The following is a 288,358-nucleotide window of genomic DNA, read 5'->3' on the forward strand; positions in this document are numbered from 1 at the left end:
CAATGCTTCATTTTTGCCAGCTGTTTCCTATTTTATCTTGTTCACTAAATGGAGGACAGAATCAGGTCAGGGACTTCTGGCTGCTCCCACAAACACTCCCACAAACACACCTGGGAGTAGGCACACTGGAAGTACAGTCTTGTACTATTTGCTGCTGCTTGAGCAGAGGTTAGAGGTGACATTACATGCTTTGCACAAGGGCACCTTGCAGTACGTTTTTATAAGATAGAGGTGAAAGGTCTCATTCCCCTCCATCCAACCACCTTCAGCACTGATTTTTTGCTGCTCCTCTCATGGATTAGACCCCACCACCCCAAGGTCACTGAGTGGAAACTATGTTCACCCGTTTCCTTCTACTGCAATGAATCATATGAGATTGCTATATCACTGTCAGCAGCCGCTCACAGGCTTGGCATCTCTGTCGGTCCTGGTTGGACCTTGGGCACCTGCGTCAGTGCTCAAACCGCGGCACGCGCTGAATAAGTGGGCCCACTAACTGCTGTGTCCGACCGGGAGGCTGTTGTGCAATAACGCACGAGGAGAGGAGAGAGAGAAAGAAAGAAAGAAAAAAAACAGGAGTCCCTTCCAGCTGTCGGGAGCATCGGTGACAAGCTGCTCGGTTAACAGTGCAAACGTCCAGCGCGTCCATGTGCGCATTGATCCGCGTGACAGATCACCGCCTGTAAAGCAGCCCTCGGGTTCAGGGTTTGCCCCTCCTGGTCGGCACCAATCTGAGATGGGTAAGAGGAGGGGGCGGGAAGGTTAGTTTGAAGAGGGCAGAGCTGTGCGCGAGGACGCTGATTATTTCCCCCTATTATTTCACCGCTGGAGAGAAGAGGAAGAAAAAAACCCAGACCCAGTGGACAGTAACAGCTGAGGGAGAAACCACACGGACCACACGTCTGAACCTCATTAACTCCAAGGAAAGCAAGTCGGGAGAGAGAAGAAAGAGCAAGAACGCAACCCTCAGTGCTGCTGCTGGTGAGACTATTATTTTTTAAGGCTTGTCATTACCTATGCATTGTGCTTTTCATATGACGTGAAGTGTGGGGTTACGCACATGTCACTGCCAGAATGATAGCAGGAGATAGTTGGAAATGTAGTATATGGCAATGTTTCATTCACATGCAACAACTACCGCAGTATAATTGACGGTTTAACAGGTCTCCCTTTGCAAGTGGGAACGATGCTGTTGTGAGGATGCGGCGCTGCCTGTCTGCCTCCCTGCCACAGCTGCCCGTTATCAGAGAGCTCGTGTCGGTGCGTTCAAAGTGTTGTTTTGGCGGTCAAAGCAACAAATGTGCTTTAAATGTATTTTATTTATTTTATCTGACGGAATTCAGCTCAAACATGGCGGTGTTAAATGCTTTTTCCTTAGCTTGACTTCTCAGGACAGTCAAATGCAATGCGACATAACGGCGCGAGCGATAATTGTTACTTTCCGTTAATGGGCAATTAAAAGGAAGGCGCGCATGACGCTTTAGGTCATAAATTCGCACCTGCACTGGAACTCTGGGCTCATGCTCTGACCCAGCGTGGCAGTGGGAATCCTGTCAGGACCAAGCCACCGCAACCTGTGACAAGACTGTTGAGTACAGGCTAACTTAACCTTGAATTAAAGCCCCGGTATACAGCGCAGGCTGTGGCGGCTCACTGCCCACTCAATGTCAACAACAGGGTCTGTAAAATAAATGTTATCGGCGACGTGTGTGTGTTTCATGTATCCTAATCGATACATTTCACAGATGCAAGAAAGAGACTAACTAATGAGGACTGATAAAAACACAGTTCAAACAGTCATGTGTTTTCTCCCTCACAGTTTTGTTTCCTTTGAATATTTAAACTTATCTAAACTGGGTTTTGCTGTAACAAGGAGACGCGAGCCTGCCTCATTAAAAAACACCATCTCCTTTTCCTTCTCTCTCCCCCCCTCTCTCCTTGTCCCCTCACCCCTCCTCTGTCTGTGAGCACGCATGGCATGTTGTGTCAATAGCCACATATGCTGCTGAGCAACGTTCAACTGCAGTGATGTCTCAACAGCATCAGACTCCATCCATAGCTTCAGTTATTTAAGATCTCAGGAAAAAAATCTCACCCCTTGCAGATGTACACGTAACCCCCCCTCCCCTTAAAGGAGAATGTTAAAATGGGTCAACAAAGAATAGGACACAAACAGGACACCCACTCAGGATGACTCTGGCATTGTTGTTTTGCTGTTTGTCTGCTCCCCGAGATGAAGGAGGGTCATGAAAACCCAGTAGCTCCCACCATTCAAGGTCCCCAACTGAGCACCCATATGCAAGTGTGCACAATGGGGTGTTTGGGAATTCATCAGGCAAGATAAATCATTTGCAAAGGGCTCAGACTTGCAGTCATATTTAATCCAGTGCTTCTTATTTCATGATTTGTCTTTGTGCTGTTGTTCTGTCTGTATTATTGTTGAACCCTGTGATTTCAATATTGGTGAGTTTGTTCTTTTTTTAAACTGTCTCTAGGGTATTTGTTGTTGACATTTTTATGTATTTGAAAGGTTCATCTGCAGACGAGCATCGCAAATAAGCTTAGGCTATGAATTCTGTAGTGTGTGGTATCGATTTGCATGCTATATACTCGTCCTTACGCGTATAAGCATGACATACATAAATAATACAAATAAATACAAGAAAAACCGAACAGTTTTGCTGCTTTGGACTAGAGATGCAAATAATGTGCTCAGGAGATAAAGGAGGTTTAACACGTAGATACTTCACACACAGAGCTATGATGAGCCTCATCTTTTCATGTTTCCATCCAGCTCGTGTCAGAGGTCGCGCCCTGCTCTTAATTAGTGGACATCCTCCAGATCAAGGTTACTACGATGTCTTTCAGTCTAAGGATAATTTCCCCACTCTCTCCTCTCTCTCTCTGTCTGTCCTCTTGCCTGCCACATTTTAAGTCCTTCTCCCTCCCCTGCACATCACATATTTATGTTTTCACCACACCTCTCATTTGATGTACTGCACAGTCATCTGTAGCTCCTCACAGCCCCCCCCCCCCCCCCCAACCCCCTCGCCATTTCTCAGCCTGTACGCTACAGGGCTCATAATGCGATGACTCCCTGGACTCATGAGTGTGACCACAAGCAAATGACTTCTTCTCAGCCAGTTTCTTCATCTGCTGAGACATACAGAGCTGATTTTCACAGTGAATGGCTGCATGGTGGAGAGGAAGCAAACTCAGATTTATTGTCCAGCAGGGAACGTGTCAGGCAGAGCAGATTTTGTTGACGGAGAAGGTGTTATCTTTTTTTCTGAGAGCTACAGATGGATATGTTGTGCTTGTGTGACTTCGTCAACCTGCTCCATCTGAAGAGGCGCGATTAGGGGATCTGTTTGTAATTGCTATTCTTCGGATTCTGCAAACAGATGCAGTCAAATAAAACGTGTAGCAGAGATGGAGGCAGATAGTTGCAGGGATTAGCATTTCCATATTGTTCCTGGAGGCACAGTAAGGCATGATGCAGTAAAATGCAAAGTACCTCGAGTGATTACAAAATAAATGAGGGTAATGTCTCCCAAAGTGATGGGGGAGAGCACTGATTTAGTTTTTTTAGCATTATGCAAATATTTTTTCCCCATAAATTAGTGTTAATGTTCACAACATGTTTTGGAAAATGGCTCGTAATGGTACATAACAGGGTTACGCTCCACTCAGCAACAGCAAGTAGCAAGGACTCGGCAACAAAGCAAGCTCAATCTAGGACTGCAGTAACATTTACATTGATAACCTTGCACATGTTTATGGAAACATCAGGTCAGGTGATGAAGCAGCCAATCACTCAACAGAATAAGCTACAAAAGCTGACTAGTCCAGTTTAGTCTACTTGAGTTTTTGGCTTGCATGTTTAGTACACGCACTACTGCAACGCATTATTTGAGCAACAAGTCAAGAAAGAGGATTTCTACTTCAAGAGAGAGAGGATATTGGAAGCGGGGAATGCAACAGCTCAGCTAGCAGCCCCTTCATCAGACATTCAGTTTCTGCTAAGGGGCAAAAAGGAGAGACACTTATTCTTGTCTGACCAACCAGTCTTTTTCAAAGATACAGACCTTTACAGATAATTCCTGTAAATTCTTGTAAATGCTAACTACTGGAGAAATACTTACAGTAGGTTAACAAGCTTAGCTAAGGAAAACAAAAAAACACCGGTCAAATGTTAGCTACAGCGCAGCTTGCAGCTCCACCTCCACCTCACGTCTTGTGTTGGCAGAAGAGCATTAAAGGAACACCAAATTGAAACCTGAAACTGCTCATTTATTGTTTCAGCTTGTTGTTATTACTTGATCTGTCTGTTTGGAAGTGGAGTCGGCCTTTGCAGATATTTTGGCTCCTGTTAAGTTCTTGTTATGTCGGAACATTGAGAGAATCTGTGATCTTCTCTTCTTAAACAGGTCAAGATAATGTTAGCAGCAACTCAGCTCGCAGCCCCTCCCAACATGTTATGTCTGTTAAAAAGCTACATACAGGTGGCGCTGGTGGCCTAGCGGTCTGGGCGCCCCACATGCAGAGGCTGCAGTCCTCGTCGCGGGGGTCGCCGGCTCGATTCCCGGTCGTCGACCATTTCCTGCATGTCTTCCCCTGCCCTCTACTCCCATCATTTCTTGTCTCTCTTCAGCTGTCCTCTCAAATAAAAGGCAAAAAGGCCAAAAATATAACTTAAAAAAAAAAAAAAAAACACATACAGACACACAGCCCTCAACTCTTTGATTTAGTCTCTCCTCTGTACTTTTGAGGGATGTGCGTGTATCGTCGGCTGTAGGTCAGCCATCTGCCACTAGCCAGAGTTATTGCTATAGTGGTCGACCAGGATGTAACCAAACACAGATGACAGAGGACATCTCGTTGCTTGGTGAGTTTAGTTTTGATCTAGAAAATGGAGATAAAGTTGTATGAAGGCTGTGTCTGGTGAAACTTGCGTATAATGTTAAGCTGGGCAGCCTTGACTACACAAACTGCAACACTGAGGAGTCGGTGGAAGAAGGGGATCAAGTGTTATGACAAAGTCCTATGAGATGCTGGATGAAGTCTTGGAGAAGGATCTCTCCTTCATCTAAATCATAGACATGGGTCAGCGGTACTTACGCAACAGGGTGTTGGACCACATCAGGAGCCAGATCGTTTACTAACTCACAAACGTTCACGTCGCACTGCACTCCGCAAGGGTGAGATCAAGCTTAACGTTCAGAGATGACTTGGAGGAGGCGTGGATTGTTCAGATGAAGAGAACCAGCTATGCGGAAGTGTAATAAACTGCAATTCATTGAGAATCCGCTTGAGGCTGGCTGCAGAAACACCGGCAACCACATTGACACCAATTCAAAAAAGACGATCTTTGCAGCATTAATAAACATGTTTACAGCCTGGTTGAAAAAATGGCTTGGCTCTACGTAGCTAATTTCTCTACCGGCACACACTGTACAGGGGGGGAATTTTTTTCTAACGCGACGGTTCAGAAGAAATTAAGATTACAAGTTTTTTCCCAAATAAGGACATGACTGACTTAATTCCCGGTCGGGAACACATAGCTGTTGGCTAAGAGGCTCAAACTCCTCCCCTTTACGTCACACTTTGCCTGGTTGAGTTCCGCCGTCAATTGGCTTCAAAACAGCGCTCAGGAACAGATGGGTGACGTCACGGATACTACGTCCATTATTTATACAGTCTATGGTCCTGACTCCTGAACGAGATTGATGAGCAACCAGCACGGGCATGTGGTTATTCACCAGCATGGAGGACCAAAGGCTGGTGCCACACCCGAGGAACCATTTGATATTGTTTACCTGCAGACTCTATGATCCAGTGTTAAGCTGTGTTACATAATTTGTGCTCAATTTGGACTGTTTGGGGTGTTTTCTTACCTTTAGACTAACCTGCTGGGTGGACTGTTATATTTCAGAAAAAACTGAAATTAGTCACTTCGAAACACCCCAAGTAATTTTTTCACTTTATAACCGTTTATGGAGATGACTCATGGAGTTCTTGTCTTACAAAACGAATGATAAGAAACAATGTGGGGTAAGGTTAGCCACAGCTCAGCTCACAGCTCCCCTGACATGCTTGTCTTTGCAGAGGACTGTGGGAGATACACTGATTGTTAAGACGAAACTATGCAACTTCTGTGGCTGTAATAGCTTTTTTATTACCTTAACTAAAATAAGGGAACGGCCTTTTAAAATGTGAGCACATAAGCTTGTAATAATGAAATGTGTTCTCAAGTTTTACTGTTGGAACATTAATTTCTTCAGGATTATCAGGACACTCCTTAAACTGGCATTATCAAAATATACATCATGGCAAATATCAATACTGATCAACATAGATAACACTATTGTGACAAAAGTCTGCCCTGAGACACCCAAACATATACACACAGCCCTATAGAAGCATGTTCTTCATATGTAAATATGTACTTAGGCTCAGGCATAGAGCTACATTGTGATTATGATGATGATAACAGCTGACAGGGAGTCATCACCACTGCTATTGAAGCTTCGACCATGATCGTGTCAGTCATGACCAAGAGGCTTTAGGGGAACTTTACAGCTTGGCTCCACGGGGCCAAATATGATGAGAAGTGGAACAAAGCAGGACAATAAGGAGGCCGTGCCGGGTTAATACGGAGAGGGAGAAATGGAGACACACTGACTTCACTCATCTAGCACCACCAAACATAATTTGTAAGACCGAGTGAGGAAATTGAATATTTTAGGGTTGTGGAGTGCTTCTGCATTACTCTGAATTTCTCAACATATCCACTGCTTCTGGGAATTTTACTAACCTCATTCATCCTCCAGCTTCTATCATTTCCCCATTTATGTGCAGGAAAATTAATCACTGCTACTCTGTTCACATAGGAATAATGTTACCTCCAGATGCCCACTGATAGATGATCATTTCTGTGATTGTCGCTGATCTTAATCTTGCACAATTTTTTCCACCACATCTCTAATTTGTAGGGTAGATTATCCACAAACAGATTATTGTACTGCTGTATTTTGGCAGAGAGAGGGACTCCTGGAAGAAGAGATCTCATGTGAAATGTACCGCAGAGTAATTTAGGGGACTTTCAATGCTTGCCAAAACTGCATTAAATAATTTCAACATTATTTGCGGTGCAAATCATCACCTATTGTCTGATGAAAGAATGCTGGAGCCTGTGCCAAAGCCGCACAGTTATCAAACTGATCTGAGGATATTAAGATTACATCAGTTATTTGATCTGAAAGAACAATATGCATTTAGTGGTGAACTGCTTTTCAGATTCAGTTTTCTGTGGCTGTAGAAAAAGATAAAACACAAAGGCATTTTTAAATTTGAAGATCATTTAGCGCATTTAGTTTCCTCTTCATTTATCAGGAACATTCATCCTCCTGTGCTCAGGATGTTACAGCAGATGTTCATCTTTTGTCTCGTATGTATATTTGTTCACTAAACAAAAGAAATCACAGCTCAATCAGGCTTTTTAATTTGTGATTTTCAAATTGAAGCCAAGACAAAACCCTCTCCTGTAGGTTTTGTTAGAATAAAACTGTCTTCTACTTAATTTCTTTTTATGAATCCTGGTGTAACTGGGGGTTGTAGAAAAACAAAGCAGTATTGCCCTCACTTATTTTTACCCACTCTCTTTAATGTGTCTTCAGGGTTTGCTGTGACCTTAAAGGCTGACAATCTCTGAAATGTCAGACTCTTCCGGAAGCCCAAAGCTTTCATATCAGTGCTGACTGTTTTGGAGAGAATCAGCAACATCTTTTAAAACACTGAAGTTTTGCTCCACCTATGAATCAATTTCATCACCTGGAACAAAAAGAGTCAATAAAGCTTAAAACAGATTTTTGATGGAAGCTGGCAGAGGATTACGCTGGCAGACGTATTTTAGACTTTCATGGGGAAGATAATGAGCGGTCAGATTTTGTTCCTAATCCAGGTTTGTTAAGAAACAGAGCTTCAAGGTTATCTACAAAGACAGCAGGTGTACAGTTCTTGAATCAAGGTGCTTGGCACAGATTGCTGTCACACAGTTGTGTGTTCAGAAGGAGTGGTGGCACACTTCTGGTGTGTTTAAAGCTGCAGGCACACAGGAACAGACAATTAATGTCTCACATGGTTGCATAACTTCCTGCATGAAATGAAAAAAAGTCCTTATTCTTCCTCCACACAGATTCTTGTTTCCTGTTGTATCCATTTGAAATTTAACTAACACAGTGAGATACACAACCGGTCATACATCATACTGGACACTTTAGTTAAATGTGATTAGAAGTGTGCTGCTACTTTTGGGGAAAGACAATGCACACAGCTGTTTCCTCGGTAACCCGGTGTCTCTCCTGATGATATATAGAGGGGGATTACTGTGAACCGGAGGCCCTGAGGGTCCTGGGGGTCCTTAGTGATGTCAAGAGGAGAGAGGAGATTTAATTCTTTCAACATTTTTTTAATCAACCTGAGGAAATGGTGTGAGTCATAAGTGTCCTCCAGGGTGTCACCGTCTTCAGTCCTGAACACAACAACCACGCTGGATTTTGTGATATCGCCTAAACAGTGAGAGGCGGGAAGATTCAGCGTTTCATTAAATGAAACAGTGAATCTGGTGTGTGAGATTCTGTTTTGGCAGAGCACACTGAATCTTAATCAAAATGCAATTCAAAGTATGACACTCCTGCACAGTCCAAACAAGACATCCAAGTGAGAGTGAAGGCAAAATCTCTCAATGTCCCCTGCTGTAGATAGCGCCTCCTCTTTTCTTTTAACTGATGTGGCAAGCTTCATGTAATCCATCAGAATGTGTCTAAGTGTAATCTTTTTATTGAACTTGTGTTCACTTTAAAGGATGGCAATGGCCTTTGAATAATCTTGTTTTGTGAAAAACACAGACTGAATCTAAGATGGACGACCCATCTCCCTTGCACTGCACAGTGAAGCCAAAATACCCCCCTTGGTAGGGAGCTGTCATGTTGTGCTGGTGACCTTTTTTAGGCTAGAGTCTACGCAGTAGGCATCTGGCTGGTTGAGTCATGGTATTGAAGTCCTGTCCCTTCAGCTAACCAAAACACAAATTTAATCAACCGATAAAACAGCAAGGATCCCTCAGGTCAACACAGTCCAAAAAGAGCAACTTTAGCCCCGTTTCCACCAAGCGGTTCAGTTTGGTACGTCTCGGTACAGCACGCATTTTGTGGCGTTTCCATTGACTAAAACCGGGACAGGTCCCCGAATTACCGAGCCATACCTTCCCACTTTTTGATACCTTTCTGTTGGGGTGCCAGACATACCGATCCGACCCCAGAAGTTGGAGCTAGAAACCCTGCAGTCCGTTGATTGGTCGAAAAAATCGTCACTTCCCGTGCGACAGCATTAATAAAGAACAACACATAACCCCGCCATGTTTAAATCTCCACAGGACTTCGGGAAGATACATTTTTTTGTTTGGAAAATGGCATAAAGAAACAGCGTTCCATGGTCGACCGCGGAGGTGCAGACTTTCCTTTTCTTCTCGGTTGCATTTATTAGCGAGGTACACTGTGTCGTGCTACCATGACATCACGCTATTACGTAGCTGACGCGGCTATCGGCATCCAGCTTACACGCCGCCCACCAAGGAGGGCACGGTTAGCTGTGGAACAGGATCAGGTGTTACCGATCCGACCCGTACCAAACTGTACTGATCCATACCAGACTGCTTGGTGGAAACGAGCCATTTGTGTCACTTTGAAGCTGATGCTTATAGTTACAGTTCAATGTGTCAGTATTTAAGTTTCTACCGACTCCAAAATGGTACACACTGCGATGCATGATCCAAATCTGTCAACAGAGCTGACAATCCTGGTCTTATAACCCTTTATAAAGCATCAAATAAATAAAAAATACACTTCCAAAGTTGGGATGAAGATGGGACATAAATCAGTATGATAATCACTCGCTGAAATGATGGGCTGAATTTATATTTTCTAGTTTGACCCATGTCCAATCTGGCGACATGGAGGGGGCATCATTATGGACAACTCTGTAACCATTCAGTAGAGGAAGCTGGATAAAAGATTAATTGTTTTAGTCCATATTGATGCAAACATGTAAAAAAAAGTTGATAAAGAGCTGATGGGTTTTTGACTGCAAGTCAGGCAATTTATAGATGCTACTTTGGCCTTTCTTTTGTGATCTTACAAGCTAAAAGATATATTGATGTAGTGAAAATATTCAGCAGGTTTATCCTTATCAGATGATAGTACTAGGGATGTTCTGAAGCGACTAATTTAAATTGTGGCTAGCTGACTCGTCTAAAGGTAAGAAAACATTCAGAAAACAGAGTTGAGCACAATCTATTTAACATGGTTACTCATGTGAAAAATAGTAAAATTTGCCCATTGGTTTGCCCATTGTGGCTAGAGTTAGCCAAGCTAGCACCACCAACCCCTAGTTACAAATTTCTCAGGACAAGTGGTTACACGCCAGTTTAACCATCATACAACTTTATCTCCATTTACTAGATCAAAATTCTGCCTGTGCTAAGAGATTCCATCTGTCATCTGTGTTTGTTTATATATGGGTAGTAGAGCAAAAGACACATTATGAAGGTAGTAGGCATTAAACAAAGCTAAAGCCCCAGACAGAGCTGAATGGCTTAGACACAACTTACAGAGTGACCCTAAAGAAAAACAAATATCTGTTTCTAACTAGTAATTATAGTGTTAACTAGAAAGGATGCCCAAGTTTAATCATTTAGTCGACCAAAGACGCACATCTTAGCTACTTTTTTTTCCTGGCTAAAATGCTGTAAATCTCAAGGTCTAAGCTTTTTACTCAAAAATATATATATATTTTTTGCTTGTTTTTACATCTAATTAGATTGATTTAATATTTTTAGGTTTTCAAGCTTGTGGGTCCAATAAGATAATAAGTTTGAGAATGTCATTTTAGCAATTTTCCAGTTTGATTGGTATTTCTGGAAGAAAACTTTTTATAAATAACAAAAAATACCAATCATAAGTTGTAGTCTTACTGGCCATTAAGTGAGAATCCACGGTTGCAGTGGGAGGTTTGATAGTTCCAGCTTCGTTGCATCATATTGTCATACAGAAAGTTGAAAAGCTGATTGTACACTGTTGCATGGAATAACCTCTGCAGAGGAGTGAAATGTTCTTAATGTATCTCAGGGTACAAAAAGCCACAGAAATCAGCCGCTCAATACTGACACCATAGTATTATGATTTCTTTCTTAATCACAGGCTGCCAGAAGGATTGTGGGCATTCTAATGTTGCGTTTGGCCTCCTTCATGCTGCCTCATCCTACTCTTTATTGCAGCAGGTATAGCACAGAGATATTTCCTTCACAGAGATTATTTTACATCACTGTTGGGTCTCCATGCTCAAACACGATGTAGGTGTGATGATAGCTGCTGGAATATATCTTTAAAATGCACAGGGGAATTTTACAGTTTAAATTAGAGCATATATTATTTCTGTCAGGAATAATAAGTATCAGATTTTCTGCATTTGCCATGGGGAATCTGTTAGTCAAGGTTATAATGACTGACTAATGTAAATGCCTGGATAAACAGAGGGAGTCCTGGGGATAACAAATGCAAAATAGTAAGATCAGGAAAGGCGGCAGGGATGTAAGAAGGATAAACATCAGAGGTTATAAAAAGAACAATTGCAATGTCATAATGTTGGAACCTTGAAAGCCATGGAGCCCTGACAGCAGCAGCAGCATGCTCACCTTTAGTCTTTAACCTTGACACAGACCTGTCAGGAGGCTCCTGTCTGAGGATCTCAGACTGGAAATAAGCAATCTTAAGTTCCCAGGTAGGTTCAGATCAGGTCATCCAAAGACTCCAAAACATTAGCTATTATAAAAATCAATAAGACAGGCTTTAAGTGACATGATGGCGAAAACAGAGCAGAAAATATGTAGTCTATTAGCTCAGTTAAAAGCCTTGGTGCAGCAGCTTAATGGTTAAAATATAAAGCAGACATTGCAACATTTAAGTAGTCATTGAAAGTTCAATTAAAACGCCATTTAAAGTTCATTTAATGTATATTTTTACTCATAAACCTGACATTTTCACAACTAACGGACAATAAAACTTCAATTTATAACAGTTGATGGACCATAAAAGGGACTGTATAGATATAATACCTCAACAAAATATCATTTAAGCCATGTAGCTGCTTGGTACCAGCATGCCAGAAGAGCTTTTATTAACAATATACCGCATCCTGCCTGTAAATGAACACTACTTTACAGACGTGAACTGCAGCTTCGAGTGCACTAAAATCACCTGTGTAAGACCTTTACAGACGCTGAGGGGCATACCTATGAATACTGATTGAGTCCTCAGGTAATCCTAAAACTGGAGCCGCGCAAAGACTCTCTCATCTCCTCAAATGAAAATAAATGTATTCTGCCAACAAATGTCACTGCTGTCAGCACACAGCCAGTTTGTCAGTCTACCAGAACAGAGCGTGTGTGGAAGAGGAGGAAAGAAGTGATTTTTTTTTAATTATGTAATCTGTGTAGCTTTATCTTCAGGAATCATGTATGCAAATGTAATATGAAACCACACTAAAGCCAAAAAAACAATCAGCCAAAAATTAAACGGCAGGCGAAGGATGAGAGAAGGAAGCAATGCTACCGCTACTGTGCTGTCTGTGAGCTGGACATTCAGGCCTTGGTTTTTGCCTCGATGCATATCCATGAACATCACGAATAAGCGAGGAGACAAGTTTGTCGGACTCTGACACCCACCTTGAATGAGTTTGTCTTCCTGCCAGGATAGTGAACAGAGTTATCTGTGAGGACAGGATGACTTGCAGCAATGAGACTGTCCTTCCAGGAACCCACTCACAGGTTACGTCTGAGAGCTTGGCAGCCTTATGAAAACAGTTGCAGATTAATTCAGTTTTAACAGACTGAAATTTGTTTAGCTTTACATAACTGCAGCATTAACACCGGCTGTGGGTACTCCACATAAGTTAGTATATGATGAGGTATTCTAATGAGAAATATGAGGATGGTTTTACGATGCTTTGGGACGTTTTTATTGCTCAATGAAAGCTCTGGCTGGGGCTTTTATGTTTCAGGTTGTCAGACCAGTCTTCTTATTCTTGTCAGGGTGATTTCTTGGCAAACTCCAGGAGGGAGTCTCTTTAAATTTTGCACAAACTCCCACTTGGATCAAGGAGGAAGTGATTAGATATATAGGGGGTCAAATGTTAAAAGTTGAGGTCATTGCAACTACACTTCTGTCCAATTCTTGGGGGTGCAACATTTCAGGAATGCCTGAGAGCATCACATCAGGTTTATTTAATATTGTAGCCAATGCCATTAGGTATTGACTCATGGATGTCATTTCCTGCTCTACTCATTCACTATCTGTTTGTTCCGTGGCTGAAAGATCGGTCTACAGATAGTAGGGCTTGTATTGGCAAGGACCTCACGGTACCATCAGTCAATCAATCAATCTTTATTTGTATAGGGCCAAATCACAACGAACGTTATCTCAAGACATTTTTACAACTATAGGAGGTCTAGACCACTCTATGTCTATGTATGAACAGAGACCCAACTTCAAGACAGAGTAAGACTCAGTCTTACCCCACCTTAATCCATCAAGAGCATTGCACATTGCAATATTTAGCTAGTTACAGTGGCGAAGAAAAACTTCCTTTTAACAGGCAGAAACCTCAGGCAGAACAAGACTCATGTTAGACAGCCATCTGCCTCGACCGAGTTGGGTCTGGATAGATGGAGAGGAGAATAAGAGATAGCATGGGTATCACAGTACATGAGCCATGATTTGAAACATATGAAAAGACTTTGCAATACTCCCTATAATTGACTGAAAATGTAAAAGTGGAGCTGAGGAAACAACTTGCCGTGCAATTGATTTAAAACAGTTTAATCCAAATGTCTATTTCAATATCGTCCCATTACCACAATTCTAAACTTAAATATGATTCTAACAACAATATCAATACCTGTTTGATAGGAGGGTAACAAAAATATTGCTTTGGAACCCAGAATAACCTAATAACAGAAGACATAGAAAGGAAGAGTTTCCATAAATAAGGTATATACCCATTCAAATATGTAGTCTCAGTTATCATTAATAGTCCAGTGGTAGTGTGGGGATGTTTGGATCTGCACAGGTCCTGTCCTCTGTCTTTTTTTCAGATTTCCTCATCATGTTGTCTGTGTGTCAGTCATTATGCTGAGCTCACAGACAGTCCTCAAACCGGGACTCAAAGAAAACATAGTAATCAGGTGTCATCACGGTCTCCACTGTGCTCTTTGCCTGTCTGCAACTGACACAAATGTTACCAGTGAATCTTAACAAGATCCCAAAAGGACTTTGTCAAAAAGGTATTTGCCAACCTGTTATTTTAGTCTGTTTGTGACGTTGCTGTGTGAGATCGAACAGTATAAACAAAATGTAGCTCCTTCTTGCATAATGCTGTATCAATATTTTTTCACATGCTCTGCTTTGACAGAGAGACTGAGATTATCTGGAGATTGTGATGTGATCTCCTGTGTGATGAAGGCCTACTCGGCTGTTGCTACCATTATTTTGTCTTTAAAGGTCATGTGTTCTTTCAGACATTTTCAATACACCAATATATTCTTTCTTACCAAGCCAGTCTTTTAAACAAATACCAAAAAGGATTTGTTGGAAACCCTGGTGGGTGTCAGCTGCAGCTGGGCTGGTTTGCAAAAGCCACCCCAAAAATCCCATCACTGTCATTGATTCCTTAACCTCCTTGTGTCTTTGTATCAGCATAAAGTGTTTTTCCTGATCACTGCTTGACCAGTTCAAGCCTTTCTAGGATTTACCCATCATCGCTCATGCACTGCAAATCACTTTCCGGTTGGTGCCATTTCAGGTCATCCAGTCAATCATTCATGGCATTTGATTAGTTTCTCCACATTGCTGGTCAATATGTGTCCCTCTCTATGCTTTATTAAATATCAATATATTGTTAATTTGTTGGTTGATTTACCGTACAGTTTTGGACAATTAACATTTATATTATGATGTGTTTATCAACCTCCCATATTTCAAGTTCCCAAGTTGTTAGAATGAAATTAATGGTTTCTTTACTCAGATCCACCTCAGGATTTCCAACAGCTTCCAATGCCCTCAGATTAAGGAAATAATGCTTTATTATTTTCTCAAAAAGGTGAATTCAAATGTGCAGGTATTTTTTATCTTATTTTTCCCTGTTGATGTTGGCTGCTTCAATGCACCAGAGTCGAATATTACCTAACAGCAGCATACTTCACTTGAAAGACTCAGTTCTCTGTGTTCAGTGTTGTGTGTGGAGTACGGTCAGAGTTTTCAAGAGGAAACTTTGCCATGTTTTCAATAATGGATGAGGAATAGAAAGAAGAAAGCAGAACAGCCTGAGAAAATAAATACTCTAAAAGGTAGATGTTTTGTTGGATTTTTACTGGCCTTGAAGTCTTATCAAACAAATTGCAAGAAAACAAACTTTCCTGGAGCATCACGATTTAAAATCCAAAAGTTAAAGCCTTAATGGCTTGTGACTAACTCCAAAAATAATCAATTAATATTAAATCTACTTCGCTTATTACAATTCATTCTTACTGTGGTGCTCCCATCAGACTTTGGGGTTTCTGTTAACAGTTCATGACAGTTTTGTGAAAGGTGAAGAGTGTTTTTTGTGTATTTCTTGGAATCTTAAGTCTCTTTTTGAGAAATGTATTGCAGAGCTTTGCCTTTACATTAAAGAAACATGTCATGGCTGTTACTTGTTTGTTGTTGATATTGTTTTGCAACCTGGCACTATTGTAGTACAAAAGTGCAATGTACTATATTGCAAACAGCAGTCCAAGATTTGTCTTAGGTTCAATTCTCATACATCCACACTTTTAGGTTTTCCCGAACAAATATATTTGATATCCAATACTAAGGGTAATCTGATTTCCTGGTAGCTGAAACTGAAGTATAGATTCCGACCAGTCGACATGGCTAAAGATGAGAGGGCACTGAGAAAACAGTAAAAATTACCACAATTTACTAAAGGCTGATCTGTCAAATTGTTTTTTTTAGATTGGCTAAAGTTAGCTGAGTTAGCACCACCAGCATTTGGTCCTCCTTGCAGGTCAACTTCCACATGACTGTGCTGGGTACGCACTGCTCCAGTTGAACCAGACACAGCCAAACAATTAGCCCTTTTCCACTACACAGTTCCAGCCCTACTCGACTCGACTCTGGGTACCTTTTCCACCAGCCCTAGTACTGACTCACGGTGGGCGGGGTCATCATAACAAAGCTGCGCGAAACTGCGTTCACGTCATTTTGAATGCTACACAAACACAACAATCACAAACAATGGAGGACATGGAGGCAATGGTGTACTAGACCCAAAAAAGTATGGACCTCGTGAATGGACCACAGAGAATCTTTGCGTGCTGACATTGTACAGTACTAAGGTCGTTTTTCAAAATTGGCAGGTGATGATGAAAGAATCAATTATCAATGTAACAGAGCCGAGCAAAGGTGGCAACTAAACATGCCCATCTCTACCCAACACAATAAGGTAAATGTAGTTTACAAAAAATGAAATGACTACCTTCAGACATCATATGTGAGCCAAAACACTTTTTTGGCCCGTCAGACCAACCACCAGTAAAAGGTTTTGTTGCATCATCAAGCTGCCACAGGAGCCCAGAAGTGCAATGGTGAATGTGAAATGGTAAATGGACTATGTTTATATAGCGCTTTCTGTATTCTTCTGACCACTCAGAGCACTTTTATATCACATGTCACACTGACCCATTCACACCACATTCATACACTGTTGGCAGAGGCTGCTATGTTAAGCACACATCGGTATGAACTGATCCCATTCACACACCAATGGGGAGGTGGAAATGAATGATATAAAGAAGTTATGTTTTCCACAGTATGTCTACCCCTGTAAAATATATTATAGTAACAAAAAAAGGAGGTAATTTGTAATGCATGTTTTTTTCTGTTTGGCCTTTTCTTGATCATTCTCTATTTTTTCTGTACCCCATGAACATTCACCTTAAACTTCTCACCTGTGCCATTATCTCCGTTCAGAGAAAACAAAAGTAAGACCAGAAAGTTTTTTCCAACAGGGTTTTCTGCCTGAAAGCTATGCAGTATTTCTCCCAGGAGATGGAGCCTGCTCAACCTAAGTTATACAGTGAAAGAACAGGTGTTTTGGGCACGCAAAGGGAATGAAGGAGGCACCAGTCTCCCTGTTTTATGCCACTGTCAGTCAGCATCAATATGGTTTTGAAGCCGTTTTTCGAAGGTAACACAGTTACATAATGTTGCTCTTACAGTAGAGTCTGCAGTAAGTTTCATTATTCAAGCTGTTGGGACATGAGTGGCTCAGCAATCAACTGTAGAAGCGACTGAAGGAAAACCAAGGTCCAAAATATTAGAACCTTAAATTACCTGGAAACAATACTCCAACATGCGTGTCAATTCAGTGACTGTTAAGTTCCCACAGTGGCTTTGTTTATACTACCACTATTTTATTCCATTATATATTAATTACAGTTATTTTTTACCATGTGGATCCCAGCAGTACTGCACGGTGCTCTGTTCTCTGAGTCACATAACTTTTGAACATTCACGTCTTTGATCTCAGAGGAGAGAATGATAAGAACATGACATTCACTGTGAGCCACGCCTCAGGAACTGAAGGTACTCGCCACTTTGTCGAGAGCGTCAGCTGCCGTTTATTTTGAGACCACATTGTGATCTTGCTATTTTATGTATATCAGTGGTACCAAAATAAATGGAAGCTTCTCAGGAGGAGAAGAAACGAAACACTCAGAGCACACTGTGATGATTTGAAGACTTTACTAAGAGATGTTTAAAAGAAGTGCAGTAGTCACTTTGAATTTGCTCACTTTTTAAATTAATTTAGGGCAAGTTTAGTGACCATTAATCCTAACAAACTTCTTTTTGACAGTCTGTTAACAGTATTTGCACATACATTTTCCTGACAAATGATAGTGGTTCTTTTTTTAACAGTCTTAATGATCGACTTAAGGAAGACCAGGTGCTTTGTTTTAAGTTTTGAACAAGCTGTAATACACTCAGCATACATGCTCATATTATTTCAATTGTCTTCACAAACATGAAAGCTGGTTCTACAGAGATTTACATTGTCATTAATCATTAAAAAATAATCTAAATAGCTCAACTTTACAGGAAGATCTATCAAGCTTTCAAAACCTTTGCAGGCCAGCAGCAGCAGGCTTTAACTGTTACAAAGGGTTGACAAGCAAGTTGTCTTAAAGTTGTAAGTGAAAGAAATCGATTCAAATAGATGTCTGATTTGTCTTTTTGAACAAGTCAGTCACTTGTCCTACAAATCTACAAATCTATTTTTAAGACTAGAGGGGAGGTTGAAGATAGCTAGGAGACATGATGTCAGATAGCTGTGCCAGTGATGAGTGTAGAGGCTCTAATTAGTGCTGAGCCAGCTATGATGTAATATTAAGATGTGACACTCATAAATCTATTTGAATCAGGTCAGACATGCCTTCTCCTTTTGAAATCCACCGAGCCCCAACTTTAGATTAATAGCATTTTACACATGCTTTCATTTTAATTTACTGGTGATAGTATAATCAAAACCTAGTATAACCATCTGTCATTCACTTCTAAGTCCCACAAAGCTCCTTTCAAACATGAACTCGCAAGTTTTAAACAATCAGGGACTAGGGACTGACGTTTTCAGGACTTGCCCTTTCACTAAAGTCCAAAACAGTGAGAGACAATGCGTGTCAAACGTGTTCTCACTACTAAGAGTGCAGGAGGAGAAGTGTTTCTTATTTGCGACTTTTGGTTGGTCTGTAATCTCTTCCAATCAGACTGCTTGTGATCTGCAGATTGATGAAGAATTTATCATCATGGTGTACAGTAACAAGCGGCAACATGCTTGTCCTTCTTTCCTGAAGCATTTCAAACTAAAAGGGGCATAGGTGATAATTGTCTGTGTCTGTGTGTCAGAACCGCCCCCACATGCTCTGAGTGTGTCAGTAAGGGGGAGAGGAGGCCCAGGCTTAAGTGTCCATTGCTATTGTTATAAGAGGGGTGGTCGTTATTAGGGGCTCCTTAAGATACCACCTATAAACACTGGTGACAGCAATGTGACAGTAATAATAATAATAATAATTTTTATTTGTAGAGCACCTTTCAAAACCAGGTTACAAAGTGCTTTACATGGGTAGCAAATAAAACAGGCAGATCATAAAAACACACAAGTCAAGATAAAGAAATAAAACATATTTTAAAAGACATAAAATTCCCTTAAAAGAACTCTAAAGGAATAAAATTCTTTCAAAATATATTTCTTAAAGACGGTTAAAATAAAATAAAATTCAGATAAAATCCGGGAAGGCTCTGCGATAAAAGTATGTTTTAAGAAGGGATTTAAAAGAGCTCACTGACTCAGCAGACCTGATCTCCTCGGGCAGAAGGTTCCAGAGCGTCGGACCCCTTACTGCAAACGCTCTGTCCCCTTTTGTTTTCATTTTAGTGTTTGGAATGCACAGTAAACCTCTGCCCGAGGATCTCAATGTACGTGTCGGCTCATAGGGTGTTAAAAGGTCTGCTATATAGCTCGGAGCAAGCCCATGCAGGGCTTTAAAAGTAATCAGTAAAATCTTAAAATCAATTCTAAAACATACAGGGAGCCAGTGCAAGGAAGCTAAAACCGGAGAGATGTGGTCGAATTTTCTGGTTCTGGTTAAAACCCTGGCAGCTGAGTTCTGTACAGTCTGGAGACGATCAAGTGATTTGTTGTGCAGGCTGCTAAAAAGACTGTTACAATAGTCCAGGCGTGATGAGATAAAAGCATGTAAAATCGTCTCAGTGTCTTTAAAAGTTAAAACGGACCGAATTTTAGAAATGTTTCTGAGGTGGTAAAAACACGACTGTACAAGTTTTGTGATATGATGCTCAAATGTTAAATTGCTGTCAAACCAGACGCCAAGATTCTTTGCAACAGGTTTTATGTGGTTCGCCATTTGACCAGCAGATGGCAGTAACTGCTTGGTCATGTGTGGTGGTCCGATTAAAATGATCTCTGTCTTGTTTGAGTTTAATTGTAAAAAGTTTCTTGACATCCAGCTCTTTATTTCTGACAAGCAATTATTCAGTGAACTCAGCATGCCAGGGTCTGTGTGTCTGATGGGCAGGTATAACTGTGAATCATCTGCATAAAAATGAAATAAAACACCATGCTTGCTTATGATGTGCCCCAGGGGGAGCATATACAAGGAAAATAAAATCGGACCCAAAACCGACCCCTGAGGCACACCATACTTCACCTCAGTAAAACCAGAAACATAATTATTTACAGACACACAGAACCTTCTATTATTAAAATAAGATTTGAACCATTCTAAAACCGTACCAGAAACCCCTACCCAATGCTCTAATCTGTCCAATAAAATGTTGTGGTCTATAGTGTCAAAGGCTGCGCTCAGATCCAGGAGCACAAGGACTGAGCACATGCCTTGATCTGCAGCCATTAAAAGGTCATTAGTGACTTTAAGTAGTGCTGTCTCCGTGCTGTGATGCTTGCGAAAGCCAGACTGGAATTTTTCAAAAGTCTTGTTATTTTCCAGCACAGAGAGGAGTTGTTTGGACACTAATCTTTCTAAAATCTTTGAAATAAAAGGTAACTTAGAAATGGGCCTGTAATTCTGGGGAAGGGAAGGATCCAGTCCAGGTTTTTTTAACAAAGGATGGACACAGGCATTTTTAAAATAATCAGGGACACAACCATTGGACAGGGAGCTATTAAAAATGGAAAGCAGCCAAGGCCCCACAGAATCCATTACTTTCAGTAAAAACCTTGTAGGCATCACATCAAGAGGGCTGGAGGACACTCTCATATGTGATACCATTTCTAAAAGTTCAACCAAAGCAACTGGATAAAACTGATAAAAGGGATTAAAACCGTCGTATTTAGTAGGGACGTCAGAGTAATTAAAATCAGGAGTGATCGAGGCTCTGATAAAATCCACTTTCTCAGTAAAATATGATAAAAACTTCTCACAGTCAGTGTTACTAAAAACTGGGGCAGGAGGGGGTTCTGGATTTACAAGTTGATCGACCGTTTTAAATAAAAACCGAGGGTTGTGTTGATGAGTTAAAATCAATTCAGAGAAATACTGTGCTCTCGCATTCTTAACCAAGGTGTTGTATTGAGATAAAAGGTCTTTCATGATGTTGTAGTGTACTTGTAAGCCAGTTTTCTTCCATTTGCGCTCTGCCCTTCTGCAGTTCCTTTTATTGTTACGGATATTTTCATCAATCCAGGGCTGCTTCCTTTTGGCTGACTTAGACCTTACTTTAAAAGGTGCAATGGTATTTAAAAAGGATAGACACGTAGAGTTAAAAAGGTCAGTTAAGTCATTGGTAGGTGAATTTACGGGTGGGTGAGGGCATTGGCTTTCAAATACTTGGCAGAATTTTGCGGCACTATGTTCGTTGAAGATGCGAGAGCACAGTGAGTGGGGTGGAACAGTGTCTACAGCTGGTGAATCACAGTTAAAAACGATACATTTGTGGTCAGATATAGTCAAATCAAGTAATGATATGGAAGATATTGTCATGCCCAGGGTAAAAACAAGGTCGAGAGTATGACCACGATTATGTGTTTGTCCGTTCACGTGCTGTTCAAAGTTAAAAGACATAGTGATGTTTAAAAAATCTGCTGCATAATGATTATTCGGGTCATCAACATGAATATTAAAATCCCCACATAAAACAACTCTGTCATAATTTAAAACAAGAGTGGATAAAAATTCTGGGAGTTCTGCTAAAAAGCTGCCAATAGGTTTTGGAGGACGGTAAATTAAAACAAAAACAACCGGATGGGGACCACACAGTTTAAAAGTGAGTGCTTCAAAGGAAGACAATTCATCAAGGGTGATTTGATGACATTTAAAACTTTTTCTAAAAACGCACACTATACCACCACCACGACCAGTGGCCCTGGGCTGGTTAAAACAACTATAGTGAGGCGGACACAGTTCGACGAGGTGGCTAAAATCATTGGTCTGCAACCAGGATTCAGTTAAAAACATAAAATCCAAGCTGTTAGAAGAAATAAAATCATTCAAAATAAAACTTTTGTTTGACAGGGATCTCACATTAAAAAGTGCCATTTTTAGTGAGCCTGTGTTGGGAGTTGGAGGTGATGGATTTTCGATGGTCTGTAATAAATTATACGGGTTTCTGCGTGATGTGACTGTGTTTCTGCTGGTAGTGGGTCTGTTCGTTATGATCACCGGGATTTGAGAGACGGCACTGGTGGGGGGCGGGGCTTTACCTCCGTAGCGCAAAGTGCTGGATGAAAGTGGCAGTGAAGGGGTCCGTTCTGTAAAAGGTGCAGTGTCCAGGTGTGCGGTATGAGTGATTAGTCAGGTGTGTTTGAGAGTCGAGGTGGCATGGAAAATGTTTGCTGCAAGGGCACGGGAGCCAAGTGGACTGGGGTGAATACCATCTCTGTTAAAAAATGATGAACGCTCCCAGAACAAGTTAAAATTGTCAATCAGCGCTACTTTGTGCAAAGTGCACACCGACTGAAGCCAGGAGTTGAGACTGAGCAGCCGGCTGAAACGCTCTACGCCTCGATGGAAGGAGGGGAGAGGTCCGGAGATAAAAACGGATTTTTTGCAGTCCTCAAGTAATTTAAAAAGACTGTTAAAATCACGCTTAAGAGCTTCGGACTGATGGCTGGAGATATCGTTGGTGCCGACGTGGATGACTACATTTCTGGCGCCGGGATGTTTGCGCAGGAGAGCCGGAACCTGCCGGACCAGGTCCAGAACTCTCGCGCCGGGGAAGCAATACGTGGAAGCCGTTTTGGATCGTATGTGTTTGACTATGGAGTCACCGATGATAAGTGAAGATGGGTGAGGGGGCTCGGGGGTCCGAACCGGGGCGTGTGCTGCCTGAGAGGTTTGTGTGGTGCCAGGCTGTGGAGAGGGAGCGCGAGCGTGCCCCCGAGTGCGTGCACCCCTGGACTCAGGGCCCCGTACTGGGCCGCTGGGTGCAGGGCGAGGAGTGAACTGCACACAGCCCGGCCGTGAAGACAGGGTCCGTGTGTGAAGTTTAGCAGTGGCGGCGAACGACTTGGACACCCCCTTGGATAATGGCTGCGAGGACACGGACTCATCCGACTCCGGGGAGGATCGCGCCATGCGGCTGTCAGCAAGTGGGGGGAAGTCCTGCTCGTCCAGGATGGAAAACCTGTTGGTTACCTGGAGAGCTGGCGGTTGGGGGGCGGGGGGGTGCCCACCATATTTGCCTTTGTGGATAGTTGTCCATGGTACCTTCTGGCTAGGAGTGGAGCTAACAGGGGCTTTAGGCTTAGCTCCTAGCTGGGACCAGTAGCCTGCCGGATGGGCAGCGAAGTCCGCACACGGGACTGTCGAATCCAGTTCTTCAGCAGGTGAGCTGCTGGCAGCGCGTCCTAGGGTGACCATGGAGTCGAGGAACCGTTCTTCATCCTTGATCTGGTACAGGATGGATATTCTCCCTTCCAGCTCCGACACTTTCTGGGTCAGGCGGAGACAGCTATCGCATCCGGATGGTGAGGTGAGTGGAGGCATACTTCTTGGGTCCGGTGTGTGAAGCTGCGGGGGAAACACAAGCTATCGCCAGTAAAAGTGGTCGGTAGAAGGGTAGAGTGCTAGGATTCTGATCCGTAACAGGCAGTATCACAGAGTGAGACTTACCCGCGAGGGCTCCACAACGGGAGCCCACAGCGGAAAGTTGTTTGGAAGACAGGTAGAGGTCCTGCTGGAAGCGGCACTTACCGGCACAGGCCCAGTGTCTGGGCCTGTTGCGGGGGTTAGGTATCCGGCAAGTAAGGTTGTCCTTGTAACAGGTGTAGAGCTAAAATCAGTCCCGGTTATGGTCGCCACTGAGGCAGGAAGCAGTGGCAGCCCGGTGTGTAGTGGCCAGAGGGCTTAAAAGTGAAGATCTGTGAGTCGATCGTTACAGTCTTCGGCTGTGTTAAAACATTGTGTTAAAAACATTCAGTGCCTGAGAGAACTGTATTAAAAGCTACCCTAAAAACGATTAAAAACGTGCTTAATTCCTGACACGGCCTCAGAGCTTCTGACTGGCGTGTAGGATATAGTATACAGTCAAAAGTCAAAAGTTTCCCAATACCCCATGCTCACTTTTATGGATGAAGTAATAATGCAGACAGCTTTACTACGGATATAAAATACATTCTGTTTGTCCTTTCCTCTTTTGAGCTACTGGATCAAGACAAAGTATCACTCCAGTCACACAAATATTGCTGTGAGAGGGGAGACGATAATTACGCATGGCAAAAGTCCCAAAACTCGAGAAGAGCGGGAAAATGAAGACACTTATTTCACGTAACAGAAATGCGAGTTCAGGAACATTTCACATGACCTGTAGGGCATACAGGTAGAGCAATTACTAGGGGTGGGAACTGATAAGATTTTATCAATGTCAATGCCATTGTCGATTCTGCTCATCAATCCAATTCCTTACCAATTCTCCTAACGATTCCGGAGTATTTTTTTGAGGGGGAAAAAAAGTAGTTCTACACAGTCTTCTGCACCAAAAGGAACCATTTTATTTTTGCCAAAATTATGTCTGCACAAGACTGAACATGAACATATTCAACTTGAACATACTGAACAATAGGTTGACCTCATTCTCGGCGGCGTGAGTCCAGACGTGGCCCCTCGAGCCTGGATGAAAAGACTTTGAATTTGGAGAGGAAAAACGCTTTTCCTCCGGGGGTCATCACAGAGGTATTTTACCCGCTCTTGGTGCCTCATTTTCGGGCGTGTGTGTCCGGACGTAGACCCTCGAGCCAGAGGGAAAGCGTCCCGACACCCCGTCTCGAACATGTTCAAATGGAACCCTTCTCCACTTTGGCCCGACACGAACCCAAAGCTTCGAGGCAGAGTCAGCAAATGCTTCAGCATATTTGAGGTATTTGCACCTAGGAGTTCTGCGTCGCAGAGTGTGTGACGTAATGCAACGTACCGCGATGTGACGTGGCGTTGTGCTGGGAAATAAATCGTTAAGAAGAATCGATAACATTTGAGGTGCACAATTCCAATGGAATTGATCAATTGGAACCGGTTTTAAGTTGGATCGGGTTTTCAATTCCCACTCCTAGCAATGACACACAAACAATTATAGAGGATGACAAAGTTGAGCAACCTATTCTTAGTACCTGTTTTGGTAAGCTCATAAACAATCAAATGTAACAGCTCTATTGAAATAGTCCCTATAGACCTTAATAGCTTTATGTTAGTTGAATAAGGCTTTTTGAGGGTTCTGTTGAGTAATGTTAGTGGAAAGCTCTGTTATTGAGATGCTTGGAGATGCACTGTGATTCGTTGTGCCTTGAAATGCAAAGTTAGAGACATGGCTAAGCGATGAGGAGCAAAGGAATTCAGGAGTATTTATCGTCACATGCAGTCCACCCAGGTAATGTGCAGAACATTTCAGGGGTCCAGCACAATGTGAATGAGCTTTAGTGACCTTTGACTGATTGCAGAACAAAACTAGCGTGTCCTTGGCCACATTAGTAACTGGAAACATTGTAACCAGGAGCACGCTCACCAGTGTGTGTCCAGACTGCAGGAGTAGCGGAGCTTATCAGCCTCACACACTGTGCAGCTTGAAACAAACAGAGAAGTACTAACACAGCTTAACTGCTCTCTCCAGCTGCAGTCAGTCTCACTTGTTGTCGTCGTTGTTGTTCATCACGGCCTCTGCCCGACCAACAAACTCCACCAGAGTGATAACTTGCTGCACCAGCAGTCAGAGCTGCTTTGATCACCAGAATCACTCTCACCACACTGTCAGTCTGTGTGCAGCAGCAGCAGCAGCAGCAGCAGCAGCCCACACAGAGCAGCCAGCTCTGTACTCGTCACAGACACTCAGACACTCAGTCACACTCGATGCAGCCACAGTGCAAGTGGCCAGCTGCACCGAGCCGCTACTCGCCATCATCTGCCTTAGTTTCCAGCCAGAGTGGCTCTCACCCTCGCCTCGTTCAGCATCGCGCTCGCCAGAGACGTGCTTTCCTCAGCCACAATCAGTCATGCTCAGTGGAGTGCTACATAGGATGAGCAGCTGGCTCCATACGCTACATGAGAGCAGGCAGCCATAGTTGGGAGTCACACTTGCCAAAGGCTCCTTCACAGCTGCCATCATTCATTCTAAGTAGGATCCTACTGGCCACACAAAGAGGCCCAGTAAACATCTTCTCCATAGAGACTCACATCAGGACCGTGAGCTGATCACATGCCTGCTTAGAGTCACACCCACCTCATTTCACCAGAGAGGGAGCTGATTATTATCTCATGGATGGTAACCACAATGGTAGGAGATACCGAAAAAGCTATGAATGTATTTATGCACAGGTGTTTGTGTGTGTGCCTACATTCATGGACCATATTTAAACATGTCCTCCATCCATCTGTGTGCTGTAATAAGCGGGTAATGAAACATTGATGTGTGTGCCCAGATATGTGGGGTTCACACTTGCAGCGTAAGGTCTTTTTTGATGCACAGTTTCTGCTCTTCAGATAAGATTAAATGTGTCCCACAGCTTAATGTATTTCAGGAAGGAACACCATCAGTAATATCCCTCCATGTCACACTGGGAAAAATGGGTGGCCAACTCTCACTGGGGGCACACACGCCTACATATCAGGCTGAACCACGATAAGTTAAAATATGAATTGCCTATTTAAGATTCAGTCAAGTGACTATATTTCTTCAATGTATATGGCCAGTTTTAATAACACATGTGGCACTGAATCCTATATTCAAAGAGTTAAGTTATTACATTATGCTGATTCTGCATGTTTCAGAACAAATGTATGAAAATCATTCAGAGTTGAAAATAGATTACATATCTCATATGCACAGCACATTTTTCAGATAAAATGGATAAATGAAAAACTTTGTACAGTATTATACTGTCATATTTTCTCTTTGGCCTGTTAGCAGCACCTGTTTCATCATGAACTGAGTCTGTAGTTTTAAAATAAAACTAATATATATAATTTATCTATCTGGAAATGTAACAAGCTTGATGATTTTATTTTTATTTTTTAACATTTTTATTAGGCTCAGCCAACATCACAAAACAACAATGCAGCCATCAGACTCAGAGACAAAACAGATATAAACAAGATTTTTGAAAACACCTAGTCCATAGTCAGAAAGTAAAGATATGAATAAATAGATAGTACACAATTGAAAATGAGTGAATTCAAACATACAAAATAAAAATAATATTAAGATTGCAATAATTTACAAGCTTGATGATTTTAAAAGTAACCTCTCTCATATTAAATCATTAAAGTCCACAGCCTCCTTTTACCCACTGAACTGCAAACAAATTTTGTTCAAATCATGCAAAGTTTGTGATTACAGCTCAAGTTTTTCTTCAACACCTTTAGTTTGCTGTTATTCAATCAGGATCCTTGTTCTGTGGTTTTCCTCAAAAACATCTCCAAGTCAACAGGTAGGACCCTTAAATCATTACAATTCTTTTACACATAGAGACGAATTCTAGAAAGGATAGCCTTTAAACTAAAGCCTGATTTATACTTCTGTGTTGAATAGATGGCGTAGCCTATGCCGGGGGTCCATGTAGCTCCCATACCTACGCAGAGGCCTACGCACGTAGCTGACGTGCACCTCCTCTAAAATGTAACTAGGGGAGAACGGAGTTGGTTGTCACACTTTTTACTGTTTTGATGATTGCTCATCATCAAAACATCTTTCAATAGTCAGTCCTACATTAAATTGGAGCCTAAGGTGTTGAAATGTGTATCCCTCTCATTTTCCAACTCATTGTAACAAAGAGGAAATAAACTATCAAAGACACTCTGACACATTGTGACAACCAACCCCATCACGGTGATGGTTGTCACACACTATGGGGTTGGTCGTCACAATGGTATTTCAATGGGAAAAATCATTTAAAAAGGCAAGAAGGCAGAACTAAATTTGAATGTTTATCTGCACTGACAAGTGATAGGCCTACATAACTTAATGCATTTTAACATAAAATTAGCAAGGAACATGAACAGGAAACACAACTTTAGGCCAGCCTATATAACAACATAAAGAACAAAACAAATAGGCCTAACAATAATGGCCTACTCAACTAGGCGTTACATGTGACAACCAACCCCAACTGGAATTTTTTGCTAGCATCAAGGCTAACAGCCATCTAACAACTGGTTAGCTAGCTAATAGAAATCTAAACTATAGTTTTCCCCTCACACTTTGTAAGGGTAACACTTGTTTTGTTATAAACCCATTGTTTAAAAGCCTAGAAGAAAAGTACTGAGGAGCTGATAATTTACAATTTGACAAAAGAAACACAAAAAGTCCTCTCACCTCAAGTTCAGCTGTCTTACTCCAGAGAAGACTATGTAGGTGAGCTTTGATCCTAATTCTGGAAATGTCCATACCCCAATTTCAGAGAGAGCACCCTCTGGTGGCAAGATATAACGAGTGTGCCAACCAACCCGTTCTCCCCTACACGTAGAATCGACGCGGACCGCAAGCCCTGTGATTGGTCCGCTTGGCGGCATTGTATTTTCCGCATTTACAGTACTTCCAGGATCCCGGACATCGGCCGTGTATTTCGTCTCCTCCTCTCTATTCTTCATGTAAGTTCATGTCTGTATGATAAACAGCAACATGTATCAGCTGTAGATTAACATAACGCTCTAAATCGCTGTGGAAAAGTAAACAGAGATCGTAGCGGGGCCGAAAGGAGGCGACTGGCTATCAAAGAGACCACACTGTTGCTGTGCGACACAGACACATCGACGCACAAGTATGTGGGGCTCATGTTCGCGTCAGCCCCTGCTGCGTGGGGGAGATGCAGAAGTATAAATCAGCCTTAATGAGACAAAATGATGCGGTCTAATTCACAAAGCACACACAAAGGGTTAATTGCCCCTTCCCCATTCAGCTCATAATTTCGATGTGTGCAGGTTTGAGCTCCATCAAGATAAGAGCACAAAGTGCAACTCTGTGTAACAGAGAGTAGAGATCCTGACAGCTCATGTCCTCAATTAGATAAAAAACAAGAGCAGCATATAAATATACACTTAACCTAACCAATGCTTCCAAAATAAGCCAGCTGTGTACCCACAGCTGGACCTGAGTCTAGTTTGTTTCCCCTGAAAATGACTTTGATGAAATGTGAAGCCACATATCCTAATAGTCTCTAGAACATTTTTTGTCTCCATCCCTGTTGGTCTTTTTCACAACATATTAGATCTATTTTTTAGTCAAAGATTGGTAAAGCTGCAACTCAAAGCTTGAGTTGTTTTATTGTATATTCTTTAACCTTCACAGTAAATCCTTATTTGGATAGAGTAAGAAACCAAAAACACCTATTCAACACCATTTCCAGCTACTGTAAGTGGAAAAGACAAGCCTATAGAGCCTCAAGGTGAAGCACGGTGTGGATGTTTGATTTATGGTCTAAATTATTCCGTAGGGCCAGTCTGGTGCATGTGCTGGACTCTGCTGCTCTTTGTATAGCTATTACCACAGAGTGAAACCTTGCATTCCAATTACAGTTGGGCTATATAGCTGTCATTCACGGCAGTAATGACTATAGCTCCGACTTACTGAATCCTGCAGCCTGCACATGAATATTTTGTCTATTAGTGTGATCGATAGCCACTGATCAAGCCACTTCAAAGACGCACTCTTAAGTTGAACAGGTTCAATGATGGTGTTCAAAAGCTACATAACTCTTCCAAAAAGAAACAGGAGCTTTTATTATGAAAATATTATTGTTTTCATGTTCTACAGAGGTTTACTTGGGTCATACTGATGCTGGTCACAATAGTCAACCTTTACCTCGAGGAATAAGCCAATAAGTGACTGACCCATGATGACCTAAAGTGATATTGGATATATACTTTTAGATAATTCAATTGTGGTATACTGGAAGTGGTCAGCTTGAGTGTGCAGCAGCTTTACTCGAGGTTTAGTCTCAACTGGATTGGATTTGCAGATTCTGAATTATGCAATGAGATCTTTTGCAGAAGTGTCATTACCTAAATGATCATGGCTTCAGTGATCTTTGGTTTAATTTTATGGCACCATTTTGAACAATGTCATCCTTTTTACAGCCTTTACATTATCTCTCATTTAAACTCAATATTTATGGTTTACAATGGAAGGATGCCCACTGCAATTATTAGTTTTTACACTGAGAAGTTAAATCCATGCTAATAATATGGAACAGATGATAGCTCTGTAGAAAAAGTATGACTAAAAGAATGACTAAATTCATGACAATTCATCTTGTGGATGCATGAATGACTGCACCATATTTCATGGCAATACATTCAAATATGTGCAGTTCAAAACCACAAATATCCGCCATGTGGTAACTATATGACTTTGTTTGGGATCAGCAGTCATTGGGATTTAATTTTCAAGAGATGTTTCATGAATGTAAAAAATGTATCACCAGTAAATATCCATCCAATGAGGGTAATGGTCTTAGAGGCTAGTTGAAAGTCTTCTCCATACAGTGTGATTTTCATTTTGTGACTTATTGACCCATTTAGAGTGAAACCCGATTATAGAGAAGGCATGCTCTAGAGCAGGGGTTCCCAAAGTGGGGTTCGGGACCCCTGGGGGGCTGCGAGAAACAAATGGTGGGTCATGAGATGTCTTCAAGAAATTTTTTTTTTAAGTTAACAAAAGATGGTACATTTTACCCATCATAGTAAAAAATATCGACAAAAATAGTAGCTAAACTTGAAATAGAACCTTGAAAATAGAGTTTTCTGCCTTTCTTTTTGCCAGATGACTCCTAAGTTTAGGGTTAGTGAACAGTTAATCATCAGTAGCAGCAGGTTAATTCATAACAGCACAGGAAATATAGCCATAGGCTCATATAGGTAGGCTGATTTTCTGCAGACTGGCTAAATGAAGCCACATTAAATCACTTCGAGGGACAGTGGGGGTCGCAAATCTTTGGCACCTATATTTTGTGGGTCGCGGGCTGAAAAGTTTGGGAACCCCTGCTTTAGAGCAACTGTGATTGACTAGTTGCTAGCATAGCAAACTGTAAACCAAGATATAGACGTTACAATGCGTGGCATCCCAATTGTCCCGATAATGCCACTTCAAGTTCCCAAAAACAAAAAGACAATTGCCAAAATGCCAACACAAACAGGTGATGTCACTGTGGCTACTTCCATAAAACAGCAGAGATGATTTACTAGATAAGAAAAAATGTTAGCTCACTTGCGGCACTAGAGAAAAATCAAAGGGTCATCAAAGTCAGGAGTCTCCATCCCGTGGAGACCATGAATGTTGGTATAAAAGCACAAGGCAGTTCATCCATTAGATGTAAAGATAGTTCAGATCACTACATTGCTACCCCAATTCCCTGACCATGGCTCCAAAGATGACCAGCAAAGAAGGAACTGTGAATAATAATTGTGAGGGACACCTGACATGTTCATGCACCGAGCATCTTTTTCACATTACTGATGTGAAGTGATGTGCAGAACATTTGATTGATGGCAGTGACATGGAGGTCCCATCAGAGAACAAACAGCCCGTAACATGTTCTTGCACTGGTTGGTCTAAAATGTTATGAAACCACTGGACTCAGAGGACATGATGAAGCCAGACAGACGATTACCCTGTGCCCTTTTGTCCTCCTTCACCCTGTTTGTCTGATGAGTGTGTAGCACTATCTGCTGGTCTTCTGAATAGACTGTTCTGTTGAAATATTTATGCTGGTACATTTGCAGACTCACTTTACGGCCGAGATATTTGTGAAGTCAGGGTCAGACGGGTAAATAGACCAACAAATAAATGATGCTGGTGACGTACAATTCATCTCAAGCTGGTATGAGCTTGTGAATTCCTTTCTTATGTCTCTGTCTACAATCTTTCTTTTTTTTTTTACTTTATATGCCCAACTAGGCTACTGGTGCCCGTTTTGACACCAATTAGTGCCACCAATTACCCCACCTATCTTCTCTACAAAGCAAAGCAATCTTTGATCTTAAACACTTTCGAGATGCCCTACACTCGACTTCAAATTAATGCTTCATTTATGTAAGATGCATATGTCAGGGTAGTTTTTAGGAGTAGTCGGAGAAGCCTAAAAACTCCCAATTTGACCTGAAGGGTTCAGCTCATTAACAAAACTAGATGGCGTGAAAGTTTAAATAGCAGATCCGCTGCTGCTCTTGGGCTCGTCCTGAAATGTCTCGTTAGTAATATACTTTATTGGATACTGAACATAAAAAATGAATAAGAATGTAACCTATCTGTTAAAAGTGATTCCTTGTTCATAATTTATGGCCTCTTGGCTCGGAGCCAGTGTTCCACTGGGAGATAAATTTGATGCAGTGGTGACTCAGCGTCTCCCAAAGTGGACAACAGTTTGTCTGCAGTCGATTGATGGATAGGTTTTCTCTCCTTAAATGACTTTACACATAATTAGTTCAGGCACATAATGTCTCTATTACTTTTAATTGATTTATTATGATAATTTTGATAATGCTTATTAGCAGTCTTTTCTTAGTTTGGATAATTATATCGTAGAATTCATCTGTTTCACTGAATTACTCTTTGGTGTGTTTTTCAGTCTGAAGTTTCCATTTGAGGAAGCTCATCACTGCAGGTGTTGCGTGTTGAATCTCCTGTGAAATCCAGCTTTTTCTGACTTCAGGTCCTTGAGAGTTCTCACGACCTATTTAAAGCAAAGTTTTTACTTGTTTTGAAATAGCGTTCCCCTTGAATTTTACGCCAGGAGACTCAAACTTTTGTTATCAGACTCCAGCTCAACAATAAGGAGCTTTTTGGGGCAAGTCGACCCTTTTGGCCTCAATCAGCCCGCCAAGCACGTCAAAATCTGAATTTTGCCAAAAATCAGATAGCAGCAAGATGGATTGAAACCATCCTGAAGATGAAGCAAGTGTGCAATCAGCAGGTTAATTGTATAACAATTACTGGCATGCAAACAAGTGGCACATGCTGTTATTCATTAATAATGCAGGCAGCCCCAGGGTTAATTAGCTGGGGTGCATTGCATTTCAAATGGGATTTCTCAGGTGATAACTTAGACACTAGAGACCTGGTTTTGACAAAAGCTGGAGGGATAATACTGCTCCGCACAGGGTCCAGTGAGGCCTGGATCCATGAGGGGCTTATTGTTCACTTTTATCTGCTGTTCAACTTCCTTAGAGTAATGCACTATTTCATATGCTTTATCATTTTTCAGTGTATCCGGAGCACACTATAGACCACAGCTATTCTATGATCTTTCTTTCTCTCCACTGGCAGAGTGCTGCAGCTGTATCCGGTGCATGCAGACTTCATTTGTATTCCCATAGCATCCTCACAGCGGTAGGTTCCTGTGCTGACCGGCAATATCATTTCCAGCACACAACTGAGCCGTGTCAACGTCACTGTGAACTGATTGGCTAAACCTGTGTGTCCATGCGTGCAGCTGGGAGGAAGTCTCACCATGTTTCAGTCTTGTGATGTGGCTGCTGTTTAACTTGCAAGACAAAGTCATACGAATTTAACTCCATTATCCTTTTTTATGAATATATGTAAAGAAGAGAAATCTCCCCATTTTTCTCTTGTTTTCTATCTTTAGCTGCAGTGAGAAATAACTGACCTTTAATGCAAACTCTTAACTTGCTAATGTGAGAATGATTTTACTGAAAGAGCAGCCACTGAATTAATGAGTTTCTGCATTTTGTGAGTGAATAAGTTTAACACTTTAAAAAAGGGTTGCAAAGGGGTGGAAAATTCCCAGTAAATTTCCATGGGAAGTTAAGCTGGAGAATTTGGGAAATATTCCAAATTAGAAACTTTCTATGGGAACTAATGGGAATTTATGGGACTTAACTGGGAATTGAGGGTAATTTAATGGAAATACATTTGTATGAATACATTTATATGTGATATTTGTAAGTTAAACATTAGTACCATACATCAAATTTGTGAAATATATTACCACATAATATCATCAAAACTTACTTCACTTTGTTTTGTCCACAGGCTCAAATGTGTGGCTTCAATAGTCCTGTGCTCTGGGCTCAAAGTTGTGGTCCAGGATTCTAGAAATCATCTGTGCATGTGATGGAGGAATGCACAGTGCATGTTGGGGGGCGTTGTCTCTATAGCCCTGCAGCAAGCAGTGTGATATGTGCATGTGATTGAGGAATAGCATAGATATTCAGCTGTACCTGCATGAAATCTGGTTGTTTTAGTCAGGATTATGCTGAAATATATTTTCCCAAGTATATTTAAGTTCCCTATTAAGAGCCAACCTTCAATTTAGTACATTCCTGGTTTATTCCCGTTTATTCCCATAAATTCCCGTTAATTCCCATGGAAAGTTTCCAACTTTGAAAATTCCCAGAAGTTTGCAACCCTACTTTGAAAGGAGTAAGGAGAAGAGAAAGATGCAACATATGTGAACTAGTCACATGTTACAGCTCTTTATTTATGTGCGCAAAGCTCAAAGCGCGAGTAAAAAGTGGATTTTTGCTGTTGATTTATTATTGGTTCCATGGGTTGATGACTCATCTCTTCTTGATCCTTTATGTTACATGGATAGCATCAGTTCTTCCATGTATACTAGTGCCCTCTTCTAGTGTTGTTCACAGTGTCTGTAGGGGAGTACTGACAACAAATCAATACTTGCAAACATATGGTTTCCATTCAGTGCTTGCTGAGTGCAACACCACAACTCAATATAACACTTTGATTAAAAAAATAATAAAAGCCTGAAATGTCTATAAAATAATAAATCCAGATGACTCTACCCCCCCAGTCTCACATCCCCAGACAGTATACATTACATGAAGTGTCTCCAACATGTACTGTACGTGTCACTTCACCATCCTTTCCTCATGGTGCCCACTTCTTCTTCTCCTCATAAGCCCCTCTGGTTCCCCCTTCTAATGAGAAAAGACTTTGTTCCAGCTGTAATCATAATCCGTTGAGGAGATGCAGAAAGTGTCGCAGTCTGAACTGAGATATTAATTTCCCCTCCATGTGGGGCCCGCTCTGCTGGCCATGTAACGCTATCAGCTTTGAAGGAATCTTGTCTGCTTAAGCCTTTCACAAACGCTCTGCTTGACATCTATTTTCTTGCTCAGAATTCATTTGGCGCAAAAAATAATAAAGAGCTTTTCAGAATAAAAGGATTGCAGTGACGCATTTTGACGAGTCTATTAATTAATTGTTTAATACTGTCTATTTTCTTAACTTTTATGTTCTTATATGAAAAAAGCTTATCAGAAAAGGGGTTATCATGTGCTGACTAATAATTGTAATGTTTGTGTTTACAATTTGCATGGAGGTAAAGATTAGATATTAAATGAGCCAAATATTTTTGACACTTTGTGCTGATTTTTCTGAGAATACTGAATGAAAACAACATTATTATTGTGTGTAAAACAATTCAATCTTAAACCCAGAGGACTTGAATGTTCCTTTTTTGTCAGTCTGATCCACTAGGCTAGCAACATTTAATGTATTCTGATTTATTTTTCATTATTTTGTCTTCTTATGCTTTTGTCTTTTGCAAACAGTGACTTCTTATTCTTGCTCTTGGCCCTAAAGCTTAAATTGTATCCCAGCCAAGGAACTGCTGCTAATGATGTTATTGTTCTTTCTCCCTGTTTGTTTTTTTTAAGGATGATGTTGAAACTGCATTAGCAGAGAATTACTGAGCCTGACACAGTTTCCCTCCTGTCCCCACATATGGCATCTGTACCCAGCATTAAAGAAGAGTCTCAGCTCTGATTTATGCTTTATATATACATATATACATATATATACACATATATATATATATGTGTATATATATATATGTATATATAAATAGTGCCGGAAATGTAAATATCAAACAGTATACCTGTGTCCATAAACAGGTAAACAGAAGTATTAACAGTGACAGTCTGCAGCCTGAATCGTGCAGACATTGAGCTGCAAACAGAGTAACAAGGCCTGAGGTGATGCATGTGCACAGGTGGTGAGAGCCAGAGAAGGTATTGCTCTTCACCAGGAATCCCTGATGAACTCTGACAGATTTCAGCTACGAGGCAGACACCCTGTCTCAGGCTTAACAGCTGCTTTCCAGTGTTTTTTACATCACCGCTGCAGTGACTTGTATGCAGATCAGCGGCAGTTGGCTTTCTATGTCTCTAATTGGAAAAGTCACACTGATTTACATGATAATTCTATTTATCTGATCAGATCTTTTCCTCCCTGCATAATGAATGTTACTTTGACGATAATTGCCTTATTACAATGAGTTAAGAATATTAATATGTTTTACTATCTAAGACAAATTCCCAGTCCTACTTTTCTGGTTGGTGTTTTTTAAGAAATATTGTTACCAGTTAGTTATTATAAGAAACATTCTGATAAAATATTTAATATATGTTTTAAACCTCAGGGTTATTATGTCCCAGCTGCGTATTAAGCTCTATAAGTCTCAGTGCCCATAAACAATCCCCAGTCACTTCTTTATTGTATACTGTACAGATTTGATAAATTGATATTAAATATTGTGGATTCAGCAGTATCTATAGAGAATAACCCCGCTGTGCTATGTGTGCAAACATGCTCGTCTGGGTAAGCATTATAGATCTCACACATTAGTAACTTGGCAGGGGTTGATGGCTTGTAGAAATATTGAGCCAAGGTGTTAGCCAAATCAGCTTTATCCAGACACAGAGGGGAATATCAAACAATAACACATCACTTTTACACATGGAGAAACGGGTTGAAATTGATGATGCAGGCTGGGGTGAAGGGCTGCACAATAAACTGTATTTTCATTCGCATCGCAACATGTGCTTCATTGCAGTGCCGGAATCACAATAAATTGGAAATACATTTTATGCATCCAAGCGATGTATGAACAATCAGCGTGCCAAAACTTGCCCTGTGAGATATGTATGGGCCATGCATTCACGCCTTTTGACAATCAGATAAAGCCCAGGCTAGCTGTCAGCTAACCTCAGATTAATTGGTTTTACTTTGGTGCCTTCCTTAAGGTTTCTACACACTGACTGTGGAAGGGGAGAAGAAAGAAGAAAACACTGTTGATGAATATATATACTTGTAAGAAGCACAGCTTATCCACTGTTTGGAATAATTTGGAGACAGGGGACACCATGTGCCACAAGCACAGGTGCTGTTTAGAAACAGCTTAACTGTATATAGAGACACAGGTACTGTAAGTTATGTCAAATATGAAAGATATTCCTGTACCAGCTCTTCAGGCCTGAATTAAGCACAGTACCTTGAGACAATCCTGATTACAATTGACGTACCAGGGAGGTTGAAAAATAACATTGATGATATTTAGCTTTGACTGGCATTACTGCTTATTTCTTTTCATACATTTTGTAACAAAGAAACAAAGAAACAGAATATTTAGGCTGGCACAGCTTTTGGTGTTGGGATTGTTCTGGTTTCAGTGTGCACTTAAACATGTATCATCAACTGGCATTCCAGTATGCTATGACTGTGTGCAGGAAAACAGTCCTTGTGCAAGTTGCTAGTCAACAGTTAACAATGACATCACTAGTCCTTCATTGCTAACCATTGGCTACACCAGAAGCCCCCGAAAATTGACTAGTGCTCCGAGAGGCAACGTATTGTAATAGAATGATAGTTGATGGTATCAGAGATTGCATTCTGCACAAGTGATGCACTGCTGTTTATTATTATGTCTAACCCAGCATTTAAATACTTGATTCTGATTGGTCAAAACCGATAACAGTGATTGATTCTCAATAGCAAAAGTGGCTCCAGGGACACCCTGATCACAATCTGATCATACATCTTATATCAAATCAATCCATAGGAGGGAGTCCACCACATTTCAAATCTGCCTGTGACACAAAAGTTTCAGTAAAAATGAAATTGGTTAAGTATTGTGGCAAAAGCATTAAGTTACGTTAACAATCTAAATTGGTTGGCTATAAAAATGGAGGATATTTTAATATAGGATCCTTTCCTGCAATTTAGGCAAATGAAACAGAGCTGTTGAGTACAACTTTAAGTTACAGATTGCTACAAATTAACTTGAACCCTAAGCGATAGTGATAATGGAATGATGTTTATAGTTGTGATATTGCCCTCATTTAGAATACAGTAGAATGCCTTTATTGTCATTGCAACAAGTACAATGAAATTGAAAGGTGTAGTCCTTATTAAGTGCCATTTAAAAGACAAAATCAATCAAGAAAGTAATAAATACAGGAATTAAAAAAAACACTGTCATACACACACAACATTGAAATCAATCAATCAAATCAATTTAATTTTAAAGGTGTGTCAACCGCAAAGCTCTAAGAAGGAGCTCAATTAGGACAGGGATGTTGACATAAATATTCCTGAAGAAGTCCTTTTCACCTGTGTAATGTTATCTTTGGTGTTCTGATACTGGTATAATCACTAATACTTGTTCATTGCTCATCATATGGCCATCATAATATTGGACTACTCTATCTCACATCACTGATTTTCCTCATACCAAGCAGGCGTAGCAGTGTGCAGTTTTGTCTGAGACCATTCCCGTAGCAGGACGCCATTATGATCTTCTGAAAGCCGTGGTGGCATGTCAGTGGGTTTAAACATTACAGTCCTCACAGGTTCTTACATGAATCTGCACTTCTCTGCTGTTTCTCTTATTGTTTTATCTCTGGTCTGTGGTCTGCTGTTTCCCAGCCTTGAAGAAGGGCTAAGCTCCTGAAAGCCTCTCCTTGTCAAGTATCAAGTCGTATCCACTGTCACATGTGCTGTATTGTCACCACCAAGACCACATTCTGGTGCTCGCGGTTTAAGTTTTATTTTCAAAGAGGGTTTTGAGCTCCTTGAACATCAAATCACAAATGTTTAAGGGCTGTGACAGTGTTTTGCTTTTACCCACTCTGGCCTCATTTCAGGGAACCAGATTTCAGTTTTTTCTCTTTCTACTGTCATGTAAATTTACGCACACAGCATGAAAAGTCCAAATCTATCTTTGTAAAAATAACTCCATCTGTTCTATTTTTTAATAATTTCTTTATGCTAATAAGGAATTCAAGTGCATTTCAGAATGTGGTTTAGTTCTCCACTCCTGTAAACGTGCAGTCAAAGGAGAGTAGATCTTGAAAAGACCAATAAGTGTGAGACCTCTGTCCTTAGACGTCTGCCAAGTTTAGCAGTAAAGAAAACATTTATCAAGTCACTTCACATTAAATTCAGAGGAAACCAAATACGCTTGGCTGTGATTTAACTGGACCAGCCAGACCACTCTGACTGGTTTATGCTACAGTTTTACAGTCCCTTTCAGTTCCTGTGCACAGTGTACTTCATCCCAACATTATTCAGCCAAACCTTGGCACTGCAGGATGAAAATGACACCATGAAATTTATCTTTCTTCTGCCCTAAGAAACAGCAGCAGAGGCTCTTTGTAGTGTGCTGCTGTGTTCATTATAGATCGACTCCACTCTCATTACATGTCTGTGAGGAACAAATCTAAATCTTGACAAATTATCACTGGTGTAACATTATAGTGATGAGCCCCACTGGAAACAGTGTAGCCTGGCAGCCAAATACATTGATCATTTGGCAGCGATGAGGCCTAATGATCATAATAACGCTCATGCCCACAGTCCCGAAACAGAGAGAAAAATTGTCCTCGCTCATTAGATCCACCTGTTTTCCATCTGCAGGAAATTATGTACAGCAGGGACTCCCAACCTTTGTGTTTAACATCACCCCCCCTTAATTCAAGTACCACTTCAAGCAGAACACTACTAATGTTCAAAACACTCTTTAGAGGTAAATGTAAACAGGCTGTTATTTTAATTCTATAACTTACACCACAGAGGGTATTTTTTTTATTTAAACTTTAGATCTAGATGGTCAGTATTTTGACAAATCTCTTTAGAGTCAAAGACATCTCAACCATTTAGCCATTGGTTTATTTTAAGCTAACTCCAACTTGATCCATATAACGTAACTATCCTTTAAAGCAGGGGTTCCCAAACTTTTCAGCCTATGACCCCCAAAATATAGGTGCCAAAGACTTGCGACCCCACTGTCCCTCAAAGTGTTTTAATGTGGCTTCATTTAGCTGGTCTGCAGAAAATGACCCTACCTATATGAGCATGTGGCTGTTTCCTGTGCTGTTATGAATTAACCAACTGCTACTGATGCTTTTGATAAGTAACTGTTCACTAACCCTAAACTTAAGAGTCAAACTCATTACATTTTCTATTTTCAAGGTTTTATTTCAAGTTAAGCTACTATTTTTGTCGATATTTTTACCATAATGGGTAAAATGTACTATTTTTAGATAACTTCAACTTTTTTTTTTGCATTTTCAGTATTTCTTTGTTCACCACAAGTTAACAAATTATACATAAGTAAAACAAAACAAACAAAGAGAAGAAAAATAAATAAATACAAAAAATACAAACATAATAATGGTAATAAAGGAATAATCATAGTTAAAAGTACAAACAAAAAGGAAGATAAACATAATAAAACAAGGTAAATAAAAAAATAATACAATAATACATATTTTTAGATAACTTAAAAAAATAAAAAATACTGGAAGACATCGCATGACCCCCCATTTGTATCTCGTGACCCCCCAGGGGGTCCCGAACCACACTTTGGGAACCCCTGCTTTAAAGCAATGCAAATGCTTTTAGCCAACAACTTTAGATACTTTTTCCATTACTTTTTGCTAGTTTAGCAGTTATTTATTTGATTTAGCTTACAGTTGTACTTTTGGCTAACTTTTGAAGTTGCCCATTACTCTAGCTATTTCTGATTCAGCTGTTGGTCATCACTTTTGGCCAACCAACCTAACCTTTATATTCGTTACTTTTAGCTAACTATTGGTTATTCATTACATTGACTGGCTGTGCTATTTAGGCAGCTAATTATCAAGCTACTTTTAGCTAATAGGTTCAACTATTTCTTTTTACTTTTAGCCAATGATGGTATGTTTTTCTAAAAATGTATGCTAACTGTGTCTCTTTGATCTGTGTTCACACACTTTTAGCGGTCTATTTTAAGGGTTAATTGATCAGTCTTTCTTTTGGCTAACCTTTTTCAATTGGTATTCATAATGCAGGCTAACTATTTGAACAAGTTTTCAATTGTTTTTACCAAATTATCCAACAACAAAAACAGCAATCCGTTAAAGATTTCAGTGGTATAGCTATCACATTTGGCAGTCTGTTTATCTGTATCAATAACCACTGTCCCCCTGGATACAAAGTACAAATCAACTGATAAGCAAACCGAACTCTAGTATCATGAGATTTATATTTTGATTCAAAAGGGTGTGCTGGAAATGTAATTATCTTCAGCTCTTTAGTTAAAGAACTTTGCTTCAAGTCTTTGCTTTTGAAAAAAAGACAAGGTGCTAGCTGGCTTGTGATAATCAGTGTGTCTTCATATTCTGATTCAGAAAACTTAGCTTCATTAGTGCAGAAGTTAACATCATACGTATATAATCAATGCAATTGTTTTGCCAAGTCTTTCCCCTAGATTTATAGATAAAGCAAATGCACTTCTTCAGATGTTTTTGCAAATGATGACTTGTAAATTGTAAACTAAGATCCATGGTAGATGCATAGGGCTGTTCTGTCACATTAAACCAGACATTACAGGATTAAGGTCTATTTTTAGCTAACAGCCAGTTGGATTATATGCCTGTAGAGCTGTGTCCTAAATTCAACAATTACTGCAGTCAACAGTGTTTGATGTCTGATGAAATCCCCCATTTCCTTGTGCTTTATTTTATTGATGTGAGCTGTTTCTTTACACTCCCTGCTGCGGCACCAGGAGAAGTTCTTTGCATCAAAAATATACCATGTTCTTTTTTTATTCAACAGTCTAAATTTTGCTTTACTGTAGTTTATGAATAAGAGACAAACTTTAAATATAGATTAACAAAAAGTCCCAGACTTCCATCACTGTTTTAAGGCACTGACATTCTATTTTCTTTATTTTCAAACAATTCACTGTTCATTGTTGTGGAGTCAGATTATTCCTTTAATATGCATCAAAGGCATTTATGGCCTTTTAATTCTGTCAAATGTGATTACATTACTCATTCTCTTTTAACTGAGAAAAAATAAAGTGACAGAAAAATTAAAAACAAATGTTAGAAGAGTGGGAAATAGCTCTGCTGTCACCTTAGGCAAGCTATTTTTAATTGGCAACAAAAGCACCGTGTCTTTTTTTCCCCCTCTTCTTTTGTGTTCTGTTTCAAACTCAATCTGAGCCCCAGGGACCGCTGAGCCCTTCATTTGCATGACAGGTATTGGTAAATCGGGTGCGGCATTGTAGACGTTGGCCGACAGCCGGTCTTTTAATGCTTGTTTTTCTTCTTCTTATGGAGAGAATTTGTTGACACTTGTAAGAGTTCTGTCTCGTAAGCTTTCTGGATGATTTTTTCGCTGCAGCTCTAATTGGTGCTTTACTTGAACAGACGTGAACTAAACAAACAGAGCAAACACAGATCCTATATAAAATGTGATGGATGGACTTTATGGACTAAATAATGAGATGAATTAACTTTTAACTGCCCTTATTTTTACCGTGTTTTGTTTACTAAGCACATTATTCATGTCTTCCAGCTCCTTTTCTGTCTTTTTAATAAGAACTGATCCTCCACTCCTATTTCAACAAACCATAATGATTACCAGCGGTGAATCTACACTGGATAATGACTGAACCTTGAGGCGTGCAGGAATCAATGGTTTTATGTTTTTTAAGATTTATTCATTGAGGACATTTAGAGCCTTTCAGATGACACATTCTCATGGATGGTCCCCATGTGAGAGGAAATGACTTGAATAGGTTACAATATATGTCAGGAAATTAGTATTGCAATTTGCAGAAAGACATTAAAAAGATAAGAAAATGGTACCTTTGACCCCTGAGGGCATCCTGTAGTTTTTCATGAGGGAACATAAAATCTTTAATGGATAACGATCCAGAATTCATTTTGATATAAACCCTAAGCAAAATGTACTGAGAGAAAAGAAAATAAAATAAATAGAGAGAGGAATATAATATGTGCCAGAAAATGAACTCAGCTGGCTGCAGTTTTTTGTTTACCAGCGTTTGTGAAGCAACACAGGACCGGTTTAATTTGACACACTCTGGGACTTGGCCTGCCCTTGAGCTTGACATCTGTTGAAAGGGAGATGAGGGCGGAAATTATTTTTAAAAAATAACGTTTCAACTAATTTGCATGAGCCTCACTGGCTGTAATTGGCTGCATTTACAATTTTGTTTCATAAAATGGATTTTCAAGAGACTCCGTTCAGGTTAAATAACCAGGATACTGAAATATAACAGTCATAATCAGGGTAACCTGGCCTACATAAAAACCTGCCTCAGGGTCAGAGACTTCACTTACTCACTGGGACCTTCATGATATCAGTCATATTTTACAGCCAAAGCAAGACAGTCAATTGCATAGAAAATAGATGAATGGAGGCTTATTTATGGCATCCAGGACACTGAGTCCCATGTTAACGAGGATGCCTGTAAATATCTTTACATCAATAACACCTCATGGCTACCAGATTAATGAAACCGGAATATAATCAAATCTTGCCGAATCCCCTTCAAGAGCGTTGATTTAAATTGTCAACATGTTTTAAACATTAATTAAAACAAGCTAATAGAATACATTATTCCTTAATTACATTTCAAGTATGGTGGTGGGAGGTGATTTTGATTGATGGAACACATTTAGGAGTGTAGTTATGACTGCATATGCTGCCAGGGGACCATCTCTCCATAAGGAATAAGGGAAACATTACTTTTGTTACTCTTGAAAACAGAATAGTTTCATTTCATTTAGACTTGAGGCTCTCTGAGCATGATAGCTGTCCCGTGTCTCCATTGTTTTATGCAGCTTTATAGAGCACAGGGCGTTCAGAGGCTGTTTAGTTGGGCGCACAATGAGACGGAAAAGCTGGTAACTATTCTAAATGCCACAAGAAGTGACGTCCGAGTTTTTGAATCTGATGGAACAAGGATTCTACATAAAAGATTTTCTAAAATATCATCATTTGAGCACCAGATTTACCAGAAATCAGCATCTCTTATTCCTCTCACATTAAAGCCTTTTTAAAGCAATTAGTTGTTCAATCAGAGTTCTTTGGCTCACGAGCACCACTGCAAGTGTAAAGATTTATTAGATCTTGATTTAACTCAGTGCTCAGCTATAATCAATAGAAAGAAAGCTCTTTCAAAGCTGTTTCGGAGTCATAAACATAGTGCAGAAGGGGGTCTCTAACACAGGCTCCATTCATTTGTTTACTCCTCCTGTAATGATCAGTGCTCTGCAGTAACACACACAGCACTGATTCCCCATTTGATCTTCTGTCTGTGTGGTGGCAATAAAAGAAGGGGGGTGGGTCGCACAATGAGAGCCTTTTAAGTGCGACACACAGCTGCTACACGTGTGTATCCTCAGATGGCTGTGTGTGTGTGTGTGTGTGTGTGTGTGTGTGTGTGTGTGTTACTGCAGAGCCTCAGTGTTTTGCAGACATTAGGTTTCCTCTCCTTCGTCTTCGTGGTATTTTTTTAAGGCTGCATTCAGTATTCTGAGCACATGTTTTTTTAATGAGGGGTCATTTAATCTTTCTCTAAATTGCCAGACTGTAACCTCCCCGCAATAATTAACAATAATTACAGAGTAAGGAACCCAGTCGCTATGCAACATGTAGAGAGAAGAGATATAAGGAAGGAGGGAACTGTGTATGGATGGATAATGGTTTTATTCCTGGGCTCTGTTGGCGATGTATCATCCTGTCAGTGTCTGGTAAAACGTGTTTAATGCACCACTCCAAGTCTTGGAGCTTGTAAACTACGTCATCTCTCCTGATTACTGAGGGTTCTTTAAGTTTAAGCACACACTCAAGCATCCACAATGACTGTAGTAATGATGGAAACGCGTGTGTTTATGTATTCTGTTTAATTTGATTCAAGGATATTTTGGAGGGTTGTTTTTAATCTTAATGTATTCGGTTTGAGGTGGACTATTTTGGGCTCATATCCAAAATGATAGAAGCTAAGCTAAGTTTGAGAGCATCAAAGTATGACTAGAGTAGGAAGTAGGGCTGTAGCGTGTGTTTTACTTACAGAGATGACCTTTCTCTATAATCTGAGACACAAATGGCAAGAACCCACCTCCCATTATCTCTATAGATTATGCAACCCCTTTAAAAATAGGAAAGGGTATTTGTTATGGAAGCATTATATCAATCAATCAATCAACCAGAATTTATTTATAAAGTGCTTTTCATACAATGGCATTGTAACACAAAGTGCTGTACATAAAAAACAACCTAATATAGAATAAATTAAGGAAATGATCCCCCTCAGCCCTGACCCCAAACCCACCCCACAATCCTAAGGTTAAGAACACAATATATGCAACAAAAAAAAACAAAATTAGAAATAAATAAATAAAAAATAGAAAAGAAGTTGCTGAACGAACTGAGGAAACACTCTCATGATATCTTAATGAGGATACATTGGAGGTAAAATAAGATGTTAAAACTCAACACAGGAAATTAAAGTTACCAAAATAAAATACATTTCTAAGATAATAAAACACTAAAATATTGAATCATTAAAAGAAAATAAGATGCTATACTAACAATAAATAAATAAATAAATAAATAAGTACATAAATAAATCAAGTAGAATAAAAGTGACTAAAATTTGAACTAGATAATAAATAAATAAATAAATAAAAAAATAAATAAAACTGTTAAGAATAAAACTCAGTTAAAAGCATTATACTTCATATTAGTTCAAATTGTCTTTACATCCTAGGAGCAATAAGTAAATGAAAAACTGACAAAAACTGCACATTAGCAGAGTCTACCTGAGCTAAAATTAGCATGCCAGTCAGACAGGAATGATAGAAAAACATCAGTTAGAATTGGTAAGCAAAGACAACAAAGTCCAAGCTCCTTTCCCCTAATATCAGCAGTTAAGGGAGTACGGGTGCAACACTTCATCAACATAGTTGACAAAAATTGATGATCAAGTTTAGTCGCTGATGAATTAAAAGTCAAAGAGTCTTAGATCTTATGTCATTGTGCCCCAGAGTTGAATTCCTGAGGAATGAGACATCTTGCATCTCTACTATCTTTGCTGTGAGGGGCGCATGCAATACAGCAACCAATGCCACACCATTGCATTGTTGAATTTCTAAGGTCCAGGAGCCTTTGAAGATCTGTAAACTGGAACTTGCTTTTCATGGGAGCATGTCAGTAATGTACGAGCGTTTGAGGAGAAGGCACAGTGACACTCATCTTAATGCTTCAAAGTTAGCGCAGCACTGTGTGAACATTTTCAGTCCCTCACCTGGAAATCTATCCCTTATAGCACTTCATCTTTTTCTCTCCTTTTGTTCAACAGTAGAGCAAACTTTTACCACATTACACATAAAAAATAAATCATTTGTCTTACAAGAATTCAGATGTTTAATGGTATGTTTAAAGTTTCAAGCTTCAAGAGTTCTCTGTCATTTCCCCTGGTACTTGCATACATAGAGAAACGAAATACTGTTACTCATCAGATCTTGTAAGTGCATGCATTTAAAAGCCATACTAGAAACAAGCTAAAATATAACAAAAAAGTAATGTTAAATTCAAAAGCTGATCTCTAAATGAGAACCAATAACTTCATTTGCATTTTAATATTAGAGCAGTTGAATAATCGTTTCAATTATGGATGACAAGTCGGCTATCAAAATAATTGTTAGTTGCAGCCCTTTTAGTGAGTTTACGTTCATGCGCTTGGGACATAGACTATCTGATAATGTACCTAACCACTGTGACGTAAGACATTGGCTTTCAACCATGGACTGTATAAAATATGGACATAGTATCCGTGATGTCTGCAGCCATATTGGATATGCGGAACTCAACCAGGCATAGTGTGACGTAAAGGGGCGGGGTTTGAGCCTCCTAGCCAATGCCATGTGTTCCCATCTGAGAGTCAAGTCAGTCATGTCCTTATTTGGGCAAAAACTCGTAATCTTAATATCTTCTGAACTGTTGTGTTAGATGTTGTGGTGTCTATGTGGTTTCCGGTGTTTCTGCAGCCAGCCTCAAGCGGATTCTTGTCGAATTGCAGTTTATAACACTTCCACATGGGCTTCATAGTTTGAGACCGGAGGTTGTCGCTTGCTTTCAACTGCAAATATAAAGTTTCAAGTTTGACAGTTGGCAACCGCCATGGTGGTCTCCTGGAACCAGAAGTGACCATATTTGGAGTAGAGGGCCAAGGGGTTGGCCAACACCAAGTTTTTCCATGTTCAACATTCAAGACCTGTAGCTAATTTATTAGCTGGTGAAGGAGTTAGCTTCTTTTTTTTTTTTTTAGTTATATTTTTTTGCCTTTTTCGCCTTTATTTGATAGGATAGCTGAATAGAGACAGGAAATGTGGGGAGTAGAGAGCGGGGGAAGACATGCAGGAAATAGTCAACCAGCCAGGAATCGAATCATCCACCCCTGCGACGAGGACTGTAGCCTCTGTATGTGGGGCACTTAGACGGCTAGGCCACCAGCGCCCGTGAAGGAGTTAGTTGACCAACATGGTTCCCAAAGAGTAAGATCGAGTTTGTGATATCAGCGGACTTAAGAAAGCTAAAAGAACACATGAAGAGTAGTGTACTCACTGCTTTCTCACCTGAATCTCTAGTGACACAGGTGAGCGACAACCTGTATGTCTTAAATTAACTGGTCTTCTATTCACTACAGTCTGCATTAATCACTTCAAAAAACAATCCTGAAAAATAAACTGATGCATGATAAACACTGAAGTATGTAACAAGCCAGGTATGGCAAGTGCAACATACCTTCTCGCTCTAAAGGCTTCTTCCCAGACTTCCCAGTTTGTGCCAAACACAAAACAGGACGTCATTGTATTTGTCCAATGAGTATGAACGATCCTCAAAAAGGGATGTACAACCCAAACACAGCTGAGAGGTAAAGGTCATTGACTGAACTGCCTTTCTTGATTTCCAGCAGACAGCAAGCAAGATGTACTTGTCACTTAAAGTGGCCACTCTCTAAGCTTACTTAGAATTAAATGGGCGAGATGTATCAAATCCTGCCATCCTTCAGTCATCATGAATAGAGTACTGGGTTGTGGAGAACAACTAGACTGTAATCATGTTAATGTTAACTGTTAAAATGGGGATCTTTTTTAATGTTTGGAGCCAGCCTCAAGTGGACACTCAATGAACTGCAGTTTGTTGCACTTCTGCATTGGCTTCAGTTTTCAACACTGGAGGTTGCGGCTTGGTTTGGAGAGAGTGGTTTGAATTTTTCTTTGTAGGAAACTTTTCAAAATATACTTTAGGTATTATTCTAGTTTCTCCAAAGCTGCATGGCACAGCTTTAGCAAAAAGACAACCACAATAAGGAGAATAAAGAAAATCTAAAGTAAAGTAAATGTAAATAATGAACACCTTTATTTACCACTGCAAAATAAAACAAGCAATAGACAATTTTAAGGCAAACATATTTTTCAAAAAGTCCCAAAAATTCAGCTTTTTTCTTGTCTGCTGCAGACAATATGGAGTAGTGTGATTTTTTTTTGAATAACTCCAAACCTGATATTCTTCTCTAATATGCTATGAGTCTGAATATTCATCTCAAAACAATTGAAAGTTTTGTAGTTGTCTAAAAAGACAAGTTAACCAGGCGTGTTCTGATCACTAGTTAGAGACTCAGGAGTGTGGCACACAGGTGTGAAAAGCATCTCACTGGTAAACATCACCTTACTAATTATTATCTACAGCTCAGTGATGAGCGGGAGAGAGGGAGACAGCTGCGTGTGCTCTCACACGGTGCCACCAGTGAGCGATGTGTAAATTGTATGTTCTCAAGCTTCTGGCTGTTTGATGGTTAATTCACTGCGTTTCATACATCCATGAACAAAAGAAAAGGTGTGAGCAGCACACATCAGTTATTGTTAACAAAACTGTCAACCTGTGAGATTTCTGTCACATGAAAAAAAAAGTCTCAGTACATGATGTGTGACAGCGACATGCCTCGGGGTATAAACATGTCAGTGAATCAGTTTAAGACCAGGCTGACACCTTCAGCCACATAAATCAAAAATATCACCAGTCAGTGGGAGGGATGTGGGGATTGGTGGATTATAATCAGGGTTAAAGTGGATGATTAGAACTAAAGTAAGCTGTATACATGTTTACAAGTAGCTTATAAGATGTTTACTGACATTTATCTGCAGCTTCCTTGTCTTCCTTTAATTGTGTGTTCTTTGTGGCTTTATACGGGACCTGAGAAACAAAATTTTGTTCCATATCATGCGACAGCTTGTATTGGTATGACAATAAAAAACCTTGAATCTTGAATTCGACATGACATCCTCTCTTTTTCTCTCCACAGGAGTCCTCTGCACAAACTGATATGGCTGCTGCACTTTGGAAACCAAAATCTGTGGACTCAGGCTTGTGGCTCCTCCTCCTGCTCCTCAACATACTTCCTGTAGCCAGGTACGAAAACAACAAACAACAACAAAGTGTATATTAACTCGGATTTTCCCCTCTTTTCGCTTGTTATGAATTTTCCTCCTCCACATTAATTCCCTCCTGTTTCTGTTGTGTTTGCATGGTTCCTGTATTAATCAGGCTCACAGCTGCAGGAGACATTGTAATCAAAACAACACCATTAGAAAATGAGGTTCATCAATAATGTAAGCAAAGAAAAAGCAGGAACTATTTTCATTATTACACAGAGAGATGGTCTCAGCTGGGTCTGTCAGTTTGGTAAATTAAATAACCAAACCTCAGTAATGATGTTGACAAAAAAAACTGCACACTAGCTTACAAAAAAAACCTTTATAGGCACTGAAAATCCACAATAGCCTTCTAGCTACAGTATGTGTTTTAAGGGTAATATGAAGTTGAAGTTTCTGTAAACGTTCCTGATATTGGTCTTAAATTTGACCAAATTACACCCAGGCATTTATCAATAACTTGAGCAGTTCATTTTGAGACAGTAAACAAAAAGTTACCTGGCAGCTATGCAACTTTATACAATCAGCAATAGCAATGAGCTAGGAAGAAGTATTGACAGCTATTAGGCAAGTTACTAGTGCTGAGTGTCAACTGCATTTGTCTGTTTGGGCTGCAGGAGTTTAGTGCATTCCTCTGATGATTGGTAGTCTTGCGAGGGATTATGTTTTGTTTATTTAACCTGTATTCTTACAATAGAAGAAAGTCTCATTGAGAAACACAATTTATTTTACAAGGGCCAAGAGAGAATGATAAACAGTTTCACAGAAAAGGAGAACAAGAACCAATCAATAAATTAGCATCATCCAACAGTAAACATGTTTTATAAAACTAGACAAATGCTGAAGCACTACATTCATGGGTTTGAAAATGTTGGTATGTTAACTCCTAACATGATGTTGATGGAAAAGCAATACAAAACTGTGTGTGGAGGATACACTGTATTAATAATGGATGCAGTACCCGTGACGCCCCTCATCTGTTTCTGAAGCGCTGTTTTGAAGCCAATCATCGGCGGGAGCCATATTGGAAATGTTGAACTCAACATAACTGCTGTCGAACTAGTTTGAGGTAAAGAGGCAGGCTTTGAGCCTCCTAGCCAACAGCTACAGAGTTCCTCTCATAATGGAAAACTCGTAATCTTAATATCTTCGAAATTGCCGAGTTATGAAAAAATTCACTCCCCATACAGTGTGTGCCGATCAAGAATTGAGCTATCCAGACTACACTCGTTTTTTGTACTCGTTATATCAAAATCATATTTACAAAGAAAACTGTGGTAAATAAATCTTGTGGGGAACTGGTTTTATTGAAAAGACACAACAAATGAAGCAGTAGAGGAGTTTTTGGTTTTGTCATTGGGCATGCAGCATGATGAGGTGTTTTTGAGCAAGGTTTCCTAAAAGTAATGAAGGTTTATTTTCACTCAGATTTTTCGCAGATGTTCATGAAGCACTCTTTGAAATCAAAAGTGTATTTTTATCATTTCAAGATATATCTCCAGAGACTTTTGATCAAGAATAAAACACTCCTCAGTTTATTTTTACGCTCAAGGACCTCCTGGACAACACTGTTACTTTCCCATTTTATGACAGAGATTATAACAGAAACAGCCACCTTGTCCTAAATTAGGCCACAAAGAAAAGGTAAACATATAGTGAGCGTATTCTCCGATGTAGCCCACTCTCTCCTCAGCACAGGTTGGAATTTTACTGACTGGTGAATTAATTTGCATTGTGCAGCACACCAAGGCTACAATTGTCCATTCACAGCATTTTCACTCCTGCATCCTGTGCACATTTTTCACTTTGTGTGTCAAGAGTCAGCAAAAAAAAAAAAAAAAAAAATATATATATATATATATAAAGACAGGGCATCAGGATGTCTGAGAGTCATTCTAATAACACCTCTTGTAATTTCAAACGCAGAGATTGCACAGGTTGCCATGTTAGCATCGTTGATGAGGTAGGATGTCATGGCAGGAAAAGCAGCAGAGTATAAATCACTTGAAGTTTTTGCACGCCAGGAGAGGCTCACCGATCCTGGGAGAGCGCAGGCCGGGGGAAGAAATCAGAACAGTGTGACAGGGATTAGCCCAGTTTGCTTTGTCATTGTGCCACTTGGCTCTCCTTGCTTATTAGGAGCACACAGCGCTGGTAATTACATATATTTAATACAAATGTGTGGCCAGGAGACTCATGGCCAAAGCTGGCAAGAGATCTTAACAAGAGTATGTGCTCTGGCATTACTGCACCTCTCTTATTCAAGGGCGTGCTGGATGATGTACGGGACACACCTGCTGGTTCTCACCCTTGTTTGTTTTTGTGTATCATTTGTCTGGGGGCAGTTTTTATGATGTGGGTTACCATCGAGGGAAATCTTAATGCAACAGCTATAACTTGTTCTCTGTTTCATTGGGAACATTTAAAGACAAATGAAGGTCTGTAGCTCCCTCAGAATGTGGCAGTTCAATACAAAGTTTTATAAACTCACTATTTTTTATCTCCTTTATCAGCCTGTATGAGTTTCATTTTTAACATGAAACAGATATTAGAGTGTAGCATGGAGTCTGTTAGCCTGAAGTTGTTTCTAGTCTTGTCTCCTTCAGTTTTTACATTTTTTTTAACAACAGATGACGGAAGTCAGAGTTGAGGGAAGTGTAATTTTGCAGAGTAGAGTCGTGTAGGAGGTTGGCCATGGTTCAGTTTTCCAGAGTACAAAAAGTTGTCTAGGCTGAATCTAAATATCCACACTTGGACCTTGTCAGCTAAGCAAAAGAGAACATCATTTGGGGGAACAGTCATGAGGTAAGCATTAGGGGTGGGTATCGAGAAGTGGTACGTTTTGGTACCTGTATGTGATTGGTCTGCACCAAAAGTACTGTTAAGCTCATGGACAAACAGTGCTCTTATCTTTAGGTATTTCACATCAACATACTGCCCCAATGCAGAGCTATCCATACACGTCAGCCAACTGCAGACTAGTCACCACATAACATGTTTTTATTGTTGATTGTAGTAAAATAATTCTGTCAACAAGTTACAGCTGGCTTTACCCTGTACATTTTAGAAGCACTCATCCTCACTTCAAATCAATGTGAGCATGAGAAATATTCCAGTCTGTGTGTCAGCCCTGCCCCTGTCTGCGGCGGAGGACGGTCAGCTGAGAGGAGACCACTTATAAAGCACTGAATGGTTTAGACCCAAAATACATTGCTGATCTGCTGCTACTTTATGAACCATGTCCACCTCTGAGGTCATCAGGTACTGGTCTGCTTTCAGTCCCGAGAGTCAGAAGGAAACATGGTGAAGCAGCGTTTAGTCATTATGCACCACATATCTGGAACACACTCCCTGAAAGCTGTAGGTCCGCTCCAACTCTCACCTCTTTTAAATCAAAGACTAGACTTTTTTATTTGCCACTGCTTATTTTAACTCACTTTAAATGCAATTTTTTATTTTACTTTGAATATATTTTTAATTATCCTTTTCTTTTCTGTTTTATTATATTTGTCATTTTAATTATGTTCTTTTGTGCATGTCTGAATGTTTCCAATGCTTTTAATGTTTTAATGTAAAGCACATTGAGTTGCGCTATACAAATTAAGTTGCCTTGCCTTGCCTTACTGTGTCAGTAGATAGAAGAAGAAAAAAACTTGTACTTTACTATAGAGAGGTGAGTGATCGTCATTAGAGCTGCTCCAGAATACACAGGAAAAATCGTGGCAGCAACGTAAAGTTTGATAGTGAGAAAGTTTCCAAATGCGGCAGTTATGGGCTTATTTCATGAAAAAAGTACACTACCGTTCAAAAGTTTGGGGTCACTTAGAAATGTCCTTATTTTTGAAAGAAAAGCATGTTTTTTTTCAATGAAGATAACATTAAATTGATCCGAAATACACTCTATACATTGTTAATGTGGTAAATGACTATTCTAGCTGCAAACGTCTGGTTTTTAATGGAATATCTACATAGGTGTATAGAGGCTCATTTCCAGCAACCATCACTCTAATGGTACATTGTGTTTGCTAATCGCGTTAGAAAGCTAATGGATGTTTAGAAACATCTTGAAAACCCTTGTGCAGTTACGTTAGCACAGCTGAAAAAGGTTTTGCTGGTTAGAGAAGCTATAAAACTGGCCTTTCTTTGAGCTAGTTGAGTATCTGGAGCATCACATTTGTGGGTTCGATTATACTCTCAAAATGGCCAGAAAAAGAGAACTCTCATATGAAACTCCACAGTCTATTCTTGTTCTTAGAAATGAAGGCTATTCCATGCGAGAAATTTCCAAGAAACTGAACATTTCCTACAACGATGTGTACTTCTCCCTTCAGAGAACAGCACAAACAGGCTCTAACCAGAGTAGAAAGAGAAGTGGGAGGCCACGGTGCACAACAGTACAAGAAGACAAGTACAGTAGAGTCTCTAGTTTGAGAAATAGACGCCTCACAGGTCCTGAACTGGCAGCTTCATTAAATGGTACCAGCAAAACGCCAGTGTCAACGTCTACAGTGAAGAGGCAACTCCGGGATGCTGGCCTTCTAGGCAGAGTGACAAAGAAAAAGCCATATCTGAGACTGGCCAATAAAAGGAAAAGTTTAATATGGGCAAAAGAACACAGACATTGGACAGAAGAAGATTGGAAAAAAGTACGGACGTACGAATCAAAGTTTGAGGTGTTTGGATCACACAGAAGAACATTAGTGAGACGCAGAACAAGTGAAAAGATGCTGGAAGAGTGCCTGACGCCATCTGTTAAGCATGGTGGAGGTCATGTGATGGTCTGGGGCTGCTTTGGTGCAGGTAAAGCGGGAGATTTGTATAAGATAAAAGGGATTTTGAATAATGAGGCTATCACTCAATTTTGCAACGCCATGCCATACCCTGTGGACAGCGCTTGATTGGAGCCAATTTCCTCCTACAACAGGACAATGACCCAAAGCACACCTCCAAATTATGCAAGAACTATTTAGGGAAGAAGCAGGCAGCTGGTATTCTGTCTGTAATGGAGTGGACAGCGCAGTCACCAGATCTCAACCCCATTGAGCTGTTGTGGGAGCAGCTTGACCGTATGGTACGCAAGAAGTGTCCATCAAGCCAATCTAACTTGTGGGAGGTGCTTCAGAAAGCGTGGGGTGAAATTTCTTCAGATTCCCTCAACAAATTAATAACAAGAATGCCAAAGGTCTGCAATGCTGTAATTGCTGCGAAGGGAGCATTCTTTGATGAAAGCAAAGTTTGAAGGACAACATTATTATTTCAACTAAAATCATTATTTCTAACATTCTCAATGTCTTGACTATATTTTCTATTCATTTTGTAACTCATTTGATAAATAAAGTGTGAGTTTCCTTGGAAAACACAAAATTGTCTGGGTGACCCCAAACCTTTGAACGGTAGTGTAAATGTCTGCTTCAGGCCCCTTTTGGACTGAACTGTAGGTTCAGACAGCCCTCAGCACTTGCAGAGCTCCCAGGACAGAACCATTCAAAGTCCACAAGTCTATATGACTTATAGAGTCCTGGCATCAGGATGTATCCCTAATTTCTACCCCCATCTGGAATTGTAACACTGATTGCAAGCCAGGCCTTATCAGTGGCTGACCTCACTAACACTCTTGGGGGCTAAATGACAGCAAATCCCTGCTGCCAGGTTCCAACATTTCATGGGAAGCCGTCCCAGAGGAGAGGAGGCTTTTGTGGAAGCATATTAATGCAAACCGAATAAGGTATAATGCTCAGGTGTCAACATCTATTGAGATCAGAGGTTTCAAAACAGTGAGAGAGCTGGAGGTAAGAGCGCACAGGGAGACACATTGTGCTACAATTTACATCAAATTAGTCTCCCCTGTTGGAGTCTTAGCCTGAATCAGTCAGATCTAAACACACAAGCGTGATATTCTTATTCTTCAGTTTAATGTGACTTAAGCTTTCGGAGGATATGATGTCCACTAAATCTGCTTTGAAATCAGACAAAACCGTGCTACACATAGACACTAAATGACACATTTGAATTTCCAATAAGACAGCAAAGATTCCTCAGGTTGTTGTTGTCCACAGCAAGCCGATTCTTGTGTCACTTTGAAACAAACACTTAAAAAATTTCAACAACAATTGCGGATTTTGATATGTTCTCTATTGCTTTCTCCTTTGCTATTCCAGTGCACACAGCAATGTCGAAGCTGTATTAGTCAATAGAACTATCATATAATAAATGACTAATTATAATGACAGAAACCATGTTTGAGAAAAGTTTATATGTTGTGTTTTTGATTTTAAAGTTTGATAAAGCAGCAACCTCTGACAGCAAGAAATAAGCTGCTGCAGAACTGTCAAAAACTGCAGTTCCTCGAGTGTCCACTTGAGGCTGGCTTCGGAAGTACCAGAAACCACATACACACCAATTCAAAAAAAGCCAATGTTTACAGCAAAAGTAAATATGTTTACAGCCTGGCTAAAAAAGGATTATAGTCTGAATTCGCTAATTTCTCTAACGGCACACAGTGTAGGGAATACATTTTTTCATAACTCAGAAGTTAAGATATTTAGAATATGAGTTTTGCATAATGAGAGGCACAGCTGACTTGACTGACAGGCAGGAACACTGTAGCTGTTAACCAGGAGGCTCAAAGCCCGTTTCAACCATAGACTATATAAAATGGACAGCGTTGCTCCGCCTTTTCCCGTTGTACGGTTTTAAAGCCAAAAAACCCTGTTCCAATGCGCAGCCATTGTGCAGCCAGAGTCTGCGCTGTAGAGAATTTCTGTGGTTGCCACGGTAATTTCTGTGTTGCCACGGTAACGAGAGATCCTATGGAGTTTCCCTCTACGGCAGCTGTCAATCAAAGCAAACCCAGAAGTAAAACCCAGTTTTTTAACCTCTAATAACTAACAAAAAAGAAACTTTTCAGAAAAAGAGGCCTTGAACACAAAACAGTCAAATAATAACTACATATCACCACAGCATACGGATGTAACAAACATTCGAACCACGTGTCTTTATTTTTCAAAGTTTGACTGCAGCCTCATTCAAATGAATGGGGGAGACAAAGTTTTTAACCTATACTGCAGCCAGCCGCGAGGGGGAAGAGATTTTGTTAAAGCTTCAACTCCAGCTGAGCGAGCTGGACCCCTGGTTTCAACTTCGCCTCTTTCCCCCACACAAGCTCGATAGAAGTTAGGTTGAATTCAACATTCCTAATATGGGACCCGTCGATGGTAGGCTTCAAAACAGTGCTTCAGAAACAAATAAGTGACATAACGGATAGTACGTCCATTTATTATACAGTTTGTGAGTTTCGAATCATGTCCCATCTGTTAACATTGACGAGGCAAGCTTTATGACCTGTACTGCAGCCAGTCAGTAGGGGGAGCTTTAAATGTTTTGGCCTCAGTTTAGGAGAGCAGTCATGCTGTCCATCTGTTTATACAGTCATTTGTTCACTGCATTTAATGGTACAGATTTGATATGTAAAAAAAAAAAAAAAAAAAACTAATATGGGCTAGAAATCATTTTAAAAAACACTGACCTGAACAAATTGGATGTAACAACCATAAAAATGAAGCTAAATTCCACACTTAATCTAAAACCACGGGCGAGTAAAGTATGAGTTTAAGTAGTGTGTCTAATAAAACCACCATCTGGACCTTGACTTTCACCTTGTTAACTAAAACCAATATGAGTGAATAAATTATTAATAAACTCATGGCTATAAAATTGAAAAAGTACAAGGACTCTGACCTTGTATTGATTATGCAGCATGAAGCCAGAGAACAAGACTGTAGATGGGATTATTGGCACTCGCTTTCAGGATGGTAATAAAACTATGGAAAATCATTAGATGTGATGGGAGCAGTGGGTTAATAATGGAAAAGCATAAAGTGTTGACACATTCAGGGATGGAAAACTGTCATCACACTCTTTGAAGCAGAGCCAAAGCAGTCAATGCAATTGATTGTGCATGAACCTAACAGCACGTGACGAGGATTTTCGTAAATGTTAATCTTTCTGCAATTACTTGAGACATGATGTAGTGCACATATGCAAAGCCCTCGCACAGCAGTCTTTACTCAACACTTTTTCTTCAGTTTAACAGACACTAAATGAGGCTTTACCTAAGTTCATTTGAGGGCAGAGTTTTTTTTGTCGCCTCTCTGCAAAGCTAAACCTGAACTAAATATGGAAATGTGTGCAACTGAGAGTGAAAGTATGCATCAATTGTCCATCAAAGTTCAAGCTGCTGGAGTTGAGAAATAATCCTCAAAACATCCGAATATCTGCGTATCAGCAGAGCAGTTTCTCTCTGAGAGCTGCCGCCCTCTCTGATGCCCAGTGATGGTATCTGCCTGCTCCAAATCGGCTTTACTACAGTCGAGGCAGAAGACTTTTCCTAATGGATTAAGGTGTAACAGACAAATCCTCCATATAAGGGTCTGTCATTCTCCACATCACCACATTTCCTCATTTCCCGCACAGTACAAGCCGTGGCTGATTAAGCTATTATTCAAAGGAATCCATGTATTACATATAAATGAGAAGGCTGAGTTTATTTCAATTCAAAGGAGGTCTTTCAATCTATCAGCTGCTTCGCCTCTATCTCCTACTTTCCCGTCTTCCTTCTTCTTTCCTCTCGTCAACACTTAACAAGTGTGGACACTCCGGCTGTCTTGTTGTCTATTTTGTTTGTAATCTGTTGCCAAGCTGCCAGCTAACGCGGCACATAATCAATAGCTATAAGGATTAGAGTGCTATATGTACACTTTGCCTATGGATTGGCTCTGAAGTTGGCTGCCCTTTTCTGGCTTCCCCACCACGTTTCACATGAATTATTCACAGCGTGGCAGAAAAGGGCATCGCTGTGTGATGTGACCGGGTCATCTGATAACGCTCAGTTTCTGTACTGTTGTCAAGGTTAATGTGTCACAGGTCCAGACAAGGGTAATGTATACAAAGATGAGACATTTCGCCGGCTGAGTGACCATTAAGATATTTTTCGATGTCAAGGCAGCAAAAGCAGGATGTCAAATGAAATTACATAGAAGGTTCATTCAGCTTGAGTCCCTTTGGATGAAATGTATCTATCTGCCAAAGGCAAGTAACAAGATACTACGATTAGGGCATTATGGTCGAAAAATAAAATATTTTTTCACACCAATCTTGATTCTTCATTTTAATCATTTATTTTAACAAATGACAAAGAAATAACAAAATTGGGCAATTAATTCACCCTTGTGGTCATCAGTTAAGTAAGCTTGTGAAGTAAGCACTTATCAGAGCACAATCATCCCTGATAAAATGCAACATCAAGCTCAAGTAAAGCCACATGGTTCAACTGGTTAATATGTCTGTCACAGTGGAATAAAACAGCATCTGCTTCAGCTCTCTGCTGATCTTTTAACAATTGTGCAGATGAGGCAGGGCAACTTCTGCAAAATATTTGGTATTGATAGTTTTAAGCCTGTGGATAAATCATAGACTGTATAAAATATGGACGTAGTATCCGTGACGTCACCCATCTGTTCCTGAGCGCTGTTTTGAAGCCAATCGACGGCAGTAGTCATATTGGAACTCAACCAGGCATAGTGTGACGTAAAGGGGTGGAGTTTGAGCCTCCTAGCCAACAGCTATGTGTTCCCGTCCGGGAGTCAAGTCAGTCATGTCCTTATGTGGGCAAAAACTTGTAATCTTAATATCTTCTGAACCGTTATGTTAGAAAAAAAATCACCCCCTGTACAGTGTGTGCCGATAGAGAAATTAGCTACATAGAGCCAAGTTGTTTTTAGAACCAGGCTGTAAACATGTTTATTAATGCTGCAAAAATCGTCTTTTTTGAATTGGTCTCTATGTGGTTTCCAGCGTTTCTGCAGCCAGCCTCAAGCAGATTCTCGACGAATTGCAGTTTATAACACTTCCGCATGGGCTTCATAGTTTGAGACCGGAGGTTGCCGCTTGGGATAAACCCAGAATTTTCCACTCTATATATAGGCACCATATCTGTAGCCGTATGCAGCGCGACTGCATCAGTAATATCTTTTCACCTTTTCCCTTTATTGTTATATGTGATGCAACAGTAAATATTGGCTGCTTTTTAGCAGGTGGCTGTGGACTGTAGCGGTCTTGTACATCCTGTTGTGAGACACATTTATCCCACTCAGCTGCATGCCTGTGTTAAAGATGTTGAAATAAATTGGTCGTGTTGCTGCCTTTGAACAAAGTTTGCTGTGGACTGTTGTTTGTTCATGGTATGATGCTGCAAAACCAAACCAGTTCCAAACAACTGATGCCACCAAACTCTTCATTAATGCTGGCAGACATGTTGTGTCTGGGAGAATTAAGCCAAGGGATTGGTTGTAAACTTTGGGAGCCCAAGGAGAGTGTCTGAGGAAGTTGAATTGAAAAACTAGATCTTCATATTTAAAAATCGACCTAAAGCACAAATACAAATTAATCCATGAAATCGATTTACCGCCCAGCCCTAACTCCTCCTCCTTCTACTACTACTTTTTCTGTTATCAAGTAAGGTTCTCTGTACTTGAGTATTTATTATTCAGACTTTACATGTAGTCCCCAAATTTTCACTCAAATATCTGTACTTTTTGCTCCTAATATTTTAAGAACATGCAACTTACTTGAGTTTTTACAATAAAATATGCAGTTAAGGGCATCTACCTGTGATTCAATGAAGAAGAAACAGTCAAGAGTGGGTGCCTAAACAGCGGAGAAGAGAAGTCTAGTGACTGTGATGTCTGATCACTGATTAATCCTTATTTACATATTCTACATCAAAATGTAGAATATGTAGGCGGGGGCCTGGATTTTAGTATGAGAAGTGTTCTGGTTTCAGTTTGTTTTACATTTGTAGTCCAAGAAGGATTGACCAATCATGTACCAACAGGCTTTGGTGTACTAAGAAAAAACAACCCTGTATGGACAGCAAGTGCAAACGGAACACCATCTGCCATAATGATATCCCAGCTCCCACTGCCGGTAAACTGACGACAATTTACTTTACTTGATAAACAGACATCTGTATGCAAGTGCAGCTCACTTTTCTGGAAGAAAATAAATTAGCTTGAGAAGTAAATTTGCTTGAATGATCAGATCTGCTCTGTGTGTGTTGAAGAAGCTCAACAGTGTTTAAATTTCCCTGACTCCAAGAATGCATCATAAATGATTGTTCCAACATTCATTCAACAAAGCATTTTAAAAGTTGTTTTCTTCTTCTACATTTTACAAATCTGTATCATGACATTGTTGTTTCAGCAGACTTAAGACACCGGAATTCCAAGTGAACTGCAAGAAAGTTCATTTCTTTTGCGGTCCACACTGCGGAAGTCAGAGCAGAAGAGGGAGTCATGAGTGATGACTCCATGTAACCTACTACTGAGACTTACCAGAAGCAATTAAATGGGCAATAATCCAGGGTTTGGAATAAACCAAGAAATGGCAGACATATTGCTTTACTTCTGAATGAATGAGCACTTCTCAGGTTGCAAATTGGTCTGTAAAAAAATGGATATTGCACATGGGAAAGGAAACCATTGCCAGCAGTCTTTCATCACTAACTACTGCCTGCACCAGACTGTAGTGGATGGGTTCAGGGATTGGTGACTGGCTGATTGAACTTGTAATAATGTAGATGAATGTGAACTGGCTAACACTGCAGAGGATGTCAAAGAAGATAGCAGAGCAAAAACACATGCCCTTTACAACTGACATATTGGATCAAATGTTCACTGTTGTCAGTGTATTGATTGGTGTATAGGGATGTCAAAGTAAATGTGTTATTAACATGTAAATGTAAAGTCCTTTCACACCATTATTTTGTTTTAATGCGGGGTTAACACACCTGCATTCTCTTATAATGACCCTCGGCCCACCCCGTGGGAAATCAGGAAGCGGTGAAGCAGTAACCCTGTGAATAGCAAGCAGAAACTAACCTCCTTGAGTAGAAATGGATACAGAAACAGGTCCTTTAAATGGCAAGTTGAGCAAAGCTCTGCCGTATGGTTCGCTCAACAAGACTAAAGTTATTTGCATTTACTATTGATGTGAATTGAGTTACCATGGGAGCGTGTTAAGTCTCACCACTTGAAGCCAAGCACACGGCTGATGCAGGGATCCATCTCCATTACAAACTATTCAGTATTGACTTTATTTTCCCCCATGTGAGTTCACATTTAAATTATGTATGATTATTTCCTTTAAGTGAGAAGGATCCTGGGACTGATGCAAAATTGAGCGATGTTCTTGTTGTACAACGTGTGTGTTTTGTGATGCATGAGGTCCATATGTCCATCTGTTGTTGCTTATTCATTGAGCTAGCTGTACCTTTGAGGTTATTCTGGAGAATTTTCTAGGAAGTGTTTCTCATTGCTTTAAATTGTTGCAATAATAATAGACTTAGATTTGCATAGAGCAGGCATATATGTCCACTTTAACTTTGATAAGAGTATTAAAAATTGAAAAATCTCCCATTAAGTAGCATTTTGAAGAGATTAAAAATGTGCGATTAATTGCAACTTAAATATGTATAATCATGCGATTAATCACAATTCAAAAGATAAGTAAATGTGACAGCCATGGTGACGGTCCTTCCAACTCTTTATGTGGCATTGTGTGGGTGTGTTTTTTCTGTCTTGCCACTTCCTCTTTATTAGGCGGTCCAAGAAGCAGAGACGTATCCATGGGATGAGTAACACTTGAATCCATTATTGCACCTCCTGTACTCTGTACATATATAAGAGTACTGCCAGTTCTCGCCCCCTTGCTTTCCTACCAGCCAAAAGCATTTTGGTTTCATTGTGATTTGGGTTTAGCTAGATTGTTAATTCACCTTAGAAACTACAAACTTACAGTGATTACCACATCTCTAAGCACATCAGATCACTGATAATACTGGTTGTCATTAGATGTTTTAGTCTTTTGTCTGGTCTCCTTTGGTTGGACTCTTAGCTGGTTAATGACACATATTTTAAGTAAGAATGATTTGAGTTTATTTGTTAGGTAAATATCAGTAAATATTGTGATAGGTTCATTTTAATTTGCATAGAAACAGTATGTAGATTTGTCCTTTTAAGGCCACCTTTCACTTTAACACTGAGAGAACATTTCATACACTGTTTTTTTTTTCCACTTTTGCTTACATAGAGAAACTCTATAGGTACTTCTACCTTAACTTAAGATCTTATTTTACTTAAGGGTCTATACTTGCCCGGGCTTCTGCAACCTGTAGCTTTCTGCTTTAGTTCACTGACAATTAAATAACACCTTTTAATTAAGATAGTCTTTTTTTTTAACTGGAATTTATTACATTAGACGATGCATCATATTTCGTTTAACTGTGTATCATTCACTCTCTGGCCCTCATTCAGAAAGCCAGGTTAAGCAGATGCTATTCATGTGTAGTTCTGCTTGATTGTAGTCAGGCACAATAAATGCACTTACAGCAGGTTGGTGTGTCACCAAACAGAAACTCTGCAGCCTCTAATGGATGCTTCAAATGGATGATAATTAATTCAACCTTCACTTTCATTTTCACACGTTAATAAGTGGTTTAAATAAAGTGGGAAAATTGGTTTATTTCATTAATATTACTGCTTGTGTTTGCAATGTTCAAGTGTGTGAAACCCTCTCAATCTCAGCATGTGAGTCAAATCCTCTCAACTGAAGGAAACAAGGGCCAAAAGCCTTGAAATGAGACCCAGATGTATTCACTTTTGTTCATTATTTTGAAGTTTTATTGATCTGCATCGTAATTCACCTGAATAGCTAATATTTTTCTCTGCTCATAAAGCAATTGGGAGGTTGAGCAGCTGATCACAGAGGCCTGATTTCTAAGAGAATAGGCAAACAGCCATAAACAAGTGGAGGAATAATGATCAGAGACAGAAGTGTCGTGTGAAACCACTGTCCTTCCACCATGCCAAATTCTCTTGGAATTTTATTGATCCGAGCACTAATTACTTTTGAGTTTCAGTCAATTTTCCATTGATATACTGAGCATCTGGCCAATGATCTTCAGAGTGACCAATTAGTGAACAACCCCGGCAGGCATGAATCAAACTCAGGCTGGAATGGATTTCCCAGAAGCCGTCTGCAGAGCTGCACACAAACCACTCAGTCCTGAAAATACACAAACGCTGACCTAATGTCTGAGACTGCTCTGGTTGGTCCCGCAAGAAATAAGTAGTCTAGGAAATTGTGGCATTAAATTGTTGTTTTAACGTGGGCACTATCTTTCGCATTTGGTTTTTATGTTGTTCATTTACCGTTTCTTCCTCGAGGAGATACCTCTGACTCACTTTCCATGCAGCCTTGTCTATAAAACACAATTATCTCAACACACCCGTATCCCACGCCAACAGCAACATCCACCCCCGACTCCCTCTGAAGTTCAGTGTATGAGGTACAGCTATGGGTAACAAGCCCATTCAATATAGATTAAAATCCTTACACCAGCCTGTGCCTTTGAATCCTCAAAGTGCTGTGAACAAAGGGTTTGTAGTGGAGAGAGTAGGTGTACAATTAAACAAGAAACAGAAATCGACTGCAAGGTTTTTGGGGGTCTCAAATAAGAATATCAAACTTATCAAACAAAGTAACACTCATTTGAGATTGGTTTTATTTAAACTATAACTATTCCTTCTCCTACACACATCTGTCCTATCGCTGCAGATTCAAAGCAGTCATGCAGATTCTTTTAATGCTGACTGAAAGAACATTTTGTGCAGCACAGTCTGCACAGCTTCTTCCAAAACTTGCTACAAGATTCCTTCCTGTCATAGACTAACAACCAACAGCTGCCAAACTGTGAATAAAAAATGTAAAGATACAGAAGCTGTGAAGTAGTGATGGATTCAGTATCACACAAACCAGCTGTGCAGCATATTTTTAACTGCTCAAGGAAAGGCGTCAGACTTCTTTGACAGTTTATCAGATAGCTTTTTGGAGAACAAAATATTTAATAGTTCCTATTAAACAGATGGTTATTATTCTCCAGTCTGTGCTCTTTGAAGTCAAATGTTTGGCAGAGACATGGGACAGTTGTTTGTAGGAATCAAGATAACTAAAGTATCTGTGCACTTACCAACCGCAAGTTTAGCTGATTATCTTTTATCTTTAATCAGCCAGTGTGCCCTTGTAATACATTGACTGGGTCATTGCTTAAAGCTTCTATGTCTGTTCAAGAACTTAATTGATCACTGATGTTAAACTGCTAATGAATGAAAACTTAATTCCTTTGATGTGGTTAAACTTTGTCCTTTCTATCAGTCAAATGTTTTATTTTGGTGCGTGATCCACATCATTAATGTAGCTCTGCACTTGTTAGAACAGCTCTGAAAGATGGAAAAGGAGAAATCTGGATCAATACGAACATAAAATGAGCAGTAGGCCAAATGCTTTATGAAGTAGCCTTTGGATAACAGTTGACTGTGTGGTTTGGAATTAACTGGAAATACGAGTCCAAGTAGTCAGATGGCTCCTGAGACCTACATTATGCAAAACCATTCTGTCTTTGGAGAACTCTGGCTTGTTCAGAGAGTTGTGGTATTAGCAGATGGTTGGACTTAATAAAGAGTACATGTGTAAGAATTATGTTACAACTGTGGGAACGGGTGAGGACCAACACTGTTCAATCTCAGGATTTCACTGCTTTTATTGAAGACAAAAAGTAACAGCAGCGATCATTCACCTTGTTTTATTGTGGACTGAAATGAACTTGGAGCATTATTAACAGTATTTCCTCATTTAGGTGCATCTCTGCACTTAGGGCACACCTGAGCTGCTTTCTGAATATTTCTAAAAGATTTCAGGAACTTGGTTCCCCCAAATTTTCCTGAGTTTGCTGTTAGTGTATAGGTGAACATATACCGTGTGAAGTCATCCCTGTCTGAAGGCGGGGTTGATCTCAGGAGACTAGACATGATGTCGAAACGATGCTGCAAAGCTCAGTGTAGTGTTAATAACTTATACAATATTCAAAAACGTATCTTTTTTTTACCTTGATATGCAGTTTTTTTAAACATGGCGGGTTTGATTCCTGTATCGGGCGTAGCACTCATGACTCTTCTGTGAGGATATTTCTGACCAATCAGTGGCCGGCAGTCCATCGACGTCACCTTTTAGTATCGGCTCAGCTCGCTTGAAACCAGAGCAGGTATGAAAAACTGGTATCTGACACAAGGTACCGCGCCCGTGGAAACACGACACAAACCGAGTAGAGTCGAGTCAAGTCGAGTAGAGCAGGGCTAACACGGGCCGGTGGAAAAGGACCATAAATGTGCTCCTAAGGAACTCTGGGCACGTGTCGAGCCAGAATCCTGGGCGCTTTGAACCAATGGAGGCATTATTTGGTAGAAGATGTCAGTTTATCCAGAAAGATAATGGGGGTGAAAATTTTCATGTTGCATGTTTGCATTCACACATGTAACGTGGAAAAATCGTTTTTAGGATTTTTGTGCGTATGTGAAAGCACTACACCAGAGTCTTAAGGTCTACCCGCACTTAAATATTTTTAATATATTAACAGATGTTTAAATGCTGAAAATGTAAGAGACCCACACATGATGACACATAATGACAGGTCTAACAGTTTTATCTCTATAGTGTATGAGGAGTAACAATATGACCACAACAGCACACCTCACACAAACAGATTCTATTCACTAACAACCAGAGATCCGTCTTTGGTTGTTAGTGAATCTCTCAAGGTCATGTGAATTTAAAATCAACAAACACGGTGTGGGGAAGAAGTATGGCCATGATCTTTCCCTTATAAGATCAGGGAAATAAAATCCCTCGTAACAGGGTAACATGAATAAAAAATAATTGATCAATCATTATGTGCTTACACACATAATGGTTCTATTTATACTGAGTATGGATGTTAAATTTCCTGACAGAATCTCTGGATGGTTATACTGTTCTGTCTGTAAAAGTGGTGGCAGTCGCATTTTCTCATAATGAGTGGAAGAAGATTTCTTATGCTGACTTTTGGACAGTTCAACTTTGCGCTCACATTTTTGGACAAACGATGATACAGCAGATATTCAATCTGGGAGCATTTTCTTTCCTGTGTTTGGTGCGGTCCAATAATCATCTACAGATGAATTCTGACCTTTTATGGATTTATTTTAAAGTGACTTCCAACTTCATTAACTGGCAGGGAAAACAGCTTTGGAGCTACAGTATACATACACTCAGTATTCGTCATGTAGATTAGTTTGTCTTGGCCAAGTATGTACCTCTTCAGACGGTACAGTACCTGCTATATAGATCTGACATACAGTTAGCATCAGTGTTTCAGTGAGATCACACAATGATGGCACTTCCTTCACAAATTGTTGTTCCTGTTGTATTGCTTCCCTCCAGATTGTCTCAGGTGGAGGTGTAATGTGCTCCACCGGGTTGTCATGTAAGGGGAGTGAAGTGATTGCAGCACAGTGTTGCGTTACAGACAGTTGTTATCGGGTATAACTGTGTCTGAGCACAATCAGGATTACAAGGAGTGTTTTCAGCTTTTATTTATAAATCAAAGCTGAAGCAATGAGTCAATTGGCAAAAGATTAAGTTGCCACCATTATAAAAAAAACTGACTCATCGTTCTGAAGCTCTCAAATATAATATTCTGTAGTGTCATCTCCTCAAATGTGCAGATCTGTTGCGTCTCTGCTCTACGCGATATTTTTAATATCTTGAGGTTTTTGCCTGTTGGTTGATCAAATCTTCCAATCTGATGATGTTACGTTGGCTATGGTGGTTTTATTAGGTTAGATCCTTTGAGAACAACATCTGCATTCTCCGTTTTTTTCTGCTTAAAGACATAACAAGAGCAAAATAACATTCAACACCTCATGGAAGAGTATTTGTGCTTTAAAACTGTAGAACACATATCTGAAAAACAGTCCTAACAGCTTACAGGCTGCTGCTATGGTTAAACCAAGGCTATCAAAAAAGCAGTAAAGTGTTGCTCCACTGTCTGTTACCATCACTGTCTGTCATATAATCTGTTACTGTACTGTCACTTACATCAGGGGGAACCATACAAAAACAGTTAAAAATTGATTTGGAGTACTCAAGTCCAGGACTCAGACTCAAGCTCGACTTAAAGTCCGGATTTTCATGACTCTTGACTCATTTTGGACTTGAGCACTGATGACTCTGAATTGGACTGGAACTCAAACACTGACTGCATTCTGTTCTGCAAGGAACTCAAGGACTCAAACTTACTTACTGATAGACTTTTATTTATTTATTTGTCCAGTCATTTGTGTATTTATTCATGCATGACTTTTTTTTTATTGTATAGGGACCTTATATTTTATTTAGTTTTGAGGAAAGCCTTGTGTGACCTGCATGTGTGCTCCCATAAGAATGCCATAAGAGACCTGAAAAAAATATCTTCTTTTATTTTACAGTAAATGCAAGAGTACCATATATTGGATATGTAAAAGACCCATGGAGGAGTATATGAGCACAACATCAAACTTAAACAGGCACCTGTCCAGAATGCACACAGAAATGTTAGAGAGATACTGGAGTAACTTGGACTAATGTGCTACCTAACCGTATCAGAACCCTCTTTAGTATCTCAACTACAGGTCAAAGATGTTGGTTAGTTTAATTCTGATTAACAGCTGGTCAGTTGGAGGTAATTTGAAGTTTATTAGACACCTGCAGTGATCCCACCGCAGCAGTATCGATGTGTCCATGTCCCCATTAGGGGGGCGTGGTGTACATTTATCCATGACACACAGCGCTGTAACCTCATTGATAATTTAAATCTCCAGACATGCTGACAGGATCAGACAGCATGTAATGTTAACGAATGTTTTCTACACATCCAAGAGGTTCCACACAGTCAGTCCTGGTTCATACAGTGAATAGTGTGGAGTGAGACAGCAGTCGTCCTTATGATTAATAATAATATGAATAATGAGGAGCTGACTCAGACTTGAACTCAGGTGATGGCAACACGACTCAGACTCGACTCGTATTCTTCTTTTGTGACTTGAACTCACTGAGGCATCATGAGTCATTGTTTGCTTTCTCTACAACAAAAATGGTTGCAGTAAACCAGCAGGGTTTTAAAGGAAGAACTGTTGCCGTGATAATAAAATGAACAACTTATTTCCTCCTCTTTCAAATTAAATTTTAATTCCTTGTCTAAAAGGTAAGAAAATGTTGTCTAAATGCACACATCCCTAAAGAAAACACATACTTAAGGCAAAAGGTGCAGAATTACAGCTAAGATATGAGGCATACAGGGACTCTGTTAATGATTGAAAATCTTCAAGTTTTTAGTGGTTAAATAATTGTCTTTCTAATATCTCTGCACTATGTTTCCATCACATAGGTCCCTCCATCTGGATCATACTTGCATCAAACTATGACTCCATCGTGTCAAATCTGTTCTCTAACTTGGTGTGTGTCCTTTAGTTGTGTTTCTGTGTGTACAGAAGGTCATCTGAATGTCCTGGATGTCGCAGTGTGGTTGGCATGCTGAACGGCCCGCTGTGACTGACACAGGTAGCTGCTCACATGCTTTTACTGCAGAGGATATTCTCGTTCCACCTTACGACAACAACGGGTGAAAACTAGTCTTTTTTTTATATCAAAGTGACTTTTCACACTGCTTTTTATACATTAAGAAAAACACTTCCTTTGGCATGCCCTTACATACCACAACCTACCTTTTCAGTAATAGGCACCAGCTTAAAGACTAACATTTTGATCTCCTTATAGGTTGGAATATAGTGATCTTCTGCTGGCGTATGCAGCAAAGATGACAGAAATCAAGTTGATAAGAGCAAAAAGATGATAGATGAAATGAGAGAATACGTGTTAAGATGAAGAGCATAGAGAGGATACCACTGCTGTCTAGATTTGGAGTAATAACAAGGAGGGGCAACACTATTTTTACCCCCACTTTTTTTTTTTGTCTCACAGAGGACTAAACTCTCTGACATATACGCTTCCCCGGACAGATGGGGATGCATATGTTGCCCGTAAAACCTGCGAGACACTGTATGCTCCAGGTGTCCTTTACCTGAGGCTTTGAATCACTAAATCAAGGCAATATAGGAAGAAATGCATACACATAATCCAAAACAGGGAGTGTAGTAAAAGCAAGAGTTATGTGCAGGCTTATAACAATTTACTCAGAACACTCCTATTACATATATTGGTTTCTGTTTCATGTTGGTCATCTTGCTGTAAAAGTGTTGCTTTCCTAAGAAAATGTAACAAGGTTTTGAATTTAAAAGGAGAGATATTCCTCTAGATCACCATCTTCTGAGTTAGTTTTAATATAGATTTACAAAGGCCTCATGGGAAATAATTTAAAAATAGCCACACCTTTCTTAAAACAGGCAGGAAGTGAAAGCCATGAAGGGGCATCTGGAGCGATGGAGCATGCTTACAGTTATAAATGATCACGACATTGCTCCTGATGCAGGTGATTGCGCTTCTCTATTCCCTGAGGATATCACTGCTGCATGTGACACAGAGAGGCCGGGCTTTCTTCTCAAAAAGCCTGGGAAAGTAGGTTGCTGTCACAAACGTTGATATCACACATTTCAGATCATATCTCCATGTTAGATAATTTCCTGCTGCTGTAGGGAGGCTGTTGTCTTATCCAGCGCATTTTATAGGTGGTGATGCAAAGAAAAGATCTGCCTCCTCTTGCAAAACATCCTCTATCTCCAGATTTGTTGCATTACATTAAATGTTCAATGAATGCAGTGGCACCTCGCTAAGGACCTCCATATGGAGCCTCGATTGCATTCTCATATCTGATTAGGTTGAAACGGTTGGTAATATTCTTGTAATTGGATACTGAACTTAGCCGACCTAGCACTCATTATTTTGAAATAATATTTACCAACTTTTTTTTAATATCTGTGTGTTTATGTGTGTTTGTGTGTGTGTGTGTGTGTGTGTGTGTGTGTGTGTGTGTGTGTGTGTGTGTGTGTGTGTGTGTGTGTGTGTGTGTGTGTGTGTGTGTGTGTGTGTGTGTATGAGTGAGAGAGAGTCCTAAGCATTCAAACAGCAACTCGGCCTTCATCTTGCAGTCAGAACAGAAAGCAGAAAGACGTTCCCCTGGCCTCTCGCCGACCTTGGTTGTCATGGCAGTGAATTAAGCGCTAGTTAAAGATCAAGGACAACACAAGAGGCGAAAACTGTTAAAATCCAAGATCAAGTAATGCAGAGGCTTTTACAGGGATGGACTGGGGAATTGAGATTGCGTGTGGGAGGAGCATGAATGTGGATGGAATAGAAAGAAGACCACAGTGCAGGAAAGGACGGACCAGTTAAAGTGAATGATACCGATACAAATGATTCTGAAAGTTCTACTTCCCTTTAGTAGATATAAGAGTCCTATTACAACACTGTCAGTTCATATAACATCTCAGTGGACGCCTCTACACAAACTGTAAATGCACATTCATTTTACCTCACCAAACCAAACTTTGATGCAGAGCTGAGTCTGCAAAGTACAGCGAGTAATTATTGAACCAACCTCCACAAACAGTCACAGATAGCATCTTTTCTCTCGACACCATCAAGCAGAGGGCACAGAACAGCAGTGTTGGACGATTTGTTGCTAGTACCAGCTGGAAATTAACATTTTCCAATTGATTTTATTCTCTTCCTCTGGTTCCACTGTCTAAACACACAGTTCCTGTTAAACACAGTCTCCCACTCCTGGCCTCTAACGGTGATCAATGGGCCAAAGAGGCCCGGTACTGGCCTGAACCTCTCGCTTTAACTAGAAGTGTTAAACAGATGGAGGAGAGGACATTGTTGCCATGGCTGCACTATTGCTGAAGAATTATTGAAATCCTTTTCCCAGGTTGAAATAGTTTCAGCAAGGCTGTTTTTTTACAGAGCGAGAAAGCCAATGCAAATCTCTGGACACCATCTGAAATGTTTGTAACAGTCTGTTCACTCCAGTCAATACAATGGGTAAATGTAGGCAGCACGCAGAAAGGAAATGTTCCCAAAGGACACAAAACCTAACTTGGCATAAACTGCAAACACACATTGTAAAGTGTGTTCAGTGGAGGTGGTTTGGGCTTCGGCTAAAAATGTCCCTCAGGAGCTCTGCCTTGAGAAGTGCGGCAGGCAGGGCCGAAGGGAGAAGACCTGAGGCTCGACCAAGAAAATGGTAGGGAGTCCTGGATCAATGTTTGGATGTTGTAGAGCTACAGTTCTGTAATGGATATGTTGTTCAGACCCTGAAAATGAGATGTAAAACAATACTCTACACTCATGTTAGCATGCTCTGAGAGTCCGTTCAAAAACTGCAATGTCTGGTGTTGGAAGATGAAGTCATTGGGGAGGTGCAACGAATTGCAGTTCCTCAAGGGTCCACTTAAGATTGGCTGCAAAAACCAAGCAATCCCCATTAGGTGCATGTTAAAATTATTTGGAATTAAACATGTTTACAGCCTAGTACAAACAGTTTTAGGAATGTGGCTCACTTATTTATTCATGCACTATACAGAGGGGAATTTTTTTCTATATAGGATAAAAGTTACATATTAATTAGCATAATCCGGGTACAGCTGAGTTGATGGACAAGCGGGAATGTAGCTGTTTGCCAGGAGGCAAAAAGTCTGCCTGTTCTCCAACTCCTGGCCTGTTTCTAGGTTGCCCAAAATGTAGGTTGAGTCAGCATTTATAAAGGCGACCACCAATGCAGGACCTAAAACCTCTCTCCATGCAGAACGGGTGATGTCACAGAGACATCGTCCATGCTTTATACCATCTACGGCCTGTTTGTGGTTTTTTTGGTACAATAGTAATTTACGGCAATGATTTCATCGGTAACACTTTATATTAACTACACACTTTTAAGCATTATTAAGCATTAATTAAGCATTAATTAATACTTAACTCATCACCTGTAAAGCATTGTTCATACATTAATACTCATTTATATATCATGTACAAACACAGTTATAAATGTTTTATTATTCATGGATATGACTCTCTATAATGTGTTAACTAACTCTTTGTTCATACTTTCTAAATGATGGATTCACCAATTACAAATGAGCTATTATAGTCATTATAAAGCAGTTATAAACACATTTACAGGTTATGATTCTAACATTTAGTAAGGGTTAGTGAACACCTTATTACATAGCAAATTATGATTAATTAAGGTAGTCACAAAGGACTTATAAGCTCCTTGTTCATGGTTTTGTGAGCTGATCTAAAGTGAGGACTTTTTATGCTTTACAAATAATTCATTAATGAGATTTAAGACCGGCAGCACCTTAAAACACAGAAGTCACAGATATTGATTCAACCGAATAAGGAAACAGACACAACACATGTACTTAAATTTGTATTTATTAAAAAGGAAACCGCGTTTATCAAAATAACTCTTCATATGAACTTAAAATACTCTGCAACTGAAAAAGAAAATCTCTCAAACTTAAAGTGCTCACAGTGGAAAAAATCAAATAAAATATGACTTATCAAATATTTAGAAAGACACAGTAACATTTAAATGCTGGCTGTATAAAACCATTTGTAAACACAAGTTCAAATGCAGCTGAAAAACTGAACAATAACTTGGATTCTGTGTTTTAAGGTGCTGCTGGTCTTAAATCTCATTAATGAATTATTTGTAAAGCGTATAAAGTCCTCACTTTAGATCAGCTCACAAAACCTTGAACAAGCAGCTTATAAGTCCTTTGTGACTACCCTGATTAATCATAATTTGCTATGTAATAAGGTGTTCACTAACCCTTACTAAATGTTAGAATCATAACCTATAAATGTGTTTATAACTGGTTTATAATGACCATAATAGCTCATTTGTAATTGGTGAATCCATCATTTATAAAGTATGAACAAAGAGTTAGTTAACACATTATAGAGAGTCATATTCATGAATAATAAAACATTTATAACTGAGTTTGTACATGATATATAAATGAGTATTAATGTATGAACAATGCTTTACAGATGATGAGTTAAGTATTAATTAATGCTTAATTAATGCTTAATAATGCTTAAAAGTGTGTAGTTAATATAAAGTGTTACCATTTCATCAACATCCAGGCATGTTAAAAACACTAAAGCTCTGAGCTGGTGTGTTGAAAATGTTGATCATCTTAGTTTAGCATGATAATAATACACTTAAGTCAAAACCACAAAACTGGGGCGCTGGTGGCCTAGCAGTCTGAGCGCCCCACATACAGAGGCTATAGTCCTCGTCGCAGGGGTCGCCGGTTTGTTTCCCGACTGGTCGACCATTTCCTGCATGTCTTCCCCGCTCTCTACTCCCCACATTTACTGTCTCTCTTCAGTGGCCCTATAAAATAAAGGCAAAAAGGCCAAAAATATATTAAAAAAATGTAATTAAAAATTAAAAAAAAACACAAATCTAACCCAATTTATTGGTTTGCTGATGGAACAGCTAATATTAACTTATTTTTAATGCATCAGTATTGGTATACAGTATATTGTTTAGAATATGCATCCTCATATTTTTTACCAGCCAATATAATGCAAACAATGCCTGGAATTTAAGAAATGTTTTTTCTGGATTTTTAAAAATCTGGTTAAATCAAGTGAGCAAAGGTGTGCTCCGGTAATTAGCTGATTTGACCTGTCTCATGAGGTCACTTCTTTTATCCCGCAGCTACTTGATGTTAAATATCTGAGGCAGACTGGAATAATCTGATTAAATCCTCTCTGTACAAACAGCAGGGCGCACTTTCATTATTAGCTAAAGAAAAGAGCTCAGAGAGGGCACCATCAGAGGCCAGAATAAGAGTCGACCAATTAAGATCTGAGTGAGGAGCTGTGGTTAATCCTGTGAATGTACTGCTTCTCTGTCTCCTGTACAGTGTAGCTACTTACTGACATTTCCCACTGAGAGTTTTGAAGCATAAGCTAATGGGGCTTGGTAAAAATTGAGATATTATTGGTTAGAGTTTTGAATTCCGACAAGTCTCCTTGTTGACCATTTCATGCAGGCACACTCTCCTGGAGGAGCCTTACCTATTTATCAGTTGGCCAACATTGTAGGGTTTTATGAGCCCAGCAGAAAACATTATTGTTGCACACTTGTTTTCTACTATGCTTTATGCCTGCGATAGGTGGACTTCACATGCCACAGAGTGCTTCATGACAGTTACTGCCCATTTTATTGACCGTGATTAGAAATGTATTCCTAATGTCTTAAAACTGAACGTGCTGCTCAAGACTTGCAGAGATAATCATACGGAGGAGTTTTATTGATGACTAAGAAGGAATAGAAGCAGACTGAAATAGATCCAGCTGTAGCTATTAATAGGAAGGTAAAAATGAAAGGTAGAGTCGTACAGGTTGAAAAAAAAACAGGTTTGTGTTTAAAGCATAAAACATTGACAGGGTTACACAAACAAGCTGGATATGCTTGTCAAGCACTGAAATGTGTATGTATTTTTAAATGTGCCTTTTAAAAGAAATATGTATGTTTTAGATTAATTCAAAAACATGCACATTGTTTGATCTCTCTGAACTAAGGATGTACATTTTAAGTATTTACCGTGATTGATTTTTGGAAATTTTAACGATCAATTATCGATTTATCAATAAAAAAAATAATATATATATATTATTCTTATGTAAAAAACAAGGTCAAATGCGTTTTTTCCCACTAAATTATATTTTCTACAGCAACTAAATACATATAACTGATGGTATTGAATACGGGTAACATGTTTAACACAGATTATCAACGATCAGGCTCATACAAATATTCTCAGCGGACATAATCTTATAAAGTGAAGGCTCATAATACTAACAGAAACGTACTTCAGACTCACAGAGTCCAGTTTTCAGTCTACTCGTTCTTAGTGAGAAAAATAAACATGTGTATTCGGTCAGGTGTCAGCCGGGAGCGCAACCGGGTCATGATCAGTCCAGCTGCAGAAAAGCCCAGACGGCTCTGATGTTGCTGGTCTGCAAACATAGCATACTAGCAATTCCCACCAGTCTGTTGGATTTGTATCTAAAGGTGGAAATGTCCTGTTTAAAGTTCTCAACCTTTGTGTCCGTGTCGTTGTTGCCAGCAGTTCTGCATTGATCCTCTTTAAAAAGCGCACATGGAGACCTGACACTCAGCTGCAGCCCCCAGCTGAGAGTCTCCGCTGTGCGCAACACCTTTAACAGCTGATTCACATCGAAACATGCTTTAAACTTAAAACTTCTCCCTGATAGCTGAGTGTAATATGAGACCACATGATGTTTGTTCCATGTAACGGAAAATTGAAAACAAAAATATAAAAATTTTGAGTAATTTCTTAACAATCAATTAATCGATTAATTCAAACTCTGAACCCAAGGTGCAGTGAATAAATACATTAATCCTGCACTTTGCCTTCTGAGGAGCATTTCGATCAGATATAAAGATGTGTCAGATTGTCCTGGGGATTTATTACTGGGGTTATCACAGTATTGCTGCATTGCGATATTACTGTTATCATGGGCCAAATACTGCGTATCATATAATATCCTTTCATGAGTCACCTGGTGATTAGTAGTCTGCACTGGGGGGTCTGCACTATATTTACCCCATATGTTGATAATCTGCTAACTTTTCTTTCTAAAATCAGTATCAGTGTTGGTCTCAAACATCCCATATCAATCCAGCCCTGATTAATAAACGGATCACGAACATCATTAGAATTAATCTCCACGGTGGCGCTAATGTCTGTACAAGATTTAGTCCAATTCAACCAGTTGTTGCTCAGATATTTCAGTTTACTGGTTTCTGTAGTTCAAATCTATCAAAACTACTTTATCCATATTCCTAACATGGAAGAGCTTTCACATTCCATTACATAAATTCAAAACAAAGGTCACTACGCAGCTCTCCTACATGACTCCGACCATGGATAAAATGTTGTTGGAAAAAGTGTAAAAAGAAGGAACATTTTGTCCCAGATTAAAGAATACAGATGTAACAGTTATCTCTGGAGTCAGCCAAAGCTCCCGTATGTCAGATCCTCCCCTTCAGATTCTCTCCTGTATGTCTTATCTGCTCACAGCAAGCATGTGAAAGACAGAAGAGAGAAGCACACAAAGAAAAATCAGTCATATTGTAAAGGCTTTGAATGATACAAGGAATCCATTGCTGTGAGACAATGAGCTGCATAATGCACAGCTGCATAACATTATCAATATACTGTGGGTAGACGGGGAGAGAGAGTGAGTGGGAGGATCTGGAGAGAAAGATTAGTTAAGTTTTAAAGGTTAACTAATGCATGAATTCAGGCCTGGAATTTTCTATTTATTAATCAGAATGTGCTAATTAGACATCACCACCTCCTCGCCATTTCACTCTCCTCTGGGATTTAGATGACAGGAAGATGGAATTTAATACTTTTTGCTGCACGTGTAATAAATAAACCGTTGCCCCCATAAACACAGTCAAGAAAAGTCATCAGCTTCCAATATATCTTCTTCACAGAGCCCCCAGCAGCCTCACTAATCCCCTTCATTCGATTTCGGCCGCCTGTGGAGCCTAGCGGCAAGACAGTTCAGTGAGTGCGATGTCTGGGCACTTTGGTGGTGGATGGATATCAGGCTTCTTATCAGTCATCCACCGCTCACACATCCCTGCAGAGGAAGTCATGCAGACTCAAAGAGAGAGACAAGTTGGTTGGGTGATGTCGGGGCATTTCCTGAGGTACCCACTTCGAATTCAAGATGCATAAGCAGCAGCAGCCAAATGTTTGTTTGGACGGGAATAAATCAGAGACTGTTTTTACTCCATCTATCTCTCGATGTGAAATACACTTCACTTCCTGTAACTGTTAGAGGGGTTCCAGCCAGGAACCCCCAAAACATAGGTGCTGTCCCTCAAAGTGATTTAATGTGGCCTCATTTAGCTGGTCTGCAGGAAATTAGCCGACCTATATGAGCCTGTGTTTCCTGTGCTGTTATGAATTAACCTACTGCTACTGATGCTTTTGATAATTCACTGTTCACTAACCATAAACTCAGGAGTCATCTGGTAAAAAGAAAGGCAGAAAACTCATTACATTTTCTATTTTCAAGGCTTTATTTCAAGGTTAGCTACTTCTTTTTTTGATTATTTTTTTTTACTATAATGGGTAAAATGTACTATTTTTAGATAACTTAAAAAAAAAAAAAAACATTCTGGAAGACTTCTCACGACCCTCCATTTGTGTCTCACGACCCCCCAGGGGGTCCCGACCCCCACTTTGGGAACCCCTGCTCTAGAAAATACACACTTATCTTGAACACTACTAACAAAAACAGCAGATAAAAGACACCTTTTTCAGTCTGTGTATTCCATCCCGGTCATAATAAGCACCTACATTTCCCACAATGCATCTCTACTATCCACTACTGTAGCCTTGAGCTGCAAGGGGGGGGGGGGGGGGGGGGGGGGGGGGTTAGACGAAGTCCTGAGGACATGCTACATTGTAACACATGTTTGTGCCTAACTTCATACAACACCGGTGTAACCTCAGAGATGTGCTGTCTTGCTGACCATTTATCTTCATGTTTGGGTGGTGGGGGACATGAGGGGCCACATTGTGTAACTTCTCAGTTGAGCAGACATTTTAGAATGTGGGCGTAATGGGGTGGGTTTCCCCAATAAGCACTTCTCAAATTCACTAGGGCCCAAGTACTTTTTGTTTATTTTAAAAGTTGCAAGACATCAGAACACCTCGGGGCAAAACATCTACCATGCATTAAAAGAGTGGAGGGGGCTGCGTTAGTGAGGGTGTGTTGCTTTAGGTACCGGTGAAATATGAGATTGTCCTAATGTTTTATCCAGCATAAGCAACAGATCCATTATTTTTCAATGGACTGAGGCACTATATTTATAGTGTGGATGAAACTAATGGCTACATCCGAATGTCAACCTGTATTTTGTCTGCATTTTAACTATAAGAACATAGTTAGATTTGGGCACTCTTGGACTAGCGGTTGAAGCACTCATCCTGTGTGCAGAAGCTATAGTGCTCATCGCAGTGGTCGCTGGTCTGACTTCCAAATTTGATACAAAAACATGTCAATTTTTTGCTTAAACTTTTTTTCCTTTCTGCACTCACTCAATTTGTCATCATCACAACTGATTAACTTATCAATCAATCAATCAATCAATAAATCAATCAATCAATTAATTCATACAATCAATCTTTATTTGTATAGCGCCAAATCACAACAAACGTTATCTCAAGACACTTTTACAAACATAGGAGGTCTAGACCACTATGTCAAATTATGAACAGAGACCCAACTTCAAGACAGAATAAGACTCAGACTTACCCTATCTTAATCCATCATGAACATTGCACCTCACAGTATTTAGCTAGTTACAGCGGCAAGGAAAAATCTACCTCAGACAGAACCAGACTCATGTTAGACAGCCATCATGCCTCAACCGAGTTGGGTCTTGAAAGAGGGATAGAGAAGAATAAGAGAGAGGGAGCGGTGATAGTGATGAGACGAGTAGTAGAAGCTGTTGCTGCTGGAGTCCAGCACGGCCGTATCGTAACTTATATAACCTTTTAATTTGTAAAGATTCTGTGTGTATAAAGCATTCGAAAAAGCCCTACGACAATAATTCCCAATAAGGAAAAATATTGTGTTTTTAGTGAAGTTTCATTTATTTTTTAAAGTTCTGGAGGGTCAAATTTATAACAGTGCTATCTAATTAGTTTTTGTTGTGAAACTAAATCTCCCTTGTCAAACTAAGCATCCCACCAGTGTGCATGTATGCTTTGGACATCACAGCACCTCGCTGTATGATCTTTCTTTGAGTTGAATCCAAGCGGCAAACTCCGGTCTCAAACGATGAAGCCAATGCGGAAGTGATATAAACTGCAATACATCGAAAATCCGCTTGAGGCTGGCTGCAGAAACACCGGAAACCACATAGATATGAATGGGAAAAAGACGATCTTTGCAGCATTAATAAACATGTTTACAGCCTGGTTCAAAAAACGGCTTGGCCCTACAACGCTAATCTCTCTAATGGCATACACTGTACGGGGGGTGAATTTTTTTCTAACGTGACGGTTAAGAAGATATTAAGATTATGAGTTTTGCCCAAATAAGGACATGACTGACGTGACTCCCGGTCGGGAACACACAGCCATTGGCTAAGAGACTCACACTACGTCACACTCTGCCTAGTTGAGTTCCGCATTACCAATATGGCTGCCGCCGTCGATTTGCTTCAAAACAGCTCTCAGGAACAGATGGGTGACGTCACGGATACTACGTCCATATTTTTTACAGTCTATGGTTGAATCACACTTAATTAAGTGAAACTCAAGCGTCAACCTCTGGTCTAAAAATATGAGTCCAATGCGGAAGTGCAAAAACTGCAGTTCATCGAGGATCCGCTTGAAGCTGGCTCCAGAAGTACCGGAAGTCACATACACATGAATGGGAAAAGACCCTCTTTACAGCAGAAATAAACATGTTTACAGCCTGGTACAAAAGATGAGTGTAGTCTGGATAGCTCATTTCGCAGCAATTTCGAAGTTATTGAGATTACGAGTCTTCCAATGAGAGGCACAGCTGTCTGCGGGAACACTGTAGCTGTTGGCTAGGAGGCTCAAAGCCCACCTCTGTAAGTCACACTGGCTCGACAGCAGCAATATGGTTGCCGCCGAAGATTGGCCTCAAAACAGCTCTTCAGAAACAGATGGGTGATGTCACGGATCCTACATCCATATTTTATACAATCAATGGTGAAACTTCTTTTCATGAAGATAACTTGGTCTTCCACTTCAAATTCCTGGTAAAAGTCAAACCAGTACTCTTATTGACAGTTCTCCAACAGTCCAACTTTTCTGACCACTACCAAATAAAATGTTAAAGCCCATTAGCTTTAACTAAACATTGATCCCATACAGTCTTCCATGCAGCTCTAACAGCCTCCTTCTGACATATTATGCAGGTAAGAGCAGGAACAGATTCACCAGCTTAACCACAGTTCTTCACTCAGATCTTAATTGGTCGACTCTTGTTCTGGCCTCTGATGGCGCCCTTTCTGAGCTCCTTTGTTTAGCTATTAATGAAGTGTGCCCTGCTGTTTGTACAGAGAGGATTTAGTCAGATTATTCTAGACTGCTTCAGATATTTAACATCCAGTAGCTGCAGGATAAAAGAAGTGACCTCATGAAACAGGTCAAATCAGTCACTGAGCAGAGCACAACTGTAGGTTTACAATTACTCCCCCTCACTCAGGCCTTTTCGCCATCACTCAGCCGGCTCATGAAACACCTTCATCTCTCTGCTGCCCAAACAGCCCTCATTACAGCTCACTTTCCCTCCAGCATCCCTGCTCTCCCTACAGCTTCTGGCTGGCAGCAGGCACACAGAGCCCTCAGAGACCACCACTACATCTCTTCCCCCGCCAAGTCTGCCATCTTTCACCTGTCAGACCGGTTCAGTGCTCTAACCTTGGATCAAATCCAGTCCACTCACTCAGTGGCTGCCCGTTACACTAGCTGAGGCTGCTCGGCTCACACACATTTCCAACAGCATAAAAAAGCCTATTCACATTTACAGTCACAAAACATACAGAACATGACCTCTAACAAAGGGATGTATGGAAATATTTATAAACTTGAGTGTGGCATATGTTTTGACACCTGAAATTAAATGTAGAAATTGCAATCTACTGCGTTGCATTAAGCTACACGATGTATCATTTTGTAATGATTCTTATTACACAAATCTGGCATGTATCATATTGTCAGATTATACATGAATGCACAACAATACTTCATATCACCAGCAATTCATCAAGCTACAACTCCCATAATAGGGAAGGGAATCAAGAACCAGTTCCATCGAGTTTGAGCCAGAAACATAATTTGCCTTTATGCTTATCGTTTTTTATCGTGAGAGGCAGTAAGCGCAAATGACAACCAAGGAGCCGAGGAAGAAATCATGGGGGGCATGAGACCGAAGTGGTCCAAAGCGCAACTTAATTTTGTACAAAATAAGGCTGGCAGTGCAACGTGCAATGTCAATGGTGCACACCAATGACTGAAGGCATGAAAGGTAGAGACGGACGAATGCATCTTAGAAGATTTGGGAAAGTTAAAATGTAATATATTCTAGAATCATTAAATGTAATAAGTAAAATATTTCAGGCATTTTTTTTGGCATTCCACAGAAATTTAACATTTTATTTTGAGTTACTTTACCATTTTCAAGTTTTTATAGGGAAAAAAAAGCATGATATTCTTACTTTTTAGATGCACCATATCAAAAGCCTTGTATGGATGTAGTGCTTTTAAACCCTGTCAACATATTTACCCATGAATTAAATATATTATATGTTTTCCGTCTCCTATCAGAGGAGAAGTGTCAAAAATATGCTTCTGTATATGGATTGGGCAATACCAATTCAAAGAGAACTTATGCAGAACATTGCAAATTAAAAAAAATCTATTATTACAGGGAAAAGGTTCAATTGAGAAAGTCAACATTGGAGGAGAAATAGTTGAATATGAAGTTATTTTGTTGTCCAAATATTTTCTCTAATGAAGCAATAAGAACATTTGAATAAAAAGCTGTTGTGTTTAATATGCAGCCTCGTGAAACTGCTGCCATTAATGTGTACTCCTAACAAACTGGTGCCTTTAAATCCTAAATTTAATATTTGATGTTACACTAATAGTAAGACTCAAAGTTCAGTGTGTACCATTTGAAGAAGTAGTTTTGCACAATATGGCCTTCTAGTTTAGATTGTTGAACCTGCACCTTCAAAAATCTATCTTTTTTCTATCCATCAAATCTTCTTCAGGGTTACTTCGTGCACTATTCACTGCTCCATTAAGCCTAAGACACTGGTGACTTGTCATGTTGTGAAGCATGAGTTGTCTTTTTTTTGCAGTAATTCAAAGTCTGACATTTTACTGAACCAGAGTGTACATGCAGCAAAAAAGACCCACAGAAGACATAAAAGGTTTGGAGAAGTCTGTGGAGGTTTGTTAACGGTGGCAACCAGTGACCCTGAGCAACAAGCAGAGGTCACTTAAGAGGATTACTTTGATATATTTTGGTTAAGGTGATCCATGATATGTTAGGTATGATGTTCTTCAGTGAGTACATTTGGAGTCATCTAAACAGAAAGGTAATTCTGACAAAGACTAGTTTAAAAGGTAAGAAATGCTCAAAAACTGTTAAAATTGGGGGCAATCTATCAACACTGCTAAACACAGGATCATCAACTCTGTGGTAAACGATGTCAAACCGGTTTGCTGATTGTTGCTAACATTAGCAGAACTCGCACCACCAGCCATCAGTCCTCCTTGTGGGTTAACGTCCACATAATGGAGCTGGTTGCATACTGCTCTGGTCAAGTGGTCACATGCCAGTTTAACAAGACATAGCCATACATATCACCTGTCATCTGTGCTTGTTTACATCCAGATAGTAGAGCATTACAGCATTATGGCAGTAGCCATTAGTTGCAGATACAGGCCGGTTAAAGCCAATGGCAGATGGCTGTGCAACAGTTTGAACGCAAGCAGCAACCTCCGGTCTCAAATTATGAAGCCCATTGGGAAACGTTATAAACTGCGATTTGTCGAGAATCCGCTTGAGACTGGCTGCAGAAACACAGGAAACCACATAGACACCAATTCAAAAAAGACGATCTTTGAGGCATTAATAAACATGTTTACAGCCTGGTTCAAAAACGGCTTGGCTCTACGTAGCTAATATCTCTATTGGCACACACTGTACGGGGGGTGAATTTTTTTCTAACGTGATGGTTCAGAAGATATTAAGAGTACAAGTTTTTGCCCAAATAAGGACATGACTGACTTGATTCCCGGACGGGAACACAGCTGTTGGCTAGGAGGCTCAAACTCCACCTCTTTACGTCACACTCTGCCTAGTTGAGTTCAGCAATTCCAATATGGCTGCTCTCGCCGTCGTTTGGCTTCAAAACAACGCTCAGGAACAGATGGGTGACGTCATGGATACTACGTCCATATTTTATACAGTTTATGTTTGAACCCAACAAATAACCAACATTTTGGGTCCACAATAATAAAAACAAATAGTTAATCTAGTAGTTTTGTTAACAATTACCGAGGTTGACGATGTTTAATCATTTATTGACTAAACACAATAAACCCTAGTTTAAGATAGTATGAAACTCTTTAGATACAGCTTGAGTATTCCATGGGTATGAACAAGACTTCCTAATGTTTTTTTTTTTCTTTTTGCAGCTCAGATGAACACATGAATCAAACTGAAATAACAAAAGATGTTGACTAAAATCAAGTTGTATGGTGTTCACCATTAATATTGACCTATATTGAAATGCTCAGACTTTAAGCTGCTGTATTTCCACATATATTCTGTCTGGTGATAACTGCAATGCATGTAAATACAGTGTATGTGTTGGTAAGCAGAATGAAGCCACTAATGACACCAAGGCAGCACATCTTCACAGGCGTTTTAAATCTGGCTAATGAAAGCTTTGCTCTGGTCAGAGATGGGTCGAGCCACACTTCATCCACGAACAGTCCTTTTCACAGCCGACAATTTGACTTGTTATGGCAGGAAAACAAAACAGCTGTAGCATTATTGATTAACACTGCATTTACAGTAAGTGTTTCAGGAAACCATTCAGTAGCTCACAGTGAGCCAGGAACCCTGCAGGTATTGTATTATTAATGTTATAATGCCTACACCTGCTCTTGAATGTCAACAGCCAAATTTACACCTTTTTACAAGCACATGTGCAACTGTGGAGAATCTGATTTTTAAGTAAAATATCTCACAAGTTAGTGTTCCAAGGCCTCTTTGCAGCACAGTCCTGAAGCCTCACTCAGCAGCATTGATACATTTGACTGATCGCAAGATCAAACACTCACTATTCACTTTAAAGCATCAGACCTCAACTTCACAGAGCCCACAGAGAATAATGCAACAAGACAGCATGACAGATATTAAAAATTAACAATATTTATATGGTAAATCCATGACCAAAATTAATATTTTACAAGCACAGGATGTGTCACACTCAGCCTCACATTGAAATGACAGCAGGGATGAAAAGTTGTGGGTTTTGAGTGTTGAATTTTTACAGATCCTTTAACTTTTCTGCTTGTTACACAACATGTTCCCTTTTGGAAAGATTATGAAAACATAAAAAATGTTGATTGTTGACGCAGTTTGTTCTCTTTAAAGATTTTCCTGCATGTTAAGAGTTCATGGTTATGACTGTTCTGTCCTCCTTTTTTCTCATTAGGTATTTAGATGTATTTGTGTGGAGACTGTGTGAATAATGAAGGGGGACTGAGGAAGTCAAACAAGCCGCTGCATGAGTGTAAAATCTGTGTGTTTAACAGTAAAAAAAAAAAAAAAAAAGTTGAATTTAGCCGGAATGGCCCATTTCTTTTCTCATCAGGGAATTAAACAGCTGCCTGACACAGGAAGACGTTAACGTGTGTGTGAGAGAGAACGTGTGTGTGTGTGTGCTTCATTAAAAGCACGCAGATGCTCCACACCACACGAGTACTTTGTTTTTGTGAAGTGGGTATTTTAGTGCGCAGCAGACACTGTTGGAACGGTTTCTCGGGGACTAAAGGTTTCTCATTAATTTTTGAATTTGTACTGTTGCTGTGGGAGAGGCCACAGAGGCTTTTTGTTTGATATATGATTCATGTTAAGTGAGATATTACCTATCGCGGTCAAACACATCCTGGCAGTTTCTAAAGCTTTTTGTATTTGGTGTTTTTGTGCCTTCAAACATGCATGACTGTCACTTTCTGATAAGGTGCGTGAATGAAGAGCCAGAAGTGTGTATTCCTCTCAAATATTTATGAGTACACTGTTCCTCTGTCATATTTTTACATATTTTTGGCAGAGCTTAATTCAGGGTTCCCACTCTTTTCCAGAGATCATTTTCCAGGACATTTCCAGGACATTTTCATTGATGATCAAGCTGGTATGACAGTCTAAATTTAGTTCCTAATTTAGTTCCTAAATAGTCTAATATGTTCTTCTCAGTGGAAGTCTACATTGAAAGACATGTAGTCTATGGCTATCAATGAAATCATCTCTTACATACTTAAAAATGATGGGAAATTGATAATGGAATAATGCAACCACAGATGTACAGCACTTCACTTTATTAGTGCAACCAAGTAACAATGATGGGCAACTCTCATCTCAGCTTTCTCTTTTCTCAAAAAATATAAAATGAGCTAAGAAAAAAACAAAAGAGCCAGCAAAGGAATCAGGAAGCTGCCTTATTGAAATAATTAAATAATAATAATGATCAGAGGATCAATGCATTAATGACCTAAATAGATCTGAATGACAAAAATGGCCACAAATGTTTCTCAACTCAACTCAGACTCAAAATATACCTGCTTAATCATGATATTCATCCTGCTAAGTGGTCGATATAAAACAAAGCAAATGTCACTTTTTTTTTATTTGAGTTACCGTAAACTCTGAAAAAATCGCACCGGTGTAAAGACGCACTCTGTATTTGAAGATCTCTCAGAGATTTAAAAAAATGTAAACTGTCTTCCTGCATGGCGATGTCCATTATTATCAGCAATGTCTACAACGTGGAGTTTCTGTGCAGCTGTGTCGCTCTTTTTGTTCCGTTTGTTTTCGCTATCGGGAGTTTGCACTCCTGCTAGCTAGAGCAGGGGTTCTCAAACTTTTTGGAGCCGGGGACCCCTTACAGGTGAGAAAATTGTCCATGGCCCCCTCATAATTGTAACAGATTAAGCACATTAGTGATCTGTAATGATCAAAAGCTGCGGCACTGAGAGCCAATGCTTTATAGTTAATCAGAAGAGCCGGCTCGCATTGAGAGAGAGCCGGCTCCCAGTTTTTTCCCACAGTGCTCAGCCCCAGCTCTGCTCACAGCAGAACTTTGTTTTGATTGGTCAGCATGGCGGCCATGCGGCCAATCATACGTGAGGATATAGGATACAGGTGATGGAGGGGAGGCTGTCTATCCTGATTTCATCTGTTTCTTCAGAGAGAGTCTTCTTGAAGACCGGGCAAATACTCACTGAGAGGAGAAATCAGATCAGCCCATCCAAGTTGAGGTATCTGATTTTTCTCAATGCCAACCTGAGGACATTAATAATGTTTGCTTGAGTTTGGTTCTGGTTCTGTTTGCTTGAGTTTGGTTCGGGTTCTGGTTCTGTTTGCTCGAGTTTGATTCTGGTTCAGTTTTCTTGAGTTGGATCTGTTTCTGTTTACCTGAGTTGGTTCTAGTTCAGTTTGCTTGAGTTTGGTTCTGGTTCTGTTCTGGTATGGTTCTGGTTCGGTTCTGTTCTGGTTCGATTCTGGTTCAAGTCTGGTTCGGTTCTGGTTCGGTTCTGGTTCAAGTCTGGTTCGGTTCTGGTTCGGTTCTGGTTCGGTTCTGGTAAGGTTCTTGTTCGGTTCTGGTTCGGTTCCGGTTCGATTCTGGTTTGGTTCTGGTACGGTTCTGGTTCGGGTCTGGTTTTGGTTTGGTTTTGTTCTGGTTTGGTTCTGGTTCAGTTCTGGTAGGGTTCTGGTTCTGTTCTGGTTGAGTTTGATTCTGGTTCTGTTTGCATGAGTTTGGTTCTGGTTCCATATGCTTCAGTTTAGTCCTGGTTCTAAACCTAACCCTAATCCTAGCCCTAATCCTAACCCTGACCCTAACCCTAATCCTAACCCTAATCCTAATCCTAACCCTAACCCTAATCCTAACCCTAACCCTAATCATAATCATAACCCTAACCCTAATTTTGACCCTAACCCTAACCCTAATCATAACCCTAATCCTAACCCTAATCCTAATCCTAACCCTAACCCTAATCCTAACCCTAACCCTAATCATAACCCCAACCCTAACCCTAATCACAACCCTAACCCCAACCCTAACCCTAATCACAACCCTAACCCCAACTCTAACCCTAATCACAACCCTAACCCTAATCACAACCCTAACCCCAACTCTAACCCTAATCACAACCCTAACCCTAATCACAACCCTAACCCTAATCACAACCCTAACCCTAATCATAACCCTAACCCTAATCACAACCCTAACCCTAATCACAACCCTAACCCTAATCATAACCCTAACCCCAACCCTAAGCACAACCCTAACCCTAACCCCAACCCGAACCCAAACCCTAATCACAACCCTAACCCTTACTCCAACCCTAACCCTAATCCTAACCCTAACCCTAATCATAATCATAACCCTAACCCTAATTTTGACCCTAACCCTAACCCTAATCATAACCCTAATCCTAACCCTAATCCTAATCCTAACCCTAACCCTAATCCTAACCCTAACCCTAATCATAACCCCAACCCTAACCCTAATCACAACCCTAACCCCAACCCTAACCCTAATCACAACCCTAACCCCAACTCTAACCCTAATCACAACCCTAACCCTAATCACAACCCTAACCCCAACTCTAACCCTAATCACAACCCTAACCCTAATCACAACCCTAACCCTAATCACAACCCTAACCCTAATCATAACCCTAACCCTAATCACAACCCTAACCCTAATCACAACCCTAACCCTAATCATAACCCTAACCCCAACCCTAAGCACAACCCTAACCCTAACCCCAACCCGAACCCAAACCCTAATCACAACCCTAACCCTTACTCCAACCCTAACCCTAACCCCAACCCTAACCCTAACCCCAACCCTAATCACAGCCCTAAACCTAATCATAACTCTAATCACAACCCTAACCCTAACCCCAATCACAACCCTAACCCTAATCATAACCCTAATCACAACCCTAACCCTTATCACAACCCTAACCCTAATCACAACCCTAACCCTAATCACAACCCTAACCCTAATCATAACCCTAACCCTAACCCTAATCATAACCCTAACCCTAACCCTAATCACAACCCTAACCCTAATCATAACCCTAATCATAACCCTAGGATCAGGGTGATAATGTTTTTGTAACAGAATAAATGCACAAAATTGGGCAATTATAAGGCTTCTCATAAAAACACAGTACGTAAAAGGGTTTTCAACACAAACCATTAGTTTTTGCAAAATTAAGGTAAAATATACGGCTACAAAAGATCCTAAATTAATCCTTAACCCTAACCCCAACCCTAACCCTAATCAAGAACTTTGTTTTCATTGGTCAGCATGGCGGCCATTCGGCCAATCATATGTGAGGATATAGGATACAGGTGATGGAGGGGAGGCTGTGTATCCTGACTTCATCTGTTTCTTCAGAGAGAGTCTTCTTAAAGACCGGGCAAATACTCACTGAGAGGAGAAATTGGATCAGCCCATCCAAGCTGAGGTATCTGATTTTTCTCAATGCCAACCTGAGGACAATAATGTTTGCTTGAGTTTGGTTCTGGTTCTGTTTGCTTGAGTTTGGTTCTGGTTCTGTTTGCTCGAGTTTGATTCTGGTTCAGTTTTCTTGAGTTTGATCTGTTTCTGTTTACCTGAGTTGGTTCTGGTTCAGTTTGCTTGAGTTTGGTTCTGGTTCTGGTTCTGTTTTGGTATGGTTCTGGTTCGGTTCCGTTCTGGTTCGATTCTGGTTCAAGTCTGGTTCGGTTCTGGTTCGGTTCTGGTTCGGTTCTGGTTCGGTTCTGGTTCGGGTCTGGTTCGGTTCTGGTTCGGTTCTGGTACGGTTTTTGTTCGGTTCTGGTTCGGTTTGGTTCCGGTTCGATTCTGGTAGGGTTCTGGTTCTGTTCTGGTTGAGTTTGATTCTGGTTCTGTTTGCTTGAGTTTGGTTCTGGTTCTGGTTCTGTTTTGGTATGGTTCTGGTTCGGTTCAAGTCTGGTTCGGTTCTGGTTCGGTTCTGGTTCGGTTCTGGTTCGGTTCTGGTTCGGGTCTGGTTCGGTTCTGGTTCGGTTCTGGTTTGGTTTTGTTCTGGTTCGGTTCGTGTTTGGTTCTGGTTCGGTTCTGGTAGGGTTCTGGTTCTGTTCTGGTTGAGTTTGATTCTGGTTCTGTTTGCATGAGTTTGGTTCTGGTTCTATATGCTTAAGTTTAGTTCTGGTTCTAAACCTAACCCTAACCCCAACCCTAATCATAACCCTAACCCTAATTTTAACCCTAACCCTAACCCCAACCCTAACCCTAATCACAACCCTAACCTTAATCACAACCCTAACCCTAACCCCAACCCTAACCCTAATCACAACCCTAATCCTAATCACTAATCACAACCCTAACCCTAATCACAACCCTAACCCCAACACGAACCCTAACCCCAACCCTAATCACAACCCCAACCCTAACCCTAAGCACAACCCTAACCCTAATCACAACCCTAACTCTAACCCCAACCCTAATCCTAATCACAACCCTAACCCTAATCACACACCTAACCCCAACCCTAACCCTAATCACAACTCTAAACCTAACCCCAACCCAAACCCTAATCACAACCCTAACCCCAACCCTAACCACAACCCTAACCCTAATCACAACCCTAACCCTTATCACAACCCTAACCCTAACTCCAACCCTAACCCTAATCACAACCCTAACCCTAATCACAACCCTAACCCCAACCCTAATCACAGCCCTAATCATAACCCTAAACACAACCGTAACCCTAATCACAACCCCAACCCTAATCATAACCCTAATCACAACCCTAACCCTAATCACAACCCTAATCATAACCCTAATCACAACCCTAACCCTAATCACAACCCCAACCCTAATCATAACCCTAATCACAACCCTAACCCTAATCACAACCCTAACCCTAATCACAACCCTAACCCTAATAATAACCCTAATCACAACCCTAACCCTAATCACAACCCTAATCATAACCCTAATCCCAACCCTAACCCTAATCACTAACCTAACCCTAACCCTGATCACAACCCTAACCCTAACCCCAACCCTAATCACAACCCTAATCATAACCCTAATCACAACCCTAATCACAACCCTAACCCTAACCCTAACCCCAATCCTAATCACAACCCTAATCATAACCCTAATCATAACCCTAATCACAACCCTAACCCTAATCACAACCCCAACCCTTACCCTAACCCTAATCACAACCCTAACCCTAACCCTAATCATAACCCTAGTATCAGGGTGATAATGTTTTTGTAACAGAATAAATGCACACAATTGGGCAATTATAAGGCTTCTCATAAAAACACAGTACGTAAAAGGGTTTTTACACACAAACCATTAGTTTTTGCAAAATTAAGGTTAAATATACGGCTACAAAAGATCCTAAATTAAGAGCCGTTCGGGAGTCAAAAGAGCCGGCTCTTCTTTGGGGGCAGAGTCAAAAGAGCCGGCTCTCTGAAAAGAGCCCAACTTCCCATCACTAAAGCACATGCTTACTACCATTTGCACTCTTAGTTGCCCTTGGAACTATTTGTATTGTAAAACGTATCAATGTAAATACTTCAGACCTGTACCATAGTGATAAACAGATAACACTTCAATTTGAATCAAGTAAATACCACTTGTATACTTTAAAACAGAGGGTCATTTCATTCCTTGTGGACTCAACATGACAGCATTTATACTTTTCAAGTAATTGATCTTAAACGCTTTCAGAAAATTAACAGTAGCAAGACTCACATATCCCTTCGAGCCACCAAATGGTATCATAACAATGGTGTATGCGGTTTTGTAATGACACAGCACAATTTTATGATTTACTAGAAATGTATTCAAATTATTTCACGGACCCCCACACTATGGTTCGCAGACCCCCAGGGGTCCCAGGACCCCACTTTGAGAACAACTGAGCTAGAGTACGGTAATTGAGCCAAATGTACCATAAAACAGAAACAATATACCCCCCGTTTTCTGTGAATGCATGATTATGAAGTGAAGGAGAAAAGATGTGAAAAAAGTTGCGCAGTGTTGCTGTCTTTTCCAGCACAGCGTGCGCTCAACTTTCAATGAATGGGGATGTGTTTTGTTAATAGGGTCAGGTTGCACGCAGCCATGTTGGAATAATTTTCCAGGACTATATGTGATTTTCCAGGACATTTTACTTTTTCTCCCATTTTCCAGGTGTTTTCCAGTACTGGAAAACTGGTCAACTGTTTTCCAGGTTTTCCAGGTTTTCCAGGACGCGTGGGAACCCTGTTAATTATACAGTTAGGTACCCGTTTGACAAGCAGAATATATCAGACTGTGCCCTGCTCAATGAGGTGCAAATCGTGAGCTCAGTGTTAAGAAGCTCAGTCACAGCGGAGTGCACTTTGAGATACTGAGCAGAAAATATCTGACATCATCTGTCTAATCATGAGGACTCTCCTCTTTAAATTATAGAAGATTTCAGACATGGTTAAGTGGACAAATCTGCAACTGTGACACAAAGGGAGCCTTTACATTCCTACCAATCCTCCTTTAGCAGCCTCTTTGTTTGTTTCTATCCTAACATCACAAAGGAAAAGGGAATTTAAAGAATCCTAACTTTCAAAATTTTAAACTCCCTCAAAACAATGTCACAGCTAAGCTGTCCTCATTCTCACTTCTGCCCCAGACAGTGTCAGCTCACTTGTTTAAACTTTAAAATCTGCTCTTTATTGCTTTTACACAACCAACAGCTGCTGTCTTAGCCCACTAAGTTCCTTTTGTCTCCTGAGTTAACGTTGTTAATAATCCAAAGAGAACTTCTTTGGATTACTCTACAGATGTTGCCAACACCTCCAACTTATCCCCCTCACTGTTCAGTTCTGTGTTGTTTTCGCTCATCTTTTTGTAACTTTCAGCATATGTTTCAATGAGAAACAAGCAATGTGGGAAAAAGAACCATCATTTGTGAGTATATAGTAGAGGTGTGAAAATATATCGATACAGCAATATATCGCGATACTTTGACCTCAGATATAATATTGATATTTCAACTCTTAAGATTGATTTTTTGTAAAAATAAAAATTCATATTTAGCCGAGTTGGAACTAAAATATGACTTCAATATTTCAAAAACAGTTAAGTGGAAAAGTTGTTTTCAATCAAATAGTTTTGATTTAATTTGTCCTTTCAATTTTAAGTAATATTGTGTGATTTACATATACACCATCTCTATTTTTTTCTTAGTTAACTGTGTAGAATATCGCAATATAACACAAGATAGTGAAATTGCAGTACTATCGTGATACTATAGTATTGTGACCCAAGTATTGTGAATTGATAATATATCGTGAAGTTCTTGCCAATACTCACCCCTTATATATAGTAGTGTATTTAATAGTGTGTTTAAGATGTTCTAACCATATATAGTAAGTAACATAATCTGGGGTTCTTGGAGTTACTAATAATTTGTTTTCCTTAAACCAAAGAGTGAAATATTGTTTTAAACACTCATTGTTTTACCAAAAAGGCTTGAAACAGCTATGAGGAACTTCTTATGTGTAAATAGGGGAAGTACATCAGAAGCTGCTCCAATGCAAATGTAATGAAAAATATGCCCACAAGTGATGTTCGGACCGTTGCTTTTCATCAGACTGATGAAGATGAAGGGAAGAGGAGGAAAGGAGACTTTATCTTCCTCTTTTTACATTTATATCTCTGACCAGCATCCAGTTCTTTAGGGTGTTTTTGTTTCTTCTGTTTTGTGTCATAGTTGGTAGCTCCTATGGACAAAGTGGGGGCATAAAATCCAGAATACAAGTCGCAGTGTTATATAAAATCCTTTCATAAAGGTTGAAACAGTCTTCCTCCTGATATTTCCAACTTGTTCAGCAAATTCCACAGTATGTATTTATCTGTGTAGCTTGTTCTAGTACAGGGCTCCAGACTAACTTCCTGCATTGATTGCACTGGTGCACCTAACTTTTTTTTTTTATTTAGGTGCACCAGCACAAAATTTAGGTGCACCCACATTTTTTATTGTGTCGCCTTTAAAACCATAAAGTCACCTTTTTATCGCTCTCCATAACTTTCATAAAATGAGAATGATTTTTAAACAAAAAAAGGTGTCAAGAAATGCTCTTTATTTGATGCACAATGATGTATAAAAAGAAAATGTTGTATGCAACATTAAATTTGATTATCATTTCTGATTCCTCAGAGGACCTGATCATTACTGCCTGCCTGAGTATGTTTTTTAGACATGTTGTGTTTTTTTAATGTTTCGATCTGAAACCTTGTTGACCCGCTTACGAATGCACTATTACCTGCCATATTCTGACCACACTCCTGACAGTAAAGACAGTGCATTGTGTTCCTTCCTTTGTCTTACCTCAGCCTGGTAAATTCTTTCAACCAGTCCTGTCTAAAAGAATAAAATTTGGGCTTTTTAATTTGAGTCTCGGGGCCAGGCTCTAGCTCAGACTTGGTTGTCGCCTCTGGTTCCAAGTCTAATTTTATCGCCAAAGGACCGGGGCTTGGCATTTTACCAGGGACCGGGGGCTCCGTGTCTTGGCTGAATGGAATCTCAGGAGTGGGGATGGAGAGAATGACAGGAGCAGGGCTGGTTGTAACAGTAGGGTCTGTTTTCTTAATGAAAAAACGTTCAATATTTCGACCTTTCTTCATTTTCGCTAGTTTCGCCGCGTTCTTCTTCTGTTTCAGTAAGGCTGCTTGGCGCTCAGGTCTCTCGCAATTTTAAAACTTGGAGCAGTGAACGAGGCCACAGCCAATCAGAGGCCAAGACCCGCACGAGCTGTCTCTTATTGGTTTAGACCACTATATGATCCTAACATGAATGTGAGTTCAGTCACAGGAGAGCAGAGATGATGGCTTGCGAAAAAAAAAATCTATGTTTTCACCCGGGCAACGTCAGGTGCACCAGTGCGACCTAGAAAAATGTTGTCGCACTCTTAAAAATTTTGGTCGCACTCTGGAGCCCTGTAGTACCATCTGTTTTCAACATGTGGAGTCTGCAATCCTGCTCACTACCAGTATGATTGTTGAGCTCTCCCCACAGTCACTTTGACAGTTGTGAGGTAAGGCTCCACTGCCCATGACTAATTCTTCTAGAGTCATTCCACTCACCTCTTGAGTCACTTGTCTCAAATAGGTTTTTTTCAGTCAGAACAGCCCTCCACAAAGTTTATTTACTTAACAGTATAGCACTGTCTTCTTTAAATGCGTGATCATGACCTTATGAGGGAGAAAAGCTGTTAAAAAGTGGTGCTGCTACAGTATTCCGCCTCGCTTTGTGTCCAGCATGATTCATGGTGACAAGTCGAGAATGCAAGCAGGCCAGTTTAGCACCCAGATTCTTCCACTACAGAAAAGCAATGCTGTTGTAGTCAGTGCAGAATTTGGTTGAGCATCGTCTCGCTGGAATGCAGGATGGCAGCATATGTTGCTCCAAAAACTATACTGTTCAGCATTAATGCACCTTCCCAGATGAGTAAACTCCCCACACCATGGGCTCTTATGCATCCCCACACAATGGATGCTTGCTTGTGTACTGTGTGCTAATAAAAAGCCTAGTGGTCCCCCTCCCTTCTTTCGAGCAGAGGTCGCAGCATCCATAATTTCCAAAGGGGAATGTCATATATTGATTTGTCAGACCAGAGGACAGTTTTCTACGATGTCAGAGTCCCTCTTGTAGATGGTTTCCTCTTTGCATGCTACAGTCTTAACCTGCATTTGTGAATGCAGCGACAAATTGTTTCTCACAGACAATGACTTTTTGGATGTGATTTTTAGCACATGCAGTGACTTCAACTACAGAGTCATGCCTATTTTTAATGCAGTGCAGCCTGAGACATCTAGGATTGGTTTGGGCCCTTATACAGTTTTGTCAAGATCTGAATAGTATGAATTGTAGATGATCAAATCCCCAAATGATTTTATGCTCAGGAACATTATTCTGAAATTGTGAACTTTTGGCTCACACAGTTTCTCACATAGTGGTGAACCTCTTCTCATCTTTACTTATGAGACTCAGCCTCTCTGGAATGTCTTTTTAATACCCAGTCATGTTACTAACCTGTTGCAAATTAACCTGTTTAGAAACGAGATGTGCCTCCAGGTGTTTCTTTTAGCTTTATACAAAGTCATTTTTTGTTGTCCATGCCCCTTCTTTTTTTAAACATGATGCTGACATCAAATTAAAAATGAGCATTGTTTTTTATTGAACAGTACAATTTTTCCGTTTTAACATCTGATGTGTTCTCTTTGCGCTTTTTTCAAACAAATACAGGGTTTCAATGATTTGAAAACTCTCAATATCTGTATTTATCAACATTTTGCACAGCATCTCTATTTTGGAATCAAAAGTTTTCTTACCTTAAAGGGATATTTCAGTTTTTTTGAAGTGGGGTTGTATGAGTTTTAAATCACTAGTAATTGTCAGGGCCACAATGATGCAGCTCGGCTCCTTTAATGAGCAACTGCAGGGAGAATCAGCATGCAAGCTGGGTTACCTCTGCAGACGGTGTCATTTCTGCCACGTGATTTAGCACGTTTTGAAAGATTCCGACCTGAGCACTCACTTCAGTTTTGCTGTACGCTCTACTTGGATTTTTTTCTGCACTTAACTTTGCCGCCAGGAACGGCAGCCTAACTTGCGTTCTGATTCTCCTTGCAGTTTCTCATTAAAGGAGCCGAGCTGAGCAGCATCTATTGTGACCCCCACAATTACTAGTGATTTAAAGCTCATACAACCCCACTTCAAAAAAACTGAAATATCCCTTTAAGACTAGTTGGTTAGAATGTGAATTTAATTTTAAAGGACTAAGAAATGAGTTGCTTTGGAACTTAAGATTAAAATAATGCCCCCATCTTGTGGGTAAAACACTTCTTTGCATTTTAAAGTGGTATGTTATTTGCACCAGGCCTTATTCATTGAATTTCGTAGTGTGTCTCATCTCTTTGCTGATCTGTCCTTTCCATAGGTGTCTATTGTGCTTCCCTTTACCTGTCTGCCATCACTGTGACACTTTGTCAAAGAAAATGCAAACAAAGGTTCTTTTGATCTGTGTGCTGTAAATGCCACATCACAATCTGACCAGGTGCAGCATGCATTATAAATAGTGATAAAGATGTGGGCAGTCTTGTTGCTGGTGGTCTGTTTTGATGCTTTAAGTCATGCAGAGGCGTCAGTATTAAATTGTTGGCTGTTTCATAAACAGAGAACAATTCCTCACAGTGAGATCCAGACAGGAAGATTCTGTAATAGGGCCACAGATGAACAACTGGTGCATCTGTTTATGGTGCAACCAGACAGTGTTTTGTCAAAGGAAATCGGTATGAATATGATAATTCAACATGGCAGGCAAAGACAGCATTATCAGTGTGCAATTAATTCTGCAGTAAAAACGTTATCATGAAATACTGACAGCAGTTGTCTCGCTTAAAAAATCAAAACACTTTTCTTCCTATTTTTTGCTTTATAAATCTTGATGTTCTTGTTTATTGTGCCACACACAGCTGGAACATGAGGGAGCCATGATGCCTAACTGATATTTATCGCCCACACATGCCCACATAATAGCCACTAAGCTGGCTCCAGTCATTTGCCCAAACGCCTCAAAACAAGCTGCTGTTTCCTGTTGAGAGCATGTAAGCATGTCATTTTGAAATCCTCAACATTATTCAACTGACATATGATTGTAACTACCTTTGAAGTAGTGACCTTTACCTGATAGATGATGTTTCAAAAGACAAAGCTGCTGCTCCCAGGGATACAAATGTTGAGTTACTAAAAAAAAAAACATCATGCCACAACGCAAGTCCTAAAAGGAAACAATGATTTCTTGATAAAGCTGAATTCCTTCTTATCAGAATCATTAGTCTTAAGACCTTCCACACTAATGGTCTCTTTATCTGTGCATTTGATTGTCTCCAAAAACTGTGAAAGAGTCAGCAAATCACTCAAATAGTAATATGCAATGTGTCCAAGTTGGTCAGTTTGGATATACAAAATGGTGTCCCACAAGGATCCGTATTGGGTCCTATGTTATTCATAATTTATCTTAATGAATAATGTACACATTACTAACAAAAAGTTTCATTTTATGCTGACGATACCATAAAAATAAACACAGTGACCATTTATTAAGTTAGATTTATAGTGTATTCTCCAGTCTTACTAAGCTGCCATTACCAAGTGGAAACTCAGCGTCTACTATTGCCTCCTGTCTGTGAACGCAGCATAGATAGTCATTAAATGCATTAAACAGCTGTCCCAGGATATTGATGAAGGTACTGTAACTATGGCATCTTAACATTACTTATATTTTACCCAACTTGATTTCAACAAAAGCCAAATTTCATCATGGAGAAAAAGAGAAAAACACTGGACCATCTGCCTGATATTTGTGAGGAAGTGCTGTATAATATAACATGATTCATTAAATAAGTTAGCTTAATCAATTAACAGCTGTGTTTGATCGTTACAGACTAGTTGCTTTGGAAGTTCAGTTTTTAAGATGATTATTAAGCACACATTTTCTTTCTTTTTCATGCTAGTGCAGCTGGTCTGCAATGCTTACATGCAGCTCAATACTAGGTGGCCAGCAGGAGGAAATGCTGTATTAATAGCCTGGTAATTAACAACAAAATGCCACCTACAGGTGTCTTAGAGAACTCAAACCACTTCTGAAGAATACCTTATCCTCTGCAGTGGATCAAACAACAGCATCTGATTAGTTCGGAAGAGCTTTTTGTTTTTATGTGAATCTTTTATGCTGTTGTCTTGGCTAGCACTCCATTGTTTATTGGCAGTAAAATAAAGGTTAAATAAAATAAAACAAACTGATGAAAAATTCAGAGTTACTCTTTGAGTTTAATCCTTACTGAGTAGCACAATGCCAAGTGTCTGAGGGTAAGTGCATGTAGACGGGGGGGCTGGTTGTTGATGGGGTTACTTGGATATTATAGAGCAGTTCCTTGGGGGATTTAGGTTTAATTAAAGATGTACTCATTAACTCATCAGTGCACCTACAGTATAGTGGCCTTTTCATCTCACCACTATATTGCTCTGTGGGGGATTGTGGGCCATGCAAATTAATAAGCAGTGGCTGATAGCATATGATAAATCCCCTGATAAAACTGTACTGAGTATTTGCATCATGTGTGGAGATGTATAGGATTACACTCACTCCTCTCTGTAAATAAGAACGTTTATCACTCTGCTCTTAGATCTATGACCAGATATGTAAACAAAGTTGAGTCGTCCTCTCTGGCACAGAGAGGACGACTCAACTTTGCATGATAAACACTTGTATCTTTAGCTCTATAGATCTATTACTGGACATCCTATATAATAACTCTACTGAGCTGGACCACTAGACCAAACCCGCTCTTTTAAGTGTCTGATGCTCCAAATCTGGCCTTTACTTTTTGTGCTCCAACACGTTGAACTAATTACAACAAGGGCTGTCAAACAATTGGCTCATAGTTGGTGGCTTTAACTTGAACTACGTCAGTTATATTTTGATTAAATTTGACACAAAGTGCATATTGCTTCTGACTTGTCAACCAAGCCGTGGGAGTTTTTAAGGTTCAAAGTGCGGTTCAAAACCTCTGTAGTGTCGCTATTTTCCATCATGGCAGTAGCAGAAGGCAGGAAGATGCTACAGCAGCTTAACTACAGTGTGCCAAAGGGACAAAACAGCATGTGATACAAAAATAAACTTGTTTACTTGGACTTTAATCACATCAAGATGAGGTCCTGACCGTCTTAGTAACAACCAAGCGGCAACCTCCGGTCTCAAACGATGAAGCCCATGCGGAAGTGTTACAAACTGTAGTTCATCGAGAATCCGCTTGAGGCTGGCAACAGAAACACCAGAAACCACATAGACACCTATTCAAAAAAGACAATCTTTGCAGCATTAATAAACATGTTTATAGCCTGGTTCAAAAAACGGCTTGGCTCAACGTAGCTAATTTCTCTATCGACACACACTGTACGGGGGGTGAATTTTTTCATAACGCACGGTTCAGAAGATATTAAGATTACAAGTTTTTGCCCGAATAAGGACATGACTGACTTGACTCCCAGACGTGAACACATAGCTGTTGGCAAGGAGGCTTCAACTCTGCCCCTTTACGTCACACTTTGACTGGTTGAGTTCCACATTTCCAATATGGCTGCCACCGTCGATTGGCTTCATAACAGCACTCAGGAACAGATGGGCGACATCACGGATACTACGTCCATTATTTTTACAGTTTATGGCAAAAATACACTTTTTTCATTTCTGTGAGGAAATTCAAGTAAATTATAGTTTTTTTAAAGAATTACATTTTAATCCTGGTCAAGATATCTTCACAAAAAAAACACCAAAACGTGTCTCAAAGTCCTGCAGCACAACTTATCTAATACCAAGATACACAAAAAGCCTCATAGCATCCATTATGATCAAACACTTTGTAACAGTGAAAATACAAACTTTCTAACGAGGCAGAAACCTCACATACAACCAGACTGATTGATGGACAGCCCCCATCACGGCTGGATGGCCACGGATAACCTCACTGATGGGAATATAGAATCATTATTTAATAATTTATTTACTTTGAAAGCAGCTCTAATGCTCTTATGAATAAATCATAAGTATATCCATATCCATCCATATGTATGTGAAAACATTTCCACTGCACTGTGTGTATACTACTTGGAGTATATCTGTTGGAAATAAACAGCAGGCTTTTACACCTACACACTGGATTTACCTGAGTCTCAGTGACTCTATTCAACTATATATCAAGGTCTTCTTCACATTTCATAGGTTTTCCATCTTTTAACTCCACTGTTCTGTCTCCGTCTCCTCCTCCAGGGCAGTCGTTGGACACAGAGAACCATTGCCGGATGATAGTAAAGACAATATCACCATTTTCACCCGAATCCTCGATGGGCTGCTGGATGGATACGACAACAGGCTACGTCCCGGGCTGGGAGGTAAGAAAGTCTACTGCTGGAGTTCAACAAATCACAGACAGATACAGAGAGGGAAGGTTTCAGGCTGCTTGATGTGTCGCTGTTTCTGCCTCAGGCTGGATGTTAAAATGGACAGTAACTGTTCACTGACCCTGAAGCCCAAAGATTTAGAGCCCCCCCTATTGACTGGCTGCAGTATAGCCAATATTATTTTCACTTTCAAGTTTAGGATTATTGTTATATGAGTGAAATTTACATTCTTTTGGTTGTTACTGTCCAAATGAATGTTTTTTTGGGTCTCTACTAAGTTGTTCATTCCCTGTGGTCATCTCTAGACTTAATAAATCGAGAGCTACTCACTCACTCGGTCTGAACTTTACTTCTACTACTAGCAGTCATACAGTTAGGACACTGGCAACAGGATCACTAAGGTCAGGTCACTGTGTGCAGAAATCTGGCTTCCCCTGAGTTGAAGTCTTTGTTCAGTCATGCCCAAATGGCAAATCAGCACATATGTCAGTGAAAAGCCCTTTAATTGATGCCTTTTCGTCCAAATATTCACCCCCCCCAAGGACAGCAAACTGCATCACAGTGAGCACACATGCTCAAGCAGGCTCGGCCGTTCCTCAGTCAGCCAGCTGGAACGCTCCTTTCTGCTCCGCTGCTTGCTGCTGGAGCCACGAGCGAGGCTACCGGGCTGCAGACCCACCAGGCCGCAGACCCACCAGGCCGCATGACCTGGACTCCATGGAAGCAACCAGAGAGAAGAAGCAGGCACAAGACGCTAATGTCAGATTGTGCCTTTGAGCTGCAGAGCTTCACAGAGCTCCAAAGGCAAGGAGATGAGGTGGCCTGAACCGCTTGAAACGACTTCTCTTTGTAGTCCAGTGACTTGGAGTGCAGACCTGTGAGCTGCAGTGAAACAGAGCAGGCTTTTACACCAATTAGATTTGGCTGAAAAGGCTGACTGAATAGTTTAACAGAGGGCTAGAACCCAGTTAACTGTTTTTTTTTCACTTGTTTTAATGCAGTTAAAGGCACTTCATGATATAGTTCCTCACTTTTCTTAAAAAGAAATTAATATTTTGGACTTAATAGACTTTCCCAATTACAGACTGCCAGGTGGTTTTAGTTTACATGTATTCCTGTACAGACGGTGGCAACAAATCTCCTTATTAAGGACAAATAAAGCTCTATCTATCTATCTTTAATTCATTACACAGCAATATGGCCTCTTTTTAAATGATATATTCCTTCTGTATATTGTTTTTCCTCTTCAAATTAAGATTAAAGAGCAGCATTCAGAGCCTCACCAAGGCCATTAGTCTGGTCTTTTACTTCATGTGAATAGCAATGCATACCACTTATGTCTAGTTGTAAAATAAAAAATAAAAAAAATTCAGTGTACGAAACAGTCCTCCCACAGTCCAAAAACATGCTTACCAGGTTGATTGATCACTCTAAATTGCCTGTAGGTGCAAGTGTGTGCGTGAATGGTTGTCTGTTTCTCTGTGTTAGCCCTGTGATAGGTTGGCGACCTGTCCAGGGTGTACCCTGCCTTCTGCCCGAAGCCAGCTGGTAAAGGCTCCAGCCCCACTGACCCCTAACGGGATAAGTGGTCAATATAATGGATGGATGGATGGATGGATGGATGGACGAAACAGGCCTTTAATACCTGTTTTGTCTTCTAAAAGAACAAAAAAATAGGGCTGTGTCCTATACATCACTGCAACCAACACACCAGTGTAGAGTGCAGAGAGGTATTCTGTTATCTCATGGCACTTTACCCAGACGATGGCTCATGAAAGGCTGAGCTCAACTACTCTACTCGTAGCTAGCAGAATGGCAAAGACAGATGGTTGTAGAAAGAGCTTCACAGCTGCACAGAAACTGCACATTACTTAAGGCCCCCACAAAACAGATTGTCTTAATCCCAAATGCAACTTATATTCTGGATTTCACCTTATTTTATTTTGACAGCAATGTTAAGGTGGCTGCTATGTATGCTACTTGAGCCCCATAATTCAACTTGTCTCAAGGGACCTGCCAAAGGACTGCAGATGTAAATGAGCTTAAAGCTGAATCTGGTGCGATGCATCATATGGCAGCATTTATGTTTAATATGTTTTTAATTATGTTTTTCCCCTCAAAAAAATACTCCGGAATCGTTAGGAGAATTGATAGGGAATTGGATTGATAAGCAGAATCGACAATGGCATTTACATTGATAAAATCTTATCAATTCCCACCGCTAGTCCACAAGCACCTTAACAGCCAAATGTCATTATACATTTTCCAGCCATTGGTAAAATAATGTTGATTTTTGTATTTTCTCTGGAGGATCAAACGGCTAATGGTTTAGATTTTGGGCTTCAATAATAAAACCATCTAGCTGCAAACATGCTCATAAGTTGGGGTTCTTTCACAGTTGAGGACAAGGGCTTCTACAGGAACATAAACAAGTTGGCCACTCTCCATCTTATTGGTCACACCCTTATCCAGCACCCACCATCAATCGAGCAAACTAAGTCCCATGAGGCCGTCTCAGACACACAGACTGATGGAAAGTGGAGAACATTTCATTTAATTTCCAGCAGCCTCTATTAGCTCGGCCCCATGCTCCAGTGCACTGTTGTAAACAAAAACAGGGCAACTCATTCTGCTCCCTCGCCTCTGTCTGCCATGCAAACTGCTGACTGGGTGTTGTGATAATCACGTATTTGTGCGAGCTATTTGTGTCACAGGGATGATTAATGTGGAAGTGGATCTCCATTCTCATGGGGGCCTTTTGCCAAAGGATGGGAGACTTTACCTGTGGGTGGTCGCTCAGATCTGGGACACAGTTAGAGCCTGCGGTCTATTCACTTTTGGAGAAAAGCCTCATCAGTCTCAGGTTGTTGCACCGCTGGGAGCAGCTATTTGTCTCACCGATGGCCCTGAAGTCGTCTTCACACATTCAGCCCAGAGGAGCTGATTCAGCCCACAGTGAGGAGGGCGAAACTTGATCTGTCACGACTTTTAATATTCTGCCCCACTTAGAGCTACATTTAGATCCTCTGTGAAGTATCCGGAAACAATTCATCAAGAGCGGCTAATTACATTCACAATTAAAACTTCTGACAAACCAATTGTGTATTGATGCATCTGATTGTAGTAGGATGTGGTCCTTATGGATCCATCTTGATTCAGCTGCTGGATAATTGGATTGATATATTGCGACAGAACTAATGAAACAATTAAGATTTCAAGCTACCAGAACATGTAAAAATATATCAATTTTTTATTTGATAAACAAAATTTAAGCTATATATAAAAAATTAAATTGGCTCTAGGAACATGCAGAGCATAAAATCTCCACCAGAAAACCACAATAGACCTCATCCTGTCTAATGTGATTATAATGCATGCATAGAATTGTGTAATGGCAGCAAAGTGTGCACATTATCAGGATAAAATATACACACAGATGCGCACTCGTGCACATCCTTAATGCTGAGCTGCTGCATTTTATTCCTGAGCCAGTATTCCCTCAGGGACTGTTAATGTTTTTGGGGCAGGCTAACTCAAATTATTTTGGGTCAAAAGGGATGTCTTCTCTCCAAAGATACAGACTTGGGCCTGGCCCAAAGCACATTTTATGCTGTAGTGGACAAAACAAGCCAGAGCCAAATAAATGGTAGTTTTACTGAACTAAAGACTTGCAGGAGCATCTGAGAAGCTGTGCACAGCAACATTTTCAGACCTGAAAAGTTGTTGACAAGAAAAAAAAAAAAATCCTGAGCTGAATATTTCTTTGGAGAGCTGTAACAAATGCTCTCTAGCAATGCCTGAATCTACGTATTAGCATGTTTCTATCACTGTAGCATGATGTTCTTAATCGGCAATCTGTGGCACAACAAAGTTGACAAGACTTTGACAAATGATGCACATAAACAGCTAAAATCTAGGTATTAGGCCATCCAGAAGGGAACACGTTCCTCACTAAATCCACAGTTTCCCTGTTTGAAATGCTCTCTAACCCTTGATTACAGCTGAATACTTCGCAAGAATCGGCTTATTGAAGTGCCAACAGGCAGACTTCACTGTCATGTTCACAAACAATCAGCTTAACAAAGACAGAGCTGCAGCAAAGCTTCCTGTATACAGACTGCACTGTGATGTTCTCTGCATCTTTGTTTTCTCTTTTCTTCAGAGAGCGTGACAGAAGTGAGGACTAACATCTACGTGACCAGCTTTGGGCCCGTGTCGGACACTGACATGGTGAGTACACATCTCCTCTCACTTTGATAAATCAGTACGAATAATCAAGTCTGAGCTCCTCTGCTTATATTACAACGGAATTCAATATATTCATATGTTGCTAAAGCATCAATACTGTTCACTGTAGCTGTCATTGTTTCACTTTGACAAATGTACCTGTATGTAGGGATGCACTGATCCAATCCTGGTATCGGATATCGGCCAGTTCGGACTCAAAAGGCTAGATTGGATATCGGTGACAAAGGGCCGATATATAGTGCCGATACATATGGCAGATCTATTCATCTCAGTTCTATGCTTTTCTGTGTTTACAACAGCCATGTGCGTCTCCTACGTCATCAGCGCTGGCTGGTCTTTGTATTTTTGCCCGGTGGAGCATGATGGAGGATAACTACAGAGGCTCTGCAGTTTATGTGCATGCTTCTTTTGCTAGCAACTCCGCCGGAAAGTTGCAACATGTGCAGCAGTAATGTTTCGATGGATGGTAGTCGCGCTGAAAAATAAAAAAGGAGGAAGTTTATGTCAGCTGTAGCCTACTGCAAAGAAGGAAGAAACCTTCTATCATTGGATTCAAAGTGTGAAAAAACTGACAGGTTATTGGATTTAATTGTTCCGGATCCTTGAAATTAAGGGATTCCAGCCTCTCGTTTAGCACTTGGAACCCAGGTACAGTTCACCATCAAGTCAGAAAAGACTGAAGTTGCAGAAAACATGGTTCTATCCTCACATTAAGGAATAGAGATTGTTAAATCAATACCACGATCGGATCGGCTAGTATCGGTATCGGCAGACACCAAAGCCCAGGTATCGATATCGGTATCGGGACCTAAAAAGTGGGATCGGTGCATCCCTAATGTTTACATGTTGCTAAAGCATCAAGACTGTTCACTGTAGCTGTCAGTTTCACTTTGACAAATGTACCTGTGTGTTTTGTACAAGGGATTGAACACATTTTATTGTTTAATATTTAAAAAACTATGCTATATATAAGAAATGTGTTCTCCACATTTAGAGCATTCGTTCCATTTTTTTCACATCTTCTTGTCCTAGTAAAATATCTCTAACAATGTTTTCAATGAGTGCAGCGGCTATTTCTTCCTCCATTACTCAAGGTTTTCTCTTTTGAGACATTTTTAGCTTTGAAAGAGGAACATCTGAGAAATTCCAGCACAAAAGCACCTAAGTTCATTCATGTCATGTACCAAGGACAGTTAACTTGGTCTAGTTAATAATAGTAAAATGTTCTCCTAATATCTGGTGCAAGTAATTTCAAAATGATGCGCTTTGCAGAGATGAAGGTAAACAGCATGGTGACCAACCAACCAACCAACTCAATCAAACTCCTCCTGTTTCTTCTCTCACATTCTCACTCTCTCTCTGTGGCCACAATCTGACAGACGACAGCTCTGTTAAACTCACTCCTGTCGCACTCAGAGCAAGCTGCTCTCAGCAGGAGGCCTCCTACCTGTCCACATGATGTTTCTCTTCACACATGATTTTGACACATTGGGTATATGTACTTTAATTCCAAACTAATCATTTGCAGACACATTTGTCTATTTTTATACATGCAAAAACCTGATACCAAGTCTTTTTCTTACCTGTTCATGTTGCGATGGATGTCAAACATCCACTAGAGGGTGCTCGAACAGACTCCTTCACTCCTGCCTAACTGGCTTTCATTTCCCGTCCAATCTATGCCCATCTGTTCTGTAGAAGTTGTCTGGTCCTGTGCGAGAGGAAGGTGACATTATTATAAATCCAGTTTGTCACAAACTCACACAATCTTTCCTCAAAAAGTTCTGCCACTGTCCCAAATATTCTTCTTTGCTGTGTTTTGGTAGTCTGGCTTGAACTGTTGGCTTGACACTGTGCATTAATTAATAATATGCATTAGGCTGTTCATTGATATTTTTTAGTCATAAGAGTCAAACAATGTTAGTGAAAAGTAAAGTGCAGTGCAAACCTTTTCCTGAAATAAAACTCTATTGTTCCCGTACATGACTTTTTATTAAGACAGTTACAGTTTTCAGTACATTTCTGGACAAGCTGTTCTTGGTCTGAGTGTTTTTAAATAGCACTCCAGCAGATATTGCATTGCGTGCCCTGGCTGACCTCCTTTAAACAGCAGATACTGGAGATGGCTCATGCTTTGTCTTGAGACCTCATGCACCATTTGACATATTTGATCATGCAGCTCTAATTGAGCGCCTCAAGCACAAGGGTTGTTTCTCCGGCTCATCGCTGAGCTGGCTCGACAGCCCCGCGTGACGTAAGCTAAGTGAGATCCGGAGACATTTGAGCTAATTTCTGTTCCCACAAGAGGCGTCTTGATACTGTAACAAGACTTCACAGCTGGACTTTACCGGAGTCAGACTCAACATGTCAACGTGAGGTGCTAATGGATTATCGCTGGGAAATTTCAGTGCACACCTCTAAAAAAGGTGTCTCTGGTTCAGTGCAAGTCAAGAAACCTTTTTATTGCACTACTTTAAAACAAACAATATGTGAACCGTTTTCAGTGCAAATTGAAATAAGAATAAATGACAAATAATAAAAAAATAAAATTTACCCAAGAATTTAGAATTTACCAAGGGGTAACTGAATAAATATGCTATTACAGAGTGCAATCACGAAGTGCAACTCAATGGAAACAATTACAGCTTATACAGAAAAGGGAATAATGGCTTTAGATTTATGTCAAAACGGGAGAGCTCTTAAAAACATATTCAAGCGCAGATAATAATATTTCACACGCGCAGTTATGAAGTCCTTGCGAGGAAATTCAACAGCCGAGAGGTACTTAGGCGGCTAATTTAATCGTGGCAGCCAAAAAGTGATCACGATTGAAATTTGATTAATTGTGCAGCCCTATGTAATATATACAGTGCTCATGTGTGTTTTAAATACAGACTGCAGGAGTTAAATAAGCTTGAGGATACTGAGTTAAGACTAAACCAATTTTCCCAAGGCATATAGTCGTTTTGTAGTTTGACCTTTTCCCCCTCATCATTTCCACATGTTGCAAAATTGCAGTCTGCTGTTTTAGAATTTATTGTATTTTTTATGATGAATGTGTCTATGTGTGTAGGAGTCTGACTGTCTCTGATAGTGATATAGAGACATGGAGTTATGGATTGCCATTTTTAGCTCATGGATGGATTGCTGAAAGGAGAAACAAAACAACTAGGGCTGTGACAAGACACAAAATGACTTGCAAAACTAATAATAAGAGAACACGAAGTGATGACACAGATATGCAAATGAGTGGAATGTGACTCAAAATGACTACAAAGACACTCCAAACTACAAACATATGCAAAATGACCACAAGAGATGCATAAAGAGCCTTGAACACATGCAAATGAGCATTAAGCGACACAAAGTAACTGCACAGAAATACAGAACATGTGCATGTTTACTAAAGTTGTCATGATGTTCAATAATTTGATACTTTTCAAAAACACATGCTTTCAAATGAAACAATCTCCATTATTGCTTATGTTTGATAGTATCATAAAGCACCAAGGCTTATGATAAAAAAAGACTTACACTCATATTTTCAACACCTTTCTACACAAACTCTCTCTGCACAAACTTGCAATGATTCTAGATTTGGTTTGCACTCAGCTGAGGTCGCACTTCTCCCTGCCTGCTGTGTGTCTCTTTGCTCCGCCCTCTGTCACAGCCACTACACTGCTAACTTTCCTCATGCAGGTCAGCCTAACTGAGGTTCTTTAGGTCATTTTAGCTTCTAATTAAGAGACACACATTCCATATAAGTCTTCCACAGATGGACAGAGAGTAGGGGAGAGATTCAGTGATGTCTCTTGATCCCTTTATGTTTTTCATTAGTTAGTAGCTGCAGACTGGGGACAGGGAGCTTCACAGCACTGCACAATGACGGATGAACATAAAATGTTAAAATAAGTCAGAAAATAAGAAAATACAGACAGAGAACACTCTCTCTGCAGATACACATCCCTACACACCATCTCTGGGTTATGAATGGAAATGATGTGGAAATATTTGAGTTTGGGTATGAATTATTTATATATTCTAATTAGAAAAATCATATTTTCATTTAATTTATTTCAACATTATGTCACATGTTGGTCTATCTTCAGTTATTTCTGTACCAGCACAATACACAAAGAATTACAAAATTTACCATTTTGGGTGTTCTTGAGTTTATTTTTATTTCCACTGTATCAATGTTGTTTGATTTTTAAATAATTTCAAATGTAATGACAACTCTAATACATACACATAATTTGAACACAATGATACAAAACATATATATTTATTTTGTGTATTTAGCATTGATTTATATAACTGAAAATGTAATAGACAATACACAGTTAGTTGATTCATGCCTTTAGACCAGTGACATCTGCTGTCAGAGGCATTATGTATGGTTGTTCGGCCATGCATACGTACATTCTGTATGTTAATTCTATTTTTTTATGAATGTAACATCTAAGAAATGCCAGAAGGAAACATTTCTATTGCTCACATTTAATGTATAAAAAGGTTAGATTTTAGTGCTCAAAGGTTAAGTCCACTTTAATCTCTCCAAAAATGTTTTTGGCCACTATTCAAGAATCCATGCACTAATTCTGACACTATAACACAAATGTCCATAATAGGACAAAATGATGAAATTATTAATACATAAAGGTCAGAGGTCAACTTCACTGGGACATCATTATTTCTAGATAAGAAAAATGTTCTGGCCTTTATTCCAGTCACATCCTCCTGAAAGCTTTATCTCTGTGGCCCTGGGAAGAAATAACTTCAAATGTCCAAATGGACCCATGAATGAAATGAGATTTTGGGGGTCTGATGTTTCAGCCACAGAGAACTGATGTGCATCCCATTCTTCTATACCCCAAATTTCCTAGAGGGCCTATTGTTTCATTTGTTTCAGTATTATTCAGCTGATTAGTTTCTCACAATCACATCTCATGCACTGCAGAGAAACATTCTTTGGCATTATAATCTACCTATTCATGATTTCACTGCAGCAGTTGGATGAAGGCCAACTGATAGTTGTTTTAAGTATTTCTAGCTTAAGAATATATATTCCCTGGTCAGGCAACTTTACACAGTTTTTCTTTGGGAATCACAGATGAATGTAATCTGTAACTGGCCGGTTGGTAGACACATAAAACAAGACAGTTTATTACCCAGATGTCTGAAATACTTGAATCTGATTGTTCAAAACTCAGCAACTCACAACTGTGTGTTACATTTCTTGAGAGCAAAGTGGACAACCTGATCCCACATGTCACATCAAATCAATCTGCAGAAAGGACTGGTTTCACCTTGGCCTGTCAACAAAAATGTTAGTCTCTGTTAGCTGTCTAAATCAGTAAACATCATGGAGGATATTTTTTGAAATACTTTTACTTATTTGGCATAAATCTTGAGATGTTAGGTCGATGTCTGGAGGCTAAAAGACAAGGGTCTTGGTGAAAAAGATGTTTTTTTATACCTTGGTAGCAAGCAGGACAATGTATAGTGCTCAGCTGGTAATAATGGATTGTAGGCAAGACTGCTTCCTGTCCGCCTCCCCCTGTAGGGAATCCAATCCACTGTAACAACCTGCTCACTATGCATTATCCTTTACTTGAAGCCTGCCCCAGTCTGGACCGCACATTCACAAGTTTAAATCTTACCCCTACTTTTATGAGACCATCTCTGCCCTTTTGAAGAAACCCTATGCTGACCACACTGTGTTGAAGCAGCATTGTGAGATAGTGTTAACCCCCTTACTATATTACAATAGACGGTGCTTTATCTTTTTCAGCAGATATCACCTTCTTGGTCTCTCAAGGCTCAATTCTGGGCCCTATCTCTTATTGTCTTCACATGCTGCACTTGGCAACATCATGAATCAATGGAGCAGGGCACTGTAGCACTGTAGCAACCCACTTGTGGAGATGTTTTGATCCGAGTTAAAGTTAGTGGGGTCACAGCAGGTGTTTTCTGTCTGCTGTCAGAGACAAAATAGCTACTGTCCACACACACTACTACCTTTATCCTGTTATCCGTGGATGCCCAGCAGCTGCCAAGGTTCTGACTGTTCCCATATCTGGAAAGGTAACACCAATGCATTACATTTTTATGTAATTTCACATTGCTTTGTTGTGTTAGATTATGTCTGAATTTCACTGATCATTACCCTGGAAAGGCTCTTCATGGCCCGAGGCAACGCTGCGCTTTCTGGCTCTAAATTCACATGAACACTGCACCAAAGCTTCAAGCATTTCCTTTAAGATTTCCCACAGTGAAGCCTCAAGAGCAGACCAAGCTTTAGCTTCAGGAAACACACATCACACTATAGAACCTGCTGCTCAGTACTATCTTGTGTTGTAAACAGGGCTGCATGATATTCGGAAAAAAAAAAGCTGACATCGTACCATTTATCCTCTCTGCATCCTCTCCTTTCTAACAGTGCTAGACTGTATGTGCGCTACAGGTGTAGACACTAAAAGTAACAGTCCATGGTACAGTTAGCGGTCTGCATGTGTTCCCACAACGTCAACAAACGTCTGTACAAGAAGAAATACACTATCTTAACATCCATCTCACTTAATGGAACGTCTGGGATGGCAGGAACATTGCGTGGATGTTTACAGTTTGTAATAATATTAATAATGCATTTTATTTATATAGGACATTTTAAAAACATGTTTGCAAAGTGCTTTACAGAGTGCAAGACATAGCGAGTGAAAACACTAAAGCACATGACAAAGGTAAGGAGAGCTAAAATGAGTTAAGTAAAAGACAATAATAAAAAAACATGCAGAAATTAAAAAGTCAGTGATGAGTTAAGAAGTAAAAGCACATTTTAAAAAGTGTGTTTTTAAAAGAGATTTAAAAGAGGACAAGGATGTGGCTTGCCTGATCTTTTCCAGCAGGTCATTCCAGAGTGACGGGGCCCTGACTGCAAAGGCCCGGTCGCCTCTGGTTTTTAACTTCGCCCTTGGGAGTTCCAAGAGGGACCTGCCGGAGGATCTCAGGCAGCAGTTGGGGACATACATCCTGAGACACTCTCTTAGGTACTCAGAGGGCCAGTCCATTTATTGCTTTAAAAGTGAGAGTTAAAATCTTAAAATCATTTCTAAAACCCACAGGCAACCAGTGAAGAGAGGCTAAAATTGGTGTGATGTGTTCCCTTTTCTTGGTGTGTGTGAGGAGTCTGGCAGCGGCGTTTTGGACTAACTGGAGTTTTAAGAGGTTGTGTTTGCTTAGGCAGGTGTAGAGTGAGTTACAAAAAACTAATCTAATCGGGAAGTGATGAATGCATGGATGACTATTTCTAGGTTATGGTCTATAGTCATGTAACACACAGATACAGACTGCTTGCACAGTTGTCAGTTCTCTGTGTGTTCAACTGAGGGGCTGCATTCAAGTGATATAAGACAGTCTTTTATTGTAGAATAATAATGGGAAATGAGATACTGGTGGCAGCAGGAAGTGTTACAAGTCATATGATTGAAATTGCATTTCCTGGGATGTGACTCTTTTTCATGTGAACATTGCAGTTGCGATGGTCAAATCACATATCAACCCTAGCTGCAAATTTGTAAGTACATTCATTTCAGTATAAGTTTGTCTATAATTTACAATCAATTAATGGTCAGGTTTTTTAGAAAAATCTTTCTCATTAGCTTGGATTTTTGCATGTTATCAGTTCACTGTCTTTGTGGAAAATCATAATTTTGAGTGTTTTGGTTGAATTTTTCTTCTTTTATGTTGCATAACTTCCAACTTCATCCCACTGGTTGTGTAAAATGAGAATTTTGTGCAGAGCTGCATGGTTTTATGATCTCTACAGGAATAAAAGCACTGGTCACAGATCAGCACTGGAAGCTCTAGGAGAATAGCAGGACAATGTTTAGAATTTTACAGTACAGTGAGCAAATGTGGGTAGTAGGCTGTACTAAATAAGTAGGTCTTTGACTCTGGACTGTTATAACGAGACGTCTGAATCCCTGAAATCTGTTTGGTTCCAAAAATGGAGAGCTCCCACTGAGAGCGAGTGGGTTGAAGGGTGGCTCGGCTCTTTATCATGAGTTTTGAGAATAACAAGGACTGTTGCATGTAAAGAGCCAGGCGTTATACCAGGTACTCTGGGAGTGTGAACAAGGAAGGAGTTTAATCATTAATATTAAAGACATAAATTGGGCTTGAAGATGCTCTAAGTTTCAGCCCTGTGACCCAGGCTTATCTACAGGAGGTCAGGCTCGTGCAATCGTGTTTTCTGGTTCATGGGCTCCCCAGCTAGAGAGTTCAGAATGAGTCTGATGGGTTATTTGAGTGCGGAGCGGGACAGTCTCAGACTATCCAGCTCTGCAATAAACAGTCCTGGGAAACAAAAGCATGGACAGCAGTTTTCTAGGTCAGTTAAAGCAGAGGAAAAGGACTAACCCTGGAGGTATTTCAAAAGGTAGAAAGAGGCTTTTTGAGATATATCCTTGATGTGTTCACGAGGGAAAGTTCTGTAACAGAGACAACTCACCAGAGTTTAACAGATTAATTTGGGGAGCTATCCAGTCCTCAAAATAAGTGAGAAAAATGTGTTGTATGCTCCTGTGTGCTGTTTCTCAAGGACATAAGAAGTATCGTAACTTTTTCTATTTCTTGTTAACATGTTTATGCTGAGTCATTTTTTGTAACACTAAGTGTTTACCTCTACATGCCTTAAACAACCTAACTGATGAACCTTACTCACAAACTAATAAGCCACTTTTATACATACAACCAAAGCCTGATATACAATGTGAATTGAACCCAGATTCACCTCTTCCTGTCGAATTTCCTTGAACACACAATAAAAAAAAAAGACAAAAGAAACACCAGCTCCCGTGTCAGCCTGGGAATGAAAGTCAGAAGCAGTTATCTACACAGATTGTTTTAAGCATTAATTAGTCAGCTTGAAGTTGTAAAAAGACATTAAAGTTTTATTTGAGGCTTGTGTTGTGGATTAAATTGAGCAACATTGAAGTATTACAGGAAGGAGATAAGTATACTGCTGTGTGGAAGGGGCGCAAAAAGATGGCACTGGGTTGAACCTGCTACATCACTGAAGTGCTATTAAAAATCCAGTAAACGCAAATCCTGTCAAGGGCTGTCATGTTCTTAAATGATTGGAGCTCACTCATGAGCACGCAGGTGACCCTGAACTCAGCATCCGACCAAACATTTGTTAAAGCACTTATTAGCGGGGGATGGTTTTCCAGGATTAACCTGTTCCTAATGGCTGATACTGAGAAGTTTAAGAATGTTTTTTCTACATTTTTGTATTATGGAATGTGTAGTTTATAGTTTTTAAGTAGGAATGCGACTGCAAAATAGTGGTGTGTAATACATCAAATATCTATTTCAGGGATGGGCATTTCAAGCCAAAACACTATTCGATAATCATTGGCACCTATTCTTGATAGTCAAACACACAGACAGACACAGACACACACACACAGACAGACACAGACACACACACACACAGACAGACACACGCACACACACACACCGTTACAGCTCGTTTGTTTGGCAGTCGCGTTAACCAGCAGCAGGCTGAGGTGCTGCTAGTAGCGGGCACTGTCAGCGTCTGTCTCGATCTTTATGTCTGTGTTTGTGTGACGCCGAGTGGCGTGTGTGTTTACATTTTACAGCCATGCACAGTCTCTGGAAATACGTGTGTAGTAATGTGAAATTTAGAAACGGAGAAAATCACTGCAACTGTCGCTAAGATTTTTTTCTTCTTCTGCTATTTAATGCAGTTAGCATTCTTCTTCTTCTGTTTCAGCTTTAAGATGCTCTATCGCCCCCGTCTGGCAGGAATATCGTATTACAACCAGGCACCGGTAGAAACGATGAAAAATTTTACTTTTAAAATGAAAATATATTTGCATTAACTCTTCGATTTTTACAAAGTGAATAAATATTCGAAAATCATTGCCCATCCCTACTCTATATATCGCGTTTTGTTGCACGTGAGATATATAAAATTATTACTTTGCAAACACAGACTATTGTAACGTTCAAGTTTGACGTCTTCGGCATGTAACTGTCTTAAGAGTTTTCGCTTCTCTCACTGGTCCTTAACTTTATGCTTTTCAAAAGCTTTGAGTTATGATGTAGAAGCAACATGGATGCCACTTCAAACCCAACGCCATAATACACACATTACATGCAGGCACAAAATGAATACACTGAATCTAAAGAACAGTGTAGCACCATCAACCCAACTTTGACAGGTCTGCCATTTTTTGTGAATTTGATCCAATCTACCAACTCAGCAAGTCTTCAACCAAATCTTTAGCTTAAGTTCCAAGTTTTCGATCCAACATCACTGGACTTCCAAGTCATTTTTCCTGGATGATAACTATCTTTTCAGTTTACCCCTATGCCACACTGATGAAGTTTTTTTTTTTAGCAGGTTAGCATGCTAGATGCTTGGAAAAACATGTTTTAGCCAAGCGGCAACCTCCGGTCTCAAAGTATGAAGCCCATGCTGAAGTGTTATAAATCAAGAATCCACTTGAGGCTTGCTGCAGAAACACCGGAAACCACATACACAGCAATTCAAAAAAGACTATCTTTGCAGCATTAATAAATACGTATACAGCCTGGTTAAAAAAAACGGCTTGGCTCTACATAGCTAATCTCTCTATCAGCACACACTGTACGGGGGTGATTTTTTTTTCTAATGCAAAGGTTCAGAAGATATTAAGATTACAAGTGTTTACCCAAATAAGGACATGTGACTTGACTCCCGGAGGGGAACCCATAGCTGTTGGCTAGGAGGCTCAAACTCCGCCACTTTACGTCACACTCTGCCTGGTTGAGTTCTGCATTTCCAATATGGCTGCTGCTGACGATTGGCTTAAAAACAGCGCTCAGGAACAGACTGGTGACGTTACGGATACTATTTCCATTATTATATTCCATACAGTATGGTTTTAGCAGGTTTCTGCTGATGCTCTATTTCACATTTGGTGACTTTAGGGATGGGCATTTCAAGCCAAAATACTATTTGGTAATCATTGGCATCTATTTGGCGATTATTGGAACAATCACAAATGTTATTCTGTCAGTGGCACCAGGGGCAATTCAGAACCACAAAATAAACCAGGAGATCACTAAAGCTATCGGTATCATCCCCTGGATTTCATGGCAATCTTTCCATCCATTGTTAAGATACTTCACCCTTACTGTCCGTCACTGCCGTCCCTGAGGCCACGCCGCGAGCAAGGCGAAAAATGTGTAGTGCAAATGCTTTAAGATTGTTTAAAATATAGATGTTCCTAGACAGAGCACAATCTTTACCCAGGGCATCTCTTACTTTCTGTCATGTACATCCAGTGTTCCAATTACCCATCTCTGTTACATCAAGTGTCCCAGAACTGTCTGCTCCTCTCTCACCCTAAGGGCAGCTTGTTCAGTTGTCATTTGGACCCCAATACGCCACATCTGCATCCTCTGTCCAACCATCGCAACAGGAGGGAGCTAAAAGCATAGTCGCAGAGAAGCTCAGATATAAGGCCAATAACAAAGCATGTTGTTCTTCCCACGGCAGAATGCTGCAGCCTGTCACAGCAAGAGCCTGAATGAGGCTTTATGTTCTTGATGCTGATCTCTGGTAAGGAGGTGGGTGTGTTTGGACTCAAGCTTCCATTTTCTTTTTGCTGTATTTTCCTTTTTCTTCCGATGGAGCCAGTTCTCATTCACATGTATTCATTGTCATGGCACATTTACCTGTTTCATGTTGGGGTTAGACAGCTCTGCTCTGATGGATTGGGGAGGGATTGAGGCTGTCATGGGTACTGTGCTGGAGCTTGCTTTGACAAAGATGTCAGCCACAGTCTGATCCCACCAGGATTCCACAATCTCTGGGAGAAAATATTTCTGTACTTGAGATAGTAAGCACACCACTGTTTGCTTAAAATTCAAGAAAAAAAAAAAACTCAAACAGCCTGAGCAGCTCAAGGTCTTTTAAATGACACAGATGGAGGTTTGTGGTACCAAAATTTGAAGGTGAACTTAACGAGTCTTCATCAGTCAAAGTGACCTTGTTCAAATATCCTCTTTGAGAATGACTTTAAAAGCAGCTACAAAAATTGTGCTCTACCTAAAATAGGGGCTAACTTTCCTCTATGTGCTTCACATGAGGTCATGTTCCTCAGACTCTCAGGTTTATTTGCAGTGTTTGAATAACTTAGAAACCGAGGCTTGTTTGTGTATACAGTTTTTGGTAAAATTGCAGCCACAGATAACAGGTTTTCAGTACTTTGCAATCATACAAGAATAGGTGGCAGGTGGGGATTTTTGTGTTCACCTCTTGTATTAGTCCCAGTTGTAACATGTATAATTTATGACCTCTATGAAAGAAACAGCGACAGCAATCATATGCATGAGGAAAAACAAATTGGTTTCCAATGTAGATAAAGAGCAAGGAATTCATCTTTTTTTAATCATTGGTACAAATCCATAAACATTTTAAATGGAGGTCTATCCAATGTGGTCGGATTTTTGAGGTAACTCAGTTATGAATACTGCATGACACATGTTCTGGTGTCAGAAAACAAAAACCCTAATCTTTGTTTTGAGAAACATAAATATGCAAGTTACTGAATAAACCACATAATTACAGGGTGTAGCCTCAGGGTGTACTTTGAGGAAAGAGTAATGGCTGAACCAGATCTGTTGAGCCTAAAGTCAGGCTTCACAGTGGCTTTTCTGACCTGGTGTGGTTATGATGTTACATTACTCTGCAAAGACAACCTTTGGAGACCAGGTGGTGTTCACAGTTTTTGCTTAATTACACTGTAAACTTCTGTCATTTCACTAATCCTTTTCTAGACGGCATTCACTGTGAGTGATCGCTGCAGTAAAACTTGTAAAGGAAAACTTGGTGCACTGTGGCTTTGAGTTAGTAAAGCCTCAGAACAAAGTTATAAAGCTAAAGTACATCAGCCTACAAGCCGTATTGGTCTAATTATAAGACAAGCCACCCCCTGGACGGTGTTGTTGAGCTCACCATCTTTAGACATCCTCTGTAACACCATATTTCTTTACACCTTGACAGTTGCTTTATGTCTCTGCTGCAGTGATAACCATTATGCTGCCTATGTGAATGCTTCCTTTTTAAATGTCCCTCATGTGTCCCACTGAAGCACCAGAGAGAGCTTTCTGTTTTTATGCTCCAAAACTCTGGAACTAACTGCCCTCGATATTGGAACAGTAAGCCCTCTATGATGAAAAGACTTATCCTTTTAATCTAGCTTTTATTTTGAAGTATCTGGTCCACACTTTGAATGTTGTTCATACCAAAATATTATATTTATTTATTCATTTATATATTTATTTATTGGTTGTTCATTCATTTTTGGGAGGTATTTATGAAGCCTTTTGTAACTTTTCACCAATTTTAGTTAATTCATATATTTTTTTTAGGTTTTTCCTGTCTTAATTTTGTTTGAATCCTTTTGTTATCATCTTAAGACTTTAGCCTTAATATTGTTTATTGATTGCTGCCATTTTTCTGTTTATTCTATGTGGGCTGTAAGCTTGGATGCATGAAAGATGCTATACAAATAATGCTGGATTGGATTGGATTAAACTAAATTTGGCATAATTACTCTGATTTCGTTTTGGCCTTCTTTTGCGCCACTTCGTCAGACAATCACCGTCTCTCTCCATCTTCCATCCCCTTGCACTGTAGCTGGGAGCAGTGTTGCCAACTTTGCAACTTTTGCAGCTTTTTTTAGCAAGTTTTCAGACCCCTCTAGCGACTCCTTTTTCAAAAAAAAAGCGACTAGCAACAAATCTAGCGACTTTCTCTGGTGTTATTGGAAACTTTTGGAGACTCTGAAATGAAAGCATGTATCTTTCCAAATGAGCAGTAGGTGTTGCAGTGGCGCCCTCCCCCGTCCCAAAGCACTCACAGATGGCTCAGTCCTAGTCGCGCAGCAGTCCCTCGTAGCTGCAGTCAGAAAAGAGATGTTAACCCCTCTGTGTCCAGACTGCAAATGAATCGCGCATGTACGAAGACACCGCTGGCTGATCCATTTAGATTGTTAATGTAGATTGTATGCAATAACTATCTTGAAAATGATATTGTTGAAAAATGTAATGTTTTACTTTTATTTGTTGTAGGCTCCTAAGTGTAGTTAAACATATTTAGGGTGTTTAACCTCTTTTTGTCCCTCCCTCGACGTTACACGTCTCTCTGACAGCGTCTATTACAATTCAGATTATGCAAATTAGGCGATGACGTCATTTAGCGACTTCTAGCGACTTTTAGGACAGCCAATAGCTACTTTCCTCACTGAGGAGTGGGCAACACTGGCTGTGAGTGCCAGCCAGCCTTGTTTGACAGATATGTGGCACCGTCCACTGTTGGGAGCGAATACTGTCAATCAGAAGTCGAGACCCATAAAATAAGATCATCCCACGTTCTCAGCCTCACGACGAGGGAGGAAAACCCTGTCCTCACTTTGGATCAATAGGGTACACAGCATCGTGGGAACCTCTGCAGATCATGATGCAGAGCAGCCTCAGGCAGTACAGATTATGTTTTTATGGTTGTTCCAAATTTCCTGTCAGGTCCATTTCACACGGCTGGTTTAGAGGCTACAGCTCAGATTGTAAAATTGATGAGTCTAAAGATTTTTGAAGATTAAATTTAATAACTTATTCAATTTATTTTGATTTGGCTGTATACATGTTTTATTGACGAACAGTGTTTGACCTAAATGCAGTCTCAACACTGCTGCACAATCATAGTTCATGCTTAAGAGCTCTACGATATGGAGTTGTGCCTCCCAAATGAAAGGCAGGCACACTCATCATTGCCTCTTATCTTATCAGTCTTGCTCCAGCCGGCAGCAAATGTTTGGTTCGCTATGTGTGGAAGAAACATCAAATGAGCTTGAGGCAGAAAGCTTGAGTTAACAGACAGTTGATAACCAGCGTGGTGATACCCTATGTCTCTAAAGGGGCTCGAGGCTTTGTGGAGCTGGCTCACGTAAACAAAGCCTGGGTATGTTGGACTGACTCAGTAGTACAGCCCTCCGGTTTCTGATCTCTCTTTGTTGGTTCAAATCAAAGAAACTAAGATGGTGAGAAAATCACAACACAGCTGCAAACAGATGATGAAACTCTGGATACTGTCATCATAAGGAATTGAAGAGTATGAATAAATAGGCTTCTTAATATCAGTGTACAAAGCACGGGTCAAATCCAAGCATATGATTTTAACCGTGACACAAGTGAGATGTATGCTCACTATGAGTCGACAAAGTCCTCTCCTAAAGAAGCACTTTGTACCGTTTCTTTGAAGTGTATCCATTTCAATTGTTAAGCCATGTTTATCCTTTATTCCTATTTAACTGTTGTGATCATTGTGATGCATTTCAATGAATGAATACTTAACCTTCTGATTTTATTCTTTCATTCTCTTCTGCAGTGATGCAGTCTCAATACTATGGCTATCTTGAGGGTAAAAAGCAAACAAAGTATTTCCTTTTCACTCGTTACAATAAAAAGGAGCCCAATAAATGTTCATTACATATCCAGGGAAAACGGACAGTTAGCTGGTGGTTATACCAAATAAAATCCCAACAGGGTGAAACAAGCGGAGGGGTCTTGTTTTGGCTCAAATAACATTTACTGGATAAGAGTATTTTGCTGCATAGTTGACAATATTGTGTCCAATCTTAATGTTCAGCGGCTTGTTTCTCTTTTCCTTCTGTATCTATTTTGAAAAACAATTTCCTGGACAAAGCCATTTTGTCTGAATTTAACATCAATGTGTCACTATCATAGACTGTATAAAATATGGACGTATTATCCGTTACGTCACCCATCTGTTTCTGAAGAGCTGTTTTGAGGCCAATCGGAGGCGGCAGCCATATAGCTGCTGTGGAGCAATTGTGACGTAAAGAGGCGGGCTCTGAGCCTCCTAGCCAACAGCTACAGTGTTCAATCAAGTCAGCTGTGCCTCTCATTGGAAGACTTGTAATCTCAATATATTTCGAAATTGCCGCGTTAGAATAAAATTCAACCCCCCTACAGTGTGAGCTATTCAGACTACGCTCTTCTTTTGTACCAGGCTGTAAACATGTTTATTTCTGCTGTAAAGATGCTCGTTTTTTAATTGGTGTGTATGTGGTTTCCTGTACTTCCGGAGCCAGCCTCAAGCAGATCCTCGATGAACTGCAGTTTTTAGCACTTCCGCTTTGGACTCATATTTTTAGACCGGAGGTTGCCGCTTGGTCACTATCAACAAAATGAAGGAATTATTTGGTCTTTATATGGGAAATAATTGCATTTAATTGAATTTGTTTAATGTGTAAAAATACTATGTATAATATTAAACATGAATGTTCTCACATTATGTTTCCCAGTTATCTCTAAACTCATTTCTAACCCGAGTCGCTTTGCATCAGGGACGTTGTAGGCCTTGGTTTGGATTATACAGACAGCGTTTTCCCTCTGTCCCTTCGGTGTCCCCCCGCTCTCTAAGTTGTTCTTCATTGTTACATAATTTATCTTCCCTGTTTCTTTGTTTCCAGCCTCCGCTCTTTTTTGAGACTCTTTACTTCCTCCCTGTGTGTCTCCTGCATTGTGTGATGCCGTGCATTTTGAATCCCACACCTTTTCTTGTCACAATAGCATGCAGCTGCACTTTTAAGTAATAGAGCTGGGACATACTACTTCTTTTGAACGTTAGGCCTTGAACTCTGACTCTCTTTCACATTCATCTTTTGCAGACTGTCGATCAAAATCTGAATGTTTTTGAAGAAAAATGCTGCCTTGTAGATATAAAAAATTAATTCTGCTAAGCGATGTGACATCTCTCACACCGCAGAGGATTGTTGGTCAGAATATGTGATTTAGTAAGAAATCCTGGTGTTTTTGAGAAACATTTGAAATCAATGCATTAGAAGATAAATATATTTCCCTGGCATACTAAACAGTGTGGAAGTATTGGTGTAAACCCCAAGGATTAGTTGCACCTGTCTCTCATCATTCTACCCTCCCGAGATAATTTAGTGTATGCTCTTTTAGATGTCAGTTTGTCTCGGTACTTCAGTGTGCAGATTTCCAAACCTTTTATCTAGTGTTTGTGTTCCTGCTATTTCTGAACACATTTAGTCACCTTGACCTTTCTGTTATCAGATTTGTCCGCTCCTCCGCCCACCTGTGTACCGAACCTTTCCGTGCAAGAAACAACTGTACATTTTTTAATCAAGAGTGTGTCTTGATAGATGAGACAGAGCACTCTTCTCTGTGCAGCTTACTCGATGTACAGGATTAAAAGAAGCTTCCAGGACTGAGAGCTTTAGGTGAAAAAGTTCCTTTCGATATTTACGCTAACATTTGTATCACACACATAAGCAAACAGCACATGATGGAAAGAGATGGGAAATGAAAATGCAGCTGAAATAAGTTGTGTGTAATCAATCACTATGTAGATGATTACACAGTGATTATGGGACTTGATTCTGGTATCCAAAGGTGTCCTCGTAGTTACAATAGTACACTATTGTTTGAGCTGGCGTTGGCTGTAAATAAGGAAACCTGTGTAGAGATCAAAAAAAGACTAAATGTAATCCACCATGATGCAAACCTGGAACCAAACAGCAAACATAACAACAATGAAGCTTTAATTGTCAACACGATACGATACGTCAGGGTAGGGTACAGTACAATACAATACGATGCGATACAATAGGGCACGCTACGATACGATACAAATCGTTATGATACCTTAAGGCGGGTACACACTACAGGATAATCAGGCTGATTTTTGTCCTGATCTCCCCCTTATACGATCAAAGCCAACAAAGGCCTGATTGTCTGATGTTTGCAAACGACATCGTGTCTGATTTTCCTGTGGTGTGGGGTGAGTTAAGAGTGATTTTTTTCAGGTCGGAGCCGCTCGGAAGGCCTCAGAAGGAGAGATTGTAAATAATGAACATGTTTAATATTCATGACTAGAAATCCTGTAGTGTGTGGGATGCTCCGAGAGGAGCCGAGCATGCACAGTGTGTAATGTCACGTGTACCGGAGCAAAAGTCAATCAAGACGCGAGCTGACTCAGCTGACTGACGGAAGAGGAAGTAAAAACAAACAAAAACATGACGCAGGCAAAACTCACCGCTGTACTGAATACAACTCATGCTGTAATGCATACAGCCCACATTCCCGCCGTGTTCATGACTTTTTCCATGATCGTTTTTCTTTTTTGTGTGTGTTTTCGTAAAGTAAGAGGCTGAAAACTATCATCATTGCTTCTTCCTGTTCGTCCGCCATGTTTGTTTACACCAAAGTCACGTTTCGCTACACGAGATTTGGAATATTGAGCGTGAAGAGCCTGATACTCTGCTGAAGAATCAGTTGGAGTGTGGCGTGCTCCGTAGTGCACACCACACTCTATAAGATCAGAAGAGAGAGATCTTGTGCGATCTGTCTTTTGTTATCATCAAGTGTGTGGTCTCTAAATGTGTGAAGGTTTGAAGAATCTTGTAATATGTGCCAGGCATTACAATACCTTTCGATACGATCCACAATTTTGGCCCACGCTAATATGACAATACTGCGTTAACCAATATAAAGCAAAAGGATCATGTTACAATATATCACGACAGTCAGCTTCCATTCCTCCACAGCCTCCATAAAACTTCTGCCATATGAGCACCACTGTAAGTCTCGGTTGGTCTTGGTTTAATAATGGCATCTCTTAGCTCCTTTCCACTGCTGCCTTCTTATGAAATTAAGCTGCTGACAACTACTTCACCCGTCGATAAATTGCTGTTCATGTTCCCCTCGCTCATGTCATTATCAACACCAGGTGGAGTCATTGGAGAAGTAGTGACCTGGTGAGTCAAATTGGAAGCAAAATCTATTTAGGACGACAACATATTGCCGTATCGATATTTGTCCCACCTCATGGTGGAAACATAATTAAGAAGAGAGGATTACACACAATGGACCTGCTTCTTCACTCTGCTCATATTTTGTTTCTCCCTTATTGTCATCTTAAATGTGAGCCTCTCTTTTCCTGGAGAGAACACAATGACTATAATTTAATAATGTGTCTATGTAAAGGACTTCTACAAACGCTTCTTGTTCTTACAGGATAAGTCATGTTTTCTGCCGCATATCCTTCATTTGTTTACCCCTCTCTGATTCTAGTCTGATTATGTTGGGGAACAAAGTGTGAGTCTCTGAAGTGTTGCACGCTGAAGTGCTCAAAGTCGGGGGTTTTTTGCCTCAGAGCTGCAGAAGAATCTGGTTAAATCTGAAGATAATTGGAGCTGGTGTGGGATTCACAGCTCATTGCGAGTCTCACACAAGTTTTGCTGTCAGCAGGGAAAGGTGAGCGGCTCACAAGAAGCGAAGCGAGAGAGAATAATTGACACCTGGAGAGCGGGATGGATTAGTAATTAAGACATTAATCAAATCTTTTGCTAATCAGTGCAATGCCCACAGTGTGAAGTTCAGAGGAGCTGGTTCAGATGGATACACAGGCTTCAGGAAGAAGTCTGTCTCACCAGCTCACCGGCTAATCAGAGTGTTACCGATGGTCCGCTGTGTACTGCCAAAAACAAGACGCCGTAACATACATCATACATAACAACTCTGCACAATAAATTAGCTTCCTCCCACGATATAAAAACTTGTCAGGGGCACTAAATCAAACTTGTCACAGCAGTCAGCTAATAAAGATGCATTGTTTTATAAAACAACAACAGTCGATATTTTACCGGGGGAATATTTAAATTTCAGTGACTCAGTGGCTGCTCTGCGTTGGTGTGCCATTAGAAATGTTTTTGTCATACATTTTGAAAAAGGAAAAAGTGATTTAATACTTCAGATATGTTGTTTTATCTCAATAGATGATCTTAGGAAATAAAAGAGCTGCACAGTCAAGTGAACTGATGGGTCAGTCAGCAGGGTTTTCCTTTGTGATACTGAAAACTGAGCCTTAACCCTGGAGTTACCTCCATAACCAAAAATCCTGCTTTGTAGCACAGGCTTCAGGAAAGACTGCACAAAGAACTGAATAAATAACCACAGAAGTGTTTACACCTCTCTATCAATCCTTCTTTGTCCTCTATTTCTCCTTCTTTGGGTTTGTCCCCACTGTGAATGGCATTTCATTGTTTCAATAATAATGTATTTTCTTTTAGTTGTTGTCTCTTCTTCCAACCACTGACCAAAACAGCTGATCTGATACAGTTCACTGTGTAGGAATTAGGGCTGCCAAGATTAGTCGACTAGTCACGATGACATCGGAAAATGCCCAAACAGTATCATGACTAGCTGGCTAAGGAGCTCAAAAGTTTGGGAGCATTTTTCCAAAATAAAAGATAAATGCAAAATCTCGCAAGGCAGAACTTGCCTTCCATGGTAGTACGACGGCGAAGCACGAACATCTGAAAAGGAAGCATGTCATAGCTGATTCAATCTCTGACAAAGGGGGACAGTCGTCTCGGTAAGCTAATTGGCTAGTTAGCTGCTAACATTAACGTCAACAGTGAGCTATTTACTTAGTATTCATAGTGCAACTGTACATAGTGCATAGTTTTTGGTTCCATTTTACAATGCACTAAACATTTACAGCTAAAAATGTTTAAGGCAAGAGTTGTGCCTTCATTTTATTTTGCACTATCACATTTAAAAAATGTCAGAAATGCTGATACAAGCTGCAAAGTTCATTAAAAGTTGAATGAACTATCATCTTAATTGTCTTTATTTTTTGTTAGCACATACCTTAAACACTTCAAGCTGGAAACGAATGATGGTTATATAAGAGCAGCTGCATGCTAGTGCGATAAGCTGCAATTTATGTATGATCTGATTAGTCGACTAATCACAAAAATAATCGATGACTGGTCGATTATCAAAATAACCGTTTGTGGCAGCCCTAGTAGGAATACAGGGTTGTTGTATAGTTAAGAAACATAGAAAAGGTGAATGTAAGTTTAAGCAGTGACAATATTAAAAAATATTGCTTAAAAGGAATTTTTTAAGTCGCATTAGTTTCCTTTCCGCAACAGCTCATAGCTTGGCTGTAGTGTCAGTACTCCTAGAAGCTTCTCCAAATAAAGGCAGTGCTGATTGTCAACGACTGTGCATAACACTCTGACTTCTTAATATTACTTCATACAGCACAACTGATAACCTATAAACAACCTCTTTAAGCTTCATGCTTTCAGTAGTCAATGGTACAAAAAACAATGTTATTTTGAAGCTCTATGTCGTAGCTTAAGAGAAAAATATCTCCTCTTATACTACTGAGCTGCACATAAAGCATAAACAAATAGTCAGGCTGACCAAGTTTGTTCCTTAATACAGATAATGAGACCAATTTGTGTTAAAACACATTGTACAGTGGTGACTGCTTGGGGAAAGATTAATGCTTCAAACAAGCCCATTTAAAGCAACGTGCTGACTGTTATTTACTGTCCACACCTGCTATTGATAATGACCTAATTTAACCCCACTTCAAACACCCCAACTTCCCTTTCATTAGAGACAAAACGTCTCGATCTGTTAAGTAAAACCAAATTAAAGCCAAACCCTAATGACATTATTAAAGCATGACCTAATGGCTGAATGTTTAGAATTTAATGAACTCATTAATTTAAGCTAAAAGGCTGCATTAATATTCTATCAGATATTAGATATATTATCCTTCCTGCCATAATCAAAAATCCAGACACTGTCGTTTTTAACATCCAGACTCATTTAGTCCGTCTGCTGTACATCCTACCTTAACTGACACCTTATCAGCCTCTCTTATCGTTTCCCTCATTTCCTTTCATTCTCATTATTTTCTCTCCTTTAGTGCTGCAATTGGCGGCTTCTCTCCCCCGAGACGCTGAGCAAAGGAGATGTTTTGTGTGAGCATGACATGCTTCATCTCTATTTTTTTTAAGCTCTATTTTTATCCTTTTTGAGTGACTGTTTGCTTAAGAGACACTGCTGTGACAGTCCAACAGTAGTTACTCGCTGTTCTGTAATTAACCTCAACTTCAAAGCATTAGACACATTTAGTTATAGCATATTTACTATGACAGCCATTTCCACGTCATTAAACACAGAGATTGCTTCAACTAGTTCATTTCAGTATAAAAGCCTCTCGCAGTATGTGGCAGTCAGAACCAGGTAAGAATCCTAACACGAGAGCCGTGATAAAAGCTGTGCAAGAAACACTGACTGCATTTAATGTAACTTGAGTTGACTTCTCCAATAAAACTTCTCCACCTCAGTGAAACAGTAGCTGTTGAAATAAGCAGAAGCTTCGCTGTGAACTGAGGCATGCAGTATATAAAAGCATACTGGGTGTGTTTCTGCAAAGAGCATGGGAAACTGCACCTACACAAAGAAAAAGCACTGTCTCAGGTTGTTTGGTAGCAGAGCAGCTTTTGTTGCTCATCTTTGCTCTCGCACATAATCACTGTCCAACAAACAGCACTAAGTCATCCATTATAAACCACAATAATCCTAAACAATGTAATTATATCTTAAACTGCTGCAGTACAGCGACAGTTTAGCAAGACCAGCTATGAGAGACCATTAATGTTACATAACACCAATTCCATAGGAGGCTCAAGGGGCCATGTCCGGACTCACACGGACGAGAATGAGGTCAACCTATTGTTCAGTATGTTCAATTTTAACATGGTCATGTTCAGTCTTGTGCAGACATAATTTTGGAAAAAATAAAATGGTTCCTTTTGGTGCGGAGGACTGTGTAGAACTACTTTTTTCCCCTCAAAAAATACTCAGGAATCATTAGGAGAATTGATAAGGAATTGGATTGATAAGCAGAATCGACAATGGCATTGACATTGATCAAATCTTATCAATTCCCACGGCTATACAGCAGTGAGGAACTTTTAACCTCGAAGGACAGCGGGGGTCACCGGTCTCTGGCAGTGCTATTTTTGGGGTCACAGGCTGAAAAGTTTCGGAACCAGTGGAATAAAAAATTAAATATCTTGGTGTTATAAGGTGTTCTTTAATCCATCGAGCACCCTAGTAAGAGGTTGTTCCTGTTTTTCTCATCCCCCACATGTGCTGAGTCTCTGAAAATATGTGTGCAGGCATAAAAAAAAATCTATGCAGTGCTTGTGAAGAGCGTTTCTGTATTCATGAATCTATTTGTAACACTGTCATTGCGGTGTCATGAATGTGTTTTAAAGTGTCATTTAAATTACAGTTGTTTGCTACAGTAGATCTATTCATGATGCTCCCTGCTATAAAAAAGACATTTGAAAGTAATGTTGGATAGAAGCTCCGCTCTGTCTCCTCTGTCAAGGAGAAATCAATCAGTCGGTCCCTGGAGGAACACCAGCTGGCATTTGAACTGATTGTACCATTTGGCCTTGAGTGGAGATTGACTACGCCTTTTCTCATTTCTGTCTTTCAATCGGCAAATTAATACCCTGTGTTTACAGGAGATTCCTGTCCAAAAGAAACAAACAAATGTTGATTTTTTGTCCCGCCTGCCCAAGAACATTAGCTTGTGTTTTCATCGCTGGATAATGAACACCAGCTGGGATGAGACCTGGGTGTGTTTTTGTATTAAATAAATACAAAGTTGAGAATCATTTAGAGCAAAACATGACCTCATGTCAAAGTGGCATAATCCATTTTGATTATTGTACAGTTTAGAGTTTTGCATTCAAATCATCTGGGACTCTAATTATAAAGTTTTATTTATTTTTGGGGGGGCTTTCTGCCTTTGAAATGTGGGGAGTAGAGGGTGGGGGAAGACATGCAGGAAATGGTCACGGCCATGAATCGAACCAGCGACCCCTGCGACGAGGACTGCAGCCTCTGTATGCAAGGCGCCCAGACCACTAGGCCACCAGCACCCCTGGGACTCTAATTATGCCTGACAGTAGGGCAGATTGTGCCGGTCTGCTGTGGCCTCAACTCACCTCTTTTCGTGTTTCTACATTAACCAGAGGTTAGAGTCAAGTCAGCATTTCTAATACGACCAGTGAATTCTTAAAGCTTCACAACACCTCTTCATGGTTAAAACAGACTATGATTTAGAGTGGTAACAACATTTGAAACAACAAGCAAGTACTGTGGTGTTGTCATATTGGTGTAATTGTTTTGTATGAAGTAGATGTATCCATGGTGAAAGACAGGGCCAACACAGATCCTGATGTTTAAAATAACAATTTAGATGATAGTTGACTCCTTTACTGATATTTCTTGCATTACTTCTTTGAAACTAGTCATGTCTGTTTTTCAAATGAACCATGATATTTAATGTATTCAAATTGTCATTAGTACTCCCTCCTAATCACTCTTTTTAAATCTCTTTTAAAATGTCACTGGTTATCTTAGAGACGTTTAATACTCAGCTGACATTCTCTGCTACGTTTGTCCAGGAGACTTCTTCTGCCAAATAAAATGCCTCTTCTCTGACTCAGTGTTTAGGTGTACTTGTATTACACTGATGTGATAATAATGCTGTAAGAGATACAGATAAACATCAGCTACTGGTGCCCATGTGCCAATGTTTGTCAAAAAGGGCAACTATTGGGGCGCTGGTGGCCTAGCGGTCTGGGCACCCCACATATAGAGGCTACATACCTCGTTGCAGGGGTCGTCGGTTCGATTCCCGGTCGGTTGACCATTTCCTGCATGTCTTCCCCCACTCTCTACTCCCCACATTTCCTGTCTCTCTCCACCTGTCCTATAAAATAAAGGCAAACAGGCCAAAAATATAACTTAAAAAAAAAAAAAAAAGGCAACTATTGTCCAACACCAATGTTCAACCAATACATTGATGCATTGCTAGTATATAAACGCTCTATTTTTGTTCAACTCCAGGGCAAAATGAGTGAAATCCACCTCCATGTCAGAAAAGTTGAATTATGGCTCCTAAAATTTGAATCATGTTGCCTCAAAAATTATAAAAACAAAAAAAGAGCAGGAAAGTCAGACACTACTAAATATATGTTACCACCAGTATGTTACAGACAAAAAGATTGATCATCTGTGAGTGAGCTGTTATAAACAGCTGAATGCAAGAACTTCATAAACAAATAGCGCAAAGGATCAGTTTCTTTAGTGCACAGGGGGTTTCCTGGCTCAGAAGTTAGGCTGAGGTGGGACCCTCCCTGCAGTGTGCTAACACCAGCATTTATTTAGCCAAACACATTTTTAAAAGAGACATCATTTAAGAGTTTTAGTTATTGTATAATCAAAGAAAGAATTACATCAAATTATTTTTTATTTATGGTTATAAGTAAACTAATACAACAAAGAATGCTAATTTACAAAGTTGAGTACAAAATTTAAGTCAGGGGTGTCTCATTTTGAGCATCAAACACTGTGTTCCTGTGATTTTTATGCATCAATTTGGCATGAAATTATCTAAAACATACTTCGCTAGAACAAAAGATGTCTGGTACTTCCTGCATGTCTGTCAAATTTCACTTCCTACAAGATTCAACAAGTCATCATTCAAATGTTGGTGTGATGATGCTGATTAAAGACAGAGAGGTTCACTTCTTCCCCTAAACTGTCTCACTTTACAGAATTATATGTTATCAGAACAAACATTTATTTGTTTGTTGATGCACCATAGACGTTTGCCTTTTCCAATATCATGCCCTGGTCTGGAATAGTTATTGATGTCACACCAACACACTGCAACCAAGAGACGAGGGCACTCAGTATCAATTAAATTAATAATTACACACGGTGTAATACTAACAGACCAGTGCCAGAGAGACTGAGACAGAGAGAGAGAGAGGTAGATTTAAATTTGAACATAATTGTAGACGTGTGTATTGCAACTTAATTTTCAGGCACCATTATTAGTAGCTATGCCCTTACCTGTAGCAAAACAACATGTATGACGTACCCCGCAGACAAGTTTTTACTTATCTTACTTGGGGGCAGTTTCGGCCATGTGCTTTCAGATGCAGTGGGCTGATTACAAAAGAGAACTGCCTCTACATGGGCGTAATGCCACAAGTGCAAAAAAAAAGTCAAATTCCCCAAGTGCTGTCCTTGGAAAACAGTGTTCCTCATGAAGACATCCATCAACGCTGACAGGGTCCTGAGGCGGTACACAAATTAGGCTGAGGCAGCCGCCTCTCACTTTTATATGCAGGAAAAACCCTGATGTATAAAGTGTTTCAAGGTGGTACTTAATGTGTAGTGTCATTTTTAATGGAAGTAATGCAAAACAAAGGTTGTTATAGGACATTTTTGAGTACGAATGGTGCCATTATTTGGTTTAGATCCTGACCCCAAAAATGTGTATGCACGCCCCTGCTGAATGGAGACTTTTTTTATCTCCTTATAGAGTTATTTTCCTCATTGAGGTGCAATGTTGTTGACGGATATGAGTTTGTCACACTTACACTTGTATCCGTCTACGCAGCTCTCTGCGGACTTTATTAAGAGCTCTGTTGTGAGGGTAGACAAAGTGTAATTTTGTTTTTATGGCGCTGTAGGTATTCAGGCCGCCAGGAGGTCAATCACATCAATTAAGGGACGTCCATCCTGCGCTGTTTAGAGGAGCCCTGTTGATGTGTTGAGCAGAAGCTGCACAACCTCTCCTGCTGAGGATGATGACTTCCTGGTTGTTAAAGCTTCGGAGAAATGACTTTCAGGTTTTGGTTTTTTTTGTGAGCTCAGGAAGAAGCCAGTTACAGTTCACTGGTGAGTGCTACACAAGCCTTTTAACGGAACCATCAAAGGCACAAGAGAATTAAAAGGGAAACACATCCGCCATGCTGTTATCGATCACCAATGATGTGTAGTGTAGCGTGAGATACAGACAGCTTACTTTAATCTCCGTCTGTAAAGACGCTGCATCAGTGTGCACAGCAGCTGCACGCAGCTGATGAGGAAGGTTGTTGCTAGGACACCAAGTCTTATTGAATGAATAATGAGAAATAAATCACTTTTGACTGGCTCTCCTGCATTCATTTTACTTTGTTTACTATTAATGTGTTGGTGACAACAAGTTAAGACTTTTCTGTATATTAATAAAACATGAAACAGATGTAATACAAGGTTTCTTGCTGAGGCTCATTTGTGTCTCAGTCCGCTGTTAGGCTTTGAAAATAAACTACAATATAGAGAGAGTGGTTATCACATGTTGAAACATGATACATGACTCTGGAAACACTGTATATTCTGCAATTACTGGCAAACATTATGTTCTATAATACCTATCATACATCTGTATAGCTGGGTGTGTATCTATTTCAATAGAGGACATTTTATAGTGCAAATGTTGGCTGGTTTGCATTCATGTTTTTCTGCTGAAGCGGTCTGTTGCTGTAAAAACTAAAACAGAGCGAAAGCAGTCAAGAAAGTTACGATAGATAGTTACGGTTCTTCGCAGACTCTGCTGGTTCTGTAAATTCACGTCCTTTAAAACTTGTGGGTTAGCATTTTTTGTTCTCGAATCTATTCAGATATGGCATCTTTAATAAAATATGGATCCATCAATACTTATGATGTATTTTAAATGCATATTCATACGAATGTAACTTTCCATTTTCCAGTAGTCTCTGAAGGTTTTAGTTTGCATTAGCATTCAGTAGACGGTGATAAAGACCTTTTCATGGTGGACATTTTGACTTATGCCAGTTCTACACTGTACGATTTTGGCCGTCTCAGACGAAAGATTTGTGATCGTGGAAAAAATCGTCCGTAGCTGAAAATCGATGGTCGTACATCTCCCGGTGTGACAAGCGAAAAGACGAAAGATAGAGCCGTCTGCGACCAAAGATGAGCTACGATAAATATCAAGCAGTGTCAGAAAATTTGAGAAATCATCACAGTGTGTCTGTCACTCTCTGCCTCTATGATGCCCGTCAGCAAACAAACCAATAGGAACACAACAGGAAATGACGTGAATATCACTGCGTCCACTCAGACAGACACCATCATCGGCGCTAATTTAACAATGGAGGAGAAACGAAGACGTTAAAGTTATACGTGGGATTCCATCAAAGAGGAACTTTTGGTTGAATTATGGCAACAAAGGCCTTGCCACAAATGTGACCCCACTTTCCTCTTCCTTATTGTTTCTTTTCATTTCAAGGCACAAAAAATGCCACAATCGCAAATGCAGTGTGTCGGCTCATTGCCGCCATGACAACGACCCGAGGAGGACGCACACTAATGATGTAATATAGCGGCATTTGGAGCCTGAAATACGCTGCGTCGTAGTCAAGATTCAATGATAGCTCCATCGCACTGTGTGGACACGAAGTCTAGGAATTTCACATCGTGCAATGTGACTCGTGTTAATCTTATAAGACGGTAAAAATCGTACAGTGTAGAAAGTCATTAGGAAGCAGGAAGAGCACAGGTGCAAATAATGCCATTAGTAGTATCTCTATCCCGTTTAGTGTCCCTGTTAGTTAGTTAGCTGGCTTAAGAATATGGAACACAGCCATACTCTTTTATTAGTTGCACCTGTGTTTCTCCTGGTGAGTAAAAAAAGATTGTATAGTTGTAAAATGTTTCGTTGTTACGACCAAATCAAGTACCTTTAGAGGGGAAAGTGCCATATAAAAATTGTTTAAACTGTTATCCTCTCCTTTCTTTTCCCTTCAGGAATACACCATTGACGTCTTCTTCCGTCAGAGTTGGAGGGACGAGAGGCTGAAGTTTGCTGGGCCCATGCAGGTGTTACCCCTTAACAACCTCCTGGCCAGTAAAATCTGGACTCCTGACACATTCTTCCACAATGGGAAGAAGTCAGTGGCACACAACATGACGACTCCCAACAAACTGCTACGACTAGTCGACAATGGCACGCTGCTCTACACCATGAGGTGAGACAATTTATGATCTAAAGAGTATAATTTTTCGGGGCACTGGTGGCCTAACAGTGTAATGCCCCAAATACAGAGGCTATAGTCCTCATCGCGGAGGTTGCTGGTTCGATTCCTCTGGCCACGACCATTTCCTGCATGTCCTCCCCTTCTCTCTGCTCCCCACAATTCCTATCTATCTACAGCTGTCCTTTCAATGAAAGCAAAAACGCCCCCAGTAGAGGTTAGATGGGAGGTTCTATGAAGGCCTACAAGTATACAAGTGTATACAAATGTGAGTATACAAATGTGTTTTGAATAATTTCTTAAAGCTGTCAACAGACTCAGCAGACCTGATGGCTTGAGGGAGCAAATTCCAGAGGCAAGGGGCGTAGATGGAAAAGGCACGGCCACCTTTTGTTTTTATAGTAAGAGCGGGGGATGGAAAGAAGGCCGAGATTAGATGATCTGAGTGGACGAGTGATGGAATGGGGGGATGAGGAGTTCGGAGATGTAAGTGGGGGCGAGACCACGAAGGGCTTTGTATGTGGTTAGAAGGATCTTGAAATTAATTCGGAATTTAAGGGGAAGCCAGTGGAGTGATGCAAGAATAAGGATGATATGGGACTGACGGCTGGTGCGAGTTAGTAATCTGGCAGCTGAATTTTGTATTAACTGTGTCACAGAGACACCGGCGTAGAGATGGAGACGTACACTTTGATGGCCCGCTACTAGCAGCATCTTGTCCTGCCGCTGTAATGCGACTGCGTGCGTGTGTGCCTGCGTGCCTGCGTGCGTGCGTGCGGGGGGGGTTATTTCAATATTCGCTGAATAGATGCCAATGATTATCGAATAGTACTTTGGCTTGAAATACCCATCCCTACGTGTAACATTTGCTAAAAAGGGCAAAAACACAGCTGTGTGTACAAGATTTAGAGGCTGTGCATGAAGGCAGGTAGTTTGAATAAAATAGGAAGAGAAAGGCGAGAAACTGTTGGCACCAATCCCACCAAACATGAGTGTACCTCACTTACTGAATGATGCAGGATGAGGCTATGAGAGACTGGAGTCAAATTATTAGACAGACTTATTATAATCAACAAACTTTTTTTTATCTCCAAAGATATCTAATTTTCTAAAAGCACTGAGGAAATGTGCATCAACAAACATGACATGATTTTAAGATAAAATGTCTTCTCTACATTTGAACATAAAACCTTCAAAGTGAAGTTACGATGACTCACCGCAGGAGGCTTTCTAGTTGTGAAGTTAATGAAGTAATTTGTCATTTCTACCTCTTTTTTGGAATTTCATTAGGCTTGCATGAATTGATCATTTATCAAAGCATTGGACAAACTGAAACTTGATGTTTGTACTGGATGAAAAGTTTTTGGTATATCCAAAAACTTAGTTTATTTTGCCAGAGAGACACAAATGTACGCATTGATATTTAAGTAGCTGAATAATTTCCCGTAGAATAGCACATCAGCCTCACGGTGTTACAAACTATACAGTCAGGTTTCGAAATAAAGTTCTGAGGAGATGTTGCCGCAAACTACCTGGATCTTTGCAATCATTGACTATCTGATTGTTTCATTACTGACAACACACAACTCACTGAAGAATGACTGCATCAGAGATTTCTATTGTGCGTGTGTCGTTCCTAAAATATGCGATAAAAAGAAGCATCCTGACAGTCAGTGGGTGTTATCATCTACAGGACTGGAGCGAGAACAACTCACTGGTCTCAACACATTTTGTTGATCAATGAATCTGTCAATCAGCCTTACCCACACCTTTGCATCAGAGCTTTAAATGACTTGAAAAGAATTACATTTGTGATGCTCGTCAGCAAGGTCATTATTGATTTTCAGTGCTGAGGATGAAATAATGAAATCATTTTTCTGTAGTCTCACATGAGTAGATTTAATGAAGATGCAGCTCTACCAAGGCCAGGACAGACATCTGAACCCTGATGGAGTATTACAAGGTCTGACATGTTAACAATAAAAAAGAAAGTAAAAAGTAAGAGTGTGATATGAGTGACATGTTTACAAAAAAGTGAAAGTAAATGTTTGGCAAGACAGGAAATTTTGTTGATAAACATCAGTCTGATGAAAGTAAACAGCCTTTTTTCGAACACTCTTATCAGTCAATACATCTCAAGGTTGAAGCTACATTTCAATTCAAGCAGTCAGTTTGAAATAAACCAAAGATGCTTGTCCCCTAATGTGAAAGCATAAGGGCTTGGTGAGGAGTGAGCCTACCAAATGGCCCTTAATGGCCCTGCCATCTCCAACATACAGGCCTCATTTATGTTAACTTAAGGTATCGACAATGCTGACACCACCGTCCCTACCATTTGACCCCAATGGACCCACGGCCCAACCTAAGAACTACATGGACAGCGAGAGCCAACACATCATCAAGGTTAACAAGTGGGAGCTACCATTTACTGGTGTTGTGTCAGATTAGGCCACCTCAAGGAGATTTAACAGTTTGCTTTGGCAGCCACCTCCCTCCATGCTAACTCCCATCACCAATCATACTCACATGTAAAGAGAGAAGAGAAAAGAAAAGACAATCAGAGAGAAGTCTGTTGAGAGGTGCTAGAAGGAGGACAGGGCAAAAGGTGCTAGGGTGAGAAGCCTGTATGGGCTCGAGTCCGTCCCAGCTGGATTAAGCTGTATGCTCAAACTCCTCTACTTCCCAGTTTCATAAGGAGAGATTAAAAAAAGAGATAGAAGATGACCAGCTTTCTCTTCATCTTACTTAATCTTAACATCCAAATCCATAATCTGAGTCTTTTTTAAACATGCAGATCAGTCATCACAGTTCTTGTTTGAAGCTACATTTTTATTCACTTTCAAGCATCCAATCAAAACATTCCCTTATTCATAACGTTCTTGTGTTGCATACATGATAGGGTTTTGAGACTCTTTCCTTTGTTTCAGGAATTAAAAAACTAAGTTATTATTTTTAACAAATCCTTCTTTATGTGATACAAGATAAGACATCTTCAAAAGTCTAAGGCCAATATGAATTGTTTCTCAGTAAGTATTTGCAAAAGTTTTGCAGGTGTTCAAATTAAACTTGACTGAAACTGGTTGATGAGTTGAAGCAGGTCAAGATTAAAGTTTTTTTCTGTGTTGTTTGAGGCAAACGGTAGCACACAAAAAGAAAAGACTTATAGCTTAATTTTCCCTAAGAAAACCTTAAAGACATTGATCTTTAGAATACCAATCCATCTATTTTTATAACCCCTTAACAACTGCTTAAATCTCTTTAATCAGCACGTCTGCAGCTTCTGAACTGACAGACGCTGTGAAGGGCCTCGCTCTGCCGGATTACATCATTATTTTGAAATGAGGCAGCTTGTATTGTCTGCCAGTGCTGCTGCAGTCTTGGTTTTGTATGAGAGTATTTATCATTCACTCTCAGCTCACCTAAATTTACCTCAAATTCCTTTGGGCTTACCAAAAGCAATTTTGTTTCGCCGATAGGGAGAGTTAATTTATGAGAAGTAAGAAAGTGTGCTCTTCAAACAGTGTTTTTTGTTTTGGGTTTGAACCCTTTTCAAGAACTTATCTATTTTTTCTAAAATCCTCAAACTGGTCTTAGTAGTTGATGAACTAATGAAAACAAACAAATGTGCAGCCACATTTGGGATAAGAAGTTCAAAGTGATGAAAAAGTTTCAAATAAAATCAGGCTCGACTGAACAAATGATGCCCAACTCAGCACTCACTGCTGTTCAGCTACAGAAGATGAAATGCTGCCTTCAAGCACAAACCTCTTAAATATTGTTAGATTAAACATTTGTCAATACACAGAAAAATGAAAATATGTTTTCAGTGGTGTATTATTTGAAATGTTGTACTGTATATAGTGACCTCAAAGTATCTACAGTAAATAAAGTGGTTGGTCAAACACTAAATGGCAGGATGCCTTTTGTGAAGGGAAACAAAAATCAGAGGACATGACCCAAGTTTGAGTGTTTTCTCATTTTCTGGATGAGCTCTCTTGATAGTCCTTTACATTGAACTTCATGGTGGTTATGAAGTAAATGAGCAAATGGTTTTGGACACAATCAACATTGGCTCTCCAGTCAGGCCATCAGTATTACCATAAGAACAGGATCGTCAATTGGTGTACTATTTGGTCCAGGCTGTAGTGTCAACAACTGTTGAATCTACAGCCATTTCATTTTGAATTGACATTTAAAGGGATATTTGAGTGGGGTCGTATAAGTTACATTACACTAGTGCTCCTGCTAGCCACAATGAGTGCCAGTGAGCTCTTCCCCTTCAATAAGAAAATTCCCAGATGATCGGCAGGCATGCTAGGCTACAATTCTGTATCAGTGCTCATGCAGCGGAAGACCACCGGTCTGCAAGGTGCGTCCGAAAATAGCGCCAAAACAAAGGGGGTTTCTGACGGCAAACTGAATAGCTCAGATTTTTTTCTACTGGTGCATGCGTTTGCACCGGGATGAGTGCCTGGACCATCTTTTCTTAACTTAAGCAAAATTACGCGAAATAGGTGTCCCCGTCCACAGAGAATTGTAGCCTAGCTTGCCTGCCAGTCCTCTGGGAATTTTCCCATTAAAGGGGAAGAGCTCACCGGCACTCACTGTGGCTAGCAGGAGCACTAGTGTAATGTAACTCATACGACCCCACTTCACAAAAACTGAAATATCCCTTTAAGGCTTCCCAGAGGATAAAACTTATCTAATTTAGCTGCAACAAGAAGTTGGCTAAAATTAGTGTCTAATTTTCTTTTGATTATGTTGGACCATCATGCACCCCGGATTATGACAATTTACTGTTCTCTAACTTTTCATGTGGCTTCATCATCAAGTTAAAATATATACTGTTTGTACTGTGCTATGATACAATGTCTGTAAAACTTATTTATTACAATTTTATTACGTATTTACGTAAGAGGTAATGTATGATGAGCAGATGGTTACGCAAATTAGAATCCAGACAGAGTGAACAGGAATCGGACTCTTGAGGCCAATATTTTTGCGACATTGTTAACAGGTTGAGAAAATGAAATGTGCCATTCTCTTCTTTACGGATTTAAAAACGTTGTCATGGGGTTCTGTTCAGTGGCCCTGAAGGACAAAACAAATGTACAAAAGATGAAACACTTTTACAAAGTTGGAGACAAATTTACATTTTGGAAAACATTTTTACATTTTATAAAACAAAAGTATATCAGCAAAACACTTTTACCAAGGCCAAAACAAATTTACATTTAAGAAAACAAATTTACAAAAGATGAAACACTTTTACCATTTCTGAAACAAATTAGCATTTCATTTTTACGGAAAGGGAATGTACCAAATACCGGAAGTGATGGAGTGAGGGGTCATTTAGTTTGTTTTGATGGAGAGAAACCAAACAGAGATGGACATGGTTTACATATTAGGACATCCTCAGGTCTCAGAGAGAGGTATCAGACCTCAGATGAAAAAGCATCATGTCTCTGGAAAAGCTCCGTCATATCTCCGCAAAACCTTCATCATGTGTCAGAATTCAGATGAAACGGCCTCAGACCTCATAGCCTCAGGCTAAACCGAGTCAGGCTAAAAGGAGTCAGACTTAACGGTAAAAGTGTTCCATCGTTTGTAAAATTGGGTCCAGCTTTGTAAAAGTGTGTTCTTCTTTTGTAAATTTGTTTCCTTAAATGTAAATTTGTTTTGGCCTTGGTAAAAGTGTTTTGATTTTGTAATTTTGTTTTATAAAATGTAAAAATGTTTTAAATTTGTTTCCAACTTTGTAAAAGTGTTTCATCTTTTGTGCATTTGTTTTGTCCTTCAGGGCCATCATAGTTCTAAATAATCAGAATCAAGTGTTCCATGCAGCCGGGTAATAATGCTAATATCATGCTAGCATGTCACACTGAAGGGGTGGACATGGCAAACATTGTATATGTTAGCATTTTTGCACTTTCATCATAATCATTTCAGTGTAGGTCCACAAACCACTAGCATGGCAGTAGACTCTTGTTCTCGTTTACTTGAGATGAAATACAAAGTTTGTCATCACACAAACAGCTTGCATTGCTGTTGATGTCTTTCTAATGAAGTTATCTGTAATCTTTTATTTAATTTATGTTCCCTTTATGTCAGAGTGTCTGAACAGCTTAGCAAAGAGATGAATTTGGTCAATTAGTAGCCAGTTTAAGTGCTGTATGATATGCAGCAGTGCATTGCTCACATTTGATTTATGGTGTATTGCATTCATTTGCGTAGTTACTGAGCCACTTATCAGTAATGAGGCAGCACCAGAGAGCAGCCAAGAGGGTGTAAAAACAAGGATCACAGGATTGTTGCAAGCTGCAACACAAGCGGTTAATTAGAAACAATAAGTTTGTCTGTAGAAGTGGTTCGTTATGTTTGGAGTTTTTTATACTGGGGCTGCAAAAAACTTCATAAGTGGCCCTTTTCTGCAACATGAAACAGTGTTTATGATGGTGGTACCAACTGAGATGATCATTAAAAGTACTTCTCTCCCTCTATGCACGTCATCTCAAATGTTTACTTTGCACATGCGAGATTTGTACAAAGGCGTCCAAGTTTAAGTCTTTATATTCAATGTAGCTGATTGATTCATGAATCTGAACTACACAAAAACACAAATAACGACATTTACTCTCATATATGCTCTTTATACACCAAAGTCTCACAGTACACAGTTTTGACTTGATACATTGACTATAAAATGTTGTAATTAAGTTACAATAACCCAGTTTGTTTTCTGTTTATGAGAACTAGGTCCACTGTAAGATGGTTTTATGGGTTTCTGTTTTGTTTGAACTCAGCATTTTAATCAAATGGATGATTAAACATGTATGAGGGAGACAATAAGGATAATTTCTCTGTTTACTTACGGAGTGCATTTTATGGCTCGATCGTCTGCCCAAATGAAATAAACTCTGGAACTCTAGGGAGAGTTTTTATTTGTCAGCTGAACTCTTGTTGTTACCACTGCTGGCTGAGCGGAGCAGAGTGCCAGAGTTGTTTTCACACTGTGCCGTTACGTCTGTAGTTATTAAATTGTAATACATATATTTTTAATAGGCCTCAGCATATAAAAAACATGGGTATCATGTCTGAGTGTAAGTTCAGTCTAAAAATGCCATGTGTTGCTTTTCTGCTGACATGTGCCATGATGTGTTTGTGTTGGCCGCCTCAGCCATCCTGCAGTCTGACTGGTGGGCTGTTTTCTCTCTCTGCCCCCTCAGGTTGACCATTCACGCTGAGTGCCCCATGCACCTGGAGGATTTCCCGATGGATGCACACGCCTGTCCTTTGAAATTTGGAAGTTGTAAGTTAGTCCAGATGGTCACAAGTCACAACAAAAACACAGTTCAATCTCAAATGACAGACACAGTGGTGACTGTTTTTTTTCACCTTTCACATCTTGGAAACACCTCAGAGAACTCAAACTGCACTCACCACTAAAAATATGATACTTATTGGACATCTGTCAGAGGGAGTGATTCTTTCAGTAACATACAGGAGTACATCACTGCTGGCTTCAAAAGAGTTCCCTTGACCTATTTCAAGAGTAAAGAGCTATGCTAGCAGCTCTGTGAGGCTGAACTACCCTGGAGCAATTAGCTTAATGTTAACACTGACATGCTAACATGTCATCAATTAATGATGGTAGCACTCTGATTTTAAGCAGCTAGTCTTAACAGTTTTCAATGACAGTCGGTGGAGTGGAGAAGCAAGAGTTTTCAGCTCTCTGATAACAGAGCTGATTTTTCCCTCTGTGCTCCCACTCAGACAGCATGTGCAATACTGATGCTGACTCTGGTTTAGCCTCACTGCACTCTCAAGGTTCAATGCTACAAACACAGAAAAATACTGTGTTGTAGTTCATATTAAACAAAATTGTTTTCTCATAGCTTTAAAGTATTAACTCCCCTGTAAACTTTTCCTCTTTAAAGTCATCAGGGATTAAAGAATGGTGGCCCTGAAGGGCAAATCAGAAAACACTACGACAAATCAGAGAACACCACGACAAATCGGAAAATCACTACGGCAAAAAAGAAAACACCACGACAAATTAGAAAACCCTACGGTAAAAAAGAAAACACAACAACAATTCAGAAAACACTACAGAAAATCAGAAAAACACTACGACATTAACCCAACCGGAAGAAGTAGGTATCCTCGGGGGGCATGACTCATCGCTTATTGGACTAGTCTATCCCTTGACCCAGAAGGACATGGTTTATTCCCAATTGCCGTTGTTTTATTCTGATTTGCCGTTGTGATTTGCACTTCAGGGACACCGTATTAAAGCAAGGCAAAATATTTGACTGGGAAAAAAAGTTTTTTTTTAATGGGAAGCTCCTAACATTAGATAATTTATCAAGAAAATCTCCCAAGCATTTCTAAGATAATCATAAGGTTATCTATTTTGAAAAGGGAAACAAGCAACAGAACCAGTACAAGTAATTATGGGAACCAGGGCTCCAACATTCTGCAGTGTTATTTTTGTTGTGTCAGTCTGTAAAGTAGCGACGACTGTGCTGTAAACACCAGTTATGTCAAAATGAGTTCCCCTTGCAGATAGCATGGTGTGGTGCTCTACAGTTAAGGCTACCCACTCCCAGCACTGGACAACCGGACTCACAGCAAACTATAGAATGCAACAAGAAATCGTTCCTGTTTCAATTATAGCAGCTATGGTTCACACTATGACATTCAAGAAAAACAAGACTGAACAAGAAGTTCTGAGTATTTTGGCACTTCTTCTTAGAAAAAATAAATAGTTGTTGAGACTGAAACACAAGGTCAAGTCCTAACTAAAATGGCCAACACTGCCATCCCCAAAGCCAGGCCTCCATCTCTAACTGAACGACAAAGGAAAATAACATTTTAAAAAGTACCTCATTTTGTATGTTTATTCCTAAATATTTGTTCTACCATTTATTTCTTCCAGATGCTTACACCAATAACGAGGTAATCTACCTGTGGACTCAGGGAGACGAGAGGTCTGTGGCTGTGGCAGAGGACGGTTCCCGGTTGAACCAGTACGACTTACTGGGACACGTAATCGGCAAAGAGACCATCAGTTCCAGCACAGGTACACTATCTGCCATCCTCCGCCTTGATTGCTGCGTAAAACACTTTAAACAGGATTTGGTGTGTTGTGTTTAGAGGGTTTGCCTGTAGTGTGAACAAGATGCTCAAACAAGCAACATTGCACTGCAGTTTGATGGATTTTGTAGTCATGACAAATTGTGTTTTGATAGAGGATCGAGCAGACTGTGAAACAGAAGTAGATTATCGTGGGATTAAACTCCTACCTGTGAAACATACTCTTGTGTGTTTTCCTGCATAAAATGAGCACTAAATTTAATTTACTTCCTTCTTTTCTGGCAACATATACCATCTTATTTGGGTGTTGCTTATATACTGACAGTCTGCACTTTCCTCCAGTTTTTGTCATTTTGGATTCAGGATTCATGCATTATTAGGAACCATGGAGAAAATGATGACATCTCTATTTTCTGGAAACCATTCAGCATATTTACAAAGATAATATGAATAGGTGTGCCAGAGGTGAAAGTCTTATTTTCTATTCGGTTTTGGGCTATAACCCAGAGCCGACTTTAATAAGCACAGAATTAAAGGAAAATGTGCCAGCTCATGCTGTTGATTACGTATTCATTTGATGTGAAAGTCTCATCATCAAAACTGCTGCAGAAACCTTTTATCTGTCGCACACAATCACATCAGTCTCTCTTTATTCCCCCTGTAAGCCTATAGTAGTGCTTTAACATAAACGGATGAAACAACAAGGTAGGAGCTGCAACAATGAACAATTTACAGAAGTTATCTGAGAATATATAATACAGTTCAACCACCCCAATAAAGAGGGCTATTTTTTAATGTGTATTATCTGTTATCATGCACAAGAAATTATAAGCAACCACATAATTTTGATATAGATCTATCAGGCTAATAAAATCATCAATCTTCAGCTGTAGATAACAGAAGACAGCTGGATAACCAGTGAAGTTCTGATTAGTGCAGAGCTAAAGATAAAAGGTTGCTTCAGAGGGTCAGTTGTTAATTACTCAAAGAGTGAATAGTTTCAAACTGAGCCTCTGGGCTTTACATTTTCAGAGACTGAATTTCTGTACTGAAGCTGTTTAATGATGGGGCAATCTCTATTTACAGATCCTACATAAGAATATAAAGTCTGCAGTCAGGGGTCTGCATTTTTAGTATGGGAAGTGGTCAGGTTTCTGTTTGTATTACGTTTGTAGTCCAAGTAGAATTCATCAATCACATCACCAGGCTTTGGTGTATGCAGTTAAAAGCAGCCAAAGTGGAGAGCAAAAGCAGGCAGGATAAAACACTGCCATCATCCTGGCATCTGTTGGTGGCAATTAGGTAATTAGTTAGGTGACAATTTATCACTATTAACAGAAAGTGCATCTCACAAACTGTTCTAGTTTAAAAATCTTACTTGAGCAGCCTTCTGTTGTGTTATAAAAGCAAATCAGTGGTTACTTTCCCCAACTCTCTAGAAGGTGTCAGAAATAATCAAAGTTAGCATTTTTACTCTTTCAGATCTTAATCATGACGTTATTTAGGTAAGCCTAAGACCAACAAATTTGGAGTAAATGTCGAGAATAGAACGTAGTCAAAAAATAAATAGGCATGTTAGTGTAAGTTAAGCCTTTCTGTGACATACAGTCTACTGACAACTTCTTGAAACAGATGGAGGGGAGCTACTCCGGGATGTAATGGGTTAAAAATGACTACATTAAAGCTGCAGATGGAATGCTACATAGAATCTCTACTCTACAGTCAATCAATCAATCTTTATTACAACAAACGTTATCTCAAGATGTTTTTACAAACAAAGCAGGACTAGACCATACTCTATGTTAAATTATTAACAAAGACCCAACACCAAGACAGACATAAGATCCAGTCCCCTCTTACCGACAGGACTCCATCTTATCTCATCTTAATCCACCATGAGCATTGCACCTTGCAGTATTTAGCTAGTTACAGCGGCAAGGAAAAACTTCCTTTTAACAGGCAGAAACCTTGAGCAGAACCAGACTCATGTTAGATTGCCATCTGCCTCCACCAAGTTGGGGTTGTAAAAAGGGAGAGGAGAATAAGAGACAGAGACAGAAGGACAGAGAGACAGACAGACATAGACAGAGAGAGAGAGACAGACAGACAGAGAGAGAGAGAGAGCGATGATGGTGATGAGACGGGTAGTAGTAGTAGTAGTAGTAGTAGTAGTAGTAGTAGTAGTAGTAGTAGTAGCCGCTGGCACTGGAGTCCAGCACGCCCGTAGCAGCAGGAGTCTGGAGCGTCTACAGCAGCGACTCAGAGCACAGTACGATTATCAGATTGATAATTCTTATGTAGAATCTGATTTAAAGATTCTACCTGGGAACATAAAACCTGTAGTCAGGGGTCTGGAAGTGGGCTGGTTTCCATTTGTCATATGTTTATAGTCCGAGTAAAATTGACCAATAATGTATGAGCAGTCTTGGGTGTACAGTATGTAGGAAAAACAGCCTGCGTGGCAGAAAACCAGGCAGAACACAGACCGCTGTGATGATACCTCGGCTTCCACTGGTGATAGTTGGGCCATGATTGATTTATCTCTACAAACAGATATCTTTATGAAAGTCCAGAAACAAACCATTCATGATCAAAAACTTCAACTTGAGCGACAAATCTGCTCAACGCTGCATTGCGAAAGGTAATCAGTGTTTAGATTTCTTAACTACATGTGATCCATCACAGACGATCAAACCAAACTCCTTTCCAGCAACAAAATTGCAAACTTAATTTTTTCTTCTCATGAGGGCTGACCTGACAAAGCAGCATTTGTACTTTTTATGTATGTTGTTTTGGCAAGTTTAAGACTCTTCATTTGAAAGCTAACTATAAGAGATTTGGTTTTGGTTTTGGGCTCACACTGTTGAAGCCAGCCAGATTAAGGCCTCAGTCTAACTCACTGTCTACTGTTGAACTGATAACTTCTTTAAAACGATGAAGGGGCAAAACTCAGAGACAGGTAATGAGCCAGGAATGATGGGTTGCGTTGCAGACGTAAACGCAGCACACACAAAAAAGTCTCGGCTGGAAGTTGTGTAATGCTAATCGTTACCCGCTAACCACTAGCTACACAGAACTTGCTGAAAACTTGGCATCCATTCCCAGAGGCAGATATCTCATCGCATTGGATGATAGACAATGATTGCTGATGGGTTCTGAGATAGCTGGTGCGGCTGCACAGTCAAAGTCACACACATCCTCATGTGTGCTTGGAGACTGAACTGCTTGGTTAGATGACACTCAGGATGTTTACTAGGATGCAGAAAGTGTGGAAACTGTTGAAATAACAGCACTTGTATAACTCTACAGAGGGCACTTTCTGTAGGCTCATCTTTATTGTTGTGCTGTTCTGTGGTTTAACTTGAGGTCGAGAGAATTGCAGAAGTATTACAAAGGAGAAACACTTACTAAAGTCTTGCTTCAAGTACCAAAAAGATTCTTTCATAAGCTGGTTCAGCTCCAGGATGTTATAAAATCTAATTTCTTTAAACTTTAAACTTAATGGACTGCAGTGAGTCAAGGGAGCGGGAGGATTTGAGACAGTTCAGCTCTGGTTAGTATCTGCTCAGAAAAAATAAAAAACACCTCGGGGGATGCGAGAAATGTTTTTCTCATATCTGTGCGACACAGATTACAGACATGGCAATGAGAGCTGGTGCTTAGGGAAGCTCAGAGTTTGTCCGTTTGCTGCCTACAGTGACATCATCTTAGCTGAAAGAAATGTGCGACAACAAAGGGTTAGCATGATGCAGGTACATGTCCTTCACATGAACAGTGAAGAAATGTGAGGCTGTAATTCAAATAAATACTTGAAGGCTTGGCACTCTTTGAAAAGTGATGTGTAGCATTTCTGCTCTCGTCCTTTGCACACACCTAGACACTTTCCAGCCCAGACACTTAAAAGGAAGGCACATTTATGAAACATGTTTTTTTGTACAAGACAATAAAGGCTTTTAAAATAAAAAACAGCATCATCTCATAATTAAAATTCCTGCCAACATGGCAAGCTGACACCACACTGCTTCATTTATATTCATCAGATATTCGCTTTATCATTCTTGGTAATTTTATACCGCGTGCACCTTTAAAAACGTTATATAAATATAAAAATAAAAACTGCATTTACATGTGACCTTATATGAGGCAGTTTGTCCTTTTTTGCACATTTATGTGTACTTTTTTAAAAGCAGTGAATTTGAAGTCTGAGTCTGCCTGTGGGACATCACAGCAACATTAAGTATAATCAGATGATAATTCTACCACAGCTGAGAGTGACTGGATGATCTCTGCAATTAGGTGGAAAAAACATGTGCATGTTGTTGAATTGGCACTGGCAATTAGCTAATAAGATGGAAAATATCAGAACAACAGATAAGAAGAAAGGATCCAGTGTTGAGCATCCTGTTTAAAATAATACATCAAAAGATTCTCACAGAAAAGAGCTATTCCTCAAAAAAGTGGTACTGTTTGGCGCTATTTAGATTGGGAGAACTTCAGTTAGACATATCATTAAAAGAAGAACTCTGAGGCACTCCTTTTTTAAACAAATACTGCCTTTATGCTGCCTGTCCAAGACTGAGCTTAGTATCATTCCAGCCAGTCCCACTATGGACCCACAGATCAATATCCAGTTTGGATCACAAAATCTCATGCCCACTAAGTCTGCCCGAAATCTGGGTGTCATGATCGATGACCAGCTAACCTTCAAGGTTCATGTTGCCTCGATTGCTCGGTCCTGCCGTTTTTCCCTCTATAACATCAAGAGGATCAGACCCTACCTGACAGAACACGCAACACAGCTCCTGGTTCAAGCTCTTGTAATGTCACGCATTGACTACTGCAACTCTCTACTGGCAGGCCTCCCTGCATGCACAATTAAACCTCTGCAAATGATCCAGAACGCAGCAGCACGTCTGGTCTTCAACCAGCCTAAGACAGCTCATGTCAATCCCCTGCTCATCTCACTTCCAGTTGCAGCTCGCATCAGATACAAAACTCTAATCATGACTTACAAAGCAGTAACCAAAACCGCTCCAGTTTACCTGGAACCCCTCATCCAGGTCTACTGCCCTTCTCGCATGCTACGCTCAGCCTCTGAAAAGCGCCTAGTGCTTCCAGCACACAAGGCCTCAAAATCACTAGCTCGACTCTTCTCTTCTGTTGCCCCTAAATGGTGGAATGAATTGGCCAACTCCATTCGATCTGCAGAGTCCCTCTATACTTTCAAAAGACAGCTAAAGACCCAGCTCTTTAAGAAGCACTATGCACTTAGCTAGACTGTTCTCCACTGTTGTCCCCAGTGGCAAATCTTCTTAAGATTTTTCCTAAATTTGTTCTGAAGAAAAGTTCTAAGAGATTCATGAAGCAGTTCTTAAACTGCAGAATTGTTCTCTCTCTTGATGAATGCCATGTCCTCATAAGTTTGGAGCTCATGCTCAATGTTCTCAATAATAAGTCCCTTTACTGCCCATAGAAGGGCGAGAGACTGCAGTGTCATGTGCACACAGCAGAAGAGAAGTAGAGAGATGCCAGAAATGTGCAAATTAAATCACAAACCAATTGAACTAATAACAACTAAATAATGTATTTATTATTATTTTTATAATACAAATGTGCCAAATTACGGAAAACACAACATAATAAATTATTTTTGCACTGACAAATCAGCAATCAAATGAGCGTCTTAGATTTTGTTCTTCCCCAAATTCAGGATCACAGAGAACACTTTGGTAAATTAATCTTTTTAGAAACTGCACTAGTGGGTCTCGAGTAGTGGGTTTCAAGAACAACATTTCTTCTGAAAAACAGTTGGTGATTGAGGCTCACTGTTTCCATGGAAGTGCTACCAATCATCAAATCTGAGGGACTATTTCTTTTAGCTGTATGGATATATAATTTTTAAATCAGTCATCTTTAGATTGATACTTAGTGGCTACACGTTTACATGAGACTTTTAATTCCTCTTCAATTCAGAATAAAAATTAAATTCTCTTTAAAAAGATTAAAAATGACCTTGTAAACACCTAATTCCGAAATGAAAATGACCATTCCGAATTAAAATTAAATCCGAAGTAAGTGGCTGGTTTATTCTGATTTTAAATCCGAATTGAATAATTCCTCGTTCATGTATACGTTCATTCCGCTTTAAATTAATTCCAGTCGTTCTGCCCAGGCTCGTTCCCTTGTCCTGTTGTGATTAAGCACATATTCCGCGCTGGCGGGCACATATTCCAGGATTGGCCACCCGAAGCAAGCATGGGCTTGAGCTGAGACTATTTATTTAATAGGAGCCTTAGAAGAAATGGACATCATGAAAAGAGTTGATGGACGGAAGCATAAAAATGTGGACCTTTTTAAAGCTGTAGCGTCTAATTGTACTTATTGTGTGGTCTTCCATGTTGTAACCGAAAATAAAAGAAGCAGGAACTGGAGTCTGTTTTCTTCCGGTAGACGTAAATACGTCACGCCCGCCCCTGTCCAATCAGAACCCTTCTCAACTCCCAGAACTGAAGCGGAACTGAATAAAGACGATTAAACGTGTTTTCAATGTAAACCTCAACTCAGAATTACCATTTCAATGTAAACGTGAAGGAGAATACTTTAATTCCAAATTATTTAATTCTCAATAATTAATTCCAAATTAAAAAACATCATGTAACCGTGGCCTGTGTCAGCTTGTTTGTGTCTTTAATTGGTAGCCAGGTAATAAGGGGGGAAACATACAGTGAGCAGGTGAGTCAAGACCCCAAAACTGGGTCGTGGTCTTGTCTCACCCTGTAGGAGTACAACACATTATCCCTTCCATATTGGACACTTTTCTCTCATCATGTACTTGTTAAATGTGTAACAGTGTCAGATTCATGCTCATTGTAAAAGTAGAGACTTCATACTGTTCTTATTTTCCAGAACTTCAGCACCCTCTGCTTAACATTTGTGCCTCAGCTCAAGGTCTCCCCTGAAACCTAAGCGTCCTCAGTGTTCTTGCACAGATGCCACTTTTTCATGATGACTATCTTTTCACAGAAAGCACAACTGCATCTTGAAACCCTCACTAAAACATTCAAGTGAAATGTGTTGTGTGAATTTTTATTCCTGTTCTTTGGAGCTCCTCGTGTGTGTTTTATTTTTCTTACACAAAGAGCACAACACAGTCTGTGGATTATTTGAGAGCACACGGTGTCTTTTCACAAACATTTAAGTAACATTATGTTTTCATATGTTTTAATGGCTCATGTTCGGCACTGAAAACAATCCTATGAAGCACTTTGATGTTGACAGTGTACATGTTTATGTTCTTCTTTAATAGATCTGACTCTGAATATTCCAGCGCATGTTTTTCCCAACAGGGTGTATCCCTATTAATAATTATGACCCTGTGTGTCTCTCTCCATCTCTTTCTGTGTTTCCCTCCCCTCTACCTCAGGAGAATATGTCGTGATGACTACATATTTCCATTTGAAAAGGAAAATTGGCTATTTTGTGATTCAAACCTACCTCCCGTGCATCATGACTGTCATTCTGTCTCAAGTCTCCTTCTGGCTCAACAGAGAATCGGTTCCTGCTCGCACTGTATTTGGTGAGTGCCATCCTATGTTTATGTCACAACTTAACTAACAGCAATAAGTGATTACTGGGACATGTGGGAGCATTCAGTGGAGCTTCACCAGGTATCAGAGCAAAACATGCAGAGCTGCTTTTAGTTGAAATCAGCAGATGATTCAGCAAAATAAGTCGACTTAAAAAATGTTCCAATTCTCAAAACGATGCTCGTTGCATTCAGGTGCACATAGGCATGAAGGAGCCATTCATTTTTCCACAGCTTTTATCACACTATTGACAGTTCCCTACCTCTAACACTCATTCATCAAAGACAAGTCAAAGCAAAGCTGGAAAATATTAAATTGAAAGTGTAAGGCAGGTGATAGATGGAGTGCTGCATCTCTTGGAAGACAATGTTCAGCTGCTTTGTTGACTAAATAAAGACGGTCAGGCAGGTTTGAAAAGTTATCACTCACTGAGATCGAAGCAATGTGAACATTAGTTTTGAAAATACAGAGCTTCTATTGACTCGATGGATGCGATGTCTGCAGGAAAAAACAGTGAAGAAGTGACAGAGGATCAGTGGATGCGTTTGTGAAGCTTCCTAAAAGAGTTGCTCCTGGTGATGAAATTCTAAGAACATTCTTTGAAGTTGACGTTTTCTAAGAATTTCCCCTTAAAAAGATAAGACTAGGTGAAGATAAGCAATTCACAAAGAATCTTAAGGTGCATTTCGACCATGAGTTCCAGGGACTTTTAGCCCCCAGAACTACTTTACCCTGAACTAAAAGGTTTCTGTGCCCCCCCATTGTTGTCTGCGTTTTGACTGGGGGGGCAGAAGACCCGGGTAGATTGTGCAAATCAGGCCAGTGACGTATGGAAGGGAAAAAAGTAAATATACGACACCACCAGACCAGTAGAGATCAGTAAAAGAAAGACGAATGCCATTCATCACAGATGACACCACAGAAGCAGACGGACTGGCAGGTATCACAACAGTTAGCTTGTTAGCACGAAGAGACTCAGCTCTCACTGTTTTCAGATCATGCTATATTTCATCACAGATGGATTCACTGAATCAACACGTGAGAGGAAATAAGTGCCAGTAGCAAAGCGGTTTCAACACACCTTTAAAATAGTTTTTAACTAAAAAAGCCGTGACAGAGATCGACCGGTGTTTTGGTTTAAACAGCGACCCTGTTAACTGGAGACTTTCAGCCAGATGCGTCCCTCATAAATGTCTTTCGACGATCATTGAATATCTGATGAGGATATTGAATCTTAAAACTCACTCTGTTTCAACAGCTGTGTAAACTCCACAAACACTGTTACCATCAGCTGAAGGTCTCCAGTTACAGGGTCACTTTTAAAACCATAACAGGAGAGACACGTTTGCGGTGGGCTGAGAGAAGACTACTGTTACAAAGCTGCTAAATCAAGTGAATCACAGATGTGTGTGATGTTCTTGTGGACGGCGGGCGGAATAAAAACACTGCGGTTAATCTACCAATCAGACATGTTCAACATTGCAGGCCCTGCCCCCCAAAAGCCCCGGGGCCCTCAAAAAAGTACTACCCCCCTAGCAGGGGCTTTTTAGGGGGGAGATTATCTACCCCTGAACTAAATTTAGACCCTAGGTCCACCGGTCGAAACGCACGTAGTTCCGGGGTAAAGTTCCTCCGGTCGAAAAATGCCTTTAGCCCTTAAGAAAGTTCATAGGAGTAGTGAAAAGGACTTTAAAGAGGCTGAGGAGTTCTTCAAGCTGAGGAGGAAATAGTGAAAAGACGATGACCGTCCTCGTCAGAGCGGTAACTGGAACGACTCCCAGTCACAACCCCTTACTGCATGTCCTCCTCCCTATTTGTACTCCCATTATTTCCTGTCCCTTCAGATTCGATGATGCAGTGGACATGTTTCCACCCACATCTCCAAACCAAAGCAACACCACAATATCGCTGGAAATGAAAGTAATCTCAACATGTAGATAATTTAACAGTACAACGCGCAATTCTGTCCCTCACAACAGGTGAGCTTTAGTGAGGCTTGTTTTTAAAGAGCAACATGCAGGTTCGATTATTTTACAACTTTTATACTTTTTCTGACAATAGCTGATAGAAAAGTGAATCATTGTTTTTATGTTTTACAAGAAATAAAGGCACAAATTTAGAGGGAAAGTGTCTGCTTTTCAACATCCTGTCATATTATCATCACAGAGGGACTCACCGACTCTGCTGTAGCTCAATGTGCAGTAGCAGGAGGCTGGAACTATGGGCTGACATTTCCTCCACAAACACCCATAAAACAAGTTATGAGGAGACTATCATCCCTCTCTCTCCCTCTCTCTCTCCCTCTCACTCACCTAACTTACATCAGCCTTTACAAGACAGGAAAAAAAGGAGAAAACTGAAAGCATGTTGACATTTTGATCTTGTTTAAGTGGACTGGACGTGTAAATACATGACAGATTGCATCCCTTATTGAGTGAGGTATAAAGCATGGCAATGACAGCTACACAGACAGATCCATGTTATATGGATCTGCTCGTCTCCTCTATTAATCATCTGTATCTTCACTGTGTCATTATACACCAACAACATGACATTAAATATGGTTAGCTAACACCACAACACCTGCTACCATTCCCAACTGGGACTCATTGCACCTCACCTTATAGTCTCCTATGGCTGTTATATCTCCTGTTTTTCTGCACTCTTAGACTTTCCACAGGCTTGTGGTTATAAGTTCGCGTCTATCATGTTCATATGAATAAACATTTTCATCCTCTTAAATGACAAAACTGGCATTTAGATCCATATTCATTAATAATGAATGGTAGCTGAATCAGCAGGAGTCCCTCTCATCATGTCACAGTCTGTTTTTGATGCAGAGGTAAATAAAACGTTTCACTGCAGTGTAATAATGCATATAATCTGTTAATAAATGCGGTCAAAATCATTTGATTCACTTTGGTACATGTCCAACCTGCAAGTTGCCCTTTAATGACTTTACAAAACTAAGAGTGTTGAACAACATTTGGAGCAACAAGCTGCACAAAACGATTAAAACAAAGGCATTAGAAGTTTCATTTTTAACACAACGCTGCACTGCAATCAATGCATTTAAGAGAGACATAAGGGCAGGTCATCATACTATTGTTTATCAATCTTTGATAGCAATCATAGATGGTTTGCAGACATAACTGGCAAGCCTGCCAAGGGAAGCACTGCTATAACTATCAACATGAGAAGAGGCCACAAGTGGGCATGTGTTTTCAAAGATTTTGTAGAGTACCTGTAAAGTATAGCTTAAAATGTATTCAACTGTGTATTTATTATACTAAATAATAATAAAACACAGTATCTGATCTGATTCTATTATTAGGCTGAACTAATTCACTATTGTTGTATCACAAAAGGGAGTGTTTTTTTTTTTTTCTTTCTGGAGCAATTAGTCGCACCTTTTTTTTTCTCTGTTTTTGAGACACTTTTGCCTTCATTGATCTGACAGCTGGAAAGAGACAGGAAACATGGGGAGCAGAAAGTTGAAAAAAAAAACACAAAGGAAGCAGTCATGGACAGGAGACAAACCAACAACTGCAGCAGAGAGTACCACAGCCTCTGCCGGGCCAAACGGTGCCCTCACTTGCAGCTTTTGAAAGAATGTGTAATACCTAGAGAGAACACCTGATCACCAAGATAAAAGTTTCTGTCCCTTATGCTCCTAAATTACTCCCCAGCTTGGACTCGTTGCTAAAAAAAGTTTAAACTAACATGGGACTTCCACCAGACCTGTGTCCGGTCCGTTTCCAATCCGCTGCAGTCCAGCTCCTTGCGCTCTCTCATCCGTCAACATCCACTGGTTGTGTTTTCAGAACGTAGGACGGAGCAGGACCACCAGACAGCTGGAGTCATGTGACCGAGGTTTTCTTGCGGTAATTACTGCATTAATGAATATTAGGGGTGTAGCGATTCTTTTTAAGAGCTATTTGAGTCATATCATGATTCGTGGTTGCCGATACGTTTAAATTAAATTTAGAACAATACGATCCGAAACGATTCAGTGACTTGAAATCGATTCAGTAACTTTTAAGCCAACCAGTGTGACTGAAATAAATACCTTTATACTGGACAATCCCAGAAGTGTTTCCACACACTAGACCGCAATGGTGGCTTGATAATTTCTCACTCGCCAATCCAATGTGTTATTTCCTAGTATCGATACTATCGATTTATTACTTTTTAAAACAATCTTAGATCGATATATGTTGTCCTGAAGGCCAACTTGCAGAGCACAGAGCAATGTAGTTGGATCATAGGAATATAAATCGATACATCGATGTGACCCTAATGAATATTCAACCCCTCTCCTCATCCAAATTGTCTTTATTGGCCTCTAAAAACCTCTGACCTGCTGATTTCAGGCCTGGCTCCGATCATCATGACAGTTTGTAGTTGTAGTTAAGTGAAATACGATCTGCCGACAACACAGTGTTTTATTCTGAAAGTAAAGTATTTTTAATTTGTTTTGGTGCTTGACTTCCTGTCTAGCTTGATTTAAATCTGTTGGAAATGTATGCGTCGTGCTCCGAAAAAATAGAAGTGTGTATCTGATCCGGAGGCCTCCGTCCTGACGAATCAGAGACGCAGCCGGAGAGCAACTGAGCGGATCCAGTGGGAGTTAACACATTGACTAGAATGGAAACCTATCAAATCCCATGCCGTGATGGATCGGAGACGGACCAGACACAGATCCGATGGGACTTGGCCGTAACTCAGGAGCTCTGAGAGGATTCTCAGGGTGACTAGGAAGACAGAAACTGTTCCTAAAACATCTCTCTAGAAGACACCAGATTATTTGACCTACTTTATGCTTCCAAGTTATCATTATTTAAAATTTTGTATGTAATATGCTAATGAGCCGAATTTTAAAACCAAGAGAGCGGCGTATCCTGTGTCCTGTGAATAATGGATGTAATTTGTCCATGGTGCACCCTCCACGTGAAGAACACTGTCTGCTCGGATTAGAGAAGAAGTCATTTGTCCTTCTGCTTCATCCTTCAAGTGTTGTTGTTGTTGTGCTGCATAATCTATCAGAGTGCCCCCCAACCTCTGTGTGAGCTGCATATTCTGCATTATGATTCAGACATTAAGCACACGTCGTCATGAAGTACCCCACATGTTGTACAACAGCTGCAGAATAACATGCAAACACCAGGGTTTCATGTTGATGAGGAGCTGTTACAGAGTCCTTTTCCCCCAATCACTCTTCTGAACAACCGCTCCCTCCTCTCACACACACACACACACACACACACACACACATTCCCATTGTACAAACACATTTCAGTCACCCAATAAATTCAATTTTTAGAGATCTCTCCTTCACATGAAGAGAGGAGCTGTCATCAGTGTCATTTTGTCACAGTGCACTGATTGAAGGCACAGTGATCGACTGTGAAGGACACAGCTCCCCCAGCAGTGTTCACATCACATACTTGTTCACGTGGTTGCACTGATCAGCTCAAATTAGCATCTTTACGGTGTTCTTAGTGGTTATATGTTAAAATATTTATGAGAACTTTGACTGGTTTATCTTTTCTGATCCCTCGAGAACTTTAGGGCAGATTAACAGCCTTAAATCGATCACTTTCCTTGGAGTTTATGATGTTTTAGATCAATCGTGTATCAGTACCATCTCTGATTTATCACCATTTCCTACTTTGTGTTGACACAAAAATTTCAACCACCTCCATATCTTCGTATTATTCAATTTGTGAGTTGTTTTGTTTTTTTAATTGAAACAAAGCAGAATAAAGATGTCAAAAATCTGTCCAGTTATCCAAAATAACACACCAGAAAACAAATCAATTCCTGTCCTTTAAAGAAATCCAATAGTTACCTATCAATCTTTTGTCACAAATGATCATTTCTCACCCATGACATTCTGAAATGAGTTGACCTCCTCTGTTCTTCGACACAATACCCATTTTTTGCAGCCTACTGTGTATCTATTTTTCATCAGAGGAGATAGGCTGGAACAGATGATGTGATTGCTTTTTATGTGCTTGGATGGGTGACCATTGTCCGACCCACATTTCATTCCCAGCAGCACTCAATGTGAAGGCGAGGAAGTGGAATTATGGGTGAAAAGTTTCTAAAAAAAGTTTTTTACTCTCAGGGACTGGATTTTCCAGATTAATTAATTTTAGTGGATGGGGTTGCATTTGAGATGGCTTGGCCCAAATGTGCGAGGACAACGGCTCATCTGTCTCTGTTTGTGTTTGAGGCAAAAGGACATTCAGAGTTTTTAAAGCTTGGGTCTTACTGACGCATTTTTTTAATGGGCTACTATTGATGTCTTTTATTGTAGACACTCTGGACCTTAAAACTCCAGAAGGCACAGCGATTTGATTGGAAATCTAATGATGAAAATCTATGTGACACAATGATTTGAACACAAATACAGCCTGAAACTTTCTTTAGAATGGTTCATTGCTCTGAGCAGAGAGACGTCCTTTCACTTTGAACCTGCAGGACTGACCCAATGTTCTCACTAAGTTTATGCACCAGTTAATTCAATTAGAGAGAGAGCTCTATTTTATGCTGAAAACAGTACAGTATTAGTGCATTTGTTTAAACTTCACCAAAATCACCATAAATATCACTGAGCTGAAACAGAAACTTGAACCAGTTTAAAGCTTAAATTTCATCATGACGACACTGTTTCAAAAAGCCAAAGGAAACAACAACTAATATTGCTACTAACAATGTAAATAGGAATATGTATGGACAGTCTTGAGAAATGGTCTCAACAGCTAAATGATCTGCTTGGGAACTTGGGTTTTTAAAAGTCATGAGTACTTTTTACTCAGATTTCAGAAGGTGCTAATTAAACTGAGTTTTCAGATAATATTTGAAGGGTTCATTTGCAAAAACAGATAACTCAGTTTTTATAAATTAAAAAAAAAAACATTGCTTTTTGATATAGATTTCTAATAAGTTAGATTTTCAAGATATCTCTGATTAGTCAAGTCTTTTTGACTTAGTCAAAGCCGCCCAACCTCAGAGTGGATTGATCATACCAAAAGCTAGTATTAGAAAAAAAATGTGTTTTGAAACATTTTTTTAATTTTTCAAAAGTGAGTTAACTGTATTTGCAAATGAACTCATTTGTATTTTTTTCCATCACAGCCAGGCTTTCAAGCTGCATGCAGATACCCAGTTTCCAAAACCTTTAAAGAAGAAACCAAATGTTTTTAGAAGTGACAATTTGAGGGTTTGACCCAGGTTGTAAAATAACTGAATTGTCCTTCAAGTGTTTCTCTTTTTACTAACATTTTCATTTCATCCTCAGGGGTCACCACTGTCCTAACCATGACCACCCTGAGCATCAGTGCTAGAAACTCCCTTCCTAAGGTGGCCTATGCCACGGCCATGGACTGGTTCATGGCTGTGTGCTATGCCTTTGTCTTCTCTGCCCTGATTGAGTTTGCCACAGTCAACTACTTCACGAAGCGCAGCTGGGCATGGGATGGCAAAAAAGAGGGCATGGAAATAAGGGTGAGTGATTCCTGCACTTTTGTGCTGCACCAACATTAACAACCACAAAAAAAATGGTCCTAAAAACCCCAAAAAAGGAGTCTCTGTCCACTTTTTCTGCTGATTAAACTCCAGATAAAATGTACGCTTCCTTCTGATTAGATAACTTTGTTAAAAAGCTGCTCAGTGAGTCCTCAGTTTACACTGGAGGCGCGATGAGGGCAAACTGCACTTTGGAAACACTGATAGAAAGTTCCCTCCTCAAAGCAGCCCGGAGAACTCTATAAAGACTGTAAAGAGGGGCTTTATTTATTCATTAACAGCCAAATGGAACAGGGACAGCAGGGCGGAGCAGTGAGAGAAGAAGCCGAGGTAAACTCCCAGAGACACTGGCCCTGATTTATGACGGCAGCATATGTTCAAGGCTCATCCTAAAGTCAGTGTAGGCTCCTTATTCCCAGAAAAGATGACATCCCCACATCCAGTCGTTGCATTAAAAACACACCGACTAAAACAGGAGTGTGCCTTATTAAACATAAATCACCTGATGCCAACTTTCTCATTTCTAGCATTACATCAAATATATCATAGCTCACAGAATCTGAATGTCTGAACGGTTTAAAAATGCAGACTGGAACTGAGAAGTCCTCTGAAGTCCTTTTTTAAAGGCTGACTCATTTTGAGGCCTGAAGTTTGTTTTGTAGGAAGGAGATGCTTTTCTCTAAAGTTTTGATGAAGTATCATAAATAAAACCTGATGATAACCTCAGTGCTTTAATTCATCATGATGTTTTCTAACTATTCTATCAAATGAAATAGATTAGGAACATGATACGGTATCAGAGTTGGCACATCAAAGAGAATGGAATCCCTGATTGTTTGAAATAAGCAGAGTTAATTCAGTCTTTACCTCAAAAGGAGGCTCAATTCTCTCCAGCAACCGACAACAATAGAGGCAGATTCAGGTGTTCATGATGTTGTTTGATTGGCAGTGATGAGCAGCAGGCTATAACATGTTTACTTACTGTCAGACACTATACATCTATGAATAATTAATGGGTGCTCTGCCCAGATGGTTTCTGGGTTCAATTACCTCTGCAGATTCTCACAGTTTTGAGAAGGTGTCAAAGAAGAGCATCCAATTTGATAGCGTGCACAGTTTGCAGAACCACATGTGGAGTTTATAAAGTCAGACTGATTACTGACAGCAAGAGAGCCGGCACACACAACCACATGTTTGGACTTCAAATGTGAGAAACTTAAGGGAAAATAAACTTTTACCCTCTTTACTTTGCCTTATGTTGAATGCATTTTGAAACATTTTAACCTGATTGATCATTCTGGAACTCGTTTTTTTATTAACACTTTTAAAAACAGCAGTCATGATGGGTGATATCTATCAATGATGGGGATTTTAAACATTGTGTTCTACATCAAAACCAAAAACTGACCACGAGCACGATTCAAGAGGTGACAGACAGGAGAGCAGAGTGAGGCAGGGCAGCAGGAGTGAAGTCTGATGGCTACTCCAATGCTCTCTGCACCAATAGTGAGCGTCTGGACAGTTAGGTAACCAGTACTTTACAACCTGTGTGTGTGGGCTGAGGTTTTACTGCTGAATATGAGCAAGACACACACCTCCTGATTCTGTAATGCTTTGGTTACAGATGAAAGCTAAATGCGCTGAAATGCGAGTTGAAATAAAACCACGTGGGCGAATTGGTGTGTGGTACTTAACTGAATAAGAGCTCGTTGTGAGCAGTGTTGTAGAACTCGCATCGACTCCATCAGGATACTGAAGATGGAAAGCAGGACTCAAACTTATTTGTTGGAGACTGTTTTATTGTTTTGTTGCTCTCGTTTATAGGGCTCGGATCATTTATTCAGTTTGGAGCGAGGCCTGACGTGTGTTCATGAGTATGCGTGTTAACCTGCCCTCTTGTTCAGCAACAGTTCCTGCCAGGACGTCTAAATAAGTGCCATGAACTGTGTTTGCTTTTAAAATGTTTATAGTAGACGATAACAAGAGCAGTGCAACTTATTCAATATGAAAGGGACAACCTCAAACGTACATAGTGTGCACTGCAAAAACTCAAAATCTTACCAAGTGAAATTGTCTCATTTTATTCAAAATGACTTAAATCACTTGATTTAAGATAAATTTACTTAACAAGTAACATTTGAGCAAGATATAGGGACTTGCTTTAAGACATCTTAAATATCTTGTTAAGTCAAACAATCTTGAAATGATCTTGTTTTGAGATATAATTTAGAAGAAACAAGGTTTATTTTACATTTCATACATTTTTCAAGCTGAGATCTTATTTGTAGAAGACGGATAATCTTGATTTAAGACAAACACTTTACTTGATTTAAGTAAATGCATTTTATTGGAGAATCTATTAGAAAACAGCTCCATTGATAAAAGAAAGAAAGAAAGAAAGAAAGAAAGGTTGTTTTTTTAAGGGTGGGTTACAGTTTTCAGGCACTGTTTCTTCTAAATCAGATAAAAATATACATCCTCAAACTACATGCACACAATGAAACACCTACTTTTGAGCATAGCTGGCTTATCCTAAAAAACAACATGACTGAATATTAGTATATCCAGCTCACTATGAGAAGACATTATATCTCAAAATGCTGAAATTAAACTTTGTAATCTTATTTTAAGTACAAGATGGACTTAAACCTAGAGAAGTGCTGCTATAATACAACTTAAATTAAGGTGAATATATCTCTAATGAAGAAGTTGACATGAAATGTGTTAGTGCAAAAATCTTTTTTTGAGTGAAAAATATTAATTAATTGTTAGCATTCCTGGCTTATTCTGAGACACAAAGCTTTAAAATACTGGTAAAATATTGCTTAAAATAAGTTTTCCCAGCTAATTTTAAGATCACAGTTTTCTAAACGTTACGTCTTATTTTAAGAAATCTTACCAAGCAAATTTTCACTTGTTCTATTGACAGTTTTTTTTGCTTATTTCAAGGTAAAAGTACATTGAAATAAGTTATTTTTTTCTTGTTTTTGGAGGGGCATGTTTTCCAGTGTGCATGCTATGGTAAAGGAGAGGGGATTATTTAACTCCTGAGTCCAAGATGTCTGGTTAGGTAAAAGTCTGAAGAGCTGGTGGGCTGCAGATATTTCTAGGTTTATTGGACACCTGCAGTGATCCCACTGCAGCAGAATTACTAAGTGTCTCCAGCACAGCACTGGAACTTTATTGATAATTCAAACCACCAGACAGGCTGACAGGATCAGTTAGAATCTTATGTTAATAAATAAATGTGTTTTCTGCACATCCAAAAAAAGCCCCACACAGTCAGTTCATGTTCATACACTGAATAATATAGAGTTCTCCTTACAAGTAACAACTGTATTAATAATGGGGACTCAACTGGGATTCATCTTAGCTGACTCAGACTCGACCCAGACTGTAACACTGAGGACTCTAGACTATACGGCCCAAGGTTTGGTGACTCAACTACAACACTGCTCAAGGCGGATGGGGGTCATTTACATGGACTTAAGAATCATGTCATGATGGTAGGGATCTGTTGCAGCAAATGTCAGTCATTTGCAATGGACGCACCATGAACAGACACACTCAAGATAACACTGTTTAAAAATAATACAATAAACTACAGTGAAAACAAGAAGGAAAATCCCAAACTACACAGTTTAAGAGTAGGGTTGCAAAATCCCGGGAATTTTCAAAGTTGGAAACTTTCCATGGGAATAAACGAGGAATTTACTGAAGGTTGGCTTTTAATAGGGAACTTAGGAAGAGCCCAGGAGGAGCTCATTGCCCTAAAGGGTTTAGCAAAAATGCAGAGGCTAGGCTTGAGAAGCTTGAGGGAAGATGCTTTTTCATTTAACATTTTGAATGGGACTTTGTTGGGATTTCATTTTTGTTAATTTTTGAATCGGTTGGGTCGGAGGGATGAGTAATATTTAACTAAACATTCATATTTTTGTTCTTCAACAAAATAATTGATTGTTCAATAGAATATTTAACACTTGACAAAGTGACAAATAAATCGGTTTTAATTGTTTTATTTTGGATGGATGCTTGTTTATAACAAAACAAATATTTATGCTTGGATATGATACCTTTCCATTAAATTACCCTCAAGTCATTGTTAATTCTCATAAATTCCAATAATTCCCATGGAAAGTTTCCAATTTGGGATTTATTTCCAAAATTCCCCAGCTTAACTTCCTATGAAAATGTATCAGAAACTTTCAGGAAATTTACCGGAAATGTTTCAACCCATTGCAACCCTAACTAAGAGTAAAGCATCTTTCTGATTTTGTACTGAAAATATGTCTGCAAACATTAACAGTTAAATAATTCAGAAGTAGTAAAGACCTTCTTGGGTTGTTGTGTTAAATCATATAAAGCTGTACTTGTTGTTAAAAGGAGTCAGGTAAAGCAGGTTTTGTTGCTTCCATCGGACATGGAGCAAACACAGGGAGAAACATAACTCTTGTGCTGCCACAGATATAGCGCCACAAATCTATTTTCTGTCATTAATGTACAAACTGTTTGACACAATCAGTACACCCTTTCCATTTTTCCATAGCTTGACATTTGGTCTTCTGAGTGATTGGCAGGATTGCATATTGCTGCCACAGAACTTTTCAGTCAGTGGGGATAATTTGCAGCGATGTATTGAAGCAGAGTGGAAAGGTTTTTTTTTTTTCCCTTTCCCTTTTTTCCTTTTGATGCCTCGTCTTAATGGCAACAGCCTGGGCTGCGTTCTCGGGGGCTGTGCTGAGCATGCAGTTGTCATGATAGATAAAAAAGAATGGGGTCACAGAGGGAGACAATGCACTGCGATCACACTCCCAGCTAGAATGAGCCACTGGAAAGCAAAGGGATGAACCTACACATGCTTTTCCCTTGTTTTACATATTTTCAATATTAAAAAAGAGGAACCCGTGAGGACAGAGTGTCTTTCAGGAGAGAAGTTTAAGCTCAGGAAGTCTTTTTGAAAATAGCATCCACAGCCATCATCAGAGGCAGAGTTTCAGCCACCGCTCCTACCGCATCGAAACGATGACTTCATTGCCCCCAGGCTCATTCTTTTTAAGGACTAAAATGGAGAGCTCCAGACGAGTCAATGTGCACTAATTTACCTTGCTGGTTATGGAGCTTCTCTGACATTTTCCTCCCTTTTTGTCGACTAACACTCTGTTTGACAAGCGATCTATCTAATTAGCTCCCCCCTCACTGGCTGAAGGTGTGCTTATTACAGAAATTATCCGGTGGGGAGTTCGGCTTGAATGCAAGCCGCCGTATTTCCAGGCTCTCCGTGACACCTGATTGGACTTGACTGTGTGAGATATTATGTGCTGCTTTCATCAGGCAGAGAATGGAGCTCAGGTTCATTGTGCGATGGGCTTCACTGCTGGAGCACAAGTGACTACATCTACTGACATCTGAACACAATGGTCTGTCAGGGGAGACACAGCCTGCCATCATCATTCATAGCAGTCACATGTCAGCATGACACTGCAATCACTTTACTGAACAACAGGCAGGAACTCAGTGGAAAAACACACCTGATCATCAGTCTCTAGAGGCTTCTTATTGTTACCTTTCTGATGGGGAGTTTTGTAAATCTTTGTTTGGGCTAATTCACCGTATTCACACAGCAGCCCTTTTTTCTTTAATGTCATTTTCAGGGTGGGAGACATTGTTTTTTTTCAGTTTGCAAACAATACGATAATAAAGTCATTATCATTTACCTACTTCCCAATTAGCAACTAGGTGCAGAAACTAGTCGACAGTCAACAAAAATTGGTGTTCGAATTGGATGCTGACAAATTTAATAGTCAATAATTAGTAATCTAGGTTGTCACTTTTTTTTTGTTTCATGCTCTAAGAAAACAGAACATTGTTTACCAGAGCTGAACTGCTGACGAGTAAGCCATCTCACATCCTTGCTGTCTCTGCTATAGTTGAAAATGCAAACAGGTAAACAAAATACAGCAAAACGATTGTCACCGACGACATTTCACCCTCAGCACTGCAGACAACAAGCTTGTAAAGTAGACCTTGCTTATCATGGGATCATGTTGCTAATGTGCAAACATTTGAAGAGGATGAGGATTTGGACATCTCTCTTTCAAACATCTACAGTAACATTCCACTCAAAAGTCCAAAGTTAGAGCCACGCTGTGGGATTTTCTCTAATTTAACTTTTTCAGTCCTTCACCTTTAAAAAAAAAGTTGCGAGTTGCAGCCCTTATCAGCAGCCAAAAGGACATCAGATATTAATAATCTGTAGGGGCATTAGCCAATGGTTCAAGAAATAACTTTTTGATAACCTATTAGCTATCAGACAAACTTTAACAAAAGCATTTAGACACCATCTGATTAACCTGTTTGATACAGTTAGCTGTTAGTTAATGTTAGCTATTAGGACGTGGTTAAATGGTGTTATTAGACATGAATGAAAAATGCCATTCAGCCAATTCTGTTAGATAACACTGCACTGTTAGATATGAAAGTTGCTGATTACTAGCTAATAGTTATTTAGCTTGAAAGCTGTTTCATGTTAGCTTTATGTTCCAAAGAAACTAATGTTCTGGTCTGAAATTTAATTTAAAACAAGCTGACAAGTTTGCAGATAAGAAAACAGTCAGAAAACCGTCAGAAGTATTTATGTATTACAGCTTAAAACGGGATCACAAAGTCCCGGGGTAAATGAATTGGTTTCAATCCTCCTTGCAGGTTAACATCCACATGCCTATGCTGGTCACATATCACTCAGTTAAATGTTTATATCAGAAGTTTATCCAGACACAGCTTATACACAACTTTATCTCCATTTTTTAGATCAAAACACTGCCAAACCACGTCACGAGTAAATTGTCATCTGTGCTTGGTTACATCCAGGTGATAGAGCATTACAGTATTATGGAAGTAACCATCAACTGAAGCTATAGCCCCAGGACGCTCAGAGACAAACAGACTTTACCAACTCCTTTCAACAATATCAAACTGAAGCCTTGTTTTTCTTTATATTTAAAATCAGGAGTGAGGTAAAGCACAGGCCAAACATCACCTTCTGTGTTTGTGCAAGCTCGATTGTCTTTTCCTATTCCTGGTAAATGAACTAAAATTAGGGATGCACCGATCCTACTTTTTAGGTCCCGATAACGTTATCGATACCTGAGCTTTGGTATTTGCCGATACCGATACTAGCCGATCCTGGTATTGATTTAACAATCTCTATTCCTTAATGTGAGGATAGAATCATGTTTTGGCAACTTCAGGGTTTTCTGTATTTGTAAACCAAAATAAAATAAACATTTTAAACTGACAGTATCATTATTCAAGAGATTATAAATATGTACCAGCAGTTTGGTGAGTTAATCTTCATAACCAACAGATATTACACTTCATCTGTAAACCTCAGCAGTGGATCAATGGAATTAAATATTCTGTATAAAAAAACTGCTTCAAATGAGAAAATACCAAATATGTCAACGTAGGGTTTCCCACAGAAGTACAGTGTACCTGTGGCAGGGAGGAGGGCTATTCAAATCATTGAATACATTATTACCCTGCCCAGCTTTGCCCTTACCATTTCCCTTCTCTGTGTCTGATATTGTGACAATATTAATTAGTAGCACATTTTATAAATGATGACGTAGGAGATGCACATGGCTGTTGTAAACACAGAAAAACATTGAACTGAGATGAATAGATCTGCCATATGGATCGGCCCTATATATCGACCCTTTGTCAACGATATCCGATCTAGCTTTTTGAGTCAGCTCTAGCTGATATCAGATACCAGGATCGGAGCATCCCTAACAGAAATGATTAAAAAGCTTACCACCCTCAACACAGCACTGTAGCAGTAACAGCATTAAGCCTTCTCACTCTGGAAATGACACCAGTGGAAAACAGCTGCCATGTGAATTTGGTCATATTAAGTGGATATATCTGCCTGCCACCCTAAACTATGTTTTTACTGCATATTATTGCCTATTAGCAGCAAAGGAAAATACAAATTAAAAGTAAAGAAAAACTTTCTGAAGCAGCATTTCTTTTAGCAACAGTAATTAAATGTAAACTGTATCATGGCCTGCCGTATTGAGACCAAACATTGGCCATCCTTACAATTACCAGTGAGCAAAGAAGTAGATAGTACCACTTAAAAATACTCACACAGTGGAACAGAGGGGAACATTGTGTCTCCTTAAACACACTCGTAAGCCCACGTGCTCACACACTTGGGGCTACTGAGTATGCAAACGCTTCATCTCAGTCTTAAGATAGGGACAGACTGTCACAGGGTTCAGTTACACACAGACACACATGCACACACTGAGCTCCAAACAGCAGGACAAAGCGCGATACAATTACCCCGAGGATACTTAATCACAGTCGTACAAAAAATCTGATGCAACAATTTGCTGAAGTAACAAAGACAAGGTCAATAGATGCATTGTATCCAGGCGGAGGATCTGTTCCTGCAGTTTGCCAAATGACTTCGAATAGTGCACAAGAATCTTTGGCTGGGAGCAAATTGTGTGCTGTAACACATTAGGTTCATAAAAACATGCACACAACCCAACGCCACATGTGGTTTCACCAATAAGTAGAGCACAGAAATGACTGCAGAGTTAAAAGGCAACAGAACATGACTTTGCTTGGCTCATTTGTCAGGTTTCGGGGGCATAGAACCTCCTAATGCCAAGGACTGAGGCGTTGAGGGGACTATGATTAAGGTCATAGGACATGTTTTAGCAGTCATTGCCTTTTCCTGCTGATGTAAGCCATTGCTGTGATAGAGGAGGCTCTTGGTGGCTTTGGATGGGGAGAAATCAATATCAGGGTAAAGTTTCTGGTTATCCAGGGGGCATCAGCGACACTCTCTCCCTCTGCACCAAAACACTTTATAGACCTCTTTGTTTAATGCAATCAGCTGTCTGCGAGCTTTGTTAGCTCTCCGCGATGCTCTCTGTATCTGAGATGAGCTCCAAGGATCATCCTCCTCCTGATGCCCTGCTCACTTAAGAAACAATGATCAGACTGATCATGCTGCATCCTCAGTCCTGATGCTTTCATCAACCAAAAGAAAAGCTTATTTACTGAGTAGTGCCAGTAGATCATAATATTCAATTTTTTGTTGCGTGCCTTTAAATTGTTGTTTCCTAGAGACCAAGAGAAGAGACCCCCTTCACTGCTCTGAAGTCTGTAACTTGCAGAGTCTTACTGTACCGCCGGACACAGAATCACAACTGATCTTGTCTTAACCGAAATGAACCCTTCATTAAATCATAACAAAAGTTATTACCTGCTGTGTTAAGTTCTTGACTCTGATTGGTCAGTATGACATTAGCCAGGGTGATTAATTCACATCAACAAAGTCAACAGCTTGTTAAACAAAATGAGATCACACCGAAGAGTTTGGCACATGTCACCTCCGCCTTTTTACACTCTGGCAAAAATGTTAATTTCTGCTATTGTTCTGAATTGGCAAACAACACTGAGGATCATTTTAATAGAACATTATTTGCAGAGCACAAACCTTTATAGCCTTGGTTAATGGCTGACCAGTCACCAGCAAAGAGAGGAGAAGTAGAGAGGGTAAACAGCAGAGGGGTTTAAACTAGGGGTGGGTAAAAATATCAATTCATTGCAATATTTCCCCCCCAATTCAATATCGATTCAACAAATCCTCTGAATGGATTCACCTCCTGGCCAGTGGGGGGTGCTGTTCATGTGATTTGCGTTGTATGGACGGAGGCTGCACTTGACCAAACAATAACAAAATGGAAACCAAAGCAAGCAGCAGCGTGAAGCCAGCACCTTCAACTTTTAAATCTAACGTTTGGGGTCATTTTGGATTCCCTTATTAATCCGGAACACAGGTACAGAGGAAGGTCTTTTGTATGCTGTGCCAAGCAGAAATAAAGTACTGTAGTAACACGACAAACCTGTGCAACCACTTACACCGACAGCATGCAGATGCTTTGCAACAACCCGTGGCTAAACCTGTTGACTCAAAACAGATGCAACTCGACAAATCCTTTGCCTGCAAACTGCCACCAAGCTCTGTCCGCTCACAAGATAACAGAGTCAGGTCAGGTGGCTGCGTGGAGACCATGACCGCATGTGGTTAGGTATGCTATTGTTATCACAGAGGGGAACGAGGCGATCTAAAACTGTGTTTACCGACTGTAACATGCTGGGTTACAGACTGTGTTTTAAAGTCAATTTTTCAAACTATTTCAAGCTAAATTCACTTATATTTGTGCTTCCCATGTACACAGATGAACATGAGACTACAGAATGCACCACACATGTGCCTGCATTCAGGGGCTTTTCTATGAGTAAAATTTTCCTCTGAGGAAACAACTGTAGGCCAGAGCAGCGCCACACTTACAGTACACATGTACTCCATATGCACAAATAAGTTATTATTGTGCAAATTTTTATTTTCAGATGTTTTATTGCTCAAAAATGTGAGGTGACATACCACATGTTCACATGGGCATGAAAATAAATATTAAAAAAAGGTACTTCAACAGGTACTTTAATTATGTACTTCTTACTGAATTGACATCGAAGCATCTACATCAATATCGAGAAAGAATCGTGAGGTTCTTAACAATACCCAGCCCTAGTGTAAACACACAATGAGCTGAATAAAAGACATGTTTTCCAATAGAAGAAGACAGAGCAAGCACTAAACTGTACACAAGTAATGTTTGGCATAAGTTTTTAATAAGGTGCTTTAATGCTTCGGTTAAAAATGTCAATGAGAAAAACACTTACATTTTGACTTTGCCTCAAAATATGAAGTTTATTGTTAATCCGACCAGCAACTAAGCCGTTAGAATAAACCAATGCCACTAAATTGCAACCATCACAAGGGACTATATTTTTTAGCTGTACAGATAAATAAATAATAAATCAATAAAATCATCTTTAAATTAACTTCAAGCATCAACTTGTCTATGTCTTCTGAAGGTAGCCTGCCAATAACCCTGCTAATTCCTGGTGGTTATGCAGATTTAAAGTTGCATAACCACCCACTCATTACTCATAATTCTTTACTTATCAGAAGAGACTATACACAAAGAGCAGGTCCATACCGTTGTCTTTGTTATACTATTCAGAGAGACCAACAATGTATCCACCATGAGCTTTAACCAAGCGACAACCTTCGGTCTAAAAATATGAGTCCAATGCAGAAGTGCTAAAAACTGAAGTTCATCAAGGATCCACTTGAGGCTGGCCCCGGAAGTACCGGAAACCAAACACACCAATTCAAAAAAAGACGATCTTTACAGCAAAAATAAACATGTTCACAGCCTGGTACAAAAGACGAGTGTAGTCTAGATAGCTCATTTCTCGATCGGCTCACACTGTGAGGGGGGTGAATTTTTTTGTAACGCGGCAATTTCGAAGATATTGAGAATACGAGTCTTCCAATGAGAGGCACAGCTGACTTGATTGGCAGGCGGGAACACTGTAGCTGTTGGCTAGGAGGCTCAAAGCCCACCTCTTTAGGTCACAATCGCTCGACAGCAGCAATATGGCTGCCGCCGCCGATTGACCTCAAAACAGCGCTTCAGAAACAGATGGGTGACGTCACAGATACTACGTCCATATTTTATACAGTCTATGGCTCTTACCAACATTACGAAACAATGACAAGTTAAATCTTCCTTTCAACGGGCAGGCAACTCGAGCAGAACTAGACTCATTCGTGAACAGTCATCTTTCTCAAATAGATGGAAACTGTTTTGTTTCTCTTACTGCTTAAGAAAAACATACTGTTTGCCAATCTGTGCATGATAACTTTACTGCCTGATATCCTACGCTCTGAAACACTAGTGACAGGTGGCAGCTATTCTAAGTAGTGGAAAGACTCGATTACATTATGCTGTGTATGCACAGTTCACTTACCATGTGTGAAACATCCATAGTGGCAGCACTGCTTTCTGTGTGGGCTACAGGTTTGGAGAATTAATTTCTGGTGAAACAATTTGATCCTTATCATCAGGGCTAATTTATTACGGTATCAGCTGAGCGCCGACTGCTGTACTCGCTGATACCTCATCCGACATTTCGGATTTCATAGGCACACACATTTTGCATACTGGCTTTGGTTTCACAGAACTCTATCCCCTGTGCACAGAGGTGACAAAGTGGACTAGTTCAGACAATGAACCTAAAAAGAAAAAGTCTTGTCACATATAAACCAGTTTTTCTGCCTTTTATTTGTGACGATGTGAATATTGGGAACAAAGGACCAAACAAAACATTCGGTGATGAGCCGTGTGCAGAAAGACATCAACCGTGGAGCGCTTCAGAGGAGGGGAAAGAGGGGACATTAGTTATGCTAATTAAAAAGATGAAGTCAAAGGAAAAAGGAAGGAAAATTAAATGAAGCTGCAAAAGTGGAGCAAAAATGAAAGCTGGGCTCAAAGCAAAGTGAAAACAGGGAGCACTGAAAATGAAACACTTTGTTACATGACACACACACACGGTATAATTTGCTGCTAGATCTTAAAGTGGCCACAGTGGGGATGAATGGTGTGGAAAAAAATCACCCCAGTGAACCCTCAAACACACTGTGTGCCATACAGGAAACTAAAGCTGTGCCTGGTGATCAATCTCAGCGCCCTACTTGTTCTCTCACATTTACAGTTTGCACTTCTCTGAACTCTTTCAGGCTGACAGCATTCTCTGCTGATGCAAGTTTAGCTATCAGAGCTACCCAATTTAGCAAATAAAATCTGGCCTCCCTGTCCGACTTCAATATGAAAGACAGTCTAATGATTTCATTCGAGGAGCAGGAGGATGACAGCTTCTACAGCCAACTTTTATCACACACAAGCCTTTGTCGTGTTTGTTTTATCGCAAGCTGTTTGCCTGAAGAGGCCTGGCTGCTCTCATTGATACAGTTTGTCAGACATGTTTTCAGGCGCTCTTATTTTGCTTTGTTTCTAATCCTGCTCTGAGCTGCTACTGTTAGCAGTATCAGACGCCAGCCCAGCCTGCTTTTTCAATGATGCAAATTATAACTGTTCCATTATGCAGTCTTTAATGGCCAGATAATAAGTTCATTATGAATTTTTATCATGGCTTTTTTTCTGCGATCTTGATTGATATGATGCAGATTTGACTTGACATTATTAAAAGTGTAAAATGTTCAAAAGTACTTCCAGATAGAAACTGATGAATAGAGTTTGTAAGTTGGGTAATTTTAATATAATTGGTAAACTTTTTTTCTTTTCTACTTTTCTTTTCAGGAACCGTTTCAGGCTAACATGGCAAGGATTAAAGATATGGTTAGGCTTTTGTTTTGTTCTTGTGTGTGTCGTGTCTCGTGGTGTTGCTTCTATTTCCTCTTTATGAGTTCAAATGGAAGTATTGTTATAGTCTGGTGCTTCGCTCCTGACGACCTTTACCTTTTACTGCCTTCTCTCTTTTCAGAGGAGAGAATCGGCGACTTTGTCCAAAAAGGCAAACAACACCTTCAACATTGTCGGAACCACATACGCCATCAATGTGGCGAAAGACCAGGGTTTGACCACCATTTCCAAGAGCGCCCCCACATCGACCCCCAAACACCCCTTCATGCATAAAATGGAGGATCCCTACACGGAGGCCAAGAAGTCCTACAACCGTGTCAGCAAAGTGGACAAGATATCACGCATTATTTTCCCCGTTCTGTTCTTCATCTTCAACTTAGGCTACTGGGCCACGTACGTCAACAGAAAGCCCGCTATCATGAAGGCTAACAACCTAAACTGATCCGACCAAATGCTAGGCTTGATCTGGTTTGTGGTGGAGGTAGACAGGTTTGCAGGAGGCCAAGTCCATTACATCTTATTGTGTGTGTGTGTGTGTGTGTGTGTGTGTGTGTGTGTGTGTGTGTGTGTGTGTGTGTGTGTGTGTGTGTGTGTGTGTGTGTGTGTGTGTGTGTGTGTGTGTGTGTGTGTGTGTGTGTGTGTGTGTGCGCGCGCGCACGTGCGTGTGTGTGTGTGTGTGTGTGTGTGTGTGTGTGTGCGTGCGTGTGTTTGGCTAAGTGCGTGTGCCTGTGTGTAAGTGTGTGTGTTTTTTCTTGAGAGTTTGATATTTTGCACGTCTGTATAGATGGAAGGCAAACTTAAACATACAGTAGACTCACATTTAATAGTTGGACCTTGGAGGGAGCACATAACCACATCAGACTGTGTTTGTGTAGCGTTTTATTTTCTCCACACTTAGCTCTGGTCCTGTTCCCCTTGTTGTGAGTAACCAAGTGATCCTTTGCCGTATCTTGATTGCTTGCTGTTTTTCTGTAGAGTAGTCGATTGTGTTTTCACTATGTTTTGACATGTTGGCGCTTTGCTTATAATAAGTTAGAGCGAGCATGCCTTTGACGTTTTTTCATTGTTGCTCATTACCGATGATAAGGTTCTGACATGTCCATGGAGTTAACATGCATGTCCGCACGCACTCACTCGTGATGCATCGAAAAATGCCGTCGGTCGCTGTACTGTGCTCCGGGGCGGCCTGTATAGCTCTATAGGAACATCATTAATAACCGTCAGTGTGTGGCCTTCAGCACATGCTGAATCTCAACAAACCTGACGCAGCATCATGGAGGACTGCTTTGGCGTCCCATGGGGACTGCCTATACATTTATAGTCCAGTGGCTCTTATTGTTTTAACTGGCTGAGTATGTTTGATGACAGAGACGCTATGTGCCTTGGTAAATAAACACACATGAGAAGAGATAAGGCCCTAATACATTAACACACATTCACACATAAATGTCTGTGTGTATATTACATGCAAACTGGTGTCCACAGACATGGCAGTATGTGGCTCTGCTCCACCCACCCATCCACGGCCCTTGGGCATGGGCAGCCCGGTGTAAAATTGCCCATTAGTGTGGAAGGTTAACAGACCTCTGCCTGTGAAAAGATGAAGCAGAGCGGTTAAAGGCTCCAGCGTAGTCCAGAACAGTTATCATGTGCGTTTATGTTTTGGCTCCTGGTGCGGTGTCACCGTGAGCAGAGCGGTCCAAACTAACTAACACCATTACCTCAGACTGGAGTCCAATTCTGAAAAGCAGTATATTGTCCATGGGAAAGCAAACAGCACTGGATGTTTTATACATAAAACACACACACTTTTCTGTATGCCTGCTGTCTTTCTTTGTCTTGTTTGCGTCTGTCACTGTAACTATTTTTGGCTCTGTTTTGATTTTTCTGTCTTCATAAGCAGGATTGTGTTTCATGTTGAACTTTTGCCCCGTTACACTTGTTTGTGTGAAGTACATCGGTGTTGATTTGATTGTCTACATATGCCGTTCTGTTCTTGTGTTTTGAAGTAGACAACAAAGACCTATAGAGTATCTCTAAACAAACTTTGGCGATTCTATCATCACTGGAGATTCTTACCCTCAAAAATGCTGCCAAATCTGAAGATGAAACAAAGATTGCCTGATTTCTGAAACACTTCAATAAGAAAGCAAAAGAATTGTTTCGATAACAGAGAATCAGATGTGTCTCCAGTTGTGGTGACTGTCTCCAACTTCTGTTTCCCGTCTGTTCACTGACCATTGTGTTTTTGTTAAGTGTTGAATTTTGGTTCAGTTTTCTGATGTTTTTTTTTAATTCAATGAAAGCAATTTCTGTTGTTCTTGTTTGCTGTATGCACTCTGGACTTTTGCATTACTTCCTGCATACACTCTGATGAACACTGTACTTCAGACGCCAACATGGATCCCTTCAAACTGTCTCAAAGTGGTAAGCATAGAAGAATGAGTGGACTGTGTTGCTTCTTTTCAAAAGGTGTTAATAACACAAAACATGTACAATTTATCAGTCATAGGTTAATGCATGACAATCTGTACACGTGTATGTCTGCAACCTCCAATAATGGTGTTTGTCACACTGAAATAGGGCTTAGTATCAGTGCTTCTGTACTCATTGATTACTAACGCATTACTCCAGCATCGTCTGCATAACCACACTGGAACATGCAAATTGTGCTCTCAGTGTACAGCTAGCACAGTGCTCTGAAAGTGTTTTTTACCACTTTTAGTTTCGTAAAGTTTCAACATATTTGACGTTGTTAATTATACAATGTAATAGACTCAATGTTTAAACCAGTGCTTGCTTGAACCATTGCTTTTAATTCAAATGTGACTGAAATCTTTCTCCCACATGTCTGGAAACAACAGAGGAAACAGTTTGAGTTTAAAATATAAATGTAACAGCATGGATATCTACTGATAAACCATTTTTTATGTTAAACTAGTACAGACATTATCTCTCAGATCACACTGACGTGATAATTCATGGCACTATTAACTCGAGATGAGATTTGTGTGGAATCCATCAATTTTTTTATAGTAGTGTCAAAATTATAATTACAAACCAGGTGAACGTGTCCCTGTTAAATAGCAATGTTAAATACCTCTGCATATTTTATAACTGTCGGAAATTATCAATCCGACGTCAAACTGCTGATAGGGTATGGCATATTGAATTCAATATTTCAAAATGTGATTTTCTATTCTTCCAAGGAGAAACACAGTGAGGCACTGAGTCTCTTTTTTAGGCTCCACTTTTTATCACTTTGTCTCAAACAAACTGAGTCATGATATCGATCAGCTGAGGCCGTTCAAAGCCTGCTGTCTGCTGCTCAGTCAGGATCAGATGACTCAAAGTGCTAATGTTTATGCAGACTTCCTCGAGTAATGTGATTGAGGTTTCACAAGAAGTTATGAGACGTAGCGGTTGCAAGCACTTGGGGATGCATTTGTGTTATAACTTGGCTCCAAGTCAGCGATGAGTGAATCTACACCCTCAGTCCCAAATATCACCATCGCCTGTTCACACAATCAGTATCATGTGTCAATCTGAGTCCTGTGCCTAATTCAGTGAGAGCGCCAGTGAATGCACTCATTTTGTTTCTCCTTCTCTAAAGCATCGCCTACGTACACAGCAATGATAATGTCAGCAGTGGGTGCACTGTTAGCTAAAGCTACCAATCGTCAGCAAATCAGTGAGCAGTCCAAGGTGGTGGGCTGCGAGCTGAGCTGCTGCTAACTTATCCCAACTTGTTTCTCAGTGTTCAGATGGTTTTGAGCATAGACATATAAAGAGTAGACGCTGCATCGAAGCTAGTACCTATTGGCGCTGATGAGCCATGGGGCTGCCATCTTGGTCCGGTCGCCCGTTCCACTCAGTGTGATCTGTTTGGCAGGCGCAATTAAGTGTCAGCGCATTTAAATCAATCATAACTCGCTAAATTCGAAACTGATTTTCATGTGGCTTTTTTTTCTTATATGTGATGTATGATAGGTATTTTGCCGCACAGTGCTCTGGCATCTTGAAGTCTCTGCTGCTTCAGTTTACGTTTACAGGATCATGGGTAGGATGACCGAGCCAAGATGGCGGCCGTATTTCTTGCACCCCAGCAGCCAATGCGGTGTCCACTCCTGAGTTGAATATCTATACTATTCCTCAATCACAAGCACATAGCACACTGCTTACTGCAGCGCTATAGAGACCATGCCCCCTACATGCACTGTGCATTCCTCCATCACATGCACAGATGATTTCTATTTTGGATGGATGTCTGCTTATAACAAAACAAATATTTATGCTTGGATATGATAGCTTCCATTGAATTACCCTCAATGCTCAGTTAATTCCCATAAATTCCCATGGAAAGTCTCCAATTCAGAATATTTCCACAATTCTCCAGCTTAACTTCTCATGGAAATTTACCGGAAACTTTCTGGAAATTTTCCACCCCTTTGCAACCCTGCTGGTGAAGCTTCAATTGCTGGCCAGGGCACTTTCATATTTATTACATGGAGAATGACTTATAATCACAATAATTACGCACCAGCCATCCGTACTCTACCATTAAAACACCGTCAGATTCTAAGGGATCTAAATCACAGGCCATTTCACTCGTGCTGCACAAAGAAAGTTCATATCAGAATGAAAAACAACACAAAGGAGCACTGAAGAGCAGTACAGTGTTTTTTTTTTAACTCCAATTACACCATTACACCAATGTGGTGGAGGTGTTGTATCAAAATCAGTCCAGTGCAGCAGAAAAGGCACTGCCAGAACTGCCAAAGAAGGACAGTAGACAAGCATCTTGTTTATGCGCTACAGGCAAGGGCATCCCTACAGACAGTCGTGTCCGGAAAAAAATCAATGCAGAATACACCAATCTCCGTCCCTGTTTGTCTTTCTTAACAGAGACTCCAGACAGCAGTTTTTTTATACACTGATAGACATCATAGTTAAACAGAGCAACACCAGACTGTATAATCAAACGGCAAGTCTTTGTTTCACATCCACACTGGTGTCCATATTCAGCTATTAGTCTGACTGTTGTGTTCTCTCTATTTACTAATACGTTAATGTATGTAATATTGAGCGTCCTCACATATTAAAAAGCTCTTACATAGTGACGCATTGTAGAAGAACATGTACAATTTAAAATTGCTATTGCCACAGAGAGTCACTGAGGCAGAGAGACACAGAGGTTAGAGTGGGCTACAGCAAGGTCATAAAAACAGCTTGCCATATCAATATCACTGTATTCTGGACCTGGGGAAAACGTCTGTGGTGGGTAAAATCACAAAAATAATTTCAAACTGCAATAAAAATGTAGAAATCAATAACAAATTGTGTCAAAATCTGGATAATTCTTAATTCTGTGAAATGAGAGTAAAGCTTGGACGAAGAAGTAGATTTCTCTCCGTCTTCATGAGCATCATCAGACCATGTGAAGGATGGCACCGTCTCTCAGACAGAGAGAACCTAATATAAAGGCCTGCCTCTAACGCTAGCCGTCTTCACATAAAGGCCTGCAGTAAAAGCAAACGAAGGCCCTGGTTTATATTTGAAGAGTTATGGTATATTAGAAGTCTGTCAGGAGTATAATAAAGGGGGACAAACACTTTCAGAGCAACTCAACCACCACCTCTCCACTCTGCAGCTGAACTACAGTATAATTTCTGTCATCCAAACTGCTCAGACTGATGGCTACAGCAAGACAAACATACAACAAAAAACAAGAGGTGATGAATGAACTGTGACAGAAGAAATTGTGTTTAAGGAGCATGTAAACATGTCATATCAGGGCAAAGATTTGTGATGATTCAGGTCTTCTTTCTGAGGGGTTTTGATCAATGAGACTCTACTGTATTGTTGCCTTTTAGGTTTGGTTCTTATGGTGTAATCATTTATGTGGTCAATCTTTTCCTCACAGGGCCAGAGTTAACTTCAGCAGAAACTTCTCATCCTATAAGATGCAGTATATTAAGAGCATATTACTATATGAATATATTTATGCTGTTCAGTAAAGCATTAAATATTATATGTTTTATATGACATAATCTCTACAGCATTGATGCAAATCTCTTGATGGGTAGAAAGCCGTAGAAAAATAGATGAACTGAACAAATTATTATTACTAACTAAATGGCAACAATTCTAATTATTCAGATTAGTGTTACCAAGTTGTGAATTTGTAGATATTGTGAATTCAATGCCAATAGTTTTTGTGAATATTGATATGTCACGTCATTTATTTTTACATCTGATAAGTACCGCTGTATTACACTGAGCTCTGTAACAGAGTGTCATGGTATTTTACAGACGTACAGTAGAGGTATTATTCATCGAGCTACTTACGACATCAGTACCTTGTGTACACTTTTCAAACCTAACTGTGAATTAGCAGCTGTCTGCAAGTGGAGTCGTACACGCCATGTTCTCTCTCCAGAAATGTCACTGCATGTCCTCACAAGCTGAGAGATCAGAGACTTCCTCCACAAAGACAGCTCCGGGGAACATAGTGGACTCTGTGTAATTGTTGGGAGGTGGCTCTTTACAGTGAATATGCTCAGTGACTGGACTCTGTATGTTGCCCTCTCTCGTTCATGTTCTTACTGTATGACATGTAGCGAATGAAAATGGGGATTAAAAAGGACGTTGTATTTTGTCTTGGAGTTGTAAGGCCCTTCCTTGTTGCATTCAAGCTTCAGAGATGTGAAAAAAATTCAACATGATGCACTCATCTGAAGTTACTCCAGAGGCTTACATGAAGTATTTCTGTCTGATTCTCTTTATGCATGCTAGTCTTTCTGTTTGTGGTGTTTACACTGGGATCTGATAGGGATGAAAACAAGCATTACACAACCAACAGGGAGAAAAACATTCATAACAAAGCACAGGCAATTTAAACCTGTTACACACAGGATGTATGGCAATTTGATATTACACAAAACACAACATTAAGCTTAACATGTACACTCACAGGCTTACCGTTCATGTAGCCAATTTTGTGCCTCCATCACAGTCACTGAACATTGTGTTTCTTTTCAGACGTAATACATCATCTCAAACTGGTTTCTGAAATGTTTATTTCCAAAGGGAATTTAAGTCCTTGTCACAGCGGTCGCAGGTTCAACTCCCGGCCTCTACCATTTGCTGCATGTCTTCCCCCACTATCTGCTCCCCACATTTCCTATCTCTCTCCAGCTGTCCTATCCAATAAAAAGGCAAAAAAATGGCCCAAAAATAGCTTAAAAAAAAATAAATCTGGGGTATTCTTGTGTATCCGACAGTAATATTTTGCCATCCAGAGTAGGGATGTACATTTTAAGTATTTTCTGTTATCGATTTTTGGAAATGTTAATGATAAATTATCGATTAATCAATAAAAAAAAAAACGTTTAGTCCTATGTCAAAAACAAGGCTGTGCACAACATCTTTAACCAGCTGAATCACATCGAAACATGCTTTAAATGTGACATTATGAAAAATAAAATTCATCCATTAGATCTTCAAATCTGCAGACGTGGGGAGTAAAACCGACCTTTGTGTTTATCAAGACAGCCTACAACTAGCATCCCTCCCTCCTAAGCTCCTTGTTAGCACACATGTGTGCAGGTAATGAAAAACGGAGGAGGGGTTGAGGGCTGAACAAGCTATGAGCTCTGACTTCCGTTACAGACCGGAACACGTTGTGAAATACGAAATTCACGAAAAATTGGATTGGCTCGTTTCAGCACACATTTACAGAAAGGTGGAGAGATCAAAACAGGGGCAGAAATTATTTTTTTCATTTTCGGGGGGTTTGTCGACATGCCAGTGACACATTTCAGGTAGAGACCCATTAAAAAGTTGATTTTTGCATAATATGTCACCTTTAAACTTAAAACACCTCCCTGATAGCTGAGTATAATATGAGACCACATGATGTTTGTTCCATGTGACGGAAAATTGAAAACAAAAATGTGTTTTTCGAGTAATTTCTTGACAATCAATTAATCAATAAGCGATTAATTGTGTACATCCCTCATGTCAACATGGTTAAAGGCAAAACTGGTGAACTATGGAATGAAGTACTGTTAGAAAAATGCAAATCCTAAAATCCTGCAAAAACATACAAACAAGCTTTTTTTGGTTTGCATCAATACATCCATGTATACAAGGATTTAAACCGGAGATTTCCATCTCTAAAACAGATTAAAGACTAATTTCTAAAAAATGAAGCTATACAGAGCACCTAGCAGAGGGCTTTCAGAGTTAACATTACAGAGTATTTTCATTAAAACATGCTCTGCTCCTCTGTGCAGACTCTGAAGGTTACTATTGCTCTCTGGCTCCAGTCCAGTCTTGACTGCCCTGTAGGTGCTTTCCACTGCACAGGAACGCCATTATGTCGGAAGCTAAAACGCCTCATTTTTCTCCGTACGCCGCGGAAAATGAGCTCTATAAAAGCCTCCAACATATAAGGTTGTTTGCTTGTTGTGTGTGCTTGCTATGATAAATGAAACAATCCATTATACATTTACTGGCTATTGTTTATATCAGCTTCGGGAACACAGGGCTTTGTGTTAGAGAGCTGCGCCACTGCTGTGGTTTTATGTGAGCACTATAAGGGAACAGAACGCTACATGGGCATCTACTGTCAAGGTGAAGGCCATCTGCTGCAGGATAATAGCTCTTTTGTGTAACATGCAGGTGAAAATGAAAACACTGACACAATTCATCAATTTAAACCACGAGGAAGGATGGCACAAGACAGACTGAACTGATTCACAGCACAGACAGGGAATACCAGGAGGGTAAGCATTACTTGGTGGTAAACAATAACATTTTTTAAATACTGATAAAAGCATAAAACATATAAACAGTGTAAAGATCCCCCACAATGCTTAAGAAATAATGTTACATCCTGTCATTTCCAGAGAACTGCCAACCTAATACTCATAATTCATGAATGACAGAGCATAATGTTATTCTGGATGTAAATATTGTTTTAAGTATAGACTGTATCAAAGGTGGTTTCTTTAATGGCTCTCAAAAAGTGAAGCCACATTTGGAGCTCCTCCTACTGACTGGCTGTGGAACAAGCCTGCGTCTTCCATGTTAAAAGATGAGACACAGGTCAAACATGGTTTCTGTCAGAATAGTTTGTTCATACCTTGCCTCTTTATGTCAAAGTTTTTAATTAAATTATGAATTAATTGAGAGGTGTTTTATCAGTTAAATGTGTGTTCGGGTTAGTTGAAGGGGCTTGACATCAGTACTGCAGCTCTACCAAGCGACAACCCGTGTTGAAATATCAAGCCAATGCGGAAAAAAATACAATTCCTCAAAGACCATTTTTACAGCAGAATTATGTTAACAGCCTGGTAGTATGCATCATTTCTTTATTTCTGACAACTGTATGGGGCTAGATTGTACTAAGGCTAAGAATTCTACATAAATGGGCATAATTTAGGGCACGACTGAATTGACTGCCAGGCCAAATTCCACCAGATCTGTGCCAAGTCCGTCTCCGCACCAGATCTGATAGGTTTCTAGTCTAGTCAATGTGTTAACTCCCACTGGATCCTCTTCGTTGCGTTACGGCTGTGTCTCTGATCCAGCATGCCGGAGCCCTATACGCAAGGTATATAGTATTGAGGTGCAAGCTAAAAAAGACATCAACCTGTCCTTCCACCCACTGTTGTGGGGAATGTAAGATCTATCTACGATAGGGTGGACGAGCTAACCCAGCACCAGAGGGAATACTGGCAGAGTAGCATAATGCTAACAGAGCTAACACCGGACACGAACGCCACATTGGAAGGATTTCACCTGCTGTGGGCGGACAGGAAACAGGAGAGCAAGACTGAACTAACTGGTGAAGGCCAGCTCAGTCCTGGACCCTGTGGAGGTGGTGGCTGACAGGAGAATTATGGCCAAGCTGTCGTCTCTGATGGACATTTATTTATTTATATATATATATATATATATATATATATATATATATATATTCTTGTTGAAATTCTTGTACTGTACACCTTCTAGTTTGCTGCTGTAACTCCATGAATTTCCGCGTTGTGGGACAAATAAAGGAGTATCTTATCTTATGACTTCTATTTTTACTGGATGCCAGGGCATGACGAATCAATCCACACAGAGCAGATCGAGCAGGACAGGAAGTCAGGCACCAAAACAAAATTAAAAAATCTGGTACATTTTCAGAATAAAACACTGTTATCACCAGATCGTTTTTCACTGTCCTAATGAGCGAAGCCAGTGAAGCCAGCTTGGAGTCAACAGGTCATAGGTTTCAGAGGCCAATAAAGACAATAAGGATAAAGAGAGGAGTTGGATAATCGTCCAACTCCTCTCTTGGATAACCAGAAAAATCTGGTGAAAGTCCAGTGTCAGTCAGGAAAGATGTATTCCTTTGAGGTGCCAAATTTAGGGCCTAAACTCCACCTTGTTGCTGGTTTCTAGATTGGTGGGAAATTAGTTGGAGACGGTATTTTAAATATCAATCAGACACTGTTGGGTTTCATAAGAGCTCTTCAGAAACCAATGAGTGTCGTCACTGAGACCACATCCATTTTTACAGATTGTAAACAATACAAGGGCTCCACCAGCCGATACCTACTGCACAGACTGTCTCCCAAAATATCTTCAACATTAGACATCAGAGTCCATTTGGAGTACTTTGGCTTCATTTTGTTCAACAGGAAGAGTTTAGGAAGTCTGCTGTACACAGTCCATGGCAAAAACTGACAGCCTTAATGTAAGTTTACAGATGCTAAATGCAGAAGTAGGGATAATATGCTCCATGAAACCACAGTATAATTTAAGGGAGCAATTCATGTAATTTACACTGATTCTAAACTTGATCAGTTAGAAGAAAAAACTGTATACCTTTCTGAGTTTTGGGTGTAGAGGGGAAAATCCTGTCACAAAAAGAAGATGCTCCCTCATTGTTCCTTACCCCATCCAGATTTCTGTGACAGAGGTTTATATTTGGAGCTACTGGCAAACTTTTACCATCATTAAGCTTTGCTGTTCTTACAGTCAATAAATGTTAAGTGCTTTTATATGTCTCTAAGTGTGACTCCGCATTTAGTGAAATACTTGACAAACTTTGTGAAAAGCCATTAATGTCCCCCATTACGGAGAGTTCAACAAAATGAAGACAACATTCAGGTAAGTCTTCAGGTGCACGTCATTACACTGCAGTGACACACATTACAGAGCCCTGCATTAAGGCAGTGCTAAAAGCTTAAGGGAGATTTGAGGACATGATTATGTAATATGTGGTTATAAATAAGTCATCTATTCAACACATATTTTATAGGATTAAAAAACTATAGCAGAGTCTTACAAAGAATCTGAGGATGTACAGCCTGGGAAAAATCTGTATAACAACAACAAGCAGACATGAAATGTAATCTAAACAGAATTTATAATCTACATATTTATTATCTGCAAAAGATGTCATTATTATCAAGGACAGCCAATACCACCAAGTTACAGCCAAGACCATCCACTTCATTAAGGAAGGACAGAGGCCACAGAGAACATGAAGGAGCTGCTCTGCTGGTTTGCTCTCAATGGCCCGAGACTGGGCGATGACAGTTGACCTGGAGAGGTAGCTGAAAATTCCCCCGCACATCACCTAGTCCAGATTGAGACCTGACATCATCTTGGTCTCGGAAGCCACAAGACAACTGATCCTGCTGATGGATAAACAGTTCTAATGTCCATGACCTGGATGACTGAGATCCTTCACAGACATTTCTAATGTGCCTTTTCAGGTTTTTTGTGGACCCTGATTGATGACATTTTCACCTTGCACAGTCTACCGCTGCCTTTCAACAGTCTATGCCGTTTAAATGTGTCTAAAGTTTACTGTTTCCTGCAGTCACTTGTTTTTTCACCTTTCCAGTGCGTTCTCTGTCTGTCGCGCATGTTCTCCCTCTCGTCTCCCTCCCTCCTGTTGGTGTGCTCACTGTGCTATGTGTGTCTGTAACCCCTCCCCGTTCTGCTCAATGTAGACATTCACCCGTCGTTCACTTCAAAGTGCCGGCTCTTAGAGCGGGATAGTTCGTGACCGACACATCACTAGTTGACAGTCAGTGAAGGCATCAGGAGAGGTGTAGAGTGTGTGATCGGGAGAGAGGAGAGACAAGAGGAGGAGTTCTTCATTCATTCAAAACATTGATTGTTGCTTTGTCGGTTGGTGTGCTCACGGCCGACAGTGACCAGTTAGTAAAACTCAATGTGTTCACGAATCGGCTCGTCATCCCTACAGCGTCTGGACGGACGCTACAATACATATACATTTCTGTAGGACTTACTAAATGTCATTAATTATTTTGCTTGTCAGAGCCCCCGTGGTGAGAGCTTTTTAGACTCTGATCCGGACTACAGTCCTGAGGAAAGCACCTCATCGGGTCAGAGGGGACAGGCCCGAGGTCGAGCGAGAGGGGCAGTAAATATTGTCAGGGGAAGCAGAAGCAGGAGAAGGGGACGAGGAGTACACACTGGGGAAATGTACGCGCAGGAGGCAGGCAGAACGGCAGGACGGGATTTGAATGGTTTAAAATTTTGGCACCCAAAAAACGTGATTGGTTGGTGTTTTCCCAGGTTTACTCTGGCTGTAGATAGCAGCTTTTTTTCACTCTTTTTTAAGAACACATTATGTATTGATTACCATCAGGACATAAAGATCATTTTAACCAGTATAAAAAAAAATGTATCTAAAATCTGATTACCAACCCCAGCTTTAAACCATAACATTCTCACTCAAGCGGCAACCTCCGGTCTAAAAATATGAGTCAATGCGGAAGTGTTAAAAGCTGCAGTTCATCGAGGATCTGCTTGAGGCCGGCTCCGGAAGTACCGTGAGTCACATACACATGAATGGGAAAAAGACGATCTTTGCAGCATTAATAAACATGTTTACAGCCTGGTACAAAAGACGAGTGTAGTCTGAATAGCTAATTTCTCGATGTCCTCTCACTGTGAGGGGGGTGAATTTTTTTCTAATGTGGCAATTTCGAAGATATTGAGATTCCGAGTCTTCCAATGAGAGGCACAGCTGCCTGTGGGAACACTGTAGCTGTTGGCTAGGAGGCTCAAAGCCTGCCTCTTTACGTCACACTGGCTGGACAGAAGCAATATGGCTGCCGCTGCCAATTGGCTTCAAAACAGCGTTCAGAAACAGATGGGTGACGTCACGGATACTACCTCCATATTTTATACAGTCTATGTTCTCACCCTACATTTCAATATTTCAGTCAGCCAACTCAAATGAGAATGTCTTTACTTTTTTTAATCTAAATCTACAAGGTTGAGAAACCGCACTGTAGCCCTGGTGTTGTAATTTACTGCAGGCGAACCAACACCAAGTTTAACACTTGGTGTCACTTCACAGGAAAAAAGAGGTGTCAATAATAAACACAGACCCACCACAATTATGCAGAATCCTCTAAGGGAGGGCGTCAGCTGCCATGTGGCCATTATCCAACAAAGCGTCTCCAGACATTGCAGAAAATAAACACTCCAATGAACCAAGATGGAAAAATCTTGGCCCAACAATCCAGCTGATATACAGAAACAGGCAAATGTCATCTTTGCAGCAAACTTATCAGCAACGACATTAAAAAAAAAGCAGCAAAAAGAGGTTCAATCTCTACTTATATAATGTAATGCAGTGTGTGTGAGATGTAGATGACCTTAAGTATGCATGTGGGTAAGAGTTTAAGTTGACGATAAGTGCAGCTGAAAGCAGCAGCAGCAGAAACTACAGAAGAGAGGCACAGCACTTAAAGTGCAATTATGAAAAACAGTAAAGGAAGCTGTGATATTAACCTTCGACATGGAGCTGAAACGTTTTCCAGTGCTGAGCTGATAGTTGAGTCTGTGGAGAAAGCTCCAATGTGACAGCCTGTGTGGCAAAAAAGCCTTCAGTTTGAAGGACAAAATGTAAATAAACTTTGCAAAACACAACAGAAAGATTTGTATTAACACCAAAACACACAGAAACCTTGCTGAAATAGAGAAAAGTCACAGGAAATAAAAACAAGATGTATGACTAACAGCCTCAGAAGCTATTCAGCTCAAAATGTTGCTACCATCTCAATCACATTGAGATAATGAATACACATAATGAACCACTGTTTACCCGCCATCTGATCAGGTACACCTGTAAGACCAAACAACATGCTCCAATACAACTAATCAGCAATGTGTTTCACTTTGATTGAGCTTAGAACTTTATATTTGTGTGTGTTCTGGTGTTGTATTGCATTGCATTAAAGCAGGGGTTCCCAAACTTTTCAGACCACGACCCCCAAAGCTGCTGTGAATTAACCTGCTGATACTGATCCTTTTGTTAATTCACTGTTAGCTTCTCAAAGACAGGGCAAATACTCACTGAGAGGAAAAGTCTGATCAGCCCATCCAAGCTGAGGCATCTGATTTTTCTCAATGCCAACCTGCACTGAGGACATTAATGATGTTTGCTACAGTTTGGTTCTGGTTCTGTTTGCAAAGTGTACATTATGAACTGGCAGGTGAGTATAAATAACAAAAGAGCATCACATTGTAAAAAGCCAAAGCAAGACCTGAATGCATTCTTAAATATCAAATTATTGCAGCACTGAAGCATAAATAAAAGCAGACAAAGAGAGCCTCTTTGCAGCAGCCTTTGCATCCATTTTATCACGAAAATGAAGACACCCAGTAAGGAGTATGAATGCAACCCACAACATGTAATCATGCAAAGGCGTCAGATAGTTAGCTTACCTTGGTTGTTGCAGTGGAGTAACTTTTAACTGCCTTTGGGCTGTGGTGACATCTTTTAGAAGACTTGTTTTAGTCCCACCAGGTTTGAGTCAGCAGGACAGGAAACTCCAGCTTAAAGTTTGTTTTTAAGGCCAGCAGGTGAAACATAAAAACAGTCTGAATAGTTCCAAAAGCCAAAAACAGTACTCCACAAAGTCCTTCTGAAGAGTCAGCACAGGTGAGCTCATGAGCTAGCAGTAGGCCCATGGGTAGGCCACCTGTTAATTAGAGGTAAACTAGCAGCAACTTTAAAGTGGGTGTGGTAAGCTAACACAGACCACCATTTTATAAAGGGTGCGTTTGATTTATATACCAGAATAGTTTCATGAGTAGAAGGAAGAGTGTTCACACCTGACATCTAAACATTACTTGAGTTGATTTGATTTGATTTGATTTGATTTGATTTGATTTGATTTGATGTCTGTATTTCGAACATTTAAAAAAAAAATAGAAAAAAAAAAAATACAAGTAAAAAAAAAGAAATAGTTATACAAACATGCAAGTTAAAAAAGAAGAAATAGTTATACAAATATACTAATTAAAAAAGATGAAATAGTTATACAAGTATACTAAGTAAAAAAGAAGAAATAGTTATACAAACTTACAAGTAAAGAAGAAGAAATAGTTATACAAACATACTAAGTAAAAAAGAAGAAATAGTTATACAACATACTAAGTAAAAAAAAGAAATAGTTATACAAACATGCAAGTAAAAAAGAAGAAACAGTTATACAACATACTAAGTAAAAAAAAGAAATAGTTATACCAACATGCAAGTAAAAAAGAAGAAATATTTATACAAACATGCAAGTTAAAAAAGATGAAATAGTTATAAAAAATATACTAAGCAAAAAAGAAGAAATAGTTATACAAACTTACAAGTAAAGAAGAAGAAATAGTTATACAAACATACTAAGTAAAAAAGAAGAAACAGTTATACAACATACTAAGTAAAAAAAACAAACACTTGTCTTCCTCCTTGTACCTCATGAAAATCATTTCTATATACTTCTTCTTGAACTGGATTATGTTCTGACATTGCTGTAGCTCCATGTTGAGTCTGTCTGATGGAACTCTTTGAATGATCAAATTCAATATCATACCATTGCACCAGACACTGTCACATATAACCAGAAGTGTACTGAATCCATTGCCAAGATGTCTTTAAATGTTTGGTGTGAAATGTTGCTCCTGTCATTCTACCAAACTTTAATTTTCCAATTTGGTAAAAACCCCTCCATGGTTACTAACAGGATCTCCTCTCCAGGAAAATATTTCAAAATCATAATTGGTTGGATGTATTTTGGTTAAAATACATTCAAACTAAGCCAACCACGTAATGTATTATAAACACAAAATGTATGTATATAGGTCATAACTTTCACCACAACAGGGTGCAAATAAGCACACCAGATTTATCTTACCATGACAAAAAATTACAGTTTCATAGGACTGATGAAAAACTGTGACTGTACTGAATTTTCTCTGCTTCTGCAAACTCTAAATGGAAACTTCCCCACATGAGGAATTCATGGAAGAGCTAATCTGTCTGTGAGGTGATTGCAGTTTTTCTTAAATACAGGTTATAATTTGTGAAAGTGTTCATGCAGTTTTGAGGTGCTTTAGAAATGCAAGAGGAGGTGCGCATTAGAGAAACCACAGGAACATCAGTTTGGACTGACATTTTCCAAGTCAATCATCTTTCAACTCCGGAAAGCCTGACCTTTATTCCCATGATGTCTCTGACGGTTACATAAAAGGCAGAGTTATTATCTTTAATCGCAGGAATGACGTGAAGTCACCCCGCCTCATCTTCACATCTTCAGAGCACTTTCCCTCAATGTTTGCTCCAACTTTCCCTCTGCTGCCATGGTTCAACCATTCAGGAGATTTTTTTAATAATAGTTCCATCATAATTATAAATGTGATGATCACCTATTTTGCATGACCTTTATGAGAATTTTTATCTTAATGCCTTTGTCCACTGGGACCGTGATGCCCAACACAACTTGACATTACTCTTTAGCCACCTGTCATAAGAACGAGTGAAATGACCTTTTAGGCTACTTATCCTGAGGAAAAATATGTCTGTATCAGGAGGTTACTCTTCAATCAATCAATTTGAGGCTGGCTCCAGAAGTATCGTAAGTCACATACACATGAATGGGAAGAAGGCGATCTTTACAGCAGAAATAAACATGTTTACAGCCTGGTACAAAAGACGAGTGTAGTCTTATAGCTCATTTCTCGATCGGCACACACTGTGAGGGGGGTGAATTTTTTTCTAATGCAGCAATGTCGAAGATATTGAGATTACAAGTCTACCAATGAGAGGCACAGCTGACTGTGGGAACACTGTAGCTGTTGGCTAGGAGGCTCAAAGCCCGCCTCTTTACGTCACAATCACTCGACAGCAGCAATATGGCTGCCGCCGACGATTGGCCTCAAAACAGCGCTTCAGAAACAGAAGGGTGACGTCACAGATCCTACGTCCATATTTCCATATCCATATACAATCTATGGCCAAATCCCAATACGTTATCTCAAGACGCTTTACGAACAAAGAGGTCTAGATTGTATTCTATGTTATATCATTAACAAAGACGCAACATCAAGACAGGCTAAGATCCTATCCCATCTTACAAGCCAGACTCTGTCTTATCTCCTCAATGAGGAATGCACTTTGTAGCATTTAGCAAGTGACAGGGGCAAGGACAGACTTCCTCTAACAGGCAGAAACCTTGAGCGGAACCAGACTCATGTTAGACAGCCATCTGCCTCGACCGTGTTGGGGCTGTGAGATAGAGGAAGATGCACAGAGAGAGTGTCTCCATTATGGGCTGTAAAAAACGGACCACAAAGTTTGACCTTCATGTTAACATCATAACAACTCTTTAAATGAGACAATTATTGGTAGTAAAGTTATTTATTATCATAACAGAATACCAATGTTCAGACACATATAACACATATTTGTCAAGCCTATTAACTCACCAACATGCTACATTACAGACACAGTGTGTTATTCCCTAATGTTGTAAGTCAATGACATTCAGCATTTATTTTCTTTGATTTCTTCTTCCTCTAGGGCCCCTCAACTTTGATGACTCTTTGTATCCCATCATATTCTGCCCTTCACAACAGCTTTAACAGAACAAGGTATCACTGGCTTCTGATGTTCCCTACTTTGCAGCGATTAGTTCAGGAACAGGAGCCCTGCAGACACAGATTTTGCCTGTAGGGTTTGACAGGGATGGCTTTGTGATTTGATTGTTGTTGATGTATTTGCTTGTTTTGTGTACCTGTGAAAATGATACTCCTCATTCTACAAAACACAGACAAGGTTTGTTTTTACTGGAAATGTAATCAAATCAATCAAATCAATTGTACTGCCTTCTATATTGAAACTATACCAGAATAGATGTGTGTTTTCCCCTCGAGTGGTTTTGAGGTGACAAGGCCTTTTTAGGTACAGAATCTGAAAAGTTCAAAGTTCCAAACAAATGACAGGAAGTGACTGGCTCTGAATTCATTGTCTTGGGTCACAATAACTTGTTAAATATGATTATGGATAGATTATTTTTATTATTATTTAAGTTATATTTTTCGGCTTTTTTCACCTTTATTGATAGGACAGCTGAAGAGAGACAGGAAACGTGGGGAGTAGAGAGTGGGGGAAGACATGCGGCAAATGGTCAACTGGCCGTGAGTCGAACTGGCGACATCTGAGACAAGGACTATAGCCTCAATGTGTGGGGCGCTTAGACCGCTAGACCGCTAGACCACCAGTGCCCCAATTGCAGTCGGTCACAGCCGATCTCTCCCATCTCCCCATAATGGCTCTTCTTTGCCAGAAGCATGCTATCTTGACTGATGAATAGGGCCTGTTGCACGTTACTGCCAGCATCTGCTCTGGAAAGGTATTGCAGATGGGATTCCTACCTGAACCCATTAGGTTGTGTTGACATAAAGCAATCTTGTAGTTTTAAGGATCTTGCATGTCATGTTTAAACTACATGGTTTCAAAATGTTTAACCACTAAACATGAATTAATATAATAGAAGCTACATGTTATACTTATGTTGATAAAGCAGACACCAATGTTGCTTTTTTGAGTGCAGGTACAGTTAAAGTTATAGATCAAGATATTAATGTAATTTCTTATCTTTATTGTGCAGCACAGTGTCAGCTACAGCAACGAGAGAGCTTCACATGCACTCACACAGCCACCCTGCCTGCTCTGCCTGCACACAGTGATCCCCTCTTGACTCTGTAACTCCTCTGTTACTACCTCCAACGTCGGCACTGTAGTGGGACCACCTGCTTCCACCATCACGCCTCTGAGACCTTCATATTGGAGGCGATACATTACAGGGGCCTAAATTTGCACCTTTAACTGGCAGTATGGAAAGGGCGGCTGTGTGTGTGTGTGCATGTGTGAGTGTAAATTAAGCTGCCGCTGTGTGTTTACCTCTCGTGCTTCTGCATCGCCATAATGTAGTGCAAAACCACAGACAGGCACTACAATATTACACCTTTGCAGGATCAGTTGCAAGGTACAAAGGCATGATTCACTTTGTTATGGCACTGTTGCAGATATGCACTAGGAAAAGGGCTTGAGGCTATAAGTCAAAGGTGGGTCTTAAACCCTCTGCCACAGTCACCATGAACTATACAACAACAAATGCTGAGTAGCTATGATATGACTTAGTCACAATTCCTGTTCTGAATAGAATTGGAATAGTGACTATGACTATGTTAAATTCGAAAATGATAACCTTTTATTTGCCTTGAAGGCCTTTCAATCAATCACATCAATGATGTAATGTAAACAGTCATATTGTGGAGTTTCAAAGACATGATGTCATTGCAATCTCTTGTTTCTCCATGAAATTTGAATCGAGTATAAGTGCTGAATCATTTTTATAAAAAGAAACAAATGTTCGTGTTGGATGGGAAGACATTGCCTCGTATACGTTGATGATTCTTCAAGCATGCAAGAGCAGACTGCCTGGCCCAAACATCACGACGAGGCTGTATCATGCCTTCGTTTGTGATGCTGCACTCTGCTGCTGGGACAAGCAGAGACCCCTATGGCTTCAGAGTGTGGATGACTTACATTAAGGGTTTACAAAACATTGTAACATATTGAAAAGTTATTAGAAGGAGGAGACTCTGGATACATGAACGTGCGCAGGAAATAGGATGAGCTGTAAGCATCATTGGTTCACTATTTCTGGTATGGAGGAGAGACATAAAACTTGAAGATGTGACTGGAGTCAACTATAAAACTCTGCAATTATTCAACATTTTCACTGAGTCATTGAGTTGTTAGCCGCAGATCCAGTCACAGCACTACGCAGCTGAAAAGGGAATAGCTTTACAATCTCCTTATTCTCAATCTGACTGTATCTCCGGGTGTTTAATTTAAAATTGCCAACATGATTTCCAGCTTAGGTTCCACCATCGATTAGCGAGTTAAAATTGACTATGTTGGCATGTTTCTGTCGCTGTTAGCTCGCTTGATGGTCTCGCTACATTAGATTAGCCGTGGAGTGGAAAGGCTCAGATGCCCTGCAGTCGGCATGGGGTATCCTCTTGGAGAAGTGACTCGACAGCTGCACTCGTCCTTGGGAAGATAACCCTGCACGAGCTGTGGAAGAAGAGGCAGAGCTGACGTTTTATAGAGGTGATGAGAGAAAATGAAATACAGCAAATTGGAGGTAATAAGAAAATGGACTGAACTTGGATTTTAATACTTCTAGTTCTTGTGTGGCTTGTGAGAGCAGCTGGAGGGTTCGATTGCAGTAAGATGAATTACATTAACATATAACTCAGACATATATCTTCCTTTTTCCACAGACAGTAGAAATGCATTGTTCTTTTCCTGTCACTATCTGCACTGTGCATACTCAGCTCTGTGTGACAGTGCTGTAACACACAATATAATGTGCTTCACTAAGCCAGGCACAAACCTCAGTTTTGATGGTGCCAACCTCTACACTTTGGGTTTTATTGTCTGTGTGCCCAAAGTCAGCCTACATCACATCTCCAGAGATGATACCCTGACATACTTACCCATTCTACTCCCCTCCTCAATTCCCCCCAACCCCCCTGCCTCCCCTAGGAAATGCATGGATGAGCAGCCTTATTCTCCTTGTGGGGTGTTCCCCATGCATGACTGATGTTTAGATTAATATCCTTGACTGATTCCTGCTCTGCGGTGAGGAGAGGAGGAGGCCTATCAGAGCCCAGCCGCCCCCTCAGGAGCCTCATTGATTTTCACACCATCCTGACAAACACAAAGCTCCTAAACCCACAAAATACTTTATTTGTTGTCCATTTAGACGCCTCCTCATCCTCAGGGCCAGCCGTCCACATCTGCCTTTTCAAAATAGCTCAGTTTGTCCGTCGCTTATGTAAGATCTGAGTCTGCTGCCTGGTGCTCATCGCCTCCATGCCTGCATTTGAATTCCTAATTAACCACGTGTTAATTAGGAATTGAAATGTAGGCAAAGTGTGAATGAAAATAATTATCAGAAATACTCATTCTGCTGCCTCACTCCTTATTTCACAATATTTGTATGTTTTATTCTAAGCCAGAGTTGCAGTTCTCATCCTGCGGTCCACCATTAAAATGATGTAATCAATATTTCATAAACTCACCTATTATTAGAATTAATTCAAAGCAAGACTAAGAAGCACGGTGTAATGAAAAGAAACAAAATCAGAACAAACAGATCAATACAAACATTATGTAAAGTTTCTATAACTCGCACAGATTGATGTATAATGTGGACTAAATGTCTGGTAGCTGTACAGTTAGAAAAACATCAAAATGGCCTGAACTATAGCAATACAATTACAGTTCCAAGCCGTTCTTAAAAGAGCACATTAAACAGCTATAGTGCTAGAACCATAAAACAATCAATTAGTATTAGGAGTGTATTTTAAAAGCTTTTTTTTCTTGTTTAAATTCTTCAAAAAGCCTCCTGAAAACTGAAAACCCATACGGTGAGGACACATGGTAACATCGCCCCCTGGTGACAGTAACAGCACTGAGAAAATGCTTCTCCTTAGGAAAGAGCTTTAAACATTACTACAGTGATTTTTTCTTTGGAAGGGAACATACATTTAACAAAGATAGTATCTGTTTTGTTAACTTTCATCCTGAGTCCATGCGTAAGCTCCCAGCATGCACAGCAAAGCACAAACATCACAGACAGCTCTTTCAACTGGGATACAGGATTGTGTGCATCTTTCTTCCTGTGTGTTCGTGTCAGACGTAATCCATTTTATATTTGAACAAGCGCTTGATTCAGTTGTGACAACGTGGCTCATAATTTTTGTGGCGAGGAGAACTGGTGAGTCAAACCAGCTTTGAATCATAATTCTTTTGCAGTGAGTCAGGGCTTAAAATCTGACATGCAGTGCTGTATGAGCTCAAAAAGTGACATGTTCATCGAGGAAATTTGCTTTTTTTTGTATGCCTAAATTACAGCTAGACTTCCAGATGCCTGTAAAATCATGATAATGAAGCTAAAGCTATGCATTGTAGGACTCTTGGTTTAATGACATATAATAATAATAATAATAGTTATAATAATAATAATAATAATAATAATAATAATAATGATGATGATGATGATGATGATGATGATGATGATGATGATGATGATGATGATGATAATAATAATAATAAAAGATGTATGTCCTGTGGTCCAAATTGCAAATTAAACCAAACAAAGCCTAAAAATAAAAAATAATTTCTAAAGTAGCACATTATACCAAGTCAGTCATTTATACTGTTGGTTTTGTTAACAAAAACATCTGTCAGAGGCTTTTCTCTGTGGTTTAAACTTAGACTAAGTTAAAAATGAGGGAGAAAACCTGTCGCAAATATTGTATCATATCTCTCCTTAGGCAGAGATCTCCTGCTGTTTCTGTTTCCTGACAAATAATCCAGCCTTGAACCAAAATAAACAAAACAACAGCACAGACAGAAGCCTGAAAACATCTATTTTTTTGTCTGTAAAAGCTGAAGTTCTGCTGCTGTATATTCTCTCTACTCAGCAGGTCTGTCTCAAACTGCAGCCAATTGGACTTTTTCTACAGGCTCTGGATTTCACTAAGTTACTTCTGACAGATTTTTTTTTTTTTTTACTTGAGCAGTGGAATATCTTGAGCCAAGAGGGTGACCGTCTCTTCATCCCTCTGGATCAAGTGATGGGAAGCCGGTTGATCTTTAGCCTTCCTCTTGCTCCTCTCCACATCCTGAAGCGAGGGCTGGACTTTATAGCCCACACTGGCTTGTAAAGTGAGTCAGAGGATTTTCCCTTGTGGGACTGTGAGAACATACTGTATTACCCCCGGAGGAATGTGAAAATGAACTCCATTTTATTTTCCAGGCTACTAGTGATGGGAAAGAGTCGCGGCTGCAGGCCTGCTCGCTCGCTCTTCAGTGGAGGCCTGAATCACTGCAGCAATCTGTTTGGAGCCTTCCAGGTTTATTATGTTGATATTTCACAGCTTTTAATGGAACTTTTTATAGAACTTTTTACATGTTGGAAAGGTAACTCATAGCAACAGATTCATCTATGGATCTGTTGTGACACTTATCCATCTGTGTCTAGTGTTTTTTGGAAGCAATGATGTCCTGAACAGAGTTATGTTTTTGGTTTTGAGCATCACAAAACTCTCACATTTCTCCCTGCAGCTCCAGAAAGAACAAGACAAAGTGGACTGGATCAGTAGCTACTCTTACAACCATGTTGTGCCCGCTTAGAGAAGCAGTCAGCACTGAAATGAGCTGAATCGTCAGACACACATCAGTGTTTTCACACCTGGATCATTTGGAGGAGTTGCTCTGAGACAGAGGGTGTTTCCCTCCTTGGCCAACAAAACAAGCAATTGACCCAGCAAATGGAACAAATAGCTGCATGTTACTTGTTACTTCCCATCTCCATCCATTTCAACATCAGAAGAAGAGCTAGTGTAAGCTGTAGCAACATCACAGGACTTGACAATATTTTCAGGTTCAACAACTGGTCCAGTGTGTCAAGTTGGCCTCATACCTTAACATGCTGCTGTCAGAGATTCTTGGCATTTGCGTGACTCTGCTCGGCAGCCCCTCTTAATTTTGTGAGTGGTGTCCATCTTTTGCCAAATATGCTCATGTGTCCAAATATCCATGAGGCATTTGACCTCCTCGCTGCTGCAAGTCAACCCACGACTCATTTTGTTGGTAGGTTAACGGCTCCCGTTACTTGGCGTCTTCGAGCCAAGATAGTCCCTGACACCATGTGGATTGTTACATCTGGCCCAACAGTAAGGGTTAGGGGAAGTGTCAGGGTGGTATAAGGTGAAGTAATGTTCAGGGCACGATTTCTATCAGGGATAAGTACCTTGGCACGACTCCAACTTCTCAGAATGACTCACAGCCCCTTGATGGTGTGTACTTTTGGTTAACAATATTGCAGAGTGAACACAAAGTGACCCAAGAGAAAAATGCAACAAAGAGATACAGGTGTGAAAAGCACCCTCCAAAAGTCATATTCAAAAACAAAACTTCAGCCAAGAGTCTCTATACTTACTTTAGGATAAGATGAGGAACGTAATCTAAGAGCTTCCTGACATTCAATGGTCATGAAGTGTTTCCTCTAAGCTCAGCAACATTATTACTGCATGTGTTGTATAGTCTTGTTTATAAAGTTAACACAATATAAAAGGTTGGATGGTGGGTCTAAAGCATAGACTGTATAAAAATTTTCCGTAGCATCCATGACGTCACCCATCTGTTTCTGAAGTGCTGTTTTGAGGCCAATTGTCGGTGGCAGCCATATTGCTGCCGTGGAGCCAGTGTGACGTAAAGAGGCAGGCTTTGAGCCTCCTAGCCAACAGCTACAGTGTTCCCGCAGTCAGCTGTGCCTCTCATTGGAAGACTCGTAATCTCGAAATCTTCTAAATTGCCGCGTTAGAAAAAAATTCACCCCCCTCACAGTGTGTCCCGATCAAGAAATTTGCTATCCAGACTACACTCGTCTTTTTTACCAGGCTGTAAACATGTTTACTTCTGCTGTAAAGATCAGCTTTTTTGAATTGGTGTGTATGTGGTTTACGATACTTCCGGAGCCAGCCTCAAGCGGATCCTTGATGAACTGCAGTTTTTAGCACTTCCGCATTGGACTCGTATTTTTAGACCAGAGGTTGCCACTTGGTGCAAAGCCCCTGAAAGCACATGAGACTATGATGCCTTTGAACACAACAATCAAACCATGTTATTACAATTTTAGTGTCTGTCAAATTGAATACAGCTCAAGAGACTTTTTCCATCTAGCTGCATTATGAAAGAGGGATATAAAAGCCACCATATATATGTATATAGTTAGTCATAAGTTAACTTATGAATGAATTATTTGCTTCATATATGAATCAGGATACTGACAGCTTGTCTGAAGTCCCAGTTTCTGAACATCGGCTATATGCATTTCTCCTTGAATCAAGTGTTTTGATACATTAGTGTACTGCTATAAAAACAGCACCTAAACCAGATGTATGAAATCAAAAATACTTAAAAATATGTCTAGAATGGGACCTTCAAAAAGAAACTATTGTAACAGGAGTCATGAAACTTGAAAATAAATAATTCCTACATATTCATACTGTAAATAAAAGCTCAAAGCATCCTCCCCACAGGAATATGACTGTTTGATTTTAATCTCACTGGATCTACTCCTAAAGGAGCTCTCTGAGTGCACTGATTAGTAAATTATGCCATTAGAAATGTATCTTTTCATTAATAACTCTCCAGACTTATAATTCCATTACCACACTGAGTACTCACTCAGGCTCAGTTTCCACTAAACTGTCAGTGCAACCAAACCAGGCTGTCATGTATTCATCACTCTGCACAGTACAGCACTTTTGGCCTCAATTACAACATTTCAGCACCAAGGCATTTACACTTAGAGAGCTGGACTTGCTTTCAAATAGGCTCTGCACTACACTGTATGTGACACAACTCTACACTAATGGAACCATGTCAGTGTGTTTTAAAACTGAAGCTAGCTAACCTAAACAGGAGCTGTGGGAAGAACATGAGATGCATCCCTAGACTTTTCACTTCACCTCTTATCCCTGCACCCTTCTTTAGGCCTCTCAATCTCCTCTCGCATGTTTGTGTAAAGTGTTTGCCAAAATAGAAAGGAATCCCGTACCAATTATTGTGGCGAGAGAAGACGTCACTGTCTCCTCCCATGATGGTACCACAGTGCCAAATCAGCATGAAAGAAACCATTTTACAAATGAGCTCTCTGTGGACTTGTTCTTGGCATGTGTATATTCTCTTCATTTAGTTAGATTTGCAGACTTTGATTTGACTCATTTAAATCTTTCAAATTAAAAATATAAGATCTGCCTATTATTGTGGCTGCTTAATATGTTTGTAGACATGTTTTGATTACCAACAGTTTCTTTTAGGTATCAAATATCTGTGAGTACTATTAAAAACACTTAATGTTGGAGCAGCCCATTAATGGATAACCACAGTGGTGATTCTTCTCGTCAGTCACTCTTTGACAAAATCCTTATGGCTCATTATTTACTTCAAAAGGAACTCAAAATAATCATGTCCCTTAAATACAATAGTTTCCTCTGATAATTTCAGTTGACACATTTAGGTACACTTGATTATTCAGAGTTTTTTCCTGTTGCACTTTTAGAAGACAAAATCTATTTCTTATTTTATTAATAACTTTTTTTTTTATTTATTTATTTTTTTTATCAGAGTTGTTTATATCATTACCCAGTGTGGTATTATGCTTTTCGTTGAATTAAAGTTCTGTTTTACCCATTTATATTTCCCTGTGGAGATTTTTTTTTTCTTAAACAACTGTCATAATTTATTTCTACTACTTTAATTTTAAGTGGGATGAAAACAATATAGTTTCTATTTTGCATGCTGCTAATTCAATGCAGGTTTTGGATAAATGTCACCGGCTGGTTAGTTTTTCGATGCAACTGGAATAATTGAAAATTCCAGAATCTTCTTGAATGCACCATCCCAAAGTATCACGTGTGTCGCGTGTCCTCTTCTGGTTCCCTGTGCCCTCAGATTTGACTCTCAGGAAGAGTACAACGTGTGTGAGACTGACAAATTGCAATTGGGTGATTATAGAGGCGTATGATCGCATGTGAACGTTTGATTCCATGCATTATTACCATCCGTGAATATTACTTTTGTTTTGTAAGCTAATGCTCCCCAACAGACGTGTTTTTTTCTCTCAAATGAAATAGGTGCACGTGAACGTACCGGTCAGCATTTAGAAGAGTAATTGATTTGGCATCCCAGAATTATTTTGTGAAAAAGCTAGACTTCTTCACATAGCTTTTGAAGTAATTGAGTTTCTGTAAGTGTATGTACGGTGGCCCTGAAGGACAAAACAAATTTACATAAGAAGAAACATTTTTACAAAGTTGGAGAAAAAATTACATTTTGGAAAAAAAAAATTACATTTTGGAAAAAAAAAATTACATTTAAGAAAACAAAATTACAAAATCAAAACACTTTTCCAAGGCCAAAACAAATTTGCATTTAAGAAAAAAAAATATACAAAACAATAAAAAACTTTTACAAGCGGTGAGACAATTTTGCAAATGGCGGAACACTTTTACCATTTCTGAAACAAATTTACATTTATTTTTAAAGGCAAGGGAATGTACCAAACACCAGAAGTGATCCGGAAGTGATCCAGAAGTGATCGAGTGAGGGGTCATTTAGTTTGTTTGGATGGAGAGAAACCAAATGGAGCGACGTTTGGTACTGGTACTCCGTTTGTTACCGGATCACTTCCGGTGGTCTGGGGGTTGGGAAGGGGTCTGATTGGACAGGGGCGTGCTTGACGTATTCACATCTACCGGAAGGAAACAGAATCCAGTTCCTGCTTCTTTTATTTTCGGTTACAACATGGAAGAGCACACAATAAGTACAATTTTCGTTTTGATTTTGATTAGAGTTTTGAATAAGCAGCTCAACACAAACATACTGCTTCACTTTCGTCAGCTGAGGAGGAGAAGAGAGATAGAGGACCGGAGAAGGGAAGCGGAACACCATACTTTGGCAAATCAAAGCCAACTGTTAGTGGCTGCTCTACCTCAGCCCACTGCCACATCCCGCTCGCAAGGCAGTGGATGAAAGTGCGAAGCAAGAAATAATAAATAAATAGCCTCGGCTCAAGTCCAACCGTGCTTCGGGTGGCCATCCTGGAATATGTGCCCACCAGTGCGGAATCTGTGCGTCAGGACAAGGGAATGAGCATGTGCAGAACGACCGGAATTAATTTCAATCAGGAGAGACACAATTTGAATATTAAGGTTATTTATTACAACTGAATGAATGATGAAACTTGACAGAAATATTTGGCGTATGGACTCTATGGGGATAATGTTATGAGCGTAGGTTGCGTGAATTTGGCAGCTAAAGAAATCCCCCTAGAGTCCAGACTCTGGTGGTGGTGGTTGATGATCCAAGGAAATGAAGACTTGCAGAGACCAGGTGGAGATGGGGAGGTGGAGGGGTGGGCACCATCAATGCAAGAAGGAACTAGCAGGAGAGAGAGACACATTTAAAAAGAGAGCAGAGAGTTGATAGGCTGATGATAAGGGCGTGCCACTGAGCTATTGGATGACGCCGCTGCTGATCAGCCAATGACAGCTCCGGAGACGCAGCTGGAAGCGTGTGAGCTATTGGATGAGGGAGAGAGAGTTAAGCTGCTGTGATTGCTTTATAGTCTTCCTGTCTGAACTTTCGCTAGAGCTAGATTTAAAGCGGAATGAACGTATACATGATCGAGGAATTATTCAATTCAGATTTAGAATCAGAATAAACCAGCCATTTACTTTGGATTTAAGTTTAATTCGGAATGTTCATTTTCATTCGGAATTAGGTGTTTACAAGGTCATTTTTAATCTTTCTAAAGAGGATTTAATTTTTATTCTGAATTAAAGAGGAATTAAAAGTCTTATGTAGACGTAGCCATTATGTATTGATTGCCATCAGGACATAAAGATCATTTTAACCAGTATTAAAAAAGTGCATCTAAATCTGACTACCAACCCCAGCTTTAAATGAAAATCTGTTTTTGCCTTTGTAAAAGTGTTTTGCTGATGTGATTTTGTTTTTATAAAAATATAAAAATGTTTCCAATATTTAAATGTGTCTCCAACTTTGTAAAAGTTTCATCTTTTGTAAATTGGTTTTGTCCTTCAGGGCCATCATAGTCATCTGTTTCGGTGATTTTGTGCAAACAGAAAAAAGTAAGACTTCATGTAAGTGCTGTAAAATCTTAAACAGGATGTTACATGCTGTAGTTCTCAATTCAAAAAAAGCATGTGCAAGTTTATCTCCTGGATGTAATGGGCACTTATGTAACACCCCTCTTCACGCAACAGTAGATGGAGGAAGTTAGAAGATAAAGTGAAATCAAAGTGGTTCCCCAAATGTAAATTTGACGTGTTTAATCTTTTGTGAATGTGTTTTGTGCTCCAGGGCCACCGTACCGATTTAACTTTTAATCTCCACAAACACTGCGGAAGTGAGCGTCGATCCCTGAGTAATTGCCTCTCTGAGACGTGTTATGATCCTGTAAGGCTCAGCTCAGGGTTTACTAACACAGCGCGGTGCCGCTTCACTTCATGAAGATACGCTTGGTAGCATTAGCTTGGTAGCTAAGCTAGCCAACCTTACCGAACCTGTTCCTGTGCTATGGCTAGCTAACCTCAATCAAAGTGTTCCCAGCTAGCTTAGTGAGACTACATGCACGAAACTAGAAAACTGAATGTTAATAAACGATGCCAAAGAGAGACTGACTGTCAGGACTGACTGGCTTAGTTTGTGTTGTGTGAGAGACGTCAAGGAAGAGGGAGGTTGGCCACTTCCCACTACGACCAGCAAATTGTACTGGTACTCCTGACTACATCTCCCTCCTGCTGCTAGCTGAAGTTCCTCCTCCAGCAGCGGGTGAGGTAGTGTGCTGTAAGCTAGCTCAAACATACCAAAGCGGTGGATACATGTCTACCTCTGAACCACGGGACGAGCTACGAAAGGGAAATCTTGCAGTTCATGTTTCGCCAAGAAGTCAGTGTGACGTCTTTTATTCCGTCTTGTTCGTATCTTTTCCAACACGAGAAGAGGAATATGTCCAGATATAACATATACAGCCTGTTGGACTGGGTCTATGGCGGGGTGGACCCCAAGTTTGAAGGCAACGGGGGCCCCGAGTGTGCCGCCTTCATCGCGCCCCAGCAGCGCATCAGCGAGAGTCTCATCATGGTCCTCATCTCCCTGGTTGAGATCGGCGTGGCCCTGAAGAAGATCAACCTCTCCAAAGAGCTTAAGGTGGCGGGGAAAGATGGCACAAGGGCAAAGGAGGATAGTATGGGCAAAAACCTGTTGCTGGTTGCTCTTTGCATGACTTTTGGAGTGGAGGTTGGGTTTAAGTTTGCGACAAAGACTGTGATATACCTGCTGAATCCGTGCCATGTCATAACCATGGTTCAGGTAAGGATGACACAGTGTGATTGTTGAGACTGTACGTGTCTGTGTGCAATACAACCAGCATGGGGATCGAATGTGAAAGCAACACACACACACAGAGAGAATATTGGGAGGCAAACTTGTATTTAATTTCCACACACACAGTTACATTCTTTGACTTGCTCTGAGCAAAGTAAACCACTTTGATTTCACTTTTATCTTCTAACTTCCTCCATCTACTGTTGCGTGAAGAGGGGTGTTACATACGTGCCCATTACATCCAGTAGATAAACTTGCACTTGCTTTTTTTAATTGAGAACTACAGCATGTAACATCCTGTTTAAGATTTTACAACACTTACATGAAGTTTTCTTTTAGTCTGTTTGCACAAAAATCACCAAAACAGATGACTATGGTGGCCCTGAAGGACAAAACACATTTACAAAAGATGAAACTTTTACAAAGTTGGAGACACATTTACATTTTTGGAAAGCATTTTGGAAAACAAAATTACAAAAGCAAAACACTTTCCAAGGTAAAAACAAATGTGCATTTAAGGAAACAAATTTACATAAATGGAACACTTTTACAAAGTTGGAGACAATTTAAAGGTGTCATATATCAAGCAAAATCGACTTTTGAATGGTTCTCTACCTGAAATATGTTTCCCAGGCATGTCTACAAACCACCTGAAAATGAAAAAAATCCATTCTGCCCCTGTTGTGATTTCTCCACCTTTCTGTAAATGTGTGCTGAAACGAGCCGTTTCAGTTTTCAGTGTTTTTCATACGTCACAACGCCATCCGGTCTGTAACCGAAGTCAGAGCTCGGAGCTTGTTCTGTCCATTGACTGTATAAAATACAATTCAACCTTTCTCCGTTTTTCATTACCTGCACAAATGTGTGCTAACAAGGAGCTTAGGAGGGAGGCATGCTAGCTGCAGGCTGTCTTAATAAACACAAAGGTCGGTTTTACTCCCCACGTCTGAAGATTTGAAGACCTAGTGGATAATTTTAATTTTTCATGGAAAAGTGCTAGCGCTAGTTAGCATAGCTACATAGCTACATGTTCGTAGCTATGTAGCACATATTGACATACTGACAAATAAAACAACAAGAAACACAAAATCTGTGACCAATCCTTCAGAAAGGTCCTGCTGCAGGCGCCTCTCCGTCAGGATCAGATTCAGAGGGTTGAAGTAACGCCTGTCTGTGAGCAGCTGTGTATATTCAGCCAACATGTGAACATTAGATCAACGTGCCGGACAGCCGAGGCCACATCCACTTCCAGAGGGGCTGTGGTCAGAGAGCTCATTCTCATTTAAAGGCACAGACACAGAAAACAGCCTGTTCTGAGCAGGGCTGAAAAAGAAGGGTTTAGGCATGCCAAAATCTGATTTCAAAGTGTTTTTTTGAGCAATAAACTTGAAAGACATGTTTTGGGGACATCTTAGACCAATATATGTTGATGAAAAAGCATAATATGTTACCTTTAAGAGACAACGGATCACTTTTACCGTTAAGTCTGACTCCTTTGAGCCTGACTCCGTTTAGCCTGAGGCTATGTGGTCTGAGGCCGTTTGATCTGAATTCTGACACATGATGAATGTTTAGCGGTGATATGACTGAGCTTTTCTGGAGACATGATGCTTTTTCATCTGAGGTCTTACACCTCTCTCTGAAACCAGAGGATGTACTAATATGTAAACCATGTTGCTCCATTTGGTTTCTCTCCATCAAAACAAACTAAATGACCCCTCACTCCATCACTTACGGTATTTGGTACATTCCCTTTCTGTAAAAATGAAATGTTAATTTGTTTCAGAAATGGTAAAAGCGTTCAGTCGTTTGTAAAATTGTCTACAACTTTGTAAAAGTGTTTCATCTTTAGTAAATTTGTTTTGTCCTTCAGGGCCACTGTAGATGACAGACAAAAGTCTTAACTGTGAATACTTCTCTTTGATACATTGGGCATGCATGCAAAGGTGAAGTGAGTGCACTTGCTGTAAGTTTGCATTCACATGAATAACTTGGACAGACCTGTGTGATCATCCTCAGTGCAAACTGGTGAAGATTTAAGTCATAAAAACAATCTCTAAATTAGGGATATTTTAAGTATTTTCCGTGATCGATTTTTGGAAATGTTAAAATCAATTATCGATTAATTGAAAAAAACATTATTCTTACGTCAAAAACAATGCCAAATAGGTTGTTTTCCCCCTAAATTTTATTTTCTACAGCAACAAAATGCATATCACTGACGGGATTGAATACGGGCACACGTTTGACACGCAGAATATCAACGATCAGGCTCATTAAAATATTCTCAGCGGACATAGTCTTATAATGTGAAGGCTCATAATACTAAGAGAAAAGTACTTCAGACTCACAGTGTCCAGTTTTCTGTCTACTCGTTTTTATTGAGAAAAATAAACATGTGTATTCGGTCAGGTGTCAGCAAGGAGCGCAACCGGGTCATAATCAGTCCCGCTGGAGAAAAGCCCAGACGGCTCTGATGTTGCTGCTCTGTAAACGTAGCGTACCAGAATTTCCCACCTGTCTGTTGCCTTCGTATCCAAAGGTGGGAAATATCCTGTTTAAAGCTGTCAACCTTCGTGTCCGTGTCGTTGTTGGCAGCAGTTTTGTATTGATCCTCTTTTAAAAAGCGCACGTGGAGGAGACCTGACGCACAGCCGCAGCCGCCAGTTGAGCGTCTCCGCTGTGCGCAACACCTTTAACAGCTGATTCACATCGAAACATGCTTTAAACTTAAAACACCTCCCTGATAGATGAGTGTAATATGAGACCACATGATGTTTGTTCCACGTGATGGAAAATTGATAACAAAAATGTGTGTTTCGAGTAATTTCTTAACAATCAATTAATCGATAAACGATTAATTGTGGTCATCGCTACTCTAAATATAAAGAAGAGGAAAGAAAGGTGTACATATTTAATTTATTAATATGATACTCATTAATGCACTGTATGTAATGACAGAATCTCAAATAAGTAATAATAACTACAGCAAGAGATTATATTGTCGTACTTATAGACTATAAATAGGTCATCATTACTCAGAAAGAGTGTGGTGGCATGAAATAGACCTGTTGTTTCAAGTTCAACCCCCTGAGGTATGTAACAGGAGCTGGGCGTACAACTTTTTGAATGCTGTCTGCGACTGTAGGAGGTACTATTATAAACAGCTCCGAAGATTTAGAGGAGCAGTTCAGTCTGTATAACTACACAGGGGGTTAGCTTGGAGTCTGACTGATATCAAACATGGAAGTTAAAGCTGTGGATGTCTGTGTTGAGTTTTGAAGTTTGAATCCAAGGTTGCGGTTCAGAGCGACACAAAGGCCGTCTGTGTTCACTCTGCCGTCATGAGAACATACTGTACCTGCATGTTTTCCTTTCATGCCTCCTGCCCGGCTGACCTTCACTGTGCATGATTGCACACAGTGGGTCATGGCAACAGGTCACTGCCAACTGCAACTTAATGTCTTTGTCACTTGAGTGAAATATGGAGAACATATATTAGAATGTATTCTGATTGTATCTCTTCACAGTGATGCTTTGCTGGGATGAAGACTTGACCTATAGTTGTTAGACTTTCTTGATGTATGTTAGTGTGCAGGGTTCAGGCAACCTCAGCAAGTGTTCTTCCTGTGTTTTGGTACATAGGTGTGACCAGAAGAGGACATTGAGAGCATACCTAGTATCATGCAAAAGAAGGAAGAGTTGCACTGACAGGAAGAGGTGGACGTTTCGACTTCACTTTTGACTCAGGAAAGAATTGTTTGTGCCAACAGGCAGCTCTGCAGAGATCACCTCCAGGAGTTTTGTTTGTTGCAGGGAAGAGGGCCAGAGGCAGCTCTTCCCACACATACACTCCTGACATTTTATAGATAATACCAGGACATTCAGGCCCTGAAATTTTCCTGGATTCACCTTTCACACAAACATCACAGCGGTAGATTGTTACCCCGAAAATCCATAGGATGCGTGTGCGCTGCGTTCTGTCAGTGTTTTGAGTGTCGCGTCAGCTCAGAGCAGCCAGGATCAGCTGGGTCCAGTTTGGATTATTAATAATAATAATTTGGCTCTATTTTGTTGTCCTATACCTTCTGACACAGTTATCAACTTAAAGTCCTGTTGTAGTCGACCTGGATCATGGATATATGGCTGTTTGTAGCTCACTTCCATAATCACTGAGTATTTTGGATCTAAACGGTGTAACGGTTGGGAGTCCTTATATGGTGTTTTATTTTGAAATTAGTGGTTGTTGCATGCGATCCTGGTGCCTGACTTCCTGTCCAGGTTGGTCTTTTCTGTCCAGATTGACGCGTGCTGGGTGCGGGCTCCTTTGAAAATAGACCCGATGCATATCTTTGGCGGAGAGACGCGGGGGCACGCTCCCAAGACGGAGCTGAGACGTGCCACGGCGCTCCTGTGGACACTAGAGCATTGTCTAGAATGGGAATGTATCGGCTGGGCTGTGTGACGCATCCTGTGGATTTTGGGGGTTAGACATGCTCTCACACCTCAATATACTCTGTTCGGTTCAGGTAGGGGGAGTGTCTGGGTAGTACCAGCAGGAGAGAGAAGAATGTTCTGTAATGGGGACTGTTCTTGTGTTAATATCAATACAACATGTATTTGGATATTTCCTGCAAGACAAATTTAATCGCATTAATCTTGCACTTCACCTTTATCATTACCCATCTGTGTTAAATACTTGATTGTGATTGGTCAAACCCAATGTGACAATTCTGATGAATTCTAACCGCAAAAGCAACACCAGCTACAACCTGAACACTCACATCATATCATATCAACCCCTGAACCTAGTTCAGCATAGTTCAGCTCTGCCTGTTGACACTGTGGCAAAAACTTTAGTTTACGTTTCAGGCTGGTCTTGAGAGTTGGGAAATAATGACAGTATCCCTTATGGGGAGATTTGTATTCTTCAGTTTATCATGTAATGTCATGTGTCATGACATTAATATCTTGCAATATGTCAGAATTGTTGCATCTTGACGTCATTTTTATGAGCAATGTGTCGTATTGTGAGTTACCCTGTGACTCCCTCCCCTAAACTAGTTATGTGTCAACTAAACAAATAAGTGTAGTCACCTTTTGTTGTTTGCACCAGACTTACGAGTTTGTTAAACTTATCATCATGTTTTTTTTATTAATGTTGGCCTGAAAAGGTGGAATATATGTTGAGTGCAAGCTGGGCTGGTTTATAAGTTTCAAGATATGCTGCGGTTTGAAAAAGTCACTGTTTCAAACCACAAAAAAATTCCCATCATACCAATCGCACGATACAAGCTGCCCCCTCAACTGAAAATCAAAGTGTAAGCTTTCAAGTCATAAACCACAATGAAACTATGTCAGCCCCTGCCAGTCATTTGTATAAAGTTAGTGAGTATGCATGTAGTGGAGAAACCTTGAGATGATATGCATTAGTTTAGCTCGCATGATATCAAGTGTGTGTAGCTTTTTGTAGAGCTGTTACTGAGGAGAGCTCAACAAGTAGCATGAGCACACAGAGAGAAACTGCTGCACCCCACATCTTTTTCAGGGCCTCTCTGAAACAAGGTGCTAGTGTTGTGGCTTCAGCCAACCAATCAAACTAGATGGGGCGGGATTGGTCACCCAGGTAACCAAGAAAAGAAACGCTTGACCATCACAGACAGAGACAGAGAAGAAAACAGTTCTTTTTTCATCAGATTTGAAATAACAGATTCAATATAGAATTATTTATAGTAGAGGTAACAACATAGATGTTAACTAATGTTCCAAATGTGTGGTTTTAAAATGAAATAGATTATGCTCAGTGGAAAAATAAGCTTTTTACCCAGAGTCCCAGACATGACAAAATAACACATTTTAGAGCTGTAATCACAATACCCCCATACAGTTATCATAAGATCAAAATCTCATACTGGCCCCTGCCTAGTCTAAGCTGTAGCATAACCCTTCACTACTAGCTTGGGTGTATCTCTGGTCAATGCTTTAATGCTTTACTATGATTGGAAACAAGCACAGAGGACAGATGGCATCTCATAGCACTGCAAAGTTTGGCAGTGTTTTGATATAGAGAATGGAGATAAAGTTGTGTGCAGGCTGTGTCTGGTTGAACTGGCATATTACCACTTGACTGGAGCAGTGTGTAAGCAGCACTACAGTTAACATTAAAACTGGTTCTTTAAATGCATCTCGCCACCAGGCTGGGATCTGGAAACTTTTAGGCGGGTGCAGAGTGTGACATGAGCTCAGGATAGAAACAGTAGGTGGAACAGGAAGTTTGTCCGAGTTGGTTTTATGGTTTCCAACTTCCATGGAAATGCAAAACAATTCTTTGGGGGGGGAAATGTTAAATATTCTCAATTACTTCATCATTTTGTGTCAGAGACGTTCTCTTCTTTTGTCCGGGTGTATAAGTGTGACGGTATTGACTCATTCTGTGATCTCACTCGGTGGGTTTACAGTATAAGGGTGTGGTTCCATCTGTAATCCCTTAAAGGCAGATGGAAGTCTGAGATCAAAACTCCTCACAAGTACTGCAAAGATCCTTTTTCCTGTCTCCTCATGAGCGTGTTAACCCATCGGCTCTGCATTTCAATGGTGTGAATTTTTGAGTTGAGAATGTGAAGTGCAGTATTCTGAGCATATTTTAGGGTCTGAATAATAAAGGAGAACATTTCTGTGGTTGAAGTTATCACAGTCCTTGAGTAATCAGCACAGCCAACCACTTCACCTGAGTGTTGCTATAAAGAATATTACCACTCATCTTTTTTGTTGCCATGCAGTGTCATCATACAGCAGCCTGTTTGCTGAAACTCTTCACTGGCAGAAATTGAACACTAGAAAATGAAGTCTGTTTTTTTTTTAATTTGCAGGATACTGTTAATAATAATAATAATAATAATAATAATAGTAATAATAACTGATATTTATATAGCGTCTTTCAAGAAACCCAAGGTCGCTTCACAGGGTCAGGTAGGGGGTCTGGGGGTAGGTGGGGATATCTAACGGGGAAAGGCCTTGAGGAAAAGGTGCGTTTTGACTGCTTTCTTGAAACTGTCCAGGGTTGGGGTGCTGCGAATGTCGGGAGGGAGAGAGTTCCACAGAGTGGGGGCTGCCACACTGAAGGCTCTGTCCCCAAAGGTCCGCAGCTTAGTCCGCGGAAGAGACAACTTTTAGGAAGGCAGGGAAGAGATATAAACTTAAGTAGACCGGCTGAGAAGCGGTGACACGAAACGCCAGCATCCTCTCAATGGTGTCCTCCAAGAAAGGATTGCCTACTCTATAGCTTGTTATTCTAAGATATGTCTGCATACTACAAAAATACATAGTGAATACAATTTCCCAACCTTTTCAACAACGCTGCTATAATACATCAATTTAGTTACAGTTAAAATGAAGCATTGAAGCGGCTGCAGAGTTCATCTAAGTATCAGAAACACCAGGCAAGCGAACATCCCTGTGTACAACGTGAGAGAGAGAGCCCCACTGAGGGTGAAGAGTTCAGTGTCTGATGACTGATGAGAGGATGCCCCACTTCTGACGGCACAGATGTCTGATATGTTGGGTTTTTTTCTACATGTGGAACAAAAGCCATCACACTGACAGATCTCTGACTGATCAATTTCCGGATGCATTTTCATTTGAGTTAATGGATGTGGTCGGGGCTCCATAAACAAACAAATCGAATCACAGATGCAGCGTGGGGTGGATATGATGGACTTATCAGGATGTGGTGGGCTTATGATTCAGCAAAATAAATAGACCACATGACTTTATTGTTTGTTTTTTCCTGTTATATATGCAGGTTGAATGTTGTTGAACACCACCAAATTTTAATCTGGGTAAGATTTTTAAATGGACATTTTGGAGTTTATTAGAGGGGACAAACTTTTAGTAAATATGCAAGATTTGATGACAGCAATATTGCTGCCATCACTTGCAAAGACATCTATAACATTTTCTATTCTCTGCTAGAAACCGTCAACAACAAATCCAGTTTTGTAACCCAGATGTCATCACTTTGATAAAAAGCAGAGTAAAACACCAGCAGTACGAATAAGTGGGCAGATTTCACTACAAATCTACATCATTGTTTTATTTAGACTCAGTATGATTGACTTCTCTTGTTCTGTTTTTAACTCTGTTTTTGTTAAGCATGGATGAGTGTTATTCTGTGACTCCTAAAATAGATTTTGTTAGAGATGTATCGGTTGCACTTTATTTGGCAGATTTAAATTACCAATTTTTTCAAGGTCGGAATAGTTGATTTTGATTTTTTTTGTTTTCATGTTAAGGATATTGTTTAGTGAACCAGCAGTTATGCAAATTTGTATCCCGACTGGGTGAGCAGAATCTCAACGGGAAGCAGAAGGGTCTTGTCTCAAACTGTTGTGCTTTGTGACACTTTGTGTCTCGTTCAACCAACAAGGCTCATCCTATTCCAGTCACCAACTGATCGGTTGTTGCTCCTCTAGATTATGTTGTTCCTCAGGTTTAAATTCTAAGTCCTACACCTTAGATGTATGGCATATTTTCATAGCTACGCTCACAACACACAGGTCTACGTTGCAGTGTCTACAGGACAAATAGATGGCCTAATTAGCTGCATCTAAGACCTGCCAGTTTAACCAGATACAGCCTACATACAACTTGTCTCCACTGTCGATATGGAAATACTGCCAAGTGCACAACTTCTGCTGTGCATTTCTAACGTGTTTAATGTCCGCCGTGACCGCAGGACAACTGAATAACCGTGATGCATTCACTGCACTGTGGGAAACAACATCACTCCACTTGTAACCCTCAGTAATCTTACAAGGTTGTGCACAACTCAAAACAATACTCTACTAAACTGATACACAGTACACAATTTTATATATATTTGTTGTAAATGTAAATCAAATTATTCAAATAGCCTCAATCTGAGAAAATTAAGAATCCACAGGCTAAAACTTCACAAAAATCTAATTTTACACAAAAGACCTGCTGCCTGTTAGCACAATCAGAAATGATGGATTCAAGATACAAACTAACAAACTGTCTGGCTTCTTCAACTTTCACTCATGAGCAAAAATCTGCATTTAAATTCAAATTAAATAATGATTTGATATTTATCATGATAATTATCGATATCAACTGATATGAAATATTTTATCGTGATAACATAATTTTCAATATTGCCCAGCCCTAGCTGCACCTCAGCTTAGACACAACATATGTCCAGGATTTCTTGCCTACATTAACAAGAATTCTTATGATTATTAATATCATATTAATTATAAAAATGATTTAATTGAATTGACTGTTAATTCTGGTGTCCACAAGCAAGCAACTAAAGGCATTCATCACTGGTGTCACGCACATTGTTGCATCATATGAAAAGCTCTTTGCAAATGAAGTCTTATTGATTGATAGTAGAAAGAAGCTGGTTGTTGGCGCTCTATTGAGTGCTAGTGCATTGACCTCAGATAAAAGCTTGTTCAAACTATGCTCTGTTTCTCACTTCTTTCTCACAGTTCTTCCATCATCCACCATTTCTGTAACATACTTCCTTTTGTTTGTAGTTCAAGTCTTTATTTTCATGGTGTCCAGTGGCAGAAATAACATACCTAAAGCCAGGCTGACATAAAACCCATCTTGATACGGTTGGTGAAACTTCACAATGAAATTTTAAAGCAAGAAAATATTCACTTTGCAGTACAATTGACAACAGCTGTCAAAACATGTGCAACTGGAAAATAAATGTAACATGTGACATTCCTATCAAGTCCTCCAACCAACCAACCAAAGTGGTGAAAACTACATTTCATCCAGCTAATAATGCTTCTGCTTTTGCACTGAAAGTGATAGGGTATGAAACCACAATCTGCAGATTTGTGGACTACCCACTCAAAGTTGAGTGTAACACAATTAGGACTCCATTCAGGGAACAAAATCCTGGTATTCAAATACCATTAATGAGATTTTAGATTCTTATTACTGAAAATGATATGAAAAACCTTCATTCTGATCGATTCCACTGTCCTGAAGGGTTGGGTTTTACATCACTATTAAATTCCAGTCCAACTTTGAGGATAAATGAGGTTCCAGTGTGGTGTTGGACTGACTCATAACCTCCTACAAGATCCTCTGGGAGTTAACTGGGAGTTTCCTCTGAACATGTGATCATGGGTAAAACAAGCTCCCTTATCAGGTGAACTTTCTTCTCTTGTGGATCTCATCACTGGTCTGGTGTGACAGAACAAACTGATTACTTTCGCTTAATTATAGATAAGTATGGATGCTGGTGATAACCACTGCTACATGCCTCAGGTGGCCATAACTCACACTTTTAAAACATTCTGCAGCAGCTTTCAATGGCTTTAATAGGACTTTAAAATACTGCCTGGATGCACACTGCGGCAATGAACATAAAGACCGTGTGCTTTGTTTTTCTCCATGGGTTGAGAGCTGGCTGTAAATTGAAGAGCCATGCTGTTAACAAGTGTGCAGCTAACATTCACCATCAATGTAACAGACTACAGTATCAATATTATCGTTAAATATAGCTCATTTATCAGCTGCAGCAAATGCATTCTGATTGTTGACTCTGTTTGCACTGAAAACACTTCACTGTATGACTCAATGACTGCACTTGTGAAAAGGAAACTCTGTGTTATCAGTAATGCCTGTGGTTTTACCTCAAAGAGGTCATTGATCTTTTGCTTCCTGAACTGTTTCCCTGAACACTTGGAAGATCATAAAACAATCATAAAACCATCATACAGCTTCGCTTTTACTTTGAAATGTCTCTGGAACAATGCAGAAAATTATATGAAGAAAAATTATACTGCTCTGTTGTGCTCCCAGTGCTCCGGTAAATTTCCATGGGAAGTTAAGCTGGGGAATTTTGGAAATATTACAAATTCTAAATTATGGGAATTTATGAGAATTAACTGTGAATTGAGGGTAATTTAATGGAAAGGTATCATATCCAAGCATAAATATTTGTTTTTTTTATGAGCAGACATCCATCTAAAATAATACAATTAAAACAGATTTATATTAGATTTACCAAGTGTTAAATATTTGATTGAACAATCAATTCTTTCATTGAAGAACAAAAACCTAAATGTTCAGTTAAATATTACTCATGCCCCAACCCAACCAATTCAAAAATTAACAAGTCCCATTCAACATGCAAATAAAAAGTGCATGTAGGGGGCGTGGTCTCAATAGCGCTGCAGTAAGCAGTGTGCTACGTGCATGTGATTGAGGAATAGCATAGATATTCAACTTTACTTGCATAATATCTGATTGTTTTAGTCAGGATTATGCTGAAATATATTTTCCCCAACTATATTTAAGTTCCCTATTAAGAGTCAACCTTCAGTTTAGTGAATTCCTGGTTTATTCCCATGGAAAGTTTCCAACTTTGAAAATTCCCGGGATTTTGCAACCCAACATGCTGCACTGAAGCTTTATAACAGTTGTCCTTATGTGTTCAGAAATATGCTGTAGCTCCTAAATGTGACTATGAAGACACACTCTGACTTTGAATGAATAAAACTCACATGTAGCTAACAGAAGTACAGTCACTGTTGTTTCAAAGACAATCCATGCATTCTCCTCTTGGGAAAGTCTCTTTTGTAAACATGATAAGCACAAAGTACTTATTTATAATGCAATATTCTATGAATACACAATTACCACATGTCAGCCAAACTTTTTGTTTTTAAAGATTATTTTTGGGCTTTTAACGCCTTCAATTCAGAGGATAGATGAGGAAACTCAGAAAAGAGAGCTGGAGATGACATGCAGCAACAGGCGGGTCAGACTTGAACTCATCAACCTCACTTGTTAACACCAGAATCTCAAGTTGGTTGAATGGATGAGTAATATTTTATCAATGTAGGGCCACAATGCCGATTGCAGGGATACTACTGGAGTGGAAAGATGCAGCTATACCGATGTTCAACAAGTGATCCTGTTAACTGGTGACTCTCAGTCAAATAGGTCTATGGTTGTCATAGCTACGCAACAACTGTTGATAACAACAATAGTCCCTTTTCAGTATAATGTCATGTACTCATTACATATGTCTGAAATGAATAACCACACCAAAAAAATCCACAAAGGACTCTTCCTGTTTGGAAGCGTTGTTTTAACAACACTAACCACAGATGCATCGGCTGAAAGTCATCAAACAAAGTAACCAGTTAAACTGACACACCAGCTTTGCACACCACTGTCTGTGTTTGTCTGCAACATCTGTGCTGGCTGAGAGGAGTTTACAGCTATAGCTGAGGCCTATGTTGACATGTTGATCTCACTGAACAAAAATGTTTCATCAGTCGAGTAAACACCACTTGATATGTGAGTGCAACAAGCACTGGATATTTGATATTGATTGACTATAGCACACCATTGTTTAAACGCCTAAATCTTAATTTATTCTGAGCAGTTATTATTTTGCAGACCTTTATTGTTGCTAGTTTCCTGATGACTGATATGACTTTATGTATATTTTAGTATTTACAGTGGTGACTTTGATTTAGTGATTTGTAGTCAGGCAGAATGTGACCTGTTCATAATGCATGTAGAAAAGAGATGTGCATTACAGCAGCATTTGAAGCACCCGTCTATTAGTTTACACTCAGTTTGATTTTGGACAGTACTGCTTAACCATGTGCTTTCTTGTTCATTTCAATGTAACCATTAAGCCCTCCATGTCATTTGTTAAAGTGTACATTTCCTGTCTATATATGTTGTATTTTTCTCTAGGCTGAAGTAGTGAAGTTGTGTGATTTCACCATCAGTTGCTTCCGTTAGATTAATGTCTGCCTTTGACTCATTTTAAAACCCGCTGTCATCCTCTGTAAGATTAAGAAATAGGAGTCTGATCTACTCCCACTCAGCTGTGAGCACATTAACGTCAGGAAACAGGAAACATGATGACATTAGGCCTCAGCCTGATGTACCTCCACATAAATTTATATTTTTCTTGTAAAATTTATGAGTAGAAACAACCAGCGGAGGTGATTGTGTTTTTTATGTTGCCGCAACAGTTTCAAGGCCTGTTGGGCTCTCGTAACAAGCCATCATGGACCGTGTGGATGTAATCTGAGCTGGATTATTACTTTGAAAAAAAGAAGCTTGTTTACAGTGACCACAAGAAACACCATTTAAACGTGAAACCAACATTTATTAGCACTTGTACAAACAAGTCAGCATCCTCTCCATATTCTATTGTCCAATGCAGTCAATGCTTGAGTCCAAGTCTGAGTCATTACTGTTTGAGTCCAAGATCAGTCTTGAGTCAGAAAGATCAGGACTCAAGCTGGACTCCAGAGTCTGAGTCTTGGACTTGAGTACTACAACAATAGTTTATGTTTAACAGTTTTCTGCATTAAGAGTGAGAGAGACATTTTTCTGGAGGCCTGAAATCATAGTCACATGTTGGGGTTCATGCTTTATCAGTTCTATCTATATTTAGGAATGCATACCATGTTATTTTATTTATTTATTTATTTATTTATTTATCTATCTATCTATTTTATTTATCTATTTTTTAATTGATTTAAAAGGACCGTGCTTATTAATTAACACTTCTGTAAATATGCCAGAATTAGCCAAAATGCTACATCCGTAGTCGCTTGCCTGATGTTAAAAAGGCTCCCTAAAAAGATCAAGATTAAACAAAGATAAAATAGAGTAAAATAAGATCAAAATAAGAAGGTAGAGGAGAAACCAAAACACAAACAAACAAACAAACAAAAAAGAGAAGAAAAGAAAAGTACAAATTGCACCATACGATTAAAAATGACTAAAAGCTACATAAGGACATGATATTACAATCTTTGAGAAAGTGTTCATGGACTATGGATCTATGTGCATAGATTTGAGGTTACAATAACCATACAGCAAAATGTTACTATTTGTCTCATCGAAGCTTAAGTTGGCTAGGTTAAAACATCTGCAGGCATCTGGCATAGTGCAACTTTGGGCTGCAATAAAATCAAAAGGACATTGAAGCCAAAGACTTCAGCAATAACTGGATGAATAACTAAATTGTACCTGACTTTACTTGACAGTGAAATTCACAAAGCTGTATGATACAGCTTGATGGCAGCAAACAAACAAAGCACATAGTGTAAGTTTCAAGTTCAACTAAAAAAAGAGAAACTATCTAAAACTGACTTTCCCCCAAATCTATCAAACTTGTTCAGCAGCTCACAGAAAAACAAAACAGACTGTTGTCTTCATTTAGCTGACACGCTGCCTACTGCACTCAAACATTCACCCTCTCAGAGAGATCTGTCCAGTTTAGGCTAAATTTGTTCCTTTACTGTTCAACTTAACACCCTTAAAGTCAGGCAGTTCCCCTCCAGGCATTGTAAACAGGCCTAATGATTGTTAGCCACACATTGAAGGACCTGCTTGACTATGCAAACTATGAAAACATTGAGAAACAAACAACCCAAGGAGCAATTATCATTTGTCAATGTAAAGAACACAAACATAGCTAACGAATAACAAACTACAAAAACACACATTTGAATATCCTGTTTCTTTTAACCTTGCTGCTGTAAGTTAAATTGAACATGTAGCAGACTCAACACATTCTTACAGCCAGTGATGACAGTAAAACACACCAGGAAACCACTGCTCTTTGACCCACATAGTACACCCACGTGTAGGTAGGTCTGGATGAAATAACATGTCTCAGTTTACATGACCAAACAGAAAACAACAAGATGAATTGATTTTGATAAGACATTGTGAGAGTTTCAGACTTTGTTTGGTGTGGATAGATCGGGTAAAGCCCAGGATTTTCAGTTCAAGTCTTTGCAGCACTAGATTATAGTTAAGCGTGCCTCCCGCCTATTATTAAGAACAGGACTTGGTGGGCCGGCATCTCCGACAGGGATTAGTCCTGGTTTAAGACTGAGGCGGCCTTTTAGATCTGATTAGCTGGTGTTTGCTTTCCCAGAAATGTTATAAAATAGGCTTAGATTAATGCGTTGTTAAAGGAACATTGGTTTGTGTGGAGCAACAGTGTGTCAACAGTGACAGTTGGATTATTTGTTTAGTTTAAGTGTAGACCAACAAGCAACAAGTAGTCAGACAAGTCCTTATTGACAGAAACAACATCCTCATTTTTGAGTGTAGAGTGAAAATACAGAAGAGGTTCAGAGAGCAATTCGGACTTTAATTATATTATAAATTGGACACACAACCCACCTCCATCAGTTGTACTCAGTGCAACTGTTTCTATGAATGAGTCGATGATGCTGATAGTTAGTTAATGTAGTCAGTCCCTGAGACCCAGGGTTGGTGATTTGAGTGGGTCTCTGAGGTATTGAAGGGTCCCCAATACTTTTTTTGTTTAATAGGAACTCGGGGCCCAAAATCATTTTTTGTATTCAAGGGAAATTCTGGCATTGAATGCTTCACAAAGGAAATATGTGGACATTTTGGGGAGTTTTTTCTTTTTTTTTATGTAAGCTTAAACATACTTACTCCACTAATCCCATACAGAGCGCTGCAAGAGCCCACATTCATCAACAGAACTGTCAGTCATCTTTTTTTAAATCAAATAACTGATTATAACTTAACTTCTCATAAAAATGAACACTTTGGACATACAGTTGTGGTCATAAGTTTGCATACCCTGGCAGAATTTTAGATTTTTTTGGGCCATTTTTCAGAGAATATGAATGATACGAGAAAAACTTTCACTCATGGTTAGTGGTTGGGTGAAGCAAAGTTTTTATCAAACAACTGTGTTTACTCTTTTTAAATCATAATGACAACAGAAACTACCCAAGAAACCATAAATTCTGCCAGGGTATGCAAACTCATGAGCACAACTGTAAATCATCATGATAAAAGCAACTATAATGACAGAAACCATGTTGGGAAAAAGTGTATTTGACTTGTATTTTGAATTTAGAGTTTGACCCATGTTCCATCTGTTAACATGAGGGAGGTAGGGTTTATGACCTGTACTCCAGCCAGTCAGCAGGAGGAGCTCTAAATCTTTGGACTTCACAGTCAGTGAACACTTATGGCGTCCATGTTGATGTACAGACATTGTGCTGGACACAAAGATGACAGGACCATAGACTGTATAAAAGATGGACGTAGTATCCGTGATGTCACCCATCTGTTTCCGAGCCCTGTTTTGGATCGATGGCGGCAGCCATATTGGAAATGCGGAACTCAACCAGGCATAGTGTGATGTTAAGAGGCGAGGTTTGAGCCTCCTAGCCAACAGCTGTGTTCCCGTCCAGGAGTCAAGTCAGTCATGTCTTTATTTTGGCATAAACTCATAATCTTAATATCTTCTGAACCGTCGCGTTAGAAGAAAATTCACCCACTGTACAGTGTGCGCCGATAGAGAAATTAGCTACGTAGAGCCAAGCCGTTTTTATGAACAAGGCTGTAAACATGTTTATTAATGCTGCAAAGATCGTCTTTTTTGAATTGGTGTCTATGTGGTTTCCGTTATTTCTGCAGCCAGCCTCAAGCGGATTCTTGATGAATTGCAGTTTATAACACTTCCGCATGGGCTTCATAGTTTGAGACCGGAGGTTGCCGCTTGACCGGGACCCTTGGTATTAGAGACCAAGCTGGAGCACCAGTGAGACAAACTGACTGTCTGTCCTGAACACAACCGTACAATTGCTTTCTGTGACACAGTATGAACATTATTGCACTTTTGTGCAGGATTTTCCTGCACTATACCTGCAAGATTTGGGAGCATTGAGTATTTTGCGCACAATTCCTGCATTCATGCCAACATTTAGGCACTGTGGTGCATTGTCCTGTGTTGGAAAGGTGAGGAGATGCATGAGTAGAGAGTTTATGGCATCTGTTTAGATTTTAATGGGTAGGAGATGCAGGAAGTGGACCTTGCAGTATCAGTGATGACGAGTAAATTTACATGGTACCTAAATCCCATTTAAATATGATATCAGTTTATATAAACATGACAGCAAAATGTGACTTTGACCTTTAGGTGGATGTTGATATAATCAATGATTATTGGGTTACTGTCAAACAGAAAATCAATAATCGCTGATCGAGAATCGTTAATAATCGAAAATCGGTTGGTAATCGAATCGGGACCTCAATAATCGGAATCGAATCGAATCGGGAAATCGGACCGATTAACCACCCCTAATAATCATATGAACAAATTGCATAAATGTTGATAACTTATGGCAATAATTTCAGATGACATTTCGTCAGTTTTTTAGCTCACTGTCATTACCTAATAGAAAACATGTCTTCTCTTTCAACTGTCTGTTGTAGTTGCAATGTCTTAAACCTAAATGTCCTCACACTTTTTTCTTGTAATGTCACATTTCATAACCAGCCTCTTTAGCAAGCACTCTCAACATCTGCCTCAACGGTTCGCTCCTGTTTGAAAGACAAACAAAACAATGTCAGAGCCGCTCTGAATCAAACATGAAGCTGCTGCTGCTTTGAATAAACACAAAAAAACGCTGTCTCCTTTTAATCATTTAGCATAACAAGGCGGCATGTGATACCTACCCAGCTCACTAACAAGCTAAGCAGGGGTGTGAGTTTTTGTTCATTGCTCGGCATCACAGAGAAGAGAGAGTGTGTCTCTGTGACTCAGAGTAACTTGGACAGTGGTGTTGCTCTAGCTAACAGGAGCCAACAGGAGCTAAGGGGCTAAATTTGGGAGCAGTTGTTGAGTATGCTAGCTTGAGGCAGAGGTGGCACGAGAGGGGCTGAAAGGTGAGAGGGCAGTGACTACACTGCCACCAAAATTGACATGGCCAGTGGCAGTGTGAGAAAAAAACTTGACCTTAAATAAAAGGCTTGATAACAGCTGTTATGCAGTAAAAAACAGACTTTAGAATAAATTAGCGTGTATTTTTATACTAGGAGAATAATAAAATAATGATTGAGAATTTGTTTCTCTACTTCATCATGTCTGTTCTTCATTTACTTTAACACTCAGCTCTTTGGGGATCAGTTCAAGAGATTGACATTTAATTGTTTTAAAGTCTCAGACATCAAACAAAGGATTTGAGTGACAAAGTTTTCCTTCAGGCAGCTTTACCCCACACTCATTACAAGTGTACACCCAGTGTTTGCTAACAGTAATAATCCTCTTAAAAGACTTGCTAATACCCCAGAAGCACATCTGTCAGCTTTGGCTAACATTTTTTTATGTGTAAAAAGTAGTTTTAGACCATAGACCACGCTATTTTCAAATGGCAAACAGCTTCCATCTCACCTTCCCAGGTTGTCTACTGCTCATGGGGTTGAAATTGAAATGATCACATCTTATAAATACTTAGGCCTTCTGCTTGATGAGAACCTGTCCTTTAAACTGCACATTGATAAACTCATTTCGAAGTTAAAGCTGAAATTGGGCTTCTTTTTAGCAATAAATCATGTTTTTCATTGAAAGGCAGAAAACATTTGATCACCACAACTTTTTTACCCATGTTTGACTATGGAGACCTGCTTTTTATGAATGCTCCTGATCAGTTTTTAAAGAAATTAGATACTGTATATCATTGTGCGTTGCGTTTTATTACCGGTTGCAGCACTGTTCCTTATATGCTGTCGCACAGTCTCACTGGCTGATTCTTATTTATAACAGTGTTAATTTTGGCCGATATTTTAGATTTAGTCTTAGTCTTAGTCTTTAGACGAAAATGCCTGTTAGTTTTAGTCACATTTTAGTCTTTTCAGCCCTTTATAGTTACAGTCTAGTTTTAGTCGACCAAAACTCAAAACATTTTAGTATTATCTTTGCCGAAACATCTTCACTCTCTAAATAATTCATGTAGTCGATCAGATATTGGTATCAGTGTTGTACCAGGAGTTAAAATCGTCAACATTTCACCCCTTTAACACTTTTGCTTGTGTAATATCTTAAGTTAAATAATTCAGCCTTTCCCTACAAAAAAATCAAAAGAATACATTCTTGATGTGACCACTGTGACTGTATTTTGATTCTCTTGACTCACAGAAAAATGCCATGAAAGGGATGTATTGCACATTTACGACGGCCCTTGAATGCACCTGCAGTGACAGGCGCACTGAACAGACAGTCAGTTCACGGCACTCTGAAATGCATCTGCATCTTTGATGACTAGGAGTTGATCAAAACTTACTAAATGTGTCTGATGTATCACCAAACTGGATTAAATCAAGCTGAAGACGGGAGCTTTTTACGGTAATAGCGGCAACGACGGCAAACATCAAATAGTAAACAGAGGTCCCCCGGTTGTGTCTTTGTCACTAACACACACCGGGGTAAAACTCCTCAATGAAGATGAGACAGATGCATGGAGGCGGGGAGAGCTGGTTTATAAAGCACACCTGCTGCAGGTAGTGACCAAAATGTGTCCCTCAGATAATAACTCAGCCTGTCACTGGAATGAATCACTTTTATTTCTAAAAATTAGACGCACAGCGGGGGAAACATGAATTCTTAATGTCCGACAGTCCGCGACTAAAGTTTTCGTCTCGTCAACAAAGACTAAACATATTTTCGTCAGTTTTTATAATCAGTGATGCACTTAAGCTCGTCATAGTCTCGTTTTTCGTCATGAAAAAATTAGTCGTTGACAAACATTTTATTGTCATAATTTCATTAACGAAATTAACACTGATTTATAAATCTATTCTTGGACTTCTCTCTACATACTTGTGTGTACACATGTGTAGAAACCTCAGTCGATGTGGCCTGCGCTCTCAGGACATCATACAGTTGCAGGTCCAGAGAGTCAGAACTGAACTGGGCAAAAAGACTTTTACATTTTCAGCCCTGTTTACCTGGAATGATGTGCAGAAGGACTTGAAACTGACACATCTTGTAACTCTGAAGGAATTCAATGTGGCCGTATTTTATTTATGTTGTTTTGTGTACTTGTTGTGTGTTGTAACCTGTTTTGTGCTGCCGTCTTGGCCAGGTCACTCTTGAAAAGGAGGTTTTAAATCTCAATGAGTCTCACCTGGTTAAAGAAAGAAAGAAAGAAAGAAAGAAAGAAAGGAAAATAGTTTTCATACACTTTTACTCTAAAATGAAGATTCAAATGCTCTGATTGTTAATTTACACAAAGTAGATTTTTTACAAAGGTGTGTCAAATGTTTGTATGTGTTTCAAAGTTCAACAGTGCAAATTAACTTCACCCCCACCTTGTCCTGAATCTTTTGTTTGTTACAGCTGGTGTCAAACTGCTAAAACAAACTTTCCTTTTAGTTTGTGGTGCAGGTTAATATGAGCTGATAGTTTCCAGCAGAGCAATCCCTCAGATATAACCCCGGGCCTGTGGGCTTTCAAATTGCTTTCATGTAATGTTTTCTGCGGCTGCTGCCTCACGGGCAAAGCAACTTTTTCTTGTGTCACTTGGCGTTTTGAGGTAATCCATGTTTGCGGTTTCCTCCAGGCCTCAGCAGTCACACAGCCACTGAGCAAAGAGGAGATGTATGACTGAGATACACATTGTGACCTGTATTCTCCTTTAATCATAAAGCTAATGTACTCGTATGAATGCTTTTGACAGAGGTGAATCTTTGTGAATCTGCTTCAAATATAACCAGGACTTCTGAGTCCAAGGTTTGTGTTTGTCTCGTAGCTCGTAAGCACGTCAGGTCTGTTACACTCAGCTGATGAGGCTCAAACACTCCAAGATTTATACACGTCCCATGTTCCTGCTGGTCTAATGAAAATTGATTCTCTTTCTCTGTTTCATAAGCAATCTTGCTCAGATTGTTTGTTTGAATATAAACCAGGCAATAAAACACATAAATGCCGATACTTGGCAGCCAGTTCAGTGCTTTCAAATTCACTCTCTGATTGTTCGGCTGTTCTCTTGGGTCTCGTGTTAACGCTGCGTTTTGTTTTCTTATTCGAAGCACTTTAAAGTTGCCTGTGGGACTCCCTGTTCCAGCCTCCTGCTCTTATTATTTAATAGAACTTGTTACAGCAATTTGTTCATTTTCTTTACTTACAGAACTGAGCGCTTGAAGCTGTCGAAGCGTTCAAGCTGTTTCTTAATAACGACTGTGAGGTTAATGTGATTTCTCTTCTTTTTTTAACAGATCTTCCTGCTGGCCTGCCCACCATGCAAAACAGCAATGATTGTATTCAGGTGAGCAGATTTACCCCCACTGTTTTGTACTTGTTGTATTCAGTCACATTGAACTGTTCATTTGGTAATAGTTGAAGGCGTAATGATACGCTCAACTCGTCATACAACAGTTTTACAAACCAACCTCTTCAGGATGTATTAAAGGTGTAAGTAACCCAGTTTATGCTCAAGCTTTAGAGCAGAGATTGACCCAAAAATGTTAATAGTGATGCTTTTATTTTGCCTTTTTAAAGCTAGATGTCACCAAACATTAGACAGAAGAAGAGGATGGCACCGAACAGCCAATCATATCACAGGGTTAGAGGTATTTGAAGGATTCAAGAAGTTTATCAGAGAACTGACTCCAGACACGAGCCAACAAACTGTCTTCAACTTTCACTCAGGACCAAAAGTCTACCTTTAAATTCAAATAAGAGAATGATTTGATATTTATCGTGATAATTATCAATATCGACTGATAGGAAAATTTGATCGTGATAACATCTTTTTCAATATCGCCCAGCTCTAGTTTTGACCAATCAGAATCAAGTGTTTGACACTTAACCTGCCCTGAGACGCATTTCTCTGCAGTTAAAATTTTAGATTCATGCATATTAATAATTAACCAATATAAAAACTAGATTAAAAACGTATTTACAGTTTATGCTCAAGCTATAAAGCAGAGATTGACCCAAAAATGTTAATAGTAATGCTTATATTTTGCCTTTTTTACGGGTTACTTTATTTCCTGTTTTGTAACAAATAGGAGTGCGCTGATTGAACCCCTGGTTACTGGAATCTGCCACTGCCAGCCTGTTCAGCCATTAGTGGTGATTGGCCCATCCTCTCTATTACCACCAATTATGTGCTGATCCCAAATTTACACCCATGAGCAACAAGTTTCATGCCATGTGTACAGCAACATGAACACTTAACAGGACAGCTAGACGCTCAAAAACTAACATGTTTGTGGAGTGGACGTGAGGTTGATGCTAACGATCACTAATATTTTTGCCACAGTGTCAACAGGCAAAGCTGAAACATGCCAGACTGCTCTATACAGATTGATTTGATATGACGTGTGTGATCAGGTTGTCCCTTGCGTCACTTTGGTTTTATGAATGAGTCACCTTTTTATGGGGTTTTGACCAAGCGGCAACCTCCAGTCTAAAAATATGAGTCCATTGTGGAAGTGCTAAAAACTGCAGTTCATGGAGAATCTGCTTGAGGCTGGCTCTGGAAGTACCAGAAGTCACATACACATGAATGGGAAAGACGATCTTTACAGCAGAAATAAACATGTTTACAGCCTGGTACAAATGACCAGTGTGGTCTGGATAGCTCATTTCTCAATCGGCACACACTGTGAGGGGGGGGGGGATTTTTTTCTAATGTTGCAATTCCGAAGGTATTAAGATTACGAGTCTTCCAATGAGAGACACACGTCCATATTTGATACAGTCTAAGGTTTCGACCAATCAGAATCAAGTGTTTGACACTTAACCTGCCCTGAGACGAATCTCTCTGCAGTAAACATTTTAGATTCATTCATGTCTTTTTGAGCTGTACAGGTGCAGCTCAAAAAGTTAGAATATCTTGAGAGACTATTTAAAGTCTCAGGAAACCTTTGCAGGTGTTTTGAGTTAATTAGCTGATTAGGGTGTGACACCAGGAGTTTCCAATATTGAACTTTTTCACAATATTCTACTTTTCTGAGAAACTGAATTTTGGTTTTCGTGATCTGTAAGCCATAATCATCAAAATTACAAGAAATAAAGGCTTGAAATATGTCACTGTATGTGTAATGAATCAATATAATATATGAGTTTCACTTTCTGAAATGAGTGACAAAAAATATTGAACTTTTTCCAGATATTCTAATTGTTTGAGCTGCACCTGTACAGCCGTAAATACCATTCACAGAGGCAGCCAGAGAGAGGAGGCAGATGGGTAGGAGACTGCAAGCAATAGATTACATTAAGTCACTGCTAATGATGACAGTTTAAATCTCTTCATAATGTGAACGCAATGCAAAAAATGCTATTATTTTAATATATGATCAATGGAGAAAGATCATCAGTTAAAATTTTTGAAGTTTTTAGCACCTCCTTTAAGAGGCATTAGCTCTTATGTGTCTCTGTGATGTCTTTTTCTCTCTCTCACCTGCAGAGAAGGTGTAGAGACACAACTTACACTAAAGTAGTGGCGAGAGAGAGAATTCTGTAGTTTATCCAATGTCAAACAATGCTAAACTTGTCCAGGTTTAGCCTATGTATGAGAAACACTAACACGGGACTTCCACCAGATCCGTGCCAGTCCGTATCTGATCCGTTGCGTTCCGACCTGCCAGATCAGAGACGCAGCCAGAATACAACGGAGCGGATCCAGTGGGGGTTAACAGATTGACTAGAATAGAAACCTATCAGATCTGGTGCTGTGACGGATCGGAGATGGTCCTGGTGGAATTTGGCCTTAATGGTGCAACCTCAACAGCATAATCTTCACCTGCTGCCGTCATGTCCGTCCGCCTCTATTCCGGGTCAAGATGTAAGGGATGTAATGACCTTGAAAAGAGAAGTCAATGACAGACAGCGCACTCTGCTGTTCAAAAAAGTTACACCATGATTCTCATCTCACCAATTTGAGTCAGCTTTTATGAATGTGTACCAGTTTTGAACTGTCCAATGAAGCGGTTACATCCCAAGTGATATTAATTTCCAGCACCTGACTCTGTTTTTGCATCTTGTAGTTATTTATCTTCCTTTTAAACCTTTCAACCTGTAACAAATGCAAATCCTGAACACTGTACAAAATAATGAGGCAGGCAGAGCAAATTTAGCCCAAGATTTCATTGTCATGTAAAAGCAATCACCACTTTCATGTTGGTACTTGTTGGCTCCTGGAGTGTAAATTGGGTTTCCGCTCTGACTTTATTGTAATGAATTTGTCGGGTTTATAGTCCTCTGTCCTGTTAAACGGTTCTGCTCTGGACAGCTAATTAATCTGGAGAATGTCCTTGTTTTTGCCCGAGGGAACACAAAGTAACATTCGCGCAGGAATAAATACAGAGCAGGGTCACTTTGTGGTGCCCATGGGAGTCACAGTGAACGGCTGCTGTGAGGGTGACAGTTAAATCAAGGTGCGTGCCACCTGAGAGGATCATAAAGTAGAGTGTTTATGAAGCTTTATGGAGGGCATTAAAACAAGTTTCTCATCTTTGGAAAACAAAATACGAACTCAAAATACTCCGAAAGTTATCAGTCAGGATGAAGTCTCATAAAGTAAGACAAGTTTATCTAGCCCAGTCCAAGCACTACAGGGAAGTCATAGGTGCTGTATCTGTCATCACACGACAGCCAGTTTCTTCTACAGTCCGTTTAGTAGCCTAACAAGCAGGAAATGGTTAAATAACCTTGAGTTATATGATTCGCTGAGTTAATACAAGGATGCAAGACAGTGAGAAAATATATGATCTGTTTCCTCCTGAGACCCGGCAATTCATTTTTGTCCTCAGTGGAGGACATGTATTTTAGCCATCTAAGTTAAGCACCATATATGCAGTCTCTAAAAACCCCACTGTCCTGTCAAGAGGACATGCTGGGCCTTCTAATGATGTCTCACTTGTGGGGATGTGGCCAACAGAGCACAAGAACTTTATTTTCAAAATGGCTGCAATCTCAACTTCCACATTTTATGGCACCAAAGGAGGTGAGGGGTCTTTTTTTTTGTTGTTGCAGATATCATGTTTCTTTTGCTTATAATCAAATTGATTCTTCAATGTAAGAGTCTTAACCTCAATTTAGTAAGATTTCAAAAATGTAAAGTCATTTTAACCCTTTCAAAACACAACTTTTATTCAGTGTCCTTTGTAGTGGACAGCAGGACTAAATACATCTGTGTTTAACCAATTTCAGTACTCCAGGTAGCAGAGGGCTGAGTGAGGCTGAGAGGATTTTACATGCACACACACAATCACACATGCACACACACACATGCAAATACACACACTTACACATCAAATCAGTTAAACATTTGATTTAGGTGACTTTAAAGGGTTGAGTATGCATTTTAAAATTATATGTTAATGTTCTGATGTGTTCCTACTATAGAAGTGAATTTTTTTTTTTTTGCTGTAATATGTTTCTTTCAACCCCAATACTTGTATTATCTAAAAAAATAAAATATCAAACTTTTTTTTCTTCTGGGTCTCATATGTGGTGAAATATTCCCTGAAAAGAATTGCATGAAAAATTGATATCCATTCATTGAAACTATGAGTGCTTCTGTAGGTGTGAGCTCAGGTTTAATAGTGACAGACAGTGTGATTCACTACCTCAGCAGTCCCTCCTTGAGCAGCTGCTTTATACAAACAGCAGCAGAAATGTGTCTCTGTCTGTTTACAGTATAACCTCTGTTTTAATGAGGAAGTCAGTCAATCATTTGCCTTTTTTCTATCAAACCACCAACAGCCATGTTTACCACACAACTGCAGGGTGCTGTAAAATGAGCTGGTTTCTTTGCTGAGAAGTTGGAGGTTTACAGCCACTCAACCACAGTCCTCCCTCTAATGGCTGCTCCTCCTCATTCAGTTTCTCTAGAATATCCTATCAGTGACAGCCTCACAGTGGAAATTCATGTGTTTCAGCATTTGAAGGTTTTTAATGAGAAGCAGCAGTCACAGAAAAGTTTGGATCGAATTAGAAGTGAGTCAACAGCTCTGATGCGGCTTGGGGAAAGTGAGGCAGATTTATCTGTTTAATTTTAGGAACAGGAACAAGAATCAGGACCATAGACTGTATGAAATAGGGACATAGTATCCGTTACGTCACCCATCTGTTCCTGAGCGCTGTTTTGAAGCCAATCGACGGTGGCAGCCATATTGGAAATGCGGAACTCAACCAGGCATAGTGTGACGTGAAGGGGCGGAGTTTGAGACTCCTAGGTAACAGCTATGTGTTCGCGACCAGGAGTCAAATCAGTCATGTCCTTATTTGGGCAAAAACTTGTAATCTTAATAACTTCTGAACCGTCGCGTTAGAAAGATTCTGGATGAATTGCAGTTTATAACACTTCTGCATGGGCTTCATAGTTTGAGACCGGAGGTTGCCGCTTGATCAGGACTTATCATGTAGCCATTCATAAAAAGTAACACCTAAAATTGTATCAGGTTGATGCAGAATTTGTGGTAAAAACACTTAATTTAACAACTTTTAGCAACACGATGAAAGCTCTGGAAAAAGGTCTCAAATTTGTCAGACTGTAACGACTTTGGGAGGACGAAACAAACTTCTAACATCTCTTTCCATCCATAATATGTGCGTCCTCCCTCTGCACTAATCCAGCTCTATCTCAGAGCTCCTGTGAGGAGTTTTTAACTGCTTATAAAACAGAGTGAAATTGACAGTGACGCTTCTTAATGACCCACAAAAGCAAATGAAAGCATTAGCAAGAAGATTGACAATTTACTCTGTATCATAATTTTTAATGCCTATAATCACCGCAATTGGGTAGGTGTGAGACGAGGCAATTTACAACACAGTGAAGAAGAGGAGCACTTATTTTTCTCTGTAGAACTGGCAGTAAATAAACCATTGCTTATTCAGAAAGTTCCCAGTTTTGTATATGGTTGCTAATGATGAATAACTCTGTTAATTCTAAACGTGCATGCAGCAGATTCGTCCCAAAAAGAATGATTGACAGCCCTGCTCATTTGAACAGACACTCCTCCAGCAGCGCTGTTTTTCCTGTGACCTTCACTGTCACAACAGTTATTTTGGCTCATTTGACAAAACAAACAGTTGGAGGAGATGGATTTAGATCTTCTCTCTGACACAGGAGCTCCTGGGTTTTCCTCACCCTGTGGCTCTTAAAGTAATTGTTGTTTTAAAGAAACATTGCTCCTCATGTTTACTGAACAAGGGTAACACTCCCTCCGTCTGCAGGATCAGACAGGCTGTGTGCGCTGAATGGTGAGTGGGATAGAAGTAGCTGAGAAGGTACTGCTGACTCAGAACTGGATTGTGTATAAAGCTAACCAGTTTTTAATGTCAGACTGCCAAACTGACAACGTTTATTGACATTGGCTCATGACGAATAGATTGGCATTGGAATGTGTATTTTTCAATATGTGCTACATCTTTTAACCCTTTTCCCCCAAAATAGTAAAATAGAAAGAGATGCTGATTTAGAAACATTTTCACATAGTTTGTCCAACAGAGTGTCCGGCGCATTTTTTTATTTTTATTTTTTTAATTTTATTTATAGTATTTCGATTTTACAAAGTCTAATATGTTGAAAACAGAGCATCATACAGTACTAATTGAAACACACTTAATTAAAGGCACTATGAGGAGTTTTTCACCAGCTGAGAATCAGACTGAACCCAACACTGAGGCCTCTTTATGAACCTCAAAAGCAAACAAAACCATAAACAACAACACTGATACCTTCTCTGTTGTCATTTTTAATGCCTTAAACCACTCAGAGGGGGTAGGTGTCAGACCACATGATTGACATTTGGCTTTTAAAACACCCTTTTTCGGCTTTTTTTAATGGCAAATAATAACTTTGAGTGATACATCTGGCTGTTAAAAGACAGCAGGGTGAGGTTTTTGTTGAAAACACTACTTTTGCATGTACAGAACAAGAGATAAGAGGTATCCCTTTTTCCACAATGGGGCGCCAAAATCGATATAAATCAAAAGTTCCTCACAGCAGCTTTAAACAAACAAATGGTACAGATAAGTGTTAGCAGAGAGAAAGATAAACAAACAAACATAAACAACCAAAAAAAACTGTGCTGTCAGTTCACAGAAATACACAAATAGTGTTTCATAATTGTTATTACTAAAGTAATAATTCAGGGATGATGTCAGGTGACATGAATACTTGGTGTAAAGAGGTTTAAATTTAGGCTCCCCAAATCCATCCTATGACGACGGGTTCATTTTACATTGTGCCAAAAAGGTCCCCAAACTCTCTAAAATTCACTCTGTGTATTTAGTTTGTGCAAACGCAACTTTTCCATTTGTAAAACATACAGCATGTCTTTGAGCCAATGCAAGAAGCAGGGGGGTGAGGTAGACTTCCATGTGAGGAGAATAAGTTTTTTAGCAACCACCATCCCTACATGCAGAGCAATCTGCATATCACGGTACACTGTTTTAAGTACTCTCAGCACTGTCTGCAGCTCATTTAGCAGAGCAATAAGATAGATAGATAGATAGATAGATAGATAGATAGATAGATAGATAGATAGATCTTTATTTGTCCTTAATAAGGAGATTTGTTGTCACCGTCTGTACAAGAATACATGTATAAACACAATAAACAATAAACATCCACCCAGCCTCACAACAATGGTGCACATCATCCCACATATATACACACTGGACGCATTAACACACAGGACACATATATGCACACTGGACAAGTATAAACACACCGGACACATTACATTGGCATTTTATTTAGCAGTGCTATGGCTGACGGAACAAAGCTTCTGCCAAACCGGGCTCGCCTACACTAAGGGGATCTGTATCTGCAACCAGATGGGAGTAGTGTGAAGACTGAGTAGAGGGGGTGTTGGGGGTCCAGTGTTGTAGTTCGTGCTCTGCGTATGATGGCTCTGTTGTTGAGGTCAGACAGGTTGGGTGTGGAGAGGCGGATGATTTTGGCTCTGCTAAACTTGAAGTTGTTGTGCAGCCTTCTGAGTGCCTTTGAGTGGTCATAATGGTGCAAAATTAGCCCAAGAAAGGTATAATGTCACGCCTACTCTAAACTTTTCCATATTTGTTTACTTGTTTATTTGCACGCATATGTGATTGCACAAAATCAGAATATGTAGTAGAAGAAGGGTGTGTCAGGAGAGTTCAATAAGCCACCAGGCTTATACCAAGAACCTCGCCTTTACAATGAAAACACGCACGCGCTGAAATAAACACACAGATATCTAAGCTAATCAACCAAATAGCCTGTGATTTATTGAAACAGTAAAAGCCTAAAAAGGAGTTCATGAAAGGAAAAAGAGAAATATATGAATCATATCTGCCTCCACATAAGTAGTTGATCAGAAAGTTCTGGTTTCTGTTAGTTGTCCTTGCAGTATTGTGCACCAGTGTCTCAGCAAGCTTTGACTATTAGCATGAAAACACAGAGAGCCAGAGGCAGAGTGCATCATCCATTATCAATCCTAGAACCCACAAAACATCATGTGACAACGATTCATCCTTCTAATAATCTCTATAGATAATATGTGTATGTGAGTTCAGCTGAAAGTCTGCTCTTTGACGTCTCATATAACTGCACCTTTAGTCTTATTTCACAAGTTGCTGTTCAGGCCATAAACACTGAACAGCACAGAGAAACTCAAATGACCTCCCACTTGGATCTGATCTAGTCTGCAAATAAAGGACAGATGCTACTAACAGCTTCAGGGAAGACTCTGATTGATTTTCAGCAACATAAAACATCAGCATTGCTTTCAAACACCTGCTCCTCTGTGCTTATATCAGCACTGAAATATTCAAACTAATGTGTCCATGAAGCAATGATGGTAAAAATGTTCCTGTGAGTTTTATCTTTTGGTCAGATCTTGTCTAATTTCCATGTCACGGATATTATTTTCTTCCCTGTGTGTGTTTCCAGGCTGCAGGTCCACATGTTGAATGGAGCACTGCTGGCTTTAATGTTCCCTGTAGTCAACACCAGACTGGTGAGTGAAACCTTCATCTATGCAAGAAAGGTGTCTTCTGTTATGTGAGCTCTTGTTCTGTCTGGAGTAGATAAAACCATGAGATAAATGTCTTACTCTAACAAAAATATGTCACTTATTTATGCCAGCTCAACAAGACTGTGACATTGAAAGGAATATGATGCTCTGAAGAATAACCTCCACCGTGGGAAAAACAAAAAGTTGGCCAAAGCGGCCGAAAGTACTTTAGCGATGATGGGAATCGGCTGTTTCAGTGAAGGAAATCACTTCAGCTTCCTTGAACGACTTCCACTGACAGCTGCAGACAGAGACCAGATTCAGGAGATAATGCATTTAGTTTAAATTCAATCTGCTGAAATGACATCAAGATCTGATGGTTTGAACTTTGTCCAAGTCTCTTCAAACGACAGCAAGTTTTCTACCATCACCCTGTTTCAGTGTTAGATAAAGAACCTGTTTTCACAAACCAGGAAAGTATTGTACGTCCTCTCAGCACTGTTACGTGTGTGAGGTCGTCGGACAGAATAAAGTGTACAGTATGTTTAATAGTTCTGCCAGCTAGGGTTGCAAAGGGGAGGAAATTTCTCGGTAAATTTCCATGGGAAGTTAAGCTGGGTAATTTTGGAATATTACGAATTGGAAATTATAGGAAATTATGGGAATTTATTGGAATTAATTGGGAATTTGGGGTAATTTCACGGAAAGGTATCATATCCAAGCATAAATATTTGTTTTGTTATAAGCAGACATTCATCCAAAATAATACAATTAAAACAGATTTATTTGTAAGTAGAACTTTATCAAGTGTTAATTTTTTTTGCCATAGTGTTTTTATTGAGGTTTATAAACACAAAAATACAGCTTTATCATCAATCATTTTCCATTTTCACAGCTGCATGGCTGTATCTCAAGGTTTTACAAATGGACAAACAACACAATAACAACTTAACAAAAATGAAAGAAAAATAATAATAAGTGTTAAATATTTTATTGAACAATCAATTCTTTCATTGAAGAACAAAAACATGAATGTTGAGTTAAATATTATTCATCCCCCCCAACCCAACGCATTCAAAAATCAACAAAAATGCAATCCCAACAAAGTCCCATTCAAAATGTTAAATGAAAAAAGCCGCTCTCCCTCCAAAAAAGTCCCATTCAACATGCAAATAAAAAGTGCATGTAGGGGTCTCAATAGCCCTGCAGTAAGCAGTGTGCTATGTGCATGTGATTGAGGAATAGCATAGATATTCAGCTGTACTTGCATGAAATCTGGTTGTTTAAGTCAGGATTATGCTGAAATATATTTTCCCCAATTATATTTAAGTTCCCTATTAAGTGCCAACATTCAGTTTAGTAAATTCCTCATTTATTCCCGTTTATTCCCATGGAAAGTTTCCAACTTTGAAAATTCCCGGGATTTTGCAACCCTACTCCCAGCACAGAAACTAGACGTGTGAAGATTGAATAACAAGAAGTCAGAAATTAAGTGGATTCAAGTAGTTACATTTTCCCAGCACACCTCTTCAGAGTTAAGACTATTTTAGACCTTTTATACAGTTTATATAGAACTGTAATGCCAACTATACAGCTTAAGCAGCAAAAAGGGTGTGTCATATGTGAGGAACATAATGATTGGTTAAATGGGATGCACCTTGACGTAGATGTAAGGAAATAATAACTTTGAGGTTTATGAGGTTCTGACTGCATCACTGATTGTAAAATAATGAGCCTGTCGTGCAGTCTAGTTTTTGTCTTACAGTTTTTTTCGATTGCTTAAACACGATTTTGAAAAAAGGGCCCATTTTGTCAAAACACTACACACAGTTTACACAACCACACACACAAGTAGCAGAACACCTCAGATCCTTTGCAAAATTAAACACTACTAATAACTATACACTAATTTATCAAAACCATATTTTGTTACCATATAAAACACACACATTTCATATGACTGAATTCTGTTTGAACCAGTTACACACTGCTGCTAACCTGAAACACTTTTAGCAATTCTGCTTCTCAGTGATAAGAGCACTGTAAGTGAAGTACACAGAGAAAGTGCAAATATACAATAAATTCACCTAAAACTACACAAGACCAATGCTGCAGACTGATGAACATATCATTTATTTCTCTCTATATACCCAAATCAGTCAACATGTCCACATGGAGAATCACAACAAAACATGTCACCGTTTTCATGCTACTACAGCAGTGTGCGTAACACTGTAAGCTCAGCAAATATCAGACAAACATAAAATACTGGATCCAGATACAGTTGAACTCACCTACTGCATTGTTATAGTGCTTAAACCTGATTGGTGTGTCTACAATTAAGCAATTGTGTGTTTGCGCACCTGATGGCTGTGTTTAACCAATTGGCTCATAGGTGTGGTAATTTGACAGTCAGTGCTTTGTAATTGCAAGGGAGTGACATCATGATATACTTCTGTGTCTAATCTATACAAGTGTGTGTAGTGTTTTGCAAAAAGTGGGAGGCTGACATTGAGCTTATAGTGGTGTAGATCTGGGCGGATGTTTTTCTCGTTGAGTGTAAGGTTTTGATAATTGTGTAATACTTTTGATTTCAGTGTTTCAGTCATAAAAAACTGTAACAGGGCCCTGCCGGTGAAATGTCAAGCAGCAAAACCACGGTGTCAGAGCAGCATCATTTTTCAGATCTTCCTTTTAAAGCAACTTTATCTGCAAAGCTGAATAATCACCAGACTAGAACAGCATAAAAAAGCATCATTTAAATGTTCGCCTGTAATGTTTTTTTCCCCCAGCAGGGCCACATAGCTTTTATTAAAGATACTTTATTAGAGTGTTTTTATTAGCTGAGGCAAACAGGAAATAACAAAAAAGGAAGACTGGAGTGTGGGACAGATTTTTAGTCACGCATGTATATGACATTTTACTAGCTTACAATATATACTGTTTATACTCTATACCTCCAGTAAAATTATAAAGTATAGAGAAAGAGGATGCTTCTTTTTTACAGGCCAATTGAATCTGAATGTTTCTGGTTAACAGTGTAAAACATTACACTGATGTAACCAGTACCTGCACGGCTGTAATGTCACAGTCACACTAAACAGAGCTGATATGTTGAACACAGGATAAACATTTCATACAACTGACTGTGTATTATGATGTTCTGGTATTTTTTAAGTCCCACAAAAGGTCTAGAAAGAAATTAACATCCCTAAAAGTGAGATTGAGCACTTTTGAAAATGTTGTTTTGAATTGCTTCTTTAAGAGAACTTAAAAGATCCACTCAGTGTTCTGGCATACCTCATTAATCTTCATCTGGACGTGAAATGATACATGAAAGTATTTTAAAAACGATATACTTTATCCTTTCATAAATTGTTTACTTGAAAACACAGACCTTTAACATGATAGTCGACATTCTGTTTATATTTAATTTCATAAATGATAAAATGAATAATGGAGAGCCCCAGACCTGCAGAGAGTTGAAGCAGTTCAGACTACAGCCAGCTCTGGTTGTTAATGCTGGTCTGAGCATCCAAGCAACGCCCTGACAGAGTGCAGGAAGCCGTCTGTTTACACTGTCCTGGAGTGCACACGCTGAAGACTATACACAAATATAACTCCTGAAAATGTGGAGCGACTTCTTCTTTATCTCTCAAAGCATTCAAATCATTCTCCACTTACATCTCTGCTAACAGACTGCATAAAGCCGCTGTGTGTGGTTGTTTTTGTGTGACATGAAGAGTTGATGCAGATTCTTTTCCTCACAGCTTCCATTCGAGAAGGAGGTCTACTACATCCAGCACTCCATGCTGTACCTGGTGCCTCTTTACCTCTTCAGGAAAGGAGGTAGGTGTTGTTCTTCAGTAACCACACATCTCTCTCCATTCACACACTCACACTTACAGTATTATGAAACACCTTTCACATGCCAACTGAACCGTGCAGCTTTACAATACCAGGATGTGTGTTCTGCTTGGATGGACTCCTGTTTGGTTCATGACGCCTAAGCTGCTGCAGGTATCCTCTGTGTCTTCGTCTGCTCAGACATGGTGGTTCTTTCTGGCTGATGTCAGCTGCACATTATCTGTTTATGCTAAACAAGTGCCCGTGGATGCTTGTTTAATAACACCTGCATTCTTTTCCACCGTCTGCTCTAAAGATTAGCATTCTTCTGAGGAGCAAAAGAAGAAGTTATCTATGTTTAGCATTGCGCTGATGTGTCTTTCAAAGGTCAAAAGACTTCATGTGTCAAGGGGGGATCCTGCTTACTTACTGTGGGTATAACTGCAGGAGGCAGAGCAGTGATCCTGCCCTGCTACGTTATAAATACACCCCTCAGATAGAACCAACAGCTTCTCAGACTCTGCTGTGTTTCACACTTTAGTGCAAAATTCAGCTGCACAAAACAGATTCTGCAGCCTTGAGATGTTCCTAAGGGCAAAGAGTCACCTAAGGTCAAACACTAAGAGACAGAACCTGCACAGAGCGACTCGCAGCTGTAAAGCTGTGGAAATGTGAAAAAGAAGCACCCTTCTCAGTTGATACTTTTGGACTTACTTTAGGGATTTAATGTTCTGTCTCTCTCTACACTTAAGATAAGATAAGATAAGAGATTAGATATACTTCATTGGTCCCCCATTCGGTGAAATTATTTTGTTACAGCAGCTTACAACACGGAACAGGGGAATACAACAATGTACTAACATAGTAAAAATATAATAATAATAATAATAATAGCAATGATGAAGGTAAAATAGAATAAAATAAAATAGAATAAAATAAAATAGAATAGAATAAAATAATATAAAACACAATAAAATAGAATAAAATATGGCAACTATTACAGATGTATACACAGTATGTACACTTCTACCTACACTTATGTTGCTTTGTGGGTGTTGTCTTGACCAGGTCACACTTGAGAATGAGACTCTGCGTCTTAATGAAGTGACTTGTCTAAATAACAGTTAGATGGAAGACAACTACAAACACTGTCATAACAAAAAAGAAAAACTCCAAGACACTCCCTTTTTAAGAGTTGAATTCCTTTATTTTCATGGCATGGTCATTTAGATGTTAAAATAAACTAAAATAAGTTTGACTACATGAAAGAGCACCTCAAATCCTGCACTTTTTCAGCCCTAATGTCATAAAAGCACTCCTTTCTTTGAGTGTTTTGAACCTATAAATGCTGTTAAAGTATTTGGAGCCTTCTAACAAACTCTATTTCATTATTAGTTATGTGAATGTGGGACAAACTTATAATTGTTCATACAATTATCAAGGGTGTAGAACAGAAATCCAACAGCCTACATCATTGTTCTCATGCAGCGTCACACTTGAGCCACACAAAAGGAGATGTTCATTGGTCTTGTTAACCTGTTGTAACGACTGCACATTAAACGCCTCCTCCTGGTATTACTCGAACACATGCCAGCAGTGAGGAAACAGGAACAGCCAGTTTGGCACCACATCCTGTTGCTGGGTTTACTGTGGTTGCAGGGTGCTCAACTGCTGACTACAAATAAGTGAATGTTAATAGCATTTGTGTATGTACAGAAGATGCAGTCTTTGGGCCTGACCTTTTATTTATATATATATATATATATATATATATATATATATATATATATATATATACTCACAAACTCCTTTAGATATTTAAAGTGTTTTTCTTTCTGCAGGTGTGTACAAGCCTGAGCCTCTGGGGGACATGGGGTGGGCACTGCTCTCCACTGGCATCCTGTTCCTCTACCACTTTGTCTTCTTGCAGCTCCTCGGCCTGGTAAGACGGAGCCCCCTGCTGGGCGTATTGTGCTATTTCACTGAACAAACAACATACTGTACATGTGATCACCTTCAGGCTTCAGAGTAATAGATTATTCACTGAAATGAAGACATGTCACACAAGAATGTGTATGAAGCTGTCGGGAAGATCTTTTCATGTCTACAGGTATCCTATCCAGGACTGAAGAGGTGTTGCTGAGGCTGTAGTTTATTACACACCCTTGTAACACCACCACGTGAGAACAGTTATAAATACACACCAGTCAGGGTAGGAATATAATCATAGAAAATATGACAAAACAAACACATTAAAGAAAACAAGGCGGGTTGTTGTTTTCAACATCTTTTAAGTGAAATCATGTTTTCAGTAGCTTTGAAAATCAAATTGTCACACTGAAATGAGATCAAATGTGATCATGTGTGAAGATGAAGCTTCTGGGATTGGTACTATAAAGCCAATGTGAGGCTTTAACTGGTTATGAAGCAGACTGAATGTGATTTAATTTGAGTTTATTTGATTAGGAAAATGCACATTAATCAACATTTCAACAGTATGCCTCAATGTAAATATGCCAGAATTAGCACAATAGCTACATTTCATCCGTAGTCCTAAGGCAGGTACTCACATAAAACATAAAACAACAGTTTTAAAACTACAGGATGTCACAAAACAGTTAACAGGACACTACACGAACTGACTTACAAACAGATTTTACATACAAAACGTTTGTGATATTATAAAAACAGGATGGAAGGTGAGGCCAAGCCCCCTGAACGAGCATCAAGTGAGAAAACAGATATCCAAGTGATGCATCTTTAAGAACTACAAAAGCTAAACACAACATCATTGACAACATTGTCATTTTTATGCCTGTATTAATGTGAGGAGGTATGAGATGATTACGATGATACGAAAAAAACACCACTTATATGTGTGAAACAAAGTCAACAAAGATGTAAGAGGTTTCCTTTTGTAGCATAATTCTGTATTCAAATTTGTTCTCCTGATTCTGCCCTGAGGTGTTTAAAAAACGACAGACTTGGCTGTCTGAGTGGCGCCCAGTTAATTTAACAGACATTCAATACTGACATTAAACCCACAAAAACTGCAGTTACGACACATGCTTTGACCAGAGGGGCCACTGAAAGAAAGTTCTTCACAGGAGATTTAATATCATAATTATTCAACTGACTTGCAGTTATTGTGTAGATGACAGGTCTGGTGATGTGCATGCCTTCGTTGTGTTTTTCAGTACTCAAACATGCATTAAAGACTGACTTTTTGGACTCACCATTTTTCTTGGCTGCTTAACAGTTGTTTCATGTCTCTACTGCGTTAATAAACATCTTAAAATCTGCATCATAACTCTGCCTCAATTGTGGATAAACTTAGCCTACGTTTGCACCACTTTGTTCAGGACCCTTAGCTATGTTCACACTGCAGGCAAAAGTGGCCCAAATCAAATTTTTTGGGGGTCAAGTGACCAGGTCAGATTTTGTAGATGCAGTGTGAACACTCAAATCTGACCCAAATGTGACTTTTTCATATCAGACTTAGACCACTTCCATATGTGGTCCTGAATCAGATACAGATCAGATTTTTTTCAATGCGACCTCAGTGTGAACAGCCAAGTCTGATTTGATGCACATTTGATACTTTCGTCTCTTCGCGAAATGGAGCGCCTGAATTGAGTGTCCTGCCGAAGGAGTCTTGGGGAGAGCCGCTGACAGATATAATTGAAAGTTGCCCTCGACATCTGGAAGTTTTGAATAAACTCTGTCTCTGTGAAACTATTGACGTTGCAGACCCACCACTCCATCATAGACCTTTCAATCGTATTTGCGGCCACAGCTCCACAAAAAGCCTAAACAAGCAATTTGGCTCTCTTTTCTTTATACTTGACCTCCTCCACACCTGGTCATTCATTCTCCGGCTCCCACTGCACAAAACTTTGTAACAAAGGCGAACATACTGACTTCCCCCATGTTTATATTTGCAAAACAGCTGCATGTGACGTCATTGTTACTGTTCTTTTGCGCATTGCGGGGCAGTTCGGAGCCACAAACAGTTCACACTGGAATAAGCCTTGCAGTGTGAACGTAGCCTTAGTGTGTCTCTCCATCTTTCCCCTGGCACTGTGGTTGTGAGTGACATCTGGCCTCAGTCATGAGGAGTGTACCGCTGGCTTTACATACGAGTGGCGCTCTTCACGGTTGGCTGTTGGCGTATTATCAGCCTTGCCTTGCAGGATGAATTACATTAAAATTAACATTTCAATTCACAGTCAAGTTAAAACACTTACCTGTTTATTTGTGATAATTCATTCCATTAAAGGTGTTGTTAGACAAGGTGAACAGGACTTCTGTAGGAATATTTAAGTTGGCATTTCCGTCCTCATTCAGCTGTCTTGGTGCTTTGCAGTCGACACCTTTAAACATAAAGGAGGCAAACGTCACGATTTTAACATTGTCCCTATAATCACTACCACTTAATGTTATTTGGAAGCCAACAACAGCTTAGAGATGCACTCACCACTCCCTCACTTTAGACGTAGATTCAGGTGTAAGGTGCAAACTCTGAGGCCGGTGTTGTTAAGTGCCTTTCTGCAGACTGTTGCTGAGAGTCTACACATGACTTCTGCTGAGTCAGATCTCCACTGTGTCTCTTATATTTTAATGATTTCTGAGAACTCATTACTGCAGCCTTTACATCAAAGTGAATATCCTTCTTTGTGACACTCGCTATTATTCTGTTCAGTCATTGTACAAAATGTAAATTAGAGATAGCGGCAGGAAATGAGTCATATAGAGTTAAAAAGAAATTAGAGTCATAAAAACAACCAAAGTTTAAGAGCAAGTTCCAGGAAATATAAAAGAATCAAATGATAAAAAATGAAATTTATGAAAAGTATAGATTGCAACAGAATGCATCACAATCGTGTAATAAATCAAAACTGTCCTTGTTACGTGCCGCATTAAGGCAGCCTATGAAGCTACTAACAATCCACCACATGACCCAATAATATAACAGAAAAACAACTTAAAGACTGAAAACCATTAGATTAATTAAGACACAAAAGAACCACTGACAAGATTAACATGAGACTCAATTTACACAACAGAAGTACAAAATCCTGAGAGGTCCAAACACACTAGTTCCCACTTCTATACATAGACATATAAAGAGTGGACGCCGCATTGGCGGCTGGGGGGCAAGGAAATACGGCCGGCCATCTTGGTCCGTTCATCCTACCCATGATCCTACCTGTAACGTAAACTGAAGCAGCAGAGACTTCAAGATGCCAGAGCACTGTGCGGCAAAATACCTATCATACATCACATATATCCATGTCAGAATATTCTATTACTATTAAGCCCACTATGAATATTAAAATACGCCGAACCATGTGTCCTGTATCATACCTACATGTATGACGTTTGCAGAAAAAAAAAACCTGCATGAAAAGTCAGTTTAGTATTTAGCGAGTTATGATTGATTTCATGCGCTGACACATAACTGCGCCTGCCAAACAGATTACACTGAGTGGACCAAGATGGTGTCCCCACGGCTTGTCAGCACCAATAGGTAGCAGGCGGTCGATGTGGCGTCTACTCTTTATATGTCTTTGCTTCTATATATATAAGGGCAGCAGTGGACTTGGCCCAGAGCAGGTGAACCTCGTTAAGCAGTTATTTGATTCACTTGACTAATCAGAAAAAGAGTGACCAGTATCTGAAGAACAGGGGTCGCAGTTTGGGAAGCTAACAAAGTTGCAGCACTCAATAAAAAAAGTCAAAGAGAAATGGGGCCCTCGTGTTTTCTAGGTGTCGGTGGAAGTATGATTCTCCACAGACACCCACTGATCCTATCAAAATGATAGATGAACAAAGTATTGGAGCAAAACTGAAGGGAAACGGGAGTCACTAATGAAGGGGTAAATAAAAAGATTGGTGAACAGAGGGAAATCTTGCAACTGACTCAACTCAACAAAACAGAGAGAAACAGATCTAGGTTCCCTCCGCTGAAAATGAAACAAAAATAAACAAGCCTTTTCTTTAATTAAAACATACAGGATCTGTCCATAACACTGCCATCACTGGCCAAAATACACACAGTTACCGTTACTTAAATTACTGAAAGGGAATATGAATCAACTTTACAAAGTCTGTATGTACTGCAGTCACATACCAAGGTGTCCTTGAGCAAGATGCTGAACCCAAACTGCTCCAGTGACGCAGACAGCGATGTGTGTTTAAATGGAATAAGTTAATACTGATGGTCTTCTACTACAGAACCCTCTGTCATCAGTGTATGAATGTGATTGAATAGATGAACGTGATGAGAAGTTTTAAAGCACTTTGCCACCCAAACACCCATTGACAGATATGTCCAAATCATTTTGGAAGGACTTTAACATTGTCTCTAAGGCATTTTTTGACCGCAGAAACGTTACCCCCGAACTAGGGACTTTACCCCTGAACTACGTGCGTTTCGACCAAAGGAACCAAGGTCTAAATTTAGTTCAGGGGTAGATAATCTCCCCCCTGAAAAGCCCCTGCTTAGGGGCCTTTTCAAAGGTCCTGGGACTTTCAGCTGAACGTAACAGTGTTTGTGGAGTTTACACAGTTGTTGAAACACAGAGGGAGTTCTAATGCCTGATTTGCACAATCTACCCGGTACTTCAGCCTGCGGTTGAAACGCAGGCAACATAATGGGGGCACAGGAACCTTTTAGTTCAGTGGAAAGTAGTTCTGGGGGCTAGAAGATTGCAGAACTCTTCGTTGAAATGCACCCATTGTGTTTGATTATAAAGACTAATTTGTATCCCCAGCCCAGATGGGGGAAGTAATGAAAAAAAAAACAGAAACAGTCAATATTTAACAAAAATCATCAGTATCAGGATTGGCTATCTGCATAGTCGTTACTTTAAACATTGAATCAGTATATCCCAGATTGGTGGTGGTCAAGGAAGGATGCGGTGAGCTGAGGAGCAGGAGCTGGATTCAGATGAGATGGATTGGAGGTGATGGGGAGGAGGAGGGTTGAAACGATTGAGCCGAAATGCCGACTGAAAGCCGAACAGAGGAGAACAGATTTTTAGCCCAATTTCTATTTGTATCACATCAGGCCACGCACCCACTAAATCTATGTCTCTCTCCCCTCCAGCTGACAGAGGTGAACCTGAACAACATGCTCTGCCCAGCGTGTCCGACCCCTTCTACGGCCCGTGGTACCGGGTGTGGGCGGCAGGCCACCAGACCTTGCTGACCCTCATTCACGGGAAGGTCCTCACACTCCTCTCCCAGCACACAGGCACCGTCTGCAGATTCCTGCTGGACACACTCCGACTACGCAGCAAGAAAGTCGACTGAATGTCCTGGAAGGAGAGACGCACACAGACAGACCACGCCTTTCATTCTGAATGCCTGCCTCTTTTTTTTTTTTTTTAAATCAATCTTTAAAACATCTTTTAAGATCACTTTTACTGAAACAAGTGAGCATTTCAGGGCCAGTGAATCAACGTGTCATTTTTTTTTAGGTGTAGTAAGTCGGCTTGCATGCATACACATACTAGGCATCTTAAGGCTGGTAGGGTAGCATCATGGTGAGGGAACGATGTTTTTCTTTTTTCTCTTATTTTGGAAATCATTTCCAGAAGTGAGTTTTGGGAGATTTCTCAAGATGCCTTTTTTTGTAAATGTAAAAATTGGTGAGGACAGACTCCGAGGTCTCTCAGATGTCACTGCTGATCTGCAGTTGTTACACTTTTGGTTCTTTACGTGTGATCATATGTTAGAGGGTTCCGCTGCCATTTTATTGTCTCAAGTGCGTCTTGAATGTGAGCTGTTGTTGCTTGTTTATAGCTGCAATTTTTTTTTTGTTTCACATGTATGATCACCTCTTTGGTGTTGTCATGACTGAAAGCTTGTTTATGGCGTCCTTCTGTTCCCACATCTTGCTACACACATACACATGAAATGAAACCTTGTAAGTGGCCTCTTTGTCACATCCGCCTCCAGCCGTCTCTGATCATTCCAGGTGTGATAATCAGGGGACACGAAGATGTTTTACATGCTGAGATTTAAAAGAGATGAATGAGGATCTACACTGGGATGCTATTATTTCCTCTACCGCGAGTTCTGTGTATGTGTTTGTTATTCTGTTGTGATATAGGACCATATTCAGTGACTGCACAGCATGGTTGGGATGAATGTGATGTTAGATTTCGAAAACTTTGTATCTGGGCTGGAAACACACACCATGAAACTTGAAATAGTTGCCTGATTGTCACATTAATCCTGACTTCACTCCACCACACACTCAGTCTCTGTTTTGTATAAGAAAAGCATCAGATGATCTGCATGAAGTCACTTTGGGTCATTCATTGACAACCCAATCAAAAGGAAGTATTAGCTAGCATTAGTATTGGAATATTTCAGTCATGGTCTGTATCATTTCATCAAGTGTGAGGGCTGTGTGTGTTAATGTAGCATATATTGTACTTCACTGTAAAGAAGGGACAAGACACACTTTTGTATTTCTATGGGTTTGAGTGTATGTGATGTATTGACAATAAAAGTGATTTCAGTTGATCAAAGTTTGGTTTACTTTTCTAACCAGGATCAGGAAATTTCTGAAGTTATTATCTTTGAGTTTGAGATGCTGTGTCCATCAAACTCACATTTCTATTACTTAAACTGAGAGAGATTTGTTACCGTGGCTGTCTGCAGCACAACTAGTGAATAATTTGACATACATGACAATAGTGATATGATCCCCATTAGTTCAAATGATCGTATTTAACTGTTATGATGGTGTGACATTTATTAGGATTGATCAAGCGGCAACCTCTGGTCTGAAAATATGAGTCCAGTGCGGAAGTGCTAAAAACTGCAGTTCATCAAGGATCTGCTTGAGGCTGGCTCTGGAAGTACCAGAAGTCACATACACATGAATGGGAAAAAGACGATCTTTACAACAGAAATAAACATGTTTACAGCCTGGTACAAAAGACGAGTGTAGTCTGGATAGCTCATTTCTCGATCAGCACACACGTGAGGGGGGCTGATTTTTTTTCTAGCGTGACAATTTCGAAGATATTGAGATTAGGAGTCTTCCAATGAGAGGCACAGCTGACTGCAGGAACACTGTAGTTGTTGGTTGGGAGGCTCAAAGCCTGCCTCTTTACGTCACAATCACTCGACAGCAGCAATATGGCTGCCGTCGACGATTGGCCTCAAAACAGTTCTTCAGAAAACAGATGGGTGACGTCACGGATCCTACGTCTATATTTTATACAGTCTACAAGGTTGATACAAAAAAAAGCAAACATTCTCTTAAAACAGAATAGGATTTGTGGGTCAGGATATCTACACAACACTACAATAATTTATCTATGGATTATTCACTTGGCTCTTGTACAACTTTGCTGATAGACACAACTGTGCAATCTTAGCTAGTAGAGTAACATCTGGGCTGAGATGTGACTCTTAAAAATCATCTGTTAGTTACTTGAACAGTCTGAAATTTGGAAGACTTATTTGGGTATTTATTTACCATTCAACAATTTGGATGTGAAGAGTGATACCAATCTAAGTACAAGCCCAAAACCAACAAAGAAAAAAAACAAAAACATATAATAATAATAATAATAATAATAAAATAAGTAAATAAATACAAAAGATAATAATAAAGATAATAATAAAATACCATTCCTAATTTTCTCGGTGATGTTTAGAGGTTAACATATATAGTATTTTATGTCACAATATTACATTTCATTATATTCTGATGAACGTCATGTATGATTATGGAACAAATACTGGTTTACCATTTTGGAATATAAGATTTGTAAGTTGTAGGACGGTCAATTTAACCTGTTGTAGAAAACAGGAAATCATCACTTTATTTGATGCAGGTGGAAAACACGGACTGTGTAGAACATAGTTTAGTATCAGTGATGTCACTCACTGGTTTCTGAAGCCAAAAGATGGTCATCATTGGAAATATGTGTTGAATAATAATTCAGAATTAAATACGCATTGGAAATACTGACTTACTTTCAATCAATCAAGATGCTGGCAAAGAGGTGGACTAAGTAGCTTCATGCCTCTTGGCAAACATCTTTGCGGCTGATTTGACAGCATAACCTGCAGCTCCCACCTATGCACATCTATGCAAAACTTATAGTCTTCATATAATAAAATTAGAAGTGTAGAGGATCTCAGTGCAGTTTGTATAAAGAAAGGAACATGATATTGACACTAATCATTTTTTTACTTGGCTGTTTCCATGTTTATTTCTCATGCAAACTTAAGCACTCTCACATGGGACGTAATGGGATCTTATTGGTTTTTGAGGCCAGCCACATGTGGACACACAAGGCACTGCAGTTTTATTGCTGTCACAATAATAGGCGTTTTTCGACCGCAGGATTACCACGGAACTAGGGACTTTACCCCTGAACTACCTGCGTTTCGACCGGAGGAACCAGGGTCTAAATTTAGTTCAGGGGTAGATAATCTCCCTCCTGAAAAGCCCCTGCTTAGGGGCCTTTTCAAAGGTCCTGGGACTTTCGGTTGAACGTAACAGTGTTTGTGGAGTTTACACAGTTGTTGAAACACAGAGGGAGTACCTGGGAATGCATACTAGTTTAGTTTTTTATTAAGATTTCAAAATATTATTGTTTTTTTATTGTTTTTTTTCCATTCATCACTGGCCTGATTTGCACTACCCGGGACTTCAGCTCGCGGGGGCACAGGAACCTTTTAGTTCAGGGGAAAGTAGTTCTAGGGACTAAAAGACCCCGGAACTCTTGGTTGAAATGCACCTAATAGCATCAGAGATTCCTGCTGGTTGAAATCATTGCAGTTGGTATAAAATCCTTAAAACGTCCCCTTAATATCTCATATTAACCCAAGAGCATAAATGAGCTTCCATTTCAGATTTTTAATTAATCCTCAGAAATGAAGATGGCATGAATCCCCCTGTTTAACCCTCAACAAGGAAGTTAATGAGCATATATCCAGAATTATTAAACTGTGTCTTGACTTTCATGTCCTTTAGGCACACTTTCAACTGAAGTGATGCCAAGTAGCTTCCTGACTCATAAAATCTCAAGCGTCTACACAGTCTGTTTGGGTTCACTGCTCTCTGTAAGGCCAGACAGGCTAAAAAGCTTTAAGTGCAGCGTATCGACTGAAGTGAGCTGCATGGAGTTTTCACAGGTCTGCAGCACTTTATCATCAAGAGAGGCGGTCGATCTAAAACCAACCATGACGACTGCAAAGAGGCCTCAAGGTGACTGGGAATTAAGAGGAGACAAATGTTAAAATATACCGCTCATCTTTTCAAGTGGTCTTTGTGGACGCAGGGTGGTTCTTTTGTAAGTGGGAAAGCAACACAGAATCATGACTGCCAGAGGAAACGAGCAGTGTAGAGACAGTGTGAAATGGATTTGATACGCTTGACAAAGAAAGAACGTAAATCCCTGGTTAGCTGGAATAAAGTGAATGAAATAGACTTAATGGGAGTTTCTCCTTCTCAAAAATCACTTTAAGTCAGTTCAGCCATCATTCTGTTTCATTCAGACAGATGGAGGCTCAGAGGCAGACTCAGGAGACAAAGAGAGACAAAGTGCTGCTTGGATTTGATCTTAGGCCAGCTCTTGAGTTCATACACACACACGCACACACACCAGACTGAAATGTAAAGCTCTCTCTGAGCACTTAGATCTGAATATCAGGTAACAGGAAATGTATTTCCAGACGCACCTACCCGGACTTCTCTTGCTGTGAGAGGTTTTGGGTGGAGCAGGCAAAGTATGTGATGACCTTCCTCCACACAAAGCATTTGTGTAGCAGAGTTCTGACTTATTATTCAGGTTGGTACCATGAATTAGAGAAGTAGAGTACTTTCAGTCGAACATGCAGCATCAACATTTAAAAAGTAAAAGACATTTGAAATATTTTATCTTTAAAGCTCCTGTGAGGGGATTTTAGCTGGTCATGATATATGTAGAAGTCCATGCTGACTCTTCTCTCTCTTCCTGCTTTCCTAATAAAGGTGCATATAAAAGGTTCCTGTGCCCCCATTTGTTGTCTGTTTTTCGACCGCGAGCTGAAGTCCTGGGTAGATTGTGCAAATCAGGCCAGTGACATATGAAGAAAAAAATATGTATATTAAATAATATTTTGAAATCTTAATAAAAACTAAACTAGTATGCATCCCCAGGCACTCCCTCTGTGTTTCAACAACTGTTTAAACTCCACAAACACTGTTACATTCAACCGAAAGTCCCAGGACCTTTGAAAAGTACTACCCCCCAAGCAGGGGCTTTTCAGGGGGGAGATTATCTACCCCTGAACTAAATTTAGACCCTGGTTCATCCGGTCGAAACGCAGGTAGTTCAGGGGTAAAGTCCCTAGTTCCGGGGTAATCCTGCAGTCGAAAATTGCCTTAAATCAAAGATGGTGTTTACCCTTACAAGTATTTAATCAACCAGATTTAGCCTCCACCTTATTCAACCTTAGTCACCCTGCTGCTGTTAAACTTTATAACTGTTCTCTGCTCTGCTCCGTCAGTCTGTCATTTCAGTGTGGATCCCTGTGACTCCTCCACCCCTGTCACCTCCAGCCCATCTCATCAGTGTCAGAAACTTATCACACCTTTGAATATAACAATAACCTATAATATACATATTGGGAGGCAAAGAGTTTACCACCTGGGTAACGACCATAGACTGTATAGATAATGGACGTAGTATCCGTGACGTCACCTATCTGTTCCTGAGCGCTGTTTTGCAGCCAATTGACGGCGGCAGCCATATTGGAAATACGGAACTCAACCAGTCAGAGTGTGACGTAGTTTGAGCCTCCTAGCCAACAGCTATGTGTTCCCAACCGGGAGTCAAGTCAGTCATGTCCTTGTTTGGGCAAAAACTTGTAATCTTAATGTCTTCTGAACCGTCGCGTTAGAAAAAAATTCACCCCCCCGTACAGTGTGTGCCGATAGAGAAATTAACTGCGTAGAGCCAAGCCGTTTTTTGAACCAGGCAGTAAACATGTTTATTAATGCTGCAAAGATTGTTTTTTTTGAATTGGTGTCTATGTGGTTTCCGGTGTTTCTGCAGCCAGCCTCAAGCGGATTCTCAATGAATTGCAGTTTATAACACTTCTTCATGGGCTTCATTGTTTGAGACCAGAGGTTGCCGCTTGGTAAAGACTGTTAGTTGTTTGCTGGTTAGCCAACTAAACAGGAACCATGGCTGTTTTCGAAACTGCCTCTTACATACTACATAGACATGTAGTATGTAGTATGGAGTATGTACTGCATACTACATACTGCGTTTGAAGGTAGTATGTAGTATGACAGCGGAAGTAAACAACGACTAAGCTGATAGCAAAACTGCTTCTTTGATTTTTTTTTTCCCAAATCAGTACAACATCCGGGAAGTTTTGGCATACTGCAGAATTTGCTCTTGTTCACATACTACATACTGGATTTTGGCTGAATCAGTACGTACTGCTAGTATAGAAAGTGATTTCGAAAACAGCCCATGACTAAAGCTAGAGGATAAACAGTTGATTTAGTCATTAAGTAAAACATAGAGCCCCCTGGTGTCAGATGAGAAGAAAAGTGAAAATCTAAACTCTCAGTTTACAAATCCAACACAAAGCTAGTGATCAGTGCAATAGAGTCATAACCCGTGCAAGCAGATTAGGATTTCATAGCCAGGGTTTCTTACAGTGTGGGTACCAATTTATAATCTGATTTTGTAAATGAGGGCACAATTTTCTAAACTGTGGGAACAGATTAGTAAATGGGTAAATTCTCTTAAACTGTTGGCACACATTTCATTAACTGGGAGCATGATCTTGGAAATTGTTGGCAAAGATTTAGAAACTGTGGGAATATTTACAGAAATTGTGAGCACCTTGACACCTTCAAATTTTGTTTAAAAAGGGGCGATACATGGTGGCCCTGAGAGCTCACAGCACTGCAACTTAAGACACATGCAAAAAGACAAAACACAAGCAAATTAAGAAAACATCTTCATCAATCTGACAACACATGCGCAGCATTTAGAAAACGCACTGCAAAGACCACAACACAACAGAAGTGTTTCCAGAGGACAATTAAAAGTGATTCACATTTCAGGACATGCTTGTTGTTGACGTGGATTTTGAGTCACAGCGCTATTAACGTTCTCTTACCGTTAGTGGTGTTGGAAAATAAGATAAAAAAGTAAGTGTTTTTCATTTATTTTAACATTGTGATCGCATGATTCAGCCTATTGCTGGAAACACTTTTGTTGTGTTGTGGTCTTTGCGGCACGTTTTTCTAATGTGTTGTGTTGTGGTCTTTGCAGCGCGTTTTCTAAGTGCTGCGCATGTGTTGTCAGATTGATGAAGATGTTTTCTTAATTTGCTTGTGTTTTGTCTTTTTGCATGCGTTTTCTCAAGTTGCAGTGCTGTGAGCTCTCAGGGTCACCCTAGCTATATGAGATGAGAACTCTATCCCACAGCTGTCAGGACATTTCAGTTTGGACCAAAGTGGATTTAAAAAAACGCCTTTTGGCTTTGAGTGTCAGTAACAATGGGAAAAAAAACAGCAGAACACTTGAAGTGATAGTGAATTACATCAACTCATTTGCCGTTACTGGACTGTATTATACTACCAATGCTTTGAAATTGGGTATTTGTTGCAAAGCAGAGCACACTGCTGTGTTCACTCTCACTGCTTTGAGCAGTTTTATTTACATGAACTGTTGTAACTCTGTAACAGAAAGAGGTGAATTAATGTAATGACGCTGCTCTCACATGGAAAACTAATTTCCTGTGAGGGAACAAAGAGCTCTTTTGTTCAGTTTCAGCTGTAGGTTTATGAAAGGACATTTTAAAAGCTAAACTTAGTTGGAGTGTTGAATGAAACCTTTATCAATCAGTGCGGCCTGATAATCAGAATGTAGCCCACAGCTCAAGTGCTGTGTGACAGCTTTACTTTATTGTGTAAAAGAGACTGGAACATCAGAGCAGAGTATCAGATGGGGCCATCAAATTTAAAGGAGCAGTTCACAAGATTTCTCATTCACCTATCCCGCTTAACAGATAGTTTGTTGTTGTTTCCCCTCTGATTTTAAGGAATTTGTTTCGGAAAATTCTGCCACCTAACCCACACCACTGAAATTCACTTTCTGACAGTGGTGCTACAACCCACAGACCTCTTTGTGGATGGTTTCTATAGGAACAGTTTCTGGAGTACAAACAGTTCCCATCATGTAAAAAAAGAGCAGGTCGGAGCAGTTTCCAGGGTCAAACTTTTAATCCAACTTCTATGATCAACTGTACCACCATTCACTGTATCTGAACTCGTCCGTCACACATTCAACCACACACTGCACACTGTAACTGAATGTATCACTGTGGAAGAGGCCCAACAAGATCACAAAATGCTGACACAAAATATGAACAAGTGTAAACTACAAAACAACAAACATGCACATTAATGGAGCTGAACTAATGACTCATCATAATGAACATGTCACACTACGGTCGCATGTTTGAGGCTTTTTTTAGGCATCATTTTCATATTAGGTGTAAAGTGCAGCATGCTGGATGTTTGTGTTGAAAGAAAGTAGAATGACACGTGTTTTCTTTTCAGTTGATTTTGTATTTTTTTATTGAATAAATGATTTTAAAAGGTAATAACAATGTTTAAAACTACATTATCTTCACAGCCATTGCTTACATACTTAGATAACCCCTCCATATATATTCTTTCAACCCTCCCCCCCACTTTTCTTTTGCAATTTTTTTTGCTTAATTTCTTTTTTTTTTCTCTTTGTTTTTTTTGGGTGTGTTTATTTTTGTGTTTTTTTTTTCTCTTTTGGAGTCATACTATCATGATAAATGCCCATTTCAAGTCGCGTCACACTAACAGCAATTCAATAAGAAAGGAGGAAGGGTCTAGCTCTACAGGGGGATGGATTTGAAGTTCCCAGTTCATATTATTCCATCAACATTTTTCAAGTTACTATAAAGCAGAAAAAAAAAATAGGTTCCAAAAATGGAAAAGGAAAAGAAATGAAAGTTGGTATGAGGAGTTACACCAGGTAACCCTCCCAGCCCATCGGGCCACTGCAACAGAAAAAAGTCATTTTGTACAGTGACACGTCTTAGAAGTCAGTGTCTCAAAAATTCAGAACATAGAAAACCACTAAAATAATTTTGAAACTAGATCCAAAATATTCTTTTGAAAAGAATTTATTTTGATGTACAAAAACAGTCATTTTCTTTTTTTATTTGCTTTTTAAAGTTTTATAATAAAAGTTTCAAACACAAGTTTATTGTAGTTCTTATTTCATTTGTCATTATCATTATTATTATTGATTCATTTATTCTTTTTTTTTTATTCATCTATCAGTGCGATTGTATACCAGTGCAGCTACTGGGTCCAGAGTAAAGAAAACAGGCTTTTTTTTATCTTTAATGGCATAAAAAATAAGGAAAAATCCATCTTTTATACAAAGTATAACTGCTGGTCTTTAGGGAAAAAAACATTTATAAACCCATAAAGCTAGGAGGCACACCATGGGATTTTCATTTTTGTAAATTATAGCAATACTACTGCTAATAATAATAATAATAATAATAATAATAATAAACAAAACAAGTAACAACAATATGCAACCATTTTTTTAAACCATCTGTGACGCCATGAGCAGCTTCAGAGATAGACTCAATGAAAATTCATTGAAAAATTGGGTTGCTCAATAAGTCAAGACAGTTGAGAAATCGCACAAAAAAAAAAAAAAAAGACATAAAACATTTTTTTGTCAATTGCAGGGGTGTCTTTTGGAAGGACAGGAAGCCAAGCCTGAAGAGCAGCATTTGGGCATGGCCGCTGGCATCTTTGGTTCAGTCAAACATACGAAGGTAACATGAGCTTGAGCATTCCTCGAAATATGAGAATGACCACGCTGGGAATGCTGAGGCTGAACTCTAACCCTGGTATGGAACCAAAACACGATCTGCTACAACAAACTACTAATGTCGTTCCATAACGTCCCATGAGGTATCAATGCTGTCAAAAACAGTTGATCAGTACAGAAGCACGACTAGAATCCTACGTGTTCTACGTAAAACATTAACTCTGTGTCCCATTAGAGGAGTTGCTCACCTTCAAACGCCGTCTGAGAGCGACAGTGAAGGCCTACCTGACGAGGCCTTTCACTTTGACGTCTCAGACTTTTCTTTTTTCAGAAGAGGTCAAACGATTCAGCAGCTAGAGGAAAACGGAGGATGTGCTCGGAAAATAAGCAGCCTCTGGTTTTCCAGGAGAGGCAACGAGCACTACTACTACTACTGCCACCTTCTACTGAACGACACACACGTCACGCCTGGACAAACTAGGCCATGAGGTCGGGCCACAGTGTGGGGAGGGGGTATCGACGGGGATTGGGGGGGGGAGGCTACGTGTGACTTCTTGTCCTTTCAAACCTGCAACGGGTGTTGACTTGCACTGGTAGGAAAAAAAAATAAACACCTGTTGAACAGATCTGCATATATCAAGGATAGTAAAGGTAACACATGTAGGATTTTCTCTTATCGTATGGCTGCTCAAATGAAATAACGACCACTGACAGTACATTCACAGCCCCTGTGATGGGTTTGCTGCAGGGACTCCTCCTCCTTCATTATGTCATAGATATCAGTCTGTTTTCCCATAGGGAATTGATCCCAAAAATCACCCACATTGGACAGAATAAAAGGGGCTACTGTTTAACGGTGATGAACACATCCTTCAGGTTTGAAACGTGTCGTCATGACGTATTTCACAGCCAAATACCACAGAGAAAATCTTACATGCAGCATCTTTAAGTATGATATGATCAATGAGTCCGCATGACCAGTCACGAGCTGTGACCACCCCAATATGAGGTCCGATAGCACCATATTTGTCTTTTAAATCTCTTAATGGTTAATAAGAGTGTCTAAGCCATAGATCAAGCATATCATGGATAAAACCATAGGTCTCATACTCATACATACATGCAACTGAAGACATTGCATGTGTATACAAAGACATATATGTAAAAGAGCATGGTCAATTTGGTTTTGCAGCAGAAAAATTCAGGTTGTGCTGTATTTAATGGAGCAAGAAATGAGCGCCTGACTGTTCCTCTGGGTCTTTATGTAGTGTCTTTTCTCTTTAAAGGATACATTAGCTTTTCACCCATGGGTTTGGAGTAACACCACCACAGTGTCTGACTATTTTTTTTTAGAGTATGAGTGTATGAGGGGCTTTCAGAGGTGAAAGAGTTGAGGACCAGCAGCTGAATAAGACGAGGAAACAGGAGGCAGCAGGCATACAGGAGCCTCCATAACAACGTTGTATCGCATTCAAGTGAGGAAAACATCATGTGAGTTCCTTTCCTGCACTGTGGTGTGAAGATGAGTCGGGGAACAAACAGACCACGGGACAGAGGAACACTCAGAGCGTCATCTACTGGCCCCACCGTTCGTTAAATCATTCATTTAAGGCAACACAACTTAAATCTGGGTCATTTCGGGTTACTGTGGATGGAGTGCCAAAAGCCCTTGACGTTTTTGCATAAAGAAAAAACATAACCTGTCAGTTAGTAAAGGCTGTTACAAAGAAAGATGTTGGTCGAGTAACAAAAACCTCTCAAAAAATGTTCCAGTTACCAAAACTAAAACTGATCCACAAAGCGAGCTGGTCACACAACGTGACCCCTCAAACATTCTGGAAAGGAAATCCAACTAGCCTAATGTGTGTGTGGATGTGATTCACAACGATGACACATATCAGGGTGGGAGATGGCTTCTTAAGTCCTTGACAAAGCCCTGGCTTTTTTATGTGTAGACCTTTAACTGCGAGCCGCTTGGCCCCATGCAAAGACTCAGCTCTGACTAAGTCGACTGTGTTTGCTCTAACCTAGTGCCAGACAGCTGACAAAACAGAGCACAGAGCGAAACACTTCCTGTGACGACGGGATCTCAATGAACAGCAGAGAGTTTAGAGAGAGAAGGGTGGAGGTGCGCTTTCAACAACTAAATCAACTATCTGCACAATGACATGCACTTTGTAATGACACAAAGGTGTCAGATCACTTTCATTGTGCGTCTCAGTGGTGTGTCTTCATTCAAAAATGACAGTTTTTTAATACATCATACTTAGTGGACGAGTGACAATGGTTAGCTATAATCTGATGAGGCAAGACAATGTTTCTACGACGACACAGTCAATACGCGTGACCTGTGACTGATGAGTGAAAACCGCCAGGTGTGACGAGTAGCATTCAGTGGTGCAGCCTCGTCTGAGGCTGGCTGGTGTAAGAAGTTTGCATTCAGAGGTTGAAGAGTGAAAACATCAGAGGCTACCAGTTGAGTGGCACCGAATGCAAACACTTCAAGCCAAACAGCAGACTACTTTACAGAGTGTAGAGTAAGAAGAGAATATGGCTTCGAGTAGTAAAAGCATGTCCCTGTCGAGTGACTCCCTGCCAGTAAACTCACAAACCAACAGACAGAGAACATTTAAATCAAAGCACTTCTCATGCTTGTTTTTTTTTTTTTGTCTTGGGACCTGTAGTTACGCCTGCTCCACCTCTCCAAAGCAAATCAGTCAGAACCACTTTAACCTGTTTTTACATCAACGAATCACCTGTGTGGACTTCTTTATCCCCTGACAAAATGGCTTCCTCCACATTTAAATTTGGAAAAGCTCATCAAACAAAAAAGAAGAAAGCAAAGCTAAAGTTCTAGCCTAAAATACGCAGTTCAAGGTTTACAGGTCCAACACAAAACACTTCAAATACTCAGGAACAGGGCGTCAAATATCTCAGAGGGGAAACTTTGCGGTAGAACTCCAATTTCTAATTTCTCCTACAGGTTTCAATTTGGTGACAGAGCAATATCTATATCCACACACAGAAATACACACATGATTGTGAGATTCAACACTAAACACTGCCAGTTAAGGCTGGTCAGAGGGCATCACAATCCTACAAGCTATACTTTGGAGTACACAGATCCCATTATAAAGCCCCAACTACATCACTACAAGAGATTTCAAGGCGAACACAACCTCAACGTCACTCTATTTCTTTTCTTTTTTTTGAGAGGAATCAGAATAGAGACGACACAGCCTTTGAGAACTGCAGTGGCCTTGCTACATGGTTTACATGTCAGGAGAGTAAAATTAAAGAGTTACTTTTAGTAAATGTTAAATCGAAGCAAAAGCCTGAACAATATATAAGCGTGAGACTAATCCACCCTATTAAAGACTTCCTTCCATCCACAGAATCAAACACCTGATTAGTTTTGCTGTAAGATTAATAAAATCTAATATTGGTTTTATCTGTCAAAAATATGAATGAAGGGGGGAATAGATATGGGTTTACGTATGCTGCAAAAACTTAACCACAGGCGAAGAAAAAGAAGAGTGGATTTCTTGCCGTAATCAAATGATGCTTCGTTGCCACCCGTTGCCATGTCAACGTCAGGGAAGACGGCCAGCATGGCAACGGAAACTATCATCATAAAATGGTACAGTAGTAGAAATAGCTAGACCAGGAGGGGGCGGGCTCTCCTGGGAAAAGGTCCGCGGAGAGGTCCAATGATTGGTCATGCGGCTCGCTGTCAGGAATAATGGTTGTAGGGTGGTAGAGGGTGCCCGATGCCATTCTGGTAGTGATGGTGCTGGCGGTGGGCGATGTACTCTGCATAACCCATTGTCATCTTCTCGCTACGGTACCTGGGAAACAGAAGGGGGAGGGAGGTGGGTTACGGATGGCTGAGCCTCGCCGCACGTTAGGAGAGCTACGTTGATCTGCACTGAAACACTGAGCTGCATCTGTTGTGACTCTACGACTGTGTTCTAGTTCAGGAATTATCAAAAGAGAAGCTAAGGAGAATATTAGAGCCAGCTTCATCACAATGCTGACAGTTGACTTCATTGACCAGGCTCACTCTATGATATGACTATGATCATTCTGAACATTAAAAAGCATTTCTGTGAATGCATTTTAATTTTCTTTTACTAATACTAATTTTTTTTTGGAAGCAGTTTCACAGGTAGCAAAGGAACAGTACAATGTGGCACAGAGGACTTCCATTCTTCCCATTTTTTCCCTCTTTTTCCCTCCCACAAACCCATCCCACTTGTACTTCAAAAAATAATATGTAAACAATACAGAATACATACAACAATTACACATAAGGAAAATTATAAAATCCAACCCAAATGTAAAAAATAATAAATAAAAATAAATAAATAAATAAATACATAAAATAATAAAAACCTAGAAGAAAATAAATAAATAAAATGATGGGGGGGGGGGGGGGGGGGAAATTATTTGTTGTATTGTTTCATATCAATTACTTGCTTGCATTGTTGTTTTCCACTACTTTCTTTCGGTTATTTAGCCTCTTTTAAATTTGAATCTTTGATGTCATAAGATCATTGTAACTGACTTCAATATTTTCATTTTCATACACATGTGAAGGCACCACCTGAATATGAATATGACAGCAACTTAGGTTAAAAACGCATGTTTATTTGTCATTTAAACAGCCTTTACCTGGCTATTCTGATCAGGCCAAGGCTATAATAAATGCCATTAGGGTTTTTAGAGCAGAAGAGCTACGACCATGCTGTTGTTGAAAACAGTGTTTAAACACATTCTAAATGTTTCGTTAAAAACCTTGTGAAAGACTAAATCTGTAATAAACAAGTTCTTTACTTTCCTGATAAGGCACAAGACATTATACCTAAGCTGTAATTTCAGAACGTACCAAGCCATGATTTTTGTGACATATTAAATTACTACAGCTGGTCAACAAGTGATCCTTTAGCTTAGTTCTTATCTCATCATGCAGATAACTGATCGTTATCATCACTGTCTGCATGTTCCTGCTCATATACCGTTATCTCTTTAGACTTTAGCTCACAGAAAAGTGGATTAAAATTTGAGATTTAAACATCAATTCAACCAAATCATGATAATACATTTCCAGATTTGGATCTTTCATCAGATGGAGGGAAAAACTTGAAAGGGCTGCGAACATACAAGCTAGCTAGCATGTTGTTCCTGCAATTTAACGTACAAGTGCCAGAATTCAGAGCCACCCTGGTGCGACATGTTTCTTTGGATACCGAATTACTTTACACCTCTAAGAGCAGATCAATCATTAACTCTTTGTTTCTATTTCCAGGAAAGGAAAGAAAACTTCTAAATGACATGTTTGTCACTTTTAAGCCAGATGCTAGCACACAGGTTCGGATTAGGGCTGCAAGATATTATCGGCACAGTACCGGTATTGGTCGATTTTGGATCGGATATTGGCCAACACGCTGAAATCAGACGATATAATTAACCGATAAAATAATGGGCTGCTGCACACATACTGGGCTCATGTTTTGAGTTAAATTTGAATTTAAGCAGCAGTCTGTAAGGTACATGTAGCTGACTCATTTAGGCACATTTACTGTCAAAGAGTAAACCATTTTATTTAATTTGGGTTTAATTGCTGTACAGTTGCACTTTTCACATGTCCCCTGTGAACAGAGGTTAGGTTTACTTACTATGTCAAATGTGAAATTGGTCAAAGTTGCCCTGGTTGTGTTTATTGTTATGACTGTCTCAGGGAGAGCATCATCCAAGTTTTAAGTAGGATGTATCTTTTTTTATGAATTTTGTTTGAAAGCAATTGTCATAAATAAATATGCAGTTTTAAGTATTAAGTATTTTTCTTATTTTTCACAAGAAATGAATATTACATAATGTGATAAGAGTATCACCATAATACTGTACGCTAATTCCAATACAGAAGAGAATTGATGATCTCTGCAATTAGGTGTGCAGAAAAAATATCAGTATCGGTAATCAACTAAATGAGTTGTAAAATATCGGCACAAATACAATATCGTGCATCCCTAGTTCGGATCAATAGAAAAGTCTAGTTAGTCTAGTTTAGTTTGTCTCTATACATGTCACATTTTCTTCCTCATTGTCAAAAACTGGCTCCTACAGTACCTCAATGCTCAATGAACCTGAAGTGTTCATTCAGGAGTACTATGCTGACGGCTGCTTGTAAAGTCATGAGCCCTTAGCTAGAAGAAGAGATAAGGAATCCCCAGAGCGCTCTGCCCCAAACCCCTCTGACACTAGTAACATCTCCTTTGGAAATGTAAAAAAAAGAGTTCCCGCAGATCCCTTTTGGGTCTCAAATAGCTTTAGACAAATGGTTTTACCAATGCAGAAAAATGAGGACCTGCAAATCTTAATGTGTGAATGTTATTGTAAGGGAAGATGTGAGGTAAAAAACAGTATGTGGCACTAAAACCATTTCAGCATGTCTGCACTCAGTGTGATAGTCTTACCTGGTTAACTTAATGGTCTTCCTGAAGTCATTTGTGATGGGAGCTTTGTAGCCTCCCTTTCGTAGTAAGGAATCTATGGTTTGAATGTGGTCCCAACCTTAATAAACGAGAGTCAAACCTCTTTACACATTCCTTTACAGTCAACATATCGTTTGACAGATCATTGCCTTTATGAAAAGCTGAGAAGGCTGTATTTTTTTAGGAGCACAAAAAGATCTCACCTTGCTCCTTTGCAACCTCTGGTAGGTAGGTGGCGGTGCGCTTTGATCCTTTTTCATTGAAAAACTCTATCCTAATACCGTGAACACCCACCTGGAATACAATGCAGGGAAAAACAACAGAAGCAATGTCATTTTAAGCCCATAAATATCCTGACCCTACACAGTGAAGGTTGTTAAAAGAACAATTTATTCTCTTCAAAGGGTTTGCCAAGCCAACAGGGAGAGCTGCTATACTTTCAACCCCATGCAATAGTTTTGGATTTGTTCAAACAGTTTAATACATTGCTGAAAGGATTTTCAATTTATGTTCAAAATGTGAGAAATGGGTGATGAATGAGTTTTTTAAGCTGTTTAAAAAACGAACATTCTGTGTCCCTTACCTCCCAGTCAAGGTAATCACCGACGTCTTCAAAGTTGGTGAGAAGAGACACTGAGCAGAAGAGGCGAGGCAGCTCATCCCTCGTCATTGGGGGAAAGCGGCTGTCTTTAAGGGCACTGTGGAGATAAAAGCATATAGCAAAAACACCATTAAGAGAGCAGAAGAGAGAAAACACATTCAAGAACAAAGATGCTGAGACCTTTAATGCTGTGCGTAGGGGTTTGACGTGGTACAAGACTGATAAATCTTAACTCAATATGGAGTTTTAACACGTTTGTTCTTTTTGAATACATCTTTACAATAAACCATACATGAATGATATCTTAAAGATATATAAACATTCCATGTGTCACTGCCTCTGAAGTAAACATAGCATCTTTCTCCATCAACCACTCATCTCAAACCACAGTATTACAAACACCCACTATATAATACCCTGTGTCATCTTTCTTTCAATTAGTATAAAAATAATAAAACGTCATGGAAAACAGACTCTAGGACATTTATGACTGCTGTACCCAGGGACCTGAGATTAATGAGACACGCTGTTCACACAGTGTGACAGCAAGCTTCCTAAACAGAACAGAACAAAAGTAAATACTAAAGAAACAGCCAGGTTTTCTTTTCTCCATTCATGCACAGCCACAGTATTCATATATATATATATATTAAGGGCCTTCATTGCAAAACACTAATTAATCACTTTAATATACTCTAGAGTATATTTCTAACAAATGTATCTGGTCTAGAGCTACATTCACTTTGTATTGCTGCTTACCTGGTAAGGGTGTACTCCCTGAGTCCTGAGTGCAGATTCATGGCAGAAAATGTACCTATACAACCCCTCAACCGCTTGTCTCTGCCTATTTTCCATGTGACAAACAGCGGGCTGAAAAACAAAAGAAAGAAACAAGGTTCAGTCAAAGAAGCTGGGTTTCAAATTGAGCAATCACATGCACACCTGATGTACCTTTCATGCTATGCATAAAGGTTGCTAAAAAAAGAAGACCACATCGCTTTGGTATGCAGCAGTTGTTATTCACATTATGCAGAAGTGGCATGACTGTTTTTTACATCAGCAGTTTTCATCCAAGAGTGCAGGCTTTTGTTCATAACACTAAGCCATCTGTCCACCCATGACTGGATAACTAAACTCCTTTATGAAACAATAACTTTCTACTCTTCATGAAGTCATTTTCTGTCAAAGGGTGAAATTAACTCTCCGTTCTTCATCGGTATTTGAATAATCCTTCAGAAGTCAAACCAATCACACGGGACAATTTCTTACATACGACATTAAAATCCACCACTTTCTGAATCATTAATAAAATGTGTGAATGACAATGAATTCCCAAATTTGATAGTGTAACACAAGATCCAACAGTGCTTTAGTGCAGTGCACGATGGGAACATTTTGAATAGTGGCTGTGTGATTTTTAAAATGTACAGTAAAAGAAGCATTTCAGAGAGCAATCTTTCATGTTGTGACAAAGAAGACTGAAGCCCACATCGTGCAAAACAGGATGATTGCCTCTGTGTTTTCATTTGCACTTTCAATCTAAAACATGGCTCACACTGGCTAAACCAAGTTTGTGCTTCAATCAAGCCCACTGCAACCAAGTGTCTTTTTTATTCTTTTTCATACTTAGTTCTGAGGCCAGTTTCCCCAAAGATAGACGTTCCATATGACTTAAATTTGACCAACCGAGGGACCAAGCATTTCAATATAAAGAAGCACCAAGAAAGTTCTAGGTTATCTTCAATGGTTCTAAATAGCCCGGCAGAAAATGCTCATGGAGGAATTGATGTATCAAGGCAAATTTCAGGAAAACTTGGCATGAGATTTATTAAATTGAATAAGAATTTGGGTGCAAAACTGTAGTTGTGACAATAAATGTTAATCCAGGAACTGACAGAAGGATAAAAGGAAAGGGTGACAAAAAAGACGTGTGGTGCAAACGGAATGATGTGTCCCACCATTAAGAGAGTTTCTTTTAATTGGTTGTATTCTCATTAGACTGAAATTACAGAAAAAATGTAAGACAAGCTTAAAACTGCAGACTAGTCTAAAATACTTGTGTACAACTATCCCCTGAATTCAGTGCAGTGCTGTGGCTGATGTTCAATAAATGTCAAATCTTATCTAATCTCCATTAAGTAAATATACAGAATGATTTTCCTTTGTTTATCAAGACTCATGCTACATATGTGGCACAGGGATGAAAGGACTATTTCCCCAAAATAAGAGTACTGGTCCAGTATTTAGACATTCAATCAAAACAACATTCAGCCCAATAATAATGAACATTTTACTTCATTGTTATGAGGTTGAGGTTCAAGTCATATCTTCAGGTATGTGCGTCTTTATTTAGAGAGGACAGGACAGTGGATAGAGCAGGAAACATGGAGTGACATGCAGGAAAGGGGCTGCAGGTTGAAATCAAACCCCAAGCTGCCCACTTGGGGACTATGGCCTCTGTACATGGGGCGCAGGACTTGACCATAAGTGCAAACCGGTGCCCCATAACAACGAACTTCTTACTCTTTTGCTTTTTGTCACTGATGAAATTTGTGTAACTTGCATCACAAGGTCTTGTGTGTGTGTGTGTGTGTGTGTGTGTGTGTACATTTTTTAAACTGACCCATATGTCGTGAAAAAGTAAGACACAAGCTCTGTTCAGAAAAGTTAAAATACCATGACTATCATTTGAACTTTGATGTCATTTCGTACTCAATGCTTTTCTGAATGAACAAAGTCTTGAGCTCTCACTCTCTTTGAGGTTACAGGCTTTAAAAGTCAAATGTAACAAAAAGAGAAACATGAGACTTTTCTCCTTGAAATCATCTTAAAATTTTATTTCATTCACACATTTAACTCTTTGAGAAAATAAAAAAAGACAACATTTAAAGACAACTAGCAACTTTCAAAAAATAACAAAGGAACAAAACATCAAGCTACAGCAGTAAGGTTGCAAGGACTGAAAAAACAATCTCTGCTGGTCACAATACTTTTTTTTCCTTTTTTTTTTTTACAGACATAACCCATGAGTTCTTCAAAAGACCTTTGCATTGTGACTGTCCTGTGACTTCATTTTATCTAATCCTTAATCTCCCTTCTCAGCAAGCGAAAAAAGGCTGGGGTCTTCTATTGCCATCCTCAGTTGAGGCATTGACAGGGACAAAGTCTGATGTAGGAAAAGAAAACAGATTTCTAAAGCTCACTTTTGGTAGCGCAATTTATAAGATAACATTTTATCTACAAGACATGTCTGTTTGCTGGCTGTTAATTTAGTTTACTTAGCTACAAATAAAAATAGCTTTAACCAACATTCTGTGTTAGGTTATAAAATAATTACACAAACATATTGTTACCAAAACAAATTAAGGTATTAAGGTCACCAAAAGTAATCTAGCTAAATTAGCTTAGTAGTTATGGTACCATACCTGCAGCACTGCTCACTGGCTTGTGTGGTCCATTGATCTTCTTGCAGTCAAAATGAAGTGAAATATTTTTAAATGTATGCCGTGTTGGCAGTCCTTGAAGCAGCTGCTGTTGCACACATTACTCAGTCACAGCTCTCAGCATATGATCTTCCATTTGGAGGGGCAGATGTGCTGTATTTACTCAATTCCAACAACAAGCAAGTCAGACAGCAGTCTAGAGAGCAGAAATGCAGTGTTCAAGGTAAATCTAAAATGTGTGGGGTTCCGTAGTCTCCCAAAATGTCAGAAAATGCCAGTAATCTGCATCCCTGCATTTACTGGGTAACTCAGAAGAGCACTGTGTTTGTGTCAGATGCTGTAGTGGTCTTAAGCATTTCAATAATTCAATCTGACAATGGCCCCAAGAGAAGGACAAGTTGAGGACACCACAGACCATGAGTGGGAGTTTCTCTGTCTGTCTATGGCAGTTACCACATCGGTTGGTTTTGGCATACGAAACTCCCCGTCATGACTGACTGGTTTGGGGAAGACCTTGGTTTCACATGGTGAAGGTTAGGTGAAATCCCAAGTTCATGCTTCAAATCTGACAGACGGAGACTAATCAAGTAAGGGGTTATTTCTCTGGGGGAGGTTGGGTTTAAATGTTGCTTGAGAAAGAAAAAAACAGCCACAGCTCAGTGTGTGTTGAACTCACTGACTTACTGGGCCTTAAATATTAACTTCCATGACATTGCTTGGGGACAAAACCCACAATTTGAAGTTTGATTTTAATATATCTTAGGGAGGGGTTTGAAGCTATAAATGTTCTAATACTTGAGAGCGAAATGCTACATAAAGTTACCTTAATTAGTTATGATTAAGCACCACTGGTTTGATCCAGGCTATTACTGTCTAATTGAGGAAATTATGTCAAACATTTTACCGGTAAAATCTCAAATGAGTCTCATATTTGACTGATTAAAATATTGGTTTGGCCTTACTTTCTAATCAGATACTTCTCAAAAAGCTGTCCCATCTCTGACTAAGTCCCTACACCCTCTTGAGATGGGGCACTTATCCTGATTAGACACATGTGACATTAGTTAATGTTTATGAAGGTGTAATGCTTAGTGCAGACATATAGACTGGGACTTGGACTGAGGGTCTTTGTGTGGCCCTTTAATATTTAGGTACTGACACTTGATTATTTAGTGACATCTATGGTGACACTAATTTGGCCTGCCAGGGCAACACTGTGAGAATACTCTCGGAAAGCACTGAGGAAATAATCTGAGTTGGCTCATCTATCATAATGTGGACTTCTGCAAAAATCCAGAGAGGCAGTCTGTCCACAGTCAATTCATAGTAAAGAAGAAAAAAAAAACAATGGAGTTGGATTAGCTTTGTTTGACACACGCATGTGGTTTTGTCTTGGGAAAACCAAAGCCATGGTACAATGAGCTGTATCCGCTCTGTCTGGGACATGTCAGTATCTTGTACTGTTTGCCACACCGCTGTAAGTTTAGACAGGTTGTCAAATTTAAATTTGTAAGGCCTTTTTGTGGAGTGAACTAAGATAATTTTGACATATATTCTAAGATGGAGCTGTTAGTGTGATAGATTTAGAGGAGAACAGTTCAAATGACAGGCATGTACATAGTGGATTTTCAGTCAAAGGTTAGTATCATGTTGCAATCTGTTGAAAATCACAGCTGAAGCTTTAAATACAGGCTCTCTTTTGTTTTTAAAAAGGGACTTTTTTTTGTGTGCGCAGTGAGAGGAGAGAGACATTTTTATATGTACTGGTACAATTTGTTTTTCCATACTAGGTAATGATTTCCGTGAAATGCCATGGGGGTGTTCCAACACTTAACATACATACACACCAGCTGTATCCCATTACATGTAATTTAAATCTGTCGAACTGAGTGCTCTAGTGCTTGCATTGCATACTGAAACACTGTAATTTCACACTTTTTCAAAAAAGCAAAGAAACCACTTCATGTCAGCCAAAGGCAATTCCTTTGACTGTATAGAAAATGTAAACACGCTCCTGATCAAAAGGTCACTGCAAAGTTTCTTAACCTAGTGCAGGTTGCTCAACTGGAAAAGTCAGATGTGGCTGCAGTTGTAACCAATCCCTCCACAGACAGCCTCTAATGTATGTTAGTCGTCTGTAAAGTCTCATTGCTATCACATTACACCGCCTGCTGTATAAGGTGGAGTCAATATGTATCTAGGACAGGGGTGTCAAACATGCGGCCCGTGGGCCAAAACAGGCCCACAGAACGACTTTGCAAAGTGAAAAAATTACAAAGAAGACACTAACTGCAATTTTTCAACAAAAGTAACTACTATTTCAAATTTGTCGTCTTTTTCTGGACTTTTTTTCTCAACGTGACAAAATGGATTACTTGCTGTTTGCATAATCCGGTTGAGATTCATAAAGACTTTTTAGAGCACTATAAGATGATCCTCTGACTACTAACACTAGCACTACACCCCTGCATACAACACTGTCCAGCAACCAAACTGTTCATTCTGGAGCTGAGGGGTCCAAAATAATCAACTTTAGCTTCTTCATTATTATAATGTCTCTGTTCTTTTGCTGTTAACATTACACTCTGTGTCAGGTGAATGGGTAACCGGTGTGTTCAGAGCAGGTTTCAGAGGTTTTAAAGAGTAAATCATTCAGCTCACTATGAGACTCATCATGGCAAATGATACAACAGTTGTTTTTGTTCAAAGATTGTTCATTGAATGTACTTGTACTTTTTTGCACTAAAACAATGGGAACATTGTAGAGTTGTCGTTGTTTATAGCTTAATATGTTATGATTTTACTGGTCTCACTTCAGATCAACTTGGGTTGTATGTGGCCCCTGAACTGAAATGAGTTTGACGCCCCTGCTCTAATGTATGTTAGTCGTCCTGTACAGTCTCATGCTATCACATTACACCGCCTGCCGTATAAGGTGGGGTCAGTATGTATCTAGGATAACGCTAGAACAGGATGACGGGCAGAAAATACATATTTAGTAGTGTTCAAAGTTAACTTTGACATGACATGTGGTCAGTCGAAAGTACAAAGTTTCAACACAGAATCCGCCACTGTTATTTAACACTAACAATCTAAATTTAAAGATGTTTCATCCCATAAAGAAGAATTCGGACGGCTAAGTCTTTAGCTGGATCCAGCTTTTTCTTTGTTGGTGGATGCTAACACGGTTGTCACGGTTCGTTTCCCTTAATGAGAACGTCCATTAATTGAACAAAACCTGTAGTGAAACTATGGTCGAATATGAGTGGCCGTGATACAAAAGAGGGTTTGAATACAGCTAGTATAAAAAATATATATTCTAAAAGCTCATTAGTGCACAATGCTAAGCTAATGTAGCACACGGCTAACGGAGCTAAGCCTGGTATGTGGCAATCCAGAGTTCAATGAGGGCATCTACAATGAATACTGATACCAAAGCTGACTTTTTAATGCATTCCAGCATTTTCCAGCAATACTACTGATATTCAGGCGGAAAAAACAAGTTATCTCGATACACCTTATTTATTTTAGCTTAGCTTCAGTGTCAGCTCGAAGCAGCTAACAGGCTTAGCTAGCGAGAGCCAGTTTATTCGAGTTGAATAAACAGTATCTCAAATTGTTGTTTTCATCGAGTACTGTCAGTAAATCAAATGTTGGAAGAGTACTTTGGCAAGTATCATCTATCATAGTCGTTGACATCGAATAAAACCATTCATTGTTGTCGTTAATATTTGGTTGCTGCAGGCTGGTGCAGACAATTTCTTCCACAAGGCCCGAATTCCAACTTGGCTCAAATGAGCCTCGGTCGCTCGGTTTTGGCGTTAAATTCATTATCAGTCAAATGTTGTTTCGATGTGACAGCTAGTGCATTGGGCTCTGAAGGGGAATCCAGAGGTAAAACCCATCAAGTATGCCGTGAAAGACATCTGTTGAGAGGCTACACCTATGAGCTTTGACGTGCAGCAAAACAACAAAAGAGGGGAAAATACTCACTAGGGATCGTTTGTAAACCTGGGTGTTCTCGGAGGTTGGTATCCGTACAGATGGCAATAAAGCACGTCAAAACAGAAGCAGCACATCTCCGCGGAGACGACCATTTTTCTGCCTCCACTTCCCGAACCAGGTCCCGCGCTGAGATTCGGGGAGAGGCCGGATGAAGTGTAACCGGCCGGGGCTGGGGACAGAGCGTTCGTGCCACTGCTACCACCACCACTACTACTGCTGCTGCCGCTAACGTTACCCCCGGGTCCCCCCAGGCCGTTGGCTCTGCTCACGTTCGCCGCTGCTGCTACGGTCGCCGAGGAGCCAATCCCCAGCTCCGAGCCACAATGTCCGGTTCCTGCCACCCCGCTTCCCGCCCCCACCCCGCCGGGACCCCCCGACCCGGGCGATCCCGACAGTTTCTGCTTCTTCACCCCGCAGCACCCGGCCGCCATCTTGGAACAATCTGCACCGACACACCGCTTCCGACCCATAACCGTCACCGCGGGAAGGGTGGGGGGGAACGCCGACCAGACGTAGAAATCCCACTGCGTTGATACGTACGACGGACAATACTCCACTTTCACTCTTTTATTTTTTTGTCGGACGACGAAATAACCGATATGGTGAGAAGACTGCAATGTCACCCTAGCGTTGCCTTTAAAAATGCGTGACTTCGCTACGCAAAATCCATAGCTGGATGAGCGTTTTTTCCATGAGTAGTCTGCCAGTCCAGCTTTGGACCTCGGTGTTCCAGTGGATCACCGATAACGTCAAGTCCAGGCCAAAATAATCACCCCTTCCCTCTAACACGACACCATCCGTCAGTTCCCAGTATAATCACAAGTTCAGGGAGTGCACAGTCCGAACAGGCCGCAGATGACAGTACCAAAGCGGTCCAGATGTGAAGCCGACAGCCAGTGCGCTGTAGCCCCGCAGCACACCTCTCCAAGTGGAAGCCGGGAGCTTGAGTACGCAGGACCCATAAGCTTCAGCACAAATTGCGCACAATGTCTGGGGCAGCGTAGCTTCTCATTGCACCAGCTTGTTTGCGACAGCCTCACGAACTTCTAATTACACAACAGGCCCAGTTTGTTGGAATTCCAGACGCTGGGATAACGCAGAGTAAAATGGCATCTGACAATGCGGGGTTGGCATGGCACAATGAAACGCGTCAGCGCCGGCCGAGCAAGTCATTTCAGTACCACCGTTAGCCCACAGTTTGCACCTGCATCATGTCTGCTCTTGGACCGGCTTTCAGAAAATCTCAATAACACCCCCGCTTCAGATGTAGAGCTGAAAGTTTTCTGTTAAGGATTGTTTGGAGGCTGTCATCCATGTATGGGGATACATATAGAAGAGCATTCTAGTCCGTAACCCGTGAGAAATCCTCCGGGTTTGGCAACCCTCGCTCCGCACCCGTCTTTCAGCTGCTACCATTCAGTGCTGTTCGGGTAAAAGCCCTGTGATCAGTCTGTGGGCATCGGTGTCGTCGGCACTCCGGAAGCGGATTCAGAAACTGTGTTGCGCCCACTTGCTACACTTTCTGCGTAAGTTCTGTGGGTATCAAATTTGCAATTCAGAAGAAATGGACGGAGCTGTGGAAGCATGCGCGCTCACGACGTGCATACGCATGTACGCGTGCGTGCTTGGAAAAGTATCGGTATCCCCTAACTAAAAAAAGGCATAGAGCAGGAGTGGTCTGGACCTGTTATTTACATATTATAAACATGAATAATGAAAAATTATGTAAACTATTGCTATTTTAACTCTGTGATTTAACTTCAAAAGAAAAGCATCTCTGTGGTTTAATATTAAGGTGAAATAAAGGTAAATTACCAGAACCTATATCTTCTGCAGGGCACTTGATGGAAATTGTAGTCCTACTGATCACAGCTCATCTGGGACCCTGAATCAGTATGTATAAAAATACTCCCCTCTTAATCAAGTCAGAAATACATGTATCAGTTTAAAGCAAGTAGTGACCATGGTCTAAATTAAATGTCAGTATGGGTGAATAATACTGTAGGAACAGCTGATGATGACCCTGCCCTGACTCATGATGCTGGGCTCTGTGTGCTGGAAAATGGAAATACAGTGTGCCAGATAGAGTGAATGATTGCCTGGGTGAATGGCATTAAGGGGGGCAGAATATCTTGATCTTCTGATGCTTAATAAACCACATAGATTAAAAATGTTTTAAACTTATCAGATGATTGATTTCACCCCCTCATTTGCACTACTCATGTAAAATTATATATGCAAACCAGCTCAGTTATAATATTTTTACTGTCTGTTTTCCTAAATAAAGAATTAAATGCACGCATGGCTTTGAATGTTATCTTTCCAGACTTATTTTGCAATTAAATTCAAGGGGAATGTTTCAGGGGGGATACATTTGGACCATTTGTCATTCTCCTCCAAGGTGTGTGTTCCAAATTACATTGGACATTTTGGCAAAGCTGCACACTGTGGGACAATTTATCAAGCTTAAAAAGTGTAATGTGCAAAAACAATTATCTCTCAGCGTGAATCATCTAAAAAGGAGGATCTCTTTGTCAGTCGGTATTTAAAGCTTAGCTGACACTAAAGAAAAGAATGAATAGGATAAATAATGGCCTGTTTTATCCCCTTTCCCTTTTCCCTATTCATAATACTGGTTCTCATAACACAACAGGTTCAGTGCCAGTGAAACAGATGTCAATGTCCTTGTTACTGCACTGCCAAAAAGTGCTTGTGCTTATTTATCTGTAGATTAATGTGCCTTCAGTGTCCATTTGCTTCATCTTTACCCCCATTTACCATTACTGTCCAGACATAAAGGGGTTTATTATCTGGGCCAGTGCAGTTAGCAGAAACTCACAGACGCCCCTCCTATAATGTGCCTCATGGCTGACTCAGCACAACGCTTCAAGCCTGTTTTAAAATGTGCAGCTAATTATTGCTGGCTCTAGTGGATATTTTCTGAGAATTTGCCTGGTTACAGACCTCTGTGTGCTGACTGAATTTGGCTAAATCATTTTAGATTGAGCGAGTGTTTCAACAATTATTTGCATGCAGAAAGGCCCAGCCTTTGTTGTCTGATTAACTTTATGAATTAGAAAACAAAAAATAGTGGAAGATGTAAAGAAATCAATCAAAGTAAAATAAATTATCATAAAGTGGTATGCCTTACAGGAACTAAAAATGTTTATATATCATGATGTTCCATCGATTGTTTGTTTTGTTTGTTTGTTTGTTGTTCTGAGATCATCACCTTTGTTTCCTATGCAATATTACTTTGTCTATTTATCTGGGATACCTTTTAAATCATTAGCATTTACATAAGCAGGACACTAAGTATTGTATTTGACTGTTAAATGAAAAGCAGGATGATATTTGTTGTTAGAGATAAGAGGTGTCACTTTGTCCACAAGGGGGCTATTATCGACACTAAGCAAAATTTCCTTACAGTAGCTTTAAATGAACCACAGTCTCCTCTGATGGATATTACTTGATTTTCTGCTTTTCTTTTTGCAATGTGGCTGCTTTTGTCAAAATGGTAGTGATATCAAGCTATGAACTTCTTTAGGAATATATAAACACGATACAAACAAAGAAATTTAAGGAAGCACCAAAAGGGTGTTCTTATCAAGCTTATCACAATAAAGAACACAGTTTAATTAACTCAAAATGTGATATCAAATTTCAAGATATGTCCCCATTATAACTTTCTCTGACTGCAAAGCTCTTGAAAACCATTGTGCCTCATTCACTGCCAAGTATGTTCAAATTTCTGTGGTTGTAGTTGGGTTAACATTCAGTTGTCTGTCCTTCTCTGTGCATGTTTTTTAAGATAAATCCATAAAAAGCAAACTGCCTTACTCTGAAGACTAAAAATTTGTAATGGTAAAACATCCCACTTAATAAAGCTTTCATTTCATTCATCATAGAATTAGACAGGAAAATGGGAAAGACATCCACAAGTCATGGTAGTATGATGTAACGTAGAATGATGCATTGCTTTGTCACATGCACCATAATGTCTTTAACTCTGATGAAAATTCAGCAGTGGGTGGTTTAATCTTGTTGATATTTCAGTGATAAAGCTCTGCAGCAGAAGTACACACACCAATTATCTTAGAGGTCTCATTATTGTCTTAGCTAGCAGCTCTTGTGATATCATCTGATGTTTAAAGTGTAAACCAATTAAAAAACTATTAAGAAACATTAAGGATAGTGAAGCATGAAGCTGGTATGTATATGTCTTAGTGCAGCTGAGTGTAGCCTCTTATAAAACCCTTTTCATGAAGCCAGTGGATGTTAAGCTGAGATGATGTCATTGTAATGCAATCCACCCCATGCTGATCATCTTTTGAAACTACCACAGGAAAAAAGGGAGCTGGCTGAATTTCCTCCTATAGTGCAGCTCCATCATGAGAGCAAGAACCGCTGTTCAAGGTTAAGTCAGCTTTGAGGAAGACTATTAGCCAAACTCAGCCGGCATTGTAATCTTCCCATTTAAAAAGAATTCTCTCAATCATCATTTTGCGATTGAATATGGAGAGAACAGACGACTTTGTTCCATTCTCTCACCGTCTGATCTGTTCTCGGCAGCAGAGACAATCTGGCATGTTGTTATTAGACCTTGTGGTGGAATTTCCCACAGCAGGACTCTCATCAACTCTCAGACTACGTGTACAGTAGCTGGCTGAGGGCAGACAGTGAACCATGCTAAAGACAATTCAAATAAACAGGAAGATATGTGAAACTTCACAAAGGCTTTGAAAATAAATACCCGATTGAAAATAAATGTACTTGAATATGAGTTAAACTGATAACTGTGCTGCCCTGGGGTGGATAATGGGTGTGATATATTAACAGGTATTTAATCAACATAAATGTCACATTGATTACCTCTCCAGTCCCCTTGATGGAATTTCTGAATCAAACCAATCACTCACTTCTGGCAGCTGTCGTGTCTTACCACAAAATGTCTCTATCCACTGCAGTCTATGGAAGTCTGAATCCCTCCCACCTTTTGCACTACTCCATACCAGGTGCATTTAATTATTTTTTTGAAGGGCCAGATTTGAAAGAATTTAGCGCTAACAGGCCGAGCTATTTACATATTGCAAGGTCTGTGCAGCAAGGAATTTAAATGCACCTATCTATAAGGGAGGAGGTTGTTGTATAATGCATGTAACATAATTTTCCAATTCAATTTGACTCTCCTTATAGTTCCCGGCTTTGACACCCCAGGTTAAAGCCTTTTAATAATATATGCACCTGTGTGCTTAAAATAATGATTGGGTTAAACATCCTACTACAAAAATATGACATTTATGAATTGAAACAATGTAATTATGAGTGGACTAATGTAAGCTGAATCAACTGTGAGATGCTAGATACCTTTCTGAAGGGATACAAAAACCTTTTTTTTTTTTTAAGGTGACAACATCTGACAAAGGATTAAAGCTCCTGTCAGGAACTTTCAGACTGTGTTGATTTTGGCGCCCCCTGTGGACAAAATGTCCGTTTGATCTCTTTCCTGATTTTGTCCTGTACATTTGTCAATAGTTGGCTTTCACATAATGCCATTTTAAGGTAATATGTAAAAGCTTACTGTTACATCCCCTCTGCAATGTATAATGCATGTATGCGTAATGGTTGTACCACCTCTGATAAAATGTTGGAAGTAGCACCAGAGTCGTAATTTGGGGAAGACACTGGCAATGTGGAGCAGTCTGAGCCAGTTGGGTGGAACAATCCTGTGTGTGTGTGTGTGTGTGTGTGTGTGTATCAGGATCTCCCACAGTCTGTTTACATGCCATGCCCCAGCATCTCCCTACCACTGACACGTCAATATTATGCTGTTGGAGAGTTCAATGTTTAAGTACAAGGGTGTTATAAAAGTGGAACTTTGTTGTAGCGCTGTTGTGGGGTCTCTATGTGTAAGCAGCTAGTGTGTACTGTCAACAAATCTTATCCTGATTTTCTTTAACAGTTAAGCACGTCACTCAGTGTTAATCTTGCCATGGATTTTGAATAAAATGTCTGTTTTGTGTATCTTGTGTGGCACCTACCCTGCAGCAGCATTTGCATGCTTTAAAAATAACTATATACAAACAATGAATTGCCTTGCAGATGATCTCTTGTGCTTTCATAGCTCATGTTAAGGCATCAGTATTAATGTCAGTCTATTTCATCACCAGCTAAAAACTCCACACAGGAGCTTTAACGGCTCTAATTCAAACCTCCCTTCCGGGGCGTTAATGTCTGCTCTACATGGTTTCAACTAGTCAGAATTGGAGGCTAAATAATCGACATGAAGGTTACACAAGCACAGCTCATATTAACTCTCACTCTGTGGCTGGGGCTGAGAGGTAAAGTGGGTCAACTCCCAAAGGAAAGCAGTTCGATCCCCAGCTCTTCCTGTGTATATTTTGAAGTTTCCTTGGGTAAGATACTGAACCAGACATTACTCCCCAAGACACGGCATGCAGTGTATGGATGTGGGGATGAAAAGTTAGCTTGCATGGCTAAATTAGTCCAGTGTGAATGCTGACAGCTGGCAGTGTCAGAGGAAACTAGAAAGGCGTTATATGAGTAATTCCCATTAAATTGTTTTGCAACATGAAGCAAATTTACCCCATTAAAATTGAAACTGTGGAAATATGGCTTAATTTTTTGGGTCAGTCGCATCTGGGGTGGAGGCCGATCAAGACATCTGTGTAGGGAATGCACTGTCAGTGTTGTTGAAGTTTCCACTGGTGATGAAGCTGATAAAAGTCATGGATTTCATGTTACAGTTATGTGAGTATTTGTTTGTTAAAACATTCAGGGGTGCTGTGGGGAAAAAAAGTTAGGATGATTCTGAGGGTTAATGACTGACAGGAGCCCTAAAAACATGAATACTTTTGCTTTTAATAAAACGGTGAGGCCAAATGTGATACAATTTTTCATCCAGGGCCAAAATCCTGGCAGTGCCCCTGTATAAATTATTAAACCTTCTGATGCATTGGCTGAACAAAATCTGGACCCAGGAGAATAATTTTGGTAACACTTGAGTATGTCATTTTAAGGATGTATGAATATAATACTGTAGCTTATCAGGAAGACAAAAAACATAGTCCAGGCTCTGACTCCTGGCATATTGCTTCTTCATATAGCTCTCTCTCTCCCCTGCAGAAAACCTTGTCATCACTTATCTGGACTCAGCTGTTTTCTCTCTCTGCCTCCCAGTGTAATGACCTTTCTCCTCCAGCCAGAATACAGGAGTCACTCCCTTTTTTTTCCATTGTAGGCTGAAAACTCATCTCATCTGGAGAGATGTCATGTCACCCACTCAGCCCTCTTTCTGCAGTGTCTTCCTCTTCTATTTGCACTTATCTTGAAATGAAAAAAAAAAACTTTGCCAAAGCCTTTGTTTCTCAACTTCTCAACTTGGCATGAGTATCTGACACAGTTATTGAGTCACATGCTGTTGCCTGGGTAGCGTGATTATGTCGCTTGCTCTCTTCATTCTGCCTTTCACAATTTTTTGGTGATATTTATCATCAAGCAGTTGACACCTACTTAATTGCCTTTGTTTTCAGAGACTATAGATGGACTTTCAAGTGACAACAGTGACTCACCTTCTAGTACGACTGCACAACCTCCAAGCCTAAATCTCAAGCAAAAATACACTTTTTATTTTTATTTGAAAAATAAACACAAACGTTAAAGTAATCAAATCCATACAAAGTGTACATTTTGATGCTATGCTATGAAAAGCATTGGATGCTGGTTTATTTCAAGGCCCTATGATCAATTTAAAAAAAAAAGAAAAGCATTAAAATGACAAGTACTTTCTTTTGTTATGCTAAAAGACTGTGCCTCACGGAGAGATATCACAGGTCTTTTCTTCCTGCAATGGTCAGACCCTATAATCAATAACGATAACCTCACCAAAATGGACTCAAGTGCAATATTTCTTTTATAGTACTGTTTGGTGTTCCGGCAGGGAGGGAATAACTTCCAACCATTCTAATGTAATTGCGTTTACATCCCTGATAGCATGGAGACTAATCCTTGTTAAGTGGAAAGCTGCTGGTCCTCCCTCCTTCATACAGTGGATTAAAGAAGTCATGATGTGCCTTCAAATAGAAAAGTTAAGATTTATGTTGAAGGGTTCACTTGGTAGATATAACCGGATGTGGATGCCATTTATTGAATGTGTAGAGAATCTGTCATTCCCGGCAACTTAAAGCAACATATGTCTGCGAGGCGGTTTTCAGACCTGATCATGTGATATAATGTAAATGTCCCTGTTTCCCAACTGGCCTGTGTTTTCTAGATCTCCTTTAAATCTAATACAAGTGAATTATGTACCCTGTTGTACCTTTACAGCTAAAGTGTCTTGTTTTTTCTTTTGTGTGTGTGTTTGTTTGTTTGTTTTTGTTGTTTTTTTTTCTTGTTAGTTTATTTGTATGAATATGTATATGCATATATATATGTCTATACACAATTAATCTATGTTTAATGCCAGGTGTTGGCAATACGACTCATTTTATAAAAGAAAATTTGAAAAATAAAATGTTCAAACAAAAAAGAATAGATAAGGCAGGTCAGGTAATTATTGTTTTTTCGTTAAATGTTTTTCAGTTTAGTATTTTGTCTTTTTTTCCTGTAGAGGGCAGTGACGCTGCCTACTTGCTTTGACTCTGCCATATATCTACCACAGAAGAAGAAGACGGAGGCGGAGCTTCGTGTTTGAAACTGGCGGGCTAGATCAACATTTCAGTCACGGACAAGGGACCAAAGTTAACCAAGATACCCGGGACAAGTGGCTCTTTTTAGAGGACTTTTCACATACAGTGTCCGGTAACAGTGCTGCCCATTGTCCGCTGGACCTGTTGAATGCAGTTTCGTGATATTCAAACGTTGACATTGGAGGAAGCTTGAGAAGGTACGTTAACTACACACGGGTTCGCTGAACGAGGCTTCCTATTTGTTGGCGACATTAAAAACAGACGCCGAGCAATTCCGAATAATCTGTCAGTTGGGAGCTGGGGTGTTAATTGATACTTTTGGACAGAGTTTTACTGCAACGAACGCTAACCATGTCGTTGTTGGTAAGATTGTTCTGTTGTGCGTTTTTGAAAAAAACGTCAGGCTGCGTGGTGTCCAACTGGTCTACATATCCCACAGACAGGTCGAGCTGCAGGTTGATTTATACTCATATTAGCAGAACAATCTATCTTCAGATTAAAACTGCACGATAAGTAAACGTGTATCATCATCTCTCAGTTTTAATGTATCTGACCCATAGACTGTAAATAAAAACTGATCTGGCCGGATACGTGCCTACAGGTTGTGATGTCATCCTCATACAGACCATGGAGCTGCTCCACAGAGGGGTGAATGAATAATGGAACTCGTTGATCACCATGGCAACTTATCCATGGTGATTTTCTGCGACTTGGAGGCATTTTGTTATTCACCACTGAAAGCTGTATTGTTACCACATCAAACTGATTGGATGTAATGTCCCAGACAGAAATTATGCCAGCGTTTAATGAAGGTGTCAGGCCTGTAAGGATATTACTGGAGCAGGCAGCTAATGCCACATTTACAGAAGCTGACTTTAAGCTTACAGAATTATGGGGTAGTAGAGTTTACCTGTTCTTTTAAGGCTGTATTCCTGCGTTAACGAACCAAGACACCAAAAGAGATGGCTATTGTTATTAGGGTTGCAAAGGGGTGGAAAGTTTCTGGTAAATTTACATGGGAAGTTAAGCTGGGAAATATTCCAAATTGGAAACTTTCCATTCTAATTTATGGGAATTAACTGGGAATTGAGGATAATCTAATGGAGAGGTATCATATCCAAGCATAAATATTTGTTTTGTTATAAGCAGACATCCATCCAAAATAATACAATTAAAACAGATTTATTTGTAGAACTTTATCAAGTGTTAATATTTTATTGAACAATCAATTATTTCATTGAAGAACAAAAACATGGATGTTGAGTTAAATATTACTCATCCCCCCCACTCAATCCATTCAAAAATTAACAAAAATGCAATCCCGACAAAGTCCAAAACAAAATGTTAAAGGAAAAGACCCCCTCTCCCGCCAACAAAGTCCCATTCAACATGCAAATAAAAAAAGCATCATCCCTCAAGCTTCTCGAGCCTAGCCTCTGCAGTTTTGCTAAACCCTTTCAGGCAATGGGCTCTTCCTGTGTCTCATCAACATCCTCCATGTCCACTTCCTCAACATCTAACATCTGACTCTTCCTCTTCAGGGTCACTGTGCAGCCCTGTTGAGGATGGCTCTGCATAGATATTCAGCTGTACTTGCATGAAATCTGGTTGTTTTAGTCAGGATTATGCTAAAATATATTTCCCCAACTATATTTAAATTCCCTATTTAGAGCCAACCTTCAATTTAGTAAATTCCTGGTTTATTCCGGTTTATTCCCATGGAAAGTTTCCAACTTTGAAAATTCCCTGAATTTTGCAACCCTAATTGTTATCCCAACGATCTCATCTGAACACATTTGTCCAAACTACCACAATACCAAACTGATGCCCATTGAACTCAGTGCTTAAACCACAGTGTAACAGGTTGACAGAAATCAATAATATGCATCAGTTGTGAAAACAGGGACACAACTAATGTTTGGAATTACAATTTGTGTCTGCATCACTTCTTTTGTAAATCTGTGTCTCTGATTTTCAAATGAGCCATGAGATTTAGTTGTCTCTCCTCTGAAAGTGTCACTTGAATGTACCTGATTTTTCTCAGAGACGTAATCCTTTCACAATGCTGACATTTTCTTTCATGTTTGCCAATGATAACAAATCAGAGTTTGTCCAACAGGTGACTTCTGCTGCCTGATTTTAAAAAAGGAATCTTTTTAAAACCAGCAGTCCTGTATAGCAGCCTGCTGGCATTAAACTGATGCACCACAACATAAAAATCAACCCCCGATGTTATCTTGTCCCAGTACATGATGTGGCTTTTATACGTGGCTTTATTCTAATAATAATAACCTTCTCTATTCTAATTCTATCTCCAGGTACAGATTGTAGTCTTGCATGATGACGAATGAAGATGCGAAGGTGATCCCCGTGCGGGTTGCCTTACGTTGTCGTCCACTGATTCCTAAAGAAATCAACGAGGGATGTCAGTGCTGTCTGACATTTGTGCCTGGGGAGCCACAGGTCTGTGCTCGACAGTCTCAGAACATTACTCTCTTATACAGTCTTATACAGCTGTTCTCTGCAGTTTGCTTTGAAATGTACCAATCATTATTTGTTTTCAGGTGATTGTTGGCACGGAGAAAGCGTTCACCTATGATTATGTATTCGATCCCACTGCCGAACAAGAAGAAGTCTTCACTACGGCTGTGTCCACCTTACTGAATGGACTTTTCAAAGGTAACTTTGATTTTTAACACAACAATATATAGTGTTTGAGATTTAAGCTGAAGCTCATCTTGAGTCTTTGCACAGAGGAAAACAATCACACAAGACTTATTGGAAAATAGAAATGAATTAGCCAAGGTCCTCCCAGTTCTTACTGTATTCTTTTCTTGATCATGATGGATTGCTGTTCTCTATACCTTTCCCTTGCTAAGGCTACCATGCCACAGTTCTTGCCTACGGACAGACGGGATCAGGAAAGACCTTCTCCATGGGCGGAACGTACACGTCAGCTCAAGAAAATGATCCTTCTGTCGGAGTTATACCGAGAGTTATAAAGATGATCTTTGAGGAGAGGGAGAAGAGGGAGAAGAGGGCGAACTGTGAATTCCACCTGGGAGTTTCTTACCTGGAGGTTTGTGAACATATTACACTGTGGGGGCAAAAAAACTGTCCATAGTTTCATGATGGGTTCTCTTATGTAGTGTCCCCTCTTCTTTTTGTTTGTAGATCTATAATGAAGATATATTGGACCTTCTTTGTGCATCCAAAGACAAACCTGCCATCTGTATTCGGGAAGACCCTAAAGAAGGCATTAAGGTGAGATACACATTTGCTTACAGTGCACATATTTTCATACGTTTGTGAACCCTTTAAGTTTGCACATTTGTTAAATACAACACATTTACAGCTTTTTTTCTCTCCGCCCCCCTCCCACAGATTGTGGGTCTGACGGAGAGGCAGGTGCTCTCTGCCCAGGAGATGGTCAGCTGTCTAGAAATTGGAAATTCAGCCCGCACTGTTGGTTCCACAGCGATGAACGCCGCCTCCTCTCGCTCACATGCAATCTTCACCATCACACTGGAGCAGCGCAAAGGAACTGACAAGTCAGTTTGTGGATGTTTTGTCTTCTAGATATTGACTTACAACACTTTGTGATTACATATAGTGGAGGTTTAAAGTTATATTTTTGGGGCATTTTTGCCTTTATCAATAGGACAGCTCAAAAGAGACAGGAAATGTGGGGAGTAGAGAGTGGGGAAGACATGCAGCAAATAGTCGAAGCCAGGAGTCGGGCCTGCGGCAGCTGCAACAGAAGCTATAGCCTCTGTATATGTGGCGAACTTAGATGCCCTAAACACATAGTGAAGGTTTACACTACACACCCTGCATATCTATTGCTTTCTGTGGTAAATTTGGAGAAACACTCATTGGTGCATCTTTTAAGAGTAAGAGGTTATTTGCTGAGAATGGATTGAAGCCGCCAAAAGCACCAAGATATTGCATGATTTGCCCCCGCCATCCGCTCCGTCTCAAGGTCCAACTCACAAATTCTATTGCCCTGATCTCATAAAGTTTAGTAGGTCTGTGAAATTTGATCTTTTATGCTTCTGATTGCGAAGATTAGCCGCCCGCCAGCATCTCCACTCTTAGTTGTGCAGAGCTGCGCTGTGTGCACACATCCTCAAAGAGCTCAGACCTGTCCACATGTAGAGCTGAATGAGGAAAGGACATTTCATACCAGTTAACTGTGATATTGGTTCATGACAGATGTGATACAGATTTCCCCGTTTGCAACAAAGCTTCCGCCCTGGAGCGATCAAGCATGAGCAGCTTGTTTATAAGGAAACATAAAAACATCATGCATGCACCACACAAGGAATGCGCCCCTAAGTGCTGGATCTGAGTGTTGCACAGACACCGCCTGACTGATTTAATATAGAGATAATAGTAATGCTAAAACATTTTAACACAATTTATGTGCATTATATTATATTTTGATCATCCAGAGGTGCAATCATCGTCATTATCACTGGAAAGTTTGATCTTGACATCCCTTATTATGAATATACGGTGACACAGTTCCCACCAACTCTCAGCAGATAAAATGTCATTCTAACTGGCGGTTGGTGCCAACGTTTGAGAATTAACAGATTTTTGTAGAGAGGCTTATTTGAGTTGAAAGGACCATAAGCTTCTTCAAATAGGCTCAGAGACACTATTTGTTCTGCAGTTCAGATTGTAGTGCGTTTAACCCTTTGCATTCACGTCGTGACGTGAAGTAGACGGTATCTTTTTTGTCTCATTTGCACTGTGGGCTCAAAAGCTGCTCAACCCTCTTGTGAAGGAAGCCTGAGTGTGATTTTGAAGTTGGATTGTTGATTTTCAAGGTTCACTGTATTGTCATTCAGTCACATTTAAAAACATTAAGGAACGAAACACATTACTCAGGTCCAGCAGTATACAGAATAGATAACAAGCTAAAAGTAGACTCTATAAATAAATAAATTCGTAACCGTAAGCCTACAGTAAGTAAATATAAAATGTAGTTTAAAACCAGCGAGAAAGTGCAGTAATGTGTGCATGCAGTCACAGTGATAAAGTGCAGAGAACAGAGTTCACAAGTCTTACAGCTTCTTCAAAGAAGCTACACCTTAGTCTTGTTGTTCTGGCTTTTAGGCTGCGCAGCCTTCTGCCTGAGGGGAGGGGGTTGAACAGTCTGCGTACTGGATGGGTAGGGTCCTTCATGACGTGCGACACCCTGCCGCTGCACCTGCTGTATATGTCCTCCAGGGAAGGGAGGCTGCTGTTTATAGTTTTTTGAGCAGATTTGATCACTCGCTGCAGCGCCCATCTGTCAGCCACAGAGCAGTTCCCATACCAGACAGTGATGGATGCTGTCAGTGTGCTCTCCACCACACACTGGTAAAAAGATGTCAGGACAGCAGGGCTGAGGCCAGCCTGCTGCAGCCTCCTCAGAGAGTACAGGTGTTGGTGGGCCTTCTTTATGGTGCTTGTTATGTTGGTGGACCATGTGAGGTCATTGGAGATGTGCAGGCCCAGGTATTTGAAGGTGGACACCATCTTCACAGCTGCACCTTCGATGTAGAGGGGGTGATGAGGGGTGCCGCCTCTCTTCCTAAAATCCACCACCATCTCTTTAGTCTTCCCCACATTGATGCAGAGATTGTTAAATTTGCACCAGTCCTCAATATCTTTCCCCTCCTGCCTGCACAAAGTCTTGCTGTTGTTGGAGATCAGTCCAACCAAAGTCCTCTGCAAATTTCACTATGTGATTGTTCGGGTACCTTGCAGAGCAATCATATGTGAGGAGTGCGTACAGCAGGGGGCTCAGGACACATCCTTGTGGGGAGCCCGTGTTGAGTATGATGGTGGAAGATGAGACGCCATGGGTCTTGACGGAATGTGGCCTGTTTGACAAAAAGTCCAGGACCCAGTTGCAGAGAGATGGTTACAGTCCCAGCAACAGCAGTTTGTTGACTAAAGTCTGGGGAATGATGGTATTTTGTGTATACTGTTGAAAAAAATCATGCTTTTAAAAACATTGCCAAAGTCATTTAATGAATTTCATTAGAATTACACCCCCAACCCTCATGAATGAAACAACTTCCTTGCCTTTATTCAGGATTTCAATAAGAATGGTCTTGATTATGCATTGTGAATGTACTCCAAACAGTTCTGTGCCTGCTATTTAATTATTCTTTTGAACAACATATTTATTCAGGTATTAACAGTTTTTTCCTGCCTGACTTGCATAACCAAGTACTGAATTTACCAGACACAGCTTTGACTTGATTATTCTGCTGCACTGTATCATAAAGATACCTCTTTATATTGCCCCTGAGCTGGGTTAGTGTGTTTGTTTGAACACAATTACAATTTAGGAATAGTAAAGTATTTGAAGAATGTGTTTTCAAAGTTCAGTTTTTCTGTAATCTTTTGTTGCAGAGTCGACTCCATTGTTTCTAAATTGCACCTTGTGGATCTTGCTGGTTCAGAGAGGCAAAAGAAAACCAAAGCGGAGGGAGATCGTTTAAAAGAAGGTAAACAATAAGTGTTTTTCTTCACCAGGTTAAAAGATGCCCATGTTCAATTTGTGATTCTCCCAGAGATATTAAGTAAGAAGAAAATTCCTCTTTTATGTAGAAACATGCACTTTGTAAGAGGATCTCTGTTTTGACGATATTCATTTTCCTGTTCAGGCATCAGCATCAATCGTGGCCTTTTGTGTTTGGGTAATGTGATCAGCGCCTTGGGGGATGAAAGCAAGAAAAACACCTTTGTTCCTTACAGAGACTCCAAACTCACCCGCCTGCTACAAGGTACGCTTTGATTCAGTTGTTCAAGAGTTACTTTGTGGTCATTAGGGCAGCTTCAGATTCTGTTCAAACATGAGCAGATAATGTGGAGAGCACAGAGTGGGCATCCTGCTTCACTTTGATTCTGTGATGAAAAGTTTTGAATCCTTACGTCTGTTCTTTAACCAAGAAACTTAAATGCTGATGCGTAAATTTGGTACATGCTGAGCAGGATCAACTTATTGTTCGCTGTACATTTTTTTTGCAATAATGGCAGCGTTCTTGGGTAATGTAGTTCAAAACAGACAGCCATTATTAGATAACACCAAAGATGCACAAATGAAATGACTGCAGAATAATTTCTCTTCCTGTTTTCTGTTTTTTCATCAGATTCTTTGGGAGGCAACAGCCACACTTTAATGATCGCCTGCATCAGTCCTGCAGACTCAAACATGGAGGAGACCATCAACACGCTGCGATATGCCGACAGAGCTCGCAAGATTAAAAACAAACCAATTGTCAACGTCGACCCCAGAGCTGCAGAGACGAACCGACTGAAACAACAGGTGAGGGACCTCAGAGTCAGATCTTAAACTGTCATATGCTAACGATATGATACGGCAACTTAAATACACTTGAATTACTCATTTATGAGTTTGATATCTTTGCTCTAAATCAGCCTCTTTCACATATGCACTGCAAAAAATGTCTAGAAGTTAAGTGGGAGCTGGCATCCAAAGAACACAGTGTTGTTGGACGACATGATGGCAGAGACAGCAAAAGACACACACTATGAGGACAGGTTTTGCATTCATGACAATATGACGTGTAAACGGATGCATGTGCAGAATAACCACCGCTCTCATCACAGAAACCATTCTCCTTCAACTTCAGATATTTTCATTCATCCCGTTAACATTTATTACTCTTCGGAATCACCTCACCCCCTTGCCCTTGGTGAATTTTCCCGAATATTTCCTGCTGTGTTCTCACTTCAGCTCACCCCAGCATCATGAGGGAGTTTTTCCAGGAGACTGATGGGGAAGAGTTCTGCATAAAGTCTGGATGGAAATTTTTGCTGTTGGCGTTCACACATTCGACCCACCCAGAAAAAATTAGGAAATTTATCAGGAGTTGTGTGCATTTGATTTGATTTGGTGGCTGTATTTCGAACATGTAAAAGTAAAAAAAACAATAACATACAATTAAAAAAGAAGAAATAGTTGTACAAAAGAAACAAAATCAATCAGTTCCATTAGCAAGCAGTGAAACAATTTACTTTACATGTGCAAAAAGGAGTAGGAAGAAGTTAAAACTTAAAACCCTTATTCACTATTATCAGGCATTATACTAGTGAATTCCCACAAGTCAGATCTTCATATTTACTCCGGCAATCAAAAGTAAACCCCTCATGATTCTGAACGCTTGTCTTCCTCCTTGTACCTGATGGAAATCATTTCTTTATACTTCTTCTTGAACTGGAATTTGTTTGGCATTGCTGTAGCTCCATAGTGAGACTGTTCCACAGTTTTACACCACAGATTAAAATACAAAAACTTCTCCTTGTGGTCCGAACACTCACCATCTTCAATCTTAATTTCCCTCTTAAGTTATAACCCCTCTCTCTTTCAAAGAACAATGAAATATTTCCTGGCAGGAGATTTTTCCTTGCCTTATACACAATTTGTGCAGTTTTAAAATCTACAAGGTCAAATCATTTGAATATTTTGGATTTGAGGAACAATGAATTTGTGTGTTCACAGAAATCAACATTGTGAACTATTCTGATGGTTCTTTTCTGTAGGACTGACAGAGGTTGCAGTGAGGTTTTATAGGTGTTTCCCCAAATCTCAGTACAGTAACTGAGACATGGTGAAATAAGTGAACAGTAGAGAGTAAGTAGTGATTGATGATCCAGAATGTTCTTGGTTAATTGTCCTGTTTTTTCCACAGGACGAGCCAAAATCGACACAAAGTAAAATTTCTCACAGGAGCTTTAAGATGTTATAAATGTCAGAATTTTCTCCACTGCTACACTTAAAACATGTTACAGTTAAAGTGTGATAACTCAATGACACAAACAAATCCTTTATATGCATACATGTACTTGTTCAGCAAAACCAATTCTCATTCTGATTGTTTTCAGGTTCAAGAGCTTCAGGTGATGCTTCTTCATGCTCGTGGAGGAGTCGCTCCGGTGCTTTCTGGGTAAATAAAACGTCCCCATAATGTGTGATGTCCTACCAGGGCGTCAGATAAATGCACCCTGGGCACAAATGACCCATAACAAAAGGCCATAACAGTTACTCAGTCCCTCTGTTTCAGGCCAGAGTCAGCAGAGAATGTGACTAAGCTGTTGCAAAAGAACCGCGCTCTGCAGGACGAGAACAATAAGCTGAGCAGAGAGCTGAGCGAGGCGGCCGGACAGACTGCCTTCATGTTCGAGAAGATCATTATGGTGAGGCAGGCCTGAGCCAGAACATTAAATAAAGCTTCCTCTACAGTCATTGTTTAGAGCTGATGGGAAAACTGTGTGTGAGAGTAATAATGTGCTCATTTGTACCCATTGGGAGGAATAAGGCCTGGAGAATTGAAATTGTCATTTAAATGAAACGTGAACTGATTCAAGGATAATGGCATTATACAACCTGCATTTTATCTGTCTGTATGTTTGTCACATTGTTTTTTCTTTGTTATATAGACGGAACAAGCAAATGAAAAACTACAAAGCAAACTGGAACAACTGCAACACCATGCGGCGTAAGTCCACACATCAAGTGACACAAGCAGGGCGTCAGGATGAGTCTGAGAAAGCTCCAAAAGGACACAGAATTATTTGGCTATTCAATCTAACAGGAATCATCTAAAGACTGGGTTTGTGTTTGAAAACGCCAGTAAGCCTGTTTGACCTCTGACTCAGAAAACGTCCCAGCTTTAGCTTTTCCATGTTTACTACAGCTGCTGTGATCCTTTGGAGTCTCATTTACCTTTTTTTTGCAGCTGCACAGTGGATCTTGAGAAAGTGCTGGAGACCATGGAAGATCAGGAGTTGAAAGAGAACGTTGAGGTGATGAAGAACCTGCAAGAAGTCATCCTGGAGCTCAAGGTACACAAGTCAGCTTCTGTCAGACTCTAATAAGTGTGGTAGAGACATTCTGGGTGAATCTATGTCGAACTCTGATATAGATTTTGGACTGTGTAGTCCCTAGTGATACAATAACCCTGTATTTTGGTTTAATTACTGATTTCAATATAAGAAAGACAGATTTTTTTGGAAAACCCTGAGGCTCGACTCTTTATCTTGTCCAATGAGTAAAAATAGCAAATATTCAGTTTCAGATTCGGAATACTTTCTTAGTCCCAGAAGGGCAATTCAGTTTTACAGTCAACCTGTCCATAGCACAAAATAAACAGCAAAGGAAACAAGGAAATAAATAACACGTCAAGACATCAATAACTACCACAACCAGTGACCGTACAGCAAAGCGGGATGCTTGGTAGTTCTGATTTATTCTGCCTTTTTTTGCATTTAGCAGCCTTATGGAGGAAGGAATCAAATAATTAGCATAGCGGTTTGTTTTCTTCACCGTAACATAATACTGCCGACTTGAGGGCATGATTGAGAATTCCCTGCCAAGAATGTGTCCCGGTTGGACCACCCGCACTGTCCAAAGGGAGCAGAGGTCCTTTAAGCTGGACTCCAGTGACTTTGGAGCACAGCCTGATGATGTCATTCAGACACTTCTTGTCTTTCACAGAGAGACAGCCAAACCAGCATATAAAGGAATATGTTAGAAGACTTTCAATAAAACTCTGATTAAAGGAACATAAAATATTTTTGCTGACACCGAAAGAGTTGACTTTCCTCAGCAAGTAGATCCTCTGGTTTGCTCACTTAGCAATGCTGTCAGTATTTTCGCTGAATTTCCAGTTGGTGTCGAACAAGGTTCTCAAATACTTATATAGAGGAAAAGAACAAATATGTAAGCTTCTATAGAAATGAAAACAAATTCAAACCCAACACTGTTGCTGGATGTCCTGGATATTAAATAAAATGGTTTATTGTTTTGTTTTTGTCTGTTTGTTTTTTCTCAGAGTGAGAGTGCAGGAATTGCTGCTACCATCGATGCCATGACTGCAGGCGAGGATGCACCGGATGTCTCAGGGAATGGCAGTAAAAATTCATCAGACGAGTCCTCATCAGTATGTTGACTGTTTTCCCTTCAGATGTTTACATTAGATCATGCATGTTATGCAAAATGCTGCATCGTACTGAAAATAGTGCAACCTATTTTGTACAGCTTTAAATTGGATCATATTCATTGGTATCAGTTTGATCAAACATGCTGTACTTTCTTCTCTTGTTAACACTAATTGAATTTTTTTTAAAATCCTCACACAGTTTATCTCTTCCTAGCTTATACTTTTTTTTTTATAAACATGTTTCCTAACTCCTACTCTTCAAACAGGACGTCACAGCCATGGCTGGTAAAGACTCCCCAGAGGCCTTTACAACCCATCATGCACTGCGACAGGCCCAGCTGTCCAAAGAGCTGATCGAGCTGAACAAAGTGTTGAGCCTGAAAGAAGACTTTGTGAGGAGAATGTGTCAGAATGATACCCAGCTGGAGCCCATGCAGTCAGAGCACCAGGTGAGAGGATTTTTCATCTCTGTGTTGACTCCCTGTAATTTGAATCATTAAGGATTAATTTATTTAACTGGATACATCTTAAGCTTCTTTGATAAGTCTGCAGCTCTGTATGTATTTTTTTTTTTTTTAAGGTATGTTTTTTGGGCATTTTTGCCTTTAATGATAGGGCAGCTGAAGAGAAATAGGAGATGTGGGGAGTAGAGAGTGGGGGAAGACATGCACCAAATAGTTGACCGGCCAGGAGTCGAAACGGCGGCCTCTGCGATGAGGACTGTAGCCTCTATACGTGAGGCGCTTAGCCCGCTAGGCCACCAGCGCCCTTCTTAACTGGCCTATTTAGCTTGTTTATTTTTTATTAACATGAAATGTATGTGTGTTTTAAAATTGGAAATGTTTTTTTTTGTTTTTCAGTGAAAGTATTGATCTTTTGAATTTCTTCTCCCACAGAAAAACGTACATTCTTTACAGTCTTCTGTTGACTCCCTGCAAAAAGAGAAAGAGGAACTCGTTTTTGCACTTCAGTCAGCAAAAAAAGACACAAATCATGCTAAGTATGAACAAGTTTGTAACTTAAATTATGCCTGTATAAAGATGTTGACATGTTACACGGTTTATTTGTTCTTATACATAAAGTAAACTAACAAGTCTTCTCTGTCTTCACCTTCTTTGAAAGGCTGAGTGAGCAGCGCAGGAAGAGGCTGCAGGAGCTCGAGGGTCAGCTCACAGATATGAAGAAGAAACTTCTTGAGCAGTCCAAACTGCTGAAACTCAAAGAGTCCTCCGTGCAGAAAGTTAGCAAGCTTATGCATGAAATCCAGGTCAGCAGGAATTTTCTTTCATCATTGATGTCAAGATTGAACATGCACTTACATCGTTTCATAAGGAACTACTTTATCTGACAACTACTTTGTCTGTTACGCTGTCTGTTGATGGAGGTTTACAGTGTTTAGTATTTTATTATGTATCAGGACTACAGTGTTTAGGTCACACAGGGGTCTTTACATTTCTTGAGTTTTTCAGATGTTCAAACAGTTTAAGCTGAAGATTAATCAAAAATTCAAAACAAACACAAACACATGGAGTCGATGACTTGCAACCAAAATTTTTGACGAGGTTATCGCTGTAATGTTTATTCATGTACAAACCTTTCTTCAGTCAAGATGCCTCCTCAGTGATATAAAAACATGAAATCAGTTGGTTTTTTTATCACATGGCATCATGTGCACTGAGTTGGCCCTGAGCATTGATTATATTTACTTGACTAATAGTTTCACATGCAGGCCAAACTCCCCCACAATAACACTGTTGTTCTCATAGGCAATGAAGTCTCAGCGCACACAGCTGATGAGGCAGATGAGGGAGGACTCTGACAAGTTCAGACAATGGAAGAGCAAGAAGGACCGCGAGGTGCTGCAACTGAAGGAGAAGGTAGTGCAGGGTGTTTATTCATGATTTCACTGAATCAGATCCTGCTGTTGAATATGTTTCTCCTGTCATGTTCACATCACATGAGCGTCTTTGACTTCCTGGACCCCTCAGTTTCTTCTTGATTTGCCTCACAGGATCGTAAACGTCAGTAC

At 39.9% G+C, this 288,358-nt stretch overlaps 4 protein-coding genes and 2 long non-coding RNA genes across 6 annotated transcripts in view; 4 read left to right on the forward strand and 2 right to left on the reverse strand.

Moving 5' to 3' along the window:
- The first annotated feature begins 419 nt into the window (after window positions 1-419).
- LOC117812621 (gamma-aminobutyric acid receptor subunit alpha-2-like) lies at window positions 420-177,850 on the forward strand. Its single transcript, XM_034683510.1, has 11 exons — window positions 420-981; window positions 49,591-49,697; window positions 100,436-100,557; window positions 104,729-104,796; window positions 133,438-133,658; window positions 140,891-140,973; window positions 142,603-142,746; window positions 150,184-150,336; window positions 157,653-157,858; window positions 171,130-171,168; window positions 171,314-177,850. The coding sequence occupies exons 2-11, from the start codon at window positions 49,612-49,614 to the stop codon at window positions 171,632-171,634; spliced, it is 1,443 nt and encodes a 480-aa protein (XP_034539401.1). The 5' UTR covers window positions 420-981; window positions 49,591-49,611; the 3' UTR covers window positions 171,635-177,850.
- LOC117812623 lies at window positions 140,294-186,290 on the reverse strand. Its single transcript, XR_004631261.1, has 2 exons — window positions 185,965-186,290; window positions 140,294-140,955 (listed from the first exon to the last, which is right to left on the reverse strand). It is a non-coding gene; the product is annotated as an uncharacterized LOC117812623 (long non-coding RNA).
- Window positions 186,291-194,181: 7,891 nt separating this feature from the next.
- LOC117813264 lies at window positions 194,182-195,777 on the forward strand. The gene is made up of 3 exons (XR_004631379.1): window positions 194,182-194,320; window positions 194,412-194,508; window positions 194,720-195,777. It is a non-coding gene; the product is annotated as an uncharacterized LOC117813264 (long non-coding RNA).
- Window positions 195,778-200,608: 4,831 nt separating this feature from the next.
- Window positions 200,609-243,772, forward strand: LOC117813060 (transmembrane protein 164). Its single transcript, XM_034684126.1, is given in 7 exon segments — window positions 200,609-201,559; window positions 222,650-222,699; window positions 231,325-231,391; window positions 235,159-235,237; window positions 237,076-237,176; window positions 242,346-242,382; window positions 242,385-243,772. Coding segments are annotated over 7 exon segments (939 nt in total). The 5' UTR covers window positions 200,609-201,121; the 3' UTR covers window positions 242,552-243,772.
- A 7,655-nt stretch (window positions 243,773-251,427) lies between these two features.
- Window positions 251,428-268,171, reverse strand: ammecr1 (AMMECR nuclear protein 1). Its single transcript, XM_034684127.1, has 6 exons — window positions 266,643-268,171; window positions 259,966-260,076; window positions 259,189-259,303; window positions 258,809-258,899; window positions 258,588-258,684; window positions 251,428-255,959 (listed from the first exon to the last, which is right to left on the reverse strand). Exons 1-6 carry the CDS (start codon window positions 267,122-267,124, stop codon window positions 255,845-255,847), a joined length of 1,011 nt encoding a protein of 336 aa, XP_034540018.1. The 5' UTR covers window positions 267,125-268,171; the 3' UTR covers window positions 251,428-255,844.
- Window positions 268,172-275,332: 7,161 nt separating this feature from the next.
- The window catches only part of kif4 (kinesin family member 4), a 20,433-nt gene continuing 7,407 nt past the window's right edge, over window positions 275,333-288,358 (forward strand). The window contains exons 1-19 of the mRNA XM_034683725.1: window positions 275,333-275,559; window positions 277,681-277,825; window positions 277,927-278,041; window positions 278,242-278,441; window positions 278,537-278,626; window positions 278,747-278,913; window positions 281,777-281,871; window positions 282,031-282,150; window positions 282,517-282,692; window positions 284,273-284,334; window positions 284,452-284,584; window positions 284,828-284,886; window positions 285,127-285,232; window positions 286,222-286,329; window positions 286,596-286,778; window positions 287,226-287,329; window positions 287,452-287,596; window positions 288,096-288,206; window positions 288,341-288,358. The exon at window positions 288,341-288,358 is cut by the window's right edge and continues 66 nt beyond it. Coding sequence (XP_034539616.1) covers window positions 277,700-277,825; window positions 277,927-278,041; window positions 278,242-278,441; window positions 278,537-278,626; window positions 278,747-278,913; window positions 281,777-281,871; window positions 282,031-282,150; window positions 282,517-282,692; window positions 284,273-284,334; window positions 284,452-284,584; window positions 284,828-284,886; window positions 285,127-285,232; window positions 286,222-286,329; window positions 286,596-286,778; window positions 287,226-287,329; window positions 287,452-287,596; window positions 288,096-288,206; window positions 288,341-288,358 — 2,118 coding nt within the window. The 5' untranslated portion in view covers window positions 275,333-275,559; window positions 277,681-277,699. The remainder of the gene's footprint in view (window positions 275,560-277,680; window positions 277,826-277,926; window positions 278,042-278,241; window positions 278,442-278,536; window positions 278,627-278,746; window positions 278,914-281,776; window positions 281,872-282,030; window positions 282,151-282,516; window positions 282,693-284,272; window positions 284,335-284,451; window positions 284,585-284,827; window positions 284,887-285,126; window positions 285,233-286,221; window positions 286,330-286,595; window positions 286,779-287,225; window positions 287,330-287,451; window positions 287,597-288,095; window positions 288,207-288,340) is intronic.

The sequence above is a fragment of the Notolabrus celidotus genome, chromosome 5 (genome assembly GCF_009762535.1).
Source record: "Notolabrus celidotus isolate fNotCel1 chromosome 5, fNotCel1.pri, whole genome shotgun sequence".
NCBI lineage: Eukaryota > Metazoa > Chordata > Actinopteri > Labriformes > Labridae > Notolabrus > Notolabrus celidotus.

Excerpts from the sequence above, each read along its gene's own strand:
- LOC117812621 (XM_034683510.1), top strand. The coding sequence starts at position 49,612 with ATGGCTGCTGCACTTTGGAAACCAAAATCTGTGGACTCAGGCTTGTGG. Across the intron at positions 49,698-100,435 it reads AACATACTTCCTGTAGCCAG|GGCAGTCGTTGGACACAGAG; the intron begins GTACGAAAACAA and ends CTCCTCCTCCAG. Across the intron at positions 150,337-157,652 it reads TCCTGCTCGCACTGTATTTG|GGGTCACCACTGTCCTAACC; the intron begins GTGAGTGCCATC and ends TTTCATCCTCAG.
- ammecr1 (XM_034684127.1), bottom strand. The coding sequence starts at position 267,124 with ATGGGTCGGAAGCGGTGTGTCGGTGCAGATTGTTCCAAGATGGCGGCC. Across the intron at positions 258,685-258,808 it reads AGAGGTTGCAAAGGAGCAAG|GTTGGGACCACATTCAAACC; the intron begins GTGAGATCTTTT and ends TCGTTTATTAAG. Across the intron at positions 255,960-258,587 it reads AAGACCATTAAGTTAACCAG|GTACCGTAGCGAGAAGATGA; the intron begins GTAAGACTATCA and ends TCTGTTTCCCAG.